Source organism: Ambystoma mexicanum, chromosome 10 (genome assembly GCF_040938575.1).
Source record: "Ambystoma mexicanum isolate Mex_15411 chromosome 10, UKY_AmexF1_1, whole genome shotgun sequence".
NCBI lineage: Eukaryota > Metazoa > Chordata > Amphibia > Caudata > Ambystomatidae > Ambystoma > Ambystoma mexicanum.
In genome coordinates, this window is record NC_090932.1 from 1,126,246,097 (window position 1) to 1,126,534,454 (window position 288,358).

Below are 288,358 nucleotides of genomic sequence, written 5' to 3' on the forward strand. Positions count from 1 at the left end.
TTTCTTCGAAACCAAAAAATAAGGGGAATACCATCCCTTGTTCCTCTCCGCTACAGGCACCAGTTCTATGGCGCCTTTCTCCAGCAGGGCTTGAATTTCCTGCGCAAGGAGCGGATCCGGACTCTGCAAAGAGAGGTTCCCCGGTGGATTGTCGCGAGGCCTGCGCCGAAAGGGAAGACAGTAGCCGTGGGTTATGATTTCCAGAACCCACACATCTGAAGTAATGGCTTGCCACTCTACAAGATGCTGCGCCAGCCTTCCCCCAACCGGCGAACCATAGGACATGGCCTCACGACTAAGTGGGAGCGGCTGCGGCGTTACCTGAGGGCAAAGAGGCAACTGCCCGAGCGGCCTTGGCACCACAGGTACCCTGTCGTCCACCTCTGGGTACCCCTGCGTTGGCCTCTTTGACTGCCAGCTCCTCTCGCTTTAGTGAAGGAGTAATAGCGAAAGGAACCACCCCTCCACTGCTGTCCCCTAGGACGAAAAGGCGGAGGTTGGCGAACTGCAGCGCCCAACGACTTCGCTGCAGCTTTTGAGGTCTGCAACCTCTCAAGGCTCTCGTCAGCCTTGCTGCCAAAAAGGTGTTCACCGTCAAAGGGCATGTTGAGGAGCCGGGACTGCACATCAGGAGCAAACCCCGACTTCCGCAACCACGCAAACCTGCGTATCACGGTGCTCGCCGCCATGGACCTACTGACGCATTCAGCTAAGTCCAAACCCGCCCGAACGGACTCACACATGGCATCCTTACCATCCTGGACCATAGCAAGGAAACCATCCCGTTCGTCCCCTTCGGGAATATGTTCAGCCCCTAACGCAACACAGTTCCACAGAGTGTGCGTGAAACGTGGCAAGGCACAAATGGAGTTGGCCGCCTGAAGCGCCATACCACCAGAAGAAAACACTTTCTTCGCCCAGCCATCAAAACGTTTGTCGTCCCTATCAGGAGGGATGGTAGGGTACGACGCCTGCTTCGCCGGGGCCGTGGCCGCCTGCACCACCAAACTCTCCGGAGTGGGGTGCCTGGTCAAGTAGCAGGGGTCGCCACTGGCTGGACGGTATTTTCGCGACAAGGATCTGCCCACCGCCGGGAGACTCTCCGGAGCCGTCCAAGCCGCCGCCACCCTTCTCTGTAAAGCCATATGGAACGGCAGAACCGGGTCAGTTGGGGGACCAACATCAAGGATGTCTGTCAGATCATCCTGCACAAACTCCCCTGGGGGAGCAGACCATCCCAAGTACTCAGAAACCCTAGCCATAAGGCGCCGGTACGAGGAATCAGCATGGGAGCCAGGCTCAGGCCTACAAAACTCCACCTCCGGAGAGGTGTCCAGTCCACTGGCATCATGCAGTGACTGTCTCAACTCGTCAAACTGACTATGGCCCGAGACAAAGTCATCCGGAACCTGACTAGGAACCAGGCCATCAGAATCCTCATCCACCTCTGAAATATAGTCCAGGTGGCGAAAAGAAGGCACTCGAGAGTGCTTGCTCTTAACCAGAGCCTTCCTAGGGGGTCCACCCGTGCCCCGGGGTACCTCCGTCACGAAAGGCGTCGATGGTGTCGAGCGAATCGGCGCCAGCGTCGAGAGAACCGGCACCGGCGCCGAGAGGATCAGATGCAGCGCCTCCAGAATCGGCGGCGTCGACACAGCCCTCGAGGCCGGAGCCCCGAGCGTGTCCCTCGACGACCCGAGCGTCGACGGCCTCGACGACTCCCTCGAAGCCGGAGCCTCGAGAAAGCCTGTCGACGCCCTCGACGCCACAGACGTCGATGCCTTCTTCGAAGACCTCACAGGAGCACACGGTCTCGAACGCGTCGAGGACCGGGACCTGGAACGGGTACGCCGAGAACGAGTCCCCTTGTCCGAACGGGACCTCTCCCGTGACTCGTGCCGACCACTCTTGCGAGCGGTGTCTCTCGACCTCACACGACCGACCCCACTCGGGGGCGGGGACGGCTGAGTACCCTGCGACTCAAGAATCGCCAGCATCTTCTTCCCGAAGGAAGCCCATTCCTCCGGCGTCGCACAGCTGGAGGGGTAAGCGACGCGCCGGGCAGAGCCCTCCGAAGAGGACCTGGAAGACGACCGGTGTCGGCGCTTCCGAGAATGCCTCGAAGAGGCTGAGGAGTGGCGAGACCGACTCCTAGAAGGAGACCCACGAGACTTCCGACGATGACACGGAGAGTCACCCCTCGAATCATCCGTCGAAAGCCCTGCAGACTTCGACTTCCGGGGCTTGGACACCCGACCTACCGACAACTTCTTCTTACGTTCGCGTAAGGCTTTGGACGTGAGCGACTGGCAGTCGATACAGTCATCCGTGTCGTGGGCCTCCCCGAGGCACCAGAGGCAGGCGTCGTGCGAGTCCGTCACCGACATCTTGGACCCACACTCCCCGCACTTCTTGAAACCCGGACGCGGGGTCAAAGACGAAGTAGACATCTTCAGAAGGATTTTCACAAACGAACAGGTTCGAAGAACCGAGAAGAACAGAACTCCAAAGAGTCGAGGCGTTTAAACCGAGAAACACGAAGCAACACGTTCGCGGAAAAAACGGAACTGAGGCTATGGGCGTCGTGCGTCCTACTTATCACATCGGATGACGTCGGACGTCGGAGGAGGTCCTCGACGACGGCGCATCGACGTCATCGACGCAGGACGCAGACGCCGAAAAGTTTCCGAAGCAGCACAGCTGTGGTGATTACACGTCATAGATATGGAATACGTCGGAGGACCCAATCCCCTCGAAAGAGAAACTCTTCCACTTGTGTCCATAGCACTTGAGAGTTGAGGACGCCCTGGCCTTTTCAAGAACCTCTTGCAGTCCGCCGGGATATTGTATCCTCCAAACTCTTGTGCTGCAGGAGCCAGGCCTGCAAGTTCAGCGACTCCGGGTCGTGATGAAGTATGGCGCCTCCCTCTCTGGAGAGAAGATCTGCGTCCGTCGACAGTTTGACTAGTGGGGACGCTGACAAGTCCAGAAGGTCCGGGAACCAGATCGGTCTCGGCCACGCCGGTGCGACGAGGATCATCCTGCACCGGGACCTCTTGAGTTGGTTGACGAGTCGGAGCAGCAACGGCAACAGAGGAACACATACAGTAACAGGCCGTCCCAGGGGAACGAGAAAGCATCGCCCATGCTCCTCGGCTGGGGAAACCTGCTGGCGAACCTCTGGCACTTGGAGTTTGTCGCCGTCGCAAACAGGTCAATCTGGGGATTGCCAGATCGCTGGAAGAGTAGATCCACTTGATCCTGGCGTAATTCCCACTCGTGGCACGAGCGCAGCTCCCAGCCGAGTGAGTTGGCGATGGTGTTTCTTATCCCTGCTAGATGAAAAGGCACCAGAAACATCCCCTGGGCAACAAACCAATGCCACAGATCCTGGGCTTCCTTGGATAGGGCTGGGGATCTGGTTCCTCCCTGCTTCCGGATGTAGAACATCGTGGTGGTATTGTCGGTGAAGATCCTCACCACCTTGTCCTCGAGGGGCGGGAGGAACAACCCGAGGGCCCAGAACACTGCTCAGAGCTCCAGTATATTGATGTGGAGCGGCCCCTCCTCCGGGAGTCAAAGGCCTTGTGCGTGAAGATATCCGGTGTGCGCTCCCCACCCCTCCAGGGAGGCATCCGTCGTTACCGTCACCTGGTGTGCTGGGGTCTGAAAGTCCGTGCCCGCCACGAGATGTGCGTGGGTGCCCCACCACCAGATCGATTGGCGGAAAACCTTGTTGAGCGAGAGCCTGTCCTCGAAGCTGCCTGACGCTTGCATCCAACAGGCGTCGATGAACTCCTGTAGGGGACGCATCCGAAGCCTGCACAGGTGCATCAGATAGATGCACGAGGACATCATTCCAAGAAGGGACTTGATGGACCTCACCCTGGCCACGTCCGTGGCCAGCAGACACTGCACCTTGCCCAGGATGGCCTTCGTCCTTTCCTCCGACGGCGAGGCCAATCGCACTACTGTGTCGAGCTTGGCTCCCAGAAACAGTGCAACCTGCGACGGGACCAGGTGGGATTTGGGGAAGTTGATGGAGAATCCCAGGTCCGTAAGCAGCCGGACAGTCTTCGCTGTGTGTTCGATGGCGATTTCCCTTGTCCTTGCTCGGATGAGCCAGTCGTCCAGGTAGGGGTAGACGTGGATCCCTTCAGGCGCAGCCCCGCCGCCACCGGTGCTAGGCACTTGGTGAATACCCTGGGCGCCGACTTCAATCCGAATGGGAGGGCCTTTAACTGGTAGTGCCATCCTTGGACTACGAACCTGAGCAACATTCGGTGTCCTTTTAGAATGGGAACGTGAAAGTACTCATCCTCTAAATCCAACGACGATAGGAAGTCACCTTCCTCCAGCTGGCCCAGCACATGCTGGAAGGTGACCATCCGGAACTTCTGTGCTTTGATGAATTTGTTTAGTCGATGCAGTCCAGGATGGGACGCCATCCTCCCGTCTTCTTTCTGTCTAGGAAGTATCTGGAGTATACTCTGGAGCCCCGGAGCCTCCTTGGGACGAGCTCGATGGCTCCTTTCTTGAGCATCGCCCTTACCTCTAACAGCAGTTGAGGGATGTGGTTTTCCTTCCTGGCCACGGGAGGAATGCAGGGACACTTCTTTAGAAATTCGACAGTGTGCCCGTGGGCCAGGGCATCCAGCACCCATCGGTCGGTGGAGATGGACTCCCACGCGCTGACGAACTTCGTCAGCCGGCCTCCCACCAGGGTGCTCCGGTGGGGGCCCGACGCAACAGCCGGTTCAATCTTGCTTGGCAGCGGCCTTGTGACCTTGGCCTCCCTGGCGACGACGGCGAGATCCACCTGACTTGCCTCGTCCCCTCTAGGCTTCCTGCGACGAGGAGCGGGCCGCCGAATACTTTGGAGGCACTTTGCTTGCCTCCGGAGTTCCGAAAGGGCGGCCGTCGTCGCTGCAGAACTCCCAAAGCCCGAGCAGTCTCTGTGTCGGTCTTGATGGCCTGCAGTGACTCATCCACTGTCTTTCCAAACAGATTGTTCCCGTCAAAGGGCATGTCAAAAACCTTGGCTTGCACGTCTTGGCAGAAATCCGTCGCCTTGAGCCACCCCCACCCAAGGCAAACGCCGTTGCCCAACTGGCGGAAACCGGTGTCAGCAATGTCCGTGGCTACCATTATGGCGTGGTCCGATGCCACCTCACCTTCCTGTAAGATCGCCAGGACCTCTGTCCTCTTGTCAGCCAGTAGGAAGTCCAACAGGGGGACGATCTTGTACCACAACTCCCTGTCATAGCGGGCTACAATAGCTAGGGCGTTGGCCGCCTTAAACGTTGTCACCGCCGACGAGAGGACTCGTCCCATGGCGTCCAGTTTCTTTCCCTCGCCGTCCGGTGGGGAAGTAGAAGTTGAGACCGACGTCCCCCCTGCTTTCTTCTTGGCTGCCGCCGAGACAACCGAATCCAGGGTCAGTTGTGCCCTAAGGCACATGGGGGCGACCTCGGGACCTGGTACTTCTTCTCGTACCGGTCCCTCTTGGCAGGTGTCGTGGACGGGTTCTTCAGAAGAACAAGTCCCTCGTCCCAGATGTCATCCAGCAACAGCACCGCGAGGACTGTCTTCGGTTTGGCCTCGCGCCATTGGTAGAAGAATCCTTCCTTCTTTTGTTCTTCGGGGCAGGGCTGGAAAAGCTCAGATGCCATGGCAATCATGGCGTGGAAGGAGCCAATTTCGTCGGACGGGGAGGCCCGAGGAGGTGGTGGTGGTGGGAGGTCCGTCCCGTCGTCACCACCGTCATCCATCCCCGTCGTGGTGGTTTCTGTTCCCGTGTCATCCCCAGGGATAGGGGAAGGAGACAACGGCTGAGAAGGCCATGAGGGCTGAAAGGGTGGGGGTGGATGAACTCTCCTCCTCTTGTTTGGAGGGCTTCCCAACGGGCCCGGTTCCGCTGGGTCATCCGTTGGGGGTAGGGGCAATCTCATCCTTATCACCGTGCATAAGGTTTGAATTGCCAGCAAAATGGCTACCGAATTGTCTTGTGGCTCGGGTTGCGACGGGTGCATTGGTTGCTCCTCCTCCAAGGGAGCCTTGTCAGCGCCACCGTTACTTTCTGCGTCCCCCTCGTCGGGATTCCTCCCGTGGGCCGGGCCTCCCCAAACTTCCTGTTGAGGCCCTCCACGACTTCCACCAACTCCTCCTCGGAGTCTGTGCCACCAGCCCCCCTCCCCCCTCTTTTTTCCTCTTTGCAGTCTTCTCGATGGGCTGCAAAGAGGATTTCCTCCGCTGTTGCAGGGAAACTCTGGGCCCCGAGGTCACCTCCACTGGGGTAGCCTTCACAGGCTTTGCCAGGGCCGTTGCGACTACCTTGAAAGAGGCCTTATCATGGTGAATCAAGTCCTTAACCACCTTGAGTGCGTTTGAGGCCTTCACCATGGGAGGGGGTCACCACCTCGCTCCCCCTCAGCTGGTTCTTTCGAGATCGACTGGGGCCTCTCCAGAAGCTTAGCCGGGTTCTCTGACTTTCTCTTCCCCGAGCCAGAGCGTTGGCTCATTTTTGATGGCACCGGTGAAGGTGCGCCCTGCCTGGCAGCCGAGGAGCCCCGACCGTTCGCCGCTCTTGGTGCCCGCGGACTCGCGGTGCTTTGCCTGCTGTTAGGCCCCCGTCGCCGGAGCACCCTCACAGGACTTAGAAGACCGCTCGGACTACTTCTTCATCTCACCGGCTGGGCGCTTTCCTTCCAGCCAGCTGGTGAGACGGGTCCGGCGATCCCTCATAGTCCGATCCGTCATGTTCATGCAAAACGCACAGTCCTTCGCCAAGTGCGTTTTGTCTCCGTGAAGGCAGTAGAGGCATCTCGAATGCTCATCCTCCTTGAAAACATTCTGTAATCCGCATCCAGGGCAGTTCCTAAACAGCTTGGATCCGGGTGTCGAGCTTCCTTTCTCCTGGGCCAGATCCACAAGGTAGGCCTCAGAAACTCCTGGAATCCTCCAAGGAGCGTAACTTGACGAAAATGTTGGAGGGGCGTAGAAAATTCCGAAACGGGTCCCCGTTGATCGGAAGTAGAAACGGCGGAGCTTGAGACTCGATTGAACGAAAAAAATGAGATAAATCTCTTGAAAAAACGCAAAACGCAGTAAAAGCGAGAGCTATAGCACGAGGACTCCCAACACTTGAACGTGCAGTAAAAATCTGAGGATGGCTGCCTGGGGCGGGGCTTGGGGTTAGGGCAGTCATTGGCTGGGGGCAGTATGACCCAGAGACCAGTGATTGGTTACTAAGAAAGACAGATCAAAAAACGAAACTGATACTGATTTTTTTCTTTACCGAGGATTCCCAGCCGGACGACGGGGAATATTCATGAGCATGTGAATACATGCCAGACCCCATGCTGGAGAACTGCATTAACTTGCGGCAAACCCTCCAATACCATAATCCACTAACAAATGCAACACCATACAACAACTTCTTCACAGACCGGGGGGGCGCTTCACCACCTATCTGCCCACAGACCAATAGACAGTTACAAAGACATGCCACCACTATGCACAGAGGAGAGTGACCCACAACGGAACGGCCCAGCAGATAGCACGAGCACAGACACCTAATAGATGTCCAAAGCAAAAAAGGTAGTAGAAAAGCTCCACTAAACCCAAACTCTCTGCATATACCTCTCAAACTTTAACAACCACATCCTTGCACAGCAATCTGCATGCACTTCACTAAACTGCAACATCAATCACGCACAACAGCACATGGGAGTCTACCGATCCGTAAACCGCACCCATGCTCAGGGGATGGTGTTAACCGAACTGAAGCTGTGAGCAGGACAGCACAACTCTCGCTTTGCTTTTGTCCCGCTATAACCTACTAACCCATCCTACCTTCTTACCTTGCAGATCCGCCAATGGTGATAGTGCGCAGTATAAATGTCCTTTAACATTAACAGGCAAGATCAGGGAGCAGACTACTCCAAACACAGACATCCCAGACATACCAAAAAAGATCTCAAGATGGATCGAATTAAGGACAACCACTAAATGAGGCCTGACCAACACTTACATGGCTCTCAAACCGACCAACGCAAAGTAAACATTCACTCCTCCACCATTGTGAAGCCCAAGGGTGAAACACTCCCCTCTTCAACGTCATCAACAAATAAGGCACTTTCTCGGATGCACTGAAAACAGGGCAGATTCTCCCCCCAGGCTCCCCCAACGAAACACTTACTCGATTGAGATGATGACCTGGCCAACTACAGCCCCACCACGCATCTACCCATCCTCAGCAAAGTGGCTAAGACTGTGCTCATCCAGTTGCACGAAAGCATTAGTCAACACCATTTCCAACAGGACTACCCAACATAATGCATGCACAACCTCCCTGCTACCTTCAATACCATTGAACAAGAAGCCCTACTCAACATACTAACCATGAGTCTGGGCTTTAATGGAACAGTTCTGCAGTGGTTCACCTCATACCTCTCCAAAAGAGACCAAATCTTACAGATAAGCTCAAACAGATCCCAGCACTACCTAGTCACCTACATGGTTACACATGGCTCCATCATGTCCTCTCATCTTTAACCTCTTTACGGCACCTCATGGTTGGGGGTTACTCCTAGTCAACACCGACATCAAGATAGACCAATATGCATTTGAAACACAGCTTTACATAAAGATCGATTGCATTGAGAAGTAGGCCAGAGCACTAATCCAGTTTGCTGAGCACAAGAGTAGAGTTGAGAGTTTTTGTAGAGTGGTTAGTAATAAAAGAACACATTTACCAAATGTTGAGGTTAATGCAAGCAGCAGAGGCATTCATAGGTCACTATCAAAGAAAACCCAAGATTGCAAGCCGTGGTCGAGGGAGCAAGAAGGTCAAGCAGAAAGGAGTTAGGAGAGGGATGGCATTGGAAGGTGGGAGAAAGAGGACTTCAGTTTTTGAAAAGTTCAGCATGAGTCAGCAGAGAGCCATTCAGTGACGAATCGCAGCAAGACCGTTCTTTACCCCAGCCATCTTGGAAACAGATTACAGAGGGAAAGGAGAAACATATGTCAGTGTCATTAGCAAAAAGGTGATTGTGAAATCCAAAGGATGAGAAGACTTTTTTAGAGCAGATGTATAAAAGATGAAGAGCATAAGGCACTTTCTCGGATGCACTGAAAACAGGGCAGATTCTCCCCCCAGGCTCCCCCAACGAAACACTTACTCGATTGAGATGACCTGGCCAACTACAGCCCCACCACGCATCTACCCATCCTCAGCAAAGTGGCTAAGACTGTGCTCATCCAGTTGCACGAAAGCATTAGTCAACACCATTTCCAACAGGACTACCCAACATAATGCATGCACGACCTCCCTGCTACCTTCAATACCATTGAACAAGAAGCCCTACTCAACATACTAACCACGAGTCTGGGCTTTAATGGAACAGTTCTGCAGTGGTTCACCTCATACCTCTCCAAAAGAGACCAAATCTTACAGATAAGCTCAAACAGATCCCAGCACTACCTAGTCACCTACATGGTTACACATGGCTCCATCATGTCCTCTCATCTTTAACCTCTTTACGGCACCTCACGGTTGGGGGTTACTCCTAGTCAACACCGACATCAAGATAGACCAATATGCATTTGAAACACAGCTTTACATAAAGATCGATTGCATTGAGACTCATTGACTCAAGCATGATTTATCACTCATCCAAGCCTACATGTCAAGCGCATATCTGAAGCTGAATCCTATAAAGATGGAATTACTGTTTCTAGGAAACTCCATCAAGCAAATTGAAGTCCAGAATTGTATGACTAACATGAAGCTCTATGAATTCACACCTCAACTCTCAAACATTGCAAAATGTCTCTGCTTTGTTATAGACTGTGAGCTTTCCTTAACAGTCAAAATGACGCCGGCAGCCCTAGCTTGTGCTCCCCGGTCAAGCCTTTTATTCCTGCCTGGACTTTCATAACACTTGTTCAATGCCTGATCATCTTCTACCTGATTGGGCGCAAAGCCCTACTAGCGGAGTGCCAAATGACATTTTGAACCCTTCAGAAAGCCATCCAGAATGCTACCGAATGCCTCATCACAGGCCTAAGAACGTTCAACCACATCACCTTCATCCTCACAGACTTTGTCTACAGGGAGGAAGGATAGAGAGGAAGGCCAAGACAAGGCTCCAGAAGTAGTCCTTCAAGCATGCATTATGTTCAAAACTGCTTGCATCCCTTACACAGCATTCACAAACAAAACACCACTCCACTTAGCCAAGAAGCTCACCAACTCCAGAGGCCAGCAGATGACCAGAAGCTGGAATAAAAAAACTGCACGAGGGAAACATTAAAGAAACAAGCCTTTTCCTGCAATGCAGCTATAGCAGTCCCCCACAATAATAAAGTTCAGTAAGGACCCGAAGACCCTACTTTGCAAAGAATAGCTTGCCAATCTCTGATCAATCCGCTCAAGCCCCCCCCCCCATCCTTGCATGTTCTACTTTACCAACTAATCTCCTCTGCTTCCCCATGCACCCTGCCTTTAACACATGGGTGTGTCCTCTTGTACAGCATACCATTTCTTGCCAGCTATATTTGTGCTTTAGAAATCCCATACATACATGGATGCATGCTTATATGCAGATATGGGATAGGTTTTCTGCTAAATCTAATCTTACTACCTTTCCCACATAACTCTCTATTCTATATTCTAACTGTACAATGAAATGTGGCTTTAAACTTGACATTATTGGAACAGAAGTTACCTTTCCTAAGGCCATTTCCCAATAGAAAATGAATGGACTATTGATGGCGGATCATTAGAATACAAAGCACCCTTTGATCAAGTAGTCCATTTTGATATTCTGACAAGTGGCTAACTGGCGTTTTCCAGGACTCTAGCTTCGGGAATCCAATAATTAACACCAAATTGCTACTTTTAAAAATAAATGGCAATACAAAATTAATGGGAATATACATGACCCATTTAGTATTTATTTGAAGAACAGTGATGTTCATTTAAAAAAGAAATGACTTGCAATAACATTGACAGATGGCAGAAGAATTCCAATGAATGGTGCCTGTACAATAGTATAAAGATGAGAACAAGTAATGAGCCGGTTGATGATGGTGTAAAACATTAGGACGCATACGAGGGACAAAAACACCAAACAAAATGTAAATAAGAAAGCATGTGACTAACAAAAGGTTACTTTAACCCAAACTAAAGAGTACCAATTAAATATACAAAATATTATTAAGCGTCACTAGAGGCAGCGGTGGGGTCAGGTATGGAGAAATGGAGGATTGGAGAGAGGGCAGGGGGGGGGGGGGACTCCCTCTTTAGCAAAAAAGTAACATTTAAGCTGAGCTTTGAAGAGATAAACAGTTGGGCTGGCTTTGATTGTTATAGGCCACTAGTGGATTTCAGTGGAGGAAACATAGGGAGGGCATGGGAGGTTGAGTGCAGAGGAAGAGGGGGAAGGAACAAGATTGCGTGTGAACTGAGATGCAATCAACCAGCACTGAGGAGCAGGAACATTGAGAACTATGAGAAGGATCTGGGTAGGCTGCAGAGAGTGTGGGTAACAAAGGTGAGGACTTTGTCTGGAGGGAGGAAGCAGTAGAGAGGAAAATCGAGAAGTAGGCCAGAGCACTAATCCAGTTTGCTGAGCACAAGAGTAGAGATGAGAGTTTTTGTAGAGTGGTTAGTAATAAAAGAACACATGTACCAAATGTTGAGGTTAATGCAAGCAGCAGAGGCATTCATAGGTCACTATCAAAGAAAACCCAAGATTGCAAGCCGTGGTCGAGGGAGCAAGAAGGTCAAGCAGAAAGGAGTTAGGAGAGGGATGGCATTGGAAGGTGGGAGAAAGAGGACTTCAGTTTTTGAAAAGTTCAGCATGAGTCAGCAGAGAGCCATTCAGTGACGAATCGCAGCAAGACCGTTCTTTACCCCAGCCAACTTGGAAACAGATTACAGAGGGAAAGGAGAAACATATGTCAGTGTCATTAGCAAAAAGGCGATTGTGAAATCCAAAGGATGAGAAGACTTTTTTAGAGCAGATGTATAAAAGGTGAAGAGCAGAGGTCCAAGGGCTGTCAAACGTGTCAGAAAGGACCAAAAGGGATAAGTTTATAAAAAGAGAGTGAGAAAAAGTTGGAGACATGCATGAGTGCAGACTTGGATGACTGTTTACTACAGAAGCCAGATTGTAGTGGATATTCCAAGGCCATTATCCTCAAGATACTTAGTGATCTGGTTGAAAACCACCTGCTCGCAGACATTTGCATAATGGAGAAGGAGAGCAACTGGGCAAACGTTTGCTTGGACGTTTAGTTCCGAGAGTTTCTACAATAGGAGTAAGACAATTGCAAATTTGAAGGAGGCAGGGAAGAGTCCTGCAAAGAGAGTTTAAAGACCTCAAAGAGATAAGGGCAAGTGATTGAGAGTAAGTCTTTGACCATTTGGGGAGCAAAAGGGTCGATAGGAGCACAAGATGTGTTGGCGGTCAGAATGATGGGGGCTAATTCAGTAGGAGACGTAGAGGAGCAGTAGCTGACTGTAGAAGAGGTGGAGGGAGAGGTTGTAGACAGAAGAAGAGTTGGGGAAGAGAGAGGAGGGCTGTGGGAGTGACAGGAAAAGTACTGAAAAAGTCATTAGCAGAAAGGGAGGAGGCAGGGATATTGGCTTGGGAGGTATAAGCAAAGATTGGAGGGTAGATTCAAGTTTGCGGGGCGATTGACAAATCCTCCTACTTCACAAACGCAATCTCCTCCCTTTGCAGAGTCCATTGCAGAGATTAGGGCAGCAAGGTAACTTTTGTAGGCTAGGAGTAGGGAAGGTGTCCGTAATTTGCACCAACGTCGTAAGTCACTGCACATGTTTGTTTTGAGCGTCTGAATTTCAGAGGTGATCCAAGGCTGAGGACGGGAAGGTGTGAATGTGCGAGCAGGACAGTATTGGTCAAGTGGAGTCATAAGTGCATAGTGAAAGTCAGAGAAAGCAGTCACTGGAAAAGACAGGAGAGAGGTCCTCACGTCAGCAAGGTAGGGTGCAAGAAAGACCTATCCGAATTTCCCCTTAGTCGTTAAAGAGGGAAATGACGAGTAGAAGATGAAAGGACCAAGAAGTAAAAGTGATCAGAGGGAGAGGAGGCAATGGAGAGGTTAGAGGATAATGAATTAGAGACAAAGACAAGATTACGAGAGTTGGCGCCTGAGTGGGCAGCCTGGTTGTGGAGGAAGTGGTCAGATGAGAGGGATTTAAGATCAAGGCAGGTGGCTGCAAAGGGCTTTGGAAGGGGAAAGTCCCACGGCATGACAACAGGGATTTTGGTAGGAAGTGACTCATGGAGAAGGGCCAGATCAGGGACGAAGCAGTTAAGAGGACCGGGAGGCGGCGAGTTGTGTGGACAGCCAGAACAACGATAGCAGTAGATGTCAGGAGGGTAGAGGGACAGTGTTGTGGGCCTTACTGATAAAGAACCCCCCACTGCTACTCTTCCCAACAGGTCTGGGAGAAGGCAGTCAGTGTGGGGAGCTGCTAGTGTAGCTGAATCATGAGGGGAGATCCAGATTTCAGTGATATCAGGAAGTAAATATTGAGGGTGATAAGATTTGAAATGGTCAGTGATGTAGGAAGACCTAGTGCTGAGGGATTGTGTATTCAAGAGGCCAAGTGAAAAGGTGATGAGATGTGGGGGAGAGGAGTAGGTGTTGTGTAGTAAATATAGAGTACGTGTAGATCACGGTAGCGTCCTATTTGAGGGAGAGCAGGTGCATGTGGGGGGTGGAGAGGTCAGAGACTGATTAAGTTACACCAATTTGAGCCTGAAGGCTATAAGGGACGGAGAGGAGCGAGTAGACGGAGAAATGGAGCGAAATCAAGATGCATGGAGGGTAGAGGAAATAGGCAAGTGAAGAGAATAAAGAAAGGTTACAGCCCAAGAGTTTGAGCTAGCTTTTATCAAGAATTAAAATCAAAGAGATCCTAGAAGGGCGGGTTTTGGGCAGGGAACGGCAGGAAGTGGGTGGGAATGGCCATAGAGATTAGCATTGCCATGGACAGCGGTTTGGTAAATAACCAACCACCACCTACAGGCACTGTGTGTCCCTCCTCATATGCCATCTCTCCCTAGCTGTACTCCAAAGCATTACTTTCGGTTTGCAGGTAAGAATAAATAGTTCCGTTGCACGGCAGGCCTCCTGCATAGCACAAATACTCACCAAGGCACAGGGGGAGGTACACAGTCAGAATAATGCACAAAAAAATACATTCTAGTGGAAAAACAATAATTGGATATAACATCACTTAGAATAGAGATGAATATGAATACAATTTTACACTTTAAAAAGAAAAACGTATTAGAGTCATGTTAAAGGCGTCCGAGACAGGAGATGGGGAAGCACTTTAAAAGTAGTTCACCCAGTGAATATTGCAAAGTGAGAAATCTGTGGAAATGGCCTATTGATGTGAACACAATGGTAACATATGCAGAGGTACAGGGGAGTAGCCAAGTTTTCATAGTAACACTATATTGCTCAGCAATGTGCTGTTTAAGGCAAAGCGTTAGGGTGGTGTCAATTTGGGACTGACTCGCCCTCTTTACAGATTTCTTTTTTCAAATTTAAGTACTCGGGTTAATTTCAATATTTTTACTTTCTCCATGTTCACTTTTATAATTACTGCTGATTGCATTACTTTTCAAATACTATTATTTTTTTATCCCATGTTTGCCACTTTGTAACTTTTTTTTTTTTATTCATGGAATATATTAACACAGAACCAAACCGGACAGCCACAATATACCCTCTTCCTAAATAATACAACTTCACATGATCTAACCAGCTCGACTTAGTTGAGCAAATAAACGAAGTCAAAAAATTCATTCAGAAAATGTAATATTATACAAAGCATTTCATCAGACAATAAATATACAAAATTAATATTTTTAGTTTTGTTACTGCGAGTCGGTCGTTTTATCAACAACCATTCGTGCAAAAGGCATGCAATTGAAGTCTTAAAGCTATTAAGCGTCCTCAGAAGACGGTGCTCCCATAAAGGCATCCCAGAGCTGCAGGGCGGGAGCAGAAGCCAAGCTGACGCACCAGGATGCTTTGAGCGAACATAGTGCAGTAAGAGTCCTTCCTGAAAGCAGGCTTTGAGGCGGCTACAGAGCTCTAATTTTGGAGTCTACTTCCTGTGGGAGTGCCTCGTTTGCTCGATATACCAAGCAACTGTTCTCATCTGCGTCAAGGAGATCATTCAGCGAGGCGACCACGGTGTCATGCTCGCGCACTGTCTCAGGATAGCGGGCCACAGCTCGTTCGATGCGCAAGGAACGCCGAACAGGCGTGAGCAGCCTCCAGTCTTGGTGCACAGCTCGCTCCTTTACTCTGTTGGCAGGAAGAGGAAAACAAGATGAGAGCAAGGCCACCAGTGGAAGGACTAGGATTACAGCCAAAAGAAAAAGCCCCTGATAAGCGGGCCCATTAGACATGACGTAACCCCCACCCACCTTACCATCTCACTTGGTTTACAGAGTAACTGATCCGCAGCAAGCAGGCCTCCCATCCGGGGCTTATTACTACACACTCCTTCCCTTCTCTACAGCAAGGTGTACACAATATTAGAAGGAAGCGCAGGAAGTTTGCCAAATATCCCATTATATTACATACCTACCTTCCAAGTGTTAGTGACTGCAGCAGTAGTTCTTCAGGGCATGCACCCTAACCAGATGCACATGCCAAGTGCCTCAACCTTCTACGATACTACACAGATAGCACCGCAGTAATCCCAATCATCTGACGTGAGCAAAGCAACCAAGTTAAGAAGTAAGTTAATCACCATAGCGACTACTGTATTCCTAGTCCTTTGTCCCCCCCATTTCACTACGCACATGAAATATCTGGATCTACAGGTTCAGAGCCATAGTGTGCTCAGCACAGCTATAAGGGAATTAAGCAAATAGCTGCAACAGCCAAAGCATGTGAAAACCAGCCTATTACCAAGCCCTGTATAAATGCTGCCCTTACCATATTGACCATATAACCTTGGACTATGGTTTTCTTGTTTCAAGGATGGTAAGGCAGTCATATGGGATGGGGAGGGGCAAAGGGATGTGCACAAAGTAAGGGGGGGGAGGGAGAAGAGAGGGACAGCCAATATCTAAACTACTAAGATGACTCTTCCAAAAATTGCTGTTTTTGCCAACAAGCCAGCCACATATCCAGCATCACAACTTAGCAGCAGCCATATTGCTATAGAGCACACTAGACTAAAAACCGTACAAATCTTGCACTCCATCCCACAGCTCAATCATCGCAAAGAACCTATTAATACCAAAAGGGGACTGGGGGTCGGTGGGGGGGGCTAGTGGTGTCTAGGAAATCAAACATCAGGACAATAGCCGTTACTTCTCAGTCACTACCCTCATTCTCACAAGAGAGTTATGAGTGAGCGATGAGAGGAGAGCAAAAACGTGTCTTTTTAACAAAAAAAAGGTTTTTAAAACCGCCCAGCCAAACCGTATGCTAGACAAAGCCTCTATTCAGGGAATAATGGCTGCAGAACATCAGAGTCACCATGCAACTGCCCTGCAAATTGCACCCTGAAGAATGTACCAATGGACGGCAAATGAAGACACCATGGCTGTGAACCCAACAGGCAAGCAAGCCTGCATCTGGTTAAAAGAGGATTTACTGTTCCTTGCCTAAGGGATTTGTGGGACAGCCAGCAGGGGACTGTGCCGAAAACAGTCTTGTGGATATTACACAGGATTGTGCTGGAGAGTGGAATGCTAGGCACAGCCTTTAACCCTAAACACCTTGGCATTTGGCGTCCCATAGGATATGTCAGTAGTGCCGAAAGAGTTTGCTACCTCAGCGCCGAGGCAGTATTAAGAAGGTTTGGTTGGTAGCGGTGGACTGGCCTACAAGTAGCCGTGGTGGCTCCTACATTGGTGGCTCCAGAAAGTGTCTGCAGCTGTCAGCAGGGGAAGCCAGTAAAGCCGGCCGTCAACTGACAGCAACAGAAAACGTAAGTGTGGCATAGGTGGGGAGTAAAGCAATCACTCTACTCCAGAAAGCCCTGCCACTCTACATTACCTTGCCAAAACAGACTGCCAGGCTAACATCACTTACAACATTCTTACTTAGATAGATTTGTGACCATCAGCCTACGTCTATCCGAGACATGATCGTAATTTTTCCCTTGCGTCGCATCTGGACAGATTTCTGCATGTTAGCAAGTTCCACACTTGCGTAGAATTTTGAGGGTTAGTAAGTACCACATTAGATAGAATTGTGAACATTAGACGGCGCAGGACCCAGACAGAATTGTGAATGATAGCAAGTACCACACTTAGAAGGAAATGTGAATGTTAGCATGCGCCATACTTACATGAAATTGTAAATGATAGCATGTGCCAAACCTAGATTGAATTGTGGATGATAGCAAGTGCCATACTTAGATGGAATTGTGAACATTAGTCTGAGTCGCATCTAGATAGAAATCTGAATGTTAGCATGCACCACACTTAAATGGAATCCTGAACATTAGCCTGAGTTACATCTAGATAGGATTGTTAATGATAGCAAGTGCCACACTCAGATGGAATAGTGAATGTTAGAAAGTGCCACACTTAGTTATAATTAGGAAGGCTACCAAGCACCATATTTAGATTTGTGAACATTAGCCTCCGCTGAACCCAGATAGAATTGCGAATGTTAGCATGTGCCACAATTAGATAAGATTGTGAACAATAGCCTGTGTCACAACTAGATAGAATTGTGAATGTTGGCCAGTGCCACATCTAGATAGAATAGCGATTGTTAGCCAGTGCCAAATCTAGACTGCATTGGCAATACTATTAAGGCCAGATTTAGATAGAATTGTGAATACTAGCTTGCTTCACATATAGACAGGATTTCGAAGGTTGGCCAGTGCCACATTAGGATACAGTTGTTGAATATTGGTGGCCGTCATATATAGAAAGGATTGTGAATATTAGCCAGCACCGGATCTAGATAGAAATGCAGAGATATTCACGCGCCACATCCAGAAAGAACGTGGAAATTTAGCACATCACTTCCACAGCGATGCCAATAACCAACCCACTAACAAGTTCACCCCTCTGCATACACCTCTCAAACTCTAACCAAACACAACCACAACCCTATAGCATAACAAACCACACACTTCACTACACCGCAACAACCAAACAAACCACACAGACTCGCACAGCAGCACACGACGGCTACCGACCGGAAAGCACCCCAAGCCCAACAAACTGTGTTAACCAGGCTGAGGCTGCCAACGGCACATCCCTGGTCTCATGCACTTTTTCCGCTCGTTCCCACTAACTCACCCCCTTCCCTTTTCAGAGCCGCCAGAGCACCAGGGGACCACTCCGGTGGTGATAGTGTGCGGTACAAATATCCTTTAACATTACCATTACTCCATTTTCAACACTCGAGAGAACAGGCACAATGACATGAAAGGTGCAGGGGGGTTAGAACAGCTGCTGGGGTACCCAAAGGTCTGTTTATTTATTGAAAAGGGTGATGGGCACAGACGAGAGTCAATGATAAGCAAGCTGTGAAGGAAGGCAGAAAAAAGTGGCATGTGATTAAGGGCACCATTTGTTTATTCAACCCTAAAAGGAAGGGCGCTATCCTGTGATTGGTCATTATTTTCTAAGGGAGAGGATCCCTAGGTCAGCTTCCCCTTGAGAAAGCGATACTTGGTTAAGTTGAACATATTTTAACAAATTACACACCAACTCCAATCAACACTGGGCCAGACAGCAAGTACATTGTAAACTAATTTTTAACTCCAGTGACCTTGGCGTGGTGATTGAGGAGTTATGGTGAGAAGAGAAAATAAATAAATACATAAATAAAAAAATCACAAATTCAGACCATGAATCCCCTCAAAGGTGCAGTCAGGCTCCAGGGCAACAGCAGATTGGCGCTCCCATAACAGAATTTGATGCAGTCCACAATCCAATGGGTGATGCCTGTACAGCCCTCTACTGCTATTGATTTAGGTCAGCGTTTAGAAAAATAAATGCCTTGCTTTGAAATGCCAGAGCCCTCCTTGTTTTGGTCCGAATAAGTGAAAAGCAGTTGATCGGACTCCCTGAAACACTTAGTCATGTCCAGTTAGAACTTCTGAGCTCTATTGGAGTCCAGTGGGTGCAGCACCCATCAGGTTCTGGAAGAGAGGATCTGGCCGAAAAAACTTTGCACCACCTTTGTGGTAAAGGGAGGGTCAGTTCTTAGCACCACCTTGTCTCTGTAAAATCAGACTACAGTTTCCTGTGTGCAGAGGACTTGCCGCTCCAACGCCCTCCTCACGGACCTGATGGCCAGGATCTAAACCTCCTTGCAGTAGAATTACTTCAGATCCGAAGAATGCATGAGGGCATGTGCCATACCCACCTATTCCCCTGAACCCCCACGCAATGAGCTTCGAAAGGAGCACATTCTGCAGCCATCTCGTAATGGCAGAGAGATGAACACTTGGTAAGGAGTAATGCAGGCAGCCCAGCAGGTAAGGTTTCATGAGGCTGGCAAAAGACCGGGCGCTGATCCAAACGAACACCCTGACTGCAAAACATCTCCAACCTCTTTGCATAAGCGCCTTGTCAGAAGCGCCCTTGCCGCAGCCAGAAAGTCCTGGCCATCCTGCCCCAAGCAAGATGACCGACTATGACTTAAGGAGCCAAGCTGCTAGATTGAGAGGTTGCGTCGTAAAAGACCATGCCCTGCTCCCAGATTGAAGCCCCACAAACCGTTGCCTCGCTGAGACAGATATGTGGAGAAGCCCCAAGTACCGGGTCTGCCTGGCCCTCACTGGAGCGATCAGGACCATCCAACAGGCAACGCACCAGAGTTAGCCGACCATAGCAATGGGTCCTGGAGCAGGGGACAGCCACATTAAACCCAATATCATTACTGGCCCTTTAAATGGACCATTCAGCTTCTGCTGATTTTGCATTTTACATAAAAAGCACAGTACCAAGAGGCCACCAGGGGGCGCAGGAAAGATGGCTGCCTGAGTCTCGAGCTCTGCACCCAGCCCAGGGAAACCAGAGAGTTGAGAGGGGAAAAAAGGAAACGCCACGCTCACAAAGCAGAAATTAAAGTGACGGAACTTGAGAGCCACCCGAGGGAAAAACATCAGGGTCCTGAGGTGCCTCCTACCCCCAGTACGGCCGCTGTGACCTAGTGGGCACCCCTCCCCCCAGAGGCTGCATCGGACCAGGTGGAAGGAGAAAGTGTGGTCGACCGCCACGATCGAGTCACCCTGAGGGAGTCAGGCCGGCTGACAGCCTCCACAGATCCTTGGACCTGTGCCCCTGAGTGCTGAAGCAAAGCGGCGGGCGAGGGGAGCACCCGGGACGGCGTGGCTGCCCGCCCCCTCTGGCCACGTAGACCACGACAGTGTGGGGCTGTGGCCACCTCCACCCCATGCCGTAGAGAGGAACAGTGTCAGGGAACCATGATGGCGCCTGCAGTGGTGCCGCGGATGCGGACCCATCCGTGCTCCGTGGCGGCTGGAGGGAGCGCCGGGGGACCTCCTGTCCAGGGGGAGAGGGGGTGTCATCCTTCTCCAACTGCCATCGCGGCTTAACCTGGGCCGACGCGGGAGCGCGCCCAAGCCGGTAGCCACTGCTGGAGAGGGCTACAGCCGAGTAATCTCCGAGGTAATGAGGGCCCCCCCTGCAGATGTATTCTGGTGACTAGCGGCCCTCGCAACACACCAAAGGGGCCTGACCTTGGGGATGTTGGGTCCGGACTCTGGCGGCACCCCCTTCATGGCCCCAGGCGAGTGAGCCACGAGGACCCCACAACACACAGGCATAGGGGAGTTTGTGTGGGCCATTTTAAACGGCGGTCCAGCCTCCCCCCACCAGATAACTCATCCGGAGCAGTAACGCACCCCCACTGCGCCTCGTGGGAACAGCGGACGACGAGGGGGACTAAAACTGGGGCGAGGAGGCAGCTTGGTGCTGCACCCCCTCATGCCCCGGGGGTGACTCTTAACACCCGAGAGCCCCACACCACGCCAGAGGAGGCCGACTAGATCATACGCGGCCTACAGCCGCCTAAGGGGGTGAGGCACACGCCCAGGACAATATAGCTGGGAGAGGGGGCAAAAATCCTGCACAGGAGTCCACTGAAAACGCCCCTGCATCGGAGGCTCGCCCTGCCGGCCTCAAGTCTGCTGCAGGACAAACCCACGGACCCCACAACATTAGTAATCTGCCCCACATCAGCTGCAGAGAGCCCCCCAGCCAGGGCAGTCGCGTGGGCGCGCCCTTGCCAACACCAGCTGGTGGGCGAGCACAACTAGAGCCATACGCCAGGAGGGAGAGCCGTTGGGGGGAGACCCCTTAACGCCCAGTATCCAACTAACTCTTCTTGTCAGAATTGCAAGGGTAACCAACTAGAACTGAGACCACTCCTGCCCTAAGGCGCACAATGGACAGTACTTTCTCCCACCCTGGGCCACACCAACATACCTCCATCCACTAACCGTCACCCACCTTGGCTGCTCTTCCTCCCCTGCCGGCCCCTACGCCAAACCTAGAGGAATACCTTGACCTTCACGCGGGGACTCGAGAACAGGAGCGTAAGGTGCACCTAGCTCCCCCGCGGGCCTAGCACCCACAGATTCAACATCCTACTCGCTGGCACTACTCAAGAGACATCCTCGAGCTCAGGGGCGGTGCTCACCACCTAATATTGGACACGGAGACCTCGCTACACCCGACCCCGACAAGACTTCCATGAGTTGGAAGGAAGCCCTCTCCAAATTCCAATTCCACACCGACGAACGCGAGATGACCTCCAGGGCACTCCCGCTCCGGCACCTGACCTGGGAGCAATCCAAAACAACATTCAGATGATCCTAGAGGAAATCTGTGGGATAAGGAAGGATATGGGAGTCAAGCTGGCAGACCTTACCTCGAAAGTGACCACTCTGGAGGATCGCATGGAGGGAGTCGAAAATAACCAACTCTCCACAGCACTCCTGGAAACTCAAATGGAGGCGAGGTTCATGGAGATGCAATGACACGCGGAGGAACTGCGATTCAAGGTCGACGACATGGAAAATAGGGAGAGAAGAAACAACCTGCGCATCTTCGACCTGGCGGAGTCCGAGGTCCCGCTTAGTTTGGAGGCCAAGGTCCACGATATCATAAGGATTGTCCTGGGACGGATGCTGGCCCAGAGATCAAATTGGACAGGGTTCACCATGCAGGGGGGGTGGGGGGGGCAGGGGGCCCCCGCTCGGTGTTGGCACGACTACACTACTACAAAGACAAGGCCCAGATCCTGAAGAAGGCCAAAATTCTTAAGAGTATACAGTATGGGGTCTCCAAAGTGCCAATTTTTCAGGACCCCTCAGCCCTTACCCCCCTGAGGAGGAAAAAGTGTGGCAATCTCACCAGAAGGCTTCAGGAAAAAGGGGGCAGGTATCGCTGGGGCCATCCCTTCGTTCGAATGCAAGGGTGAGAAACCCCATCTTGTGTCTGAGGAGGACATTCAGAGGGTCAGAGAGGACCTTGTGAGCAATCAGGCCGGCTAATCGGGCAACCGAGGGGTGGACATGCGGGACCGCCCCCCATCCCCCTGGGTCCCCAACGGCCCTTAAGCCTAGAGAGGTAAAGCCAAGGCCAAGGGGGCCCGTAAGTTCCAAAAGACGAGACACCCATCCTCGGCCTCCGAGGGACACCTGAAGGGACTAACAGTGTCTCTTAAAAAGTTGAGCAAAGTTGCTTATGGTTGGGCGGCCCAGGACAAGGGCCACAGAGCCCCTCAAGGCTGAGACGCCTAGTCACTATGAGCAGAGGTCATGTTGGCGTCATGTTTACTCCTAGGGTTGAGGAGTCGGTTGTTCATTCTATACGGATGCCAAGATATTAACTGGCTTATGGCCTGGTTTGCAATGTAATAAAACAGGCGGAGAGGTGGGGGTAGGATTTTGAGATCCCGACGGGAGCTCCCCCGATATTCAGGAATCGAGAGGGAACAAGTTACTTACCTGTAACTGTTGTTCTCCAGCATGGGTCTGGCATGGATTCACATGTGAACCCTCCCTCCTACCCCTCTGCAGCTCTTCACTTGGTCCTACTGCCACTTTACCTCCTCACCAGGCCCACCTTCAGGCGAACAGGTTGCGCATCACTGCTTGGCCGACTCTGGACTCCTTCCTGGAATCCGGGTCGACGCAGTAGAATCTCATGAAGGTGTGCGTCGACCTCCACATAGCAGCCCTGCAGATGTCCAGCAGGGGCACACCAGATAGGAAAGCTGTGGTAGCAGCGATCGCTCTGGTCGAATGGGCCCTCGGACGGCCGGGCAACAGTCGGTTTGCCAACCGGTGACAGTGCATGATGCAGCCGGAGAGCCATCTGGAAATGGAAGCCTTCGAGAGGGCCTTCCCTTGGTTCACATGTCCAAAGTTCACAAACAGCCGTGATGTCTTCCGAAAACTCTTCGTGCGGTCCACGTAGAACTTCAGCACTCTAGCTACATCCAGCGTGTGCAAAGTCCTTTTGGCCGGAGACGCAGGCGACGGGAAGAAAACAGGTAACACCAAGGGCTCGTTGAGATGAAAGTCTGACGGCACCTTGGGCATGCAGGAGGGGTGCGTCCTCAGCACCACCCTCGTCTCGTGGAAAGTCAGGTATGGAGGTTTACAGGAGAGGGCCTGGATCTCTCCCACTCGTCGTGCGGAGGTGATGGCCACAAGAAACTCTGTTTTCCACGACAGGAACTTAACGGTGCAGAATGCAGAGGCTCAGGTGGCCCCATGAGCCTGGTCAGCACCACATTGAGCTCCTACTCCAGGGCCGGAGCCTTCACCGGCAGGAAAGATCGGAACAGTCCCTTCATGAACTCCTTCACCAGGTGATGGGACCACAGAGATGAGCGCCCCGGAGTTCTGGTGGAGCGGGAGATAGCCGCCAGATGGATTTTGATGGAGGCATGTGCAAGCCCCGCCTTGGCCAACGACAATAAGTATGCCAGCCCTTGAGGGGCCGTAATCCGCAGAAGGTTAATCTTCTGTGCGCAGCACCAGACAGAGAACCTCTTCCCACTTATGTCCATAGCACTTAAGAGTTGAGGACACCCTTGCCTTTACAAGCACCTCCTTGCAGTCCGCCAGGATATCGTACCCTCCAAACTAGTGCTGCAGGAGCCAGGCCTGCAAGTTCAGCGACCGTGGGTCGTGATGGAGGATGGCGCCTCCTTCTCTGGCGAGTAGATCAGCGTCCATCGACAGCTTGACTGGGGGTGGGACGCTGACAAGTCCAGAAGGTCCGGGAACCAGATCTGTCTCGGCTACTGTAGGGGAGGATGGGTCCAAGACGACCCCCCTCGCCTGCACTTTCTCCCCAGGTGAGGACTATGGCTCTCTTGGGCGTCCCCTCATGCCACCCGGGCCCAGGTGGTGGAGGGCTCACCCACTCGAGACATTGCCCGCACGTATTAATTGCCCACACGTATTAAAATTTAGCTAGGCCTAGAAACCATTTTGTCTGGCAAAGATGGTGTGAGCTCAGCGCACTGTAGCACGGCCCCCACCCTTGGAGGGTTTCAGTCATCCTTGTTGCCGCAGCACCCTGGTAGATCCGCTGCGAGCACGTTCCCACGAACCAGACGGACATGAGCTAGTGTAATACACTAACATTGTAACAGTTCACCTCCCGCAGTGTATCGTATCATCGCTCCCAGCATGACCCGGCCAGCAGGCCTAGGCAAATGAAAAGAACAGTAAAATGGTCGTCACATGCCAGACAATATTTGTATATTAATGTTGAGACTACTTGCAAGGAATGCTTTCCTCTCATAAAATCCCTTATATTACAGAAGCCTGTAAGATGTATAATTACAAGAGATCATGCCCCCATGATATAAGCGATGGGGAGCATGTACCATTGCAGTTGGGTACTAATAATAACGGCACGCACCAGGAATCTGGTTGTTACGTGCATGACTGGAAAACTTACACCCCATGGGCTCGTACCATAACTGAACTAATGCTGCTAGAGGACACAAGAAAACGAATGTAACCATACAAAGAGCCTATGTGAAGAATGAATGGGAAGGCGCATGTCATGTGTGCATGTCCAGGCCGCACATGTGCCACCACCGTCACGAACAGTGGCGGGTTACTTTCTATGTTCTCCTCCAATCCTAATTCTACCTCACTTACTGCAAATATATATGCATATAACTAAATACTGTACTTGTTAAAACATAATGTATGAATAAGGTGTTCAGACTGGGTATAATCAAGACACATCCAGCAAAGCTTAAATGCATGTTTTGTATTACGCTGAATAAGTATTATAAGAGTGTTCAAATGTTTGTGATGCTTTTACCTAATTCGGCAACACACGAGGGAGATACCTTTGTGAAATACGTGCAAGGCCATTCCCCCTCCCACCCTGCGAAGGCTGCCAAGGCATGAGAGCAGAGGCCGCGCCGCACTGCTTTACCTCCCCCAACCAGACTGGAGCCGCTTCAAAGATTTGTAACCCCCTCTGTAGCACCCAAGGCCACCACCCGCCACCTGCATTATTTACAACACAGCAGTAAACCTCTGCCTGAACACACGCGCCCCCTCGTAAACCTCACAACCCACCGGACCATCGCAGACTTATGGCCCTGTGCAATCAAGACACCCAACACTTTGACAACACACAGCGGAACATCCATAACAACTTCTAACAAGGCAGAGAGGCATGTACCGCCCGTCCCAGGCCCTGAAGCTTAGCCCCACGACCTATGGCCCCGGTCAACAGGACACTGGTAACCATGCCCTGACGTATTACCTCCAGTCCCCTCACAAGGTGCATTCCTCCTGTGTTGCATTAACCTGTTGTATAACCTATCGAAAGATTTACTAAAGAAAATAATACCAGAATGTTTGAATGACTGCGGTGTGCACGGCTTAGGGCTAACAAGTCAGGACATTCATCTCTGCCACTGGCCACGATGGCCCCACAACACCGCCTGGATGAACTCCGCCACCCGGCCAGGCCCAGCCCAACCCACGAGGCTGCCCAGTGACGTCTTCCAGCCAAAGCCAACCACATCACAGCAGCACCTATAGTTAGTCGTCACCACCCAATCCCCATGAACTTGTGCCCCCTATAGTGTGTAGGTTCTTATGACGTTTTTTGTAAATATATACGCCTGTCTTTGCTATTGTCAGACAGAGCGCTCTCGGAGTTTGCAGAGTTCTTTGCATGCCCTATTCTGATTGATAAACTCCCATTTACGCTCACCCGCACTCTGTCTTGGCCTTATTCCCATCTTGGGAGAGTCCTTCATTGTCTCTCATTGCGGGGAGGATCGTGCTGTTTGGGGACGCTTGCCTTCAGTGGTGACCCCGATAGCGTGATTTTATTTCTTTCTAAACTCGTTATAACCGTCCCCTTTTTGGCACGAGAATCTCCGGTCGAAAAGGGATACGCACGGTGAGCCGGCTCCGGGAGGCTGCCCGCCAACGGCGACCGGTACACTAAGAAGTGCGCACTCATTAGAGAAAGGGTACGGGATCCCGGTTGAAAAATCCCCTTTGAGTACCGCTCGCCGGAGCCGGGGCTGACTGTTGAGCTGACGGCGACACTGCCTGGACGGACCCAGTTTCGGAGACTATCGGTTCAAGACGGGCACGTGAGTACTGAGTGTGAGCGATTGTAAAGGGAGCGGGGAGAGAAGCGTAGGACAGGGAACGAGAAGGGGGTACGAAGATATACTAAAGATTATTCTAAAATTTCCTTTCTTTTTCTTTGCATATGGCCATTAGGATTACGAGGTGAATAAAGAGATAGAAGTGACGGGAACCTAGCTCCGAAAGGGGGTGGAAGGCGGCGCCGCATAGTGCTATATTGACTAGTGCTGGGAATATATGACGAAGTGAAATACAAGATAAAAGTGTTCAGCAAAAGGGGGCACTGAGAATATATTAGTGATCGCTACTACTTCTTTTCTTTTTTTTTCTTTAGGGGTAGGGGGAGAATAAAAACGGAATTAGCACGAATTTGGGAGAAAAATAAGAGAACAAGGGTCCTACTAGAGGGGGGAGAGCAGGTTAAAACCTATAAATATATGCATATGCGCTAAGTAAGATAGACAGGGACAGCCGGCTAGGGAGGAAAGGGAGGGCAGCGTGAATGGTGCACTGAGTGTTACCAAGAGGTGTGTGCACCTAGTATGTGTCAAGGGACGACTTTGATGTTGCGAATGTGTAAAACGGCTATAAATGTGTAATTGTTAAATGGTCATGGTAAGTGTGACCGGATAAAACTTCTTGAAGGCAACGTTGAGACAGTGACGTGAGTGGGTGCCTTTTGATTTCCGGGTTGATGTTGTCAAAATAAATGATGGGTTGCTGTTGTATGTGTCCCCCAAAGAGAACAAATTAGAAACTGTGTACAGTCTGTTCCGTGTTGTGCAGTCAAGGGAGGGAGAGCCCAACCGAGCATAACATCGAATGTGAAGTAGAATACTAAAAAATAATATCGATACTACATTCACATTGTAGCTGTAGACACACACAGCGACACGTAAGCACTAGGAGGACACAGAGATGGGGGCTGAAACACCCTCATTACATATTTGTAAAAATCTTCCAGGGTACGCGGAGCGGATTAAGAAATATCACGACCAATGGGTAACCGAGTTGAAAGGAGAGGGGCTACCCCAGTTATGGCCAGAGGGAGGATCATTTGACAAAAGCATTCTAGATACGGTAATGACATGCATTTTCTTGAAGTACCGAGGGAAACAGCTGCAGAATAGGAGGGAAATATTAGATCTTTGGCGGTTATTTGAAGAGGTACCACCGCCTAAAGCGCCAGCATCAAATCCTGATCTCCCATCTACTACAGACAACCCACTGATGTTACAGAAAGATATCAAAGAATTGCCAGGTGTAGCGCCACCAGTAGAGGTAATAAGTTTATACCCGATATTAAAGAAACCCGTACCCGCGGAAGGATACAGTGATCCAACATATGTACCTCCCCCGACAACTACTACACCCCACCGGCCCACTGCACCCCCACCATATGAAAGTACAAGGGAGCGAGGCCAGGCGGGTACACAAAGGGTGGACATAGAGAAACTCACAGATGATCTAGAATCAAGACTGTCGATAGCAAAAGATGAGCTATCGAGGATAAAAAACATATGCGAACGAACAGCACTGGATACAACTAGAGCTGGACGTACGTCTAGAGCATCGGATGAAAGCAGAAGGCCCGAAGAGGGGTGGAAAAAGGGCGAGATCCTGTTTAGGATTGAGGAAGAACCAACGCGAATAATAGAAGTAGGGACCCGAGAGGAAGATGGTGGTAACGAAGAAAGGCTTGGGGGACTTAGAGAGGAATTACTATGTGATATTAGAGAAGAGCTAGACGAAAGCGACAGGTTGAGTATGGCAATAGGAGGGGGAAGCGAAGGGGAGGAAGGTGCATGTTCTATGAGAACCCTAGATGATGAGTGGGCGGGGCGACTGAGGAACAGAGTGGGGAAGATGGCATCACTGGGAACATCAGCAGCCAAAACGGGTTCGGATGCAACAACGAAAGGAAAGCTACAGCTCCCGTTGATACATAGGGGAGGAGGGAGGCCTAACTATATCCCATGGGCACAGATGGATAAAGCTAATTTATTAAAGCTATTGCCCCCGTTATCCGGAGGGGCAAGTAAGTGGATATACGCCTTCGAAAAACATACAGCTGGGGTACCCCTAGCCGTAGGAGATGTGAAAAGTCTGCTCGTATCAGCGGTGGGCAACCAGGCTGAAAGAGTATGGGTTAAAGCCGGTTTCCCGGGAGTAACATTAGACTGTGACCGCCATGATGGGGCCTCCTTTAACACAGTGCGGGCTAGGGTGTGGGACGCCTTACGCGAAACATTTCCAGACACACCTGACTTACAGTCCGTGATGCAGTGTGCCATGAATGACGGGGAGGAGGCTATGGATTACATTTTTCGGGTCCAAGAGATGTGGAGAGCGGAAACGGGCACGCCCTGGTATCAATCGACATCTCTATTTTACTTCATTATAAAAAGGGGGCTCCCAAAGGAAGTGCAGAAGGCGCTTGACAAAATAGCAGGTATAGAAGCAAAGGGATGGCCGGAAATTCAGAGCATAATAGTACACCATTGTAAACGAATCAAGGAAAGGGAGAAGGAGGTGGCGCAGAAAAGATTGGCAGACGAGGCGAAGTTGGTGCAGACAAAGTTAGTGAAGGTTGCAGCAGCAGTAGCCGCGCTCCCACACAGCAGGGAGGGAGAAGATGAGGAGGAGGGGCTGATAGCAATACAAGGAAGGATGGCAACTAATTGGGCGGGAACAGGACAGCGGCAGTGGAACGAGCAGGAGCAGGGTGGAGGTCCGCAGTGGCAAGAGTGGACCCCTCGAGGGGGACGAGGTGGGTACAGGAGCCGAAGAGGAGGTGGACCACAGGGGTACGGGGGAATGGGAGGAAGTGGATGGCAGGGTCCCAGGGGCCCTCAGGGGAGTTGCTGGAACTGTGGGCGATGGGGGCATTACTCCAGGGAGTGCAGAAGTAGACAAAACAACGGGTTCCAGGAGGTGGAACAGTATGGCCATCCCCACCCGGGAAGCCCATATGGCCTTCCGATGGGACAACAGCAACTGAGAGACCCAAGCCAGGGTAACACGAGCCAGCAACAGGGACCCCAGTATAGAACACAGAACCACCCACAAAACATGCCTAACAACGACAGCATGCAATATACACCAGGCAACCCTTTCGCGACAGCAGCTAACGGGGCCCCCGCACCAGCACCTTACAACGGCATGTCAGTGGTCTCAGGTAACGTATTCAATGAAGGGGGGGCGATGAGACACCCCGCATAGGACAGCCCACAGAGAACACTTGCGTGTCCAGTTCTATCTACCACCCACAGTGCAGCAGAGGAACCATTGGTGGGGGCGCAGATAGGAGACAGGCAATTTATATTCATGGTTGATTCGGGAGCGGAGAAATCATGTGTCAGGGAGGGCCGGTTCCCGTTATCTAACAGGAAGTTAGAGACGCAGGGGTTCTCTGGGGCTATAATTGAAGTTCCTTACACAAAAGCTTTGGATGTAACCATAGGGGGCAAGACTGTAAAAGCACCCTTACTGTATTATGAACAGTCCCCGATAAATTTGCTGGGGAGGGACCTTATGAGTAAACTTAACATGACCATATCATTTACCGAAGGAGGAATAGTGTGTTCTACCCCCGGGATATGCCCCTTGCGTGCAATGTTGGTAGTGCAAGCCTACACAACCACACAGGAAATACGAGGGCTGCCACAAAAGGAAGAGATGTTTATTGCAGGGCTAAAGACTTTGGCCCTTATAGTCCGAGCTAAAAAACATGGATTGGAGGATTCCAGCAGAATTCCTCTTCCGCCCCATAGTGTGTCCAAATGCAGCACCAGGATCAGTGGTGTCGTTGGATTTGCACGCTGTGCAGGTATCAACGAAACGGATCGCTGTGATTGGAATGGACAGAGAAGGATGTGAGTGGCGCACCGTACTGTGTACAAACGCAAACCTCGCCCTACGCGAAGTAACAGATGAGGATCTCTTTTTAGACACAGAAGCAGATGGTGAAATAGTAATGGAAATAGCGATGCCCTGTGACATTTTGATCCAAGCCAGAGAGATCCCCGTCCAATTAATGGCAGTGGTAGGAAAACCACCGTCATTTTTTGATGACGACATGAGGTTAGTACAAAACAATTTATGGACAACAGGCCCCCATGATGTAGGGCTGTTGCATGGAGTACAACCTGTGATAATAAAACTAAAACAAGGAGCTATCTTACCCAGAGTCAAACAATATCCACTGTCCCGTGAGGCTGAAGAAGGGATAAAAGAAACTATAAATGCCCTACTAGCACAAGGGATAATAGTGCCTTCAAACTCACCATGTAACACATGTATTTATCCAATCAAAAAAGCGAAAGGGGGGTCTTGGAGGATGATACAGGACTTACGCCCCCTCAATGATGTAATACAGAAAGAGTTCCCTCTAGTCCCGAACCCTGCGTCAATACTATGCAGCATCCCAAAAGCAGCATCACATTTTACAGTAGTAGACCTGAAAAATGCATTTTTCTCAATACCCCTGGCTGAAGAGAGTAGATATCTTACAGCGTTCACACTGGGGGGAAGAAGATATGAACATTGCAGACTGCCACAGGGATACTGTGAGAGCCCGAGCATATTCAACCGCATATTGCATGAAGACTTGGGAAACCTATCAGTAGAGAGTACGATTATTCAGTACGTGGATGATTTATTGGTGTGTGCACAAGACGAAGCAACATGTAGAAAAGATTCAACAATGCTCCTGACTTTACTAGCCAACAAGGGGTACAAGGTAGACAGGGAGAAGCTACAGTATTGCCTGACTGAGGTCCTATACCTGGGACAGCTCATATCAAAAGATGGAAAAAGAATAATTCCCGACAGGGTGGAGGCAATAAGGTCAGTAGGAGAGCCCACGACGGTGAAAGACATGCAAACATTTTTGGGGATGTGCAATTATTGCCGAGCATGGATACTAGACTATGCAGCATACACCAGGCCCCTCCTACAAGCACTCAAAGAAGCACAACAGGAGAATGTAAAAATAAAATGGTCAGAAGAAATGAGCATATCGTTCAAATCACTGAAAGAGCTAATTTCAAGCGCTCCAGTACTAGCAAACCCTGATTATGGACACGAATTTTACCTATTTTCCCATTGCAAAGGAACACTTATGACAGCGGTACTGACACAAAAGACATCCTTAGGACACAAGCCCCTGGCTTACTATAGTGGTACTTTAGATGCCGTGATGCAGGGTCATTTCGCGTGCGAACAATCGCTCGCAGCAGCCGCATTTGCGATTGAGAAAAGTGCCACAATAGTGATGGGGTGCCCTGTGACATTGTTTGTGGAACACTCATTATTTGCAATACTTGAAAGATCAAAAAGCACACTGACCACACAGCGGGCAACAGCATACGAGATTATATTGTCCAGCGCCAACATCCATATAGTGAGATGTAAAACAGTGAACCCCGCCACCTTCATTACAGAAGCGTGCACATTAGAGGATATGCAAACTCACGACTGCGCAACCCACACCAGAGACGGAGGGGAGGGCACAATTGTGTGTGAAAACGCTCTCAGCGAGGGGGAAGTGTACTTTGTGGATGGGTCCGCATCAATTGATATGGACACGGGAGAAAAGCACGTTGGCATGGCGGTAGTGAGATTAGAGGAAGGTGAATTCGAAACACTAGTACAGTACCGCCTCCCGTCGCACTACTCTGCACAAGCAGCAGAACTGATTGCGCTCATAGAAGCACTACACGCAGCAAAGGGCTGTGCAGTTACAATATACACAGACTCAGCTTACATGACGACGACAGTACATGGAGGTCTAGCAAGATGGGGCCGTAGGGGATTCAGAAGGGCAGATGGAACACCAGTGCAGCATGCAGAATTGTTAAAAGAATTAATTGAGGCCCTACAAAACCCTACTGCCGTAGCAATAGTGAAGTGCCAGGCCCATACCTCCAACTCAGACGTTGTGTCTTTAGGGAACGCGGCAGCGGACGCTGCCGCCAAGGAGGCTTCCTATTTTCAGAAATACGACATCGGTGAGTTCATGATCAAGAACACAACAACCAAAGAACTGTCAGAAGGGTATAACATGATGTCCTTATCACAAATACTAGAATTACAGGAAGGAGCTAGTGCAGAAGAAAAACTAACATGGACAAAACGGGGATGCAGCCAATCAGGGACAGACCTACTATGGCGGCAAAATAACTCAGGGAAAGTGGTAATGCCACTGCAGTTACTAGAAGTTGCATTTCAACAGTTACACTTCCCCGCACACAACACCAAGCAGCACATCGCAGCAGAGATACAGGAAGAATGGTTTGTGCCCTGTCTCCAGGAGCATGTGTCTCGATTGGCAATGGAATGTACAACATGCCAAATATACAACTCAGGAATGACATTACGCACACTCCGGGGAACAATTCCCAAACCCATTGGCCCCTTCAGAGAACTGCATATAGATTATGCAGACATGGGGGAAAGGTGTAATGGCTCGCGGTACATGATCGTGGTGGTGTGCCCATTTTCAAGGTGGGTGGAAGCGGGACCATGTGCGCGACCTGATCCCAAAAGCGCCGCCAAGTTCCTAGTAAGGGAAGTGTTCCCGCGCTGGGGAATTTGTGACGTAATTCGCTCAGACAACGGCTCTCACTTTGTGAATGAACTTTTCAAGGAAGTTACCACGTTATTGGGTATAAAACATAAATTGTGTTCGATTTATCATCCACAAAGTAATGGCGTAGTGGAAAAGATGAACGGCCTGTTAAAGGGCAGGTTATCAAAACTATGCTTCTCATTAAAGAAAAATTGGATTTACTGTCTACCCCTGGCACTATTTGAGTTGAGAAATCAACCAAGTAAAGACCACCATTTGTCCCCACACGAGATCGTGACTGGGAGACGAATGAACACAGCACACTCTCCACTGCGTGAACACTCAGATGCTCACAGAAGCGCCGCAATATTGGGAGATGAATTCACAGACTACCTAAGAAAATTAACAAGGGCAGCGCGCGCAATATCGAAGCAACTCTCCCCACCCTTCACTAGAGAAGAGGGAAATGTAACAGGATCTGTCACGGAACCAGAGCAACAGCTACAGCTAATGCCAGGCGACTCAATTTATGTCAGAAGCTTCGTGCGTCGGTGGAATGCACCACGATTCCATGGCCCATACGAAGTAATATTTTGCACGCCCACGGCAGTAAAGGTGAAGGGCTTGAGGTACTGGGTGCACTTGACCGACGTACGAAAAGCATACAGCAATGTACACGAGGAGATAGACGAGGAGGCACAGACAACAGCAAACGATGCAAATGAGTAGGATGTCTAAATATCGACTTGTGTGTGTGTGTGTCAGCACTGGACCTGAATGCAATAATGTCAGCACTGGAATTGAATGAACTAATGCCTGACAAGGATATTACAAAAAAAAAAAAAAAAAAAGGGGGTGTGTGTGGGATTTATTTTTTTTATCTCGTTGAGTGGTATATAATTAATGAAATAATAATATTATAGCTTGTATATACCCTTGTCTGTGAATACCCCTCCCCCGCACCCCCACCCGCTTCCATTCCCCGTCAAATGTATTGGCACAGATGGTGCCAGCAAAACGTTTACATGCATGCACTTAATGCACTTTTATATCTCAAACAGGAGCTTCCATGGCATCTAACGGGCAGCCTGCAACGGATAGAATTAGTAGAATGAGAGAATTAGTATATGAGAGGTGTAGATATTCGTATGAGTGTGGATTATCAGTATGCATCACATTGTTTTTTATGATAATGTTTGGCTTGGTTACATATTGGTTTATAGCGTTCATCTCTATCGAGATGTACGAGGGGGGAGGGAGTAATAACACTACTGGACCAATTAACAGTACCAACGGGCCCGATACAACTGCAGGTGTCAATACCAGGGAAGGTGATTTTTTGATATGGGACGGAACTAAACTTATGTGGGGGTATCATACCACACCATCCAGTGTTGTGACCTCACAAAGAGAAAAGCCACAAGGTGGAATACAGAGCAACACAGTGTCTCCACCAGGGGTATCCACTTACAATGCCCACAGTCTCAATGACCGAAACCCGTCTGCCATATCATGGTTATATAACACCCCCACCAGCCAGCTTGCCCCCACCCCAGAAAACAATATGCCAGATAACGTCAGGAAAGAAGACGAAAAGCTACTAGAAATGCACGAAATATTATATGATGAATGGGTCAAGGGGGGCGGGAATGAGAAAGGGGGGTCTAGTTTGTCCACTGCCCAGGGGGGTGGGAAGTACATGAGCAACAAGAACAACAGACGAAAGAGAGAAGCAGGGAGGAGAAAATACGATGAGTACTATGGGCTAGGTCTAGATGAGATGGAAGACCCACGACACCCCCATCAAACAAATAAGTGGTATGCAGACATGAGTGCCACAGCTAAACAGACAACAAACGAGAGCTGTTATGTCTGTTCCCTCATCCCCCATGCATCAGGTACACCCAAAGTGTTGTTACCCAAAGAGTTGCCTATTGTGGATGCCCAATGTCTCCTTCATCTCACGCTGTGCAGGATTAAGAACACCTTCCAGGCACACGAAGAGACTTTTCAAATGCTGCAGAACGAGAAAACGTGTTACCCAAAAACGGCAGGAGTAGTATGTTTGAAAGAACCATTTTTTGTGATAGGAGGGACACTTTTTTCTGACAACAAGCGGAAGGATGAAGAAGTACTGTGCAAAGCGGAAGCACTAAGAGGTGTGGCGCCGGATAAATTACAATGGATAGAGGAAACATGTACACCAGTATGGAGAGAACACATTTCAAAGCTAACTTGGGTAACTGCCATTGAAAAGCCGTTCAAACTGCAGAGCGAAATGGACTATAAACTATGCTTTAAAGGAGAAGGGAGAACCCCCATGGGAACAAACAAGAACTGCAACAAGACCCTCACCATCCCAGACCTAAGAAAAGGGACAGCGGCCCTGATGGACACGTACTGGGTGTGCGGCAAACAGGTATACCTACACCTCCCCCAGTCATGGAGTGGCAGTTGCTCAATGGCCACTCTGCACTCAGCCCTAATGGTGATACCAGAAAGCCACGTCGATGGGACACAGGAACGCATGCAGAGTGTGGCTCAACCAACTGCAGAGACACAAATATATGTCCTGTCTTCTGGAAACAAGGAAGAAGTATATATATATGTTTGCTGACCCGTAACAGGCGAGCATCAAATTACATATCAAAGGCATCATCAGAACTATTGGCTCAGATCCCAGATAAATATCGATTATTCAGCTCAGCAGAAACATTTTTTGCCTCACTCATCTCAAGTGTTCAAGCACGGGCAAACGCAAAATGGCTCCAGATAACACGCTGGGAATTGATTCAGCTGGCGAACGACACTGAAGAAGGATTCAATATCATCAGAGTTGAACTAAGAGCTTTACGACTAATGACCATGCAAAACAGGTATGTTCTGGACCTGTTGACAGCGATGGACGGTGGTGTTTGCCGAAAAATAGGAAGTGCCTGCTGCACTTTCGTACCTTCTGAAGACGCAGAGAATGGCTCCCTGTCCCATGTGATCGAAGCAGTCCACAACCTAGGAGAAAAAATGAAAATGGAAGGTGGAGCAGAAGCGAGTACCTGGTTCGACAACATCTTCTCCTGGGTTCCCTCATGGCTTGGAACAACTGTGAAATTTTTAATACCAGCTGTTGTGTTCCTCCTTCTACTTTTTTGCCTGTGCCAGGTGGGTCTTCGAGTCTGTGCTAACGCAGTACCAAATGGTGCAATGATGATGGTGACAATGGGCAACTCACACGGTACAATAAAAACAATGCAAGAAGCACAAGTACAAACAGGGATAGATAATTCACCCAGGTACCAACTGGTGCCCATATACCACGATAAAGATATTGTAGATAAGTTGTGGCACACCACCATCAAAGAGCCCCGTATACTAGAATGGTATGAGGAAGTTTGGGTAGATTTAGAAGCAGATGGTGGGTGCATATATCTAACGTGTACCCCAGATGAATATGCCCGGAGAGGTGAGAGCTTAAGAGCAGTGTGCAGAGCATGGATGCCCATCAAAGGAACTCCGGCATGGGATGAGGCGGTGATGGACGAGGCAGAATGTAGGAGGATAGAAGATTTAAAGAATTTGTTACTTTAGTAACGAAAGGGGGGAAATGTAGGGGAGGATGGGTCCAAGACGACCCCCCTCGCCTGCACTTTCTCCCCAGGTGAGGACTATGGCTCTCTTGGGCGTCCCCTCATGCCACCCGGGCCCAGGTGGTGGAGGGCTCACCCACTCGAGACATTGCCCGCACGTATTAATTGCCCACACGTATTAAAATTTAGCTAGGCCTAGAAACCATTTTGACTGGCAAAGATGGTGTGAGCTCAGCGCACTGTAGCACGGCCCCCACCCTTGGAGGGTTTCAGTCATCCTTGTTGCCGCAGCACCCTGGTAGATCCGCTGCGAGCACGTTCCCACGAACCAGACGGACATGAGCTAGTGTAATACGCTAACATTGTAACAGTTCACCTCCCGCAGTGTATCGTATCATCGCTCCCAGCATGACCCGGCCAGCAGGCCTAGGCAAATGAAAAGAACAGTAAAATGGTCGTCACATGCCAGACAATATTTGTATATTAATGTTGAGACTACTTGCAAGGAATGCTTTCCTCTCATAAAATCCCTTATATTACAGAAGCCTGTAAGATGTATAATTACAAGAGATCATGCCCCCATGATATAAGCGATGGGGAGCATGTACCATTGCAGTTGGGTACTAATAATAACGGCACGCACCAGGAATCTGGTTGTTACGTGCATGACTGGAAAACTTACACCCCATGGGCTCGTACCATAACTGAACTAATGCTGCTAGAGGACACAAGAAAACGAATGTAACCATACAAAGAGCCTAGTGAAGAATGAATGGGAAGGCGCATGTCATGTGTGCATGTCCAGGCCGCACATGTGCCACCACCGTCACGAACAGTGGCGGGTTACTTTCTATGTTCTCCTCCAATCCTAATTCTACCTCACTTACTGCAAATATATATGCATATAACTAAATACTGTACTTGTTAAAACATAATGTATGAATAAGGTGTTCAGACTGGGTATAATCAAGACACATCCAGCAAAGCTTAAATGCATGTTTTGTATTACGCTGAATAAGTATTATAAGAGTGTTCAAATGTTTGTGATGCTTTTACCTAATTCGGCAACACACGAGGGAGATACCTTTGTGAAATACGTGCAAGGCCATTCCCCCTCCCACCCTGCGAAGGCTGCCAAGGCATGAGAGCAGAGGCCGCGCCGCACTGCTTTACCTCCCCCAACCAGACTGGAGCCGCTTCAAAGATTTGTAACCCCCTCTGTAGCACCCAAGGCCACCACCCGCCACCTGCATTATTTACAACACAGCAGTAAACCTCTGCCTGAACACACGCGCCCCCTCGTAAACCTCACAACCCACCGGACCATCGCAGACTTATGGCCCTGTGCAATCAAGACACCCAACACTTTGACAACACACAGCGGAACATCCATAACAACGTCTAACAAGGCAGAGAGGCATGTACCGCCCGTCCCAGGCCCTGAAGCTTAGCCCCACGACCTATGGCCCCGGTCAACAGGACACTGGTAACCATGCCCTGACGTATTACCTCCAGTCCCCTCACAAGGTGCATTCCTCCTGTGTTGCATTAACCTGTTGTATAACCTATCGAAAGATTTACTAAAGAAAATAATACCAGAATGTTTGAATGACTGCGGTGTGCACGGCTTAGGGCTAACAAGTCAGGAAAAGACATTCATCTCTGCCACTGGCCACGATGGCCCCACAACACCGCCTGGATGAACTCCGCCACCCGGCCAGGCCCAGCCCAACCCACGAGGCTGCCCAGTGACGTCTTCCAGCCAAAGCCAACCACATCACAGCAGCACCTATAGTTAGTCGTCACCACCCAATCCCCATGAACTTGTGCCCCCTATAGTGTGTAGGTTCTTATGACTTTTTTTGTAAATATATACGCCTGTCTTTGCTATTGTCAGACAGAGCGCTCTCGGAGTTTGCAGAGTTCTTTGCATGCCCTATTCTGATTGATAAACTCCCATTTACGCTCACCCGCACTCTGTCTTGGCCTTATTCCCATCTTGGGAGAGTCCTTCATTGTCTCTCATTGCGGGGAGGATCGTGCTGTTTGGGGACGCTTGCCTTCACTACGCCAGTGCGACGAGGATCATCCTGCACCGGGACCTCTTGAGTTGGTTGATGAGTCGCAGCAGCAATGGCGGGAATACGTACAGGAACAGGCCGTCCCAGGGGAATGAGAAGGCATCGCCCATGCTCCCCGGCTGGGGAAACCTGCTGGCGAACCTTTGGCACTTGGTGTTCGTCGTCGCGAATAGGTCGATCTGGGGATTGTCCCATCATTGGAAGAGTAGATCCACTTGATCCTGACGCAGTTCCCACTCGTGGCACGAGCGCAGCTCCCTGCTGAGTGAGTCGGCAATGGTGTTCTTTATTCCTGCCAGGTGGAAGGGCACCAGAAACATCCCCTGGGCGATGGCCCAGTGCCACAGATCCTGGGCCTCCTTCGACAGGGCTGGGGATCTGGTGCCTCCCTGCTTTCGGATGTAGAACATTGTGGTGGTGTTGTTGGTGAAGATCCTCACCACCTTGCCCTTGAGGGACGGGAGGAACGATATGAGAGCCTAGAACACTGCTCGGAGCTCCAGGATGTTGATATGTAGTGACCTCTCCTCCGGTAGCCAAAAGCCTCTTGCGTGGAGATCTCCAGTGTGCTCTCCCCACCCCTCCAGGAAGGCATCCATCATCACTGTCTCCTGATGCGCCAAGGTCTGGAAGTCTGCACCCGCCGCCAGATGCATGCAGGCGCCCCACCACCGGATCGCTTGGCGGAAGGCCTCGTTGAGCGGGATCCTGTCTTCGAATCTGCCCGCCGCTTGCATCCACCGGGCGTCGAGGAACTCTTGCAGTGGCCGCATCCGCAGTCTGCACAGGCGCACTAGGTAGATGCACGAGGACATCATGCCGAGAAGGGACTTGATGGACCTCACCCTAGCCACATCCATGGTCAACGACCACTGCACCTTGCCCATGACGGCCTTCGTCCTTTTCTCTGACGGGGAGGCCAGTCGCACCACTGCGTCGAGCTTGGCTCCCAGAAACAGTGCGACCTGCGACGGAACCAGGTGGAATTTGGTGAAGTTGATGGAGAAACCCAGATCCATGAGCAGTTGGACAGTCTTCGCTGTGTGCCCGACAGCGAGTTCTCTGGTCTTTGCTCGGATGACCCAATCGTCCAGGTAGGGGTAGACATGGATCCCCTGCAGGTGCAGCCGCGCCACCACCAGGACTAAGCACTTGGTGAATACCCTGGGCGCCGACTTGAATCCGAAGGGAAGGGCCTTGAATTGGTAGTGCCGTCCTTGGACTACGAATCTGAGAAACATTCAACGTCCTTTTAGAATGGGGATGTGAAAGTAGGCATCCTCCAAGTCCAGCGACGATAGAAAGTCGCCCTCCTCCAGCTACCCCAGCACGTGCTGGAGGATAACCATCATCCGGAACTTCTGGGCCTTGATGTACTTGTTTAAACGACGAAAGTTCAGGATGGTTCGCCAACTGCCGGTCTTCTTTCTTACGAGGAAGTACCGTGAGTACACTCCGGAGCCTCGGAGCTTCTTTGGGGCGAGCTCGACTGCTCCTTTCTTCAGCATCGCCCTTACTTCCAGCAGCAGTTGGGGGACGTGGTTTTCCTTCCTGGCCACGGGTGGAATGCAGGGGCACTTCTTTAGAAACTCGTGTGCCCGCGGGCCAGGGCATCCAGCACCCATCGGTCGGTGGACATGGACTCCCACACGCTGACGAACTTCGTCAGCCGGCCTCCCACCGGGGTGCTCAGGTGGGGGCCCGACGCTACGGCCGGTTCAGTCCTGCTTGGCAGCGGCCTTGCCGACCGCGACAAGATCCTCCTGACTTGCCGTGTCCTCTGTAGGCCTCCTGCGACGAGGAGCGAGCCGCCTGGCGGCACGTCGAGGAGCCGCCGCCGAATCCTTTGGAGGCACCTTGCTTGCCTCCGGAGTTCCAAAAGGGTGGCCGTCGTTGCTGCAAAACCCCCAAGGCCCGGGCCGTCTCCGTGTCGGTCTTGATGGCCTGCAGCGATTCATCCACTGTCTTGCCAAATAGGTTATTCCATTTGAAGGGCATGTCCGAAACTCTGATTTGCACATCCTGGTGGAAATCGGTCGCCTTGAGCCAACCACACCGTCGAAGACAAACACTGTTGCCCAACTGGCGGAAGCCGGTGTCCGCAATGTCCGTGGCCACCGTTATGGTGTGGTCCGACACCACCTCACCCTCCTGCAGGATCTCTAGGGCCTCCGCCCTCTTGTCTGGGAGGAAGTCCAGCAGAGGAGCTATCTTAAACCAAAGCTCCCTGTCGTAACGGGCCACAATCGCTAGTTGGCCGCTTTAATCGTCATCGCCGCTGATGAGATGATCCGTCTCCCCATGGCATCCAGTTTCTTCCCCTCGCCGTCCAGGGGAGGAGGGTGGGGGGTAGGTGGAAGATGAAGCCGTAGCCCCTGCCGCCTTCTTCTTGGCTGCCACCGAGACGACCAAATCCGGGGTCGGCTGAGCCCTAAGGCACAGAGGGGCGGAATCAAGGACCCAGTACTTATTCTCGTACAGGTCTCTTTCGGCAGGGGTCGTAGACTGGTTCTTCAGGAGCAACAGCCCCTCGTCCCAGATGTTGTCAAGTAACGGGACCGAGAGGACTGTCTTCCTTTTGGTCTCACGCCGTTGATAGAGGAAACCTTCCTTCTTCTGTTCTTCGGGGCAAAGCGCAAAGAGCTTGGATGCCCTGGCAATCATGGCGTGGAAGGAGCCAATTTCGTTGGGCGGGGAGGCCCAAGGAGGTGGTGGTGATGGAAAGTCCATCCTGTCGTCACCACCGTCGTCATCCGTCCCCGTCGTGGCCGTCTCCGTTCCCGTGTCCTCCCTAGGATCAAGAGAAGGGGATGAAGACTGTGCAGGCCGCGCAGGCTGGAAGGGCGTGGGGGGGGGATGAACTCTTCTCCGCTTGCTTGGACGGCTCCCCCATGGGCCAGTTTCCACTGGATCGTCCGTTGGGGGTAAGGGCAACCTGGTCCTGATCTTCGTACATAAAAGGCCTGGATCGCCACCAAGATGGCTCCTGAGCTGTCCTGAGGCCCGGGTACCGGCTGCGACGGGCGCAACGGTTGGGGAGTGGAGTCTTCCGCCTCCACGGGAACCTCGTCGGCACCACTGTCGCTCCCTTTGTCCGCCTCATCAGGATCCCTCCCGTGGGACCAGACCTCCTCAAACTTCTTATTGAGGATCTTCACGACCCCAGCCAGCTCCTCCTCAGAGGCTGAATCCGTGTCTGTGATGGCCACCGCCCCTCCCCTTTTTCCACCAGGGTTCTCACGGGGGTCTTATCGATGGGCTGAAGAGAGGATTCCCTCTGCAGTGGTAGGGAAACTCTGGGCCTCGAGGTCTCCTTCACTGGGGTAGCCTCCACAGGCTTTGCCAGGGCTGCCACGACTCCCTCGATAGAGGCCTTAGCCGGGTGAATCAAGGCCTTCACGACTTTAGGCGCGCTTGAGGCCTTCACCTTGGGGGGAGGGTCACTGCCTCGCTCCCCCTCGGCTGTTTCCGTCGGGATCGACCGGGGCTTCTCCTGAAGCTTACCCGGGTTCTGCGATTTCCTCTTTCCCGAGCCAGAACGTTGGCTCGTGGTTGATGGCATCGGTGAAAGCGCACCCTGCCTGGCAGCCGAGGAGCCGACCGACCGTTCGGTCGGTGCCCGCGGTGCTTAGCCTTTTGTTGGACCCCTGTCGCCGAAGCACCCTCAAAGGACTTAGAAGACCGCTCTGACCTCTTCTCACCTGCTGGGCTCCTTCCTTCCAGCCAGTTGGTGAGGCGGATACGCCGATCCTTCATGGTCCATTCTGACATGTTCTTGCAAAACGCACAGTCCTTTTCCATGTGCGTTTTGTCTTCGTGCAGGCAGTAGAGGCATCTAGAATGCTCGTCCTCCTTGAAGACATTCTGCAATCCGCATCCAGGGCAGTTTCTGAACAGCTTGGATCCTGGCGTCGAGTTTCCTTTGTCCTGGGCCATGTCCACGGGGTAGGCCTCAAGGTCTTCTGGAATCCTCCAAGAAGCCTAACTCGACAAGAACTTCAACCTTGAGGGGCGTAGAAAATTCCGAAACAGGTCCCCGTTGATCGGAAGTAGAAACGGTGGAGCCTGAGGCTCGATTGACCGAAAAAATGAGATTAAACTCTTTGAAAAATCGCAAAACGCAGTAAAAGCTCGAGAGCTATAGCACGAGGGCTCCCAACACTTGAACGTGCGGTAAAAATCTGACGATGGCTGCCAGGGGAGGGGCTTAGGGAGAGGGCAGTCATTGGCTGGGGGCAGTATGACCCAGAGACCAGTGATTGGTTACTTCTAAGAAAGACAGTTCAGAAACGAAACTGAAACTGATTTTATCTTTACAGAGGATTCCCAGCCTGACGACTGGGAATATTCATGAGCATGTGAATCCATGGCAGACCCCCATGCTGGAGAATGGTCCTGACATGAAGATACTGTGGGGGATCCCGATAACTAAACATCCCTGGGCTGGGGATGAGACCTTGGTAGTTCGTTGACCTACCAGAACAAGTGCTGGGGAATGAAGACAAACACCTTGATGAAGGGGAAGGGAGGGAGGGGAAGAGGGTGGGCAAGGGGGCGAGGGGAAGGGGAGGGGGACCTATCCGTTAGGGTAGCGGGGAAGGGGGAACAGCCAGATCGGACCACGTCCCTATATCTCACATGGGGCTCTTAATCGGAAACATGTAGAGGCGTTCAACCATTGTCATCCTTGACCTCCTCCTCTTTGAAGGAAGGATAGGCACGCTTTTGCTCTGGCGAAATCCTTCCGAAAATTTGCATCCCGCCCACCCTCAACTGCTCATGAGCCTCTGTCTTACCTACGCTGATTGTGGAGGCTTTCCACTTTGCCCTGCACTACAAGACCGCAACTAACCCACCCACCGCCATTTCGACCGCCGAGGCTCACTGCCTTTCCAAGATGGCCGCCCCCTGAATGCAGATTCTGCATCTGCCGAAGCCAGGCCTCCAGCAGCCAGCTGATTGGCTGCCGGGCCTACCTCTTGCCCCATTGGCCGCCGGCAGGCGAAGCCGGCCCCCTCACTCCAAGGCCCACGAGAGGCAAGGCCAGCACCTGTTTTGTGCCTGTTCGGTGCCGTGAGTGCCGTCTGCCAGACCCCCTGGCCCTCTTCAGATAAGCTGCACCTACAGAAATAAAGCCTCACCCATGGAACGATCCCTATCAGGCTGTGCACAAAGGCTCTAGTCCTGTCCCTGCCTATCCTGCCGTCGGCTAGTCACCCTGCATCACTGCCGGCTAGCGTGGTATCCCTGGCAGAACCCCTAACAAACAGGTACTTAATCTTCAGCATTACCTTGTCACTACCGATTGCCTTATGTCAAGTGTTAACTGTCTTCGGGGGCCACATGTGACACTTATTGCACTCGGCTGCCTAACCCTACCACTGAGGACATATGATGTTGACTCACATGCCGTGAGAATGTAATTGATTTATTAATCACTAGCCCAAGTATTATGCCACATATTCTCTAGCAAATCACCTCCTTAATATTTACCTCTAACAACCTTTGATACCCAGCTGATGCATGAACAAACACTACAAACAACGTCTAACTGAGAGCTGCACTAGCTACATATTGTTCCCTAATGTGATTTCTGGCTGCACTGTGACCCTTGCATCTAGGTGAAACACTGCCCTGGTTTTTACTATGCTATTAATGTGATTTCTGGCTGCACTGTGACTCTTGCATCTAGGTGAAACACTGCCCTGGTTTTTACTATGCTATTAATGTGATTTCTGGCTGCACTGTGACTCTTGCATCTAGGTGGAACACTGCCCTGGTTTTACTATGCTATTAATGTGATTTCTGGCTGCACTGTGACCCTTGCATCTAGGTGAAACACTGCCCTGGTTTTTACTATGCTATTAATGTGATTTCTGGCTGCACTGTGACTCTTGCATCTAGGTGAAACACTGCCCTGGTTTTTACTATGCTATTAATGTGATTTCTGGCTGCACTGTGACTCTTGCATCTAGGTGGAACACTGCCCTGGTTTTACTATGCTATTAATGTGATTTCTGGCTGCACTGTGACTCTTGCATCTAGGTGAAACACTGCCCTGGTTTTTACTATGCTATTAATGTGATTTCTGGCTGCACTGTGACTCTTGCATCTAGGTGAAACACTGCCCTGGTTTTTACTATGCTATTAATGTGATTTCTGGCTGCACTGTGACTCTTGCATCTAGGTGAAACACTGCCCTGGTTTTTACTATGCTTTTAATGTAATTTCTGGCTGCACTGTGACTCTCGCATTTAGGTGAAATACTGCCTTGTCAACTAACTTGCACTGCCAGCTTGCCACCACTTCTGCCTGCCCAGCTCACCGGCCCACATAGGTCTTAGCACTCCTGCTCCCGCCTAGACTACCACACTAGACTGCACACGCCACCTGCCTACACCCTTTAACCCAAACTTGGAGCTGCCTCTCCACTCTTCCCTGCCTATGACCACTATGAAAACTCCCCCACTCCAAACACTTCACCTTATACTGAGCCTCCTCACCACTATGGCACTTGCACTTGCCGCCTCACACCCTCCTAAAGACAGAAACATGAGGCTGAGGGCAAGATTACCCAGCCTACACGAACCATCATCCTACCATAACCACAGAGGTTACATTGATCTAGCAAATAAACGCTCGCAACACACCAAATCTGCCCCTTTCATAACACCTAACCAGACACCGTCACAAAGAGACACCCTAACTAAAAATAAACAACCTCCTACTACTACACCAGCCAATACCTTATCACTTACTGGTTCACTAGTCAATGCTAGATCCATGGTAGCCCACGCTACAGAGATCTCTGACACCTTAACGAATGAGAACCTAGACCTACTAGTCATAACCGAAACATGGCTCCATGAGGCGGCTGGCCCAGCCATCATGCTAGCAATACCGGATGGCTACCAACTACTAAGAGTTGACAGACCTCACACCAAAGGAGGTGGCCTAGCCATTATCCACAAATCCTCTCTACCTATCAAATTAGCTACTAACGTACTATTCCAATCATGCGAACTCCTTACCGCTAAACTTCACCTCTCGTGCAGCCGCACCCTCACCATGCACGTCATCTACAGACCTCCTGGACCACTAGGATCCTTTGAAGATGACCTAACTAGTATCCTAACCAATAACATTAAAGACCATGCTCAAATCCTACTACTGGGAGACTTTAACTTGGGCTTCAATGACTGTAATGACAAACACGTCCTATCCGTTGCTACACTCTTGAATGACTATGCCTTAACTCAAAAAGTCTCCTCCCCCACTCACGTCAAAGGTAGGACCTTAGACTGGGTTGCTGATCGCAACTGCAACATCAGCATCACTAACATTTTGCCACAATCTTGGACCGACCACTACTTAATTGTATTCAACGCCTCACTTGACCTCATCCGACCCAAACCCATACTCATGGCCCCGCCTCTCCCCACCAGAAATAAAAAAGATATCACAGCAGAAAGACTCCTACCTCACCTTCTCCCCACACTCGACAATCTAGACATTACTACAGACCCTACTCTGCTTGTGGAAGTATACAACAACACGATGACTAAGGCACTAGATCTGATTGCTCCCACCAAAACTCGCAAAAGTAAACAACTCTGTCACCTGAACAACTGGTTCACACCACAGCTGAAAGACCTCAGAATCCATAAAAGAAAGCTACAAACAATTTGGCAACACACACCCACGCTGGAGAACAAAATCAAATTAGCCACATTTGCCAAACAGTATAAAAAGGAAATTATAACCACCAAAAGGAACACCTTTTACAACAGAATTTCTAAGGCTAAATCAGATACCAAGGAACTATTCTCCATCCTCCGGGAAATGGAATCACCCATACCCCCGACTGATAACATCCCTAAAAATAAACTCTGGTGCACTAATATACAAAATGCCCTCGCGGGCAAAATTAGTCTGCTCCAAACCAAAATCGCTAATAAAAAAGCCGCCCTGCTCCTGCAAACTGAACCCATACCTCACTCAGAGCCGCCCTTAAACCAGCCTAACATTCCTCACCCATTCAGCTTCAGACAAGTAACCATACTAGAGACAGAAAAAATCATACTATCTCTAAAACCATCCAACTGCAAAGGAGACAACTGCCCTCCCCAAATCATAAAAGATGCAGCTAGAGACCTAGCCCCCTTCATCTCTAAACTCATCAATGCATCCTTTAAATCAAACCTAGTGCCCAATAACCTAAAACACTCCTGGGTGCTCCCCCTCCTAAAAAAACATTGACCCTGCTATACCGACAAACTACAGACCCATCACCACCGTCCCTTTCTTGCTTAAAATCATTGACAGAGTAGCGTATCTGCAAATACAGTATTACTTAGAAGCTAACAACTTACTAGGCTCTCGGCAATCAGGCTTCCGTCCCCTTCATGGAACCGAGACAGCCCTGATTGACCTCAAGACCCAAATTGACGAGTTGAAGGACAATGGCAAATCAGCTATGCTACTCCTCCTTGACCTTTCTGCGGCCTTCGACTTGGTAGATCATGCAGTTTTATGCAATCACCTCAGTTCTGCCGCTCATTTTTCAAGTGATGCCATAGCCTGTGTACAATCCTTCCTGGCAAACCGGACAATGCGAGTATTCTCCCCCCTAGCAGCTGCTGATCCCACACAAGTTTCATGCGGTGTCCCCCAAGGATCATGTGCATCTCCAACGATGTATAACATCTTCACTAAGCCTCTGTCGACAAGTTGGATAGACTGGGTGTCATCTACACTAATTACGCTGATGACACGCAGATCCTTATTCCTCTCTCAGGCAACTTCTTGGCGGACACAGCCTTAGTGAATAAGATATATCTCCTCATTCAGGCATGGATGGCATCTCACGGCCTCTGCCTGAACGACGACAAAACTGACCTTCTGATCCTCGGCTCAGAGTTGGCCATCAAAAAATTGGACCCTAATTATGCCTCATTTAACATAGACAATAATATCATTAAAGTGATGCCTGCAGTTAAAACTCTCGGGGTCTATCTTGACTCAGCGCTCACCTTCAAGAAACAAACCAACTCACTAGCATCCTCCACTGCATACACCTGCAAACTGATCCGAGCATGTAGACCATTCCTAACGGAAGCTAGTTGCATTACCCTAGCGAACGCACTTATCATATCCAAGCTGGATTACTGCAATGCCCTATATGCTGGTTCTAACAAATACATCCATGACAAGCTCCAAACGCTCCAAAACAACGCTATCAGAGTAGCCTTAAACATTCCTAACAGAGTTCATATCTCCACCGCTAGGAAGAATATTCACTGGCTAAAAATCAAAGACAGGATTGCGCTTAAGACCTTATCCCTTACCTCCAAATGCCTTAACAACATAGCGCCCCCCTACCTGGCAAACAGAATCAACAAGAGAATCTCAAACCGACCCACCAGAACGACGAATGCCTACACATTAGTGGTGCCCAGATATAAAAAGAGCACAGCGGGCGGCTCCAGCTTCCCGATCATAGCTGCTCAAACCTGGAACAGACTCCCCCTTGACCTCAGAATGGACCAACCCTACACTAGCTTCAGGCGGAAAGTCCTCACCTGGATTCGCTCCTTCGACACTTAGCCTGACCACCTTACCGACACGTATTCTAGAGACTGCGGATGAGCATAACTAGATTACTGGTCGCCAGACAACCTACTCTATCTACATTTCGGTATTTTCTGTACTGCCTGTATATGCTTTCCTCTCATCTGTACAACCATTTTTTTTGTATTGTAACTAAGTTCTCAAGTATCCTTGTACTGCCTGCGCCCAGTAACCCTTGCGGGTTTGGTCTTCTGCGCTATACCAAATAAACAAACAAACAAACAAACACTGAATGTTAAAGGCTTAAACTCCCAGAACAAGTGATCCCTGACTGGCAACATGTTTCACAAACAACAGCCAATGGTCCTCTTCCAACAAGAAACCCACTATAAACAGGGAAAAGAATCGATGATAAAGGGAAAGGATATTGGGTGCAATTTCTGGACTCTCATAGAAGTACTAAGAAGGAGGGGGTGGGTATTCTTCCGACTAAATCATTCCACCTTACAGAAGTAGTAACCAAGAGGGGCTTTGGAGAGCGGTTTCTGGGGGTTAAGGGCACCTGCGAGGGCAAACGGATTACACTAGCCACCCTGTATGCACCCAACACAGGCCAAATACGATTCCTGACCCAGCAACTCAGGGTAATGGACGAATGGGCAGAGGGGGCCATGATACTGGGTGGCGATATCAACCTCAAAATGGACCCCCGACTGGACTGGTGGTCGGCAAGGGGTGCAGGGACAAAGGAAGTCACCAAGGACAATTTAGCCCTACAAACTTTCCTAAGGGAACATTACTGGGTGGAGGTATGATGCAAAGCATGGCCAGACCCGGGGGGATACACCTTTCCCCCCCACCCCCCCCCCGACACTACACATACACGAGGATAGACCTGCTACTTATTTCAGAGGAAGGGGGCGGCACCACTGAGCTCCCGAGGGTGGAAACGATAACATGGTCTGACCACAAACTCCTAGTTGCAAACTGGACGCTGCCCGCGTCCCCAAGGTCTTCCCGATGGCGGTGCAATGATACGCTCTTAAGATACCCGGTCTTCAGGGACTGTCTGAGGAAGGAAATGATAGCCTATTTTGAAACGAACAACAATGGGGAAACTGACATGTTAATGGTGTGGGAGGCGGCGAAAGCCACTTTTCGGGGGTCTCTTGATAGCCAAAGGCTCCAGACGCAAACGGGAACGAGGTCTTATTGAAAGCACATTTCGAACAGAGCCGAGTTCCCTACGGGCCAAACTCAATCTTGAGGGGGGAGGACCTGGAAACCCTCTTGGGGGAAATGCGAGAGAAGAGGCAGGCACTGCACATGGTCCTCATAGGGGAAGTGATCAAGAAATTGTCTCCCGGTTCATAGTATCTTTGTTGTGTATACCTCAGAGTGGGGACCCTCCTGGCACATAGGGCGAGGGGATGCAGAACCGAAAGGAGGGTGGGACCCATCAGGGACACAGGGGGCAACATGTGTAAGAAAAGGGAGGAAATAGCGGAATGCTTCGCAAATTTTTACAAATAACTTTACACCAGACAAGAGGGTGAATCGGTCGAAGAGATTCGGGCATACCTGGTGTTAGGCAGAAACCTGTGCAGTTCCCTTTGGGAACACTGCAAAAGATTTAGGACTACAGGTGTTGGCAGTAAACCCACTTGGTAGCAGTCTGCACCACCCAGATTTACCTGGTAGCTGTGGCTGAGCAGTCAGCCTTCCCTCAAGAAGAGTTAGGCAGTATGCAAAGTATACACAATAGACACTCAGACACAATAGCACAAGCAAACACTGACCAGAGCTTAGGTATCAAAGTATATAATCATTTATTTAAAAACACACTGTTTGAAACAATCCAGCACTCTTATTGTAAAACACTCTAAACACAGTTACTATTATGATATATACAACCCTTATTCCTTATCAGACAAGTCTTAGTTAACGCCACTTATTTCCAGACAGAGGTGAGCGCTTAACTATAGATGGCACTCCAATAAGTTCATGAAAAAGGGAGGGAAAAAGGCAGAATATGTGAAGATACACCACTCTAAGATTTAGGAACACTTTTAGCAAGGCAGAAGAGCAAAAGTCACTTGTGAGCCAAAGTCCATAGGCTGGGCCCACTCTTAGAGAGAGCAGAGCACAAATGCGCCCAAGATCACACAGTTACACTAGGCTTCGAAAGTCTTGCAGAGACTTCGAAAAGAGTTTAGAGAGGCTCAGAAAAGTTTAGCCAGGGTGTCCCAGGCTAACCCAGGTTCGAAAGCTGGGGGCTAAATCTACCCAGTACAGTCGGTGGCAAGGGAAGCCAGGCGGAACACAGTACCTTAGGTGGGAAGGATCCTCCAGCGGTGGCAGTTGTTCCTGGCAGCGGGTGCAAGTCTGAGTCTGGGATGGAGTCTAGGGCATTTTCCCTGGGGCGAGGCACATGACAGCGATGTCCCCTATTCCCCCCTAATATATATGCACTGGTCATGGAACCCTGGTCGATCTCTGTCCGAGAGGACGAGGCAATTACTGGAGTATAGATGGGGGACTCACACTGCAAGATTTGTCTGTTTGCAGACGACGCACTGCTTTATATCACAAGACCATCTCAGGCGGTTCCCCGGGTTCTGCGAGGCCTTGCACACTATGGAGAGCTCTCAGGGTTCAAGGTGAATTTCAGGAAGTCAGTGGCACTTATAGGGGGAAATCTGGCAGCGGCAGGTTATGTGGGGGGCTCCCCTTCCAGCTCCGGGGGACGGGTTTCGGTACCTGGGTGTCCAGGTGACACGCAGCCCTGACGACCTCTTCCCCAACAACTTTCCGCCGCTCCGGTCGGAGGTCAAAAAGGACATAAAACGATGGACGAGATCGTAGCGCTCATGGATGGCTCGCATCAATCTGGTGAAAATGGTGATTCTCTCCAAGTTTCTATTCTTGTTCCAAATGCTCCCCCGTACAGATCCCAAAGACATTCCTAACGGAAATAAAACAAACTCTCCGGAGATTCCTTTGGGAGAACAAGAAACATAGGATCTCCTATGAGGTCCTAACTAGACCAAAGGAGGACTGAGGGGTGGGGTTCCCAGACCTAGAGACATACTATAAGGCCTCCCAACTAAGGGTGCAGATAGATCACTTCACCCCGGGGACAGAAAAGCAGTGGATAGCGATGGATAATATGATATGATATGATATGGTATTTGTAACGCGCCTATACACAAGTGTTTCAAGGCGCGACGAGGCAGGGAGGGAGGGAAACAAGGGGAAGACAGACAAACGATCCTACTAGGCCAGGTGTCATTCAGATCGGGCAAGTGCAGAGGTAAGGGGAAAAGGGGAAAGTGCAGGGGGAGGAGGTGGGGGGGAAAAGTGCAGTACACGGTAAGTAGCCTAATAAAATAATAAATAATAAATAAAAGGGCCAGCTGGTGGCAAGTGCGAGGTAAGTGCAGAGCAAGTGCTAGGAAGGGGGCTGTAGGGATACAGTGACAGTCCCACAGTGCAGGGGGAGCCAGGGAGGCAGTGCAAGTGGAGAGTGGCTGGGCCCTGGACCGAGGTCGCTGAGAGTGGCCAAGATGCAGGTTTAGTGCAGAATTTCAGTGGGGAGTTAGGCAGGTTTAGCAGGGGAGAGGGAGAGAGAAGGCAGAAGCGAAGAGGAAGGTTTTGAGGTGCTTCCGGAACCGGAGATGGTTCTCCTCAAGTTTCAGGGAGGCAGGAAGGCTGTTCCAGAGGGAGGCCCCTGCTGCGGAGAGAGATCTACCCCCAGCTCGTTGCTTCGAGAAGCGGCTGACCATGAGGGAGTTGGAGACGGATGAGCGAAGGGCTCGTGAAGGAAGATATTTAGGAAGAGAGAGTTGAAGGTATTTAGGCCCCAGGCCCCAGAAGGCCTTGTGGACAATGCAGAGGGTTTTGAACTTAATCCTCGCAGCCACTGGGAGCCAGTGAAGAGATTTCAGTCCTGGAGAGATACGGTCCCTGGGCTTGAGGCCAAGGACAAGTCTCGCAGTTCTGTTCTGGATAAGTTGCAGAGGGCGGAGAGTGGAGGCAGGCAGATTAAGATAGAGGCTGTTACAGTAATCCAGCCTTGAGAGAACCAGGGCTCGGGAGACAGTGAGCTTCTGGGGGAAGGAGAGGAAGGGAAGAATACCTCTGAGGAGGTGCAGCTGGTAGTGTGACTTCTTAGAGACGTCAGATATATGAGGAGAGAAGGAGAGTGTGGAGTCGAAGATGACCCCAAGGTTTTTAGCCTTGCAGGTAGGGGCAGGAAGGGGGCCAAGGGAGGCCGGCCAGAGAGCTGCAGGGAAGGAGGGAGTGGGTGTGCCGATGAGTAGAATCTCAGTCTTACTGGCGTTAAGGCAGAGGTCATTGGCGGCACACCATTCCTGGATAGCAGACAGACAGTCGGAGATGAGGGAAGAAGAGGAGGAGGCCGAGGGTAGCCTGAAAATGAGCTGGGTATCGTCCGCATAGCACTGGAAGTGGGGGCAGAGAGCGGCGATGCGGTGGGCAAGGAGTGCCAGATACTGGTTGAAAAGCCAGGGAGAGAGGTTGGATCCCTGGGGGACACCACAGGTGGAGAAAAAGATGTCGGAGAGGAAGGAGCCCATTTGGACCTGGGAGGGTCGACCGGAAAGGAAAGAGGTCAGCCATGCCAGAGCCTGACCAGTGATACCCAGGTTATCACGGAGACGGTTGAGCAGGATGGAATGGTCGACAGTGTCAAAGGCAGAGGAGAGATCAAGCAGAATGAGAACACAGGGAGTGTTGGAATCGAGGTTCAGGAGCAGGTCCTCACGGATGTTCAGGAGAGCAGTTTCCGTGCTTCTGGCCGCTCTGAAGCCGGATTGATGGTCATGAAGGTTACCAACATATTCAGCATGGAGGTTAAGCTGGGAGATGGCCAGTTTCTCCAGGAGCTTGCCCAGGAAGGGAGTAATGGAGATTGGGCGATAGTTGGCCGGGCAGGAGGGGTCGGAAGAGGGTTTCTTGAGGAGGGGGTGCACAAGGGAGTGCTTGAGGGGGGATGGGAAGACTCCAGAGGCGAATGAGTGGTTGCAAAAGTCAGCCAGGGCAGGAGCCAGGGAGTCAATGTGGTCCTTGATGGTTTTGGAGGAACAGGGGTGAACCTGTTTAGACGAGGCTTTCATAGATCGGACTTGTCTGGAAACCTCATCAGCAGAAAAAGGTGGAAAAGCAGAGAAGGAGGGCGGAGGGGCGGCTGCAAGAGAGCAAGAGGAAGAGCCGGGAAGAGAGGGAGGGAGGTGAGAGGAGGAGAGCGAGGACAGGATGTCCTGAGTTTTTGAGATGAAGTGCGAGGCCAGTGCAGTGCAAAGGGCCTGGGAGGGGACAGGAGAGGTAGAGACTGCAGCAGGGTTAGCCAGCTCCTTGCAGATTTTAAAGAGTTCGGCCGAGTTGTTAGATGCCTCAGAGATGCGGGCTTGGATAAGGGCTCTCTTCTTGGTGAGAACGGAGAGCCGGTATTGCCTTTGGAGCAGGCGGCAGGCCAGTTTGTCAGAGGATGAACATGAAGCACGCCATTTCCTCTCTGCCACCCTGCACTTGCGTTTTAGGGTGACGAGATCCGAGTCATACCAGGAGTTACATTTGGCTTTGGGCTTCAGGCGGATTCTCATGACGGGGGCAAGGATATCGAGAGTATCAGATATAGAGGAATAGAGCATGGAGAGAGCTGTGTCAGGGTGGGAGTCAGCCGAGGGGGGAGAAGGGGGCGAGAAGGTAGCAGCGAAAGCCTCAACTGACACGCGCTTCATGGGTCGGATGACCGAGAAGGTGGGAGGCAGTGAAGAGGGTGGCTTTGCCTGTGGGTTAGGGAGGGAGAGGTAGGAGGATAGGAGAAAGTGATCGCTCCAGGAGAGAGGAGTGGAGAGAGGGAGGGAGAGGGGAAGGTCAGAAGAGATCAGAGCATCAAGAGTGTGCCCTGCAGAGTGAGTAGGCCCAGACGGGAGAATAGAGAGTGAGAGAGAGTTGCAGAGTTCGCGAAAGAGACCAGTGGGGGGACAGGAGGCATCGAGGTGGATGTTGAAGTCACCGAGAAAGAGGAGTTGGGTGGTTGAGGACAGGAGTGAGGAGGAGAGGTCAGCCCACTCAGAGAGGAAGGAGGAAATTTGACCAGGTGGCCGATAGATAGTGGCCACGGTAAGGGAATGGCTAGGAGAGAGAGAGAGTCGGCAGACAAGACATTCAAAAGAGGAGTAGGTCTGCGTAGGAATGACAGTGGCAGGAATCCACTCAGGGAAGATAAGGGCAACACCACCCCCTGAACGGTTAGGCCTGGGCACGGAGAGGATCTTGTAGCCATCAGGTAGGAGTGTGTCGAAGCTGGTGGCAGAGCTGGCAGTGAACCAAGTCTCAGTGAGACCGAGGACGTCGAGGTCCAGTTCCTCAAGAAGGCGACAGATATCAGAGGAGTGCTTGATGGCAGAGCGAGAATTTAGAGTGGCAATGTGGAGAAGGTTGCCACCCTTGAAAAACTTCCGGGGAGGGGTACAGATCAGAGGTACGCCCTGCGGAGGTGTTGGAGAAGGAGTTGAAGAGGGAGCAAGAGAAGGGGCAGGGAGGGAGGGGAGAGGCAAGGTAGCCGAGGACAGAGGAGGGGGGACAGCGGGAGCGGAGAGGAAGTTGATGAGGCATGGGAAGCGTCTATCAAAGAGGTGAAGGTTGGCCTGAGGGCCTTGGACCAAGACGGTCCCGTTAGCATAGACATTAATGATGGCTTTAGAGGAGTGGAAAGGGGCCAAGAGGACATCCCAACGGGTGCCACCATTAATGGGAGAGGTGGAGAAAGGAGAGAGCACAGCGACCATGTGAAGGGTCCATAGTTCAGGTGAAGGCACGAAAAAGAGAATGTCAGTGAGAGTTTCCTTGGAGCAGGCGCTCGTGTAGGTGTCAGCGATAGGGAGGCCTGGGTTGGAGACCAGGATGTCCTTTTTAAACTTTTTCCTACCGGATTTAGTGAGGAGAGCAGGATAGTCAATGGAGAAGCAGTTAGAGTAGATAGGCGAGATAGAGAGCACCATGGAGTAAGAGGGGAGGCGGACGACACGAGTATGCAGACAGGAAGTGAGTGGAGGGCACTAGTTTACCACAATGCAGAGCAAACAGTAATGCGTAGTAGGTCAGGGCCACCTAAGTTTGAGAATCCTGCGAGGGGAGAAAAAGCACCCTAGTTGAACACAATGCAGAGCAAACAGTAATGCTTAGTAGGTCAGGGCCACCTAAGTTTGAGAATCCTGCGAGGGGAGAAAAAGCACCCTAGTTGAACACAATGCAGAGCAAACAGTAATGCTTAGTAGGTCAGGGCCACCTAAGTATGAGAATCCTGCGGGGGAGAAAAAGCACCCTAGTTGAACACAATGCAGAGCAAACAGTAATGCTTAGTAGGTCAGGGCCACCTAAGTTTGAGAATCCTGCGAGGGGAGAAAAAGCACCCTAGTTGAACACAATGCAGAGCAAACAGTAATGCTTAGTAGGTCAGGGCCACCTAAGTATGAGAATCCTGCGAGGGGAGAAAAAAGCACCCTAGTTGAACACAATGCAGAGCAAACAGTAATGCTTAGTAGGTCAGGGCCACCTAAGTATGAGAATCCTGCGAGGGGAGAAAAAGCACCCTAGTTGAACACAATGCAGAGCAAACAGTAATGCTTAGTAGGTCAGGGCCACCTAAGTATGAGAATCCTGCGAGGGGAGAAAAAAGCACCATAGTTTACCAAACAATTGGAATAAGGGGGCGAGGCCTCGTGCGGATGAGGTGTGCAAGGTGAGGAGGGGTCGGCCAGAGAGCGGAGGAACTGGCACCTGGCGTCCCCTGCGGACACCTGCAGACACACAGGGAGCCGCACTGTAGGAGTCGCCCTTGGCCTGGGGCCCTTAGCCGCGGGGGCTGCCGGGCAGAGGGCTGCCCAGGAGGGGGGAGGTTATAGGCAGAGGGAGAGGAAGGGGGGGGTGTGGGCGGGCAGGGAGGAGGGGAGGGAGGGGAAGACCAGGAAGTGGGAGGGGGGGAGCAGGAGCAGGTCAAACACCGCGCTAGGAGCGCGAGGGAAAAAAAAATTCAACTTTCTTTTTCCTTTTTTTTAAAAAAAAAAAGCACAGAAACACTCACGTAGGCCCAGGCAGGGCTTTCCAGGCCTGCTGATCCCCTCAGGCTACCGGCGACCGCTCTCCACGCTCAGCTGGAGAAAAGAAGCGAGCGTGGGGAACGGCCGTCGAGTAGGCCAGAGGGGAGGCAGGCCAATCAGAGGGGGGGGGGGGTGGGCGGGCAAATCAGAGGGGGGGGTGGGCGGGCAGGGAGGCGGGGAGGGAGGGGAAGACCAGGAAGTGGGAGGGGGGGGAGCAGGTCAAACACCGCGCTAGGAGCGCGAGGGAAAAAAAAAATAAGATTCTAGCCCCGGTTACATTAGATGAGTGGCTATGGGTCCCCAGAGCACGCATCCCGAGGAGGGTCCTGCATCATCCGGTGCTGGGGGTCCTGTGGTCAGTGTGGAGGGAAGGGGACTATTACAGATGGCTCACAACCTGGCCGCCCCCCCGAACACCCCCCCTGAGTTGTATATGGGCCCGTCTGTTCATAGACAGGTAGCCGAGCCAGCTGCATTCCAACAATGGTACGAGGCCTGTCTCGTCAGGGCAGGGCAGCTCTGGGTGGAGGGCTCCTTCATACCCCTGAAAGAACTGGAGGAGGCTCTAGGTTTGGGGCGCCTTTCACCGTTTCGCTATCCCCAGCTCAAGGGGGTCCTTACCGAACCTTCATGGGGTGATACCCTCAGGAGTGTCTTGACGGACTTCGAGAAACTCCTCATCCAATCCCGGGCTCCAGGGGAGTAATATCCCGCCTTTATAAACTCCTCCTTCTTTCGGCCCCAAGAGATATCCCATCAGCGCGGATGCAATGGGAAAAAAACCTAGGGGAGGCAATTGATGATAGGAGATGGTCTAAAATGTGTTGACGAGCCAATCGCTCAACGGCCTCGCTCCAATTCTGCCATCAGGCTCTGATGGTGCTGCACAGGTGGCATTACCCCCCACAAAGGATTGCTAAGATGAGGGAGGGATATGACCCATGTTGCTGGAAGTGTCGGTTGGTTAAAGGTGACTATATACACATGTGGTGGTGGTGCCCGGGGGTGCAGACATACTGGGGTGAGGCTCTATCCTGAATTAAAAGGGTCGATAGAGTGTTAAGGGCCTTGTGCCCCTGGCTTCTCTTTGGAATTGATGTGAGGAACGACCAGGAGGAAACCCAGGGCCACATGTATCAGGTCATGCTGGTGGCAGCCAGGTGTTGCCTGGCCCAGAAGTGGAAAAATCCACACATGCCAGGAGAAAAAGAATGGGACACTAAAGTCCGATCTATCTATGATATGGAGTTCTTAACGCATTCGAACATTGAAGAACTATGCCTCCCCTTTTTTGAAAAATATGGCCGCCTGGCCTCAATTTATGATATCATACTAGGGGACTGCCCCACACATCTACGGTCACAGGGAATAGCAGTAGGCATAGAGGATGTGCCATTAGAGAGATGGCCCATAGGGAAAACCGAACTGAGCCTGAAACTCCATTGTGCAAAAAAGAACATAGTAAAGTAACACGCCTTGAACTGTGCTCCGTGAGCCCATCAGACGAACTAGAAATCGTTGTTCGATCTATGACTGTGGGAGGGGGGTGGGGCCACTGATAGAACTGTACCAATGTTTAGAATGTTGAGAAATGATCTATGATGTTATAACCTAAAATGTTAATAAAGTTTGATTTAAAAAAAAAAAAAGCACAGTACCAGCAGTTTGCTGCCAGCCCCTCAAAAGTAAGTAAAATAGCCGCACAATCACTACGCTGCCAGCCCAAACTCAAAAAAGGTGTTATATTCCAATTGAGATTTGGGCACTTCTGTCTGAAAACAAAACAAAGCTTCAGCATACGCTCCAAACATTACACGAAGATCTCTTACAGTTAAATACATTAGTACATTACCAGAAATGTAAGATTTACTTTTGAAAGTGTCTCCACAAATAATAAGCTATGAAAAGTTTGAAAGTTTCCTGAATTGGAGGACTGGACATTTGCTCACAGATTTATGCAGTGATCTTCCAATCTTAAAATACCTGGATTGGCATGACTGGCCAGTTAGAATATCCAGATGAAATACTCAATCCTGATCAATCTATCAGGGGGTGTCTATCCGAATCAGATCTTTGAGAGTAGTCCGTTTTGGCTGAGAAAAGCATATTTAATTAGAAATAAATATCAATTTAAGTAAAAAGTGCAATTTATCCCATACGAGTTTTTAGAAGAGGAGAAAAACAAACATTGTTTGTAACTACCCCACCCGCCTCTTGTGCATCCTTTCACGCCTTGGCTCTTGATCAAACACTCTTGCCATCGTGCACTCACCCATGCACCCCGCCTCTCATGCACCACTCTTCCTCTCTGGTACACACTCTGGCACTCAACATACTGCATGCACTCTGCCACTTTTGCATCCATGGAGGATGTCTCACATCCTGGCACTCTGTTGTTCCATGCTGCGATATCGTGGAGGATGGGGGCAGGGAGGAGTTTGAAATTTGGCACTATGCAGGATCCGCCCCATCAGCATATATATCACATACTGGCAATACAGACACAGGGTTTACCGACCGTGGTCTCTAGCAGGATATCTCTCACAGGAGCAGCAACCAACCAGTAGGGTGCCATTAAGCTGCCGGTCCGACCAACTTCCCTTCACCAACTCTGCATACGTGCTCCCACACGCACGTGAATTCCATGATGGCGGACAGACCCGTTACAGGGCTCAGTCCATGCAGTGAGCCGGAGAGCGTGGAACATGTTAACGCACAAAGTTCGATCATATCCTTACAGCCAAACCAATAGCAAATCCCAACTGATTCCGACACGACGCAGGTGCAAATCTTAGAAAGAAGCCCAGCTCCAGGGGGAGGGAATGAAGCACTGTAAATGTCTAGGCAGAAATGAATATAGAGTGGCTGCTTAGAGTAGCAAGGTACAACATGAGCTAAAGTTGCAGGAGTGGGTGAGGAAGAAGCGCAACATGAAGAATGTGGGGGGGGGGGGGTCGAAGAGAAAGTACAGGTAATTATCAAATAAGCAGTAAGAAAGCAAGCGAGGCAGGAGGAGGTGAAGCAAGATAGAGCAAGTTAAAACACTTAAGTAGAGGGAGGACGGGGGCGTGGCCAAGCAGCCATGGAGTAGGCTGCGATTCCTTGGATCTCCGTGATCCGACTTATTGATCCGAAGCCAGCACATGTGTGGACGGCTGATTCCAGCAGAAAAAAGGTACTGTATCTGCATGAATACCTCAGGCAGCAGATGAGCGTATTGGCGGGAGAAGGTGGACACAGGAGCAGAAGTTAGGCTACTTTGTGTCCTGATCCAGGACCGGCGTAATTGATACTAAGATGGCGGCGCGCCAACACAAAGAGACCCTCGGCAGCACTTGGAATCGGGTGCCAGGTGGGTAGTGAATGGGCTGCAGGCGTGCAGCAGCTGATGAACAGTGAGCGGCCGACTGCCTGAGAGAAGCTCAAGAATAGCCCAGGCTGACGAGGGGACGTATGCAGTGTCGGGCCACCTGGCCATGAGATAGGCGGCACGTCCTCGGCGCTCCAACTGAACCGGGACGATGTACACACGGAACGGACAAGAGGAATGACAACATACCCACAATAGGTTGGAAGCAACGGGCACACAGGAATTACATCCCGAAGCCGCACCGAGGAGTGGACGAGCAACTACGGACAAAACAAGCGACGCCAAGACCCGCACCGTCCGAAACAAAATGGCGACCGATCCTGAACAAAGGATTACACTGATGGACCATGAAGCGGCCTCGTAAGGATTGGGACACACATGCTTAGATCAACCATTGCGGCCTGCAAACGCAGCAAGTGGGTATATGCACCCTGTATGCACCACCAGCCTCGGATAGGCACAGACCAGAAAGAAGCATCACGGATGCAGAAGCCAGCACCCTGCTGATAATAGGCACGGACACAGAGGAAATTGTGACGTGGGAAATTACAATCCACCCGAATAATAATTTCACGTGCCACAATAGGTGTAGGTTGGTATACAGAGACCCCAACAACTCCAATAACTAAACAGCACCGAGCCGGAGCCAGACACGTGGGCAAAGCGGCATTCGGTGAAAAGTCTGAGAGCCAAGACCAAACAACCCACAATGGAGGTCTTCGCAAAAACGCAGAGGACCCCTACAACATCGGAGCGAAGCACGGCTGCGACTACTGTGGAAGAAGCCCCAGAAAGAGATAAGCACCAGATCCTGGAGGCTATAGTGGAACTGAGCACTAAATTGGGCGCGGCAATGGCAGACTTACGGACAGCCCTGGAGAGAAAAATTGATGCGGTAGGAAGTGAATTTACCCTGTTACGGCAAGATTTCAGGGGGCTGGCGGAGAGAACAAGTGGGCTGGAAAGTGCCGTAAAGACCAATACTGATGTCAGCACAAATAATGCAAAAGAAGTTCATGTGCTCAAACCGCAGGTTGCCAACCTTGGAAATCGGGTGGAAGAAGCGGAAGGAAGAGCGAGAAGAAATAACATACGGGTGGTCGGCCTGCCGGAGGGGGAAGAGGGCCAAGACCCTACCAACTACGTTGAAAACATGATCCTACAAGAAATAGGAGCAGACAAGCTTTCGCAGGGATTCACGGTAGAACGGGCGCACCGCGCCTTAATGAGGAAACCACGACCTGGGGCTCCGCCGAGACCCATCATCGCGAGGATCTTGAACTATAGAGACAGGAGAAAATCCTGGAATATTTTCGTAAAGGCGGAACAAAACAGAAAGCATCCACCAACATTACAGCATACCCGGATTACACAATGCTGGTACAGAGACGGAGATACAGCTACGTGGCCGTCAAGAGGAGGCTGTGAGCAGCAGGCATCAAGTACATGCTTCTGTACCCAGCAAAGCTGAAGGTGCTACATAAGAGCAGGGCGCTTTTTTTTTGGACACTCGTGAGGAGGTGGTAACATGGCTGGATCTGCAAGGCTGCCCGGAGCAAGATGTGGACCATGACCGGCAGGAACAGGACGACTGAAGAACTGGTGCCACGGACATTGAGGGGGTAAGTGGGAGGGGGTACTAGAGTATACCGGGAAGCGAGACCGGTGAAACACTGGATAACATTCGGGCCTTGTGCTCGGCATGGACTGGAATATAGTGGGCAAAATGTAATTGGAAGCTGCATAGGGTTAACACAATGCGTAATAAATTTGGAAATAGGAGCAACAGGATGGAAGCAACCCACCCCCGAAATACTAATAGTTAAGTGGCCATTAGGGCGACTTCACCCTACTGAGCCCTGAGCATAAGCTTGTGCTGGACAGGGCTAGATGTGGGGGTGCCTGAGATCCAGGGATGGAGCTGGGCAACAGTGGGGGGGGGGTGTTGTTGGGGAAGGGATGGGTGGGGGGAGGGAAGGGAGGTGGGAAGTTTGGGGTTTACATAGTTATGGGGAATTTAAGTTCAAACATGAGCCTACATGGAAGAGCTGAAGGGTTGTATCTGCTTAGCATGACTGGGAGGGTTCTGTTCGAAATGGGGGAGGTAGATATCAATGCGCTATGGGAGATCAACATATTAACGTAGAATGTCAGGGGCCTTAACAGTTATATGAAGAGGAATAAGGTCATGCTGTATTTGAAAAGGCAAAAGATAGATATTGCACTGTTACAGGAGACTCATCTGACGCGGGAGAAGCTGGAGCTAGTTGGGAAAAAATGGAAAGGGATTGTGGTGGGCTCGCCGTATTCTGCTTACGCTAGGGGAGTGCTTGTCTGGGTGGCGCCGCACGTCCCGTTTCAACTACTACAGGAAGTGGTGGAAACTGACGGAAGGACGGTTATATTGAGAGGGCTGGTGGAGAATAAAGAGGTATGCATCGTAAATACGTACGCCCCCAACCAAAACACGGCGGCATACTTCAGAACTCTGTGCACCAACCTTAGTATGTCTGTGGGAAACACGGTTATTTGGGGAGGGGATTTCAATTGTGTAATGAACCCCAAGGTGGACAGATCTGATAGCAGGATTGACAAGCCCACCCCAGCGGCAAAAGCATTGCAGGTGTTACTAGATGATTTTGGCTTGGTAGATGTGTGGAGAACAAAACATCCTAATGGTAGGCAATATTCGCACTACTCAGCCCCGCAGCAGCTACACACGAGATTGGATTATGTCTTTGCCATGCCGGATGTAATGGCAGAGAGCACTCAAATAGAATTTAAGGCGAGGGTCCTCTCAGATCACTCGACCCTGGTCCTCGGGTGGCAATACTGCTCCCCCCCCCTCGAGGGCGCGGATCCCGACATGGCGCCTCCGAGCGGAGGCACTCAAAGATCCGGTCTTTCGAGAGGACATAAGAGATGAGATCATTAACTATTTTGAAACGAATACTGGTAGTGTTGACTCAGCGGGTACACTATGGGAAGCTTTTAAGGTGGTGATGCGGGGGGTAGCCATAGCTAAGTCAAAGGGCCTGCAAGGTGGGGTTCTGGCTGACCTATAAAGAGTAGAAGATGAACTAGAAAGAAAATTAGAAAATGGCAGTGTGGACACGGAGCTAGTACTCAAACTACAGCAGCAGTGTGCGGAACACTGGGAAAGGCTCTGCAACCTCAATTGTAAAAAGTATGTAGAAAGACAGCCGGCGGGAGGGGATAAAATGGGTAGGCTTTTAGCGTGACTGTACAAGAGCGAAACCCCTAGACCCCCGATTAGGACAATAACTAGAGAAGATGGCGAGGTAGTAGACACTCAAGAAGGAGTCAACAAGGAATTTGCAGATTATTATAAGTTGCTATACGGGGACAAGGAGGGGGACAGTCAGGAGGAGATAACCGAAACACTAGAAGATATAGGACTGCCCAAGATAAGTGATGAGGAAAGAGAAGAGCTTGATGCACCAATTACCTTGGAGGAGTTGGAGGAGGTTGTGAGGCAGTTGCCCACCAGTAAGACCCCAGGAGCAGATGGGTTCCCTAGCGAATTTTGTAAAGTATATAGAGAAAGTGCTCCCCCCAATGCTAGAAATGCTTAACGAAGCGTTTGAGATGGGGAGGTTGCCGGAGTCACTCAGAGAAGCTATTATAATACCGCTCCCTAAACCAAGAAACCGGGGTATAGCTGTAGCTCCTACAGGCCTTTGTCGCTGCTGAGCCAGGACAGCAAGATATTGACGGCTGTCCTGGCAAACAGATTGCGAAGAGTAATTAGCAAATTAATCCACCCGGACAAAACGGGCTATGCCCCAAATAGGAATATAACCCACAACCATAAGCGACTCCACCGGGTGATCGAATGGGCGGATAGGAATGAAGGCGAAATGGCGATTGCATCCCTAGACGCAGTAAAAGCTTTTGACTCTGTTAAGTGGCCATGGCTGCTGGCAGCCGTGGAAGTTATACGGAGTAGGGCCGGGTTATGTCAGGTGGGCGAAAATGCTATACAGCGAGCCGCTAGCCAGAGTTCGAACGGGATCAGTGATATCCGAGAGATGGCAGCTTAGTAGAGGCACCAGGCAGGGGTGTCCCTGGTCCCCGATGCTTTACATTCTAGCCCTGGAGCCCCTAGCGATATACCTCAGGCAACAATATGATACGATAGGTATTGAGGTTGGGGGGGGCGCCACCTAATATCCTTATATGCGGATGATTTGTTACTATACTTGAAATACCCGGAAGAAAATCTTCAATATATCCTGGAAGTGATGGAGAAGTATGCAGGGTTGTCCGGCATAGCGGTGAATCATCAAAAATCTAGTATATTCCCGCTAGGTAGCTATAAGGGGACCCCCGAGGAAAGGTTGCCGGTATTACAGATACCATGGGTGATTAGTTCTTTCTGTTACCTTGGTATAGATGTGTATCACACAGCAGAAGAGGAACATAAGCACAACACCGAGGTAGCTGTTGAGAAGATACGGAAATGCATGAAGTTTTGGGAGAGGTTGCCCCTAGCAATGATGGGATGGGGGGCAATGCTTAAGATGGTGGTCCTACCTAGGCTTTTACATTATTTTAGTAATATCCCACATATGATACCCAAGAAGTTTTTTGCTAAACTGAACAGTGGGTGCAGGGACTTCCTATGGCATGGTACCCGGAATAGAGTAGCACTATGGAAGTTGCAGAACTTCTATGAAAGGGGGGGGTATTAAACTGCCCAATATTGAGGTCTACTATGTAGCGAGTCAACTACAAAATGTGGCCAATTGGCTTTCCGACGAAGTGACCCCTGAACTTAGGTTGTTTGGGCAGGATCGTACCCCATTTTACTTAAGGGAAATGATATGGTTGCCCGAGTCAGATATGAAGGAGCGCCCTAGGATGTTGATGCTGGGGTGGAAAATGTGGCGTTGAGCGTGTCGGATGATGGAAGACCCATTCCCGTGCTCCCAGCAAGTACCGCTTGTTGCTTTAGCAGGAGGGGATAAGCAGCTAAGGGCGATTATCAGAACCTACTGGGAATCGGTGGGGCTGGTAACGTTGGGGGATATCTGGCAAGAGGGGACCATTAGAGATTTTGAAGAACTTGGGGAGGAGGTGGGAATACATACTGGCCAATATGTTACATACTGTTAGGAAGAATTCTCTGTTTAGGCTGAATTTCCTAACCTAGTGAGTCCCCCAGCAGCTTTGCTGGATTTTTGGGGTTTATTTTTTTTCTCCTGCCAAGAGTGAGACTCTTTTACCCTCACTCTTGGACATGTTTGGAGTGTGTTTCTTTGGTTTGCCTTGTGTTGAATGGGCTATGGGGTCTTTTACTCCATAGGGCCTCATGTGTTTTTGTGAGATGGGTTACACAGCACCCTCAGTGCCGTAACCCAGGGGTGTCCTAGGGACCCCCCAACATAGACTCCATACCCTGGGACTGACTACTGTCTCCCAGGGTCTGAAAAGTCACCATTGACTTTACTAGTCTCAAATCCTGAACAGAACCAGTACAAACCATCATATTGTGGACGTACTGGCCGGGGCAATTCCATTGCCCCGGGGTCTGTTAGTCGAGGGGGCACGTCTCCGTCCCCCCTCATCGAGTTTTGGCTGGTGGCAGTGGAAACTACTTTTTATATTCAACCGCGAATATTTTCCTATGGGATTTCCCATTGTTTTAGGCTAATACCTTTATTTATTTATTTACGGTAGCCTTGAACATACCGCCGGGTTATTTCTTTATTATTATAACTCCGGTTGGTATTTTTTGCCAAAACTTGAGTCTAAAATGGCATTGGTGTTCACCTCTGTAACTCTGACCCAAAGTGGAGCCCTTTGTTCCACTTTTGGCGGGCTTCTCCACAGAAGCCCTCCAAAGTGGTGCCACTCTGTCTGGGGTACATAGGAGGGGTGGAGGGGGATTTAGGCACCCTGGACTGAGTTACCTTGGTAACTCAAGTCGCACTCCGTCCTGATTGGCCCAAGTGGTGAGCCGGCCGGCTCACCACTTAGCATGTTTGAGTGACAGCTAGGCTGGGTGAATGGGGGTTTGCTGCATGAAAGCAGGGCTTTGGGGACTGGAACTTCAGAAGTCGCCACAGGACCTAAGAAGCCGAAGAGGGAGAAGCCAAGCCGACCTGCCGAGACGACACCACCGGTGAAGCCCTGCAGAACCGTCTCACCACTTTTCCCGACGACAGAGGAGATCTCCCGCCAGAGAGTCTTCTTCCCTTAACTGGTGGGGACAACCAGTTGCTGCCTTCTTTTCGACGTCCCGAAGCATCTTGTGGCCGCCTTGCCTGTGCCAAGCACCCTGGCAACCGGGATACCACTTTTTACCTCAACCGCGAAAGAGGGGTACAAATCCTTTGTGACCGGAAAACTCCACGGCTGGTCTCTTCCCTGGTAGTGCAACGATCTGCAGCTTTCCTCCACGCCGGGATCACCTCTTCCCCTGGACTACGCCGCGACTTACACCCACTACCAGGAACAATCACCACCGCTGGAGGATCCTTTCCACTTTTAAAGGTACTGTGTTCCGCCCGGCCTCCCTTGCCACCGATTGTACGGGGTAGATTTAGCCCTCGGCTCTCGAACCTGGGTAGGTCTGGGACACCCTAACTAAAATTTCCAGAACCGTAGTAAAACCTTTTTCTCTCACCTGCAAAGACTGATGACAATGTGTGATCTTGGGCATATTTTTCGCCTGGCTCCCTCTAAAGCGGGCCCCGAACTAATTCTCCTTGTTCCACCATTGACTGTCTTTGCTAACCTTATGTGAAAAGTGTTTTACCTTCCTGCTCTCTTTATTTCTGCCTTTTCCCTCCCTTTTGGTAATACTTGTTGGAGTGTCATCTAACGTTAAGCGCTCACCTCTGTTTGGAAATAAGTGGGGGTAACTTAGAATTGTCCAACAAATGATTAGGGATGTACATATGAGTAATAGTAACTGTGTTTGACTTTCTTATCTTTTCTATTGTGCTAGTGTAACTTATGAGTGTACCTTTAATAAATAAGTCTATACTTTTACACCTAGCTCTGGTCAGTGTTTGCCTGTGCTACTGGGCCTCTATACCTATTATGTATCCTCTGTATACTGCCTAACTCTTCTTGAGGGAAGTCTGACTGCTCAGCCACAGCTACCACAGTGAATCTGTGTGGTACAGACTGCTACCAAGTGGGTTTACTGCCAACACCTGTAGACTTAAATCTTTTGCAGTGGTCCCAGAGGGAACTGCACAGGTTTCAGCCTAACACATACCATAGGATGGTTCAGAAAATTCGGAAAACATGGCCTGAAACAGTATTGGCAGAGGAACCAGATGCTACTGTGGGGGCAATATATGACATATCGGAAGGGGGGCCTGAGATTTCTAGATGGTATGAGATGGTGATGACCAAGGTTGGGAAGGAATTGACACATTTGAGACTGGATTGGGAAGAGGAGGTGGGGGCCCCCAATGGGAGATGGGATGTGGGAAACGCGCCCTGGGATATCACAAGAAAGTGTCAAGAAACGCCAGGCTTAAACAAATACAGCTGTATATAACGCATAGAGCATACATGACCCCTCTGAGGATATCCCAGTTCGGAAACGCTGGGCGACAGGCGTGCCCTAAGTGCGACATGGAAAACGCCGACATGACACACGTTTTGGTCATGCCCAGTAATCGAAAGCTTCTGGGGTGAAGTGGCACACAAATTAGCGACAAAGGGGGTCACGCTCGTCATAGATACGGTCTGGGCTTGATTGCTGGGAGGGTTCCCTAGACCACGGAAACTTAAACATGTTGAGAAACTGAGAGACTTGGCATACGTGCTAGCAAAACGGAGGATTGCCATGGGATGGAAGAAGTGTCACAAGCCACGGGTGGAGGTATGGTGGAAGGAGTTACAGAAATGGGCGGAGGCCGAAACGATAGTATGGCAGGAGGCGAGCAACATGAGTGGGGAGGAAGAAGTGGGTACCCTGGTGGCGTGGAAATGATTAATAGTGGAATTGTTCAGATCTATATCGGACCCAACGGAATCCGAGGTTGGTGAGACCCGGCCACATGTAGCAGACACTGAATGCGAAGTACAAATAGGCTCATAATGGAGGGTGGGACTATGGGAGCAGTGGCAAAAATGGAAATATAAATGGTGTTTAATGGAATTGTTGTAAACTGCACTGCGTGTTGGGTTTGTTTGTATTGTTGTTTGGTTTGAATAAAATTAATTAAAACACATTTTTAAAAAAAAGTAGAGGGAGGACGAGAATTGGCCTGGGGGCTGCGGGCTGGAGACCATTAGTCGTGGGAATGTATAACTGAAGACAGGAGAAAGATGCAAAGTCTCTTGGCAGTGCAGGGACAGCAATTGCCAGAAACCAAGACAACACCAGTTTGTTAGTTGTCCGGAAGAGTTAGGAGAAAGAAGCATCTAGCATAACGGCAAGGAGGTTAGTCGAACGTAAGATCAAGGAGTAGAGGTGCGGTTGAGCAACAGGCCAGAAGGCACAAGTGAGTATCAACTGGGCGAGAAGAAAGGGTTGGCTGGTAGGTTCAGGATACTGAGACAGGGAGAGAGCCAGATTCGGACAAGGCACTGTGAGAAACCCAAGTATGTCGCACCGGCTAGTCCCCAGGGATCTGTCATCCAGGTGGCCAGGACACGCCCAACGCTTTTGGATCGAGTTGCTGGGGGTAGACCAGTGCGGGAGGATCACCAGGATGAGGGGTCTTCGGGGTGTGGAACTGGGAGACCGGACACCTTTTCCTCATCCTACCAGGTAGGATACCTAGGAACTCGACCTCCCCCCTTTCCCGACATGAACACACTCATGGATAGTTCATGGTGAGCGACAACAGACTAACACCAGAGCCGTATACCTGACATGTCCCAACCAGTGGCGTATTTAAGATTTCTGCTGCCCTAGGCCAAGTAAAGGGCTTGCGTCCCTGCTTTACTCCACCCCATTTACCACACTATGCCCCTTCATCAGACTCCACCCCTTTAAAACAAAGATTACCTTAAAGATATAGAAGCATAAATTATAAATTGGAGTGGAAAAGAACATCTATACCCGTCTCTTTTTATGTGTTTCTCACCACTGTGCAGTCACACTAATTGGTAAACTTCATACATGGGCGACAGTCATGAGAACAGTAATGGCACACCAAAGCCTCACAGGTGCTTTTGTTTGGCATCAGTTGGCTTGGGGAGCTAAACGTAGCTAAGTAGCTCATGACGGAGGTTGGTATCAAGTTAACCAGGCTCTTATAGGGAACAAGCAGGAGCTAAATAGCACCCAGCCCTCCCCCCACCCAATTCCCAACCATGAGTGATGCTTTTTTTTTTTAGGTTAAGTTAAATCACTCTTAAGGACTTACATTCAAAATTGAATATTATAAGGATCTCTTTGAGTTCGCTCTGTGCTTTTAATAGCCTGTTAGTGTTATTTCTAAACCATCTTCTGAAAGTTATGCCTTAATTGCATCTTTAAACCAGCTACTACTGTAAGATAAATACCTTAACCAACTGTGACTTCAGCCACTTGATATACAAGCAATATGTTGTACTTGCATCTGTCAACTGCATGAAATTCCTGGCCATACTACTTAAAGAATCCTGAGAATGCAGCCGTTGAGAACCACTGCCAAAGGCAGTGTTTAAGTGACACCAAAGGTACCCTGAACGCAAGGGTTACCTCCAGGTTCTCTGTAGTGTGCAGGTGCATTGTGACACTTTTTTGCACAAATAACGTCATAGGTTTGCAGACAATGTGTTTGTTCCATACATCGATTTGCCATGCGCATACTTCAAGCTGCAACATCAAATGCACCTTTATCACATTTTCTACTACAAACTACATAGGGCTGTTCTCCCAGAAACAAAGACTCTGGTCAGGTGTATTCTGGGATTTGTAATTTAAATCATTGAATTTAGAACTGCTTTCGGATATTGAAAAGGAGAGCTGGAGCCTGGAGGTAGTGTGTTGAAAATGTGGGCCAGTATAGAGGTGTACCCTTATTTAAGACCCCCGGAGGTGAGATAACGAGTAGTGAACTCTCATTTCTGGCATTCTGCGTTTGGTGGATTCATATTCAGGATGGACTTCTGACAATTTAATGAAATTGCATTTGTTAGGGGGATGCATCTTTCTGTCTTGCATGAGTTTTATTTATTTAAAATCTTTATATATCGTGCCACATGCCCCAGGGCCGCAGAGCGCACAAATAAACAATACAAGACAAACAGAAACAGATGTGGAGAGGAGCAGAGGATTCAATGTCAGAGGGGCAGGGCAGAGCAACAGAAAACAGGATCAGGTTAATCAGGGGGATGGTTAAAGAGAAGTCTTCAGCCGTTTTTAAAACTCTAAGGTCATAGGAATGGCTCTGAGGCTGAGCTACGACTGCCAGCTTTGGCCAATTTGAATCTTGGCTGCACCAGTTTGAGTTGATTCTCCGAGAATGCGCGAAGGGACATAGGGCAGAAGGAGATCCACAACATATTTCGGAGCCAGATTAAGTACATATTTGTGGGTCAGCGTGAGGAGCTTGTGGGTAACTAACTCTGTGCTTCACAGGAAGGCTGTAATATGAACCCGTTTAGAAAGTCCAGAAATGGCACGAACGGCTCCATTCTGAGAAATCTGAAGAGATGACAGATTAAGCTGAGAACAGCCAATCAGAAGACTATTGCAGTAATCCAGGCGGGAATTAACAAGGCCGGTGGCAAGGATGGCGGCGTATGATATAAAGGGTCGAATGTTGCAAAGTAATTTATTGACCAAACGACATGAACGAATGTGGGCAATATTCTGATTCATAGTTAACTCTGCACCCAGGGTAATGCCAAGAGTCATTACCTTTTTAGCTACTGGGATGATAGTGCCAAGGATGGAAAAGCTTGTATATTCCTGTGGTAAAGTTTTAAGTTTCAGACTGGGGGCCACAATCAGGAGTTCAGTCTGCTTGGCATGTAAAGCCAGGGAATTGAAAGCCACCGAGGCGTGGATGGCAGAATAGATGGGAGTTAAGGTTGACAGGTCCTGAGCATAGAGACATGTAAGTTTCATGACGACCTGGATATCATCGGCATAATTGGTATACTGGACACCCAGGTCGCCTAACGAGTCAAGAAGGGAATTATGTAAATGTTAAAACAGCGAAGGGTACAAGACCCCTGCGGGACACCACAGGTAGTTGGGATGGGCCTCGAAGAGGCCGCCCGGTGGTCACTCTGCCATTACGTGGGCCAAGAAAGGAAGCAATCCATTGAGAGGCCTGGGGGGGAGCAGCCTACAATATTAAAGTCTGTCCTCTAGAATGACATGATCTACAAGATCGAACGCAGAGGACAGGTCCGAGAGCATTAACACTGGTTGCCAAAGGTCGACAATATTCAATAGATTCGCCTTAAGGTTCCATGACTTAAGGTGCCATGCCCGCGCTGAAGCCTGAACGATGAATGGTGAGAATATTATTTTGTTCAATAAAACGCTGAAGTTGTATATATGCCACCTTATCAAGGATCTTAAGAAGAAAGGGGGCATTTGTTATGGGAAGATAATTGTCCACAGAAAAAAGGATTGAGATTTTCCTTTTTTTTTTTTTTTTTTTAGAAGAGGAGTAATCCAGGCCTCTTTGAGAAACAACAGGATGGACCCCTCGGCAAATGAAAGAATGACGAGCTTAGTAACACATGGACAAAGCACATCACTGCAGCTGATAGAGACTAGAGGGACAAACATCCCCCTGGCATGAGGGGGGCTTCATGCTCATGATGATTTGTGAGATAGTGGTTTCAATACATGGAGAAAAGATGAAAAGGGGGACTGTGGCTATGGGGGAACTATATTCAACACGCATAGGGTTGAGATCTGCCCTAATATTACAAGCATCCTTGGTGGACAAAATAGAGCTTTGATGTGTGGTGACCATCAATGAAGGCGTTATGGATGGTTTTGCACAAATTATTATCCTTCACGGGGCCAGGCCTAGAACATGGCTTTCCCTTAAATTCATTCAAGATAGCAAATAGTTCTTTAGAGCTAGATTTGACATGTGTAATCCCAGAGTTATACATAGAGGACTTTGCTCGAATGATAGCATCTTTGAATTGTTTAACAAGTGATTTTTAAGCAGCCACAGTAGTGGGTCAGGGGTTCTTACAGCAGCAGCGCTCAGCAGTCCGTTTGTTAAGTTTAAGACGGATGATAGGATCATCAAACCAACCCTTGTTAACCGTTTCACTCTTTACAGACCGATTTTTTAAAAGGGAGCTAGAAAATAGAATCCTCAACAGTATTGATAATGCATTTGGCTAGCTCATCCGCCTTCACAAAGTCCTCTAAGGGGCCAAGCTTGCCATGAAGTATGGAAGAAGGTTGAGCAGGGGTCACACTTCAGTTTCGAGTAAGAATAACCAACCTGGCGTTGGTATCTAGTCTGGCTGGAGGCTGCGGCAGGTTGACACAGAAGGAGAACAAATGACGACCGGACCAGATGCACGGAGAAATGACGAGGTTAGCTACCATGAGATGGTGTGCAAGGACCCAATCACGAGTGTGCCCTGCAATATGTGTGGGGCCTGACACCTTTTGTGAAAATCCTATGGCATCCAAAGCACATGGTAAGAAGACTGTTGTAGAGTCAAGCGGCGCGTCAAACCAGTAATTAAAATCACCCATCACCAAGACACGAGAATAGGTCTTAGTGATGTTATCTAAAAGATTTAAGAACTGTTCTTCAAAGGAAGGAAAGGTCCAAGGGGGTCTGTAGATAATAATAATGGAAATCGATGTATTCTCTGAAGCTTTCAGTTTCACTATGAGGGATTCACAATCAACTGGGGACTCATGGAGAATCAAATGAAACTGAAGCAAATGTTTTAAGATTAAGGCAAACCCCCCCACCCGCCGCCCACCCGACAGATATTACGATCAGCCCGGATGAGGAGGTAGTTGTTAGGAACAGCAAGCAATGCTTCAGAAGGAATGGCTTCATTAAGCCACGATTCCGTAATTGCTAGTAGTTTGGGACTTCAGCTCATTAACAGATCTGCAATCTCTACTCTGTGTGCTCGGAGAGAAGAGCAACATGAAGAAAAGAACTGCGCCCATAGGAGTGGCATGAACTAAAGCAGGTACACTGATAGGGCCTGTATCCACGTTAGTGGTATTAATATTACAAGCTTTTGGTGACTTGGAGCACTGGATGTGTAACAGACCAGTGGAGTTGAACACCAGGGAAATCTGGTCATTAAGACAAAAATGAGCTATATCGGAGGAGACGGCCATACCGTCTGAGGTTAAAGCATGGCAGCCAGGAATAATAGGCTCGCTATAGCAAGGCGTGGGCCCCATATCTTCGAGTGATCGAGCCGGTTGCAAATCGTTGTGAAATTGAGCTGCCAGCCTAGCCTTCCTATTCTTTTGAATGCTCATAATTAGCTCTGTGCGGGACATCACGGGCAAATGCCAAACTATGTAAAATCCATGAGAGTACTTGCAGTGGTGGCGAGAACGTCCCAGAAGGTTAGGAGGACAACCGCGACACGCACCGGACACAAACCAGCACTAACTGGCTAGTGGCGCCTGGCGCTGTCGTGCCTATATTCTAAATATAAAGCACAAAGGACTACAATAAAGTAGGGAAATGTAGTTTTAGAGTGGGCGTGCAGCGTTTAAGGTACACGATGATTCAACACGCCTGATAAGAAAAGGAAAGGTAAGTGCAGGGATGGCCCTGATAATAACGATATACAAATAAAATGACAGAAGTTAAAACAGAAGTTTAAAAGCGTTTGTCCCTTAATAAAGGTGGGTGGAGGCATGATCGTGCTTATTTCCTGGTCCAGAGACTCGGATGGTATTTTGTGAATGGATACAAAGAAAGTGATGAAGCAGGTTCCCACGTAACACCTTCTGGGAAAGATAAAGGTTTTAAAATTGCAAAATTTCAGAACAAGAGACTTGAGCTTCTCCAGCAGCAGCCTCCAAGCGGAGCACTTAGCAGCAAATTAATCCCTGGTGTGGCTTAGAGCCCTGAAACTCACCCAGGCCCAAAATTAAATGCTTTTTGCAACTGGGAATATTTCTAAAGCCAATAAATTGTGATTTTTATTGCAAAGAGCCAATCAGCGACAGTTTACAATCAAAGAGACTAGCGCACAGCGTATCTTCGTGCATCCCAGTGTTTGGCTTGGAATAATGAATGTATTTAAAACTAAAATGCAATTTAGCTCTGCCAGGCAAAGGTCCTCCCCTCTGCCCCACTTCCATGGTATGTGCCAAGTGCTTTAATCAATCATAGCGCCTTTTCTAATCTGGTGCTTCATAGGCCGAATCCATCAATATTTATTTAGTATCCAATAGACTTTCCCCTACCTTCATTATGTAGAATTGAAAACGAGATTAAAAAGGAAACATTGATACGAGGGTGCTGCAAACAATTCCTGCCCATTATGTGGCTGGAGCTATGAGCAGTCAAGTGCATTTGAGAATATTTTAGTAGCGGAGTCCAGAGGAGTCTGCTGTAGGGGCATTGCATGGGTGGAGTAGCGGGAGCGGGATACCATTACCCATGATCACCCAGGTCATCGTCCCCTATAGACACAGCACCACACCCCCCCCCCCCATGTCATACCCCTGACTTGGCTTAAAAAGCACAGGACAGAAAACGAGAATGCACTCAACTTGAGTTTATTTCTTCTACAGGGTGGGTGAGTGAGTGAGTGCGGAAGCAAGGGGGCTGAAACGAAAGGGCCACGGCCCAGCTTCATGGATGTAGTCAGAGAGGGCTTTCATCTCACAAGTCAGTGTATGTCAGATGTGAAACTTCATGCCGTGAGATCACACGACAGGCAGCATCATCATCATCATCATCATCATCATAACATACCTGTTTCCAAGCTACAATTGCTTCAAAAGAAGAGGCCCACCTAGTGTCCAATGACACATTTAGGGACTGAAAGAGCTATACCCATAGTTGATTTGCAATAGACCCTTGTAAGAGGTTCAAAAAAGATCCCAAGTCAGTTACGATAACATCCAGGCCATAGGCTATTGGAGGTACAATTTTTGTCAGAAAACAAAATCACCATCAGAATCAAAGAAAATGTAGTTAAACGAACATATGGAGAAGTGCTTTCAAGCAGCACAATGGCAAGTGCAGTAAAGAACGAGGTTTTACAAACCTATAATACTGATAAAAATGTAACTCCCCACTGTATTCACATTAAATATGCCTCCATTTTGCAATCTGCCACCCTAGACCTGGGCCTAGTCGGCCTTATTGTAAATACATCCCTGGCTCTTTAGTATTCACAGTATTCAATTTGGGTGTTCACCCTGGATCTCCCTATCCCGGGCCCAGATCCCTTTCCAAAACAAGGTTCAATTAGTCTCCCTCAGCTGGGCTCGGACCAATGGAATTTACTTTAAACTATCAAAGGCTTTCAAATGTGCACAGGGTTTAGCTTGACCTGTTGCATGAACACTTCGATCTCAATATTTCTTTCACACTGCATCAGTTCAATACCTAACAGACTTTCGAATGAGCACCCACGTGGTGCCGGATCAACTTGTGTATGGTATCTTTTCTTGGTTTCCCTAGAGTTCAGTTATAAAGTTCAAGTAAATATTTTTGGCTTTCAATTGCAGTTGGAGTCGCTCATTCCAAATGCTTCACACCCTGTTCTCTTCATAAAATGTTGCAGCTTGCAACCTTGGTTCAAAACACAAGCTAATTTGGTATCAGTCTCTCCGACTGTGTGGCCATTTTGGACACTGCTTTGTTGTAGGAGCCAAGGACAGTATCACAGCAGCAACCGCTGCTCCCTGCCTTGGTTATCGATGCGGGAGAGACCCAGGTACCTCCGACACACTGTGCAGGTTTGATCAGCCTTAGTTACTGGTCTTCGGTTTCTTTCTTTCCAAGGCTCTTGAAAGGAACGGTCTTTATAGGTCAAGGGTGCTTCCCTTCTTACAACCCTCTCCGGTCTCGCGGCCTTTCTCATTGTATTAAACTGCCATCTTGGAACTGCTATTTCCTCATATATTTTGCCTCTCAGAGTGTGCTTTTGTGCTCCACCTTCTATCTTTGTGGGAAAGCGATGTAAGACAAGTATGTGTAATGATCTGTAATTGCCTGACCGTGGTGTTGGTTTGCGTGTTTTCTTTTTAACAGCAGGCCCTCTGTATCAAAAGACTTGAGAGGTAAAGAGACTTGGACACAGAAGGTCTTGAGTTTTGTGGACTGTGAAAATGGAACTGTATCCTTATGCCGCAGAAGCCAGTGTGTGCACTTAGCTCAAGTGAACCGCCTTGCCCCATGCTGAAAACATGGGGAAGCGAGGCCAACAGCCCAATTATCCAGAATTATCATTTTGTGAACACATTTTTCTTTTTCATAAACTTCACCCCACACTATTTATAACTTAGTAGTAAGGATTGCCAATTGTTTTTTTAGTATAGGCCCTTTTATGTTCCCAAGACTCCACTATGATTGCCTTCTTTATTATTTGATGGTTGTAACTTGCTCCCATCTTTAGATTTAGGTTTAGATCAGGCGTTTATGACACCCCTTCAAAAGTTCAATAAACACCCTTGAACTGAGGTCGCTTGTGTCTGTCTCATTATTATACTAGTGATCTCGGTGCACTACTATATGGATTATATTCACAAATTGGCCTAATTTGTTTAATGTGGCTGGCTCTCTTTTCACTCCCAGCTCAAATTCAAGTTCCTCTGTCTTGTTTTCAAATCGGTCTATGGTCTTGCCCCCCCCTACCTCTCCTCCATTCTCACCTTCTATACCCCTTCTCGCTCTCTCCGCTCTGCTAATCTCTTCCTACTCTCTCCTCCTCCTCCTCCTTCTCCTTCTCCTCCTCCTCCTCCCTGTGCCCCGCCCACTTCCGATCTTTGCAACTCCTTGCTACCTTCCACTGGCACCTCCTCCCCCTTCACATCCGCTCTTCCCCTTCCTTCCCTTCCTTTCGCTCTTCTCTCAAATCTCATCTTTTCCACTCACCTCCCCAACACCCTTTGTTTCCTCTCGCTCTTCTCCCTCCCCCTCATTCCTCACCTCCTACCACTACACTCTCTATCCCGCCCTACCCCCCCACTCCCTGCTCTCTTCTAGTCCTACTCTTCCTCTCACATTCATACATTCCCTCTTACTCCTGCTCTTACCTCCACTAACATCTCCCTTTCCCTCACTCTCTTCTGCCCCTCCCTACTCCCTCCTCACCTCTGCAATATTGTAAATTGGTCTTTACACGGTTTTCAAGTTATGATTCAATTTCCATATTATGCTTGTTATATTTTGCGTGTTCTCCTGTAAAGCACTTTGGATTAAAGGGCTATATAAAGTCAATAAAATACAAAATACAAATGTGTAAGTCGAGCTGGTTCAGGTGCTCCAGGTTCAGCTCTTGCTACTCATCAAAAAGAGCTAGTAACATGTCAATAACATAACCTCAGTAACAACTGGAGGAAAAAACCTGGTCACTCTTCAATAATGTTCAAAAAGGAAATATATTTTGTTACTATTCAAATAAAATTAACATCAACATCTTTCAATACTACAAATGAACCATATGTTGTATTTATTTTAATACAGGTTTTAAACTTTAATGAAAAAAAATCATGTAAAGTAAATTGCATCATTCACTGTATATGATATTTACAATCTTATATAAAGATGGGTGGTACAGAGCAATATTCTCAAAGATGTTTTAGAAGACGAACAATCAACATAGTACAATAACATTTGTGTGTTGATCCATCTTAATCCCATCTTATTCCCACTTCACCTGTCTAGCTAGATCTAATGGATAAAATCAACACTTCACACAACGCGTTTCGGGGTTCAAAGACCCCTTCTTCAGGTGCAGCTGTTACTGATGACTTCAAACTGTCAACTATCAAGAAAACAACAAACGATTTCAGATTCAAAGACAGATATTTCATCCAAATATCCGTAACATCCATGGGGGCAGCCATGGCGCCGGGATATGCGAACACATATATAGCATATCTAGAGCAAACGTCAGTGTTGAACATACAAGAATATCATTACCACCCAAGATGTTTTCATCGATATATCGATGATGTGTTTGAAATATAGAGAGGTGCCCAGCAAGATTTTTTTTTTTTTTGAGTTTTTTGAATACATGGCACCCAGAATCAAATTCACAACCCAGACTCAGATTCAATTTTATTTTTGGATGTAGAAATCTACAAAGACAATTTACTGCAGACTACCAGCTATAATAAACCCACTGACAGAAATAGCATATTGATGGCATCTAGTTTTCACCCAAGGAACACCATTGAAAGTATACCTTATAGCCAATTTTTACGCTATAAGAGAATTATCTCTGAAACTTCAGAATTTGACAATCAAGCTACCAATCTGAAAGACACATTTCTAAAAAGAGGATACTCCCAAGTGCAACACAACAAGGCATTTTCTAAAGCCTCAGCGGTCTTAAGATCTCAAATTTTGGAGCCTTCTGAGAAAACTGAATCAGAACAACTGGTTTATGTTACGGTTTATGTTACTACCTTCTCAGAACAATTACAAAATCAAAAAGATCATCAAAAAGAATTAGGAAATGTTAAAGATTGATCCAATTCTTGCTCAGCTGTTTGAAAACAGTCCAACATTTGCTTACAGAAAAAAGCAAATGTATCAAAGATCATCCTACACAGATGAAACTTATCATATTGGAGTAAGTCAATTGTCCAAAAAAAAAAAAAAGGGGGGGGGTGACATCAGTCTGTTACTCAGGTAGAAAGAAATAGAATGGATCGAAAAATTGGACTCTTTGGAACCAAAAAGGAATGAATAATGAATTTGATTTAACTTGTTTTATTTAAACTATTGTGCTCTTTTCTATTCAGTACGATATGTGCTTGTAAATATGTAAAAATGAACAGATGGCTAGGCTAATTCCCACAAGCAATAATAGGTTTCAGTTACAATCTTAAATGTAAGTGGATGATTGTTCTTTTGGATTGTTGTTATCTCTCTGGTATACATATGTAGTGATTACAAGATCTTGTATCCCGAGTTATTTTTATTGCAGATCTGGTATTATCTGAAGAAATACCATCTCAGATTGAAAACACATGAACCAATCAGGTAATCACATCAATGACGTAGTGAGGGTGAGATTATTTTCTACTACCCCCATATGAGTACTTCTTTCATCTAAATGAATGTCTGACTAAAGAGTCAGGTGATTTAGCAGTGTAGACTAATTAGAATATCTTTTATTCTTAGTGGAGAGCCAGAGGAAAATCTGGGGATAACAGATCAGGCTGTTACATTACGCGACCGAATAAGGAAGTCTATTCATTAGTTTAATTGGAGACGGGAGGCTTTAGTCATAACTGTCTTTCCGTCCGCAACACATCAGAAAACAGTACTATGCGTTCTTCTAAGAAGGATCGGAATATTTGGGATGTTTAAATACAATTTTAGGATGTGTAATCCAATAATTAACTAATATACTTTTTTACATTTCTGACTACTCCTATCACGTGATCAGCAATGTTATCACATGTTCATACACTGTACACAGAAGCAGATTCGAGCAGAGTCATTCTACTGATTGTGAAGAAGCAATAGGACCGTGCGCTGCTGATTCAGCAGCGCACCAGCGCTTCCATTTGGAACACATTTGAATCAGGTTCAATGTTATTACCCCGTTCGTGACCACGTGACTAACTTCTGTAGTACTCAGAAATTCAAAAACATACCGAGTTAGTCAAAGCAGCCCGTGTGATTTCATCACGTGATCCAGATCACCATCACGTGATTGAACACGGAAGTGAATTTAGCTGAGATGCAGGACAGGAGCCTGCATTAGCAGCCGTGTTCCTGTTCCCGCATCGTGATACGATTTATGGCATATCGAGGTGAGTGATAGTTTTTTGCTACAGTTGTGTAGCTGGCATACATTTTTGATTGTAATCTATCTGCAAGTACTGCAAGTACTAGTGGACATTTCCTCATGTTGAAGTGGGCTCCATATTAATTTTAGATTCGCTGGCTGGGGAAACTAAGCACATACAAGTCGACATGACCGTGATCAGTTGGACATTATTGAAGTTGGAAAAGTAGGCAAAAAAATATTTTTTTTACCCCATTTATGTTTTTGTTTTTCTTCACTTATAGTAAAATAGAATGCATATATCACAATGTTCAATTTTTGTGGATTGCCCGCACAGGACATTACATTGGGAATACTTGATATGTTTTACAGATTAGGGCTGACCTCACCTACAGAAATACCCAAGGAACAAGTTACTTACCTGTAACTGTTGTTCTCCAGCATGGGTCTGGCATGGATTCACATGCTCATGAATATTCCCCGTCGTCAGGCTGGGAATCCTCGGTAAAGAAAAAACCAGTATCAGTTTCGTTTCTGATCTGTCTTTCGTAGCAATAACCTTCATCACCGTGGGGCGAGGGCAGGAGCCCCCCCAGCACCCCAGCCCAGCAGAGAAACCACGAGACCACGAGGAACACGGACAGGGCCTGCCTGACCCTGTCCCCACACGCCGCCTGACTCACGCATGCCGGGCGCAGCGCGGGCTGAAACCGAGGCTGAGCCTCGTTAAATCAGCTGTAACCGCCGGCAGGCGGATCACGCCGGCGGCCAGCGCAAAGGCCACTCTAAGGCCTGTTGAGAGCCTGCTCACCCCCTCATTCTCTCTTCATCACCGTGGGGCGAGGGCAGGAGCCCCCCCAGCACCCCAGCCCAGCAGAGAAACCACGAGACCACGAGGAACACGGACAGGGCCTGCCTGACCCTGTCCCCACACGCCGCCTGACTCACGCATGCCGGGCGCAGCGCGGGCTGAAACCGAGGCTGAGCCTCGTTAAATCAGCTGTAACCGCCGGCAGGCGGATCACGCCAGCGGCCAGCGCAAAGGCCACTCTAAGGCCTGTTGAGAGCCTGTTTGGAGCATCAGGAGCCAGGGGCCACAAACTCTGCCCGTGCTGCTCCAGGCGGAGTGCACCGTCGAGCCTAGAGCCAGGACCCCTGCCGTCCACCTACAGGGTAAGCATACTGCCCCCCTCTTCCAATATCCACTCCCGACCATCGAGCTAGAGCCCTGACCTAGCACCTCCCAACATTGCTACGCCCAAGGTCCCACATGCACCGTTGTGCTCCTGAACTGCAACGAAACATTTAATGCACAATCCACTGTGTAGTGCCTTATAGTCGCCTAGAGACCACTGTAATACTGTGTAGTGCCTTATAGTCGCCCAGAGACCACTGTATTACTGCGTAGTGCCTTATGGTCGCCTAGAGACCACTGTAATACTGTGTAGTGCCTTATAGTCGCCTAGAGACCACTGTATTACTGCGTAGTGCCTTATGGTCGCCTAGAGACCACTGTAATACTGTGTAGTGCCTTATAGTCGCCTAGAGACCACTGTATTACTGCGTAGTGCCTTATGGTCGCCTAGAGACCACTGTAATACTGTGTAGTGCCTTATAGTCGCCTAGAGACCACTGTATTACTGCGTAGTGCCTTATGGTCGCCTAGAGACCACTGTAATACTGTGTAGTGCCTTATAGTCGCCTAGAGACCACTGTATTACTGCGTAGTGCCTTATGGTCGCCTAGAGACCACTGTAATACTGTGTAGTGCCTTATGGTCGCCTAGAGACCACTGTAATACTGTGTAGTGCCTTATAGTCGCCTAGAGACCACTGTATTACTGCGTAGTGCCTTATGGTCGCCTAGAGACCACTGTAATACTGTGTAGTGCCTTATAGTCGCCTAGAGACCACTGTATTACTGCGTAGTGCCTTATGGTCGCCTAGAGACCACTGTAATACTGTGTAGTGCCTTATGGTCGCCTAGAGACCACTGTAATACTGTGTAGTGCCTTATAGTCGCCTAGAGACCACTGTATTACTGCGTAGTGCCTTATGGTCACCCAGAGACCATCGTAATTTTGTGTAGTGCCTTATGGTCGCCCAGAGACCATTGTATTACTGTGTAGTGCCTTATGGTCGCCTAGAGACCACTGTAATATTGTGTAGTGCCTTATGGTCGCCCAGAGACCACTGTATTACTGCGTAGTGCCTTATGGTCACCCAGAGACCATCGTAATTTTGTGTAGTGCCTTATGGTCGCCCAGAGACCATTGTATTACTGTGTAGTGCCTTATGGTCGCCTAGAGACCACTGTAATATTGTGTAGTGCCTTATGGTCGCCCAGAGACCATTGTATTACTGTGTAGTGCCTTATGGTCGCCCAGAGACCATTGTGTTGTAAACCACCTACCCACCAAACCAAGTACTAGCTACGCACAATGTCCAGCCTACTAAGCTTCTACTGCATCATGGCTATTGTTACACTTCCTGCTACTAGCAAGCTGGGCAGCTACACAGAGACCCCACTACACTCACATGCACCTCTATTACATATATCACCAGATATTATGACTAACACGCATGCATATACTGACTCCAAACACCAAGCTCTGCCAGAACCTCTAGCTTACACTTCCAAGCCTAGCTCCACCCGCGATAGAAATAGCAAACTACGCGCTAGACTTAACAAACTCCATGATACACCCAGACGACTCCTCCTTCTTACAAATTCTGATATGAAACACCAAATTGGCAATACAGGCTACGCCTCCAACCGCACCCGAGCTTCAACGCTCACCCAAATACCTGTGCCCAAGACTAAATCCAGTGCTAAAAACACTCCTAATCCTACACTTACCAAAGAGGAAACTAAGGACCATTCCTATAAAGGAGCACTTCTCAATGCCAGGTCACTAGTTGCACATGCCCTTGAGATAGCTGATCTAATCACTGAGAATAACCTGGACTTCATTGCTATAACTGAAACCTGGCTACACCAGGCAGCAGGCCCATCACTTATGTTAGCCATACCTGACGGCTACACTATATGCAGACAAGACCGAGAGGGCACCCGCGGAGGCGGAATTGCCATTATCTCTAAATCAAGCCTCTCACTAAGACTAGCCCCTGCACTAACGCTACAATCCTGTGAAGCCCTCACTGCTAAACTCCTTATAAATAATAATCAATCCCTAACTATTCACCTAATCTATAGACCTCCAGGCCCGCTTGGGACCTTCGAAGAGGATCTACACAAGTTACTAACCCTCAATGCTAAAACCACCTCTCAATTGCTGGTATTAGGGGATTTTAACTTAGGATTTAACGACAAAACAGATGTGCATGCCGCGACCATCGCCCAAGCTATTAATTCCCTAGGCTTTTCCCAAAAAGTCAACAACCCTACCCATACGAAAGGTAGAATATTAGACTGGATCGCTGACTCTAACTGTACTACAGTCATCTCCTCTATCTCGGCTTTATCATGGTCTGACCACTCATTAGTGTCCTTTGACCTCCTAACCTCCCAACCATCCGCTACAGTCGCCCCCATGGCACCTTCATGCCCCACAAGAAATAAAAAGATTATGACAATAGATAATGTCATACCTGCTATTCTTCCAACCTTAAACGCCTTGCCTGACAATCTAGACCCCGGCACTTTAGTTCACGAGTATAACAAAATTATGACTGATACCCTGGACAAAATTGCCCCACTTAAAATGCGCACAAGTAAACCCAAAGCCCATCTAAATAAATGGTTCACGCCTGAACTCAAGGCCTTACGCCTCACCAAGAGAAAATATGAATCCAACTGGAAAATATGTGCAACTGCTGAGAACAAGGCTAACCTAATATCTATCTCCCGTCAATACAAAAACGCAGTCTGTCTGGCTAAGAAAAACTCATACAACGATCGTATCGCCAATTCTAAATCAAGCATGAAGGAACTCTTCTCCATCCTAAAGGAACTTGAGTCACCTATTGCCATACCAGACACTTGCACTAAAGATCAGACCTGGTGTTCTGACATCCAATATGCTCTATCTAATAAAATCACTACCCTCCAAAACAAAATTCAACTGAAAAAAGATTCGCTTAAACTCCCTACACTGTCACCACCTAAGGCGATCCACATGCCTCAACATACCAAATTTTCCTTCACCAAAACTTCCACACTTGAGATTGAAAAAATTATCCTCACCCTCAAACCATCCAACTGCAAAGGTGACATCTGCCCAGCACAGCTAATAAAAGACGCTGCCAGAGACCTATCACCATTTATCTCCAAACTGGTCAATGCATCCTTCTCTACAGGCATCATCCCAGCTAATCTAAAACAATCCTGGGTGCTCCCGTTGCTTAAAAAGCAAACTCTAGATCCTCTTATCCCCACCAATTACCGCCCAATCACTACAGTTCCGTTTCTGCTAAAGATCCTGGACAAAGTGGCCTATATACAGATTCAAAATTACCTTGAACTGCACAAACTACTAGGAACTAGACAATCTGGCTTCCGCCCACTACACGGAACGGAAACAGCCCTGATTGACTTAAAGGCCCAAATAGACGAACTGAGAGATCAGGGCAAGACAGCCCTCCTCCTCCTACTAGATCTCTCAGCTGCGTTTGATCTTGTGGACCACAAAGTCCTCTGCAAACACCTGGACGTTGCCGCTCACTTCTCCACCCAAGCCATCAGTTGGATAGAATCCTTTCTAAGTGAGAGAACTATGAGAGTCTTTTCCCCTTCGGCAGCAGCTGACCCTATACCTATTACTTGTGGAGTCCCTCAGGGATCCTGCGTCTCTCCGACCCTCTACAATATATTCACCAAACCTCTGTTCGACGATCTGGACAATCTCGGTATCACCTACACTAACTATGCAGATGATACACAGATTCTCTTCCCACTTTCTGGGGATCACAGCAGGGATGGGGAGTTGGTGAATAGAGTGTATCTCATCATTCAGGCATGGATGGCCACACACGGTCTTTGCCTGAATGATAAGACAGAGTTGATCATTCTGGGCACACAAGCTAATATTAACAAATTGGGCCCGGATTACTCAGCCTTCAGCATAGACGGAAATGCCATTAAAGTCTCGAGGGAAGTAAAAACACTTGGTTTCTATCTCGACTCTACCCTGTCCTTCACTAAACAGGTAAACTCCCTAGCCTCCACTACTGCCTACACTTGTAAATTGATCAGAGCAGGCAAGCCCTTCCTGTCCAATACCAGCTGCCTAATCCTGGCTAGAGCCTTAATTCTTTCCCGACTAGACTACTGTAATGCCCTATACAGTAGCGCCAATAAAGCCACCACCCTAAGACTTCAAATTCTACAAAATAATGCTCTCAGAGCTGCATTAGGAATAAAAAAGAGGGAGCATATCTCCTCGACTAGGCGGCAACATAAATGGCTCTCTACGGAGAATAAAATCCAGCTAAAAATGATCTCATTAACCCATAAGGCCTTAAATAATGCAGCTCCCAGCTACTTAATGGACAAAATAAAAAGAAAAACTTCTAATAGACCCATGAGAGTCGCCAATTCCAATTGTTTGGCAGTACCTAGATTCAGACTCGCCAAAATTGGTGGCGCCTGCTTCCCTGTGAAAGCTGCTAACCTGTGGAACGCCCTGCCACCTAACCTAAGAGCTGACCAACCCTTCCCCCATTTCAGAAGGAACCTTATCAAACACATTATCGCCAACAACGACTTAACACCCGAACACTCACAAGTGTAGCCCGACCCAATGCACCCTGACGTGACATCAACCTTTATGCTTATTACCGCAAATCCTGTATGTTGCTAACTGTACATTCATGTAAATACGGCAAATCTTTATCTGTACATTCTTGTAATTTGTGCAATATGGTGTAATATTGTAAATTCATTTATATAACATTGTAACATTGTAAGCTTCGCATATACTCGTTGCTGCGCCCGGTAACCTAAGGGTCTGGTGCGCAATATAAATAAATAAACAAACAAACAAACAAACAATCACTGGTCTCTGCGTCATACTGACCACAGCCAATGACTGCCCTCTACCTAAGCACCGCCTCTGGCAGCCATCTTCAGATTTGGAAGCACGTGAAGTGGCAGTATGACCAAGTGAAGAGCCGCAGAGGGGTAGGCGGGAGGGTTCGCATGTGAATCCATGCCAGACCCATGCTGGAGAACAACAGTTACAGGTAAGTAACTTGTTCCTTCTCCAGCATGGGGTCTGGCATGGATTCACATGCTCATGAATAAAGAATACATAGCAGTACACACATGCACAACCACGGGAGGTGGCAAAGGCTCAACATTAAGCATCACATCAACTCAACATTAAGCATCTTACCTCCTCACCAGGCTCACCTCAGGCGAACAGGTTGCGCAGCACTGCTTGGCCGACCCTGGACTCCTGCCTGGAATCCCGGTCGACGCAGTAGAATTTCGTGAAGGTGTGCGTCGACCTCCACGTAGCAGCCCTGCAGATGTCCAGCAAGGGCACACCAGATAGGAACGCCGTGGTAGCTGCGATCGCTCTGGTGGAATGGGCTCTCGGACGGCCAGGCAGCGGTCGGTTTGCCAACCGGTGACAGTACATGATACAGCCGGAGAGCCATCTGGAGATGGAAGCCTTCGAGAGAGCCTTCCCCTGATTGACAGGTCCAAAGTTCACAAAGAGTTGTGACGTCTTCCGAAAACCCTTCGTGCGGTCCACGTAGAACTTCAGCGCTCTAGCTACATCCAGCGAGTGCAAAGTCCTCTCAGCCGGCGACGAAGGCGACGGGAAGAACACAGGTAACACCAAGGGTTCGTTGAGATGGAAGTCCGACGGTACCTTGGGCATGAAGGAGGGGTGCGTCCTGAGCACTACCCTCGTGTCGTGGAAAGTCAAGTACGGGGCCTTGCAGGAAAGGGCCTGGATCTCTCCCACTCGTCGTGCGGAGGTGATGGCCACAAGAAAAGCTGTTTTCCACGATAGAAACTTCAACGGGGCCGAGTGCAGAGGCTCGAACGGAGGTCCCATGAGCTTGGTCAGCGCCACGTTGAGCTCCCACGCCGGGGCCGAAGCCTTCACCGGCGGGAACGATCTGAATAGTCCCTTCATGAACTCTTTCACCAGACGATGAGACCACAAGGACGTCCGCCCCGTGGTTCTGGTGTATCGGGAGATCGCAGCAAGATGAATCTTGATGGACGCGTGTGCCAGTCCAGCTTTGGCCAGCGTCAGCAGGTACGGCAGTACTTGGGAAGCCGTAATCCGTAGAGGGTTAATCTTCTGTGCGTGGCACCAGACAGAGAACCTCTTCCATTTGTGTCCGTAGCATTTAAGAGTCGAGGACGCCCTGGCCTTTGCAAGAACCTCTCTGCAATCGGCCGGTATGTCGTATCCTCCAAACTCTAGCGCTGCAGGAGCCAGGCCTGCAAGTTCAGCGACTTCGGGTCGTGGTGGAGGATGGCGCCTCCTTCCCTGGAGAGTAGATCCGCGTCCGCCGGCAGCTTGATCGGCGGGGACGCTGACAAGTCCAGAAGGTCCGGGAACCATATCTGCCTCGGCCAAGCAGGTGCGACGAGGATCATCCTGCACCGTGACCTCTTGAGCTGGTTGACGAGCCGGATTAGCAGAGGCAAGGGAGGGAACGCGTAGAGGAACAGGCCCTCCCAGGGGAACGAGAAAGCATCGCCCATGCTCCTCGTCTGGGGAAACCTGCTGGCGAACCTCCGGCACTTGGTGTTCGTCGCCGTCGCGAACAGGTCGATCTGGGGTGTGCCCCACCGTCGGAAGAGGCGATCCACCAGATCCTGCCGTAGTTCCCACTCGTGGCACGAGCGCAGCTCCCTGCTGAGTGAGTCGGCGATGGTGTTTTTTATCCCTGCCAGATGAAACGGCACCAGAAAAAACCCTTGGGCGACGGCCCAATGCCACAGGTCCTGCGCCTCCTTGGACAGCGCTGGGGACCTGGTTCCGCCCTGTTTCCTGATGTAAAACATGGTGGTGGTGTTCTCGGTGAAGATCCTCACCACCTTGCCCTTCAGGGACGGAAGGAAGGACCTGAGGGCCCAGAACACTGCACGGAGCTCCAGGACGTTGATATGCAGGGACTTCTCCGTCGGGAGCCAGAGTCCCCTCGCGTGCAGATTTTCGGTGTGCGCTCCCCACCCTTCCAGGGAGGCATCCGTGGTCACAGTCTCCTGGTGGGCTGGGGTCTGGAAGTCCATGCCCGCCGTCAGATGCGCGCGGGTGCCCCACCACCGTATCGCTCGTCGGAAACTCTCGTCGAGCTTGATCCTTTCTTCGAAGCTGCCCGTCGTCTGGATCCAGCGCGCATCCAGGAATTCTTGCAACGGGCGCATCCGGAGCCTGCACATGGGAATGAGGTAGATGCAGGAAGAAGACATCCCGAGGAGGGACTTGATGGATCTCACTTTGGCTGCGTCGGCCACCAACATCCGTTGCACCTTGCCCAAGATGGTCCTGGTCCTCTCCTCCGACGGGGAGGCCAGAAGGGACACTGTGTCGAGCCTCGCTCCCAGAAACAGTGCGACTTGCGCGGGCACCAGGTGGGATTTGGCGTAGTTCACGGAGAATCCCAGGTCCGTGAGGAGTTGGACGGTCCTTGTTGTGTGGACCACGGCGAGCTCCTTCGTCTTGGCGCGGATGAGCCAGTCGTCCAGGTAGGGGTAGACGTGAATCCCCTCGCGGCGCAGCTGCGCCGCCACCGGTGCGAGGCACTTGGTGAATACCCTGGGTGCCGACCGTAGTCCGAAGGGAAGGGCTTTGAACTGGTAATGACGCCCTTGGACCACGAACCTGAGGAATTTTCGGTGCCCCTTTAGGATTGGAATGTGGAAGTAGGCATCCTCCAAATCCAACGACGATAGGAAGTCTCCTTCCTCCAGTTGACCCAGGACGTGCTGTAGGGTGACCATCCGGAACTTCTGCGCCTTGATGAACTTGTTCAGCCGTCGCAGGTCTAGGATGGGGCGCCATCCTCCCGTCTTCTTCTTCACGAGGAAGTATCGCGAGTAGACTCCGGAGCCCCGAAGCCTCTTTGGGACGAGTTCGATGGCGCCCTTTCTGAGCATCGCCTTTACCTCCAGGAGAAGTTGAGGGACGTGAAGTTCTTTCCTGGCCACGGGGGGGACGCGCGGGCACCTTCTTTGAAACTCGAGCGCGTGGCCCCGGGCCAGGGCGTCCAGCACCCAACGGTCGGTGGAGATGGACTCCCACACGCTTACGAAGCCCGCCAGTCGGCCTCCCACCGGGGTGCTTCGGTGGGGGCCCGACCCCACGGCCGGTTCAATCCTGCTTGGACGCGGCCTTGCCGCCATGACCTCCTTGGCGACGACGGCGGGGTCCGCTAGACTTGCCTCGTCCTCTGTAGGCCTCTTGCGACGACGAGCGGGCCGCTTGACGGTAGGAAGCGAAACCGCCGCCGGAACCTTTGGAGGCGCCCTTGCCTCCGCCGCTCCGAAAGGGCGTCCGTCGTTGCTGCAGGACTCCAAGGGCCCGGGCCGTCTCAGTATCCGCCTTGATGGCCTGGAGGGAATCGTCCACCGTCTTCCCAAACAGGTTGTTCCCGTCGAAGGGCATGTCCAGGACTCTGGTCTGGACGTCCTGCCGAAAGTCCGTAGCTTTGAGCCATCCACGACGTCGAAGGCAAACGCCGTTGCCCAGCTGGCGGAACCCAGCGTCGGCGATGTCCGTCGCCACGGTGATGGCGTGGTCCGAAGCCACTTCACCTTCCTGGAGGATCTCAAGGGCCTCCGACCCTCTTGTCGTCCGGCAGAAAATCCAGCAGGGGAGCCATCTTGTACCAGAGCTCCCTGTCGTAGCGGGCCACGATAGCCAAGGCGTTGGCCGCTTTAATCGTCGTCGCTGCCGACGAGATGACTCTACGTCCCATAGCATCCAATTTCTTTCCCTCGCCGTCCGGCGGGGAAGTCGATGTGGAGGCCGCACCCCCCCCCGCTTTCTTCCTGGCTGCCGTGGAGACGACGGAGTCCGGGGTAGGCTGCGCCCGGAGGCATAGGGGGGCCGTGTCCGGGACCCGGTACTTCTTCTCGTACCGGTCTCTTCTAGCTGGCGTCGTGGAAGGGTTCTTGAGGAGGGAAAGGCCCTCATCCCAAATGTCGTCCAACAGAGGCACTGCGAGGACCGTCTTCCTCTTGGCCTCGCGCCGCTGATAAAGGAAGCCTTCCTTTTTCTTCTCCTCAGGGCAGAGTTGGAAGAGCTCGGAAGCCCTGGAGATCATGGAATGGAAAGATCCGATCTCGTCGGGCGGAGAAGCCCTGGTGGGAGGCGACGACGGAAAATCCTCGTCGTATGCCTCGTCGTCCGTACCCGTCGCTGCCGTGTCAGTCCCCGTATCATCCCCTCGGGTGGACGGGGAGGAGGGCTGGACGGGGCGCGACGGTTGAAAAGGAGGTGGAGGATGGATCCTTCTTTTCTTGGCAGGGGGAACACCAGAAGGTCCCGGTTCTGGATCCCCCGACGGGAGAGGTTCCTCCGTCGGTAACGGTAGCCTCGTCCTTATCTCAGTGCATAAGGACTGTATGGCCAACAAAATGGCCGCCGAGTTGTCTCGCGGCGCTGGCAGAGGGGAATCCGACGGGCGAGCAGGGGCCCCGTCGGTATCCTCGACGATGTCGTCGTCGTCACCTGCGTCGGGGCCCATTCCGACGGGCTGGTCTTGTTCCACGCCTAGGCCGTGGCTTAAGACCTCGATCAGCTCCTCTTCTGAGGTTGAGGCCGAATCTACGACGCCCTGCCCCCCCTTCTTCTTCCCCACGGAGGGTTTCACGGGGGTTCTATCGATGGGCATAAAAGAAGACTCCCTCCGAGGAGGCAGGGAGATTCTGGGCCCTGAGGTCGCCACCACTGGTGCAGCCTCCACAGGCTGGGCCAGGGCCGCCGCGACCGTTTCGATAGAGGGCTTGGTCGGATGGATCAAGGCCTTCACCACCTTAGGTGCGCTCACCGCCTTATCCTTGAGGGAGGGGGCACTGCCACGCTCCTCCTCTGCCTTAGAGCTCGACCGGGGCCTCTCCAGGAGCTTCGCCGGGTGCTCGGCCTTCCTCTTACCCGACCCAGAGCGTTGGCTCGTGGTTGATGGTGCCGGGGAGGGTGCGCCCTGCCTGGCGCCCGTAGAGCCCGACCGTTCGGCGCTCCCGGTGCCAGCGGACTCGCGGTGCTTGGCCTTATGTTGGGCCCCCGTCGCCGGGGCGCCCTCAAAGGTCTTAGAAGACCGCTCGGATTTCTTCTTCTTCTCGCCAGACGGGCTCTTACCCTCAAAACGCACAGTCCTTCTCCACGTGCGTTTTGTCCTCATGAAGGCAGTAAAGGCAGAAAGAGTGTTCGTCCTCCTTAAAGACGTTCTGCAGCTGGCATCCAGGGCAGACCCTGAACAGCTTTCCGGGCGTCGAGCTCCCCTTCTCCTGGGCCATCTCCGAGACCGGGCCTGAGAAGCTTCTGGAGTCCTCCGAAGTGTAGCTCGACGAAATCTTCACCCTTGAGGGGCACAGACGAATCCGACACGGGTCCCCGTAGATCGGATGTAGGATCGGTGGAGCTTGAGGCTCTTTTGACCGAAGAATCGAAGTTTTTGTGAAAAAGCGCGAAAAAATAGCACTAACGCTCGAGAGCAATAGCACGAGGATCCCAACACATGAACGTGCGGTAAAAATCTGAAGATGGCTGCCAGAGGCGGTGCTTAGGTAGAGGGCAGTCATTGGCTGTGGTCAGTATGACGCAGAGACCAGTGATTGGTTATTGCTACGAAAGACAGATCAGAAACGAAACTGATACTGGTTTTTTCTTTACCGAGGATTCCCAGCCTGACGACGGGGAATATTCATGAGCATGTGAATCCATGCCAGACCCCATGCTGGAGAACATACCTATCGCGGAATTGCGTCATTGTCCAATAAGGCTGGTGAATTGAACACATTACTATGATTTACCCATGATTGTTAATTCTGAGTAGTACCCAGTAGTTATTTTTTCGTTTGTTGGTTTGGCAGTTTGAAGTCATCAGTAACAGCTGCACCTGAAGAAGGGGTCTTTGAACACCAAAACGCATTGTGTGAAGTGTTCATTTTATTCATTACATCTAGCTAGACAGATGAAGTGGGATTAAGATGGATCAACACACAAATGCTATTGTACTATGTTGACTGTTCGTCATCTAAAAAATCTTTGAGAACAATCCTCTGCTCCACCCATCTTTATATAAGATTGTAAATATCATATACAGTGAATGATGCAATTCACTTTACATGATTTTTTTCATTTACGTTTAAAACCTGTATGTAAATAAATACAACATATGGTTCATTTGTAGTATTTAAATATGATGATGTTCATTTTATTTGAATAGTCAAAAAATATATTTCCTTTTCTTGAAGTACAAGAATTCTTTTGAACATTATTGAAGAGGTCAATTCCTCAAATAGAGTGACCAGGTTTTTTCCTCAGTGGTTTCTGAGGTTATGTGATTGACATGCCTTACTATTGCAACCATATGTTCCTTACAGCACCCATAGACACTTCTGGGCTTACTGCAGAAGAAACTAACTTCAGCACAAGCACCTGCAATACCAGAGGGACGGCACCCAGGAAGTGGTCTACCGGAATACCACTAAGTGCAGGTCAGTCATCAGAACATCCAATATACCAGAGTCTGTAATAAAACCTTTGGGCATAAATCCCAGAATTGCACCCCCTGTGGGCTTTGTGACACTCCCACGAAGGGATGCCTCAGATAGCCATCATGGAAATCAGATTTAGCAAATAGTTGGGTGACCCAGGCCCTTTGAGAGTGCATTTCATATCTGGGTAAAGTTACCACACTTGGCCAATAATCAGCACTTGAGGTAAACTCCATCTGCAAGTAGGTGGCCATCCCAGTTGTTTTAGAAGAAATAGGCCAAAAGAGTCAGTAAATCCTCTATTGATCCTAAACATGCCCATGGTTGAATTAGATTGGTCCACTTCCTCATTGGAGACACTTTGGGTTATTTTTCTCTTGATATTGCGAGGACTTGCGGAGTTCCATTGACTTGGAGCACGCCACTGTGTTCTTGCTCATCTTGCTTAGCACAAATCCATGAGATCTGCATTGGGCAACTTTTTAGTTCATAGTTTCGTCCTTTGGGGTGCAATCGTAGTACCTACATTTGGGAATCTTTTGAACATGGCATCTTATTTTATCCAAACCAAGAAAGCACACAAATCCATTATTTTTATTGCCTTCCCCTCCACATTCAGAGTCTTCAAGATTTTCAACAGTTCAGATTTTTGCTGAACCCAGGAAAGTCAACCCCATTTACTATCCCAATCCCAGGTCTTTATTAGAACACATTTTAGGCCGACCTTGGTGTGGACCATCTCCCCAGGGACAGAACCTCCAAATGATTTCTGCAGCTCTCCAGTCTCCTTTATGCTCTTGCTGAAGTCTGCACTTGGCTCCACGATGATTGTCCCCTAGTGTTCATTGTTCACTGGGGCAAAACTAAATGGCCCCTCTCCCACTTTGTGGCACACATTCCATCATATTGGTCCACAGCATCTCAGTACTTCAAAAAGGTTCAGAGAGGCATCTACCAATCTAAAATGAGGTCTTCAGTGGGGGCTAGTATCAGCTCACAGAGGCATATAATCCTGTATGCAATTCCACCATCCAAAAGCGCCCCAAAGAAGGACCGTCAGATAGGTTGGGCGACTCTCGAATCCCTATCTTTACAGGGAAAATGGTTGTAACTGTGGAAAACTTGCTCCTCAAACTGGAGGGAGGGCACAGTGATTCAATTAGCTTTCAAGGGGTTTGCCTCTCCTTTTCAGTGCATTCATGTACAGGTGAAAACAGACAATAGCACAACAAAGGCATATGTGAACAAACCGGGTGGTACCAAGTACAAACATCGGGTCATCTCAACCACCGGAGGGTGAAGCATTGTGATTGAGATGTAGCACTCTGAGCAGGGTTTTTCTGATCTGCCAAGACCATTGCATATCACTAAAAATCTTCCATTAGGTGTGCTCTACTCTGGGTTTCCCCATGTTGGATTTGATCACCAACCCTCTCAATGACAAAGTCTCGCCTTTCTACACCGGTAGAGGGAATCAAGGGCATGTGGGCGGCGACACCATATCCTTCGTGGCAAGACATGTTCTGACCAAGATCAAGACGTGCTGCTGGTAGCCCCTTATTGGTCAAAAGGACAAAAGCTTCCTCTCGCATAATTCGCCATCACCAGAGAACACCATTTACCTGTCTGCGAACCAGCTGCTCTTCCCACAACTTACAGGGGAGGTCCTCAGCACGTTAAATGCGTCACCTTGGTTACTAAAATGTTAGGCCACTCACTGAGAGGTGGCAGGGTATTCATCTCTCTACCTAGATATGTCAATACAATAGTGAAGACGTCCAACCACCCTGATGTCATAATCACTGGAGGGGTGGCTCACTGGTAGGCTCATAGCAATGTAGATTAAGTGGCTCTGCCTTGTCCTTATTCTACACTTTTTCACAAGGGCTTCCTGCTGGGTATATGTGCATGTTGCAGGTCAAATGGGAAGCAATCAAAGCCTCCCATCTACCGGGGTGGGGGACGAGTCGGAGAGAAGTGGTTCTTCCTTTGCATATGAAGACGCCAAACCCCCACCCATCTCTACCTCAAGCACAAGCCACCAGAGCATGACTTGATCATGGGCTAGTGGAGGGGGGGGGGTCACAATTTTGAATATTTGGTGGAATTCACCCGATGTGGGCTCACTAGGAATGTTCATCTATCATTGTATTCATGTAAGGGACACAGCGGCTGCACACTTCAGAAAAGTCACCTCCTCAATCATCTGTAAGCCACATTCTCCTCAGTTTCACACGACAATAAAACATGTGTTTCAAACAAATTGCACTTATCCATTTGGCATTATGAACAACAACCTTATCAATGGTGACCTCCTCCAAAGAAATCTCACATAACAATTGCTCTTCTATGGGCAGAAAAAGAAAGTAGTGCAACGAGGGGCAAAAGAGACTGCTTTTAAGATCTTTAAAAGAATCAATGAGATGTCATCAAAGCACAGAACCAGGAAAGAGTGTGGATGGGAATGATCTTACTATGATTATTATTATGTGAAAAGGATCTACACTCACCTAGGAAGTGGAGCGATCTGGAACTTCAGGGAGGAGCCCTGCTCGCCGGTCCAGTGTCTCGTCAGGATGTTGGGAGAATGCTGCTCATTTGTTTCGTAGCAGTTGGGCAGGGCTTCAGGTTCTTTAGATGGTAGGTCCTTGCACGACTCCGCTGGATCACTGGGTACCTCTCCAGGAAGAGGGCCAAATGTAACTTAAGAAACAGCAAAGATCCCAATTAGTAGCAATGTAAAATATAAACAAACGTTTTCTCATAGAACTTAATTCCCAAACGTAGATTAAGACAGGTTTCAAGTCTCCAAATAATTATGCGAGTATCCATTTCCTGGCCTTCACCCCTCTCACAAAGCAAAAAAGTCCCAAGTACAAGCTTCCCTCTCATGTTAACCCTACCCACCGTTGCCAGGGAGCCTCGACACAAATAGTACATTAAAGGGGACAAGGTTTCATCAAGCATTCCCTTCCTTAAATGGAGGACACACATCACTATTCAGGGCATGGCTGAAAATATTGCTAGCTAAGCCACAAATGCCAAATAACTCGCCTGTTCCCGTATTCATCACTGCATGTTAAAGAATGGTTAGCAAACACCACAACTACTTGTGGTTAAGATGAATGGAAAATTATCTAATTTTAACAACATTATGGCAGCAGTTGCATCACCGCTAAATTTATGTAGTTTGAATCCCACTACAGATATCGGAACAAATTACGAAAAAGCATTTGCTGCTTCCCTTTTGAGCTTGCACATAAAGTTCAATTAAAAAAGAAAAATCAATCAGAATGAAAATCCTCAGAACCGAAGCAGGTCTAGACAGTGAATGGTTGACTCAAAGACCCTGAGGTCATGTTTTTTGCAGTCCACATCGATTACACCGAGCATTTGATACAGTAGAAACCAGAGCGTGTTGACACTCCATCGGAGAAGGAAATATTGTCTTGTTGAAAAAACAGTGTTACGTGAAAGTAACTATTCCTACCCCTGTAAGAAATCTTGAGAAGTTTACAACAAACTACAGGCTGAACACCTCAAATCAGGGAGGAGGGATATAATTAAGGCAGTCATCTGAACAATTATTGAGGAATGACCGTCCAGTGAAAATCCAAAAATGGCATCACAGGAAGAAGGGTGACAGAAGGATTCGATTTCCACAGAATGCTTCTACGGATTATCCCTAGCGGATACCTGCAGAAGTAGTGCTCCGGCGGCCTGCCCGCCAATGGTGCGTGCACATGGACATCATGCAGAGGCTTCTTCTGACATGATGACCCCTTCAGGCAAGGTACAACACAGTCCAACATGGACAGTTCAGAGATGACAAGTACTTCACTTTCCATCTACTGTGGAAGCGGGCAATAGTAGGTCCCGATACCTGAAAGCAGTGGACTCAAATAGAGATCCTCATTTCACGCTTTTCAAAGCATGGGAGCGGATTGCTTGTATAAGATGTGATTGTGGTTAAGAATTGTATAGGTAAAAAAGGGGGCGTTTCCCTCACCCCGCATTCCTGTGCAACACAGTAAAACCCTCACCGGCCTAAAAGGCGTGCATTACAACAGTCTTGTGTGGCTGGTATGCTGGCCACAAGGCATGCCACGTCAAACGGTAGCCCTTTCAGTTTACACTTGTACATGATCTCCAAAGAAATGGGGAAAAAAAACAAACATTGGCAGCAGCACAGACTGTTCCCAGCTCGAACCAAGTTCGAGTACTTGAGAAAATGTACCAGTCAAACGGACGAGAAGCTGTGAACACGCATTGTAATGAAAAACTTGCAGGGGACAATATATCCAGTAAAAACCGAATGACAAACTCGCGGAAGAGTTCGGCAAACCCTCTTTTTAGCTGGACAAAAACATGGTGCTGCCATCACCTCATGACATGTTAAGAGACGCTTTACAATAAATCCTTCTCGGAAAAAGATACAAAAATGTCCTTGCAGAGGGTCGGCAACACCTCCCAGGTTCAGTCTTACGGAAAAAAGAAATGCCTTTACTTTAGGTGTGTGAGGGTTCAGAACTATACACGGTGTGGGTGTTGCGAGAGGCCAACCTACTGGACGATGTTGCGCTTTGCCCAATTGTTCTTACCGAACCTGCTCTGGGTATCCTATCCTGACCAGTAAGGCAGACTTCGGAGCTCATGGATTTGCTATGTATGCCTTAGAGCTAGCCAAGAAACAGAGATCCACACAGGTGTAGATAAATATTCCACGTTTTGGGCCCAGAATACATGCAAGTAAATATTAAGAAAACTATACAACTACACATCACACAGTGTAAAGCAACAGCAGAACTGTTAAAGTGAGGAGAGAAAATTGGTTAAAACAAACCACTGCACAATTATAAGGCAGTCAAAATAAATTTGTATTTATTAAATTTATAGAGCGCTTTACTCCAAAGCGCTTTACATTACAACAACTGGAAACATAGAATAATTGGAAGCATAATTGCAAAACATGAGACAAACCATTAAAACAATATATGGAACAATTAACCTAGAACAGTAAGAGAGGTGAAGAGGTCAACAGGCAGTGGAAACAAAGATGAGATTTCAAGGAGGAGCATGAGGAAATGGAGCGGATAGAGATAAGGAGAGAGTTCCAGTGTAGGGGGGCAAGGAGCTGAAAGGATCGGAAACAGGAAGGGGCACAAGGCGGTGGGGGAACAGTGAGGAGGAAAAGATCAGCAGATCGGAAAGGGCTAGAGGGAGAATAGAAAGAGTAGAGAGGAAAGGTAGGGAGGGGCAAGGTCATGTAGAGATTTAAAGACGAGACAAAGGAAGTTAAATTGAAGTTGAGAGTGCAAAGGAAGCCAGCCAAGATGAGAGTGAAGAAGAAATGGAGTCATGGGGAAAGAGAGAAGGCAGAGGGTACGGATGGCAGAGTGATGGATGGATTTGAGGGGAGCACGATGAGCAGCAGGGAGGCCAGCGAGAAGAGTAGAGCAATAGAAAAGACGAGAGAAGAGGAGGGAAGTGATTAAGAGTTTGGTAGCGTGGAAATTAAGAGAGGAATACGGATATTGAAGGAGGTGGGAGCGACAGGCGCGGGAAGTAAGAGAAATATGGTGGGTAAAGGACAGGGAGGAGTCGAGAGTACTTCCACCCCTGCCCCCCAAATCAGGTAAGCAAGCGCCAGTTCAGTTCACAGGTAAGCGCCTGGGAAGTGGTTAGGAAGTCACAAAAGTCCCCAAAGTCCCCCTACAAAAGCCTACGCCAAAGCCAATATGTACATTATCTTAAAAGGTACAAGCACACCAAAGGAAAAATAGATTTCAGAAAAGAAGTTGGTCTCTCCCAATTCCTCCGCAATGCGAGTTCCCAGGCAGGAATCCTAGGCCAGAATTCCACAGCCAATGGCCAGGTACGGGGAGTGTAATAGGGTGCGACCTTCACACTCATGCAATCCCTATGGGGCGATAGGGGCTCCAAGATGGACCCGTAGCCTAGATTCTAAAAATAATCATCCCCAGGTATGTAAAAAAAAGTTGGGGCAGACTGTTCACGCCGTTGGTATCATTGTAGGCTGTCTGGGGGTCGCAGGTGGTGGCTGAAGTAGGTTTCTAGGTCTGGCTTGCATCAGTGCCAGTCTAGGATGCACACGTGGTTGCAGAGATGCTGCAGCTGGCTATGGTGGAGGAACTTGGACAACAACCACTGCTACTTCCATGATAAACAATTACCCCCCAGGACAGGCCAGGCATGGAGAGCTGGTGAAGAATCCCCAGTCAGGTGTCAGCAGGCTTAGACTTTAACTACTGCCAAACACCAGCTCCAGACAGACCCCTCTTCAAGGTTGATAACAGCTGCTGCAGACGATGGGGTTCCAGGGTCACAAGTTAAGGATCTGCAACGTCTCAAGTTGTAAATCGAGACTCTGTCCACTTGTGCCTCTTCAGTTGATGGTCATCCATAGTCCATCGACGATAGGGCAGCACTGCAGGACAAGCTATTGGTTAGGCCAACCAATTTAGGAGAAAGAGCCCGTGATCATCTTCCCTGGTCGCTGGAGATGAAGCAGAAGACAGCCCTGTGGCCGTTTTTGGCAGTGTCGCTTCCCGTGGCTGCAATCCTATGGCTATTCACAGCACTGTCTTGTCTCTTTGGAATCTTGGCTCCAGTGGCCGACCGCCAGAAAGGCGCCAGACCTTCTCCCCTTATCCAAGATCCGCGCTGGTGGCTGAATCACAGCACGAAAAGGAAAGATCTGCACCATTCGAACAGGGATTGGCTGTCCAATTGGGCGGGGAGGGGGGCAAGAGCCACCCCATCTGCCCAGCAGACATCCCCTTGGAGAAAAGTGGACTGGGACCAGACAGTCCAAATTCCAGTTCCAATCACACAAAGCACTGAGAATTCAAGTCTGATCCTCATGAAAGTGCATGCACTAAATTGGGAGGTCCCAGCCCAAGGGCCCAGCAAACTGCCAAAAAGCAAGAAAGCCAAAAGACTGGTCTTTAACAAGATGAGCAGTTGTTTTAAGCATGTGGTACTGAACATGGCATTATCGCACATGGTAAAGCACTGGAAAAACTTGCAAAACATGTTTCACTGCCACCAGCCTGTCCTCGTAACATCAAAAGGGCATATCTCTCCCTCTCCATGATGCACCTCCTGTGGGGGTGGATTTTGGCGGCCAAAACCCTGGTTTTTGGATTGGATGGATGGCTTAGGCCTGCTAGAGTGGGTGCGCTCATCCAAGGGAGACCCATACTGGCTGAACCCTGGTTCATTTGTCCTTGCCTCAGTTGTTCTTAAGGCTGCTGGAAGCACTTTCTCCCAAGTAGTAGAACTAGTACTTACCTAACTTTCTCAAAACTGCGGCTTGCCAATGGGTTTTGTCCCGTTGTTTCCATGGATATAACATTTTAACTCCTGGAAATGGGTACCTCCCTGGAATTTTGTGTTTCTTCTTGGCTCTCCCTTGGGCACCTGTAGTTGTCTGCTAAAAATAGGCTTTAGAAGGCATCTGTGATTTAAATTGTATTAAATATTAATTGCTGCAATTCACTTTTCCTCCTTTTGTTAAAATCTTTCCTAGTGCTTCTGAAAACATCTAATGCGAACAGGGACCTAAGCAGGGCCAGTAATGAGATCTAATGTTTGGGGTTGCTCACTGGGCTCTGTAATTTGTTCAGCTCTTTCACTCCCTCTTTTGACTGCATTACATGTTGCATTTTGGTTTAGATGTTGTGGGGAACAACTGTTCAACCCACGTACTGGCACATCAATGCCACCATTTGCAAACAAAATTAAATAAAAAATAAATGAGTGATACTAGGATTATGACTTGATGTCCTCTTGTCGATTGTTACCAAGCAGCCACGGCGCTCCCATTAGTAGTTGCTAGGTTGAAATATGTTGGCTTCAATCCAGATGCCCTGTTGGCACGAGGGGATGGTTGGGGAGATGGGACGGGAAGGGGTGTACACTGCTGGGTGGGGAGGGCAGTGAGGGGGGGGTGGGGAAAGCAAAAAGGGGTCCTGATCCGACCCGAGGCTGTTCAATACGCATGTTGCATAAGTTACTACCACAGCGCTTGTTGCGCCTTTCTATCGGAACGACCGGGGAAAATTACTAGAAAAGTGGCGAATGGGCTCAGAGGTACACAGGATACTCACACTAGGGACATTGCAATCGCATTCACAGACAGTGATAACCAGAATCCACTCAGGTGGCAATGGCACCTGATCGGGATTGCTAGGTATCAAGTGGTGGAATATAAGCTTTGAGCCGACAGAAGCCAAGCGGCAGAGTAAGAAGTAAAAGAACAGAGAGGATTCACACAATGGGGAGGATGGGGGGGGGGGGACTAATATCCTAAGCACATAGGCATAAAGCCAATATACTAGTCTTACAAGAAACCCATGCCAAAGAAAACACTTGCCGCAACAGAGTCGCCATGATGCTGGTTCACAAATCCCTGAAACATGTAGATCCGGACGGTAGATTCCTTGTAGGGAACAAGTTACTTACCTGTAACTGCTGTTCTCCAGCATGGGTCTGGCATGGATTCACATGCTCATGAATATTCCCCGTCGCAGGCCGGGAATCCTCGGTAAAGAAAGAAATCAGTATCAGTTTTGTTTCTGATCTGTCTTTCTCAGTAGTAACCAATCGCTGGTCTCTGGGTCATACTGCCCCCAGCCAATGACTGCCCTCTCCCTAAGCCCCGCCTCTGGCAGCCATCCTCAGATTTGGTACCACGAAAAGTGGCAGTATGACCAAGTGAAGAGCCGCAGAGGGGTAAGGAGGGAGGGTTTCCATGTGAATCCATGCCAGACCCATGCTGTAGAACAACAGTTACAGGTAAGTAACTTGTTCCTTCTCCAGCATGGGGTCTGGCATGGATTCACATGCTCATGAATATAAGAATACATAGCAGTACACAAATGGAGGTGGCAAAGGCTCAACATTAAGCATCACATCAAAACTCAACAATAAGCAATTCTTACCTCCTCACCAGGCTCACCTTAGGCGAACAGGTTGCGCAGCACTGCTTGGCCGACCCTGGACTCCTCCCTGGAATCCCAGTCAACGCAGTAGAACCTCATGAAGGTGTGCGTCGACCTCCACGTAGCAGCCCTGCAGATGTCCAGTAGGGGCACACCAGACAAGAACGCCGTGGTAGCAGCGATAGCTCTGGTCGAATGGGCTCTCGGACGGCTGGGCAACGGTCGGTTTGCCAACCGATGACAGTGCATGATGCAGCCGGAGAGCCATTTGGAAATGGAAGCCTTCGAGAGAGCCTTCCCGTGGTTTACGGGTCCAAAGTTCACAAATAGCTGTGAGATCTTCCGAAAACTCTTTGTGCGGTCCACGTAGAACTTCAGTGCTCTAGCCACATCCAGCGAGTGCAAAGTCCTCTCGGCCGGCGGCGATGGTGACGGGAAGAAAACTGATAACACCAAGGGCTCATTGAGGTGGAAGTCCAACGGCACCTTGGGCATAAAGGAGGGGTGCATCCTCAGCACCACCCTTGTGTCGTGAAAAGTCAAGTATGGAGACTTGCAGGATAGGGCCTGGATCTCTCCCACTCGTCGTGCGGAGGTGATGGCCACAAGAAACACAGTCTTCCACAACAGGAACTTCAACGGTGCCGAATGCAGGGGCTCGAATGGCGCTCCCATGAGCCTGGTCAGCACCACGTTCAGCTCCCATGCCGTGACAGGGGCCTTCACCGGCGGGAACGATCGGAACAGTCCCTTCATAAATTCCTTCACCAGGTGATGGGGCGCCCGTCCTGTGGTTCTGGTGTATCGGGAGATCACAGCCAGATGCATCTTGATGGAGGCGTGAGCCAGTCCAGCCTTGGCCAGCGACAGTAAGTACAGCAGCACTCGAGGGGCCGTAATCCGTAGAGGGTTACTCTTCTGTGCACAGCACCAGACAGAGAACCTCTTCCACTTATGTCCGTAGCACTTGAGAGTTGAGGACGCCCTGGCCTTTGCAAGAACCTCTCTGCAGTCAGCCGGGATATCATACCCTCCAAACTCTAGTGCTGCAGAAGCCAGGCCTGCAAGTTCAGCGACTCCGGGTCGTGATGAAGTATGGCGCTTCCTTCTCTGGAGAGAAGATCCGCATCCGTCGGCAGCTTGACTGGTGAGTGCGCTGACAAGTCCAGAAGGTCCGGGAACCAGATCTGCCTCGGCCACGCCGGTGCACCGAGGATCAGAATGGGGATGTGGAAGTACGCATCCTCCAAATCCAACGACAACGGGAAATCACCCTCCTGCAGCTGTCCCAGCACGTGCTGGAGGGCGACCATCCGGAACTTCTGTGCCTTGATGTACTTCAGTCGTCGCAGGTCCAGGATGGGGCGCCATCCCTCTGTCTTCTTTTTCATGAGGAAGTACCTTGAGTATACTCGGGAGCCCCGGAGGCTCTTCGGGACGAGCTCGATGGCACCTTTTTTGAGCATCGCCCTTACCTCCAATAGCAGTTGAGGGACGCGATTTTCCTTCCTGGCCACGGGTGGAATGCGGGGGCACTTTTTTAGAAATTCGAGGGCGTGCCCCTGGGCCAGGGCATCCAGCACCCAACGGTCGGTGGAGATGGACTATCAAACGCTGACGAACTTTGCCAGCCGGCCTCCCACAGGGGTGTTTTCGTGGGGGCCCGGCACCACGGCGGTTCAATCTTGCTTGGAGGACTCCTTGCCGCCTTGGCCTCCTTGGCGACGACTGCGGGGTCCACCCGACTTTCCTCGTCCTCTATAGGCTTCCTGCGACGAGGAGCGGGCCGCTTGGCGGTACGTAGAGGAGCCACCGCCGAATACCTTGGAGGCACCCTGCTTGCCTCGGTGCTCCGAAAGGACGGCCTTCGTTGCCGGAGAACGCCTAGGGCCTTAGCTGTCTCTGTGTCCACCTTGATGGCGTGGAGGGACTCATCCACTGTTTTCCCAAACAGATTGTTCCCGTCGAACGGCATGTCCAAAACCTTGGCTTGTACGTCCTGGCGGAAATCCGTCACCTTCAACCACCCTCGTCGTCTAAGGCAAACGCTGTTGCCTAGCTGGTGGAAACCGGTGTCGGCAATGTCTGTTGCCACTGTAATGGCATGGTCTGACGCCACTTCGCCTTCTTGCAAGATCTCCAGGGCCTCGGCCCTCTTGTCGTCTGGTAGGAAGTCCAACAGGGGGGTGATCTTGTACCATAACTCCCTGTTGTAGCGGGCCACGATCGCAAGGGCGTTGGCTGCCTTAATCGTTGTTGCCGCCAGATAACCATTGCGTCCAGCTTCTTTTCTTCGCCGTCCGGCGGGGAAGTTGACGTTGAGGCCGATACCCCCCTGCTTTCTTCTTGGCCGCCACTGAGACGACCGAGTGAGGGGTCGGTTGTGCACTAAGGCACAAAGGGGCCGCGTCGGGGACCCGGTACTTCTTCTCGTACCGATCCCTCTTGGCAGGCGTCATAGACAGGTTCTTGAGAAGGATGAGGCCCTCGTCCCAGATGATATCCAGCAGAGGCACGGCGAGGACTGTTGTCCTCTTGGCCTTGCGCCGTTGGTAAAGGAAGCCTTCCTTCTCTTCGGGGCAGAGCTGAAATAGCTTGGATGCCCTGGTGATCATTGCATGGAAAGAGCCGATCTCGTCGGGCGGGGAGGCCCGGGCTGGGGGCGATGGGAGCTCCGTCCCGTCCTCACCGCCGTCGTTGTCGTCGGTACCCGTCATGGCCGTGTCCGTTCCAGTGTCATCCCCAGGGACGGGGGACGTGGGCAAAGGTTGAGTAGGCCGTGAGGGCTGAAAAGGCGGGGCTGGATGTATCCGTCTTCTCTTGTTAGGGGGGCTTCCCGCCGGGCCGGGCTCTGACTCCTCAGTCGAGCCTGGTTCCAGTTCCTCCGTCGGTGGTAAGGGCAATCTCGTCCTTATCTCCGAACAGAACGATTGTATTGCCAACAAAATGACCGCCGAGTTGTCCTGCGGCTCCGGAAGCGATGGGAGCAACGGGTGACTAGGACCCTCGCCGGTGCCGCTGTCGCCGCCACCTTCGTCGGGATCCCTCCCGTGGGAACGGGCCTCTTTGACGCCCTCGTCAAGGCCCTCTAAGACTTCTACCAGCTCCTCCTCAGATGCTGTGTCCGTGTCCACAATGGCCACCGCCCACCCCCCCCTTTTTTCCACCAGGGTCTTCACAGGGGTCTTTTCGATGGGTCTGAAAGAGGCTTCCCTCCGCGGAGGCAGGGAGACTCTGGGCCCAAGGTCGCCTCCACTGGTGTAGCCTCCACAGGCTGCGCCAGGGCCGCCGCAACTTCCTCGATAGAGGCCTTGGCCGGGTGAATCAAGGCCTTTGCCACCTTATGCGGGCCTGTGGCCTTCACCTTGGGGGGGGGAGGTCACCGCCTCGCTCCCCCTCGGCCGGATCATTCGAGCTTGACCGGGGCCTCTCCAGAAGCTTCACCGTGTTCTCGGCCTTCCTCTTTCCTGAGCCAGAGCGTTGGCTCGTGGTTGATGGAGCTGTGGAGGATGCGCCCTGCCTGGCAGCCAAGGAGCCCGACCGTTCGGCGCTCGCGGACTCACGGTGCTTTGCCTTCTGTTGGGCCCCCGTCACCAGGGCGTCCTCACAGGACTTAGAAGACCGCTCTGACTTCTTCTCACCCGACGGGCTCTTTCCTTCCAGCCAGTTGGAGAGACGAAGGTGTCGGTCCCAGATGGTCAGTTCCGACATGTTCCCGCAAAACGCACAGTCCTTCTCCATGTGCGTTTTGTCCTCATGAAGGCAGAAGAGACATTTCGAGTGCTCGTCCTCCTTGAACACATTCTGTAGCTGGCATCCAGGGCAAACCCTGAACAGCTTTCCGGGCGTCGAGCTTCCTTTCTCCTGGGCCATGTTCGGGTAGGCCGCGGAAACTCCTGGACTCCTCCAAGAAGCGCAACTCGATGAAATCTTCACCCTTGAGGGGCGTAGAAAAATCCGACACGGATCCCAGTTAATGGGATGTAGAGACGGTGGAGCTTGAGGCTCTATTTGACCGAAAAATTCGAAATTCTCTTTGAAAAAGCGCGAAAACGCAGCAAAAGCTCGAGAGCTAAACACGAGGACTCCCAACACTTGAGCATGCGGTAAAAATCTGAGGATGGCTGCCAGAGGCGGAGCTTAGGGAGAGGGCAGTCATTGGCTGGGGGCAGTATGACCCAGAGACCAGTGATTGGTTACTACTGAGAAAGACATATCAGAAACGAAACTGATACTGATTTTTTCTTTACCGAGGATTCCCGGCCTGACGGGGAATATTCATGAGCATGTGAATCCATGCCAGACCCCATGCTGGAGAAAACGTGGTATCCTGGAAGGGCTGGAATGAATGCTTATAAATAACTACTGTCCCAACACAGACTCCCCAGAATAATTCTTTATCCAGCTCAACAACACCATTGCCATGTAGCTCGGTATACCCTTAATATGGGGAGGCGACATGAACCTTATCCTTGACCCCAGACTAAACATGAATAACAAAGCCCCTCGTCCCCAAACTCGTGCGGCTCGACAATTGTTATCCAACATGCAGGCGCTTGAGCTTAAAGACGCTTGGCGTACCACACATCCGCTATCAAGAGAGTATACGTTCCACCATTCGGTACACAATATGGCATCCCGCATAGATCTCTTCCTCATCTGTAGCTCGCTAATGGGGAAGTGTTGGACGTGGCCATTGGACCCAGAACGTTGTCGGATCACTCCCCAATCTCGCTCACCCTGAAATTTAAAATCAGGCCCATCAGGTTTCTCCTGGAGGTTTAGATCTACGGCACTGCTTGATGTTGTGTTCAAGGCAGCCATGAAGTCTGAAATTGACTCTTTCTTCGAGACCAATGCAACAACAGACACTTCACATAGCACCAGGTGGCAGGCCTTCAAAGTATACATCAGAGGCATGGCAATATCGAGGGAGGCGGGGGGTACTTAAATGTATTAGAACACTCTAGAACCTTGGACCCCACACTGCTGGCGCAAATCCGATCTGAACTGGAAAGGTTTGACGGCCTAGCCTAAAGAGACACTCAATATGGCTCTCGCCCGACTGCCGCCAGACGGTACAGGGAAGGCGACAGCCCTAGGAAGACATCGACACGGGTAGTCCGCTCAGAGCGGGGCAGGGACCATGTAGATTGCACCTGGACATGCAGGCTAACAATAAATGGGAAGATACGGACCTAGTTGAAGTGTTCCGCACGGTCTACCTCACGCTATACGCAGCACCAAAACCAAACGATACACAAGCTATTCAAACTCTCCTCCAGAATACCCTGCTACCTTCCCTTAACCCCCCAAACCAGGGATGAACTAACTTTCGATCACACTTAAAGAGATAGTGGCAGTCATTTCTGCCCTCCCCAAAAACAAGGCCCCTGGCACTGAAGGCCTTACGGACGAATTTCATCAAGAATACGCTGCAACATTGTCTCCGATCCTCCTTGCAGTCTGGGAGGAATCCCTCCGTCTCCATGCTCTTCCGGTGTCCCTGAGGTATCACCGTAATGCACAAACCTGACAAACCTAGCAATGGCTGCAGCTCGTACAGACCCTTATCCCTCATCAACTGTGATGCCAAAATATACATGAAAGCCAATCGCCTACTCCCATTAATGCCACACTTGGTCCACTCTGATCAGGCAGGCTTCATTCCTGGGAGGTCCACCACCCTCAACATTAGGAGGCTATTTAATATAATGGGCAGAGTGTATCCCGGTGCACATGCATTTGGGAGAACAATAAACGCCCAAAAGGCGTTGAGATGGTCGTCTGGGATTATTTATTCGCAACATTGGAGGAAAAGGGATTTGGTCCCAATAGGATACGTTATATTAAACTCTTACACACACAACCACTGGTCAGGGTCCTTGTTAATGCCTGCACACCCACAATATTCCAGCTTGAGAGGGGAACCCGAAAGGTTGCCCATTCTCCCCAATCCTCTTTGCCCTGGCCATCGAGCCTATGGCGGAACACATCCGGACACATCACAGTCGCTGTGGAATCCGGCTAAGCCCGCCCCCCCCCCCCCCAAGAGATTATTTCCCTCTATGCGGACGACGCGAGATTGTATATTCGTGACCCCACAACCAACTTGATTCCAACAGTTGACGATATCACGTGCATAGGGAGACTCTCGGGCTTCACAATCAATTTCTCAAAATCTGAAATATTCCCCCTCACCAACGCCACCCGTGATTGCCGCAGAACTTCCTTTCTACGATGGTCCCCAGACCGCATCAAATATTTTAGAGTGGTAGTGTCGCGCTCCCATCCTTCCATCCTACAGGACAATTTCACCTCACTCAATGCATATACTAAATCCAAAATGCATAACTGGAAAGCCCTCCCGCTCTCACCTGTTGCAAAACTTTCATTAATCAAAATGATCATACTTCCTAAGATGCTATACACCTTCGCCAACGTCCCAGTATGGCCTGTTAACGCCATTCCTATGGCACTCCGAGGCTGTCCGCAAGAAATGGGTAGAGATGACATAGCCTCATGACAAAGGGGGATTCAACGCCCCCAATCTAGAATTATACTGGATAGCTGCCCAAGCGCAATTCGCCACGTTCTGGTACCCTATATTTATCCCCACCCCCGATCCCCCTCCCACTCCCCATGCGTACAACTGGAGTGACTGGCTGCACCTGACTCAGAGCTAAAAACGCTATTACTTGATCAGCGCTACAAGGACGACTGCCCTTTTGTCCCGGTTGCCTCTACACTGCGCGCATGGTGCTTAATATTTACCCACACAGGAGCAAAGAAGGCTTACTACCGCTGGCTCCCCCTCTGGAAATTCCCTGAACTAAAACCCACATGGGACGAAGCGATCCAATTGGGTTGGGATGCTTCGGCTACAGAGCCTTAGCGGACGTTTTCCCAGGGGGCCGATTCATCACACCCTCCACCTGGAAACCTGGTCATGGTAACACCGGGGTGGAACACCTCCAATACTGTAGGCTGCGGTCAGCCATATCTGCCAGATGACCCACTTACACAATCGAACCCCATAGACTGCCTCCTTGATCTATATTGCAAACTTGGGGAATTGTACACATTCTCTCCACACTATACAAAATGCCATTAGATATCTCCCCCTCACATTCCCTGTGTCTGTGAGGGTTGGTCCCGAGAACTGGATTCCGAATTTACAGATGACTGGTGGACTTGCATGTGTAAGCATTCATTCCCAAAAAGTCTCCTTAAATTTTCGATTCAAATTCATCCAGTTCAAACCTCTGAATAGACTGTATTACACACCGGCTAGGCTGTCAAAGATGGCTCATACCCAACCTCAAGCCTGCCCAAGATGTCAACACTCTCCTGCAGACCATCTCCACAGGTTCTGGGCATGTCCTCAGATAGCAGAATACTGGGACTGAATTCTAGACACAATCTCAGAGGTACTGACCATTCCACTTGAACGAGACCCCCTAGGCACCCTCTCTGGCATTTGGCCGACTATTACTAGTAAAATTCATCGAGCATTTGTTTAAATAGCACATATGATTGCTAAGAGAGCCATTTTACTGAAATGGAAAGACAAGAACCCCACCCCAACGTCAAAGAATGGCTGACTGCGCTGACATGGGCTCAAGAATGCAAGGACCTGTGTCTCCACCCTCCCCTTCCACTCCAGGCCCCGTGATGCTTGGGCGGCCTTCCGCTCTTACCCGAGTGATCCCGAAGTGCCCAAACCTATCTGATGCGTGTCAGGTCCTACAAATGTAACTCAGTTATGTATCTTTAGTTCTCGTGCTACTTGCATGCATCAATGCCTCTTTTTTTAAGATGTTCATTTTATTATTGCAGAATGCAGCCCTGCTGCCATGTACCTTGTTTGGCAGTAATAAATAAAGTTAAAAAAAAAAAATGAATGGTTGCTTCTCATGAAAATGCCAATCGGTGACACAGCTCCATCCTCATCTGCACTGGACACCGCACCAAAAACAGTCTTGGTGCTGATCGTACGGAACAAGAGTGAAGGGAAAAACTGGATTGTGTTTAGATGGATTTGCAAAATCAGCCCTGATGGGTGGAGTATGGGAGGCCACCCTAGTAAACGGGTAAGACAGATAGCCAAAACCAACTCAAGGAAAGGTAGCTGAGCAGTCAAGGCTTAGTCTCAGGAAAAAGTGAGTGAGTTTTCCAAGGCTACAATGAGTCCACACAAAAAACACCAGTACTTTAGGTTAGACAGCAAGTATAAAAAAATATAGTTATTGATTAGGTCTTCAATTATATGCAAACCCTCTAAAATTCACAAGTATTCACTAAACACCTTACAAAACATATATAAACATTCACAATTTGGAGAATAGAATTACATATGAATCAATTACCAGTGCAATACAGGCGAGTAGTCATATGCAAGGAAAAATAGGCAGAACTCTTCAGAATCAACACAAGAACACCTTCAGTCAAAGTCGAAGCCTAAGATGTTTTGGGTCCTTCTGCCAAAAAGTCACCTATACCAAAGTATAACTTCAGGTAAGTTTACATTTAAAAAATTGCAGTGCGTTGTGGTGGGGATTATAGAAAGTTTCCAAAGTTAGATAAAAGTTTTAAGTTTAGGTGAGTACTCCACTCAATCCAACTCACTACAATAGGCCTACGTCAGGATCCTCAACTCCGGTTACACCACTAAAGGTAAGGTCAGAGTGAATTAGGGTCAGGACTTTACGCCCCAAATATCCTAGGGAGACAGGGGCAGAAAGCAACAGCTATGGACACTTACAACCGCACACCCCTCCGCCCCCCGGCCAGGGATATTCCGGATTCCACTTATGTAGGAGCAAGACTTCGTTCTATGCTCATTCTTCTGTTCTTGTTCCTACCGACAGCAGAGATACTTTGTTTTAATTTCGGTTGGTCACGGTACACAGGAAATGGTTCCAGACAGCTTCCAGTTGAAGACCCAAAGGAAGACTTCTGCGGCAGAGAGACGACCACAGGCGAGATCCAACGAAGGTCGTCACTATCAGAGGGTAACAGGTGATCGGAGAACATAGAAGCCGCCGCAGTATAGCTTCCCGTGCAGTAGACGGACAAAAATGGAGGAGCAGGCGACTTGAGGCAGAAGCTGGAGAAGTTCCAAGGCACTGCTCGGAACGGCAATGGCTGCAGCGAGGTAGCCCAGGAGAGAGCTTGTCAGTTCACTGGTTGGTCCAGGGTTACTTGCGAAGATCCAGAAGACACGGATCCTCGAGCAGGGGTAGAGACTTATTCCCACCAGTCCAGTGATCGAAGCACTAGCAAGGTCTCCTTGAGATCAGGCAGAGGAGCAAGGCTTCACTGGGTAAATCACTGGATACTATTCTGGCTAGCTGCAGGAGTCGTCCTCGGACTGCTCTTCAAGTCTTGCTCCAAATGATGTTCTTATGAATAGTTGCAGGAGCCTTTAAACAAGATTCGGGCTGGCACCAATCCTACCAACTGTAAGGATCTGCAACATTCTAACAGCCTGGAAATCACTGGTCACATCTTCCCAGCAACAGATTTTCAGGCACAAGAATGTGTGGATTGAGTCTAGACAGCCCCAGCCGCTTCTCCTGGCTCCCACACACAAAGCCCCTTTGCCCGAAAAAGTAGCAGCTGTCCTGGAGAAAGGGATTTCCTGACATGAGATGGCAGGGAGAAGGCCAAAGAACCGTATGGCAAAAGAGCAAGCAAAAAATCTTGTGGTACAGCCATTTTAGGGTGCTAGCCACCTTAGCAGCCATTCGCGGTAAAAAAGTGCACGAGTATAATAACAAAAACATTAAAATCAGAGCTACCACCAGCTGGTTTTAGGCACATTGTCAAAGTAACCAAATAGACATTCTCTGAAATGTTATGGATGTGTGCAATTGTAACAAAATAAAAAAAAAATGAAATAATCAAAGTGAGTCAGTTTCCCCATAGGAACAAGCAAAACAGGCAAGGGAAGTAAAGCAGAAGGCTTTACTGACCGTCAAAAAGTCAGGACAAGGTTCCAAACAAGCAAAAATAATGGGGTGGGAGGGTCCTATAGGAATCTATGGAGGGAAAGGGTGCAAACAAAGTATTTTCAAGCAGATTAGTTTGCAGAAACCTACTATAAAGATGCATCTGCTAAATCAGAAGACCATTCTCGCCCCACCCCTCAATGGAACACATCAAAAAAACTGTTCAATCCGGTGTTTGGTGAATCATTTTTGCGAAGGGTTTCTAAGCAAGTGGTGTGATGTTTGAATGCCAGAAAGAATCATGTACTCCTCCCTCCATCCCTCGCCCGCAATCGACCAGGGCTGAACAATTACATAAAATGTATACTTGATACCTAGGTGTTTTTGGATTTCCTCAATGGCAAGAGTGCTCTAAAGTGTAAACAAGCGCCTGGGCCTTAATTCCAAGCACTCCTGGTTGAAGTTAAAAAGGGGAGACAACCATTAAAAAAAAAGTGCACTGGACTGGTGGCAGGAAATTATTCCAAGGCTCCAAACCAATGTGTTGGGGGCGGGGTGGGTGCAGAAACCCTTACATTGCTTAGGGGAGTGAGCTCTGCTTTACAGAGTGCCCACTCAGCTTGCAATTACAGTATCCAACGCCCCAAAGAGCCAAGATCACTTTCGTGAGCTTGTCTTCGGGCAACATTACATTAATTAATTTATTTTTTTAGAGTTCTGCAGTCTTATTTTACGGGGCCATTGCGCTGATATTTCGTTTTGGCATCGCCCAGGGTGCAAGCCGATTTACGGTATTAGTATCCCAAAGTACCTTTCTGGCAGCCATTGGGGTAATGTTATTTTTTATTTGTTTTTTTACGATGCGCCTAATACCGTACCAGAGTTCTGTTTCTAAGCTTGCATCTGGGATTCGAACCTCTGTTGCTCTGCGTAGTCTTGCTTCCAAGACCAACGTGTTGCCCCTGTGCTATCCTTCGTTCACATTTCCGTTTAATGTCCTGCTCTTGGCCATTTTGTTTTAGGGACTTCCTTTGTTCAGGGCAAACACTAGGAAGGGTTAAAATTGCTATTCTGCCCACGTGCAGTCTTTGCGAGGCCAGGGAGGCAGCCTGCATAGTGGTTTTCACTGGTATACAGCAGTTATTGCCCACTCATTTCCTGTGGGGGTTGGATGGGTGTTTGGAGGTTTTTGGGGCAAGATTGATTGTTTGGCCGCTATATCAATCCCCTAATGGGATTAGTGGGCTGACAGAAACTACCCCTTTGAGTTAAAGAACAAGTAGGGGAGACCATGTTCCTACACTCTGTTCTGCTGGATTTCAGTATGCAGGTTGCTTCAACTCCGGAGCAAATTTGATGTGAAAAACCCTTGTAGCCAATGTTAAGATCTCAATACTGGTTTATCTTGCCTGCGCTGTGGTTGGCATTTTCAGATGTTCGGCGTCCTTTCAGAGTCTTGCTCGCCCGCCTACTGGTCCTTCCGGTCTGCTTGGGCAAGGTCGTCCATCCTGGGACAGTTTTGCGAGGATCGTCCGCTTTGTGTTGGAAGCATAGCTGCCTGGAAGGGTGTTGGGACCCTAACAGTATGCCACTTCTGCTGGTCTGAGCCAACCGGGTTGCCACTGCTGTTATCCTTCCGCAGGGGCAGTTTTGTTGGTGTGCCATCCAGGTTTGCCTGCTGGGCTGCAGTGCAAAGGTTCCTCTGTCCTCCTGGAGTGGTTATTTGGACCGCCATGGTCATTGCAAGCTCATGGTTCAAGGCCTTGGATGACGAGATCATTCATCTCTCCTGGAAAAAGATGATTTGTCCCTATCAGCTTGTTCCGTCTTCTGGACACCGACTCTCTGGAAGCAAACGCCGAGTACCTACTTCAGAGCGTTTGGTAGGTGGGTTATTAAAGAATGTTACCCTCAGGATCCCCCGTGGTCCATGGATTCTGCAGGTCCCCGCCAATGCCACTTGTCCTTTGCTTTACATTTGGGGGCCGATTCCTGCTCTGCTTCTCGTCTCCTGGGATTGCAGGGAACCAAACCCAGCACTGCATCACATTTTTAGGGTCCCCATTGGTGCCGGCCGCATTCTTCGTACCTGTAGGGAGGAATTGGGACATACCTGGCTTTTCACAATAACTGCAGGTCAGCCTTCAGACTTGGTCTTGTTTCCTGTGGGGCTCCTTCAACATTGAACTCCTACAAATGATGCTTAAGTAATTCCCGAAACTGGGACATTGTTCTAGAGTCCCTCTGGGGACCCTGGAGTGCCCCACTATGCTCCTGAGAATTAGGGATTTATAAATCTATGTATTGCAGTCCTGCCTCAGGATTAACAAAGTTGTGTTACGGTTTCCTACTTGGAATGCTATCTGCCTGTCTGGGCCTAGGGGTTGTAACTGAAATATAGCCTGGACTTTGGTAGCCCAACTGGCTATGCTAGATGTGAGGACAGCATTTCTAAAGTTCAATTAAGGGCTTCATAAAACCATACATCTGAGGCGGTACATAAATCCACTCTTAGTGTATGGCTGGACCACCTGAGAACATTTGGTAGCATAGACAGAGCAGCCAGGCTTATCTTCGAAGTGAGAGGGGGCTGTAGCTCGGTACAAAAGGAATTGTAGCATACATATGGTGAAAAGAAACACTGCACTATGTATTGTAAAAATAAAGGGTTTATTTAAATACAAATAGGCCAAGATGACTCTTGGGTAAGTAAGTACTAGATCATCATATAAACACAATCATAAAAACCAACTCAATACCTATGGAATGCAAACCAAGGTATAACATTATTTAGAGGAGCAAGAAGCAAGTCAAAGTGAGTCAAACCTAAGGTTATACACATTTAGGATAGTAATATACTATTCTTGGGGAATAGGACAAGGCTAGATATACTTTTAGAATACAATCAGTATTTCAAGGGAAGTGGACCCCATCGGTCACGCAGTGGCACTCAGTTATGAAATCACATAATAAACCAACCATGTTACAAGTATATTCCTTGCAACATCTCTTTTTAGAACTCAGTTCAGATCTAGTAAATCAACTCATACTTTCTGGAGGAGCCTTAAGCTACTCAATGCTAAGCATGAACACAATAACTATTTGAGAATGCACTAAGCAATTCAAGGAAAGCAAACCCCAATTACACTTTTTATTTATGCATTTATAAAGCACACTAAGCCCTTGTGCATCAAGGCGCAGAAAGACACAATGTGGAGTAATTGACCCTATGACTATTTTAGAAACTTCTCTAAGCAGTTTCAGGGCAAGCACAACCCAGTGTTACAAGGTTAGAAGAGGAGCAGCTATTCAAGGTAAGTAAAACGATATACATTTAAGAGGTTTCAAGCAACTGCTAAGACAAGTATTAATTTCCAAGTATTAACGTCAATACTGTTTTTGGTCTGTATAAAGCAGATCAGGGAAAGCAAACCCCTATGGTACACTTTAAGAATGAAACGGTTATTCAAGGTAGGTAAACCCTATTGGTAAGCTTTTATGTTCATTCAATTAAGCAATGATAAAACAGTACCAATTTTACTTTTTAGAATGTGGGGCACTAGTCAGAGTAAGTAAAAGCAACTACGTTTTAAAGGAGCAACCAGCAACTTAAAGTAATAACTTTTAGACACGTAATTTTTCTATTGCAGAGATTCAGTTACCACACTAACACTTAGTACCTCTACATTTTTGTTATACATTTGTTATACTTTCAAGAAAGATTTGTTTTCTTATCCAGTCCTTCCCTAGTCTATGGCATGAGGTCTCAGAGGCAGAAGAGGGACCCTAATGATCTAGGAGACAGCTGTAGGCAGGTTAAGATAGGGTTCAGTTGCAGGAAACTCAACGTTTCAGAAGTTATCTTCTTAAACAAGTAAGTAGCAGCTTCAGAGATCGTTAGTGTTCAGGGACTTCACAGAAGCCTCCCTATATGCGCTCCAGCATTAGGCCTGGGCAAGTGGTATGGGCAAACACCCAACTACACAAATCACCCACTCTGCCTCAGAGGATGTAGACCAGACTTAAGGCAAGTATTACCCAAGCCAACACAGTACCTTGGGAGAAAAGAGCTGAGTGGATGCCTTCAGGATGCAGCAGCACAGGACCCGGCCCCTGGATTCTTGGTCTGGAGAAGGGCACTGGATGGGAACTTGCAGCAGCAGTCATCAGAGAAGGCTTCCAGCAAAGTGTACTTAATGGATTCTCACGGCTCTGGATTTGGCACCAATTACCGCAGCCAGATGAAGAACAAATATCGCTGGTCGGATTCTCTTCACTCTCTCGGTTCTGCACTCTTGTGAGGGGACTTCAGGGATTAAAATCATGTCTCTGGAGATCCAGCAGGAGTCCACCCACGTTTTGGACCGATTTGGACTTCAGACGACCATGCACTGCACTCAGGCTCGAGTTCCAAGGGCTTTGGCGGTTTGCAGCCCAGCAAGATCGCAGCACATCGTGGGATGGCTTCAAATGCAGGTCTTCTTGAGACTAGTGGATCTCACCAGCCTCTCCGTAGTAGCCGTCTCATTCAAGATCCCCAGGTCGATTGGAAGGAAGAGTTGCATCAATCTCTGGTTAAAGAGCAGGTTCTCCGGTAGCAGGAAATCGCTACAGATGTCTTTTCTTCCTCTTCCATGTTAGCTCCAGTGGTTGACATGTCAGCAGCTTGCTGGATCAGAGCATTCCTCATGAAATACAGTACAACTTCTGCAAACTCTAAATGTAATCAGGACAGCCAGCACCCCATTGAGACTTGGTTCCTTTCTGCATAGATTTGGACTCCTCCCTCGCTTCCTGCCTTCTCAGACACTCGGGAGCCTCGGCGGGGAATACAAAGCATTTGCGTCGAAGACCAAACTTCCACTGAGGTCGTTCCCACCTAGAACGGCTGGGAAGACCTCAAACCACAAGCGCACAAGAAATGGCGAAAAAAGAAGGAGCCCACCATTCTAGTAGAATGGTGGCCCTTCTGTGCATTACCTAGGCCAATTTGTCAGCCTGCGAGTAATGATGACTAAAAGTCATAAGAGTAGTTACACTGCCAGGCAGCCATTCAAGGAAACTTGCAATTTAACTTAAATGTTAACCAGTAAGTAAGAAAGGGGATACATTGTATTCCCCCCCAGCACTCCACATAAGGTGGGGTGTGCTGGCTCACTATATAAAATGTAAAGGGGGATGAAAATTCCTCTTTACCCCATGGGAACAGTAGTTCACCAAGAACATAAAAGAGAAATGAACAGGGAAGCCCAAAGGGGCAACCCAACTTAAGCCCAATAGTTATATAAAACTATTACGCCTACCATACACTATGGAGGGATATAAAAAGGTCACACATACAAATGAGTAAAAAACTAGGTGAGAAGGGGAAAAGATTCCCACTCACCTAGGGACAAGGAGAAATAATCCCCCAAACTTTGACACAGGTCAGGAGGATTTATCACAAATATGAAAATCTTACCCAGCACTAGACATTGTGTTCCCAGTTTCCTACATCTAAGAGTCATCACTCTATTCGGTGCATAGATTTCATGAACAATACTAGTATTTAGAGTGCAGCAGGAAATCAGTCACTACATTCTCTGTGGCTTTTTTGCTCCCAATGATGGTATTTCTAGGTTTTACTGTCTAGGGATCCACTAATTTCTGAAAGTCTGTATGCACAATGGCTGCCACCAGGTATGGGAGTTTGCATTTTATGGTAAGAGCCAGTAAGGTCTAAATTGGCCATTTACTTTAATACATCTACACTGTGCTCTGCTGTGCGTTGTTATACCATAGTACTTCTTTTTCCTAAGAGATATTTTGCGTAATCTTATAATAAAAGTATATATTTTTCAGTTTACCAGTATGGTGTACTTTTCTTTGGTGTCTACTGGGATTAATTGTACGTCCCGGCTAGCTTTCCTCCTTCCTGACCATAAGCACGACTACACTACTACGCATAAAATATGAATTTTGTATTTCTTTTTGGGTGACGCTGGCCTGTTATTGAGGGTCCCACAGACCTCACCAGATGAGGGGCAAATATCTGCCGATCAGCGAGCAATACTCCGATCCCGTCACTAGATTTCACAAATTGCAGCAACACTTCAAACAATAAAAGGAGAAGGGAGAACATTTACCTTTGGCTCTCTTGTTGGTTTTCCTCATGATATCAAAGATAGTTTCTCGTACAGCTTCGATTGGCTGATGAACAAAAGGTGGTAGGTCAATAAATAAATCGACAGTAACAATTTAATTCAAAGCAATTTCTCGCCGATCATGCTCACTGAAATAATCCAAGAACCCAGAAAATGGCATGCAAAGCATTCAAATAATCAGTCAACAAAACACCCGACTCGCTAGGTAAATCAAGGCAAAGGGGGTTATTGCAGGTTTGAAAATTGCCGGTAATTCCAGCACCAATAATTTTTCTGGACCAACAAAACAAGTTTGACAGTGGGAGCATTGATTTACCTCCAGCCAAGAGCGGGAAGCAAATCAGGCCTCCAATGGCAAACAAGTGCCGGAAATACAGGCACTGGTATTACAGGCACCAGTATCACTGGTGCCGGTAATTCCGGCAATCCCCTCCATGGAGTCCTATGGTCTCCATGGAATGGGGATTTACTGCTGTTGCCAGCACCTCGAATATCCTGGTAATACTGGGATATCAGAGGCTGGTAACGTAGGGTTGGTTTCCTGGTATCCCACCGGTCTTACCAGTGGGATACCGGGATGCGCGTAAATACCCCATAGTATGAAACATGAAGAGGACAGTTGCAACAAGCTAGAATCAGCCAAATCAGCAGAACTAGATCACCATACAATAGCCAAAACTGTGATGTCAGTCGGCCTGCTGCAATTCATCAAGCACATCTGCAGAAGTGGCACTTTATTCAGAGAGAGCACCCTCAATCCCACCAGTTAGTGCCCGCATCATTCATATACTAGTAAACAATATAGTGTCGCATAGAGCAATTCACAATCATAGTTTGATTTCCTAAGAACTTCAGTAAATGAAGGAATGGAAGCAGAAGGAGAAATGTGTGATCCTGAACAAACCCAAGTATATGGCAGGGTTCTAAATGTGCACTTAGTCTTAGCTAGTAATAATTGACTCTTGGGGAGTCTGAAATGGTGTGCTTGTGTTTATGTGGAGGGGCAAATGACTTTTTATCCTTGGCTAGTAGCTTGCAACATGACATTTTTACCCCTACATGTGGGGAAATTAGGTTTAGAAACCAAGTATCCTTGTCACACACATGACAATTTACCCTCTACACTACATCTGCTTCCATTGACCCTGCCAGAGCACAATCCTACCGTAGTACAAATGAGGGGTTCTGTGGGTGTGAATCAGAAAAAAAAGGCTTGATCGCAGGGCATCAGCAATACTTCGTTACTGTGCATAACAAGATCCAGAGCAGAGGACAACCTAACTACACATTATATGTGTTTTCCAGCAGCGGGTGTCGATACACGCTTATCTGGAGAAGCAGAAGAACTAGTCTGGCATTCCTAGTAACAGACTGATAACAGACCAATCTCTAGCGAGGGCAGCGTCTTACCATTGCTCCAGCACGAACCGCCTGCTCATACAACCCAATAACATCAAAAGTGCCATCACGCTCCAGCAGCCTGGCCCGACATATCCAATAATTGGCAAACTTTTCGGCCTGGGGAATACTTGACAGGGTGGATTGCAGTGGTTCGGCAGGGAAGCCCTGGAAGGAAGAAAACTAATTAAAACAGTGAAGTAGTAGTGGAAAAAAAGCCCATGGAAAATGTTCCTCGACACAGAAAACCCAAGAGTAGGCTTGGTTACACCAACAGTGCTGGACACCTAGTTGCTCAATGCAGTCCATTGCATACTTCAACACAGTATCATGCAGTGCAAGGTAAGTTGGCAGAGGGCCAAATGTTTAAACCAGATTCATAAAGCCAAATGCTCAGCAGAGCTCTACTTAACAATGCATTTCATTTTGGCTTGATCGGAACATTACGATTTTGACCTTAATCATACTCTAGGTCTTTAACCTGCACCAGGACCAAAACAAAGGACAGGCCAGAAGCGCGGCATACCTCTTCAATGAGACGCAAGCATTCAGACAGGGACTTGGTAATCTTCTCTGCCAGCGAGTTCAGGTCATCTTCCTCCTCAATGCAAGCCCAAAACGAGAGCCTTTGATTCACTTTGGGTGGTTTCTTGGGCGGGAGTGTCATTGGTGGTCGCTTGTAGGCTTTGCCTTTGGAATTCTTCCATTCCTCTAGGCGCCGGCTGATGCAGAAAACATAAGGGAAGACCATGCTAAAATGCAGCCCTGTTATTAAAAACTCATTCACCTATTCTGCAGATGCACATACCAATATTACACAGCAAGCACATCTGCAGCAACTATAACAACAACGACTTAACAGTTTTGATATGTCAAAGGGCCACGGTTCACTGGGTCGGAGAGAACGAACCTTACATGGTGGAACCCCCTACACACAAGATCTGTAAGTAATATTAGGATGACAACAAACCACATTCCTTATTCAAAAGGAGTCCACCAGCAGCGTTGGCTTTGTGTTGTTGGCAGTGTTGAATCTTTTAAAAAGAACCACCACCTAAAGTCGTGTTAGTCCATTGTTAAGCATGCTGGCGGTACCGGACCAGCAGTCAAGAGAAAGCCCAAAAGTCAAGGGAAGCACAGTGTGAAATGGAAACTGGCCCGGGAATGGTTCTGATGTTCTAGATTTAGAGCACTGACCCTAGCACACTACAGTGGGAAAGCTTTTCCAGTACATCATCGCAAGTGTACTAAATGATAATGCAACCTGGAGCTATGAACCCAGAGAGAAAACAAATGATAAATATATGGGTTCAGATATCGTCCAATGTGCCCGATCCCTTCCCTGGGGGCTTTTGCGAATGAACACAGTGTATGCATTCAAACCACCATCCTTTCAGTGGGTCCAAACTACCACTTAAAATTGCACTGATAGGATAGTTTCTTTTATATTGCGCTCGTACACAAGTGTTTTAGAGAGCGACAAGGCAAGGGAGGGGAACAGGGGAGAACAAACAGCAATCTTACTAGGCCTAGTGACATTGAGAATGCGCAAGTGCATGGGAAAACGAAAGTGGGAAAGTGCATGGAAGGGGAGAGTGGAAAGTGCAGAGCAGCGGAGAACAGATAAATAATAAATACAAATAGATAATGGAGGCAATAAACAGTGGTAGTGCAGCCGGCAAGTGGCAAGTGCTACGTTTACGGCAGCAAAACTGAGTACGTCTGATAAGTGCAAAAAAAGAAGAAAAAAGGGGGAGGGGTGGGGGACTGTATGGGTACAGATACAGTCCCCAGTGCAAGGGGTAGCCAGGAGGCAGTAAAGGAGGGTGGCAGAGTGAGCAGGTACCTGGGCCCAGGGGATAGAGGGTGGCCAGGTGCACAGTGCCAAGAGAGAGCAGATCAGCAGGGGAGAGGGGGAGCAAAGGCAGAAGCAAAGAGGAAGGTCTTGGAGGTGCTTCCGGAACCAGAGATGGTTCTCCTCAAGTTTTAGAGTGGCAGGGAGGCTGTTCCAGAGAGAGGCCCCAGCCGAAGACCGAGATCTACCCCCAGCTCGTTTCTTTGAAAAACAACTGACCCCGAGGGAGTTAGAGGTAGAGAAGCGAAGAGCTCGAGAGGAGAGGTATTTGCAGAGGGATAGCTGAAAGTATTTTGGACCCAGGCCCCAGAAAGCCTTGTGGACAATGCAGAGGGTTTTGAATTTAATCCTTGCATCCACTGGGAGCCAATGGAGAGATTTCAGAGCTGGCGGGATACGATCCCAGGGCTTGAGGCCAATGACAAGTCTCGCAGTCCTGTTCTGGATTAGTTGCAGAGGTTGGAGAGTAGAGGCAGGTAGATTTAGAAAGAAGCTGTTACAACAGTCCAACCTAGAGAGAACCAGAGCTTGGTAGACAGTGAGCGTCTGGGGGAAGGAGAGGAAATGCAGAGTACCTCTGAGGAGGTGAAGTAGGAAGTTTGACTTTTTAGAGATCTCAGAGATGTGGGCAGAGAACGAAAGTGTGGAGTCAAAGACGACCCGAGGTTCTTAGCCTTGCAGGTGGGGGTAGGAGGAGGCCCAAGAGAGGCCGGCCAGAGAGAGAGAGGGGGGGGGGGGGGGGGAGGATGGTGTGCCGATGAGGAAGAGCTCCATCTTGCTGGCATTAAGACAAAGATCATTGGCAGCACACCAATCTTGAATGGCAGTTAGGCAATCAGATGAGAGAGGGAGAGGAGGTGGCCGAGGGTAGCCTGAAAATGAGTTGAGTGTCATCAGCGCAGCACTGGAAATTTGAGCAGAAAATGGCAACGCAGTGGGCGAAAGATGCCAGGTATTGGTTAAAAAGACAGGGCGAGAGGTTAGACCCCCGGGGAACACCACATGTAGAGAGGAAGAAAGAGGATAGAAAAGACCCCAGTTGGACCTAGGAGGGTCGATAGGAGAGGAAGGAGGTCCGCCAGGCCAGAGCCTGATCACTGATACCCAGGTTATCACGGAGACGGTTGAGCAGGATGGTATGGTTGACCGTGTCGAAGGCAGAAGAGAGATCGAGTAGGATACGGACAGAAGGAATGTTAGAGTCAAGATCGGAGAGCAGATCTTCACGGATGTTCAGGAGAGCAGTTTCCGTGCTTCTGGCTGCTCTGAAGCCAGACTGGTGATCATGGAGACAGCCAACAAAATCAGAATGAAGGTTAAGCTGAGAGATGGCCAGCTTTTCCAGGAGTTTTCCCAGAAAGGGAGTAATGGAGATTGGACGATAGTTAGCCGGACAGGAAGGACCAGCTGTGGGTTTCTTGAGAAGAGGATGCACAAGGGAGTGCTTCAGAGGGGAGGGGAGGATCCTGAGGCAAAGGAATGGTTGCAAAAATCAGCAAGGGCTGGTTCAGGGCAATGCTCACGGGTGTGAGAGCTAAGCTAAGTCAATGCTCACATAGTCCATCAAAAGCATGACCAAAAGTCCACAGAAGAGTGCCTATGGTTTATCACACCTCAAGTACTCTCTTCTTTCCCCAGACCATCAAAGAGAGAACGTTGTGCAATTCCGGAATCTCAAAATGTGTTTCCAGTTTTCAGCAAGCCCTCCCCAGGGAATGCCATTGTTTTAATGAAGTAAATTATTTTGAGGTACTTTACTTCAAAGTAATTACAACAAATTATTTTGCGGAGTGTTACAGACGAAAGGGACAGCCCCTTTAAGAGGGAGGTACTGCAAGGGGAAGAGGGAAGCTGGTGGAGGGAGTGGAAGGGTAGGGGTCAGGGGAGGGAAAGGCAGAACGTGTATGGAGAATAAAGAGGTTGGATGTATCCCGCAGTTGTCCCGTGTCGTTATACACAAGTGCGCCATTGAGCCACAACAACTGGCGACGAGGCGTCACAACCCACGTCACCCTCTGGACGCAGTTCTGAGGAGGAGACTGCGCAGACCAGGAGTGAAACCGCTGATGCCAGCAGAGGTGGCCAGCGTATTAAAAGGAGGCAGCAGGCAGGAAAGGACCACTGTACCCCCATGCATACTATAAAACGTGCAGCAGCCGGACGAGGAGGCCAGCGTAAGAGGAGGAAAGGTAGACGAAGACAGCAGAAGGAGCTGGCCCCTGGAGGACCTTGCTACAGGAGGCCCAGCGGGATGAGGGGAAGACGCTGGAGCGAACCAGATGGAGCATGGCAGTGTGCAACTACCGTGACACGCGCAGAACACACCACCCACCGCACCGGTAAGGAGGATGACACGTGGGGGAAGGAGGTGGTGCAAGGAGTTGTGCAACAAGGTCGCGTATTAGACACACCACGTGGCACCGACCCGACAACGCCATGAGGGCCAGGAGAGCCACGAAACATTATTAGTCAGGACCACGAGGGCCAGGAAAACTTAACTACAAATAAGTCTCCCGCCACGAGGGGCATACAAAACGGAAAAGGACAGTATAAATGCACGGACACTGCGTACTACCGGAGGCACGCACGCCTAGCCAAAAGAAGGGGGAGAGGCCAATGAACACGGAGAAGGCAGCAAAAGCTCATGGCATAACGAGGACACACTCCCCAACCATCACATGCCATCCACAACAACGAGCGAGTATTAAAAGAAAAATAGAACTAAGGAAGCACAGAACCTCGCCCACATGGAAGCAAAGCCAAGGAAGGCCACCCGCAGTAACAAACCTGAAACACACCACAAGAGAAGGAATACAGGCAGCTACCACGCGGGGATCAGACACCTCAAATGTATCCACAGAGCAGACAAGTGGAACACACACTCACATCCAGATGTCGCAAGAAGCAGCAGTAGATGCAGGAGCACAAACCGCCGCAGGTGTAAACCCCACAAACCCAGTGAAGTTCCTACCACACCCCAACCCGTTCACGCTAGAACCATAAGGAGACCAGGGTCAGAGATGGCAGTAGTGGTTGGAGGAATTTGAAGACTTTATGAGGGCTGTAGGGAACCAAGATGTACTGAACAAGATAGACATTTTTACAAACCTTGTGGGGAAGGAGATCAAAAGGTATCATAAAAACCACCCTGCTGCAAGAAAAAACAACATACCAACGTCTCACAGCCGCGATTAACGGAAAGTTAGTCGTCCTTCTCCAACAGGGACTAAGAAAGGTACACTTCCATCCAGTGTACGCAAGTACCGCACAAGACAATTGGCCAATTCATACTCCATCTCTAAAGGAAGATAACATACTGCGTCTTCGCAAACTTCAAAGACGACGAAGCCATCAGGCTGAAAGTAATAGAAGGATGCATATCCTCGCAATTTAGGAAACACCTGTTAAAGAAACCCCTCCCACTACAGGAGATAGCAGACCTCGCGAGGGTGTACAAAAGAGTGGTTGTGCAGGCAGCCAACATAGAAAATCCGAAGAAAACTGACACAGTGGCTGCCATCGTCCACACGACAAGGACAGACCAGGTATCCCTGCACACCGACTCGTCAAGAAACATTGACCAACAACCGACACACCCCCCCCCCCACCCCCACCGAGAGAATACTATAGATGCGGTTTTGCATGAATTTCCCCACAAGGGTCAACACCCAGCCATCGGACAACTGTGCATATGATGTGGCCAAGAAAATCATTTCCAAGCCAAGTGACGAGAGAAAACACCTTTGCTGCCCGCATATAGACCACCTCCACAGCCAATTTCCAACAATAGATATGATCCACAAAGGCCTACCCCGCAACCTTACTCAGAAAGACAGCGGGAGAATGTCCCAAAACAGGAACATGGTGACACATACTGCCCACCCAGGGTTCATAAGAGCTGTAGAAAATCTGAACATCGACCCACTGGGCAGACACCCTGAGGTACCAGAATACCTCTCACAGGCACAAGTAGATCATGCAGAGGAACGGTTCGGACGAGAATACACCATGGGTGACCCATACGAAAACCCTGCGGTGGAACAGGAACTCTCGACAACGGAACCCTACTATGAATACGACAGATAAAGCAAAGAATACGTTCAACTGATATAGAACACCTCGGACGATAGTACTGCGCCGTAAGTGACGGAAGAGATGGGAGGACTATACATCCCTTTTCTCATTGATACAGGGGCCACCGTGAAGATCATGAATGAAAGAGCCTACGATGTCATCGCAAGCGCCTACCCACTACAACCCTCACAAGCCTGCATCTTCCAGTGGGGAGCAACACTTTCTCTCGAATGCAAAGGACAGTTCAGCTGTGACCTTGTACTCCGGGGACAATGAATATTAGCCATGATCCACATCATGCACAGCCCCACGACTGGGGGACGCCTTCTCAGCTACAAGACAGCCACAGCCTTAGCGCTAATAAACATCCAATACGACCAATCTTAGACCATACAAGACCTGCCCCCGAATGTCCAAGCCCTACAGGCACTCTCATAGTGAGAGTTGGATATGGACTAGCTAAAAGTGATGCTCCTGGAACTAATCAAGGGAGTGGGAAAGCTAAAAGACACTGTCATAAGACTCCATATTGTCCCCACAGTGAGACCGGTGCCACACCAACCCCAGAAAATAGGATTTCACTTACAAGCCCGAGTGATACATGAACTACAACTTTGCCTCGAAAATGACATAATTGAGAGAGTTGATGGACCCACCCCGTGGGTGTCCCCCTTAGTAGTGGTGCCCAAGTCTGACAGCTGCTTACGCCTCTGCATAGACATGCAGATCCCCAACACCACAATTCAGGGGGAGAGGCATCCAGGAACAAACATTGAAGATATGCTGGTGAGACTGAATCTGGTCAGCCGGTTCTCCAAGCTTGTTCTAACCCAATCGCCAACTGGTCATCCTCAAGACCAATCGCAACATTCACGAAACACGAAGGATTGTTCCGCTACAAACGGCTCAGTGTCGGGATATCATCCGTGGCTGAGATATTTCAGGAGACGATACAAAGAATGATTACACCCGTCATGAACGCCTACAACTACAGCAATGACATTAGTGTTTGGCATCACCCAGGAGCATCACGATGCCGCTCTAAAATCAGTTTGCAACATACTACATGAAGCCGTACTCACCGTCAACGGCCCAAAGTGCACCATCAATAAACGTAGCTTACGGTTCTTCGGTCACGTCTTCTCTGACCAAGGGATCATGGCCGACCCTGACAAGATAAGTGCCATCGTAAACCTGGAGGCCCCGAATGACGTGGCAGAACCTAGGAATCTTAGGAATGGCCGAATACTGCGCCTGCTATCTGCCCCAGTATGCAATACTCATCAACCCCTCCGGAAACACCTGGGAAAGGACCCCTCTCCCCCCTTTGAATGGGACGAACACTGTCAGAGGACTTTCTCCACCATCAAGCAAGAACTAGCCAACAACCGCCAGCTGGCATATTTCAATCTCGACTGGGACACAGATCACTGTTGATCCCAGTCCTGTGGGACTAGGTAATATAATAGGGAATGAGGCCAACTAGACCAGAGATGACAAATAACTATTGTTTTAATCAAAATAGTTTGTTTATTATCCAAATACACATGTCATGAAAAAATCGGCTCCACAAACCAAATGCAATATATCCCACCCAAAACCATTCATTCATCACTCATCCATCCAATACTCATATTTGCAAAAATTAAATAAAACACGGTGATACTTTGTATATACCACAAAAAGTGAATCAGTCAATTATAAGTTCAACACTCCGTTATTTTACAATGTGCCCCTCTGTTGGTTTTCGGGGTTTTTTGAAAACTGTTGTCAACATGTTTCGGTTAAGTTTTCATACGAGGAAGAGACAGTCCCCTCGTGTATTGACTTGGTGTTTAACCTTCTTCAGGACAGGAGAACAATCGCCGACTTGGCGTTGCCTCTTGGTAAAAAAACCAAAGGTGAAGTGTATGGCAGGAGAGCCTTAAATCTACAAGTAAAAAAGAATAAAAATTGTCATCTCTGTGTTTACTCAACAAACTATTTACTTAGTATCTGCATATAGTTGTACTTAGTTATCTATATATCACCTGTTAACCTCCTCTCAAACTTTCAGGGGCTGGTGAACCGGTGTGATGGAGTAGATCCCGTAGTGAATGCTTCCAACAATGGCGCTTCACGTAATGGATGCCCTATAGTAAAAAGGACATATGTGTTTTAAAATTCAAGAATGAGAGCCTACTCGGGTCATTTATAAATAATGGGTTGGTACTCACTGTTGTTCTCAATAAGGAAAATATTCTCTTTTTAATTTCCAGTTCGAAACTAGTGCCAATTAATCCATTAAAGCAACTGTGTCTTTAAAACGCCTGCAAAGGAGAAAACGAAGCATAAGAAACATGCATTCACTGCTATGTTTCAAAGCGGTAGCAATCTGTCATTGTTGGATAAACTCCAGTCCAATCACGCTTTAAAAATCGGGAACACTTACTTGAGACAGCCGTATGTTAAATCGCTGTTCCGGCTCACTAACAAGAAGTGTAGCAAGATTTGCGGCCGTGAACCGAAGGGCTGCCTATGTAAACAACAGACACAGAGCGACATGATTAGTGTCTGCTCATTAAACTTGGTGCACTTTGGCACTGCCGTTTATGAAAATCATTCTTCTCTTACCTTGTTAAAGGCGAGAGCTGGAATCCGGGACTCCGCTGTGCAGTCGGTAGTCTGCGCTTCTATCGTCTGCCAGAGTTTTGCAAACGCTGTACAGGCATGCGTTTAGACCTCACAGAACGGTCGCTTGGAATTATGGGCTTCGTAGTCTATATTGACATATACCAGCTGATGCACGTGTTACTGCCTAAGAAACTTGTGCATCCATCGCGAAATATTCTGTTTGTCAGTATTATGTTTCCTGGCTCGACATCTGCCGGAAATTTAGCTCACCGCCTGACAGACTCATGTAAACGCTGTATAGACATGCGCTATGACCAGAGAACACCCGTTTAGAGTTGTGCGTAGTGTCACTATGGATGATATAATATCGTCCATGTTTAAATGTAGTAAGATATTGTATTGTAAAAACTGATTCACATGTCTCTGCCATATCGTGCCTCTATTGCAGGGCTTATTCAGTGGGTGAGGTTTCAAAAAGACTCCTCGCTCCTTGAAAAATACTATGCATCAGTGAAGTACTCACGTGTGCAATGTATTGTGGATGAGGTAGTTTGAGCTAACGGGGAGTTTACTGCTGTTTAGTACGTTCCACTCTACAGAAATGTTTAACCCATGATGTACTGTATCTAGGGAATAAATCCATTTCTGTTCAAGGCGATGTAAAGCCATTGCCATATCTCCACCTCTTGATTTTGGATTTAGAGTCTGTAACACAAACCACTTCATTTCTGTGTCTTTGTGATTAAGCCTCTTGAAATGCTCCACCAGAGGTTTGTCAGGGGTTTGATTTCTTATGCAAGAACGATGTTCTCCAATGCGGACCTTAACTGCTCTGACCGTTTTCCCTACATATAGTAAATCGCATGGACAGGATATCACATATATTGCATTTTTTGTGCAGCAGTTGGTGTGATTTTTCATCACCCATGTCTTGTTCCCGTATTGAAAACTGTGTTTAGTCTCGGTAAGTGGAGTGAGTACTTCACTGATGCATAGTATTTTTCAAGGAGCGAGGAGTCTTTTTGAAACCTCACCCACTGAATAAGCCCTGCAATAGAGGCACGATATGGCAGAGACATGCGAATCAGTTTTTACAGTACAATATCTTACTACATTTAAACATGGTCGATATTATCTCATCCATAGTGACACTACGCACAACTCTAAACGGGTGTTCTCTGGTCATAGCGCATGTCTATACAGCGTTTACATGAGTCTGTCAGGCGGTGAGCTAAATTTCCGGCAGATGTCGAGCCAGGAAACATAATACTGACAAACAGAATATTTCGCGATGGATGCACAAGTTTCTTAGGCAGTAACACGTGCATCAGCTGGTATATGTCAATATAGACTACGAAGCCCATAATTCCAAGCGACCGTTCTGTGAGGTCTAAACGCATGCCTGTACAGCGTTTGCAAAACTCTGGCAGACGATAGAAGCGCAGACTACCGACTGCACAGCGGAGTCCCGGATTCCAGCTCTCGCCTTTAACAAGGTAAGAGAAGAATGATTTTCATAAACGGCAGTGCCAAAGTGCACCAAGTTTAATGAGCAGACACTAATCATGTCGCTCTGTGTCTGTTGTTTACATAGGCAGCCCTTCGGTTCACGGCCGCAAATCTTGCTACACTTCTTGTTAGTGAGCCGGAACAGCGATTTAACATACGGCTGTCTCAAGTAAGTGTTCCCGATTTTTAAAGCGCGATTGTACTGGAGTTTATCCAACAATGACAGATTGCTACCGCTTTGAGACATAGCAGTGAATGCATGTTTCTTATGCTTCGTTTTCTCCTTTGCAGGCGTTTTAAAGACACAGTTGCTTTAATGGATTAATTGGCACTAGTTTCGAACTGGAAATTAAAAAGAGAATATTTTCCTTATTGAGAACAACAGCGAGTACCAACCCATTATTTATAAATGACCCGAGTAGGCTCTCATTCTTGAATTTTAAAACACATATGTCCTTTTTACTATAGGGCATCCATTATGTGAAGCGCCATTGTTGGAAGCATTCACTACGGGATCTACTCCATCACACCGGTTCACCAGCCCCTGAAAGTTTGAGAGGAGGTTAACAGGTGATATATAGTTAACTAAGTACAACTATATGAAGATACTAAGTAAATCGTTTGTTGAGTAAACACAGAGATGACAATTTTTATTCTTTTTTACTTGTAGATTTAAGGCTCTCCTGCCATACACTTCACCTTTGGTTTTTTTACCAAGAGGCAACGCCAAGTCGGCGATTGTTCTCCTGTCCTGAAGAAGGCTAAACACCAAGTCAATACACGAGGGGACTGTCTCTTCCTCGTATGAAAACTTAACCGAAACATGTTGACAACAGTTTTCAAAAAACCCCGAAAACCAACAGAGGGGCACATTGTAAAATAACGGAGTGTTGAACTTATAATTGACTGATTCACTTTTTGTGGTATATACAAAGTATCACCGTGTTTTATTTAATTTTTGCAAATATGAGTATTGGATGGATGAGTGATGAATGAATGGTTTTGGGTGGGATGTATTGCATTTGGTTTGTGGAGCCGATTTTTTCATGACATGTGTATTTGGATAATAAACAAAAACTATTTTGATTAAAACAATAGTTATTTGTCATCTCTGGTCTAGTTGGCCTCATTCCCTATTATATTACAAAACTGCCTGCAGGGCCATAGACAATAATCAGGCCTCCCTTTTCCTCTACCTCTGTGGGACTAGGTGCCAGACTCACCCAAACAGATCCAAACAACAAAACCGGCACGAGGGTAGTCGCCTACGCCAGCAGAGCGGTCTCCACCATCGAACAAGCATACCCCAAGCTGAACGCGAAAGCCTGTCTGCGGTCTGGGCGTGCGAGAAATTCCACCATTTCGTCATTGGACGGCCGTTCGTCCTCATCAGAGACCATCAGGTGCTCCTCTCTCTCTCTCTCTCTCTCTCTCTCTCCGGGAACCCCAAGACCAAGATGCCACTACGCACATAATGGTAGGGCATTAGATTGCAAGAGTACGATTATACCATCGTTCACAAACCCGGGGGCAGGGCCAACTCAGCGGACTATCACAGAACCCCAAGGGTCCAGCGGAAAACCATCATGTAGCATGAGGCGGAAGCCTACATTGCTTATCTACCGCTCAATGCCTTGCCCCCGCCATCACAAATAACCTCTTCGCCGATAAGAGTAGGTCCGACCCCACCATCCAGGCGGCAATCCAGCTGACAATAACAATAGGTGGCGCCACCTGACAACGGAACACTTTGCAAGCGGGGAGGTGGATAGAAGAGACCTGCCGAGAATGGCTAAAATACAAAGAACTCGCCACGACAGACCAAGGGACACTACTGTGAGGAAACCACCTAGTGGCCCCCCAGGAGCCCCAGGAAAGCCCTGGTGCTTACTGCACACAAAGGCCACGGGGGGGGGGGTCGCCAACACAAAGAAAATACTGCTAAACCAAGTGCGATTCCCTTATATGGACATGATAGAGGATACGCTAAGGCACTGCACACCATGCCAAGTGACAGCAGCAAACAGACCCCTGTGCCCGCTCCCAACAGTACCACTACCAGAAGGACCCTGGCAAAGGTTGGCAATAGATTTCTATGGGCAGCTAGAAGGAGGCCATCTGCTAGTAACCATCAACGAATACTCACGCTTTCCCCTGGTAAAGCATGTCCAATCCACAGCGTTCCACCATGTGGTGGGAGTATTTTATGAACTGTTCAGCGAATGGGAAGTCCCCAACACGGTAAAAACGGGTCACCGTTCCAGGGCCAAGATTTCCGGAAGTTTGCAGCACACCTTGGGTTTCACCACCAAAGGATCACGCCACTGTGGCCAAAAGCCAACGGCATGGTAGAACGGTTTATGGCCACCATCAAAAGGACACGCATGAAAGCAGGCACAGACCTCATGTCGATGCCCCAAGCCATCTCTCAAATGCTGAGGAGCTATCAGAACACGCAACACAAGACGACTGGACAGATCCCCACAGAGCTCATGATAAAGTCAAAGCCAAGGACTCTGCTACCACAGCTTGAAGACTACACCCCCGCAGAAGATGCAGCGATCAGAACGTGAGACCGAGAAAAGGAGGAAGGCCAAAGGGAAAGGCGGAAAAACCTCAACTCCCATTTGGCGAAGTAGTGGTCGTCAGGCAGAAGCAACAAAGAAAGACGAGATACTGCCCGAGCCACTCCTAGTCACTGATGTCAAAGGACCGATGATCACGGCCCTGGGAGAGGACAGAGATAACTAGAAACACTTCATTCTTCCGCAAACTGTTTCAAGAGGACTGACGGGGATCCACACATGAGTGAAGAAGAACACAGAACGGAACAGGCTTAGTATCCCCCACCAAGAGCATAAGAAGGGGAGACCTGCAAATCACCTGGCCACCCGCAGCAGACCATACGGAGACCCCCCCCGCCTCATCAAACAGATGTAGACCACGAACTTCCATGATAAGCAAGGGGAGGTGTTACAGATGAAAAGGACGCAGCCCCTTTAAGAGGGAGGGATTGCAAGGAAAAGGGACAGGGGAAGGCAGAAAGCGAATGGAGAAAAAAAGGAGGTTGGTTGTATCCCGCAGTTGTCCTGTGTCTTTATTTACACGTGCGGATGTAAAGGAATAGGGGTTATAATGGGGGGTGAGGGGTAGAGTGGAAGTGAAGGTGGGGGCATGAGGGACCGACCCATGAAAAAAAGAAATGGAAGTAATTACAAGTATGTGTTCCACAAAGTAATGGAATTTGTTCTAACATGGAACCCTCCCCAGCATCCTGCACTTTAAATGGACAAAAAGGGCCCTACTAAGTCAGACATTAGTTCAATAACAAAGACAAATGTATTTAATATGTGGGGTAGACGTGTGTCTAAAATGGTTACTGTGGCTAATCTGCATGGTAGCAGTCTTCTACGACTTTCTGTGAACATATCACCGTCTAATGTAACCAACAAACTGCAACACAGCCGACAGACAATTTTACTCAATGCAAGTTGTATTACAATCCTGCAAATGTTTATAAAGAATGTTCTGAGGAATAAAACAATATGCAGTCTATACAAAATGGGACCTGATGCTGTGTTGTGGGCTGCATTGATTATGGACATATCAGAGGGACAGTAAAAGAAAAATACATTTATTTTCTCCAAAACAGATTTGCCGAAAACTATGGTAACCATTTTGGGTAATGATACAGAGATTTTCAACGTGACAAAAAGTGAGTGACAATCACAATTTGATAGCCACCCAGAAGGAATATTAGCACCCTGCGGGTGGGAGCCGACCAATTAGGAGACTAGAAACGCAGACTGATACTCTCGATCCAGCCCGCGTTCCAAGCCGCATGATGGCCGCCATCTCCACACCTCCCCACCAACCCCAAGTCCCCCTTTGTTTTATTTTTTAAATCCAACCCTCCCTCCCCAACCCCACTTAGCAGATTGTGGTGCAGAGCCACGCGACGCTGCTCCCCTGCCTCTTCCTTTTCCGGCCGACATGGATTACCATGGCAGCTATCTTTGGACAGCATTTTCATTCATTCACTCAACAGGACGCGCACAGTGTCCCGTTGAATGAATGGGGTTACTGCTTAGGTAACCCAGGGTGCTAATAGCGTTCTTAACCGGTTCCACGGGCCATACCAGGGGTAACGTCCCGGTGCCTCTGTTAACAGCCCTCGCTTTGTTCGGCCCGTGGACTCAGGCGGGAACGGGTTCAGAAAGCCATATTATGTGACAATGGATATATCGGGCTAGCCCTAAGAAGGGAGCAGAATTTACACTTGTCACTGGCAAGTAAGGATGGACTCTTGGCGAACAAGAAATGTGCTGTATGTGTGTGTGTACAATTGAGGTTGCTAGTAACTTTGTGACTGGCTAGTAGCTTGCGGCTTGGAATTGTTACCCCTGCCCAGGTAGAACAGCTGCTGGAACAAGGAAAAGGTAACCACGAGAATGTCCTTTATTAGAGCCTTGCACCAATTCAGAAGCCACTATGCAAAAAATTGGCATTAATAACACATTTACCAATACAACTGTGCTTCGTAATCACTTCCCCTACAAACAAGTCTAATAAGAATGTATACAGGCATTATTAAAGGGGACTTCAGACGGACACCGGATACTTTCTGGTAAATCTATTTATTTTAAATTCTGCACAGAACACGAGAAGGAGAAAAGAGACCCGACGAAGGAATGTACTATTGCAAACAAAATAAATGTTGGAGACATGGAGACGCGCACATCCGCCACTTCATTACCTCTTTTTTGTTCATATATGCCTGTTCTCAGCCTGTTCACTGCCGACTCTGCCGTCTGCCAGACCACCTGGACCTCCAGACTTACATTGCGCCTGCAACATCAACATTCCGCTGAGCCCACAACCCATCTGCCCCTCACATATCACACCGGAACGTTATCTCTTCTGACATTTGTAGTGCATCATCATCCTGCCTCTAACCTAAAGATATACTACTCTCCTAACCTATTGGCAGGCTCTATACATGTCCTCGGACCCTGTGCCCTGATGCACCCCACTCAATGTGTGAGCTCAGTACATGTTGGCCCCGTACTGTGATCTCGAACTTAGGCGCCCTGATGCACCCTTTTCAGTACATGTGCCCCCCATTGTGATTTCATACTCAGGTGCCTTGATGTACTCCAGTCAATGTGTGATCTAAGTGCATGTGAGATGTGTTGTGCCCTATGGTCGCTTCCTGACCACATTTGAATTGTGTTGTGCCCTATGGTCGCCTCCAGACCACATTTGAATGCGCTGTGCCCTATGGTCACGTCCTGACCACATTTGAACTGTGTTGTGCCCTATGGTCGCCTCCAGACCACATTTGAATTGTGTTGTGTCCTATGGTCGCCTCTAGACCACATTTGAATGTGCTGTGCCTTATGGTCACGTCCTGACCACATTTGAACTGTGTTGTGCCATATGGTCGCTTCCTGACCACATTTGAACTGTGTTGTGCCCTATGGTCGCCTCCAGACCACATTTGAATTGTGTTGTGCCCTATGGTCGCTTCCTGTCCACATTTTAATTGTATTGTGCCTACCTTATGTCACCAACTCCCCTTATTCGCCATTATTCTGCACGTCACCCCAGCCCTAGCATGCTACTCTGCATGCTCTTGCTAACAAAATTTCAGGGCTCCAAACATAAATTGACAACAACTCACTCATGGTCCTACTTCCACTTCCACCCCTCCTTCATCTACCGCCACTAGCTCAGGCTTTACTTTCAAAAAGTTATCCATACCGGAGGTACAAAAAATGATAGCATCTTTGAAACCCTCGAATTGCAAGGGGGACAGTTGCCCCACACAGATCAAAGATGCAGCCAGGGATCTCTCCCCCTTCATTACCAAATTAATAAACCTGTCATTCTCCAATAACTCGGTCCCCAGTAATCTGAAACAATCCTGGGTCCTACCACTACTAAAAAATAAAAAAAAAACAACCCTCGACCCAGATATACCCACGAATTATAGACCCATTACCAACGTCCCATTCTTACTAAAAATTCTTGACAGAGTGGCCTATCTACAAATACAGGATTACCTCGAGACAAACCATTTATTAGGAACTCGCCAATCTGGCTTTCGACCACAACACGGGACAGAAACGGCCCTTGTTGATCTCAAGTGCCAGATAGACAAACTCAAAGATAAAAGGTAAGGCTGCCATTCTTCTTCTCCTCGACCTCTCCGCTGCCTTTGACCTGGTTGACCACAAAATCCTGTGCAACCATTTGTCATCGGCAGCACACCTCTCCCACTCTGCAGTCACATGGATCCAATCCTTCCTGGACAATAGGACCATGCGGGTCTTCTCACCCCTAGCAGCGGCCGACCCTATCCCCATTGCTTGCAGTGTCCCACGAGGATCTTGTGTCTCACCTACTTTGTAGAATATATTTACAAAGCCCCTATTCAACAAGCTGGACCATCTGGGTGTCACCTACACAAATTACGCAGATGACACCCAGATACTCCTCACCCTATCCGGTAATTACAACTCGGACGCCATCTGCATCAATGAAGTCTTCTCCATCATCCAGGCATGGATGGACACACATGACCGAACTGCTCCTTGTCGGCTCACCTAACACCATCCGGAAACTCTGCCCCAGCTACACCAGCTTCACCATTGACGGCAACACCATCCCCATCGCCAAGAGTGTAAAAACCCTTGGTTTCTACCTAGACACGAATACCAACCTAGCCAAACAAATTAATATGACTGCCTCAGCCACTGCCTACACTGGTAAACTAATTAGGGCCTGCAGACCGCTGATCTCCCCCAACAACTGCCTCACTTTAGCCAGAGTACTCATTCAATCCAAACTGGATTACTGTAATAGCCTTTATGTAGGCGCCAAAAAAAAAAACGGTAATCAATAAATTGCAAGTTCTACAAAATAACGCACTCTGTGCCGCCCTAAATGTTCCCAGAGGAGAACATATCTCCGCTACAAGAATCTCATGCAAATGGCTCTCCATCCAACAAAAAATAGACATAAAAACCATATGCCGCGCCTACAAAGCTCTTAACCACCTAGCCCCGCCCTATCTCACTAACAAATTTACATTAAGACAGAATACCAGAACCACTAGATCCTCTAATACATTACAACTGACGGTGCCCAAATACTCCCTCAAAAGAGCTGGTGGATCCAGCTTCCCAGCTCTAGCCTCACAACTATGGAACACCATTCAACTGGATAACAAATCCACACCCACCTTCCGACCCTTCAGAACTAAGGTCATCAATTGGTTACTCAACAAATAACCAACCATGTATGTATGCATACCTAATGTATACTTTATTATGTTTGCCTATTATCTATGCACTAACTGCTTTCTTGTCAAGTATACATATGCCTCATTACTGTACTATTGTTCCCTACCGTTGCCTGTAACTTGATGTTCAAAGCGCACATATACCCCTGGGTCAGGAGCGCTATACAAATAAATAAACAAAAGCCTCCGGTTCACTAGACTTCAGGCAAACGATGTGGATTCCAAACTCCATATTCAATTGCATAGAACATGTCCTCATGCAAAGGGCAGAACACCAAAAATCATATCCTTAAGAGTGCAACCATAACCCTGCCACCCCCCAATTGTTTTTTTTTTACGCTCTGGCCATCTGCAGTTTTCCAGTATCGATTTTTAAGGCACATTCTTTAAATATAAATTTGAATCTCGCCTTATGTAGATTCTCACATACAAAGACAGCAGACAGTGAAAAGAGGTAACGCACTGAACTTTACTGGTGCAAACATTACATATCAGATATTGACTGTATCATTCTCCACCAACACCCCCCCTAAACTCTGCATAGTTATAACTACTACGCACATCTGGCCAGATCCCTTCTCTCCAACGATCAGTAACCAGGATGGCCTACCTCCTAATACTTACATAAAACCATGACTTGTCAAACAATATGACATGAATAATCACCATTGTTTTTCAGAACCAAGCAACTACGCGCTTTGGTTGAGTGTTTTCGCTTTATCTAGTTATCTAGCCCTTTTGACAAGCCACAACCCTTAAAACCAATCCGAGATCACACAGTCACTCACACACATATGCAGATAATTGGCAGGCTTGTGATAGAGCCTAATGGAAATGATTGCACTTGCATGGACCAAAAACACCTCACCATTACCAGACAGGCTTCCCACATGTCAGGGAACATCCAAACCAGGGCATTGAAACGAATTTGCACAAAGACCCATACAATGGATAATTCAACCATAGACAGGTCAACACACAAGAAGGGCCTACAGGCACTAGGTCTCCCTTGAACCTAGAACATTACAGGCCTTCCACAGGCCACTGCATCAGCAACAACTCCAAAATAACGATGAGAAATGAACCAGGCACACATACCTCACCTCCAGACACAGGCTTATGCGACCACATTCTCAACTAAAAGCAAGGATTGGCAATCACAGACATTCCTTCATCGCACGACCCAATCCTACGACTCCATATCATAACACCATGTCAATCCTATAGGTAGGAGGGCCTGCAGGTGGTACCGAGCACCCATTGCAAGGACTGCTCACTTCAGGGCGGTATACAGCAACATTTCTACCACAGTTCCTCAGTGATCTAGCAAGATGGTCTTAAGCATCACACAATCATGTAAATGGACGTTGTGCAGATAAAGATCTACCCAAAACAAACCCACCAGATTGCCCATATAAAGCGGATTGTACACAATTTTATGGACATGATCTCAGGTTTGACTCTGCTTAGCAATTCTTCACAACACAAATATGAATGCCTAGACGTCCACCAAATATTCTTTACATCCGAAATATCAATGCCTAGATGTAGCTTTGTGCAATTTCTTTAAAAGTTACTCACTTTTCGAGGGCTTGTCTGACCATTCCATTTGACCTTTTTATAAAAGCCAATTTCTAATTAATTTCTTAACCCAGCCATTTCATTTAAAAAAAAAAGATTGAGAAAAATAATAACCCATCAACAATCTGAAGCTATCCGCTATAAATTTAAGTTAAAAAAAAAACACTGAAGCACGCTTCAAGTTATGCCAGTGAGAGACCTGAAGGTCTCACCCGCTAGTCCCCAGGGATCTGTCATCCAGTTGGTCAGCACACTGCCATCGCTAGTGGATCCAGTTCCTGCGGGTGGACCAGTGCGGGAGAATCATCTGGATGAGGGGTCCTGAGGGAGTGGAAGTGTAACACGGAAGGGCGTGACGCGGTATCCCCTTCCCTGCAACACCTTTTCCCTATCCTACCAGGTAGGATACCTAGAAGCTCAACCCATCTCCTTCCCCGACACAAACACTTTCTCACGTACAGTTCACCATGAGCGACAACGGACTAACACAAGAGCAGTATACCTGACATGTCCAAACACAAGGGTGAGAGAGAGTCAGGCAATTACTGATATGATAGGTTATTTATAACGCGCTTAAAAACTAAGCTAAAAATCTAAGCGCGAACCCGGGGATCGAACCTGTGTTGCTCCATATCGTCTTGCTTCCAAGGCGAGCACGGTGCCCCCAAGCTATCCTCCAGAGACATATTACACACACACACACCCGACTTCCATCACACTTCCCCACACAGAAAAAAGGCAGAGAACGAAAGCACACTCTGAGCAAGGCAAAACGCAAGAGGAAGCAGCAATTCGGGAATGACAGTTTAAACCGAGGAGAAAGGCGGCGAGAACGGAGAGGACGACAAGGAGGGAAATGCCCTTGCCCTAACACAGAACCACGACTTTCAAGAAGCCTCAAGGAAAAGGCACTTAACACCAGGGATAGCAGCTGACGAACGGCGTAGAGTGTGTCAAAGACACACAGGGCCCTCCCACATTGATAGCCAAGGCGGGGGAGAAGCGATTGCCACTGTGGTACTGTCCTTGACTCCGAAAGCAAAGCAACAGAAACGAGTTCAGCACAGCCGGTGACCTGGAGAAACTGATAGCCTACCAGGCTGTTATGCTCCAAGTTGCAAGCAGCAACATTGTATGAAGAGAACGAATATACAAATGAACTTTGTGAAAACAAGATAGGTACCAGATACAGAGTGGTCCAGCGCCACGTGGGAGCCCATTCAAAGGTCTCTGTTTGGTAACCCCCAACCCCAAACAGGGAAGAATCATTGAACTGTGAAATCGAAGTGGTCCTGCAGCAGGTTATGTTAAATCCTGTGCACATTCTAAAAGGCTTTGATTGCCTGTAAACTGAAATTGGTCTGAGCCCAGCAAAGTGGGGAATAACTGTAGAAAAGGGGTCTGTGTCCGGAAGAGGGGGATCCTGGGTGAAAAGTAACACACCCGAGAAGATTGTTGTGGCAAATGTGAACCCGACTGAGGGATGCCTAAAATTGAAGTTGGTCTGAGCCCGACTGAGGGAGGCTAAAAGGTGAAAAAAAAAGGATTGGAGCCCGGTTGAGAGGGATCCAGGGTGAAGAGTAAATCGCCGGACGTGATGGTGCATCGGGTCCTCTGAGGCAAGAGACTTTGCATAAAAGAGACTTGGGCATGGAAGGCCCCGATGTTGGTGAAAGGAACTGTGACCTCGTGCCAGAGAAGCCCATGAGTGTGCTGTGCTGAAGTGACCCGCCTTGTCCCGTGCTAAAAAGGTGGGCAAGGGAGGCCAACGGCCTAATATCCCGACTTATCATTTTGCGAACACACTTTCTTTTTGTGAACATTATCCCACACTATTTTGTAGCATAGCAGCAAGGATTGGCAATAGGTTTTTTAAGTAGAAGCCCTTTTTATTTGACTAGACTCCACTAGGATTTTATTATTTGATAGTCGTAGCTTGCTCCTATCTTAGATTTTAAATAGGTGTTTTTCACACCCCTGATAAAGTTCAATAACGCCCTGGAACTGTGATCACTTGTGTCTGTCTTACTTTGACACCATGCCTTCCTTACAATGCCTCAGTCACTTCTTTGATGACCACGAAACAAACTAACTCCTCTCCAGTTTTACTACTGAGCTTGTTAGGCCTACACAAATGTAGGAATTTGGAGGAAAGGGAGGGTACAGTTACTAAGCCAAAATGTCCTATTTTGGTGATACTAGGGCCACCTTTTCAGCTGCACCCACAAGCACTGCCCTTTTCTGTAGGAGAGCTGGCAACAGGTGATGAGGAACCAGCAGGCACTTGAGCGGTGTAGGTTCTTTGGTCACTGGCGCCCAGGGATGGTCTTCGTGAATGACCCGAGATGAACGGACCGCTACAGGCTTGGGATATTGAACTGGCGGTGGTGCGCGGGAGATAGTCAGCACGTAAAAAGAGCAGGTGCCTTAGAGGCACTGAGGCAGCAACTGGAAGCTGAAGAACATTGTGGGGCGACTCCCGGTGGATTAAGATGCCATGCAATGAGGACCCTTTTAGAGGCCGAGTGCCGGAGACATAGGTGCACTGAGGGCCGGCTGGCCTGGAGGCACTGAGGTGATCCCATAGAAGCGGGTTAGTGCCCTGGTGCTACGGAGCTGCTCTCCCCAGCCTGCGCATCCTGATCCCGAGGCCTTAGCAGAGGAATATTAATAAGAAGGAGAAGAGAAAGTTAAAGAAAATGGGAAGGGAAAATTTGTAATGAAAGATGCCATTGCGAGAAGACATCCCGCTCTGACTCTCACTTTGTGCAGTGCCACTGAGAAGCCCCTTGGACTTCTCTTAATGTTTGGATACATTTTGTTGTGTGAACTACGGTTCCCAAGAACAGTGAGATAGCTTTCATCTTACCTTTTGTTTGAGAGTCCAGCACACACAATCCTCTGTGGAGTGCTGGTGAGGGGGTGGCGGGGATTGGGAGGGGGGGTTGGGGGAGGTTACATAGTAATGTCTTATCCCACTTTCATGCAACCTTTTGTTACACTAACTTGAATAGCTGGTGGCAGTGGTTACTTTTTACTACCTTTTGTGCAGGGTACTTAAGTTAATTTCTCAGCTGCAGTACAGCACCCATTGGTGACAATTTTTCCAAAATGGCCTAGGTCTTCCTTTTTCGCCATTTCTTGTTTGTTAGTTCCTTCTGGGCATTTACTCTGTTTAAACTAGATTTGAATCCTTTGTGTGGTTTGCCTTTGGCGGGCTTCAGTCCTGACGCCCGTCAAGGCTCCAGTTTGTCTAGGAAGGCAGAAGTGAGTGAGGAGCCGAAACTTCACTGACCTTTGTTTGAAAGCATGCCTTGGTGAAACCATTTCCAACTGGGCGGGTGGCTGTTCGAGTGGACAACCCGCCCTGTGTGATTGACAGCTGTAGAGCTGTGAACGAATGGGACAGCGCATAAAAAGGAAAGGCTTTAGGGACTGCAGGCAGATTTGACCACTGGAACATCATATCTGATGAAGAGGACGAGCAGAGATGCCAGAAGCACCTTGCAGGACCGCAGAAGCGCCAGTGAAGCATTACAGCGATACTGACACAGTTTTTGTTTTGACAGGGAAGATCTGTGCAGGGAGACTTCCTCCCTTGGGCTGGTGGCACCAAGTAGCCTTGAGATCTGCTTCATTCTGGCTCATCCCCCGACTTGCTGAAACTTTATTTTAGGCTGCAGAATCCCAATGCCCGGGGACCCCTAAGCATCATCGAGTGCATCATCTTCCAGAGAACAAATCTGACCAAAACTTTGTGGGCACCTTCAAGGACCTCCAATAGCAGAAATTCTTTGTCCAGAGTCCAGGACTGAGGAAACTCCAACCGGAGCAATACGCTTCTCTTTGGCAGCAAAACCACAAAGAGTCGCTGAATCGTGTAGAATCCATTGCTGCAGAAGTCCCTCTCCAGTGTGCTGCCGCAGAAGCCCGCCAGACGTCCTCCCTTTTGTTACTTTGACCAAGGACCAGGAACAAGGGTCTGCTACACTGCAACAGGAAGTCGGGCTTCTGCAGCAGCACTTGAGAGATGGATTCGGCAGCAATGAATTCTCCTTGATGCAGTGGCCTTTTGTGCTTTTGGCGTCTTTTTCTCAGTGCCAAAGAACAAACAGCTCTGGTTGGAAGTTACTTGATCCCTCGATCCTGGACTCTGGATGAAGACTTCCTGCTTCTGTAGGGTCCTCTGAATGCCCACAAAGTTTTGGCCGGATTCGCACTTCCAAAGACAATGCACTCTATGATGGTCAGGGGTCCACGGGCATTTGGATTCTGCAGCCTTGGAAAGTCACAGCAAGTCGGGGGTTGCACCACAATTAAGCTCGTCTCAAGGCTACTTGGTCCCACCAGCCCAAGGGAGGAAGTCGTCCCTTGCAGGTCTTCCCTGTCGAAACGAAAATGGAGTCAACACAGCTGCAGGGCTTCGTCAGGCCCTTTATGGTCCAGGAGGGTGCTCCAGGCATCTCTTCACGTCTTCTTCATCGGATGTTGTACTCCAACGGTCGACTCTGCCTCCAGTGCCCAAAACCTTGCCTTTTAAGCAAGTACCCATTCATTCACATCCCTGAGCTGTCAATCACTCAGGCACACCTAGAGACAAAGGAAGGGGAAGTTTCGGGACCCTCCTCACTTCCTGCCTTTCGAGACACACTGGAGCCTGGGCAGGCTCAAGGGTTGAAGCCCACCAAAGGCAAAATGCACAAAGGACTCAAACAACACTACTGTAAAAGCCCCAGAAGGAACTAACTGAAAAGAAATGGTGAAAAAAAGACGGGCCTTTTTTGGGAAAATGGTCATCCTTGAGTGCTGTACTCCAGCGGATAAATCAACCTGCAGATACATGGCACAGAGGTAGTAAAAAAGAAACCACTGCCACCAGCCATTCAAGTTAGTTAGTGTAACAAATGTTACATGGTGGGATAAGGAGTTACTATGTAACCACCCCCAGCACTCCACATATGGTGGCGTGTGCTAGACCCACAAAAGAAAAAAAAAGGTACGACAAAAGTCCTCTTACTATTCTTGGGAACAGTAGTGGACACAAGAAAACGTAGTTAAACATAAAGAGAAGTCCATTGGACTCCCAGTGGCACTACCCAAAAGATGCTGTGTGTCACAATGCAAACAAAGATGCCTATGGAGTTTACCAGACTCCATTAAATAGTAAGAAACACAGAAATCCTAGTCAGAAAGAACACAAGAGTGAGGAAAAAGTCCCACTCGCTCCTCCACACTATGCCCTTTCCAATTAACCAAATACTGAGGGAGCTACAATACCAACGTGAATCAATGCAAGGTTGCATCTCGTATTCATCTTGAGGGCCCACCGCTGGGGGACCAAGTGATTGAGTCCTGGGATAGATGCCCGAATTAACAACGGGTTTTAGCAAGGATACGTGGAATACAGGGTAATTGTATAGGATTTGGCAATTTAAGCTCCATAGCAGAGGGGTTGATTATCCTGGATATTTAAGAAGGACTTATAAACCTGAGCTTGAATTTATTGCTGCATTGATATGCGTTGTGAACAAGCAGACTTGGTTTATTCTATATAATGGAGAGGGTTGCTTCTTTTTCTCCACTTGTATACAAGATTGGGTCTGGGCCTTTTGGGAGATGTTTGGAGGTATTATAACCCTGCTGTAACAATTTCAGTAGAGCAGCGGCGGGAGGGATAGGACTAGGAAGGTGTAAGGGAAGAGAAGTGGGATGGAGGCCAGTGGACAGATGGAATGGGGTATCTTGGATAGAGGAATGAAAGGAATCCTATGCAAATTCTGCTGTAGGGGGGAGATTAAGAAGGGTCATGTTCGATGATGAAACATTTCAAGTACTGTCCAATGATCGGATTTGCCCTGTTTGTCCGTCGCTTTGAGGATGTTAAGCCGTGGAAAAATGATTCTTTATGTTAAGTCCTTTGCCTGTTGCTCTCCAGAAGGAAGACATTAATTGGGTACCACGATCAGTGACAATAGCAAGGGGTAAACGAAACATTTTCTTAATAAAACAGGTAGCCAATTGTGGAGCACAATGGGACATCCTCAAGGGCAACGAAATGTGCTAGTTCGGTAAAATAATCGATGACAGTGAGAATGACAGTGTTGCCTTGTTCCAGTGGGAGTTCTGTGATGAAACCCCTGGAGCAAACCTGCTTTGTCTGGCAGGAATAGGTCGAGGTCTAAGGAGCCTCATGGAAAGTTGTCTGGGGGTCTTGGAACGGGCGCACACATCACATCCTTGGACATAGTCTAGGTCTTTTCTCATTCCTTCCCACCAAACAATAGGTTTTACGGATACAGAGATGTCCTGCTCCTGGTAAATCTTGACACCTATTAAATAAGGTGAGTTGGCTGGTAAGAGTAGGTAACCATAACCTTTTGTCGTGGAACAATAACCCTTGCTCCTCGGAATGTAGGAGTGATCGTTGCAGGAATACCTTCTTGAGCGAAGGGGAGAATGTTTCTTTTAGAGCGTTCTCATATGCAAATAAAGCAGAATGAACCACGAATATGATATGTGAGTGGGAAGAAAAGGGACTCCTTCGATTTCTTCTGTTGTGGTATGGTAGGCCAGAGACAAGGCGTCTGCTTTTGTGTTCCGATTTCCTGGATTGTAGAGGATTATGAAGTCAAACAATGCAAAAAAATGGATCCATCGGTTTTGTCTTTTGATTCATGGCATGAGCAGTCTTGATGAATCCTAGATTCCGATGATCAGCAAAAACAGTTCTGGTGTGTCTAGCACCTTCCAAAAGATGTTGCCAATTTAGGAAAGCATCCTTTATGGCTTATAGTTCTTTATCAAATATGTTTTTCCTCAGCTTCGTTAAAGGTGCACAAATGATAAACCAGAGGATGAGTACGTTGGGTAGTGGAGTCCTTTTGTAAAAAATGTGCACCAAGAGTAGAATTCGAGTATCGGTCTCCAACAAGTAAGATTGATTAGGATAATGTAGACGTAAAACAAGAGCAGATGTAAAGTTCGCTTTTAGCGATACAAAGGCTTGATTGGCCACTTGATTCCACTGGAAGAGGGAGTCAAATGAAGAAGGATCTGAGAATAGTTGGGGATAAACCACCTCCAAAAGTTTGTGAAATCTATCAACCTCTGAACTTCTTTAACAGAACTAGGACAAGGCCACTCTAGTACGGCGGATATCTTAGAGGGGCCATTTCTATGCCCTACGGGGTTATGATGGAACCCAAGTAAGAGATGAGTCGTTGGTGAAACTCGCATTTAGAAATCTTTGCAAATAAACGATGGGTAAGTAATCGTCCTAAGACTTCTTTGATTTGGTTGACGTGTTCTCAGTAAGACTTAGAGAAGATTAGGATATCATCGAGGTATATTACAACAAATATGTCAAGAACGTCACTAAAGACGTTGTTTAAGAAGTACTGGAAAACAACAGAGTCAATATAAATTCTGAAAGGCATTACAAGGTACTCAAAATTACCACATCTGGTTCGAAGTATGGTTTTCCATTCTTCACCGTCAGCCATTTGAACACGATTGTAGTCCCCTTCGAGGTAAAGTTTGTAAAGAAGGCACTGTTACAGACTTGATCTAGGAGCAACTGAATAAGGGGCAACAGATAACTGTTTTTAATCGCAATGGCATTTAGTTGGCGGTAGTCTATACAAGGAAGGAGTTAGGGGTTTTCTGTGGCATAGTGGCAGGTGCAGATTGGCCCTGGCCAAACTGCAAGGTACGTATGAACAAGGAGGCATACGATTACCAAACTTTGAGATGTACTATGTGGCCACTCAGCTGCAATTTGTAGCGGGTGGCTCGCAGATGAGCCAACTTGCAAAATGCCCCTTTGTTGCAGCCCGGTGGTTTGGATATTGAACGCACGTTTGTATAACCCGTCCCTACTGTTAACACTAGGGAAGAGCATGTGGCATAGAGCATGTAAATGGATGGGCATTGTCGCGCCTTACTCTCCCCAGGTCCCACTAGTGGCAGTTAGATAGTCAGCAACAAAGGCTGCAGGTGAGAAGGTACTGGGAGCCTGTCGGGGTGGCCACCGTGGGAGACCTATTGTATGAAGGGAAACTCTGGGACTTCCAACGAGTTAGCCGAAGCGACAGGTTTGCACAGGGGCCAACATTCAACACACGCTCCCATGCAGAAAGGGATTCACCTACGGTGGCCATTGATGGGTGAAGAGTTTATAGAAAGGATGGGGATTGAAACAATATATGACACATCGGAAGGGGGACACGCAGTGTCAAGGTTATATAAACTAATGATAGACCTGCAGGTCGATATGACTATGGGCACTAAACAAAGTTGGGAGGAAGATCTCCATGAACCCTTTCCCAAGGGAGTATGGGAGAGGGTGCTCTCTTATCACAAAAAGGTGACACAATGCAAAACTGCAACTGTTACAGTTGTATGCAACTCACCATGCATACCTAACTCCTAAGAGAATGTCCAGGTTCAATACGACTAAAGAGCGATGTTGCCCGAAATGTAATATGATTAAGGCTGATATGGTACATATGTTCTGAGTGTGCTCCCAAGGTAGCAAAATACTGGTGTGAAGTGGCACAGCTGTTGTCAAAAGCAGATGTGTTAAACTTTCACTCTCTTATGGCTTGCTTACTGGGTGTCTTTCCGAGATCTCGGAAATTGAAACACGTGAATAAACTCAAAGACCTGGGGAACGCACTGGTCAAACGCAGAATAGCAATGGGGTGGAAAACGCAAGGTGGCCCAGATGCCCGACAGTGGTGGCGAGATCTGCAGAAATTGACACTGGAAGAGACCTCTGTGTGGCAGTAAGCATCTGCACGAGCCAAGGTGAGGGGAGCACAGATATTGACTCATGGAGGACTATGCTACATAGGCTGTTTGAAAACACGCAAGAACAATCACAGGCAGATCCATTGGCCGAACGTCCAGTGGCAGTGGATGGAAATGTCCCTTAAACAGACGTGTGGCTCATAATAGATTTCACTTATACAGTTGTAATAATGGTTGCGGCAGGCGGGGAGGTAGGGTGAGCGTCTGAGCACGATTTAGAGATGTAAAATAATGTTATGCAATATATATTGTGGCTTTAAGTTTGAAAGTTAAAATCAATTTTAAAAAAAAAAAAAGAAAAAAAAAAGGACAGAGTTCTGTCTCGTCTTTCTTAGGGATGAAAAAGATATGGGCCCCAGCGGGGGAAGTGGAATGGCGGATAAGCCCTTACACAGGATATCTGTTATCTACTCCTTTAGTATCACATTCTCCTTCTCGGATAAAGCATATGTACGTCCAAAAGGTATTAAGGCCATGCGTAAAAGGTCAATACGACAATCGTATTCTGTGTGGGGGCAATTTATCCGCTTCTTTTGTGTCGAATACATCAGAGTATTTGGTATATCCAGCAGGAAGGTTTGTATGGATAACTCAGATCCTGGATATGATTGGACCAGGTATAGGTTTGGATGGGTGTGTACATGGGGATGGAAGGGACAGGCATGAACAGCCAGAAGGGCATGTGGTTTCCTGGAAATGTGTTTGGCTTTTCCAATCAATAAAGGGGTTGTGGTGTCGCAACGAAGGAGTACACAATACAAATTGAAAATGAGGGGCTGCAATTGCGTCAAAACATAAAACTCATGGTGATATTGGGCACAAACCATTGACAGGGCTTGGTTTTGTAGGGAAATGGGGCCACATTTGAGGGACGATCCTTCCACCGACATTATGGATTCAGACTTGATTTCATGGGGATATCGTGTTTATGAGCGAATGCTAAATCAATGAAATTCCCTGTAGTCCCACTATCTAGAAGGGCTAGCACATTTTTCCATAGTAGGGTCTTTCAAGGAGAGATCCACAAAATTGAAAAAATGAGGTGATTGAGTGGGCATCAGGGAACAGGACATCATGGGGGAACCAAGGAATGAGCTACTCACCAACTGGTTTCCTATTGAGGGCAAGTCTGGCATTTCCCAGAGGATTAAGGGGTTTCTTTGGACATACTCTCACTGAATGACCAGGGTCCCCACAATAGAAGCAAAAGTTGCAATCAGTGTTGTTGTTCCCTTTCTTCAGATTCAATGGGTCCGCGAGTGCTCCATAACTGCATCGGTTCAGGATCAGTGGATGAAGTAGCTTCCTTATCCCATTTAGGGTAGGGTCTTCTGGGTGCTAATCTCCTCCTTTCACCCCATCTTTCATTAGCTCTTTGGTCGATCCTAAGCTATGTATTCGGTCAGAGTGTCTGGAGGAGTTGCTATCCGATTTAAGGCATCCTTAAGATCTTCTTTTAATTCTTTGTAAAAGATAGTCAACTGGGCATCATCAGGACAATTGGTTTGGGCTACTAATCCTTTGAACACGGCAATGTATGTGAGAAGGTTCCAACTACCTTGTCTGTATCTAACAGTTCATTAGGAATGGACTGACCTGCATATTGGTGGTCAAACATTGTGTGAAAGGCATCTAGAAACCCAGCATAGTCCTGTAGTACATGACTGTTACCATCAACATATGGGGTAGCCCAAGCAAGAGCTGTCTTTTCAAGTTTAAACAAAAGGAAGGACACCGTGGCCTGATCAGCTGCATAGATCTGGGGTCTGTTCAGAAAACTGATCCTGCATTGGATCACAAAGGACCTGAATTCCCCAAGGTCTACCCCATATTTGGAGGGCATGGGAGGGGATGGGGTGCCTTTAACCACGTTTGGTGGGGGCAAGGTAGAAGGAGCTAGAATGGGGCGTTAAATCAGAGCGGGTGGGGTTACTGGTGGTAGGGCTAGCATTCCCCAAACACCATGGATTACAGTCCATGGTAAGGGTGTCATGGACTGATATAAAACAGCATTTTCGTGCCGAGAGGTCACCATCTCTGTTTGAAGTTTAAGCACAGAGGCAGCTAATTCTTTGAGGATTCTTTCCATGGCTCAGGAGGTAGGCTAGGTTCTCTCAATCGGTCAGTCAAGACTTAGATGGGAGTGAAAATTCACAGAAGCCACGGACGATAGACACTCCTACCCTCAAGGGAAGGCCTACCATTCACATAGAGGCTGATACAAACAGGGAGCCCTTCCAAGGAGACAGGAGTGCTACTTGACACATCCCCTTCCTCAGAACAATCAAATAAGGGAACAAGAGCTGCAAAGGGGGACAAAAGATCTTTAAAAGGCATCCAGCACCCATCTGTCCGTGGTAATTCCACACGATAAACATCGCAAGACAGCCTCGCACTGGGGAGCGTTTTCTTGCTGCGGCCGATACCGCTGAATTCGGCGAGGGCTGAGATCTTGGGCACCTGGGCGATGAGTCGGGTACCCTATACTTCCTTTCCAATTTGTCCCGTTTCATCATGGCTGTATTAGGATTCTTCATAAGGGCCCAGCCCTCTTCCCAGATGTCGTTGCAGAAGGGAGTTGGTACAGGAAACCCTCCTTTGTTTCTTCAGGGGCCAACTGAAAGAATTCCAAAGCCCTCAAGATAACCGGATAAAAAGATCCAACTTCATCCGGAGGGGAGGCCCTATGGGACTCATCCACCTGCAGAGTCGCCCTGTCCACCGCAATGAAATCAAAGTCCTTGTCGGTACCAGTAGCCGTGGTAGCCATGTTCTTGTGTGGATCCGGATCTCCGGTCGGAGTCTTGTTGTGACGAGGTGGTGGAGTGGGGAGAGGGGGGGGGGATGATGCAGAGGACCCGTGCCCCCCTCCTTGGACTTTCTCTTCCATGGGGAGAGTTTACCCTCGGAATTTTGAGGTGCAGGCCCAGACGGCAGCATCCTTAGTTGTATATTGGTGACCAGTGTGTGCGGGGTGGATAAGACGTCCACCGAAACATCCCTAGGTCAAGGGGTAAATTGAGTCAACGTAGTTGGATCAGGGCTAATGCGTTTCTTCTTCCACACTGGGGACTGAGGTACTCCCTCAGGTCCCCCCACCCCCGGTGGTCCGAGCAACATCTCTTGTGAGGATAGTTGTCCTCGTCTGTACTACAATAGATCTGCTCCGGTCTATCCTCCTTAGCCTGCCGGTCCGCATCCTGGGAGGCTCCACAGGCGGGACAGTTTCCCTCTCCCTCTCAAGAGGCTGTTGGGCCAGAGCGGCCGCCTGGTCTCTCCCTGGTGCTGGTTCCATTGCCGCTGAATCTCGCCTCGGGGGCAAGGCCACCCACTGGGCGGCCACCACTTCTTTCCTGGACCCGCTCTCTTTCAGCGCTGCGGTAGACATTGTTCACTTCGACAACAAAGGGCTTGTGGCTGCCTTAGTTGACAGTACCATTGTCGACTCTATTGACTTGGCATTGGTTGAAGCCTTATCTGGCTTCAATGAGTCTTCCCTGGACTTTTCTCTCGTCGGACTATTTGTGGACACACAGCGTTTGGACAGGGTCAGCGCCTTTCTCTTCGAAGGCGATCCGGTCGTTGGCAGGATCACTGTGGCGGATGATGGTGAATGCCTCCGCGGCAAACCCAGCTTGGCCTTCTGTCGGACCCCCGCACGCAGAGCATCCTAAAAGATCTCGACCGGCCGGTCCTGGATGGGGCTTAACTCTGCCCGATGCTGTGCCAGAGGCAGAGCCATGCAGGCAGTCTGCTTCATCTGTCTGTCTTTTTCTTTTTTTTTTTTTTTCAAAGAAAAAAAAGAAACACGGCACACCTCGCATTCCTCCTCATCGTGGTCCAGATGCAGGCAGTACTAGCATTTATGGTGTCAATCTTCTACAAAGACGTTTCTTAATCCACACTTCACGCAGAGTTTGAAGAGACTGCGGCCTTCCTGCTCCTCAGCCATGCTGAAAGGGCGCAAAGTAGGCCTCAAGACAGGGCATTCTCAAAACGTTGATGATCCAATGGTGGATGACGATCTTCGCCAGTAGCGTAGCCCCACTGCCGTCTCAATCCTTCGTCAAAGAGGATGAAACAAAAATCAGTGAAAAACTAACTATTTTGCAAACAATTTTATGAAAAAAACACCAAATTAGCTTGGAGAGCAATTTGAGGACTCTGAAGCGTGCGGTACAAATCTGAAGATGGCCAGCTTAAAGAGAGTGCTGTCATTGGATGGGGCAATATGACCCAGAGTACAGCGATTTGTTTAGAGGAGAAGTACAGATTTATAGTAAAATTCTTTCCTTTTAACCGAGGATTCCCAGCCTGACCACTGGGAACATTCATGAGCACGTGAATCCATGCTAGACCCCATGCTGGAGAATATAGTGAACCCATATGACATTAGATCCTTGATACTTGCCACTACATTTGATCAGATAAGGGCTACAACGTTGGCATGGAAGAAATGACATCACATGAAGGTGACTGCAGCATACTTCAAGGAAATGCCATTGGGGAAATGTCCTGCTCTTTATCCTACTTTAGATGTGGGTCTATCCAGCACTTGGTCCCGGCTACAATATGTAAAACTGGTGGACATGTATACTAAGGGGCGCTTTATTACCATCTCAGACGCCATCTCTGATGTGCGTCGAAACCCCTTAAGATTATTACAGTTTTATGGATTATGTGCAGCCTTTCATTCCAAGTGGGCAAACTTCCAGGAAGAAACATCAATAGCCTGTGTCTCTCCTCTCGTATATGACGCCAGGAGGGAAGTGACCACTCAAATATCTGCACTACATAAGCAGATATTAAATTTGGCCCTTGACAGCATGTCCAAAGTTCGCATGAAATGGACTGAAGATTTAGGGAAATATATTACGGATGATATATGGTGTAAAGTATGCTATGTGATTCTGGATTTTGGCATATTCAATTGAACAGACAGCACTATACTACAGCCAGGATGCGCTTATTTAGGCAAGATTGGGAGGGCAAATGCCCCAGATGTGGGTCAGAGAACGCAACATATATACATATGATATGGTCTTGTCAGACTTGTCCGAATTTTGGAGTGAGGAGTGTAGCACTCTTGGGAAGATATTTGGATACTGCCTACAGCCCAAACCGAGTGTGTGCTCATTTAATCAATATAATGTAACCCACGTGTAGTCCCGGAAACTATTAAATCTAGGATTTCTTCTGACCAAAAGATGTATCTTATTACATTGGACACATCAGCAAGCCCCTACTAAATTAAAGAACAATGATTATATGATGTTGCTTGGTCCAAATTTTGGAGGCAGTGTGGATCTCACTGTCACCAATATTCAATCGGCCTACAAATATTTAGCCCAAATAAAAAACATACTTATTGAATGATGCTCCTTTATCTGAACAGGTCCTTTGAGACTAATGAATGTACTTTTGCTCCCTCAGGGTTGAAAGACCTAACAGTGCATGTCTGGCAAGTCGAAGCTGCTGATGTTGCAAGATCTATCGGCAGCTTTCGACTTGCTAGCCCACGGGATCCCGCTGGATCGGATGGCCACTGTAGGGGGCCTCTCAGTGGAGGCAATAACCTGGTGTAAATTCTTCCTTGAGGGACGTAGATCCTGAGTTCACTGGGGTGACAGTGCATCAGATGCCGAAAACACCACCTGTGGAGTACCCCAAGGGGCCCGTCTCTCCCCCCCTGCTTTTTAAAATTTGCATCATCCCCCTATGTACGGACCTTGAAAATCTAGATGTCTTTCTGCAATTATGCAGATGATTTCCAGCTGGCACTGGAGATCTGTGGGGACCACGAAAAAGACCAACAGCCGCTGGACTCGGTCTACCAGATGGTCAAGAGTTGGATTTCGGCAAATTGGCTATGCCTTAACACTACTAAGACAGAGCTGATGCTATACGGTCCCAGACAAGCCAGAGAGAAGCGGAGTCCTCCCTATATCAGCTTTCTGATTGACGGCTGTCAGATCTCAGTAGTACACAAGGTGAAGACCATGGGCACTTACCTGGAAGCGAGTCTGGACAGTGGCGCAGTGCACATGTGGATGCAATCGTGAAAGGAACAAATTACCATCTGAAAGTGCTACGGCAAGTGGCCCCTCTGGTCTCTGAAGAAAACCGCAAAAAGTTGGTTAGAGCCGTGATACTCCCGAGAGTAGATTATTGCAACGCTCTTTTAGGGGGAGCCAGGAAGACAGCTATTCAAAAACCAGAGAAGATCCAGAACGCCGCCGTACGCATTATATATCGGCTTGACCGTTTTGAGTCTAAATCTGCGGCCAGGAAGACTCCATTGGCTGCCAGTCTCCGCCAGAATTCAGTTCAAGTTACTGACCACTTGCCATAAGTGTGTTTTGGCGATGCTCCTGCAACAGGCTGAGACTTTATAAACCCAGAAGAAAACTTCGATCAGCTAAGGCCTGCCTTTTAGAAGTAGACCACGTTAAGAGAGCCTGCGGAAATGGCGGTGCTTTTCATGTACAGGCGGCACAGGCTTGTACGGACTCCTTTGTGTCTGTGAAACTGAGCAATAAAAAAATTTAAAAGAAAAAAGAAAAATCCTACTCCCTGCCATTTGGTTTTCTATAGCTTGGTCTAGGTGTCAGCCTCCTTCCTTATTAGTCCCAACTGTTTTAGGCAAGTATAGGTCGCTGGACTAGCCTGCTCACATTTTTAACGCCCTCATTCAGCAATAGTTGCTGAGTGGAGTGGCTTGGGTTTTTTTGCGGCTAGAATTCGTGTTGGATCAAGGGAGTACTCACATCTGCTGGGGCGAGCCCTCCAATTTTGCATCATTTCTGGACCGTTTTACTGCGGTTTACCACCAGGATCTTTCACTTGGCTGTGAACTGCTGCAGGCGTCCAGAGAGGTGGTGAGAGTCCATCACTGTGCCAGGTCGTCACCTTGGGACGTCCAAAGATTCCTCTGGCTGTTGTCCCAGTCCTGGGATCTTTTGCCGTAAATCATCCTTTCTGCTGCAAATCACTCGGAGCCGTCTGTTCAGGATATCCAATCTTTCTGAATATTTTTTACCAATCTTTCCACCTACAATAACAGTGATGTCCCAGGAAGAGCCTTTTTGCTTCTCCTGGGTAGCTGGGATCATTGATGGTTAAGGGTGTACTGGTCCTGAATACTGTACATGCAGAAAAGAGCCAGTTGTCGCTCATCAGGCTGTTTCGGGTATCTGGAGCCCTTTTCGTTGATACCACCGGCATGAGCAGCCCTACATACAAGCAGCATACCGGCCACGACTACTCCCTAAAAACAGGCAAATACTGTAAACAAAAGAGTACGGAGTAAAATGACTAACAAGACATCACAAACAATAAGGACAAAAGGGAGCCTGCCCCTGCTTTCACTCAAGCAACTCTATAGGTTATGTTTAGAGCAGTGATATCCGCAGACGAGTATCATAGGCAGGAGCTCCAATATTACTGCCTGATCTGAAGAGAAACCTTAAGGACCAATACTTTTTTTTTTTTTTTTTTTTAATAATGGCTAGCAAAACAAGCCGTCTTAAACTATACTCATTCGCCTAAAAGGAAATCCCCCTTTGGTAATGGCAATAACTCGCACCATAGAAAATCATTTAAATCTAAACTTCAAAAGAAATAGGGAGAAAAATACTCCGCCTGATCCGTGGTAGCGATTCCTGGGAGGCAAGTTTTGAAAAGTGATTCCCCATAATTTCATCAGGGGTCCCTCCTGTTCTGCAACAACTTCTAGGGTCCATCTCCTGATCTCTGGAACTCTTCCCTGGGTCTCCTGTGGACTTCGCTTGGGTCGATCATCGCTGCATCCACACCTCTGCAGTAGATCTGCACTTGGCTTGTTCAGCGTGTTTGGACCTCTAACTTTTCCCATTCCTTTCTATGAAACAGTGTACTGACAATGGAACTCTCTGTGAAGTGTGTATCTGGGGTACATACCTGCCTCAGGACATTTTGGTTCAGCGAACTCGGGACCTAGTTTCACTTTTAATGTACTTACCTGTGATTTAATAACAATTTTTAAAGTCATCCTTTCATTTTGGTTATGTAAATTTGCATCTAGTAACAATGTGTATATTTTTTCATGAAATGTAGCAGGAAGGTAACAATGACTAATTCAGGGAGTTTGTTCCTTCTCCCTAAGGGGGACTAGAGAAGTGAGCCCACTATGCAAAACACTCCCTGGGGTCAGGAGGAAGCATGATCCTACTGATTGTGACCCCCTCGGATGACAAGCAATCTGACGACAAGGAATACGAAACTCACGGTTCCACCCCCACCTCCCTCTCCATACCGAGTTTATTGGGTATATGAGCACTGATCCTGTCCTTAATAGGCATGGCCACTTTAAAATGAACAGCTTTTGGTGACCGACCTCTGGTCGCTGCAGACTCATGATAATGCTGATGACCAATGGAATCTTCTCCGTTCCGAGGAGGAACTTGGACCCACCAGAAGAGCAAATCGGGGAAAGAACATCCAGAAGGTCAGTCCGCACCGAAACTTGGCAGACTGAGGTGGACCATCTGAAAAAGGAAGGCGAACCATGCAGCAGACGTGGCGGGCTGAGAGCAAGAGCTCCATGAGCACGGCAGCAGGTTCGACGAAGGCGGAGACACCACGGACGATGGTGCCGCTTAAACAGGAAGAGTGTGGCTGCTACAACAAAACTACTGGTGTCCCGCCGCTCGAACACCGCTGTACCAAAAGGGTAATCAAGGAGCCGCAGAAGCACTCGCTTAAACAGAAGAGTAAGCAGAACCGCTATGGCCGGAGATCCTGACGTCAACCAGGATTCACACTGCAGGAGCGAAGGTACGCAGCTGAGAGTGGAAAATCGGTTGGATGGCGGTGCGGCCAATGGGAAATCAGGCTGAACAAACAGAGACCCACTGGGGGTTGAGAATGGCACGACCCCCACGAAGGGATAGAATAAATCCACCGAGCAAGGCTGAATCAGCCATGCGCCCACATCGGGCTGACAAAGGGAAAACCCTGCGAGGTGATAAGAGTAAACCCGCTGAACCAGGCTAGGCCAGCTGAGCGCCCACTGGGGTCTAAGAAAAGCCAGAACCCGCAAATGGGATACAATAAACAAACACAGGCTGGCGGAGCCCATAGCCAACTGCGGGCTGAGAATAGAAAGAACCCGCAAGAGGGTGAACGAATATTACAGAAACAGAGAGATCAAGTCTATAGCGCACCTGGGGCCGAGCGAAGAGAAAACGTATGAAGGGATAATAAAAGGCAAAATCAATCGGTGGGCTGAACTAGCCCAAAACCTAACAGAGGGTATAGACTGGAACGACATCCGATCCATAAAAGGAGAACTTTGTCATGGTTGTCCTTGGACATTTCGACCTATCCAGGTATCGAAATGAGAAGGAGAGAAGGTTTGCACTACTTAAAGAGGACTTTGTGGTATACCAATATCAGGAACCGTTTGCTCTTTTTTTTCCCTTTGGCAAGCCTACACAGCAGTGAGCTGTAAGAGACTAAGAACATTGTGGGGCGTGGGGGTCAGAAAAACAGCCATCACCAATGTTTAACGGGAATTAGCCAATAGACCAAGCTAGGACGTCATCTCTTTTCGCTCATAAGTGGTAGGTCAGAATAACGTTTGGACAGAAGACAGATGATATTTTTGTAAGATATCCCAACAAGCACCCATTTGTTATTTTGAAGCTTAGCACTTTTATCATAGTAATTAGGGACTAGATTAGGTGTTCTTTACGTTTATCGATGAAGAAACATGTACCAATATATCCTCATCTCTCAGACATACCACATAAATTACTGAAATGTTTATTTTTGATTTATTCATTGGTTATATAATGCGCCTATACAACAAAAAGGTGTTTCAAGGTGCATCAAGACAGGAGAGGGGGAGGTACAAGGAAGAGAAAAAGCAATAACGTTCCCATTAGGTCTTGATGCATTCAGATTGTCCAAGTGCAGTAACAAGAATGAAGGGGAGGTGTAAGTAAGGGAGGAACATGGAAGAAGAAAACATTTCTACTAGGTCATGAGACAATTCGGATTGTCCAAGTGCAGTAACAGAAATTAGGGGACAGGGGGAGGAGGCTAAGTGTAGGTTGGGATGAACAGGGGAAAAAGACAAACAAAAATGTTCCTACTAAGTCATGAGAATTCGAAGTGTGCACGTGCAGCAGCAGAAAGAAGGGGCCGGGACAGGATGGGAGGTGCAGGACGGGGAGGAAGAAGTAATGATCAGGAGGGAGGAAGAAGGGTACAATAAGTGCAAGTGAACAGGTTCAAACACAGCACATGGCTGGAAAGGAAAAGACGTTGGAGGGGGTGCACAATTTGGGAAAGCCTCGCCCTGTGGTGCAGGGTGCTGCAACAATTATGCAGGTACAAGTAAGGTAAAAAGCAACATTGGAATGTCTTACCTCACGGTGCAGGGGGCTACAAACATTATGTAGGTACAAGCTAGGTAAAAAGCCACATTGGAATGCCTCACCTCATGGTGCAGGGGGCTACATCAATAGCAGGTGCAAATGGGTAGTACAGTGCAGGGCTGAGTGTCAATTCAGGTCAAAGGTAACAAAGGAACAAAACGCTGCAGGTACCGGCAGGTAAGCAGCAGAATCATTGAGAGTACAATGATGAAACTACCTTGTGGGCCTAATATCAAGTATGCAGAAACAGGTGGTACGAGCAGCAATGATGAAGGTTCATACGTTAGACAGCCTACTTTGCAGTACATAGGTAATGAGTAGCGCTCTCCATTGTGAAAACAGTAATGTGGCCTGCCAGTTTGTATAGGTGAGTAGGTACAGGATCGTGGGGGGTGGGAATGGGCGGCCATATTAGCAAGAGAACTTTTGTGTGTGTCTAGATGTGAGCCAAGGGAGGCAGCATGTGGGACCAAGGAGGCTGATAAGCTCAGAAAGGGTGAAGAGGCAAACGCAGAGCGGAATAGCAGAAGGTATTGATTCTTGTAAGATTTTGCTAAGGTTTACTATGGTTTCATCCACTTTGTGGCTCTAATGTATTGTGGCTGTAATGTATTGGGCTGGGTGACCAGGACACGAATATGGTTATAAGGCCCCAGGAGGTCCAAATTGATGGGGAATTGTATTTTAGAGTTTAGGGATTTTGAACCCACTTTCCCCTTTGGGTAAAATGGAGTTTCCCCTTCTAATGCCATATCTTACCATACACGATAGGTACTGACCATCAGGTCAAGGGCCTTCAACATATACTAGGGTTGGGATATGTTTTAAGAAAATAAACGTGTTGTGCAAACTACTGGGTACTTGCTTGCAAGTATTTTTGGTTTTGTGGTTCTCCCCACACACCTGTTATTTTATGATGGGTACTTGCCCTTAGCAAAGGAACCCCATATAGACATTGGGGTCAAGAGAGTCCTTGTATAGGCTTTACTGTTTTTATAATATGCTGGTATCTATTTAACATTGTATGAATACCAAAATAAATTACTTGACCGTATTGTATGCGTTACATAAATAAAGTATACATTTTTCAGTACATTTGCATGGACCTACTACCCCTACCTAAACTAACTGCCTTAACAACGGCTCAGTGGGGCTCTGATGTGCCCCCATTTGAATTAGGGCTCTTTTTACACTATACATTGGCAATGTGTTGTCCAGCCCAAAAGGGCAGTTCAATTAGTCAGGAAATTCCTTATCCATCATGTAATCAAGAGCTCGCTATATCCTCGGAATGCTGCAAAACCAGTTTATTTTCCCATTGCATCCTAATTGTAATCCAGAAGACACAATCCTCTCTTCATGCAGTCGAAAAAGCGACTGGGGCACTAAACCCTGGGCTGACCTAATTTATTAAGCCATATGCTCAGGGAAAGCCCCAAAGCACTGACATAGGCAGCTTTTCTTTGGAAGAGGCTTGCATTGGACTGTACAATTATTCATAATCATTTCACACAAGGCCAACCCCTGACTGTCAAAAGATAGAGGGGAAATTAGTAGTCAATCAATTCAAGGACTTTGTAGAAGGGGTGAGGGAAATTGTAGATGTCCACCAATCCATCTTCCACCCCAACAAAGAAACAAAGAGCACTTGCTTGTATGGGATGACATTTTGACCGGGAAGATGAAGGGCCAATTGCTGCTTGATCATGCGGGACATTCGGCCACTGTTGCCCAAGTCAAAGGGAAAAGACAGTAGTGGTTTTGTTAATTCCTTATAGGTCATGATCAGAGGGTGAATTTGGTACTTTTCAAAGGATCTCTGATGTTGTCCCACAGGCTTATTTCATCGAAGGCGTGTTATCGGGACCCTACTTTGGCACTGCAGAGAAACATTGTTCCCTTTCCATGCCCCCTCCCTTTTGGTTCCCAATGTGGGGGGATTCCCCTCACCGTTCCGACCCGCACTCTCCTCCCCTCCAAGATCTAGTCATCTGCTCTGCCACCCCAGCCACCTGTGTCCCCAGGCCCGTTCTGTGGTTTCCAAATTACATACACCAGACACACACCCTCCCCAAACTCCTTGTTAACTCAGTCTGCACCGCCAACAACGGATGGTTTGGCTTAAAATTGCAGCGGAATTATCTGCAAGAAGATAAAATGCCCTGAATTACAAAGCTGTTGTGGTACGGCGTGTTCGCTGTGAGCAAAGTGGCTAGTTCGGTTTCAAATTTGCCACATTGCAGATGGTGAGAGGTGTTACTCTGTGTACCCCTTTGTCCAATCTCCGTAACTACTATTTGCAAACAGGTGTGGGTGTACTGTCGGTAGGGCATTAATACCACTCACATCTGGTAAAACTCAGATTTATCGTTAATCTCCCAATCTTTCTTTCCATGAAGAATAAATATGAAGGCATAGCATCATTTTGCCTAAGTTTAAACAGTGGAGCAAAATAATAAAAAAAGCAAGAAATTTGATTGATGCAGATCTCCTGGGACCACTCCTGAGAGTCCTATAATGTAGAGCAACATCAGTAAGGGTGCTGAAGTAAGGCTCAGACACGGAGGTGACATGGTTTTATTTAAAGACTTTTGTTTAAAAAAATTGGTAGGTTGGCAAACTGCCTCTCTGCCCCTAAAGCCAAGAGGAGTTCCGCTACCTCAAAGAGAACTAATGAGAATGTGAGGATATCAAAGAAAATGCCAGTCAACTGTTGGGAAGGGGACACGATCTTCCCGCACCCACATGTGCTTCAGAAGGCAGAGGCTGTCACCGGTAATGTAAGAGACCAGGAGGGAGGGGGTGCCCTTAAAGGCATATACACAATTACAGTATTGCTTGCTTTAAAGGTGCAGTGCACATGCAGAAATAGCAACCATTTTAGATATTAGCAGCCATATTGGAACACAAAGCTTAAACGCTGCGTAGCAGTCAGCATCCCAAGCATAAGTCACGAGCATGAGTAAAGGAACAGGTTGTATCCTGGGCACTGATGAAAGGCCAGAGCTACACAGACCCATAAACCCTTCATTGTCCTATATTGTTGGGGGGTCCTTTTCGTTGACGGGTCAACCACAATTGACCAGAACACAGGCCTGAAGCACACTGGGGCAACAGTGGTCAGTTTAGTGGATGGAGAATACGAAACGCTAGTGCAGAAGAGATTACCAATGCATTTCTCAGCTCGGGATGCTGAGCTAATAGCGCTTATTGGTGCCACATGACCATTTATTCCGACTCAGCCTACGTCACCACCACAGTTCATGCATGCTTTGCACGGTGGAAGAGGAGGGGATTCAGGTGGGCAGACGGATCTCTAGTCTAACATGCTGCATTATTAGACAAGCTCATCCACGCACTGTACCAACCATCTGTAGTGGCAGTGGTAAAGTGCACCGCCACACTAATAAAACAGACGAGGTCTCACTCAGTAACGCTGCCACGGATGAGGTGGCGAAAACGGCAGCACACATTCCAGTGCTGCAAATTTCAGAGCATCCTGTGTTAACACACAACACCCTACCAATTGCACAGCTGTTTTGAGTTGCAGGGACGAGCACTGCAAGAAGAAAAAGAGCTTTGGGTGCAAAGAGAGTGTAAACAGTCCCCGCCAGATCTTTTATGGCAGCAAGAGATAACAAGGAAAGCAGTAATACACAACAACAGCACATTGCAGCAGACACACAGGAGGATTGGTTTGTCCCCAACCTACAGGAAACTCTGACTAACATGGCTGTACGCTGCACTGCGTGTCAAAGTTATAATACAGGCCTTACACTAAGAACTGTCTGAGGCAGCCTGCCCCACCCTACTGGGCCGTTCGCGAATTACATATTGATTATTCGGACATGGGTGAAAAGTGCAATGGATCGTGTGACCTTATTGTGGTCGTGTCCCTTCTCACGATGGGTGGAGGCGGGACCTTGTGCACATCCAGAAGCCAAATGCGATACATTTCTAGTGGGTGAGGTTTTTCTTCGATGGGGCGTGTGCAAGGTATTAAGGTCACACAACGGCACACATTTCTTTAATTACCTTTTCAAAGAGATTGCAAAGTGGGCAAAAGGCATCGGATGTGCAACATTTACCACTCCCAGGCCAAAGGGGGCCAAAGGGGGTCGTAGACCCATGGCCTCTTAAAAAGCAAGCTGTAAAAACTCTGCACCACTTTAAAGAAAAGCTGGGTGCAGTTTACCACTTGGGTTTTTCAGTTTACGCACGCAGCCCTGCAAAGACCACCATTTATCACCCCATGAGGTGGTAACAGGGCGCTGTATGCACACAGCGTTCTCTCCTGTTAGAAGTGCATCAAACGATCATAGGGCAGTGTCCCTCTTGGGGGAGGAATTTTGCAGCTAGTTGTCCTCCCTAACAAAGGCAATAAAATTGCTCTCCCAACAGATCGCGCCTACCCGGACAGAGGAAACAACCAGCGCCACAATGGACACGCCAGCAACGTCACCCTCTCTGCAATTGTTCCCATGCGATTGGATTCATATTAAAATCTTCGTCCGCCGGTGGAACCAACCCAGATAGAACAGTCCTTGGCATTACCCAAATTGATTGAAAAAATGTGAACAAATGGTAGATTCGGTCAGTTCCTACTGGGGAGCTGGCTGTCCTGACTGGATAACCACCCGCCCCTTTCTGTAAACTGCAGGGAGGGTTTGCAGAAGTTGTGCATGGGTTCCTGTTTAAAAGTCTGATTCTGGAAGCTGAAGACAAGTCAACCAGTGGACCAAAATCCGAAGAGGAAGATGAAGAAAGGGCTGTAACTGATTCCAGCATCCAGAGATCCTGCTGTGTAACCGGAGCCTGTTGGGGGATGCACCTGGGGTTCCCAAGAGGCTGGCGGGACTCACTAGTCCTACGACAACCTGCAAAATGAGCCATCCCTCAATGTGCAGACCTTGCAGGGCTGCAAACCACCAATACCAGGGCACCTCGCGCCCGAGTGCAGTGCATCGTCTTCTGAAGTGCGATTTCCGCTGAAACTTTGGTGGACTCCTGCTGGACCTCCAGAGACACGATTCAAATCCCTGAAGTCCCCACACCAGAGTGCTGGACCGAGTGAGTGAAGAGAATCAGATAAGCAATATCCGTTCTTCATCTAGTTCCTGTAGAAGGGCGCCAAATCCACAGAGCCACGAGAAGCATTGAAGATTCCTTTTTTTGGGAACCTCTTCTGTCGACTGCTGCTGCAAGTTTCCATCCAGTGTCCGTTTCTTTTGTCACCAGACCAAGAATCCTGTGCTGCTCTATCGTGAAGGCATTCGTCCAGAAACTCTTCTTTTCTCCTGAGGTACTGTGTTGGCTTGGGTAATACTTACTTTAAGTCTTGTGTTGATCCTGTGCGGCTGAGTGGGCGATTCGTGTGTTTGGGAGTTCGCTCATACCGTTCTCTCAGGCCCAACGCTGGAACACATCTAGGGAGCCTTCTCATAGTCCCTGAAAACTTTCTACCAACTTTGAAGTCTGAGAGTTCCAGCAGATTTCTCTTTCAGCAAGTAAGTACACTTTCCTGCATCCGAGCCCCATCACGACCTGCCTACTGCTGGGTTCCTAGACGATTAGGGTCCCTCTCCTGCCTCGGAGATAACTCAGGCCCTAGAATAGGGAAGGACTTGCCTTGGTCTTGGAAAGTTCACATGGGCTACTTACTTGTAAATGTTTAACTTTCATACCTAAGATGCAAGTTAAAAAGTGTCCTTAAGTGTCCTAAAGTTCTTATTTACCTTTGAGTTGCTTGTTGTCCCTCTGAAAGGTATAGGGAGTTGTTTAGTTACCTTTCAATTGTTTTTCACCTTTCTAGAAATTATCGATTTATTATTCTGGAACTGAATGAGTGTAAAAGCTTACCAATAGGGTTTACTCGCCTTGAATAGCTGTTGCCATTTTATAAGTGTACCATTGGGTTTTGCTTACCCTAGTGCAGTGAAACGTCTGCTAGATTTCTTACTTCTTGTATTCCACACTTCTGAAAAGTATCATTGGTAGAACTGCCTATTCCTTAGAAATAGTGTTGTATATACACAAATAGGGTTTTACTTACCTGGAATAGCGGTTGCTCTTCTGAAATGGTAACATTGGGTTGTGCTTACCTTGAATTGCTTAGCGCACTTATGGAATACATTTACGGAGTTCTTACTGATCCACGAGTAGCCGGCTGGCCCTCCAAGTTCTTTACTTCGCCTTGAACTGTGTCCTGAAAAGTAATGCTAGTGTAACTGTATCCATTCCTAACAGAAGAATAAGTTACATATGTTTCAAGGTGTATATTTGTAACAGTGTGGGCATAACTAGGTGATTCTTGAAACTGAATAACACTGTGGGTTATGACCAACAGGGTCTGCAGCCAGTAAATGAATTGCTGTATTCTAAAAATGTCTACCTAATTTGGTTTTACTCCCCATGAATAGCTGAATGCCATTCTAAATGTGTATCATTTGGTCTTGCACACCTTGATCTGCATATTGCTTCTCTAGATAAGGTTATACTTTGGTTTGCATACCATAGTATTGTGTTTATGGCTTATAATATAGTACTTACCTTTCCAAAGATTTAGCTTTGCCTACATGTATATAATAAACCATAATTTTTACAATACATCATTGTTTCTTTGAACCATATGTAAACTACAATTTCTTTGTACTTTTCAACAGCCCTCTCTCCCTCCCAAAATAGGCCTGTCCTCTATGTTATTGCTACCGCTATCTCAGGTGGTACAGTCTTATACCAATGGTTGGAGATTCTGTATTGCCCCAGGGTATAGATTTATAAAGTTTTAGTAGAACCTCAGAAAAAAACGTTATAACAGTGCCATTCTGTTTCACTGCTTCCATCGGACAAGTGTCTCTCGCGGTTCTTCTGGAGAGGATGGAACTCCTGTAGGGGAGGATTGGTCCAAGAGACCCCCCTCGCCTGCGTTTTTTCCCCAGGTGAGGGCAATGGCTCATTGGGCGTCCCCTCATACCACCCGGGCCCAGGTGATGGAGGGTTCACCCGCTGGAGACATTGCCCACACGTATTGATTGCTCAACACATATTGACTGCCCACATGTATTAAAATTTAGCTAGGCCCAGAAACCATTTTATTTGGTAAAGATGGTGTGAGCTTGGCGCACTGTAGCGCGGCCCCCACCCTTGGAGAGTCTCAGTCATCCCTGTCGCCGCAGCACCCTGGCAGATCCGCTGCGAGCACGTTCCCACGAACAAGACGGACATGCGCTAGCGTAATACACTAACATTGTATCAGTTCACCTCCCGCAGTGTATCATCGCTCCCAGCATGACCCGGCCAGTAGGCCTGGGAAATGAAAAGAACAGTAAAACGGTCATCAGATGGCAGACAGTCTTTATATATTAATGTCAAGACCACTCGCAAAGTATGCTTTCTTCCACAAAACCCTTTATATTACAAAAGCCTGTAAAATGTATAAACATAAGAAAGCATGCTTCCATGATATAAGCGATGGCGAGCCCACACCATTGCAGTTGGGTGCTAAAAACAAAGGAACACACCAGGGATCTATTTGTTACGTGTATCACTGGGAAACTTACACTCTATGGGCTTGCGCCATAACTGAACTAATGCTGCTAGAGGACACGAGAAGATGAATGTAACCATACAGAGGGCTTATGTGAAGGATGCACGAGAAGGCGTTTGTCATGTGTGCATGTCTAGGCCCCACATGTGCCTCCACCGTCACGAACAGTGGCGGGTTATTTTCTGTGTACTCCACCAATTCTACCTCACTTACTGCAAATATATATGCATATAACTAAGTACTGTAGTTGTTAAAACAATGTACGAATAAGGTGCTCAGACTGGATATAATCGAAACGCATCCAGCAAAGTTTAAATGCATGTTTTGTATTGATTTGAATAAGTATCATACAGTGTTCAAATGTTTGTGATGTCTTTACATAAAATCGGCAGCACACGAGGGAGATACCTTTGTGAAAAACGGGCAAGGCCATTCCCCCTCCCACCCTGCGAAGACTGCCAAGGCATGAGAACAAAGACCGCGCCGCACTGCTTTACCTCCCACAACCAGACTGGAGCCGCTTCAAAGAGTTGTAATCCCTTTTGTAGCACCCAAGGCCGCGGCCCGCCACCTGCATTATTTACAGCTCAGCAGTAAACCTCTGCCTGAACACACGCGCCCCCTTGTAAACCCCACAACCTACCGGACCTTCTCAGACTTATGGCCCTGTGCAATCAGGACACCCAACACGTTGACAACACACAGAGGAACATCCATAACAACTTCTAACAAGGCAGAAAGACTTGTACCGCCCGTCCCAGGCTCTGAAGCTTAGCCCCTCGACCTATGGCCTCGGTCAACAGGACACTGGTAACCATGTCCTGACGTATTACCTCCAGACCCCTTACAAGGTACATTCCTCCTGTGTTGCATTAACCTGTAAAATAACCTATTGAAAGATTTACTAAAGAGAATAACACTGTAATGACTGAATGACTGCGGTGTGCATGGCCGAGGGCAAATAAGTCAGGAAAGGCATTCATCTCTGCCACAGGCCGCATTGGCACACCAACACCGCCCGGATGAACTCAAGCCGACCTGCCAGGCCCAGCCCAACCCACGAGGCTGACCAGTGACGTCTTCCAGCCAAGACCAACCACGCCGCAGCAGCACCTATAGTTAGTCGTCGCCACCCAATCCCATTAAACTTGTGCCCCCTATAGTGTGTAGGTTCTTATGACGTTTTTTGTAAATATATACGCCTGTCTTTGCTATTGTCAGACAGAGCGCTCTCGGAGGTTGCAGAGTTCTTTGCATGCCCTATTCTGATTGATAAACTCCCATTTACTCTCACCCGCACTCTGTCTTGGCCTTATTCCCATCCTGGGAGAGTCCTTCATTGTCTCTCATTGCGGGGAGGATCGTGCTGGTTGGGGACGCTTGCCTTCAGTGGTGACCCCGAAAGCGTGATTTTTATTATTATTTCCCGATCCAACATTACCGTCCCCTCTTGGCACGAGAATCTCCGGTCGAAAAGGGATACGCACGGTGAGCTGGCTCCGGGAGGCTGCCCGCCAACGGCGACCGGTACACTAAGAAGTGCGCACTCAATAGAGAGAGGGTACGGGATCCCGGTTGAAAAATCCCCTTTGAGTACCGCTCGCCGGAGCCGGGGCTGACTGTTGAGCTGACGGCGACACTGCCTGGACGGACCCAGTTTCGGAGACTATCGGTTCAAGACGGGCACGCGAGTACTGAGTGCGAGCGATTGTAAGGGGAGCGGGGAGAGAAGTGTAGGACAGGTAACGAAGAGGGGGTACGCAGATCTACTAAAGATCATCTTAAACTTTCTTTGCTTTTTCTTTGCATATGGCCATTAGGATTACGAGGTGAATAAGAGATAAGAGTGACGGGAACCTAGCTCCGAAAGGGGGTGGAAGGCGGCACCGCATAGTGCTATCTTGACTAGTACTGGGAATATATGAAGAAGTGGAATATGAAATAAAAGTGTTCAGCAAAAGGGGGCACTGAGAATATATTAGTGATCGCTATTACTTCTTTCTTTTCTTTTCTTTTCTTTAGGGGTAGGGGGAGAATAAAAGTGAGATTAACACAAACTTAGGGAAAAAAAATAAGAGAAAAAGAGTCCTACTGGAAGGGGGGAGAACAGGCTAACATATATATATACATGCGCATCCATAGATTCAAATAAGACGGACAGGGACAGCCGGCTAGGGAGGGCAGCTTGAATGGTGAATTGAGTGGTACCAAGAGGTGTGTGCACCTCGTATGTGTCAGAAGACAATTTGATGTTGCGAATGTGTAAAGCGACTATAAATGTATAATAGTTAAATGGTCATGGTAAGTGTGACCGGATAAAACATTTTTTTTGAAGACAACGTTGATACAGTGAAGTGAGTGGGTACCTTTTGATTTCTGGATTGAAATTGTCAAAATAAATGATGGGTTGCTCTTGTATGTGCCCCCCAAAGAGAACAGAGTAGAAACTGTGTACAGTTAGTTTTGTATTGTGCAGTCAAGGAGGGGGGGGGAGCCTAAACGAGCCTAACATTGAATGTGAAGTAGAATATAAAAAAAAAAAAAAAAACAATATTGATATTACATTTACATTGTAGTTGCAGACACACACACAGAGACAAACAAGCACTAGGAGGGCACAGAGATGGGGGCTGAAACACCATTATCACATATTTGTAAGAATCTCCCAGGGTACGCAGAGCGGATTAAGAAATATCACGACCAATGGGTAACTGAGCTGAAAGGAGAGGGGTTACCCCAGATATGGCCAGAGGGAGGGTCATTTGATAAGAGTGTTCTGGATATGGTGACCACATGCATTTGTTTGAAGTACAAAGGAAAGCAGCTGCAAAATAGGAGAGAAATAGTAGATCTTTGGAGGTTATTTGAAGAGATACCACCGCCCAAAACACCAGCATTAAATACTGATCTCCCATCCACCACAGACAATCCACTACTGATACAGAAAGATGTCAAAGAATTGCCAAGTGTAGCGCCACCAGTAGAGGTAATAAGTTTGTACCCGATATTAAACAAGCCTGTACCCGCAGAAGGATACAGTGACCCCACATATGTGCCTCCCCCGACAACTACCACACCCCACCGGCCTACGGCACCCCCACCATATGAAAGTACGAGAGAGCGAGGCCAGGCGAGTACACAAAGGGTGGACATACAGAAGCTCACAGATGATTTACAGTCAAGACTGTCAATAGCAAAAGATGAGCTCTCAAGGATAAGGGACATGTGTGGGCAAACAGCACTTAATGCACCTAGATCAGGGCGTGCGTCTAGAGCGCCAAGTTAGAATAGAAAACCTGAAGAGGGGTGGAAAAAAGGTGAGATACTGTTCAGAATTGAAGAAGAACCGACACGAATAATTGAAATAGGGACGCGAGAGGAAGATACCGACAATGAAGAAAGGCCTATGGGGGACAGAGAGGAATTACTATGTGACATAAGGGACGAATTAGAAGAAAGCGACAGGTTGAGCATGGCAATGGGAGGGAGAAGCGAAGGAGAGGATGGTACGTGTTCGATCAGAACACTGGATGATGAATGGACGGGGCGATTAAGGAACAGAGTGGGGAAAATGGCATCACTGGGAACATCAGCAGCCAAAACGGGTCCGGATGGGACGACGAAAGGAAAGCTACAGCTCCCGTTGATACACAGGGGAGGGGGGAGGCCTAACTATATCCCATGGGCGCAGATGGATAAAGCCAATTTATTAAAGCTATTGCCCCCGTTATCAGGAGGGGCAAGTAAGTGGATATATGCCTTTGAGAAACATACTGCTGGGGTACCCCTAGCTATAGGAGATGTGAAAAGTCTGCTTGTGTCAGCAGTGGGCGATCAGGCTGAAAGAGTATGGGTAAAAGCCGGTTTCCCGGGAGTAACGTTAGACTGACCGCCATGATGGGGCCTCCTTTAACACAGTGCGTGCCAGGGTGTGGGATGCCTTACGCGAAACATTCCCAGATACGCCAGACTTACAGTCAGTGATGCAGTGTACAATGAATGACGGGGAGGAGGCTATGGATTACATTTTTCGGGTCCAAGAGATGTGGAGAGCAGAAACGGGCACGCCCTGGTATCAATCGACATCTTTATTTTACTTCATTATAAAAAGAGGGCTCCCAAAGGAAGTGCAGAAGGCGCTCGACAAGATAGCAGGAATTGAAGCAAAGGGATGGCCAGAAATTCAGAGCATAATAGTACACCATTGTAAGCGAATTAAGGAGAGGGAGAAGGAGGTGGCGCAGAAAAGATTGGCAGACGAGGCGAAGTTAGTACAGACAAAGTTGGTGAAGGTTGCAGCAGCAGTAGCCACGCTCCCACACAGCAGAGAGGGAGATGATGAGGAGGAGGGGCTGATAGCACTACAAGGAAGAGTGGCAACTAATTGGGCGGGAACAGGACAGCAGCAGTGGAATGAGCAGGAGCAAGGCGGAGGTCCGCAGTGGCAAGAGTGGCCCCCTCGAGGGGGACGAGGTGGGTACAGGGGCCGAAGAGGAGGTGGACCGGGGTACGGGGGAATGGGAGGAAACGGATGGCAGGGTCCTAGAGGTGCACAAGGAAGTTGCTGGAACTGCGGGCGGTGGGGGCATTACTCTAGAGAGTGTAGAAGCAGACCCAACAACGGGTTCCAAGAGGTAGAACAGTATGGCCATCCCCACCTGGGAAGCCCATATGGCCTTCCGATGGGACAACAACAACTGAGAAACCCAGGCCAGGGTAATGTTGGCCAGCAACAGGGACCCCAGTACAGAGCACAGAACCACCCACAAAACAATGACAGCGTGCAATACACGCCAGGTAACCCTTTCGTGGTACATGTAAAAGGGGCCCCCGCGCCAGCACCTTACAACGGTATGTCAGTGGTTTCCGGAAGTGTATTTAATGAAGGGGGGGCAATGAGACACCCCGCATAGGACACCCCACAGAGAAAACTTGCGTGTCCAGTCCTATCCACCACCTACAGTGCAGCAGAGGAACCATTGGTAGGGGCGCAGATAGGAGACAAGCAATTCATATTCATGGTTGATTCGGGAGCGGAGAAATCTTGTGTCAGAGAGGGCCGATTCCCGTTATCTAACAGGAAGTTAGAGACGCAGGGGTTCTCTGGGGCTGTAATTGAAGTTCCTTACACAGAAGCATTGGATGTAACAGTGGGGGGTAAAACTGTAAAGGCACCCTTACTGTACTATGAAAACTCACCAGTAAATTTATTAGGGAGGGACCTCCTGAGTAAACTGAACATGACCATATCATTCACCGAGAGAGGAATAGTGTGTTCCACACCCGGGATATGCCCCTTGCGTGCGATGCTGGTAGTGCACGCCTACACAACCACACAGGAAATACGAGGGCTGCCACAAAATGAGGAAATGTTCATTGAAGGGCTAAAAACTTTGGCCCTCATAATTCCAGAGCTAAGAAGCATGGACTGGAGGATTCCAGCGGAATTCCTCTTCCGCCCCATAGTATGTCCCAACGCAGCACCAGGATCAGTGGTATCATTGGACTTGCACGCTGTACAAGTATCAGCGAAAAGGATTGCTGTGATTGGGATGGACGGAGAAGGATGTGAGTGGCGCACAGTGCTGTGTACAAACGCCAACATCGCCCTACGAGAGGTAACAGATGAGGATCTCTTTTCTGACACAGAAGGGGATGGCGAGATAGTGATGGAAATAGCGATGCCCTGTGACATTTTAATACAAGCCAGGGAGACCCCCGTCCCATTAATGACAGTGGTCGGAGCACCGCCGTCATTTTTTGATGACGACATGAGGTTCGTACCAAACAATCTATGGACAACAGGCCCCCATGATGTAGGGCTGTTGCACGGAGTACAACCTGTGGTAATAAAACTAAAGCAAGGAGCAATTTTACCGCGAGTTAAACAGTATCCATTGTCCCGTGAAGCTGAAGAAGGGATAAAAGAAACAATAAATGCACTACTAGCACAAGGGATAATAGTGCCTTCAAACTCCCCATGTAACACATGCATTTATCCAATCAAAAAAGCAAAAGGAGGGTCTTGGAGGATGATACAGGATTTACGCCCCCTCAATGATGTAATTCAGAAGGAGTTCCCTCTAGTCCCGAACCCTGCATCGATACTATGCAGCATCCCGAAAGCGGCATCACATTTCACAGTAGTAGACTTGAAAAACGCATTTTTCTCAATACCCCTAGCTGAAGAGAGTAGATACCTTACCGCCTTCACACTGGGGGGTAAGAGATATGAACACTGCAGACTACCACAGGGATACTGTGAGAGCCCGAGCATATTCAACCGCATATTGCATGAAGACTTGGGAAACCTGTCAGTTGAGAGTACGATTATTCAGTATGTAGACGATCTATTAGTGTGTGCACAAGATGAAGCAACATGTAGAAAAGATTCAACAACGCTCCTAACTTTACTGGCCAACAAGGGATACAAGGTAGACAAGGAGAAGCTACAGTACTGCCTGACTGAGGTCTTATACCTGGGACAGCTCATATCAAAGGATGCAAAAAGAATAATTCCCGACAGGGTAGAAGCAATAAGATCAGTAGGAGCACCCACAACAGTGAAAGATATGCAGAAATTCCTGGGGATGTGCAACTATTGCCGAGCATGGATATTAGATTATGCAGCATACACGAGGCCCCTCCTACAAGCACTCAAGGAAGCACAACAGGAGAATGAAAAAATACAATGGTCAGAAGAAATGAGCGAATCATTTCAATCATTGAAAGAGCTAATTTCAAGCGCTCCAGTACTAGCAAACCCCGATTATGGACGCGAATTTTACCTATTCTCACACTGCAAGGAAACACTCATGACCGCAGTACTGACACAAAAAACATCCTTAGGACACAAGCCATTGGCTTACTATAGTGGTACTTTAGATGCCGTGATGCAGGGCCATTTCGCGTGCGAGCAATCACTCGCTGCAGCCGCGTTCGCGATTAAGAAAAGTGCCACAATAGTAATGGGTTGCCCTGTGACATTGTTTGTGGAACACTCATTATTTGCAATACTTGAGAGATCAAAAAGCACACTGACTACACAGCGGGCGACCGCCTACGAGATTATATTGTCCAGTGCCAATATCCATATAGTGAGATGCAAGACAGTGAACCCCGCCAAATTCATTACAGAAGCGTGCACACTCGAAGACATGCAGAACCACGATTGCGCAACTTACACAGGAGAAAGAGGGGAGGACACAGTGGTGTGTGAGAACGCTCCAAGCGAGGGGGAAGTGTACTTTGTGGATGGGTCTGCATCAATTGACGTGGACACGGGAGAAAAACACGTTGGCATGGCAGTAGTGAGGTTAGAAGATGGTGAGTATGAAACACTAGTACAATACCGCCTCCCATCACATTACTCCGCACAGGCAGCAGAGCTGATTGCGCTCATAGAAGCACTGCATGCAGCAAAGGGTTGTGCAGTGACAATATACACAGACTGAGCCTACATGACGACGACAGTACATGGAGGGCTAGCAAGATGGGGGCGTAGGGGATTTAGACGGGCAGACGGAACACCAGTACAGCATGCAGAATTGTTGAAAGAGCTAATTGAGGCCCTACAAAACCCTACTGCAGTAGCAGTAGTAAAGTGCCAAGCACATACATCCAACACAGATGTTGTGTCTTTGGGGAACGCGGCAGCGGACGCTGCCGCCAAGGAGGCTTCCTATTTTCAGAAATATGACACAGGTGAGTACATACTTAAGCACAAAAGAAACGAAGAGCCCCCAGAAGGATACAACAAGATGCCCAAATCACAAATACTAGAATTGCAGGAAGGAGCTAGTGCAGAGGAAAAATTGATGTGGACAAAACGGGGGTGCAGCAAGTCGGGAACAGACCTGCTGTGGCGGCAAAATAACTCAGGGAAAGTGGTAATGCCAATACAGTTACTAGAAATTGCATTTCAACAGTTACACTTCCCTACACATAACACCAAACAGCACATCGCAGCAGAAATACAGGAAGAATGGTTCGTGCCCTGTCTCCAAGAGCATGTGTCTCGGTTGGCAATGGAATGTACAACATGCCAAATATACAATTCAGGAATGACATTACGTACTCTCCGGGGAACAATTCCTAAAACCATTGGCCCATTCAGAGAGCTGCATATAGATTATGCAGACATGGGGGAAAGGTGTAATGGCGCGCGGTACATGATCGTGGTTGTGTGCCCATTTTCAAGGTGGGTGGAAGCTGGACCATGTGCGCGACCTGATGCCAAAAGCGCCGCCAAGTTACTAGTAAGGGAAGTGTTCCCGCGCTGGGGAATTTGTGACGTGATTCGCTCAGACAACGGCAGCCATTTTGTAAATGAGCTTTTCAAGGAAGTCACTACATTATTGGGAATAAAACATAAATTATGTTCAATTTATCATCCTCAAAGTAATGGCGTAGAATGAGAGAACTAGTACATGAAAGATGCAGATATTCGTATGAGTGTGGATTATCTGTATGTATAACATTGTTTTTTATGCTAATGTTTGGTCTGGTTACATATTGGTTTGTAGCGATCATCTCTATCGAGATGAACGAGGGGGGAGGGATTAACAGCACTACTGGGCCCAATACAACTACAAGGGCCAATACAAGGGAAGGTGATTTTTTGAGATGGGACGGAACTAAACTTGTATGGGGGTATCGTACCACACCATCCAGTGCGGTCATCGTACAAAGAAAGAAGTCACAAGGTGGAATGCAGAACAACACAGTGTCTCCACCAGGGGTATCTAATTACAATGCCCACAGTTTAAATGACCGAAACCCGTCTGCCATATCGTGGTTGTATAACACCCCCACCAGTCAGCCTGCCCCCATACTAAACAACTACCAGCCAGATAACGTCAGGAAGGAAGAGGAAAAGCTGCTAGCAATACACGAAATATTATATGATGTATGGGCCAAGGGGGGCGGGAATGAGAAAGGGGGGTCTAGTTTGTCCCTTGCCCAGGGAGTTGGGAAGTACATGAGGAACAAGAACAACAGACGGAAGAGGGAAGCAGGGAGGAGGAAGTATGATGAGTACTATGGGCTAGGTCTAGATAAGATGGAAGACTCACGACACCCCCACCAAACAAATAAGTGGTATGCAGATATGAGTGCCACAGCTAAACAAACAACAAACGAGAGCTGTTATGTTTGCTCCCTCATCCCTCACGCATCAGGTACACCCAAAGTACTGTTACCCAAAGAGTTGCCAATTATAGATGCCCAATGTCTCCTTCATCTCACGTTATGCAGAATTAAGAACACCTTCCAGGCACATGAAGTGACTTTTCAAATGCTGCAGAACGAGAAAACGTGCTACCCAAAACCGGCAGGGGTGGTATGTCTGAAAGAACCATTTTTTGTAATTGAAGGGACACTTTTTTCTGATAACAAGCGGAAGGATGAAGAAGTAGTGTGCAAAGCGGAAGCACTGAGAGGTGTGGCACCGGAGAAATTGCAGTGGATAGAAGAAACATGTACACCAGTATGGAAGGAACACATTTCAAAACTAACTTGGGTAACTGCCATCGAAAAACCTTTCAAACTACAGAGCGAAATGGACTATGAACTGTGTTTTAAAGGAGAAGGGAGAACCTCCATGGGAACAAACAAGAGCTGTAACAAGACCCTCACCATCCCAGATCTAAGAAAAGGGACTGCGGCCCTTATGGACACGTACTGGGTATGCGGCAACCAGGCATACCTACACCTCCCCCCGTCATGGAGTGGCAGCTGCTCAATGGCCACTCTGCACTCAGCCCTAATGGTGATACCCGAAAGCCACATCGATGGGAGCAAAAGGACACAGGAACGCATGCAGCAAAGTGTGGCTCAACCAACTGCAGAGTCACAAATGTATGTCCTGTCTTCCGGAAGCAAGGGAGAGGTGCTGACCCGTAACAGACGAGCATCAAATTATATATCAAAGGCATCATCAGAACTATTGGCTCAGATCCCAGACAAATATCGATTATTCAGCTCAGCAGAAACATTTTTTGCCTCGCTCGTCTCAAGTGTCCAAGCAAGGGCAAACGCAAAATGGCTCCAGATAACCCGCTGGGAATTGATTCAGCTGGCAAACGACACTGAAGAAGGGTTCAATATAATAAAAGTGGAACTAAGAGCTTTACGACTGATGACCATGCAAAACAGGTATGTCCTGGACCTGTTGACGGCGATAGACTGCGGTGTTTGCCGAAAAATAGGAAGTGCCTGTTGCACTTTCGTACCTTCCGAAGACGCAGAGAACGGCTCCCTATCCCATGTGATTGAAGCAGTCCACAACCTAGGAGAAAAAATGAAAATGGAAGGTGGAGCAGAAGACAGTACCTGGTTCGATAACATCTTCTCCTGGGTCCCCTCATGGCTTGGAACAACTGTGAAATTTTTGATGCCAGCTGTGGTGTTCCTCCTTTTAATTTTTTGCCTGTGCCAGGTGGGTCTTCGAGTTTGTGCTAACGCAGTACCAAATGGTGCAATGATGATGGTGACAGTGGGCAACTCACAAGGTACAATGAAAACGATGCAAGAAGCACAAGTACAAACAGGGATAGATAACACACCCAGGTACCAACTGGTGCCTATGTACCACGATAAGGATATTGTAGATAAGTTATGGCACACCACCATCAAAGAGCCCCGTATACTAGAATGGTACGAGGAAGTTTGGGTAGATTTAGAAGGAGACGGTGGATGCATATACCTAACGTGTACTCCAGATGAATACGCCAGGAGAGGTGAGAGCTTAAGGGGGGTGCGCAACGCATGGATGCCCATCAAAGGAACTCCTGCATGGGATGAGGCAGTGATGGACGAAGCAGAATGTAGAAGGATAGAGGATTTAAAGAATTCGTTACTTAAGTAACGAAAGGGGGGAAATGTAGGGGAGGATTGGTCCAAGAGACCCCCCTCGCCTGCGTTTTTTCCCCAGGTGAGGGCAATGGCTCATTGGGCGTCCCCTCATACCACCCGGGCCCAGGTGATGGAGGGTTCACCCGCTGGAGACATTGCCCACACGTATTGATTGCTCAACACATATTGACTGCCCACATGTATTAAAATTTAGCTAGGCCCAGAAACCATTTTATTTGGTAAAGATGGTGTGAGCTTGGCGCACTGTAGCGCGGCCCCCACCCTTGGAGAGTCTCAGTCATCCCTGTCGCCGCAGCACCCTGGCAGATCCGCTGCGAGCACGTTCCCACGAACAAGACGGACATGAGCTAGCGTAATACACTAACATTGTATCAGTTCACCTCCCGCAGTGTATCATCGCTTCCAGCATGACCCGGCCAGTAGGCCTGGGAAATGAAAAGAACAGTAAAACGGTCATCAGATGGCAGACAGTCTTTATATATTAATGTCAAGACCACTCGCAAAGTATGCTTTCTTCCACAAAACCCTTTATATTACAAAAGCCTGTAAAATGTATAAACATAAGAAAGCATGCTTCCATGATATAAGCGATGGCGAGCCCACACCATTGCAGTTGGGTGCTAAAAACAAAGGAACACACCAGGGATCTATTTGTTACGTGTATCACTGGGGAACTTACACTCTATGGGCTTGCACCATAACTGAACTAATGCTGCTAGAGGACACGAGAAGATGAATGTAACCATACAGAGGGCTTATGTGAAGGATGCACAAGAAGGCGTTTGTCATGTGTGCATGTCTAGGCCCCACATGTGCCACCACCGTCACGAACAGTGGCTGGTTATTTTCTGTGTACTCCACCAATTCTAATTCTACCTCACTTACTGCAAATATATATGCATATAACTAAGTACTGTAGTTGTTAAAACATAATGTACGAATAAGGTGCTCAGACTGGATATAATCGAAACGCACCCAGCAAAGTTTAAATGCATGTTTTGTATTGATTTGAATAAGTATCATAGAGTGTTCAAATGTTTGTGATGTCTTTACATAAAATCGGCAGCACACGAGGGAGATACCTTTGTGAAAAACGGGCAAGGCCATTCCCCCTCCCACCCTGCGAAGACTGCCAAGGCATGAGAACAAAGACCGCGCCGCACTGCTTTACCTCCCCCAACCAGACTGGAGCCGCTTCAAAGAGTTGTAATCCCCTTTGTAGCACCCAAGGCCGCGGCCCGCCACCTGCATTATTTACAGCTCAGCAGTAAACCTCTGCCTGAACACACGCGCCCCCTTGTAAACCCCACAACCTACCGGACCATCTCAGACTTATGGCCCTGTGCAATCAGGACACCCAACACGTTGACAACACACAGAGGAACATCCATAACAACTTCTAACAAGGCAGAAAGACTTGTACCGCCCGTTCCAGGCTCTGAAGCTTAGCCCCTCGACCTATGGCCTCGGTCAAAAGGACACTGGTAACCATGTCCTGACGTATTACCTCCAGACCCCTTACAAGGTACATTCCTCCTGTGTTGCATTAACCTGTAAAATAACCTATTGAAAGATTTACTAAAGAGAATAACACTGTAATGACTGAATGACTGCGGTGTGCATGGCCGAGGGCAAATAAGTCAGGAAAGGCATTCATCTCTGCCACAGGCCGCATTGGCACACCAACACCGCCCGGATGAACTCAAGCCGACCTGCCAGGCCCAGCCCAACCCACGAGGCTGACCAGTGACGTCTTCCAGCCAAGACCAACCACGCCGCAGCAGCACCTATAGTTAGTCGTCGCCACCCAATCCCATTAAACTTGTGCCCCCTATAGTGAGTAGGTTCTTATGACGTTTTTTGTAAATATATACGCCTGTCTTTGCTATTGTCAGACAGAGCGCTCTCGGAGGTTGCAGAGTTCTTTGCATGCCCTATTCTGATTGATAAACTCCCATTTACTCTCACCCGCACTCTGTCTTGGCCTTATTCCCATCCTGGGAGAGTCCTTCATTGTCTCTCATTGCGGGGAGGATCGTGCTGGTTGGGGACGCTTGCCTTCACTCCCCGGTTAGGCGTCCCCTTCCATTTCATATCGGATCTGCCCAATCATATCCTGAAAAAGTCTAGACCACTCACTCTGGGTCTCTGGAGTGATCTTCACGTTCCACCCATCTTCTTGTTTACAGTACTTATATTGTGGAGGTCTGACAGGCAAGTTTTGTTCTTTGGTGTCCTGGTACTTTTTAAAAGGTATAAGGATGGTGTACCTTACATGAGTACCGATTAGTAAATGGTAGAGGGAAAGAAAATATAGGGTATGCGAAAGAGGGAAGCTGTCAGATAGGGGAGACATACAGTGTTCTCTTGGGATGGTCGTCCCTAGTCCCAGAAGGGGTTGCCTCTTCCATGTGATCCACCCTATGTGCACCACCCCCAGGGGGACGACTGGACTGTGGCCGCACCACCCTGGCCCCATGGGAAAAGTCTCCCCTAGGGGAAAAGGAACGACATCCAACAATTTGTCACACTCTCGAATGGAGTAGTGTTTTACTTAAGCAGAAAGTGTAATACAGCTCTAAATAATGAATGTTCCTAATCTGTTATTAAAAGTTGAAGGGTAGTTTGTTTCAGATTATAACATAATGGAGAATTGGGGCAACAAGTGATGTCCTCTCCCCCGTCAAGGAATACAAGGAGGGGACACAAGACTATGCCCAAAATTCTCCCAGAAAAAGATTTTATTTTTAAAGAAGGCAGCTTGTCCTGGTAAGACCTCCAATTGGTAACCAGAATATATGCCACGTGTTCAAAATATGCAGCAACTCCAAAAGCGCACAAAGAAAAAAGAAATTATGGAGAATGCTCCTGGCCAACACACAAGATAAATCAACTGTTTTTAAGAAAAGATCACCACATATATATTTGCCCTCATATCACCAGGAAGCGGCCAAAGGTTTTACAAATCCTCCATTGATTTATTCAGGACAAGTGTCTATTCCCACTGCACTAAACCTTTCACTTCCTCCAGTGGGTGCCATGTTCCTACACACAAAAAAGGGCAAGGTGTAAGATTAGACACTGCTGGAGTAAACAAAAGATGTGATCCTCCCGTGTTAAACATCAATCTCGTCCAGATCAGACACAGTCAGACATCAGCTACCAAGCCCTTTTTTAGGACCATCCTGGAAAGGACCTTGGTACTGGTTTATGTTCTTACCTGCGGATTTCCTTGGCACTTAATGTCATGCTGTCTTGGTTCACTTTCCCTTCAGTTGCAGCCCTTCTTGGTGGCATTGATGCTGGTCCCAGGGCTGGAGTTGAAGGCAATGCTCCTTTGTATGGGGGTATGGCAAATGTGGAGTGTGCTTCGATGCCAATGGTGTGTCCGAGGGGAACGGGGTCCTTGCATTTGTGTACAGTGGAATCTACCCCTTCTGCCTTGGACCTGGATTTAGGACCTATAGTGGCACTTTTCTTCATGACAGTAACTGTTGGAGCAGGCTTTATAGATGGCTTGGTCATGTTGGCCCTTTCAGCCTTTATCATGCTCCAAGTTTTGGCAGATGTTGAAATCCCAGCCTTCACAGCCGCTGCACCAGGCTTCACCTTCGATGCCTTAATCTCGGTCTGCAATTTCCCCGACGGCCGAGTCTTGCAAACAGCCCTATCTTCCACCTTCCTAGACGGAGGGATGAAGGGTACATGAGCTTTCCATGGAGGCCTCGGAGGAGCTGAAACCGACGGTGTTTTGGATTGCTCCATTGGGCGACATTGCCCATTTCCACTTGTGCTTCTCGGAGCGGTGCCATTCCTTAAAGCTGTACCCAGCACACAGCTTGGAACCTCACTCTTCTTGTAACCTGGATTCTGTGCTCTTGTCACAGTCTGCAGCACTCTACCCTCGGTAGGTTTGGTTTTGTCCACATTGCAACCCCCGAGAGTCTGCTTATGTGCATGCTTAGGTCGCGATGGCAGGTCCCTGATCTTGGATACGGATGTAGCATTCGTCAGGGCGGGCAGACTGCATACTGAGACAGTCTCCTCTCTTTTACGCGTTCTAATTACATGAGGTTTGCTGCCACCTAGAGCACTGGGGAAGCGCTGGCTCGGTGCCGACCCCAATCTTTCCTGCTGACGGGAGCTTCCCCCGAAATGTGCCTTCCCAAAGGAAGACCTTGAAGGGTGGGTGGAGACTTTGGCCAGTGGTTTCTGGGGGGCATTGCAGCGGGGTTGAGTGACAGTAGCATTTGATGTGCAAAAGGGAGGCTTTGTGGACGTTTTGGGAGGAGGTGCAGGTCTGCTTTTTGAGTTGGCCGAGTTAACATGAAGATTTTCCTTCTGGTGCACAATCTGAAGACAAGGAGAAAAGAAAACATAATCAGCAACTTATTAAGAGATACAATAGTCCACGTAGGTCCACACAAAAGTAGCAGTTATTTTTGAGCAAAGGGTTGAGACCATATTTTGCGTTGTTGGCCAGAGAAACAATCCCTCCTCCTTATTTTAGCAGTTGCTCAAGGCAGAAGCTGTAACCACACAACCAAACCATATGTTCCTCCGAGGATTCTACTCTACAGTAGAGAACACGCCTATGCAGACCGTAGGTCCTCAAAATATGATTAATGCCCTTAAAAATAACGTCTCTCGGTCAATGAGAAAATGTATAACTTTTCCAGAAACAGCGGAACCACTGCAGATCAGAAGTGGGGTCCACAGATACAAGCATGTCAGCCACTATAGAGCATTGTGTGCACCTTGAGAGGCTTAGGGGCTGGAGGTGTGGGGAAAGTTGTAGACAGCAGGGATGGAGTCGGGGTAGTAGGCAGACAAAAGTAAGCAAGCACACCAGGGTAGACCTAAAAGGTAATGGGGCAGGAATGCAATTCCTAGACTGTTGAGGTGTCCGTGCAGAGTGGAATGTGGCTCCCAGCGCTTAACGCTTGCTTTCAAAAGGTCAGGTTTAGGGTGCACTGGAAGATTTGTGCCATATCCCTATCCCAGAATGGTAGGTGTGTGATTTAAAAAAAAACAGATGAACTTTAAAACCAAAACAAAGAGTAGGGGACAAGAAATGGATAGTTTTCGACTTACCGTTCCCGCCTTAGCAGTTTGGCCTCCAATTCCCTGTGTGCAATTTGTTCTGTCCCTTAAATAGGGCCTATGATTTCAAACGAGTAAAGAAAATGGATTAATTTTAATTAAATTAGACTGACCATTGAATCATAGCACTGATGACACGGTCAACTGTTTAGGACTCATGCCCTTTTCTTTATCTACAAGCCCCAGTGGGCCTCCACACAACCTTTTATCCCCCTTCTCAAAGCACCACCTCCGACAAGAATGTTGTAGTGGATGCTTCCCAACGTGGAAGAGGCTCAAACCAACAGAGCGAGTTAAGACCTTAGAAAACAATAGCAAAAACAAGCAGAACACCACCACAAACAGAAGAATGTCCGCGCAGCTGAAGAGCCAGCAAGAGGCATCAGAAATGATGTAAAGAAATACATGGGGTATTATAGCAAGTATGTGCACACAGGAGTACCAAGAGAACATTCCTTTATCCTTCTGAATTGTTAGTAGCAGGGTTTTACGAATATACAGAGCAGCCAGAAAGCAGTACAAGACCTTGATGTAGGTTTACTCAATTATTAGACAAAATCATACACCTGTGAACGAGTCAAGGAGGGAGAGCATGCCTGGACATATTCTCGGCAACCATTATTGGTAGAGATTTTTCACAAGGGAAGAGAATTAATAATAATGAACACAAAAAGGACAAACCCCTCGTCAGCACCGAGATCTCAATTTATGCTCATAGAAAAAGACATTGGCAAGAACACACAACACATTACATTTGATTAAACACTCCTTCACCTCAGTTTCAATCAACCTAAAACTTGGTCGTACAGAGGTTTGCAGAGCGGAGAAACATGGCACACTTCTAGTCAACCAATATACTTGCTAGCCTATGTCGTCTGCTTGCTGAGGGTCGGCCACCCTCTCCCCCACCCCCCAGGAAAGCATATGTGAATCCAGATGTGCTTTACCGGCAGCTAGCAGGCAGATAGTGCAAGTACCCCGTGATACTAAGGCAAGCAGATGCTGACTTGAGGATCGGGGTTGCCGTTTGTGGTCCCATGGTCCTGACACGTTGCAGCCTATTAATGGTTTGTAGACGAGAAGCCTATTAATGGTTTGTAGACGAGAACTCGACTAACGAGCGCCTTAGTTCCCGTATGCAAGATGGAGCGGGCGGCACAATGTTTTTATGTCTGTGATCCTGGGAGTCAATCAAGGAGTGTGGCAGGCTTCAGAGGCTGAACAACTGGTGGGCGCGTGATTGGAGACTGTGTTTAGACTGCCTTGGTGCATTGTGCCCTCCTATTACTTTCATATTGAGCTACTTGAGGGATCTTGTGCTGTCTTTTAGTCAGTTTGTTTATGTATAGTGGGCCGGATGCTGCATTGCGTGAAAGTGACTGGTATTACAGTGGTTGAAAGATCATACTGGCTGGGGGAGCTGGCTCAGGTGGTGTTCTATATTGCCAGTGATTTGCTTTATCTGACCAGATTTGAAGATTTAAATTGATTATTAAATCCACTAAAAATTGGACATTTTGAGCACAGCAGCTTGGTACAAGGTCCTGGTGGCGGCCCATCGCCTAACGTGTGTTTGGACTCGGAACTGAGAACTTTCAACCTGGGGTCATCTGATTTGTCTTCCAGCATGTAAGATCCTGCGGAGACTGACCCGAAGGAGCACAACCTCCCATTGTCCGCTGAGGCACCGTCAAGCTTCCCTCCCCCCCCCAGTGACCAGTCTGTCTCAGGAACATGTATGGAGACCTGCACCCGATTTCACCTATGCCCGTTTTGCTGCTAAGCCAACTGGAGGGGGCGACTGGCCGGGTGGCTATGAAGAGTTTGTTTTGGACTTCTACCTGCCCGTCCATCAGTTGCTAGGCTGCCCGGTGAGTTCTTTCGTGCACTGTCCAGCTCCTCCATGTCTCCTTCACTCTCTAAGCCTGGAAGAAAAAAAAAACTTAAAAAGCTTTCCAGTCTCTAACCCAGGCCTACCTATCGCTGACACCCAAGTCAATGCTTCCTCCAGGCAGACTATCGCGGACATCCTTTTTTATGTCCCCTGCTCAGACCTATAAACTTCCCATTTGGTCACCCTCTCCCCCTTTTCCTCTTCACCCAGTAATAGTGGCACTAAATGGGAAGTTCTCTAGGCACACTTCTCATCCTTCAGGTGCATCATTAATGTCCATCACAACGACACAGTCATGGCCTAGGGTTCTCAACCTAATCTACTCCTTCTGGATCAGCGCCTGTCGCCTCTCATTAACTTCCTCCCTACCTCTTCACCACCACCACGAGTACCACGCCCCTGTACCCCTCCTCGGAAAACATTCAAAGTTGGTAAACAGCTCCACTTACTTTTTTTGAACGCTTGTTCTGCTGTTGAGCACTCCTCCAATATCGGTTTCCTTCTTGAAGGCTTTGTCCTCGACGTCCTCGCCCTTACCAAGACGTGGCTCAGTGTCAGCTCTGTCACTGGTCTTGACACTCTCCTTACGTCTGGAGGTGGAGTGGCCCTGATTTTCCCTGCTTCTATCATACCTACTCAATCTTACGCCTCCTTTGAAGTCCTTGTCAGTAGGCTCGTTATCTCTCCTACCCTCTCTTACACTCGCCACTATCTTTAGGCCCCCACGGCCCTAGTCTCCCTATTCCTCTACGAATGGGCCAACTCCTCCTCTTCTCTTCTCTTCTCTTGACCTCTACGTCTAAACTCCTCCCCCTCTGAGATTTAAATATCCACCTTGATTCTCCTGAATAAGCCACTTCACTCTTCAGTGACCTTTTTGACAACCTCTCCCTTACCATTCTTCCTTCTGGTCTGACCCACTCAGCAGGACACACTTTGGATGCCTTCATCTCTGCAGACATCCCCATCTCTAAGGGCTCACTACCCAACTTTCCTGGTCTGGCCACCCTCTCCTCTCGCTTGGGACCCCTCGGCTACCTGTAAAGCCGCCTCCCGCACTGCCAGCCTCATTTGCAGTCATTCGATGGATTAAGCAAGTGTCAGTCGCTGCCTTTGCCGTTAACTTCATCCCTTATTGTACCCCTGTTATCAACTCTGCCACTGACTCCGTCCTTGCCAATACCCTCGACATCCTTGCCCAGGTCATGAGGATCCGCGTGAAGCCTGCCTCCAAACGCTGAATGGCAGATCTCGGGTACATACGCTGACAAAATGGTATGTTGCCTGCTCCAAATGCAATATCGTTATTCCATCCGCTCCAAGAAGGGGGCCCACATTCAAGCCTGCATCTCTGGAGCCACTAACAGCACGGCCAAACTTTACAAAATCTGCAAAGAACTCGCAAATCCAACTGCAATCTCCACTTCTCCCCTTCCTTCCCATGCTCTCTGCACTGCCTCCCATTTCACATCTAAAACACAGGACATTCTGTGCTCACGCTCATCCGCCCCATCTGTATTCGCCCTCCTGCGCTCTTGCCTCCCTTAGCTGCCCTCCGACTCCTCCCCACCCCCCGCACTCTCCTCCATATTGCTCATAGCACCTGATGAGATCTCTAAAGTTGTCCGCTCTATAAAGGTCTCATCCAAACAGGTGCTCCCTGATCTTCCAGAACTAATAAGGAAAATATATCGTCTCTCCCCCCGGCTCTAGACAGTTTCTGGAACCACTCCTTCGCAACTGGCTCTTTCCCTCTATCCCCCCCGCCCCCAAGCACTCCCTTGTGCACCTTCTCCAAAAACAGCCGTCTGCTGACACTTTCCAGGGCAAACTCTTAGAGAAGTTTGTCTTTCCCCCACCCAACTGATCCGTCATACTGAATTTGCTGGTTGTCTCCATGACCATCAATCTGGATTGTGGGCATCCAGAGGTCCGGAAACTGCCCTCCTGAACACCTATGAAGATCTGCTCACTAATCTTAACTTCAACTCTCCTGCTGTTCTCATTCTCCTCGATCTCCCCTCAACCTTTGACACGGTCAACCATTCTATCCCCCTATAATGTCTCTGCGATACCTTTGGCAGTATGGACCGGGCACTGGATTGGCTGAACTTCCCCAACTACCCATCCTTCCCAGGTGCAACCGGGCCCTTTCTCCTCCTCTGCCTCACTTTCTACCTGCGGCGGGGCTCCATCCGATCACCATGGCTTTTCAATATCTACCTCGCCTCTCTTGCCCACCTGATCTCCTCCTCTACTCATTTCCAGTGTTACGCTGACGACACACAGCTTTCCTTCAAACTTCATTCTACTACCACCTCTTCCTCCTCTCTCATTCCTGATTGTCTGACCACTATGAGGGCATGGTGCGCGGCTAATGATCTCTGTCTTAATGCCAGTAAGACTGAGATCCTCCTTATTGGGACACCTGCGACCAGTTTCCCTCCTGCCCTCTACCTTCACCATCTAGTGAAGACAGAAATCTTGGGGTCTTCTTCGACTCCTCTCCTTCACCCTTCACATCATGGACTTTGCCAAGAAGGCCCACTTTCAGCTTAATCTCCTCGGAGGCATTCTCCCTTTCCTCACCTTCTCCCAGAAGCTCAATGTCTTCAGAGCTCTGGTCCGTCCTAGGCCCAGCTACTGCAATAACCTCTTCCTCAAGCTGCCCCCTTTCCTCCCTTCGCCTGCTCCAACTAATCCACAATAGGGCTGCAAGACTTATCCTTGGCCTCAAGCCCAGGGACCGTATCTCTCCAGCCCTAGAATTTCTCCACTGGCTCCCGGTGGCCGCGAGGATCAAATGCAAGACCTTCTGCATCATCCACAAAGCTTTCTGGGGCCTAGGACCCCACCATCTCCATCTTGCTCTCCCTAAACACATCCATGCGAGAGCCCCCCCGCTCGTCTAACTCCAACTCCAACTATCTGCTGATCAAACACTTCTCCAAGCAGAGAATGGGAGGTAGATCCCTCTCCTCCGCAGGTGCCTCCCTCTGGAACAGCCTCCCTGCCCCTCTGAACCAGAGCTCCTTAAGTTCCGGAAGCTTCTCAAGACCTTCCTTTTCGCCCCCTTCCCCTGCTAGTCTCCTCCTGTCGCTGCGACTGGTTACCTGTGTCCCTTATGAATCTCACTGGGGGTCAGGTCCTCCTTCGACCAGCCCCCCCCCCCCCCCCCCATCTGCCCCCCGCATCCCTGCCTACCTGCACTTGCACTAGGCAGGGATGCTGGTCCACCCCCCCTCCCTTTCACTGGTGATGCCCATCCCTGGCTCCTCCAGGCACTTGCCCTCCTGGGCGCCCTTTAGCACTTGCCCAGCCCCCTGGGCCCCCTCCCTCCAGCATTTCTCCCTTGACCCTCTTCCTCCGTCTCACCCCACCCCTGCACTTCCCGACACTGCACTTGCACAATCGTAATGTCACAAGGCATTGTAGGACCATTGTTGTCTTTCTCCTGCCGCCTGCTCCCCTTTTGTCTTGCAGCACCTGGAAACACTCTGTTGTATAGGTGCCATACAAATGTCCAATAAATGGTATGCATGGGTTCCCTTTGCTTTTCCGGTAACTTTCAAACAGCTTCCCATTCATGCACGAACTGAATCTCCACTAAAAGGACTTCCTCAGCAATGGGTACACCAAGATTACAACTTTTTAATCTGCTTTACCATACCAATGGGCATACATGAACTGTTAGGAATATATTTCCAAAGCACTATGCACAGGACAAAAACAGACCAACCCACATCCAGGCTGCATGGCTTCTCCTGTAGTTTGCCATACCCTCCTTGGGGTATACGTACATGAGCAGCACATTAAGGGAAGATTCATATACTGTTTGGAGTGAAAACATTCTTCATATAAAAACATGAAGTCCTCATCAGTAAGTAGATGCGAGGGCTGCGACTTCAGAAAAAAACACTCCAAATTCCAGGAGTTCAAGCTTGGGTCCCAAAACCAGTGTTAGGGGGTTTTAAATGTTAGGAAATACAACGATGTAAATTCAAAAGGAAAACTCTATGGTTGCAGAAAAGGAGGCTGTTAAACTTTACTAAGTAAGCACAAGCCATGGTTCATCAAAACGGGTGCAGGGAACGCAGGAGATTACCATTGCGCAGGCAGGTGGTCCCCCAAGGCAACAACCCACCCTCACAGCTACGAAGGTAAGAAGCAATGGTTAGCTTTTTAAGCTGCATGGGTTGGAAGCAAGCTATTACGGGTAATCCGGCATGTAAAATCCTGTAGAGCGAGCGAAGAATGCTCCGATAAACGTGTGTAGTATATAACAATTTAAAATTCCAGTCCGATGATGGGATGATCCCGTTTGTAACACATCGATAACATTTTCAGCTAATCAAGGGAAAGTAGGTGCTGTCAAGGCGGAGGGACCCCCATGATCCTCAACCTCTCCCCCCCACCAGTGTTTAATGCCACCTCCTTGGTGGAAGACATTCAGTGACAGTCTCTGGGATTTATAGAGTCCCTCACTCTTTGCTGACCTTCACAGGGTCTTTCATTGGCTGTTGCTGGTACGGTCAGGATCCAAAGTGTCCAACCTTGGACGCTGCTCAACGGTACATCCCACCAAGTTACACTCGAGTCTTCTTGGGAGTGGGGTTAGGGGGAGGGGTCAGGTTCAGGTTCAAGAAGGCAGCATCAATAATTTGACAACAGGGAATATGAATTTCCCTACCCAAACGGGTCTGTGTTAGGTTCCGATGTCTTCTGGTCTAGCGGGCTAGGAGTGTCTTCAATGCCTCATGTCCATTGGGTAGCCTACCGGTTGTTCTTTCTTCCATTTACCATCCACCTCCTGCTCCAGTACTTTGCTACCACCAGGCTCTATCGCGCTCTCTTCTCCACCTCTTCACAGCACTGTGTAGCATTTTACTCCCAATAGAGTGTTCTAGCTAGAATATGTAGGATACTAGAATGGAATATGGAATTTAAATTGTTAGGCAAGATTGTATGCAGTACCCTTTGGGCTCACTACAACAAACCTGACCTCCTGGCAATAGGAACCCAACCTTTGGTATAAGTCTCTACTACACAGGTTGGTAGTGTGGTCGAGTAGCCAGGCTTATCTCAAGAGGGGTCAATGTGAGCTGTAGGGGAGTTACACAGAGATTCACAGTGGCAAGTATTCAAATACACACAACGTTTCTTGATTAAAAAATTTTAACAATCAGAGTAAGTCTTCTTAAGAAGGGAGCAATATAAAGCAACACACAAATACACTTCAAAAATACACACACACTTAGTTTTCTAAATCAGCAAATACCCATTTGGGATGGCATACAGACACTTCCTACACCCTCATGTGACTTCAATAGTTAGGGTGCTGTTGACATTAATATATCACTGTTGCATTTAGAATGTTCTATAGGAGTGTCGAAGAAAATAGGGTTCAGAATAAAACAAGTATTCACACAATTATTGTTAACCGGGTAAGTACTTTCAATAACCCCCAATGCAAAGTCAGTGAACCCTTTCCTGGAAGGAAGGCAAAACACATAAGCAGAGAAGATAAGTGTCATTCAGTGAGCCAGGCCAGCCAATGTTACGTTAGCAAAATTAAAGGTGAACTGAAGCACTACTTGCAGGTAAGTAAAAGTCTTGCACAATGTTTTAGAAATCTTTGTAGCAAAAGTAGAATCAAACGTAGGGTCTGTTAGGCATGTGAGTAGTAGAAGATGCAACCAACTCTACAAGAGCAACAAAGACAAGTCTCACCCGAGATCAAGCAAGGTGGCACAACAAGAGGTAATTTCTTAGACTGTACAGTACCTTTAGGTTGAAGAAAAGGGCTGCAGATGGCTTCTGTTCCGGTGCAGCTCTGCATATCCTGGTGTTCCTGGGCCTCAGTCGTGGAAACAAAAGGGAGGACTTCTGGGGATGCCTGCACTCCAATGGGACGGTCACCGACTGCAACCGGCAATCTTCAAACAATTGGCACTTCGGTGTTTCAGCTCCTCACGTCTACCGCAAATAGCACCACAGCGGTTCCTGGCTGTCGAGATGGGCTTTCCTTGCATCTGGGGTCCCGCACTCTTGAGGGGGCTCAGGCACGGCCAGTCCTGCTTCCTGGGAGTCTGGAGGATATTCCTGGAGCTCTTGGCCAGCTTAAAAGCAACGCACAGGATCTGGTGTTCCTCTCCCTGGCTATTCGGTTCCAGCAGCAACTGCAGTGGAAATTTCAACCAGCTTCGAGAGGATGTCCAGGTGGCCTACTTTTGAGTTGGTGGAAACAATCAACTCCAAGGGAGAAGTCGTCATTGCAGGGGCTTCTCGGTTGATACGAATTCAGAGCTTCAGCACAGCAGCAGGGCTTCACCGGGCAAACCAACCGTCCAGGAGTTGTTCTTCTTTGGATTCCTTCGTCCAGTGGTCGACGCTGCCTTCCAAGCCAAAACACTGCGCCTTTTATGCAGGTTTCTCCCATTCATTCCAGGATAGCTGTCAGTCACCCAGCAGGGTGGCTGTCCTCGCCAGGCAGCCAGCCGGCCAATCACCCAAGAGTGCATTCCTGTCTCCTAGGCGACAAAGCACAGGGAGTTTCGGACACCTTCCCAGGCTTCCTGACCCCGCTAGACACCCTGGAGCCAGAGGCTGGCTTCACTCGTGAATCCCACCAAAGACACATCAAACAAAGGGACCAAACCTGTTTCGTCGCGCAGGGTAAATATAAAGGAGGTCCTTTCCACAAAGAAATGATGAAAAAAGAAGACCGGGCCATTTTGCTTTACCGTGGCTGCCAACGTAGCGCGCGGTATAGACACACAATGGTAGTAAAAAGTAAACCACTGCCACCAGCCATTCATCGAAGAAAGGGTAGCATAAAATTGTTATATGAGAAGCTAGACAAAGGGAATACTAAGTAACCCCTCCAGCACCCTATTCTAAGATAGTGTGTGCTGGGTCCAGAAAGTTACAAATGTAAGTAAAGGTAATTTCACTTTACTGCTCTTGGAAACAGTAGTTTATCCAAGAGAAGGTATTTAAACCTTTGGAAAATCTGAAAGACTTCCCTGTGCCACTGCACTGAAGGTGCTGTGTGACACAATGTAAAGGATGATGCCTATGGAGTCATATGCCACAACCAAAAGAAACATAAGTGTTCAAAATCACATTAAAATACATGAGACAGTGGAAAAAAGGGTCTCAATCTCTCCAGGTTAAAAATTCAAGTCCTCAACATCAAGCAAAGTTGCTGGGGGTCTCTAAGGCCGAGAGGAATTATTCTCCGGAACATCAATCTTAAGGGGAAAGATGCAATACTGGGTGTCAATTGGCTGTAGACATAAGTGTGTATAGATGTATCTGGTGGACTCTACTGCATTACTTCAATAAAAGGCCCTTTTTGCTTAGCCTGTGGCAGATCATATCACACAGTCATTCTAAACTACACCTGCACCTCTGCACACTTCATTCCTACACCTCGAGTTTCCTGCGTACACTTTTATAGATCATTGGGTGTGTGGCAGAGGCATCAAATTATCTGACTGTGCTCTGCTGACTGAGTGGTGAGAGGGTGGTCTGTGATAGAGTACAGCCTGCACACACTATTATTTTCTCAACTGATGGCTGTTCGCTAGAGAACAGCCCATGGCTGCATAAGCAGAGGTTACTAATTATGTGCCCAGCACACTGGATTCATGCAAAGTGGCTCAGGCATTTGCAACATTCTATAAACTGGCACTTCTTGTCTTATAAATCTCTGTAAGGCATCAATGCCAACTGTATTCTGCAAACCTTTGGTCCTGCTCTTGAACTTCGTATTTCTACAAAGCAGCCATCGGACTGTACTACTGGGAACCGAGAGCGCCCGCCGCAGCGGCTCTGAAAAGGGAAGAAAAGCAAAAAGCAAGTTTAGCTGTAGGTTGGATGGGCATACACCGGAGGCTAGAGATGGAATGGGGAAACTGGGGGAGCCCCGAAATACCTCTTGAGAGGCCTGCATCAAAGAATGGATGGCGGTCGCCAGCGTTACTCAGTGGGCATTGACATTTTTTATGTCCACTTTATTAATTTTAATATTATTATTTACAATTACCTGTGTAATATTTTGTCAAAGAAGCAATATATCACTTTTTGATGTTACATTCTTTACAGATTGTTATCAAATATGGTTTGATTTGATTTCCCTTTAGTGTTGGAGATCTTCGATGTGCAAAATTCTCATTGATGAGACATTTATACTAATGGTCACTATTCTAGGAGGCCGGCCGGGGCCGCAGGCTAAGGTAAAATGGTGGGCGGGGGGCATGTGAATGTAAAATGTTTAAACAAACAGTATCGTCAAAGTTTGCCAAAATATTGACACATATTTACTATATGGAGCAGAAGTTCATTCTGGAGATAATACCACCATCATCTGAGTTTTGAGTAAAATCTTTCCATTGGGGTTCTCCTTAGTAGGCACTGGCTCGACTAAAGGAGTTTGCGCAGTGCTCGTTTACTCTCTACGTCGAAGATGATACTGGTTCCTGTTTGTGTGTCCTCCCTCTTTAGTTCCATCACATGGTTTCTTCCTTCTTTGGAACACCCAGTCTGCAGTCTGGTTTTCCGGATTTTGATTACAAGTTGAGCTAGTGCTGCTGTCATTTTTTTTTTATTTTTTAGTATTAGACAGGAGTGATACGACCCTGATTGAAACTGGTTTCATGCTGTATTAGGCATTTGCTTCAGGTTTAGGATATTTGCTTTTTGGGTACATGGATTTAAGATTATAGATTTTCGGTTTTGTTATGAGAATAGTTTGTTGTGGCAATATTGGCTAATTTGATTGGATGCTGCAACATTTATGGGCAATTCTGATTTGATAATGGGTATTAACACCTAGGTAATTGTTTTTGCACTTTAATATCTTTCCATAACTTACTTCCGAAACACTTCATTTATGGGATTTTTTACAATTACTATATCAAGATTGAAGTGATGGTTAATGACCTTCAATGTTTACCCACTTTCTGATTGTATGTTCGAAGATTGTTGTTTCTGACTAGACAGGTATGACCCTTACCTATCCATTTTTCAAGATTTGATATGCATCGGTTTTAATTGATATGCACTAGTTATTCCACTATATACACACATGATTGGAACACGTGAATCCTGTGGATGACAATGCATTACTTACCGTAAAAGCATTTCTGATGGTTGTATCTGCTTAGATTCACATGCTGTGCATAGGTCCGACATCCAGTGGTCACTGCGGAGTATTGCATTTTGTTTTTCGTAGTCGAAAAAGGGGACGTCGACAAAGCGTGTCTGTAACACTATCCCTATAGTGACGTGCGTTGTACCAACAATCCCTCACGCGTCGAGGTCCCTCTGTTTGTATTTTCTGCCCTGAGGGAGCCTTCTAGACGTGAGCGAGTACAGAAAAGAGAGAAATATAGAAAAGGATGTCTATGTTCCTTCCATCCGAGCGGGGAGGAAGGGTGGACGCATGTGAATCTAAGCAGATACAACCATCAGGAATGCTTTTACGGTAAGTAATGCATTGTCTTCTGAGGTTTGTTAATGTGCTTAGAATCACATGCTGTGCATAGACTAGCGAGCAGTACCCGGAGTTGGCGGTGGGTTATGAGAAGGAACAGTAGAGAAAAGATGTCTTAATACTGCCTGTCCCACCTGGGAATCAGATCTAGAGTGTGCAACTAGACAGTAGTGTTTTGTAAAGGTGTGCACAGAACTCCAGGTAGCCGCTTTGCAGATGGACTCAAGGGGAACATTTGCAATGAACGCTATGGAAGCCCCAGTGCCTCGAGTGGAATGTGCTCTTGGCTTGAAGGGTAGTTCTCTCTTAGCAAGAGAGAAACAGAGAGTGATGCATTGAACAATCCATCTAGATATAGTGGACTTTGAAACTGCATCTCCTTCTCTTCCTGCTGCCACAGAGACAAAGAACTGATTAGTCTTTCTCAGTGGTCTGGTTCTTTCCATGTAGAACATGACAGCTCTGCGTACATCTAGTGTATGCAGACTTTTTTCTCCCAAGCTGGAAGGGTTTTGAAAGAACGTTGGTAGTTCTATTGACTGGTTTACATGAAACTTCGAGATGAATTTTGGTGCAAACCTTGGGTGTGTGCGTAGAACCACCTTATCCTTGTGAACTGTTACAAAGGGGTCTAGTACAGAAAGAGCCTGTAGTTCACTTACTCTCCTAATGGAGGTGATAGCTATTAGGAAAGCAGTCTTAAGAGTGAGGTCTTTAAGAGTTGCCTTGTGCATGGGTTCGAAAGGAGGGCCCATGAGTCTAGAAAGTACCACATTTAAGTCCCATCCGGGAGCTGGGTTAGCTATCGGAGGGTGTATTCTCTTTACCCCCTCCATGAAGGCCTGGATAACTGGTATCTTCCACCACGACACTTTAAGTTGGGAAGTGGTGTATGCAGAAAGTGCCGCTAGGTGGACTTTAATGGAATTGAACACTAGACCTGAATCCAGTAAATGGGTCAAGTACAGAACAATGTTAGTGGGAGAGCAGTCAACCGGGTTGATGCTCTTACCTCTACACCAGATGACAAATCTTTTCCACTTGCTAGAATAGCAGTGGCGAGTATTAGGTTTTCTGGCTTCCCTGAGGATGTCCATACATCTCTGCGGGAGTTGTAAATGTCCAAATTCTATGATCTCAGGAGCCAGGCTGCTAAGTTCATGGTCTGAGGGCATGGATGCAGTGTCCTGCCCTTGTCCTGTGACAGCATGTTGTACGGGCAGGGAAGTTTGACTGGGGGAGATAGGGACATCTCCATCAAGTGAGCGAACCATGGCTGCCGGGCCCACATTGGGGGCACTAGTATCATGGTAACCTGCTCCTGGTGCATCTTGTGCACCACTTTGTTCAGAAGGGGAGTCGGGGGGGAAAGGCGTAAACAAATTTCCCTGACCATTGAATCGACAGACCGTTCCCCTTGGACTGGTTCTGGGGGTACCTGGAGGCGTAACTTTGGCATTGTGAGTTCTCCAGAGTTGCGAACAGGTCTATTTCCGGGAATCCCCATTGCGTGAAGACGTCTAAGACGATGTCTTCGTGCAATTGCCATTCGTACTCTTCGGGCAGGGGGAAGTCTCTGCTGAGTTTGTCTGCTAGCAGATTGAGTTCCCCTGGTACATGTTGTGATAGTAGGAACATGTTGTGTTTGGGAGCCCACTTCCATATATTCTGGGACAGCTTGGACAGTCCTGGAGAGTGAGTGCCCCCTTGCTTGTTGAGGTAGTACATGGCTGTGGTGCTGTCTGTGAGGACCATCAATGTCTTTCCTTGTAAGTGTTCCTGAAAGGCTTTCAGTGCTTTGAACACCGCTAGTAGTTCCAGCAGGTTTATATGCTTGGATGCTAAGCTCGGAGTCCACGCTCCGTGAGCAGTCTGATGGGATAGGTGAGCCCCCCATCCTGTAAGGGATGCGTCTGTGGTTAGAGTTGCTTCCACTGCGGGTGTGGCAAAAGTTTTCCCTAATAACAGGTTTTCTTTTGTCCACCACCGTAGCGAGAGAACCAAGGCCTGCGAGACCACCACTAGATCGTCCCATTGTCCGCTGGCCTGACACCACTGGCTGTAGAGCCACTCTTGCATTGAGCGCATGCACATGCGCAGGCGCGCGTGAGGTACCAAATAAATACATGACGCCATCATCCCTAGCAAGCGCATTGCTTTGCGTACCGTCACCTCTCGACCTGCCACATAATGGGGGATCTGAAACAGCATGTTTTGGACCCTCTCGTTGGAGGGGAAGACGAGGCCGCCCTTTGTTCGAATTAGAGCCCCTAGGAATTGTTTGATTTGGCTGGGGTCTAAGCTGGACTTATTTTCGTTGATGGAGAAGCCCAGTTGGGACAAAAGGTCCAAGGTCTTTTGGGTATTGGAGAAGCATGTTTCGTAAGAATCCCCTGTTATGAGCCAGTCGTCGAGGTAAGGGTATACCAGGATGGATAACCTGCGCAGGTGGGCCGCTGCCACTGCCAGTACTTTCGTGAATACCCTTGGTGCAGATGCTATCCCGAAGGATAGTACTCTGAACTGGTAGTGTTTGTTCTCTATCTTGAACCAGAGGTATTTTCTGTGCGCTGGCAACATTAAAATATGAAAGTATGCATCTTTCATGTCTAGTGTTGTCATGTAATCCCCTTGTGATAACAGTGGGATTACTTCCTGCAAGGTCACCATACGAAACTTTTGGGGTTTGACAAACTTGTTCGCTGGGCGCAGATCTAATACAGGGCGCATGGTTAAGTCCTTTTTGGGTACAAGGAAGTACACTGAATAAATACCTTCTGTTACCTGAGATAGGGGGGACAGCCTCTATAGCTTCTTTTTTCAGTAGCTCTTCTACTTCTTGAAGAAGAATGGTGAGGTGTTCCGGTGTCATGCGTCGGTTCCGTGGGGGTCTGTACTTCGGGGAACCATTGAATTCGATGCAGTATCCATGGGCTATGGTGGATAATACCCAGCGGTCTGACGATATTCCCTCCCATGCTGAAAGGAACGATGTTAGCCGGCCCCCGACCGGTGATGCATGGGAGGGGACCCGAATCTTCGGGTCATTTGTTGGTATTGGGCGTGGAACCTTTGGGGCTGGAGCCGCGACCTCTTCCTCTGCCACGGCGTTGTCCTCTTTGATTGAACTGGGTGTTGTTACCCTGGTTAGAGGGCCAGTTGGTAGCAGAAACAGGGGGAAACAGCCTAGGAATCTTGACCCTAGGGTCATCCTGGGGCCATTCTCTTGGTCTTTTGGGTGTCGGTGGGTTTTGGTTTCCAAAAAACCTTTCCATTTTCTCCATACAAGAATGGAGTCTTTCAAGGGTCTCATGGGGGACCCCTGAATAGTCTAGAGGGGGGAAATCCGTGTTTTCACCTTCAAAACGCTTAGAACGCTCCCACAACGTCGAAGAAAGGTTTCCGTCGCCCTCTGAAAAGCCCTCCGGTAGTTCAGAAGTGCCCTTAGATGAAGGGGGCAGTTCCTGGCTACTCTTGTGCTTTTTCGGCGTTTCCATAGCTTTTTGTGCGGTATTCGACGTTTGTTTCGTCGTCCGCTTACGTTTGTCTTCGGAAACAATTCTCGCCAGGCTCTCGACAACGGGTTTGTCAGTAGAGGACTCTGGTGTCGACGTTGCCTGCGTTACGCGTTGTTCCTCGACGGCCGCTCTATGGAGCGTTACGTCGGATGATTTTGGGGGTAGCGCCCGTGTTTGATGAAAGCCCAATCGCTGGTCGCGGCTGCGTTTGCGGGTGGGGCTTGAGACCCTTACGGTCTGAGGTAGACGCCGGAGTGCCCTGCGTCCCCTTCGGCGCTGATGGATCCTTCGTCTTCGACGAAGAAGAGCCGTGGGTTGTGTGCTTAGGCCTATGGGGTCTATGTGCGTCCTTGTCGCCGGGGTGTTCATCACCATAAGCAGGGCGTGAGCCGAGCCCGTCGGGGCCGGGGACGGACGTCGAGGAGCGCGAGCGCTCCTTCTGGGGGTTAATGACTTCCGTAACGGACGTCGAGTTATCACCCTCCTCGTCACTTTTTGTAACAGCGGCAGCGGGTGAGGAAACTGACTTTGACATAGCGTAGTTCGCCCACCTCTTAACTTTGCGTTCTTTAAGAGTTCTTGGTTTCAAGAGCTTACAGGCCGCGCAGCTGTCCTCCTTATGATCGAGGGGCAAGCAACGATTACAGAGCTTGCGTTTGTCCTTCCAAGTGTATTTGCCCCTACAGCGTGGGCAAAACTTAAAAGGTGTCCTCTCCATAGCTGAGGCAATAATAACTGGTGATAACAACCCCAAGGGAAAGATAGGGGAGAAAGAAAGACATGCTCAAAGAGAAGATAAAAGTTCAAACCCCCACTCTCCCTACTGTATGTTGGCCGGCGAGGCCAGGCCACGTGTTCGGCAGCACCGAAGGATCTCCTCCGTCTCTTCCCCTCCGTCGAAAACTTGCTCGGCGGAGAAACAGCTTCACAGCTAATGTCGAGGGGAGGGATCTTTAATAATATAACAAGTATAATTAAGGACTGAGGTCCGTAGTAAGTATTTGCAATGTCTCTCTAGTAGCTCCGCGTAAGGCGACCAGAAGCTGGGCGGAAAAAAACAATCTGAGGGACCTCGACGCGTGAGGGATTGTGGGTACAACGCACGTCACCATAGGGATAGTGTTACAGACACGCCTTGTCGACGTCCCCTTTTTCGACTACGAAAAACAAAATGCAATACTCCGCAGTGACCACTGGATGTCGGACCTATGCACAGCATTCGATTCTAAGCAGATTAACAAACATCAGAAACATGGATTCTCTTTACTACTGAGCGGAGGTGGAGTATAATTACAGGGGATTAGCGATTTCTATTGACTATGTCACTTATGATGTAGATCGTCTTTGTGGGAAAAGTCGCAGTTGATTTTTTATTTTGCGCTCCGATCCGCTCCACAAGCCATGCAGGTGAGGCCCTTTTACACCGGGATTCAGCCTCCCGCGTTTATTTAATTGGTGCACCACGTGAGCTTTTTCCCTTGCCTCTTCTCCCCATCCTTTACTGTGTTGCGTTCCCTACCTTGTTTCCCGCCCCCCACCGCCCCGCTTGGCCGCAAGCCCATTAGGAAGCCCCCTTAGCCGAGAGTCTCAGGGCAGCCGAGCCCGGGCTGCCCGCCAAGGCCCAGAAGCAAAGGGCAGCTTTCCTACTGAGCATCTCCACACAGTGTTTGCCCGTGTTCGCCTGTGAAGCCTGCTGCAGTGAACCAGCAGCAACTGATATAAGTGTGGTGTGGGCGAGGAGTACAGCAATTACTTTACTCCTTACAGAAAAACATACACTTGTATTACCTAATATCATATTACATGCTTTTAGCCCAACTGTGTCAGGTAGCCAAGTCTGAGCGTCTATCCATTACTATGCCGGGGCAGAGCGTTTGCCTTTGCTGTGCCAGGTTGAATCAGAGTGTCTTTCCATTGCTGTGCCAGGGGCAGAGACTGTGTGTCTTGCCATTGCTGTGCCAGGTTGAATCTAGGTGTTTTAGTTTGCTGTGTCAAAGTAGATTCTAGACAATTTTCCACTGCTGTGTCAAAGTCGTATCAGAGTGTCCTTCCAGTGCTGTGCCAAAGTAAAATCTGAGCGCCTTCGATTGCGATGCCAAAGTTGATTTAGATGCTTTTTGGGGGTAGCAAATCAGTTGTACTTAGCACTTAAATGGGTACAAATGAAATGCGTTGTACTTGGGACGGTTTCTGGGAAAAATATGTTGCAATGCACTTAGATGGTTTTTGGAAGTGAATTGCTCTTGGATGGATTGTTGGCAGTGGGAAGGGTGTTGCACCTAGCTAGTTTTTGAAGGGGTTTGGTGGGGTTGGGGGGGTGGGGAAGAGTTGGGTAGGAATGGTGTTGCACTCTTCGTTGGCATGTCCAATCACACAGAGGTTTAGGATGATGCCCTGTCCCCAGCACTGTGACGATCATAGGAAGAACTGGCCCATCGCGCATAAAGCCCTTTGAGGACAGATGGTTAATTGCACCAAGTAAATGTATTAGGAGTGCCCCTTCTGTGCTTACAGATCCATCAAGGTAGCGTACCACTGCACCGGGGCCTTGGTACTGGTCCCAGCAGTTTGATATTAGCCAGTCTACAATACCTGTAAGGACAGTTATAGGGGTGGTACCAACTAGGCAGGTAGCCTGGCATTGCAACTGGAGGAAAGCACAGGCAGGTTAACACATGGAACAATCTCGCTTACAATGTTTAGCCCGCCCATGATGCTCGAAGATATGTTGGTAACTCTCCATTTTACTTAGAACTGCTTAAGTTAGCAATTGTAACACACAGTGGTTACATGCAGCTTTCCTTGATATCGCACTTATTATACTGCTCTGGTTAGCGTTTGTAGGACATGGAAGATATGTTTTAAGATGATAAAGGTAACCAGTCCATTGAGCTCAGAGAATCCCATTAGCCTAGTTTCTATGGCAGCCTGTATCCCCCATGCTTTTGGGCAACCAGTCTATTGCACTTGGTACACTAAAGGGTAGCCGGTCCATAGTGCCTAGAAAAGTCTACAAAATGTAGCTGGCTTTTTCTTCCTCACAGAAGATCGGATGACACAGCAACATCAAAGATAAGCTTCATCTGAGCTTAAACGCACCACTTTGGTGGACATCTGCTGTAAGCACGGCTATACATCATGCACACTAGAATGCAGCTATGACTATGACAAATTCGGTCTAGCTGGTCTAGGGTATATTTGTACCCAGTTTTGCAAGTGTTCTTGCATTATGTTTATCATTTTTAAGGGTTCCTTTCAATCCTGTGGGTCAGCAGGTGGCGCACATATGTCAACTTTTCAGGCACTATAGTGAACCACACCCGTGCACCGGGTGTGTGATATAGAAGGCTTTAGGGGTGCCAAGAACTCTAGAGCGCTTAAACCCCAACACCCATCTACAGTTATGCCTGACAGTTTGAGCCAAGACCTTAAACAATCCAGGATTGCAGAACCCATGGTCTAAAGTTTACATTGCCCACCACCACATCTTGTTGCGTGTGTACCAATGTAGTCATACCACAAACTCACATCATTCAACACATTTAAGGGAAAAAGAACATAAGGGAGGGGTCTTCTAATCGGCGCGGAACTAGGAGACTCACTATGGATCTGAAAGGAGGCAGAAGGGCTGTTCAAGAATGTGTCACCTCCCCCAAGATAGGGTGTCAACTATTTGTGCAGAACAAGAGACTCAGGACACGCTATACTTTGAAACGTGTTTAAACACAAAAGGTGAGCATTTTGCTGAGGTTGGCTTTAGAACAAAATTAAGGTGAAAAACTACCCAAAGTAACAACCAAATCCGGTCTATGAGCCTTTCTTTAAAAATATGTACTTAAAATAAACGCAGGTTAATAAAAACAAGACACACGCATCATTAGAATAGTTGGATTAGACATGACATCAAATAAAATTGACATGGTTACATAAAATGAAACAAAATTATTTGTGACAAAGAATTTTCAATATAAGTTAAAGTGCAATGCATTGGTTTCCCCTCTAAAAACATATTCAATATTGTTAGAATTTCGAAACATTTTTTTCAACATGTCGCCGGTCTCTGAACATTATATCTTCTAACAAAACAGTTGTCAAATGAAAGCAGATAATGATTTCCCAGTGCCCGAGCAGGCACAGCATTTCTCACTCACTTTGGGTTTGGCGGTTTCAACTTCCCTTTAGCTGCCAAATACTCAAGGAGCTTCCGCTGTCTTTCTTCTGTAGGAGGCAAGACACAATGTCAGGTCAGATTTGAAAGGGAATCTGGATGATGGCAACCAACCCCAAAACAGCCGCCTCCCCACAGTGTTTACTTCACAGCACAACTTGTCCAATTACAATGTGCTACGATTAAGTACAGCTCTGCCGTCACTCTACAACTATTTGGCAGGTGCTAGGTGTACCTAGTGGCTGGAAACAACACACAGATTTGGTACAGCTGAAGATCACAAGAGGAAAATGTTGGCAGCAGTAGATTGTGCTCACCACCAGAGTCTACACCTTTATAGTTTCGCCTCCACTTCTATGGTGCCAGATGGTTAGCAAGGGAGGAAGAGTGGAATTGGCCTCATGTCCCTTCCTTTCCTTGCTCCAGAATGTGTCTTCGAGTTTCTCAGCGTAAGGAAAACCAAAATACACAAGTGCACTTTGTTAGGGAGATTTCATTTTTATGCTTCATCCCCTAACGTAGTGAGACCCCCTCCCCCAGCACTTTTTGCTGGACTTCTGGACCTTTTTCATTATATCCTGTATGAGTGGAGCCTTTTTTCCACTCCTAATGGGGTCTGTCTTTTGGAACTCTGTGTTTTACTGTCCTATGGAGTCCACTTTCCTCCATATCTCTTTTAAGGCATCTGTATTTTACTTTTGCAGCATACAGTAACTTATGGGCAATGTTGCTGGGGACCCTTTGGATTCTCCTTTGAAATTCTTTCTTTATCCTTATTTTCTACTGTTCGTAAGGATAGAGAGACACTTTTAGCTCTCCTAAAACTATATATTCTGAGAGATTGGCACACACCACCTTATGTGGAGTGCCAAGAGGATACTTAGCATCCCCCTTCTCTCTGCTCCTGTGACCTTTTAGTCACAAAGACAACCCTATATTTACGGCTGGTGGCAGTGGACATGTTCTATAAACTATTGTGTAATTTATTACTGCAGACTGTTCACAGTCTCGGTTGTGCACAATAGGGGTACCTAAGTTCTAACTTGGTTGGTGGCTCCCGTCTTTTTCCGCCATTTCTAGCGTGGTTGTTCTTTGTTAGCCCTTCTACCGGGAAGGGTGCTGGGGAAGGGCATGCATGTGTGTGTTTTTCCTTTGTCACAAACCCTGGGGTGTCCCCACATATGGGCCGCACTTATGACCGGGAAGTGAGGGAGGAGTTAGTCACTCCTTTGCCCTTTGTCTGCCTGAATGGAACCAGCTCCCACGGGAGGATGAGGGAGGGCATGGGGGTCTGGCCACCCGCCCCTTCTGTAAACTGCTGTGAGAAATTGCAGAGGAGTGTGCTGAAACTATATAAAAACTTGAGGCTCCTGAGTTGAAAGGCAAGTCCACCACTGGAAACTAAAGTAACCAAAGAAGACTATGACCAGAGATGCCTGCAGACCCTTTGCAACACAGTAAAGCGACCACTGCTGTCCTGACCCAGTTTTCTGTGCGACAGAGGAACCCCTAACAGGACTCCTCCACTTTTACTGGTGGGAACAACCTGTCCCTATACGAACTCTAATCTGAGCCATCTCCCTCCAACCCAATTGAAGGGCATCGTCCCGGAAAGGCCGAATCAGTCCAAGTCTTTGCAGAGCTGCATGTGAACCTCCAGAGACACAATCCGACTTGTCCAAGTCCCCTCAGCAGAGTGCTGGACTCCAGGAATCGAAGAAGATGGACCAGGCAATCATATCCTTTGTTGGTGCTGAAGAAAAAGCGCCAAACCTGCAGACTGACCAGAAGAGCTGAAAAAAGCCATGCCAGAGATCCTGTCTCGAGACTGCTGCTGAGGGATCCACTGTCCTGCCCTTCATCATCAGACCAAGGAAACTGGAGATCGGGTCTAGCGCTGCCACATCGGGGAGAATACAGCCACAGACATTTCTTTAAGCCTAAGATACTGTGGGCTAGGGGGGTGGGTAGCGCTTACCTTGATCTGTGAAGTCGCTCCAGAGAATTGGAGTGCATATACAGGTGTCCAGGATACCCCCCACCCCCTCTTACCTCTGATACAAGCTGCTGATGGGAGTCCTTTAACAGGGTCGCCAATGTTGGTTTAATCTTCCTGCAACTTAAAGACTAGAAAGTACCACAGGAACATTTCGTATTCTGCTGCTTTACAAGACTTTGAGCCTCTGCGAACTGCCTTTTTTGCTAGGGTTGCATTTTGGACCTTAAGAGCCTTGCTGTGCGAAGAACATGTGTCTATAACCTTAAGCTCTGCTAGTATTTGTCTAATCAACTGTTTTCCTTCTAAAAAGACTATATCTTATATGGTTTTGCTAACTAAATTTAATTACCGTATTTTATTTGTCTTACATGAATGCACAGTAGAACCGATAATACAGTAGAACTGTCATTAGTGTCAAACACCAGCCCTCCAGATAAGGGGCGTATTGGGACGTTTTACGCATTTAATTCTTGCCATTACGCCACCTTACACTTTTAAATGCGTACCATTTACGCAGGATTGTCACTAATTCTTTTTGAAATAAAGTCCTCTTTCTGCCAGTAGATGGCACTGCAGTATGAACCATTAGTATATGCACAAAGACTCTGCAGTGCCGCACGCGAAAATCCTTTCCACTTGGTGGGCTGCTTCGAAATGAGCAGCATTTTCTAAAGGCAGGTGACTAGCCCTTTTTGACTTTGTGCCTTTCTTCCAGGGTGCCAAAAAAAGTCTGTGAATAAAGTCTCCACTTGTTTGTAAGTAGATTGAGGGCGGGGCACATTCATCCTGGAGTATGTTAAGTAATTCCAATAAAAGTATAATTTTAATGGTATTCATTTTAGCCCAGAGGCTGGGTGAACGGGTACTATATTGAAATGTTAACCTTTTTATTTGATTTCTACGAGTTGTTTCCATATGTCTCAACCGCTCAGATGTCATTATCTGATAATGTACATCGCCAGATATTTGAATTTCTTACAGTCCAATTTAACGTTTAGATAAGCATTTTCATGACCAGTTTAGTTTAGAATGGTCCATACCCCTTCACTACTACATTTTAAGCTCAGCAAATGGCGGCTGTGTTGGACAGTAGCAGCAGAAACACTTCATTTTAAAGTTAATGCAGATTGCTACTCCACGTTCATGCTCAACAGGGTGATGGTCCAGTTACATCTTAGAGCATCTATGGCCATTACCAGGTTGTTGCTCCCATTTCTATGGGATTGACGTGGCTTGCCCGATTAACATGCAGCAATTAATTTGGAACCTGTCGATCCACATTTTCGCCGATGAATGGTAGTGGGTGGTAGTTTGCACTGCGCAAGTTTCAATCTATGCCTGGTTTTGACAGGATTGTTCTAATGGAAAATGTCATTGACTCCAAAAAAACATTTGTGAAGTTTATAATTGAATTGTCGGATGCCAGCAAGTGAGTACTTTTTGGAGTTTTGAAGGTTTTGTAGGAGTAAGCAGTCAAACCATGCTGCCCAGTGATTTTCCATACTTCAGTGAACTTATTGCTGTCCAGATTTCAGCTTTTATTTCCTGACCTAGAAGCTTCCTTGCCATTGAGCCTGGGGAATCGGAGACAGTTCTTGAACTTGGCTCTCTTATCATGTGTAAATTGCCGTTCCCCATGCAGTTCCTTATTGAATGTGCCGAAAACGTGTTAAACCAACTGGGATAATGCACCTGCTGCAGAGATCGTTTTATCGGAGGTTCGTGATTTTGAAAACTTAGCAAGGATGAGTTTGCTTTTTATTTCCTGTCATTAAAAGCGCTAGCTTCCGCTCTGTATTGGGAAACCTCGCCCTGGTAACATTTACACAATAATTCAAAATGAGAATCCCCTCTGGTTAGTTTGTTTTCCTTCCTCATTGGAGCTTTGCACCACACTAAAAATTGACCACAAACTGTAGCTTAAGTCTGTGTGCACAGCTGGTAGGTACAAGGTTCCCAAGCTGCACACACTGTGCATTTCCATGATTTCAGGCATACTGTTGGCGCAGGAACCATTCCACTGTGCAGCTTACCACACCTCACCCCACACTCCATGGTCCAGTTACCATCTCAGTGTTGACTGATTGGTTAGTCAAGGCCTGCAATCATGCCTTAAGTCCTCATTTCTATCACTGGCTGGATGCATGGACTGAAGTTTTATTCCCCAAATGTCTGAACATTTCAGATACTAAATCTCTTGTGAAGAAGTTTACTCGCTTGAAATTGCATTTACTCTCCAATTGTAAAATCAGGGAGTAAAATACTCCCTCTTCAAAACACTGTAAATATTTTAACCGCAACTACAAACTAAGCAGTGGCCTTTCACAAGTATTTCTGTGTGATTTGGTTAAATGTACCAAGTATTTTAAAGCTCATCATCTTGTGTAAACATAATAAATATATTTTAATATGCATGTATGTGCAAGTGTTTCTTTGAATTACATTACTAACTAGGTGCAGTGTACTTACCTACAGCTCAAATCTTCCTCTTATGATGAGCGCGAGTGCTCTGCCACTCTACCAAGGTTCCATAAGTACTACAGTGTGGGATTTTTTTGACACCCGCCTGTGCCCATAATAATTTCCATAAATGAAACACCAGCACAGAATATTTTTTTTAAAAAGACACAGATTTTAGTTTATTTTAATGCGCTTCAAGCGGAGAGTAGAAAACAGTGGCTGGATTCGTTCTATATCTGAAGTTCTTCTCAAAACAAACAGCCTTTTATACCTTTGGTAGACATATCTTCATGGCAGGTCATTAACTCACAGGTTAATTGTGGACAAAGGCCAGAGTGTTGGCTTTCGTTGGTGCAGCTGTTAACTTACTATTTCTACTCCAGAAGCTGGTTCTAAGAATACACGTGTACTAGCAAAGCGCAAAAGGGATTTCCTTTTTCTTGCAATGGAAGCAGTCTTCAAAAGTGTGGATAGCCAGTTAGAGAATCAATGTTCAAAAGGTGCCCGCAATATTTGTACATCATTTTCACAACAGTCTGATAATAAGAGTTGGGGGATCTAAAAACCATTGGGATAGTTTGAGAAAGTCTTACCCCACAGTGGACTTTAAGGAAAACTCCCCTAACACACTTGATGTTCAATAATTATGCCAGAAAATGCAGTAAATAAACTCCTCAATTATTCAGCAAAATACTAGGAGAAAGATTGGTTTTCTACAAAACCAAAAAGCACAACGTTAAGCGTCTATTTTCCTGCACACTTATCGGGCAAAATGCTCTTTCCAAAATCATTCTTCACGTTTCAAAGATAGCACATCTCTTTGATTACAAAGATATGGTTTTCAATTTTTATTCACATGTACATTTAAAATGAAAGTTACATCAAAAAAAGAAGAAAAAATAAAAGTCAATCAGACAGAAGTCAATTATTGCAATTCAAACAGTTTTACGTTTCCTCTTCCGCTTAATATTCTTCAGTCGGGGTATACGTTTAATGAAACCACAATAACTATTCAAAAACGAAACCTCAATCAAGTAAATGCAACTTGAAAATTCAGTGCCTTATAGGAAGTATTTGTATTTCCTCACAAGTAAATACACCTTGCTGATGTTTTTTCACCCAATAACTTCTTCTAATTAGAGGATATAATGGCCTTACTGATTCTTGAGGAATTAGTGTAGATAATCCACTTGTGTTTCCTAAATATATAATGGCTGTCATGCTAAGCTATGGCAGCCATTATATATTGTCATACCTCATCAAAAATAATAAATAAAATGTTACCTTAAGGCTTAGCTCTCAAGTTGCATAGTTCTCGTGGGGACCACACTGTTAAAAACCAAACAGAATGCCAAGGTTCTTAAGTAGTCATCAAAAGAGCGCACAATGCTCTTACTTGCGTCTCGGTTTACGAACATTTAACTAGGATAAGCAAAAGCCGGTCACGTATTGCGCGACAATGTCAGCACCATATTGGAATATAAGTGATGAAGTTTACTTAAAATCTTTCAGTATCTTCCATCAGCAGTTCGACCTTGTAGCAATTAGCAGATTTGTGAATACATGGTTACATGAAAAAACATTCTTCAGTATAAATGACTGGATTTACAATGCGTTGCATATTTCAATTCTTCTAACAAGGAACGGTTACTGCACTGAATAATCGTGCATAGCTTAAGCATTTCAGATAATTCTATAAATAATATAGGCAAAGTGATGAAAGTCAACAGGTTGCTTCTAACACAATATGCTGAACTTACACCTAAAACGCTTGTAGATACATGTTCATATTCTCATTAATGTTCAATGGTTATTGGCTATTTCTGGAGGAATATTCTCCAGTCAGATATTATAGACCAGCGTTAAAAATTCTAATATTTCATAAGAAACTTGAAGTCATATTCCAAATGTTTTCCCCTAAAGGTTAATGAATCAGGTCTTTAATTCAGTAATTTTAGTTCCTGGAAAACATTTGTTTACGCCTCTTGCCAGTAACTGAATTTTCTCCAATAAAATTCATCTGAACTGTAAAATCTAATGTCTTTTCTCAATAAAGTGCACATATACTGGATAATTCATGTTCTATGTTTGATATATGGCCACCCCATTTAACCTTGGCTTCCCTTGTTGCCAATCCAACATAATAAATGCCACATGGGTATTTTAATGAATAAATAACAATTGCTGGTATCACAAGTGGAGGTATGCCGCAGGCTAGTATTGTGACCTTCATAGCGACATTGGATATAATTTCCTTTTAAAAAATTGTTTTTTAATTTTTGGACGACCTCAACATCAACAAGTTAGCTACATGTGATGTGGACTGAGCCTTCTGCCGATCCTTCCTCTCCGGCTAACTATCGCCCGATCTCATCAATCCTTTCTTGGGCAAACTCCTGGAAACGCTGGCCATCTCCCAGCTTAACCTTCACACTGAATGTGTTGGTTGTCTCCATGACCATCAGTCTGGCTTCAGAATGGCTAGAAGCATGGGAAATGCTCTCCTGATCATCCCTGAAGACCTGCTCTCCAACCTCGACTCTAACCTTCCTTCCGACTTCATTCTACTTGATCTTTCTTCTGCTTTCGACACGGTCAACCATGCCATCCTGCTGACGCGCCTCTGTGATAATCTGGTTATCACTGATCAGGCCCTGGCGGACCTCCTTTCTCACTGACTGACCCTTTCAGGTTCTCTCTTCTATCCGCTCACTACCTGTGGTGTTCCCCAGGGGTCTAACCTCTCTCACTGGCTGTTCAACCAATACCTGGCTCCTCTCGCCCACCGCAGAGCTGCTCTCTGCTCCAAATTTCAATGCTATGCGAATGACACCAAGCTCTTTTTCAGGCTCCCCTCAGCGCCCCACACACACACACCCCTCTCCCCCACCCCCCCAGGTTCATCTTCATCGCCACCCCCCCTTCTCTCCTCACATTTCTGACATCTTGAAGAAGATCAGCTGCACCTTCTCAGAGGTGTTCTTCCCTTCCTCACTTTCCGCCAGAAGCTCACTGCCTCCAGAGCTCTGGTCCTCTCAAGGCTGGACTACTGCGGTTACAGGTCTTTATAACACCACATTTTATTTAGAATGCACTTCTAGCAAAAATCTTACAACGAAAAACATAATACATTCTTTGGGGGGGGGGCAAACCCTGTTTCACACCCCCAAAAACCCACCCCAACTGTTTCCCCACAAGATTTAACCCTTTACCCCCACATACATTTTTGTTATGTTTTGTCGTTATAAAAGTTTTGTATATGTGCAGGTCTACACAACATACTCTTTATAAAGACTGTATACCAACTACGGCAACAGCCTCTTTCTAGATCTTCCTGCCTTTGCAACTTATCCAGAACAGGACTGCAAGACTTGTCCTTGGCCTCAAGCCCACAGATCAGATCTCTCCAGCTCTGAAATCTCTTCATTGGCTCCTAGTGGCGGAAAGGATCAAGTTCAAGACCCTTTGCATTATCCACACGCTTTCTGGGGCCTGGGTCCACCCTACCTCAGACTCTCTCTTCGCAAGTATCTCCCTTCTCGAGCTCTCGGATCATCCACCTCCAACTCTCTAAGGGTCAGCCGCTTTTCCAAGCAGCGAGGGGGCAGATCTCCTGCTTCGGCTGGGGCCTCCCTCTGGAAAAGCCTCACAGCCTCTCTCAAACTTTAACAGAACTATCTTCGGTTCCAGAAGCAACCTTCCTCTTCGCAGCTGAAGACCTTCCTCTTCGCTTCCGCTTTCTCTCGTCCTCTCCCCTGCTGATGACCCGTCTGTTCCACGCACTGGTCACCTGACTACCCTCTGAATTTGGGCCCAGGTCCCTGCCTGCCGAGTTGCACCTCGCACTGCCTCTTGGCCCGCCCTGCACTTGTGATCTGTATATGTAACCCTGCAGTCCCCCGTCTCTACACTTATGAGCCCCCCCCGCTGGCTGTACCATCCGATTACCAGCACTTCTCCATACCCCTCCATACCCCTCCCCTTTTCCACTTCTTCACCCCCCATTTTTTATATGCTTCCCTGCGCAATCTGAATCACACAAAGCCTAGTGAGATAGCTGTTTTGGCCTCCCTTTGTTGCCTCCTCCTTGTCTTGTCACGCTTGAAACACTTGTGTGCAGGCGCGTTATAAATGCCATATAAAATTAAATACAAATACGTCTTACCAGATCATGGGACAGTGAATTTTGATTCGTCTTTTTGATTGAGGTTTAATTATTACATACTTATTTTATTGGTTTCAGGGGAAGTATACAGTACTGTTCCCCTGATGGAGAATATGGGACTATTCGAAACACGTTGGGCAATATTCTAAAAAGGGAAATTATGAAGAATATAATCACAGCGTCATGAAAATTTAAAGACAGAGGAAAAGGGGAAACATAAAATTGTTCGAATTACAATTGACTTGCTACTAGAAATTACTTCTGTTTGCTTTTTGAAGGAACTTTCATTTTAAATTTACACATGTGAATACAAATTGTAAAAAATATTGAAATTGATTCCCATACATTTGTTGATGAAATGTGAGCAATGATTCAGGGAAGAGCATTTTGCACGATCAGAGTGCAGGAGAAAAGCACCAAGGACTACATTGTTAACAATTTTGTATTGTACCACTTTCTCATGATCTGCATGCCACAAGCACCCCTATGCCCCAACCTCTTCACCAATTACAAAAAACCCCACTCATTAGATTCTCCCCCAGCGCTCTCAAATGCTGCCTCTCCATTCTTCTGCCAGCAGTCTTTTCCTTCTTTGCTTTTCTGCCACGTCCTTCCTCATACGTCTCTGTAGCCACCTCTGCTGCCCGCCCCCACCATGCACCTTTTGAGCCCCTCATTACTCTGCTACCAACCATCTCTTTGATGAAAACAATTGCTTCAGTGTTCCCAGTGCTTTTAAATCAGATATGTACAAGTAATCAGTCCGTGGAAGCCTTTCGAGAAAAACACACTTGCCACAAAGGGCTTTAGCATGGTCATGGTGGAAATCACTGTTAACGTGATCAACTAATATCACACATACCATATTTCCTGCTAACCAGCGAGCATGCCATTGTGCTACTCTGCCACGTCAAGGGATGCCATCACTATGCAGCAAGTCAGAGGAGCCCCCCACACACACACACACCCCTATATGGGGGAGCGAGACATAGGCAGATGAGGTTAACCCAGTCGCTACCGAATCGGGGCCCAGAGAGTAATTGGAAAGGACATTCAATTAATTCCCTGAGCATTTATCGTTGCACTTTGCCCCATCGGTTACAGTGGAAAACGATGTCTTCGCGGACAACAATGTCTCAGCAGCCAGAAGATCGCATACCTGCACCAGGCTTCCCCGAAAGGTTCATACTACCTTGGTCACAAACGGCACAGTGAGCAGTTTCCCATATTACTCAACAAAAGAGTAGACCACAATATAGAAAGAAGCAGTGGGGAGCTCACCAAACGGGTATTCCAACACCCAACTGCCAGAAATTCTGTACCCAGCAGAAGAGAATGCGAAACGCAGTGGAGAGGGAATTCCAAGATGGTGCTGAATATCACAAACGACTTAGAAACCTCTCAGTTGCAATCTATAGAGCACAAAGTCTGTGTACCTAATGGGAGTGCCAATGCCAATCAGTGAAGAGAGGGTAGGACGTGGTGAAGTCCTCCCGAGTCTGGCCAATCACAGAGAAGGAGACCGAGGAACCAAGCAGATAGTCAATTGTAATCTACCAGAGCCCAATCGGTATAAAAGGGGCTGGGAAACTTCAGTCTGGGTCTTGGACCCGCAGTAGGCAGAAACGTATGTGCTAGATTTCCCTTCAAACAAGGGGAGCATACTGAAGGGCTGCTGCTTGGTGGAAGACTGGGCCAGCCTTTACGAGATGGAGAGCTACTGAGCCCTGGCGAACCAGAATAGCACAAAAATAGAACAGCCCCTCTCGGCTCCTTGTGGGGGGGGGGAGGGAAAGCCAATCCCTGGGGCTTTCCAAGAGCAACCCTGAAGGAAGGATAATCAAGGTTCCAGGAGGGTGCAAAGACTATAAGAGGCCTACGGTGAGTCCTGTAACCCAAGGAATAGTAGAGAGGCCTGTGATGAGAGCTAAATCCTAGGAAAGAAGTCTGCCTTGAATCGTCAAGAATAGTTCCAGGAGGGATCTGACTGAAGCCAAGGTGCTGGGGAGAGGGCCGGGGGGGAAATCTGTCAAATCTAGAAATCTAAGGTCCAAGAGGGATCTGTTGTAAATCTCTGAGAATCAAGTGACATGTTGTGATATAATGGAGTAGGGACTGACTGGAATAGGGTCTAAAAGAATAAATAAATAAAAAAAAGATAAACAAATATCGATTTGGACATTCCTGGGAACTTTGTTATTAGCTTAGGGTAGCCAGGACGCTATGCGCTGAAATAAGTTAGGTTTGAAAACATTCTGTTGGCCACCCCATTGATACGTCACTTTGCAGATTAGGGTGCTAAAAGGGTGAGACAAGGATTTAAGAGTAGGCTTTAGACATTTTTGTCAGACCACGAGTTGGGGGAAAATGGGCCCATGGTTCGGTAAGCCCATCCCAATTTCTGTGTCTATGTTGTATCATTGTAAGCATGGGCATAATTGTATGGGGGGAGGAGGAGACAAGGGCTTTTTCCCCCCACACCATTTTGTCCGCTCATTTGGCAGGGCGTCTTTCATCGAGGTCATGTCCCTATCCCCTAACCCTGCCACCATTTTCAGCAAAGTTACTCAACTGGATAGAAGGACCTCAAATTTCCAACCCACACAGCTCTAAACATGGCTCACATTATGGCTCAACCCAACACTAACAGACCTGTCCCAATTCCACCAAAGAGAAGACTTGAGAAATAAAAAAAATAAGAAACAACGAATGTCCCAAATACAGAGCATACAATTTTTTCTCCTCTCTAATGATGCGTATACCTCCATCCGTAGATCTCCTTGCGAGAAACATATAAAGCTCTACAGTACCCATGACTATCTTATACCAGGGGGGGAGAAAGGCACGATAGAAACGGATCTGCATTTGGAGTTAGCTGCCCTCAAACTCCAGTGCCTACATCACACTTGCAACCAAGGGGGCAATTTCCAGTAGCTGAAAGATTATAAAACCTCTTTTGCTATACTACCAGCAAAGCAACTTGACCATTTTCCTCCTAAATTTTTCTCCAACCCCTTAGAGGATTCACAAGAGAGCCCTAGCGGCACAGCTGGAGTGACCGCCTACCCACCACTGAAGAATGCCCTACACAAGATAAGCCTCGAACCTGAGATCCATCTTATAGCTGAGACACAGAGGGTGTAGAGGGGCAGGTGCGCGAGGAGGAGAATGTTGCGAGGGGGTTTATAGGGGGGGGGGGGAGATTCCCTTAGGAGAAAGGCTGCAAAACAGCCAGCTGGACACTGGGTAAGGAGCTGGAAAACCTACACCCGGAGAGAGTGTGAAAAACACAGAGATAGGGGCATAATCCCTAGAGATGTAGGACAATCCATTGGAATGGTCAGTGAGCAGGGTTGTGAAGACCATCCTTTTCAGAGCATCCTGGAGAATGCAACCAAGCCACCTGTGAAGCCAGAAGATCCACCACTGGTACTAGCAAACAGAGGAAATGGGAGAATCTTACCAGGAAGGAGACCGGAGGCACTTACTGCTGGAAACTCCAACCAGCATCTATAGGGACGCCCCTCCTTCTCATGACCTTTGGATAAGATGTTAAGAGCTTGATACCCAAGGAAGCATCCAGGACTCATAAAAAGGAGGCAAGACAACCGCAACCCAGAGCTGGAAGAGGCAACCATAATGTGCCTAGCCATAGGTAAAGCATCCAATGTCCATATCCGGAGGAATGCACGACGGACAGTTTGGAGTATACAAACTGTCCTGGTCCATAGGAATAAAAATAAATGCTTAGACAATCAGAGTTATGAGGCATGCAATAGATCCCTCGGCACAACAGACTACTAGAGAACACCCCATTAGTCGTGCTGGCACAATCTGTGGGTGTCCCGGGGTAAATTGGGAGCATCTCCAAATCGGATATATAGAAGACCTGTTCCTAGATCTAGATCACACGACTTCAGAGAATCTAGGCTTGTTTGAAGGTCACGTAAGAGGTAGCAGGAACTTGCATGAATGAATGCAGCTAATAACACCCTGTTACTCTTCTGATCTTCGTGGGCATGTTGGCAGGCATAGTCCACTTCACTGATGAGAGAAGACAAGAAAGGTTGTTCGATCACACATCCTCAATAAGGTTAAGGAAGCCTGTTTAAGAAGGATGCATAAAACTCACAACGGAAGGCCGATCAACCAGAAAGAGAATTCCGGTTGCCAGTACAGCTTTACCATCAGACCATGCCATGCAGACCTATCTGGACTCGAGAAGCAAAGACCATGTCATTCGGTCGGAACTCTACCACATGAAAGCTGCTGGGTTCAAAAGAAGACCTACACCTGGTGCATTTATGGAGACTGGAGAAGTTATGCCGCCACCACCAGGATTCCAGATCATGGAGGGGCATTTTGAAAAAGGTGCAACACCAAGTTGGAGTCATGAAATTGGGGGTTGTCCTCCAACCCTTTGGGGCGGAATTGGGGCGAGGGCTAAAGTGTGCCCAAAACATGTTTTATGTCAAATAAAATTTCAAAAACTCCTTTTGTTCATGAGTTGAACATGAACACAGTAGTAGTTCCTAAATCTGGCCTTTCATTTAGTGTATTTACAGACCTTGCAAATTCTTTAAAATCCCACTAGATCTTGCAGGGTGAGTTCCTTAGTTCCTCTACCGCCCGCCTTCCTTCCCGCCCACCGCCCCCGATTCGTTGAATGTGCCTGTGGCTTGGGTCTAGCGACCCGTAGTAGCCTTCCCTGCTTCCTTTTCAAGATCCAGCAGGTGAGTGTTTTGGGCGCAATCAGCTGAGAATTTGCCCCAAAAAAATAGTTTTTTCAGACCCCAGGCACTGCATCCCCTCTGTGTTTTCCCCTTCCCGATTCCCTCTACCTCCCACATCCCATCACACCCACCCACCGTCCCCAATTGGTTCTCCGCCACTCCAGGACAGCCTTCTGCCCGTGCAGCCCCTGCGGCTAAGGTCCCAAGGCAAAGGGTGGCTACAACAGAGGCGTCTCCAGATCGTGTCACAAGGGGGAAGCCAGTGGCTAGCCGTCAACTAGCAAAGTAAGTGTGGCATGGGTGGGGAATAGAGCAATTACTCTACTCCAGAAAGCCATGTCACTCTACATTATCTTACCTCACAACATAGCTTGTTAGGCATTATTGTGAATGATAGCAATGCCACACTTTGATAGAACTGTGAACTTTAGCCTTCATCACATTTAGACAGAATTGTGAATGATAGCCTTGACACATTTAGATAGTACTGTGGATATTGGCTCACATCAACCCACAAGACTCAAACCTAGAATGCGCCCACTGTGATAGTACTGTGTATTTAATAGTCTGCGTCGCACACTTTGAAACTAATTACATTGATTCAAATCTAGACGATGCACACTGTGATCTATTAACACACTTAAAAATTGTTCCCTTTAAAATTGTTTCACTTCTAGAAAGCGACTTTCATTTTGGCATACCCCCTGAAATAGCACTGTGACTCACTCGCATGCGCTACACAATCAGAATTGCTCTGACTCGCAACTAGAAAGGACTGCTTAAGGTAGCGCTGTAATTTACGTACCTATGTTTTAGGTCATAACCCCACTCAAACGCTCACCCCATATCACTATGCTTACTCTGAACTCTACACCATCACTCAATTAGAGTACAGCTATACCCCCTCGATCAAATTCTGCCTAGCTGCTCACATACGAACATTACCCCATAAACACCTCATCAATCTAATAAAACGCAGCTATATCCCATGACAAACCGGCCTAGCTGCACACCAAAAGCAGCCAGAACCCAGTCTTGGTGCCCACCCGACAGACTGCACACATTCAACCGATATCCATAACACCACACCTAATGCTAGGATGCAGCTACCATCAGGCAATTACATCAGCTGCACATATACCTGGTGCACCCAAGCACCCTACAACACCTTATTCTTTCAAATGACCTCGACTACGGTCCCTGAGGGCGTTCCACCTACCAGCGCTTTGAGGTCATACCAATGAGCGCTATATAAATGCCAAATAACATAAAATACCATATAATCGACCTAAGAGAAAGTCACTTGCCCAAGATTACTGGTGACAAAATATTTACCAGTGCTTTTTGTAAAATGGTGAATGTCGCCATAACCACACTTCATATTTGGTGCAATGCCGTCAAGCATGCACAGCGAAACTTGCATTTGCCATTTAAAAAGTGCGTTTGCAGTAAATGAAAAATACGTTTCTAACATCCCAAACTAACCAGAAAGGTCGAGGTATCATGCAAATGGTACTCATCCTTCATAAAACCTATTAGCCAATGCTAGTAGGGTAGTATATTTTGCAAGCTCTGAATTAGTTCTGGTTGTTAGAACATGTATCCTCTAGTAGTCTCAGTGGCATAGAAAGTTACCAAATGTGGAAAGTAGACTTAAAAGGAGAGCAGCATTGGCATATATTGTTAAGTTGGGTCTGACCCAAGAACATTTTGACTCCTGACTTCCAAAAATATATGCTAACATTGTCACAGTAAAACATTTTCATGCCGATAAGAGTGTTAGATTCACATAGGGGGTAAAGTGATAAAACAGATCGATGGAGTGTGCGATAGACAAGGATTGTCTATGCTACACTTGTTGCAGCTGGGGAAGAGTCAGTGCCCTTGTGAACATGGAATGTCTCTAACATTTGTAAAACCCAATGCCTTATCCTTTTTGGCGCATACCCTGGAAAGGGTTACATAGCTGCCTAGTGGGCTTCAGTTTCAGGCAATTCAGTTTCGCGTTTTGCATGCAGACACTTGTAGTAGGGGATTTAATAATATGCCTGTACATGTATTTCAAGGCGCAACAAGACAAGGGGGTGGGACAGTGATGACAAAACAAAAACGGTCGTACTAGGTCTTGTGACATTCGGATCATGCAAGTGTAGTAGAGAAGTGCAGGTGCGGGCGGGGGGGGGGGGCGAGTGCCGGAGGGCTTAGCGAGTGCCAGGAGAGGCCAGAACAGGGAGATGAGTGCAGGGGGGAAAAAGGTCCACGTGCTACGTGCGAGGAACGGGGCTAGAAGGGCTCAGGGGGTGCAGGCCTGGTCAGGCTACTGCAGGGGGATGGAGCCCAGAAGGGTAAGTGCAGGAGGGAGACGGTCAGAGGAGACCAACTGCAGGGGTAGATTGGTTGGGGTGGCCCATGTGTCCTGTAAGAATGAGAAGGAACCAGGCCCTCAGTAAAGAGGCAGAGAGGAAGAGAAAAGGAGTCTTGAGAAACTTCCGGAATTTAAGGAGATCTGGCTCAAGTCTGAGAGGGGCAGGGAGGCCATTCCAGAGGGAGGCACCTGAGGGCGACAGAAAGAGAGAGAGAACCCCCCCCCCCACTCTCTAGTTGAAGAAGCATCTGATCTACATAGAGTTGGCGCTAGGAGACCGAAGGGCTCTAGCAGGGAGGTATTGAGAGAGTTGGATGCAGAAGGGTCCCAGGCTCCAGAAAGCCTTGCGGATGATGCAGAGGGTTTTGAACTTGATCCTCGTAGCAACCAGAAGTCAGTGGAGACATTTTAGGGCTGGAGAGATGCGGTCCCTGGGCTTGAAGCCAGTCTCAAAATCCTATTCTGGATTAGTTGAAGGGGTGAAGGGAGGAGTTAGGCAGTTTGAAGAAGAGGCTGTTGCAGTAGGCAAGCCTGGAGAGGCCAGAGTTCTGGAGACATTGAGTTTCGGGGGGAAGGTGAGCAAAGGGAGAATGCCTCTCAGGAGGTACAGCTGAAAGTGGGCTTTCCTGGCAAGGTCTGATGTGAGGAGAGAAGGAGAGCGAGGAGTCGTAGAGGACACCAAGGTGTTTTGCCTCACAGGAAGGTGAGCGTAGGGGGCCCATGGATATAGGGCGCTAGCTAGCTGGACAGGAAGGGTCGGCAGAAGGCTTTTTGATGAGAGGGTGGACAAGGGAGTGCTTGAGTGAAGGATCCAGTGGCAAAAGAGCAATGGTCTCCCTTGCTCCAGCCTTGGCCGATTTCTAAAACGTTGTTCTACAGGAGCAGGCGAGCACCCGTTTGGATGGGATTTTCATTGAGCAGACGTGTCTCGAAACCTCATCAGGTGATATGGGAGAGAAAGGAGAGTAGGAGGGCCAAGGGAGGCCTGATAACGGGTGAGGGAGAAGGGTGTGGTGTAGAAGAGAGCAAGGACACAATGTCCTGAGTTTTAGTAATGAAGTGAGATGCCAGAGAAGTGCAGCGTGCCAGGGAAGTCAGAGAGATGGAGATTTGCAGTAGGATTGGCGAGTTCATTGCAGATTTTGAAAAGTTCAGCCGTGTTAGGTTACATGCCATTATAACGACATATTTTATGTAGAATGCACTTATACCAAATATTGTACAATGAAAAAATATAAAATATGTTTTTTGGGGTGGGGCGACCCTCTACCCTCCAGAACCCTGTTTCCCACCCGTATAAACCCATCCCAACCGTTTCCCCAATAGATTCAACCCTTTACCCCAACCCCACATACATTTCCTTTATAAATGTTTTGTTGTATGTGCATGTTTACATATCATTTTCGTTATAAAGATTGTATACCGTGTCAGTGGCCCCAGAGATGCAGGCCTGGAAATAGCCCCCCCTTTCTTTGAGTAGATGGAAGTCAGCATTGCCTTTGAAGCAGACGGCAGGCCAGTTTGTCAGAGGGTTTGCCTAATCCTGCCACTTCCTCTCAGCTGCTCTGCACTTGCGTTTCAGAAAGGCCAGGTCATGGCCTGAAGAACTGGGAGAAGATATCGATCTGAAATGTTGGCAACAGTGCTGTAGGAATACGCGCCTGATGAGTCTGGACTGGGTCCATAGAGCTTCGCAGACAAAGCTGCTTTTTAGTTCTTACTGGACACCTGTAAGGTTATTTTTAAAAGACATCTTTTAGACAATGAGCTTTGCTGGAAATGCAAAAACGCAAGAGGAACCCACACTCACTTAGTCTGGTTTTGTCCTAAAACGAATACGTTTTCAGAGGGTATATGTGAGAGATTAGGTTTGGTTCTGTGCTCTACAGTTCCCATTGGTTGCCTCCCTGTTGGTTCTGGGAGATGTGTCTATGGTGGATGAAGTCTCCTTCGGGGCAAAAAAAGTGGTTACTTCGCGCTTGCATGATCGCTAAGAAGATGATTTTGCGATCCTGGAATTCAAGCAGCTCCTTCTGTATCGATGACTGGGTGGAGGAGCTGCTTACTATTTCAGCCTACGAGAAAGCCATTCATAAAAATGCAGGAGACATTGATAGGTTTTGGGACATATGGTGAAGCTTCCTTGATGTTTATGGGTGATGGATGAATTACACTTGACTACTGTTCTTTCATGCACATTGTCGATACCATTGCTTTATGAATCAATATGCTTCTTCAAAGTTGCTGTGTGATGCTTCACAAAATCCTTATGTCTAACTGTTGAACTTATTTGATTGTGGATTCATTGTTTATGGACTTTTGCTGACCTTCACTTTTCTTTTTTCTTCTGACTTTTTCTTCTTCTTCTTTCCTCTACCTTTAGTAGTTAAGTATTGTCGGACAATCCATTGCTGTTATTACCCTATTGCTTAGCATACTTCTGTTTTATTTTTGTGTTGGATATTTGACTGCAAGTTGTTATATTTTGTTTGTGTGCTGCATTGAAAATAAAAATGTATTAACTCAGAAAGGCCAGGTCGGAGTCATACCAGGAGTTGCACTTGGAGGCAGGTTTCTTGCAGACCCCCTTGACTGGGGCAGGGACGTCAAGAGTTTTGGAGATGAAGAGTTGAAGGTTGGTAACGGCTATGTGAGTGAGTGTCAGTGGAAGTGGAAGGAGTAGGAGAGGGAGTGAAGGTGGCACTAAAAGCAGCAACTGACACTCGCTTCATAGGTCGAATGACTGAGAAGGAGACTGACAGTGCGGGCGGGGGCTCAGACGGGGGACCCAGGAGGTCCTGGTGAGAGGACAGGAGAGTATGATCAGACCAGGAGAGAGTAGTAATGAGAGGGTTGGAGATGGAGGATGTCTGAAGAGATGAGAGCCTACAAGGTGTGTCCGGCTGAGTGAGTCTGACCGGAGGGAAGAATGGAGAGGGAAAGTGTGACAGAGGTTGCGGAAGAGTCCAGAGGCTGCATTAGGGGAGTCGAGGTAAATATTGAAGTCTCCTAGGAGGAGAAGCTTGGAGGTGGAGGCCAGGAGAGAAGAGGTGAGGTTAGCCAACTCTAATAGGAAGAGGGAGACCTGGCCATGGGGTCTGTAGATGGTGGCCAGAGTCAGAGAGAGGACAGGAGAGACACCAAGCCTGCAGATGAGGCATTCGAAAGAGGAGTAGGCTTGAGTGGTTATGATAGCAGCAGGGACTGATTCAGAGAGGAGGGCCACTACGCCCCCGGACCGGTTAGGCCTAGGCGTTGAGAGGATCTTGTAAACCTCAGGGAGGCGAGCGTAAAAACTTGAGTGCCGGCAGTGAACCACGTCTAGATGTCTAGATCTTCAAGGAGGTGGCAAATGTAGCGTATGACGGCAGAGCAAGAGTTGAGGGTAGCCAAGTGGAGCTGGTTGCCACTTTTGAAGGTCTTCCGAGGAGGGGTACAGGAGTGTGGTACACCCAGTCGGTGGTGGCAGAAGGAGGAATGGCAGGAGAATGGAGGAAGTTGAAAGATGGAAGACGTCTATCAAGAAGGAGGAGGAGGTTGGGCTGTGAGCCCTGGACCATGATCCCACCATTTAGGTAGACATTAATGATGGCCATAGAGGACAAGAACATAGCCAGGAGTACTTCCCAATGGGTGCCACCATTAATGGGCGGGGAAAAGAAAGGTGAGAGCACCAAGACCATATGGGGAATCAAAAGGTCCGGAGAGGGAACGACAAAGGATGTCGGTGAACGTCTGCCTGGAAGAAGCAATGACAAGGGTGTCAGCGATAAGCATGCCTGGGTTGGAGACCAGGATATCCCTTTTGAATTTTTTCCTGCCAGACTTCGACAGAGGGATTTGATAGGGGGTAGAAACAGATTGAGAGCACCATTGAGGGAAAGCGCAGAGAGAAGCGGGTTGGGGGGTGGGGGGGAATGGAAAACTACAGTGCACGACACCGAACTACACGAATCAAGTGTCCAAGAAAGGGAAAAAGCCTAGGTTTCATAATAAAGTAGAGAAAGCAAGACACCTAGAAGCAAGTTATCTGGACAGAGGGAAAATCCTTGATCGGTTCTGTGAAACGAAAAAATATGAATGCCGGGTCACAAACAATTACACACGAGCATTGTACGACATTTCATGATGCCTGTACCAACAGTACATGGCAGCTTTGCCACTGTGATACAAGTATTCTTGGCATAGGTTTATGAAATACGCCAGCATTACCTTCTAAAACACTTCCCCATGCTGCCTGTGACCAAATAAATGTCAGAATTGCAACTGTAAAACACTTTCATGCTGCTCATCAGTCCGCAGTACGTGCCAGCTCTACCTCTGTAAAACTCATATGCATGATGCATGTGTCTAGAATACATGCCATCAGTGCCCTGTAAAACACATGTTCATGTTGCATGTGCCAAAATATATTCTAGTACTGGCATTGTTAAACACTTAAAAGATGGTGCCGAGAATACACGCCAGTATGCCACTGTAAATCCTAGTCATGGTGGGGGCCCCCACATTCACAGTGCAAAAATGTTTTTAAAAATAGCAGCATCTACATCAAGATTTGAAGGTTCTGAGGGAGCAGAAAGTTGGCAATTCATATCCAACATTCCAACATATTGCGTCCAATCACAGCACACCAATTAAGGTAAAGGGCCCGTAGATTGGCATGGCAAAGCTCCACTAACCATGCTTGGGTTGCACAAATTGTATAGTGCAAACACACTTGGGACCTTCCTGCATGCAAGGCACACAGTTTACAAAAATTAATTAGCAGAGTTTGCTAATTAAAATGTTCTTAATTAGCCACCAAACTTGATTAGTAATGTTGTACTAATATTTTTTATGTCACCAGACGTTATTTGTACCCAAGTCATAAAATGAGCAACAATACAGCATTTTTGTGTACCGCTGAAGACATTAGTGAGAGGAGTGTCTGTAAAATGTAAATGTTAGCTGCTTGGGACACAAATAGACATGATAAAAAAGCTCTAAAAACCACTTCCCTTATAAATAAACTACACATGTCCACGATTGGCAGTAACGATTTGTATTCGCTCCGAAAGAAGTTCAGATGTTTCATAGATCAAACAGTTTGCAATAGTAAATGAGAGACATAGCCTGAGACCAAGTATGTAGTATGGTGTTGCAGCAGGCACAGTAATTGACAACTTCAAGTGTGCAAGAAGGCCCTTGCCCAATGACAACCACCATTTCCAATATATCATTAAATACAACGGGCGGGCCGCCAACGGCTGTCAAGCCCGAGACTGGTTGTCCCAGGCGCAATAGTACAGTCCTAAGCTCACATGAAAGCAGTATTTTTAACTATTGGCACTTGAGCCGCATCTGGGGTATTTTATTTTATTTATTTTTTTATTTGTTTAAGGGTACAAGGCTTTGGGCAATTCTTGATTCCCTTACAAGTAAACTAAACATGCCCACGATTGGGAATAACCATTTGTAGGACCTGGAGGTGAGCTGGGGCACGAGCTCCAAGGACAGGATGAAAGCTGGGCAGAGGTGCAGTGGGCCGGCATGAAATGCGAGCGGCTACTTGTAGATTCTGCTTGCATTCCCGGCCTTCAGATCGGCCAGTTCTCTCCCACAGGTGCTAATATATAAGGCAACCATAATCGTTGAGCAAAGCAAGCACTGGATGCCAACTACAGTGTATGGTATTGAAGTAGATCTGTAGGTGTACAGACTGGATGGAACTATTTAATACTTAAGCAATATGCCCCGAGCGGCGGGGGCATTACCGACTCTGGTTATGGCCCGGGGCCTTCGTTAAGGCCTTTGCTTCGCTCGGGCCTATAACTATGGGCCCGGGGCATTACCAGAGTCGGTAATGCCCCCGCTGAGAGGGGCATATAACTATTAGTACCCCGGCCTGCAAAAACTGCGTGACCTGGGCACTAAAAGCTTTTTTTTCCCCCGAAACGACGCAGCGTTTCGAGAAGAAAAAGAAAACCTGGGTCACTGGCGAGGGACGATAGAAGCCTCCAGCCATGTGGAGACAAGGAGCGGGGATGGCCCCGATCCGAGTCTCCACATGGCAGGAGGCTGCCATCGTCCCCCACCGGGACAAGGGATTGAAGGTAAGTGGGGTGGGGAGGGTAGGGAGGCGAAAAAAAAAAAAAAAAAAAAAAAGCCATAGCCTTACCCGAGTCCCCGGTGGGGGGAGAAGGCAGCCTCTCAGCCGTGGGGAGGCTCGAAGCGTGGATGGCCCCGCTTCGAGCATCCTCATTGGCTGAAGGATTCCCGGCCTGGTAATGACTCAGCGAGGGCCAATCAGAATGGCTCTTTCATTCTGATTGCACCCTCGCTGGGTACTTATATCAGCTAGCTTTGTGTAGTCATTATTTAAGAGCAAAGAACGTAATAAGCAGAATGGATGGCGTGGCAGGCATAGAATGGGGAAAACTTGGTGGAATATAGTAGTTTGCTGACTTCTTACTTACTTTCAAGCTAGATGATACAAGCAAGGTGGTGAACAGATAGAATATCAAGGAGTTTGCGAGCAGCTCATGGGTTGAGCACCAGCTGCACACATGTATGCAACCAGCAGGTCACAGAAATTAGGTTTGCCATCAAAAAGCATTTGCCCATGTATCCTGTACGTTTTTAAAAGTTTTCACTCATTAATACGATGCATCTTCCCCAAATTGAAATACAGTTGACACTATGAGCTTTATATGCCCTAACCAAAACATTACTGATAAGAGTGGAGACAATGCAGTGTTTAACAGTAGCAATACTTTAAGAATGCATTATGTAACTTTAGGATTGGAATTGCGGATTGTTTTTAAAAATAAAATAAGTTAATATATACTGGATAAAAAAGAAAAGGTCAGGCGAGCACTCTAGTTCCCAGTCTTTTTAATCCTTAAACTAGTAATAACAGGGTTTGATCCCGGCAATGTACAAAAATAACAGGGTTAAATCCCAAATGTAAGAGGTAATAGGGTTGGATCCCACAAAATGTTCAAAAAATATACCAGGGTTGAATCCCAACTGCCAGTTCAAATGCACAGTAGTTCTGTTTGGACAAAACATTGTGCCATCACTACAAAGACCAGAATTCCTTGAGACTAATTAAAAAAAGCAATTGGAAACAGCTGAAAAGAAACACAGCCTCCCTGAAGAGAGTTGGAGACTCGAAAGTACTTGGAGGAGCAGAACTACTGTGCATTTGAACTGGCAGTTGGGATTTAACCCTGGTATATTTTTTGAACATTGTGTGGGATCCAACCCAGTTACCATTTACTTTTGGGATCTAACCCTGTTATTTTTTAACTTTGTGGGATCCAACCCTGTTATTACTAGTTTAAGGATTAAAAAGACTGGGAACTAGGGTGCGCGCCTGACCTTTTCCTTTTTACTTAATATATACTGGTCTTTGCCAAACAGAATATAGTTTTATAAGTATTATCCCCCGATTACTTCTTGTTTGCAATTATTTTTAAAACCTTTTCTTGCCTAGCACTCCCACACAGGCATACTATTACTGCTGTACTTTCTATTAGTTGAAATTGCAGAGAAATTAGGGTAGAGAGCCCCGATAGCAAAAGTGAATGCACGGCGAGCTGTGCTTTCATTTAACAGGGCAATTTAAATAGCTAGCTCTGATACACAAGTGTCAATTTAATTAATTAGCAATTTGCTAGGCACTTCTGTAGGTTTGCTATGTGACACTGCTTATTTTATGCCTTGCGCATGTCAAAACAAGTCAGAAGCCAAGCAGGTGGTAGGGGGTGCACAGGGGAACCCGGAGAATGCTTGAGCAGCTGAATGCGCCTTTTCTTCAGCTTGCTCCACCACTGATCCTCTGATAGGCCCGATACATTTAGAAGAACCGATACATTTAGAACAACAAAAAAAAAGAAAATCACCCCTCCCACAAAGGTAATAGCTAAAGACTTCATGTTGCTAGTTCATGGTACATTTCCAGCTGCATTGTATTATGATCCCATATAAATCTGAATGGCAAGGCTGTCAGTGTCTCAGGTGTGTGGCGGGTTAAAAGAAGTCCGACACTCAAGGGACACGTTTACTGATGTTTATTCAAATAAACGTGGATAAGGCTCATTTTTCCCCAATTAGAGGGGGTATCCCTGCCTATCTAAATAAACTAAAAGTGCTCATCAGTAAGTCCAAATTGAATATGTCCACGGTCCAAAACTAGTTCCAACGGACCCTGCCACTATTTTAACTAACAAAGTATATCAGGAGAAGGTCTCCCTTCTCCTGGTCTTCTCTTTAGTATGCCATCTTTAGAAAGTATCTTCCCACCTTCTGGATAAGTTCTTGCAACTCTTTCTCAAAACACTTGGGTTTAATCTCCACTTTAGGGGCTCACTTTGGCTAGTTATCCTTGATGCCCTTTCTTATTGTCTGTTCCAGGCTTGTGTCTTTTTCGACACTCGTATCCCGAACGTTCTTAGGTTGGATGTACTTTGTTGTAATTTGACCTCTCCCACCGCCCCCCTCTCCTGGGGCTTTTCACTTTGATTATCTCTCCTCTTATCTGGTTCACTCGATTTCATTTCCTAATCATACTTATTGGATTCTCTCTCCGGTTTCCTCCACCCTTTCCTTCTTAAACCATGGAGAACATTTCCATCTTCCCAAGGCATTAAGGCCCAGTCCTTAATGACTCCTCTTTCAGGTGTATCCGTTATTCCCTTTATCGATTTATCACAGTTCCACTTAAATGGTTTTAAATTCAGTATCTCATCAATTTCGCTGGGATGAGTTTTTCCTGCTTCATAATGATACCCCGGCAGACCACCAGTTCTACCAGTTACCTCTGTGTCTGCAGGCAGACACTGGCTGGCACAGCGCTCGCTCTAGTGCTCTTCCTCCGCTCTGGATCTTGTGCTTCTCGATATTGCCTGCGTCCCGCCCTCAGTCTTCTCTCTCCATGCGACTGGATAGGGTTGAGGGCACAAGGAAGTCTCGTCCACTCCCATCTGGATGTTTTGGGCATAGTTCAACAGGCGCACAACCCACCACAAATTAGTCGTAATCACACCACCACCAGGGTTATGATCCCCTTCTCTGTCCTTGTAAACACCGGATTTCCAGCATTTTCCTCTGGCGTTCAGGACCTCTCTGAAAGTCGCATGGCTCGGCCTGTTCAAGGTATGATGATGTCAAGTGGTAGGTCTTTCCCTCTCTCTCCAGCTCTCCTTAAAGAGACAGGCTCTTTTCCTTGGGCATAGTAGCTTAGTTTAGTTTTGTTTTCACCCAGACATCCAGTAATTACATTGTTCTTCACAACAGATAGTCCCATGTATGCTATGGTTGATGGTCTAGGGAGTTTCTCACAGGAAAGGGAGTCCTTGTCCCCTATGGCGGAAGTCTCTCCCTGTGAGGTCCCACCTGCCCAGACCCCTAGGGAGAGTCTTCCGGAGTGGGCTCACCTCCCTAGCTTCAAAGGGGGAGGCTCTTCTTTGGGAATAAGGGATAAATACCCTTGATTTGTCACAGATGTCAGGGGGCCATCAGAAGGGAGGTTTCAGGCAATTGACTGCATATTTTGTGCTCCGATTTTGTTCCTTGGCACATCATAACCTGAAATAGCATTGTTTGATATAGCATAATTCATAAAAGATGGAGAAAAACTGAAACAAATACATGTAACCTCCCTTCATGTTTCCAAAGTCAAAATGATTCTCTGCCTTGGATATTGGGGGTCTGCCGAGCAAGGTATGGCACACTAACTACCTCTAAATCATTTTGCCCTTCACCCCAACTGACAAAACATATCAAAACGCGGCTACAATCCCGAAACAGCAAAACACAGGTTCACACAATGGAGTGTACACCACGCCAAGACAGGTTTCTACAGTAAATTTCCATATCCTACACGCTAATCTACCACAGATATACCAACACATCTCTCCAATCGCTCGTTAAACACCCCTCTCTGCCAGGCACCACAGACAACCGCATAAACCAATTCCATAGCCTGAAACATGCATTACAAGCTGCTCCAGACAATGCGCAGACAATCTGTCACAATCTGCACACATCAACATTGCAAAAAAGCAATCTTAACCTGCTCCTTCTACTCAGTTTCTCCCAAACGCCACCTTTTGCAGATCCAGAAGTATCAAAAGACCATGAAATGGTAGAATTTGTACGATACAGACCCAGTAACATAACATGATTGCAAGGCATAGCAAAGGAAGTTACTCGTTCTACTGTGGGGGAAAAGCTCTGCCCAGTGCAAGCTACTCTGTTGACTGGCGCCAGCAGGGGAGGCAATTAATGTTGGTTCTCCTGCAGTCTGTCCCCTATATTTGAATCTCTGGTGACCCGACTATCAGGCGAGAATATACATCTGCCCGTTAAATCAAGTGACATGTAACTGTGGCAGCGTAAGCAGGGCCGGCAAAATCGACTAGCCTACTAGCATTGGCGAGTCGTTTTTATGCAGGGTAAGTACCATTTGCACAATACTCAACCTTGGAGGTGAGGTTAGGGATGTTGGAAAATAATTTTTCCATTTACTGTAAACAGCCTTTGTTTGCAGTAGATGGCAAATACAGGTTTCACTGTGCATGCTTGACAGCATTGCAGCAAACATGCAGTGTGCTTATGGCGACGTGCACCATTTTACAAAAAGTACTGGTAAATATTTTGTCACCAGTCACTTTGGGGCAAGTGCACTTCTCTTAGGTCGAGTATGTAAACTAAGGAACATGCAGGTCTAGTGGGATTTTTAAAAAGAATTGGCAAGGCCTGGCAAGTGCTACAATAACCCAATTGCAGGTGACAGCATGGGGGACTACTAACAGAGGGGCATGAGGACACCATGTCATACCAAAAAGAAAACGTACATACATTTGCCCATCAAAGGGATGCTTTTTATGAATTGTGTGAACTGGGACTACCATTGTTTGCAGATAAAGGACTCATTTTCGATTTCTTGGAGCCCTAAGTGAGGCATTAGCCCAAAATGCAATCCTTTTATGCCTCGCTTTACAGAAGCGGGATATCAGTGTCACATTTTTAAACTTCCCGCCTGCAAAAAACACTGGGTTTTATGCAAGAACAGGATTTTCGTGCAGGCTTAAAACCAGTGGATAATTTGAAGTCAGCATTTAGAAGTCAGCATTTATACTTTTGTACAATGTAGTGCAAAAATGAAGCGTAATGCAATTACACCTCATTTGGAAGTTGAAAATTGTATAAAAAGGACGCAAAAGAAGGCGGCCACTTGTGTACAAATTTACACAAAAAGGTAGTCCACCAAGATTAAATAACTTGCCCAGGATCACATACATTTTTATGGTCTGAAATGTAGCCACTTGACCACATACCTTCTCAACTAGAGTTGGTACAAATATTTACATTTTGTTTTTCAGAAACTTCACTACTGCGTTATAGAGACGGCTTATATCTAACAATATAAAGAACATTATTTTAAACAAAACAAATAGGATTACAGCTTTATTTTCCACATCATAAAAGGAAGACTACACATACCAGAATGCAGAGTTGAAAGCCTGAAAATCCCATTTTGTAGCAAACATCATGAAGATACACTAAGCGTTAAAAAGATAGTCAGACAGAGAAACATTTTATAGCACAGACCGTAAAGCTAAAATACTTGGGGGCATTCTAGGGTATTTTGTACGAAGCGAACTACCCGCTTGGTGTACCACAAAAAACCCTACCCTAAAATGTTCTTTATATAACGGAAACTGAAGGGACCGGTTTGCTCGTTTTTTTGGATCGCTCAGCAGGGCTCGATATGGTTTATCAGGAGGTTCTGATCCACACTGTAGAATCATGGCTGGGTTAGTCTTTTGGCACAAACTGATCACAGTTTGGGCAAATGGAATTGACCAGGTCAGACTGCATGCAGTATAGAGTTCTCAGGGGTAAATCCTATGAACTGTGTTAATAGCGATATGGAAGCCACAAGGACAAGCGATTTTGGCCGACGATGGCCAAATCTTAAGGTGTTGTCTCCAGCAGACGTCCACCACCTATAGGTCTTGGTGCCATTGATGACAGGATGCGCTTGCTTACTCTAAAAGGAGTTTCTTTTGGTTGTTCTTCTATTGCACATTTTCAAAGAGGCTTTTGATGCTCTTGACTATAACTCCAACCCATGTATGGTCGGTAAAATCTTTTGCGTTTCCTCTGAATTTAAATCTCAACTTTCTAACGATTACGTCTTGTTCATGCCAATATTGGTCTTTTTACCAGTTATCGGTTTTCAGAACGAAGATCAATTCTTCCCCCAGATATTCGCTCTGTCATCCATGCATGCTCTTGGTTCCATCCTGCCAACATAGCAGTAGTTCAATTTTCATGTGCGTTCCAGACTGGTCCTTGGCTCCCCTGAAGACTGTATTGCGAATCAGTTTCCAGCTTGATTTATGGCACACAAAGATTCTAGAGCATTACCCCGCTTTAATTTCTCTTCATTGGTTTCCTATTGGCTTTAGAGGACTTTTGAAGATTCTCTGTATTACCTTCCAAACTGCGCATATGTCGAGCTCTTTCAAATGTACCTTATTAGTTTGACTTTCCCATTCCCTCATCTTTGTGAGCCAACATTTGCTTGTATTCAAGTTCTATTCCTAGACTAGGCAAAGCTGGTCAGTCCCAGAATTATTCCGGAATATGACCCGCGGAACAACAATATGCCGGGACAAATCAGGCACCAAACTTCCAGAATTCTCGACTTATTCAACACTACACTGTGTACTAACTTACAATCTTTCAAATCTGCTTTGGAAACACAAAGCAATTATCACACCACATGGCAAAATCTCCTTTCTCTTTCCAGAAGTATTAACCACCTAATTGGACTAACATGCACCATGCTACCAAAAAAACATTCTTTCCCTCTTGCATCCGCCTCCTTTTGTTTGTAACATCAATTTCCTGCTTCCCCAGATCCTCATCTTCACCAGGCCTATTATTTTCCTCATGCAGACTAAGGTATGGAATCCCTGGACGGACGAACACCACCACTTCATAGACCAGTCTAGGTGCCACGAAACGACTACAGGATGGTTTGGCACAGTATAAAAATAGAAGATGTGTGATTGCACAGCGCCCCATAACCTTTGGTTCGGGATGTTATATACATATTTTCGTTCACATTTTATTTCGAGAGACCTGCCATTAAAGTAAGAATTACAATTTATATTCAAAGCATGATTTAAATCCTAAAAATACCAAAAAAATCAGAGCTATTACAATAAGAATTAGTTTGTAGTATAATAGCATAAAAAGTGCATTTAGCAATCAATAAAGGATCCTATGCACGTGAAATAGACCCGAGAAGAAGCATTACTAGCTTGACAATATAAAACTGTAAAAACATTAAATCAATCAATCCATGGATCTAGCAGGAATAAAGCATATAGTTGCGAATTTTAAAGAGACGTTAGTTCTTTTACATAGAGCCAGGTGTTCTCACCCGTCTATTTAACATGAAAAAAGATCAACCGGTATGTTAAAAACACAGCAAAGAGCGGAAAAGACCATCCGTGGTCCTCACCTTGTGTGATAGATCGCTATCTCTGTCTCCATGCCCCAAGTAAATAATTCCCCATAGCATGGGTGGCCAGGGAGTCCTTGGCAGCAAAACACAGTGTCATAGCTTCAGTGGCAGTTCGGACTGCTCAAGAGTTAAATAACGGTTTTAAAAGACTTCAAGTCACTGTAACAGGGGAAAAACACAAAGCAAATCTTCATGACACTCAATACAAAATGGACAAGACGGCCGATCGTTAGGATTCCATTTGTTTTTGATAGCTGCCAAAGGCAGAATGCCCATTCTTGCCTTCAAAAACAGGGTCCTCGTCTGTTTGGGCTGCATGCTGTCTAGGCAGCCTCCAAATCCAAATATCTGTTTAAGTTGAGAATAACTTAAACATTTGCTAGAGAGAATGATCCTTGTGTGTATTTAATCTTCCCACATTACATTGATGGCCTGTACAATGTGAGATTTGGTTCCACTGCCAACTGACTTGGTTATTCCAAATAGCTATACGCCCCAGAGTTTGTCATTCGCACTTCAGGTGATGGAACCAAAGCCGTTTCAGGGCACCACACGGGATAGCACATCCTTCACTGCTTGTCTGAATTTGAAGAGATGGTCATTGGACCACAGTTTGGCCCAATAGTAAATTGGTTTTACTTTAGAGATTAGCAATAGGCTGCATGTCGAGTTCGGGGCTGACAGAACCGTTGGGTGCATTAGAGGGTAAACCTAGGACATTTTTTAGAAGTCCATTTACTACAACTGACAGGGCTGAAATATTGTGTTGCCCCCATAGCTCGGCAGCATAAAGAGCTGCCTCTCTGGCCTCGGATTTGTAGGCCTCCAGGACAGCCCACACAAGGCCACCTCAATGCTCTCTTGTGAACTTAGTGAGAGCACCAATATACCTAGCTAACACATTTCTAGATTTATCAAGCTGATCACCCAAAGTACCATCATCTTTGCCTCCAACGCCCAAATAATCATAAGTAGAAATCTGCTCAATTGGGCCGTCAGGGAGGCCGAGTTATCTCCAAAAGCTGGTGCAGCCCCATTGGTGTAAAAGAAAGTATGACTGCATCGTCTGCCAACTTTAAAATTGCCATTTTGTCATCAGCCAGAGGTGGTGCATCTATCGGATCTTCCTGCAGCTTACTAATCACTCCATTAATAAATACACAGAAGAGAGAGAGAGGGGGGAGGGGTCAGGACACAGCCCTGACGCAACATCATCTCTATTCCAACCCTTGGGAGATGTAGCTGCGTCGAGTCCCATCAAATCACAACGCCATTATGTGTGTACAAGGCCTTAATGGCACTTAGCAGCTTCAAGGTAATACAAAACTCCTCCAAGACAGACCACAGTCTTCCCCCTAAGGACTATATCAAAGGTCGTTTTAAAGTCTATGAAAATAGGGTAGACAGGCATAGTCCCCATTACAACGTATTCATCATGGAGTAAACAAAGTCTCAAGACACTGATGCACAGTGCCGATTCCCCTGTGAAAGCCAGTCTGTAGGTGGCTCAGTACACTACGCTCGATGATCCAATTCTCAAGGTGCATCAGGAGAGCCTTCGCGAAAATCTCCCTCCCAGCATCAAGAAGGGAGATGGGCCTATGGTTGGCAGGAAGATCCCCATGACCCTTTCTTGAAGATGGGTACAATAATAGCCTGTGCCCAGGAGAGCAAGGCCTTACCTGAACCTAGAGCGGCATTAAACCGTGTCAAATATGGGACCCAAATTGTCGGTTTGTCCGCATAAAAACAACCGGGACTGCATCAGGGCCGGGGCTTTTCCCCTTCTTCAGTCTCAAAAGTGCCAATCTAACTTCCCCCGTAAATAAAATCAGGGGAAAGGATGGTGCCACTACGTGGGCCCTACTAGTGTCCACAAGGCCAATTGATCTTGTCTCATTGTACAGATTTCCCAAAATGGTTGACCAACAACGCCTATGGTGTTGACCCATGTAAGGGTCTACTCTCAGACAGCCAACCCTTACCCACATTTCCCAAAACCATATCATATTCATAGTTATTTTTTAAAACGAAAAGTAAAAAACGAGCAAACCAAAAATAATAAGAATAAAAAGGAGACAGAAAAGCAACACAAACTCCAACACAAAGACAATCTTGAAAAAGAAGGTTTTCAGCCCTGTACGAAATGAAGTCCAATAAGGCAAAAAAAGGATTGGGGTTGTGATCGGAACCATAGCCATCTCGCCAGTATAAATTCAGGAATTTTCTGGCGCAGCAACATCCAAGTTATGCACGATAGCGGACCCACCGAAAAAATTACTTATCCGTCAATTGAATGGGTTGGTCCAAAGAAAGCTCCTACGCGGCACACCATCAAATGTAATTCCGTTTTAAAGGGTTAACCTTTGCAAATTAAACGAAGATGGTTCATCTGATTATGCTTTTGTGAGCCTGCCATCAAAGAAACTGTGGTGTAAAGAATGGCGGGAAGATGGAGAAAAAAATAACGCACCAAAGGGAAGAGCACTTCCACAGGATTCTGCACGTTGGTCGAATCTCAAATGTGAATTACTGTAACCGATTTCATGCAGCATAGGGACAGTGCCCCAACAAGGTGGGCACAGAAGCAAGAGGTAAGCACTGTGTAAAAATGGGGACTCTGCTCCTTTGCCCATTTTCTAAAGCAAAACTATTGTGCGAGACTGTCGCCAGAGCGAGCTATGCAATTTAAACAATGAATTTCTTTCCCGTTTGGGAAATTCGTCTGGATTGCTGCCATTATCTTCTTGGATTGTTCCAATGCATACTGTAAAGCCCATTTTCCTTTGTGCAATCGTCTTTGCTATGAAGACCCTTATTTGAAAAACGTGAGGGGCATATGTGCCCATAGTTGTCCAGTGTCCTAGTTGTCACTGCGTGGCATTCTCCCAGTTTGTGATATCTACTGCTTGTATGTTCTCAGCAAACGCGTGGAACTACTTGGCATGACCCTATTGCTAGCAACCAGCATTATCCATTTTCAGATAGTATGTAGCACTCTTACTTGGAAATGCCACCCTCACACTCCCACACGGTGTGATCATGAGCATCCTCATTTTCAGTTACATCAGGGTGCAAAATTAGCACTAGCCATGGACTAATGATAACTGATGCTTTGCAAGTAAATGGTGTGCTGTGTTTACATAGAGAATTGTGCTTCCGGTGCTTTCCTCTAACACAGCAGGACGAAGAGGAGGAAGTCGGTCAGAAGCTTGTTGGAGTGTTCTGTAGAATTGAGTGGTCCGCCCGATAGCCGAGGCTAGTGCTGGGCACGAGTCGAGCTGCTCACTGTCCTGCTTACCGACCTGCCTACTGCCCTGAAGAGGATTGGGTGAGAAGGAGAATAACAAAATTGAAGTGGCACAGTGGGAGCAGGCATCTAAAGAAAAGCACGTCACTTTTCTTTTTTTACCAGTTGTGGGCTTCTGGAAATATTGGCTTTACCAGATTACCATAATACCAGCTGAGTAGCGACAGGTAGCAGTTCCAGTCTTTTCTGGCTGAGTGGCGGGGGTAGGTGTGTCGCTGTCACGCGAAGCATTCCAGGAAAATTGCCCAGAGCATAATCTTGCAGTAAGAACAGTGTTGCACTCACAGACTGGGATTACTAAAAGGTACCGGCTTTGAGCTGTTTTACTGCATGTGATAGTGGAAAATTGGAATGCTTAGATGTCTAGAGTGACCTATATAGGTGGATCTTGCCTGGTCCTTCTTTTCTTGTATGCACTGGGCAACAGTCGACGACTGCAGGCATAGTGCCTGGGAGTTGACCGTTGTTGTTGGAGCCACTATCACTGAGACATACTCGTTCCCCCTGGAAAATGCCCTATACATTGTGCACAGGGATGCCAAGCTGCAGCCTGTTGATGGAGCAAAAATGGTTGGGCGCTATGTCCAATGAAGGGTCTGCTAATCCAAATAGGGCTGTGGCGGTACCATCTGCTGCGGCCGCTGAACTAAATTTGGATGTTACGTTGGTGGCAATAAAAACCTGGGATGTTCCCAATCTACAGCCCATGTCCCCACAGGTGGTAGTAGGGTCTGAGGGGTGCTGCCTTGACTTTGGCTCTAGCTTGGACACAAAATCTGATCTAATATCAGACAACATGTTCCTCTCAGCTGCCCTTCCCGAGTACTCATGCTCCTTAGAGCACATAGATTCGGAGGAGTTTGCCCGTTCTCAACATAAGGACTTGATTTCCGACACTTAAATTTTGCCTCCGGTTGCGTCACGGGAACTGGAAAAACCTGTGTGGCTCTCTTTAGATTTAGCAGCCAGCTGTTTGCCAGCCTATGGACGGAAAGAAAGCGTTTGCTTGTTCCCCAATTCGAAGACTCCAGCGAACGAATCACCAACTAAGGGGGTTCCGTTGGATAGTTCTCTTGATATGCCAGAGATCACCAAGCCTGCTACTTATAAAACCTTGGATCATTCTCCAGTAAGTTTGAACCTAAATGGTTCCCATCAGCAAGTACAAGCAAATGTGCCTACTGATGAGGAGCCCATTGACATTTTTCTTTCCCAGTTTGATTTAGGTTGTTAGACTATGTACAAGGGGCATGATATGTTGCATTATAAAATGTGGGAAGTAAGGCAGGTAATTGAAGGAATTGTCGGGGAAAACATCCTTTTTAGATGGCAACTGCTAGACCTATAAATGTGCCAGCACCTGGTAGGCCAAAGAGTGAAGTGATATCTCGTAATAGGTTTGCTACTTTGCCGGAAGCTATCCAGGTACTAAAAGGTGATTCTAAGATGGACGCAATGGCTGAAGGTAGGATTAAGAAAACCCAACCCGATTCCTTTAATATTGGTAAGAAGATTGAAAGAGGTTAACATTTTCAAAGAAAATCAAACTGGGTTGTCGGGTCCTTCTAGCTCAGGTATGAATCTTCCAGCTAAATCCTTTCATTAAGCGAAGCCGGCAAATCAGCAAACGAAAAAGAAATTTAAAAAAGAAAAAAAACATAAAGAACCCAATTAATTATTGCTCAAAGGGTTCTCGTGCATTTTTACATATTTTAAAACAGTGTGGCCTAGATTTTCCATGGTCAGAAAACAAGCGAGATAGACTGGCCAATTGAAGTTCGACTAAGCTAAAAGTGGATAAAGTTACACTTAAAGATGACCAAATTAGAGTTGGATGTCAGGCTTCAGGTCTGAATAGTATCCCTCAAAAGACTGGTAAATACAATAAACAAAAAACAGCGGTAAACGTCAGAGCATGGTATATAACCAAGGTAGTATAAGTAACTACTTAACCAAGCTCCACGTACGAGCAGAAAGCTCTTGTAATAGCATTTGACAACACACTCTACCTCTGATCTAGATGAGAGTGTGTTGAATGCGGAGTTGGAAACCTCTAATTGTAAGGCTAGGAATGGTGTAGGTAACTATACGAGTGAGGTTGTGACTGCGAGTCTCTTTGAAGATAACATGACATTTTGTCAACCACCGATGGCAGTTCCTTTCGATTTGGCTATCTTATCGGTGGCCTCGAGGAGCACTGCAGAGATACCCCGAAACATGCATGTTTTACCAATTTTTCAAACCTTGGAAGGACAGTGTCAGATGCTTAGTAAAATAACTCTGCCAAAAACTTTAGTGAGTCAAAATCAGCCTAAGAAACAAACGCAGGCAGAGTAAAAGGTACCATTTGTGCTGCCCAAATTGACAGACAGCATCATTGAGTCAAAACTGCCATTACCCCAAGCAAATACCAATTTGGACCCACGTAATATTCCAGGCCTAATGTTGGAGCGCAAGTTTTAGTCTGCAAGGTTTTTTCCTTTAAACCGACAATATATCCTGGCTCTTTTCAAAGATTTACCAAGCTTTCTACTGATCACGTCCTCTGATATTTTATATATTGAGTTTGTGGAAAGTGTAAGTATTGATGGGTCAAAAATGGGTTTTCATCTAGGTTGGTACATAATATTGTGCTAAATGAGATCTTGCAATTTAAGATATTGGCCTAGGACTTGCAAGATGTTGCAGAGAAGTGCCTGGGAGAGACTGGACCCAGTAGCATGCCCTTAAACGCACCTTTGATTATGGAACCCTTATTAATTAAGAGTGGAAGGTATCAAATGTCAGGACCATCAGGGGGCTTTGATGGGAAAGTGTGCTGGTTCAACCAAAAGGGCGGTTTCTTATTCGGTGGTAGGTTCCTTGCAAAACAAAAATAACTTGATGCAAAATTGAAACGATACATCTGGACCCTTAAATGTTTTTTCATGGAACTCCCAAGGTTTTCAGCACTTGCTAAGTAAAAATGATCTATGGTCAACATTTGATGAAATTTGCCTTCAGGAAACGTGGCTCATCGACAAACCTTTGTTGGATGGTTTTGAGGTGTACTACGTCACTGCGAATAGGGGACAAAAGGGTCGACATGCGGAGGGCCTTCTATGTGCAATTAAGATCCACAAAGATTTAACTCTTGTTCGATGATAACCCGAATATTTTGCTGGTGAAACTCAAGTAGAGGGACCATATACATCAAAGTTATAGATACCTTGTGATTATTAATGTGTGCTTTAATCCTGCGGGTCACAACGTAGAAGCTTTTATCTCAGACCTATGCTCGCTGCTTGTGATTGCTATGTCCGACGATGTGCATGTTTATTATCATGGGTGATTTTAACAGCGATTGTCTTGATTCAAATATAGAAACTTCAACAGTAAGAGCAAGCGCCAATCTGAGGTGAAGTCTAAGAGTATAAGGTTGAAGGAGGGTATGACTGATTGGAGTCTTATGGTGGCCAACAGTAACATGCTTGGTAACCTCAACCTCGAACCCAGCGTGGTCTAATGGATTGACTTTTTCAACTTTGGATTACATCTTTGTTTCCCAAGATCTTCTTAATCGTTGCGTGTCAATGCAGGTTGACGAGTCCCTTAAGGGTAGTGATCAAAGACCCCTTATTTTTACCATGGATTAGGATCTAGGTCTTGGTGTAGAGGTGGTGGAGCGGAATCAGATTTAACAATGCTATGGAAAACGAACTTATTAGAGATGGGTTCCTTTCTCTGCATCCCGATGACTATGCTGTTTTTTGGCAAAAAATTTTGATGGGGTTTCAATACTCTTTATCAACCATGGTAATAAAAAGAAAGTCTTGCGAAAAGCTATTAGACTATTAAAAAAGGATGGCGCTAAAAAGTATTTCTATCATTAGGAAACTTAAGCAACAATATTGAAATTGGTGTAAAGCGCATGTGATAAACAAATGGAATAATGATGCTGAGAAAATGGGTGGTAGCATGGTCTGCAACTGATTTTTGGTCATGATCAGAAATCCTTTGATTCAGACCTATCTGCAGCTACAGTCTATTTCTGCACAGGTGTGGAAGGAGCATTTCACTACCTTGTCTTCTTCTCATTCTAACTATAGGAATGTTCCCGGTGTGTGTTTTGGTGAGGGGGATTGGACATGTTCTAAAGGCTTGCCTATTGATTGCATATCAGTTTATTTATTTGTATAGCGCCGGAGTGCACAAGCATCAGGGCGCAAGAACGTAGACACACAAATACTCAGAAACGTACAGGCCACCGGACAACGAATTTCATAGAAATTACATAAAAAGAGAACAGGGTCTAACTCTGGTGAAATTCATCGAAACAAATGTGCCTTAACTTTTTTTCGAAATATGCTGTAAGAGGGCTCAAGTCTGATTTGTGATGGAAGATTATTCCATATGGTGGCAACTAAGGTGTGGAAGGCTTTGCCTAGTCCATTTGTTTTCCTATATCTAGTAGTTGATAGCTGGCCTTGAGCTTGGGATCTGAGAGCACGACCTGGAGCATAGGCAGTCAACTTAGTTTTGAGATAAGCAGGGGCTTTTCCAGTAATGTATCTGTGGGCCAAGGTCAGTGCTTTAAACTGATACTGTTATCTACGGTTAACCAGTGTAAATTTCCATTTCCTTTTACCTTTTATGATTCTCATAGCACGGATTTGAATTTTTTGGCATTTAGCAATATGTCCCTTATTGGCCCCCAACAGGAGTGCGTTTCCGTAGTCCAGCCTGGACAGAATGGTCGCTCTTGCAACTATGGCGCAATTTTCCTAACTCAAGATAGGACGTATTCTGTGAAGGAGTCTCAAATAATAGGAACAGTTTTTATTAAGCTGCATGACATGTGCCTCTGCACTCAGGGAAGCTTCCAAATGCATCCCTAGTGTCTTTATTTACAACTTTTATTTGGGAGTGGTTTATGTGCAGAAACTCATATTGGTGGCTTAATTTGGCTCTAGCTTAGTTAGTCCCGAAGATTAGTTCAGTTTTCTTAGGATTTAAGCACAGCCAAGTATTGTTCATCCGTATTTCAATGATTTTGTAGAGTTTCTCAACGTTAGTACTGTCTTGGGCGTAGGCTCCACTCATTTCAATCATCAACTGAGAATCATCGGCGTAATTAGTAAAAAATACTCTGATTTTCTCAACGATCATACAAAGGTACCTGATATATAGATTGAAAAGGAACGGCAATAGTCTCGCCCCCTGTGGCACTCCACAGATGATGGTCTCTTCAAACGAGAAACTATCCACTCCCTGGACCTTAGATTTCTTGTCCGAGAGAAATGATGTGAACAAGTCAATTGCTTCTTTGGAGCAGTTTGCTCCCTTCCCAAGCACCTGTCCGAGTTGGTTGTGGTCTAGCAGATTGAAAGCTGCACTTAGGTCAAGTAATATCAGTAGGCCAGATTTCCCATTTTCCACTATAATTAGCATATGGGATTGAAGGTCAAGCATTGCCGTTTCAGTGCTGTGTGCCACACGAAAGCCTGACTGCTGTTTAAGGAGACCATCATTGGCTCCTACATATGCCTGATGTTGGTTAGTGGCGACCTTATCTAGTACCTTCAGCATAAAATTGCAGTTGGTGATTAGTCTGAGATTGCTGGAGTCGCTTTTATCTAAGTCAGTTTTCTTTTTTTACCTCGGGTGTGATTGTTACTGTTTTGATATCTACCGGTACATGGCCATCCCGAAAAGAGGCATTCACCATTTTGGTTAGCAATGGGGCAGAGATGTTAACGTTCTCCAAGATAAGTTTAGGTGGAATTATGTTCTCAGCACAGGTGGTGGGTTTCATTGATTTTAAGGTTTTTATTATTTCTTCTGTCGTGATTTTGTGGAATTTGAAGGGTTCTTGTTGTGTTGGGGGTTCTGCTCCTATGGCTAGCGCCGTCTGGTTCAGAAGAAGCTTTTGAGCTTCTCTTAAATTGAGCTTTCTTGATTTTTTCTGTGAAGGCTTTTTGAACCTTGTCGCAGTCAATCATACGATTTGAAGGCTCTAAATGGTATGCAATCTTTTTTGACGATACATCCCTCGAGATTTTATCGGAATATATTTATTCAAATGAAACTGGATTCATTTCCAACATTGGATATCCTTGGGGCAAGAACAAAAGGTGCACAAAGCAGACTTTGTAGGCTATGTGGCAACGATGTCGAGACCTTGGAACACTTGGTTACTACATGCCACAAGTTGTCGAAACAATGTAATAATCTGTTTTATAAATGTATCGTCCCCAACAAGAGTGAAGATAAAGTTTGTATGTATCCATGTCAATGTTTGCTATCTAACCCCTCCGGTGAGTGTTGCTGCTATGAATTTCCCCATCTTATTTGTAGGTGAAAATTGTGCTTTGAAATTACTTTTTTATGCTTGTGATAATTGTATTTTGAAATAATTGGTTTTAGGCTTGTGATGATTTGTAATGAATTTTTATATTTTACGTTTATTTTTAACTATACCATGCTATATGCATAAATAAAAAACATTGTGGGGCAAGTGACTTTATGGATTGCCAATAGCTTAAAACTTGAAATGTTTACCAGAGTTACATTATAATGCTTGTAATCTTACCCCACCATCCTTCTGCAAGCTATGTGAAATCTTTCATATCTCGTATTCTGTTTTATTGAACTGTTGGCCTTTCCTCACAACCTATGCAGCTTGATCTCTTTGTCACCTTTGACTGTTGATCATCCCTCCCTCTTTCAGCCCATCTTGCTGCTTCATTTTTAAAGCACCCACTTGCTTGGGTGGCCTCCTGCCGGACTGATCACTCCTTCTCCAATTTCTGGACCATCCTCTTGCAGCCCCTCCAGAATGAAGTAATGCAAGATACTGCCCTTGGTTCCCAACCTTTTACAGACCTTATTTTCACTCACCGAAAGTTCCTCTTGTCATTTGGCTTTCTATTTCATGTAATTGCCAAAGATATTCAAATATTTATCTTAACATTGCCAATTACATTTTCAGCAATGATGTTAAAGCCAAATAATAACCCCGCCTCTCGGAGCAAAGCATAAGAATGTGTATTCTCATATGCAAAGGTAATTGAACCATGGAAATAGGGTCTATGTTCATTAATAGAACCACCTGAGAATGTAAGCTAACATAGCTCACTCTATTTTCTTTTTTTTAACTGGACAGGTCAAGCGCATTTTAACACTAACACGCCAGTCGGGCACTCTAAATAGGAATAAAATTGGATAACTCTCCTGAAGAATGTTCAGTATTCATAACCACAGAACAGAAACATGTTTAGATGATGACCTTTGGAATAACTATATAAGTGTATCATGAACACAGTATATGATATTTACGCGACTATTGTGTGCACTGACATTGTTTTTGCCACACACACAGTGTGTAAAAATAGTAACCAGATGGTTGTAGAATTCCTATATTTTTTCCTATGTAAATTGTTGCACCTCAGGTGCTAAAACAATGCGTTTATAACTAATTGATGATTTAATTATTTGTTTTATACTGCTTCGTTGAATACTTAATACAATTGTTTTTTATATTTGGGGATGGATTATTAGGCCACATTAGAAAGCGCAAACTGTCAGTACCTTCTCTATCTCACCATTTAATTATTATTCTCATGTGTACACCCATAAATCATCAACTTTAACATCAGCATAGTGAGGGTGTAGAGCTCCCATGCCCCCTTCTCCTATCCCTCAATAAAAAAAGTATGGTTCCTTGGTTTGCATTATGTATTCAACATGTCTGCATCTTCCTCTGCAAGTACAGAGGATAAGCAGGTATCCAAAGGAGAATGTATTTCTTTAGTTTGGCTTGTCGGAGGAAGGGGAGACCTATTCACATGATCCTACTCTTCACTCATTGCTAATACCTACATGGGTCTAGTATAAGGGTCTTGCCCCAGCCCGTGAAAAACAGCTCAGGCACCAGACTATCAACCATTCACACTGTTCACAATGGATGCCTCTTAACCACCAAATTTTGCAAAGTTAGCCTCTGCACCCATATCTGCAGAGTAGCTGGAACGAACTCACCAGTCATGCTGCAAGTCGTCGTTCCCAAAAGGAGTGGATTTTTGCGGACAAGTCAATACAAGATGGAGAAGAAAAATGTGGAGCAGCACATCATATGCATTCATCGGATATATCAAGATGTTCAAATTGACTTTTTTGAAAGTGAGATAGAATTCGAGAAGATATTTAAATTGTGTTTGTGTTTCAGTAAATAATAAAGATACCCTTAGTTTGAGCACACTGCAGGGACGATTCCTTATTCCGACAGATGAGTATTAGCATTTCCAACCACCCTATTCTTGCTTTATCCAAAGCCACAGTTTTCTTAATATTAGCTAATGTGTGCACGCAAGCGATCGTCATGGTGGAGGGGTAACAAACCACTCAATCTGGGAAATGTCTGGTTGACGAGGGAACCCCGTTATATAATGTGCTTGAGTGTATGCACATATCGGTCAGTCATTTGCACTCGCAAGTAAGAAATTGTGTGCACGTGTAACATTGACGGGGCGAGTCAATTCTCGTACCTGGATAGCAGCTCGCAACTTGACATTTTTACCCCAGAGTCTCTAATAGAAGTGGTTGCCAATGCATGTACATCCCAGTTGGAACAAAGTTGTTCGAATGTAGTGAATATGCCATCCACAGGGGTCCCCCAATTTGGACAGCCCCAAACGATTACATGTCTGGAATTGCATCTCAGATGTGATGTTCACACTGTTGTGCATATTGAGCGCTTCTGTGAAAACGTCATGAATTGATTAGCGTGGCAGGTTCATTTTTTGCAAGCCTGCCACACACAAAAAAGGAGTAGCCTGGATTTCAGATCGAGGCCATTTGTTGTGACCCAGAGACTAGATGTTATTTCAGGGGGCTGCAAGATTGCTTTTTTAATAGCCACATAGGAAGCTCATCTGACACAATGAACCGCCAGGATGCATAACCTGCCTGCACCCTCAAGAGCTTGAGATGCGCAGAAGACCCTACTTATACGGGTGAATGAAGAGCAAGCAAGTCTAGGTTGTTTAAAAGCCCAGATCAGTTTGATCATCAGTTTCTGGAATCGGTTTTGCCTGTGTGACACAATGGTGGCATTTAGGAAAATATATAAACTTTTGAACTATCTTTGCCAGGGACAAATTGTTTTTTTTTTCTTTATTGTGTTTCAGTACATAAGAACTTTTCACAAAACTTTAAAAATCGTAAAATAACAATATTTACAATCTTATACAATATCAAAGACCCTAAAAATAACAATTCATAATTCATCTACAATATCTTGCAATTATTACTTCAGCTCACTAACAAAACAAATATCTATTTACTTAGACAATGTTTCTATTGCCAGTTGCTTTATATACTTAGCTATTGCCAAATAGTTTTCTTTCCCTTTTCTCGCGTCACCAACCAGCTTCCCTTATCTCGCACCATCACACTGGAATGCCCTACCTCCCACAATCAGAGGTGAGCCCTCCCTCATTGCCTTCCGGAAAGCTATGAAAACCATCCTCTTCACATAAGGTCTCTTGCAGCACCATGTTTGCCAATAAACTGTCTGTAATGTAATAACCAAAGATGCAGGAGCTGTAATGACTAATCTGTTTGTAGCAATCATAATGTGCCAACGACTGCTACCAATCCTGTACCCCCTGTAACTAAGTTCCTGCAAGTAACAGGGCCACAATGCCCCTGGGCTGTCTGCGCGCTATATAAATATAAATAAATAAACAAACAAACCCAGAATTTTAAGAGGGCAGAGTTTTCCAATTTTGCAGGGTGCCTAACACATGGATTGGAAGGAAAATGAACTAAAAGTAACAAAACGGAAATTAATAGGGAAGTGCTTGCCTTAAAAAGTTAGGGTGTTGCATTTTACAAAGGAGTTCTATGTAATCACTACCAATTGCCTCTCTGCTGTCAGATAATCGCTTTGCATTGCTGAATGCCCCACTCACTTGGTGAAAGCCTTCACTGCCACACCCATTCTCCCCTCTCCAAGAACCATTCCCATTAACAGCCTGATTCCAGCCCCAAAACGGCTAGTTTTGTGTACGAGTTGGCTCAACCACCCATCAGAGGGCGAGGGAATTTGAGTGGCATGGTAGGCATCTTGTGCAGAACCAGTTCACTACCACCGCCCAGCTTAACATGGCCATCAGGAACTGTTACCGTAATCTCGTACAGCTCCATTCCACAATGTATGTGGACTTAGCCCTGCCTGTCTCCACAACACCTCCGTGTACTGCCTGCACTTACCTGCAGCACTCTCGCCCGTCCCGGCCGACTTCATCTCCTGTTCGGCAAAGCCTCTTTTCTAAAGCCTAAGCAGCGAGCCCAGTAGCCATTCACTTCTGCACAGCCGGCAGGAAGCGCCAGCAGCACCCATTCAAACGGACCAATGGGCGCAGCTGCTTGATTCCACGGGTTCATTGGCTGTCTGTCCTCGCCCTGTCACAGAAAAGTCTAAAAGTAAACAAGGAGTCCGATTGGTTGGCCTTCAACAAGTCGCATGTATTCACTGAAATAGAAATAAATTGCTGATAGACCCGGTGTGTTATGAAATTCAGCGTCGATTTTTCTGCCATGGGGATGCAGAATATGACACAACACCGGAAGATAGGAGGTGTTGCGACACTGAAGCGCTTTTGAAACGTATTTGACGATTTTCTTGTAAAGTATTGTAACTGCGCATTAAATATGTTCATGTTTAATTGACATATTTTCTTATTGTTCTATTAAATATTCAAATCATATTTAATAAGAAATGCCCATGAAGTACCATAAAACGTTCAGTTATTCCGTTAAAACACGTTGACAAGTTCATATCAACACGGCAGTTTCTCCTCGCTAATATTTTGTTCGCTCAATCACATTTCTCAGGTGTTTCCTTTATGCATAGTTCTCAAACATTTATGTCGCAAAGGCGGGTGAAAACACCCGATGTTATTTTTGGCCGGTGGGAGGCCCATTGAAACGAATGGGCGTGCAGTAGGCTTAGCGGGTGACATCCGCCAAAAGCGACTGCACTGGAAAACGAGCTGGGGCTCATCAAGGGGGCGTGGCCTAACGGCGGGGAGCGCTGGGTCACCTGCAAGCTTGTTAGACCACGCCCCCTTGCAGAGCCGCTTTTTTATGGGCTACAGGCAGCTCTTTTGTAGCGATCAGCAACCTCTCCCCAGTGGGAGACAGGGTGCTGATCTATACATTTATTTATTAATTGTTTGCCTAGCAGGGGACAGCGCTGTCAGGTAGTTCCACAGGGCATGCAACCCGCCCACATCGTTGTTACATCCGGCCCCTCGGCCCTCACATGCACACACGCACGCACACAGACCAAGGAGGACATGGGACGCGATGTTGCTTGCTACGCGTCCCGGCGGCAACTGCCGCACGGACGCAGTTTATTGAACTGCGCATGCGCGGGTCCATAACGAGGCCCGTGCATGCGCGCTACACCCAACTGGGACGTCACATCCCTTTTTAACTTTAACCAAAACAATGTAAACCTTCGGGGTGTGCATACCCCTGCACAAGTGAGGCCCTTGTGGGCGGGCGCATGAATACCTGGGAGTCTCACCTTACATCTCTCAGTTCAGTCACCTGCGTCCAGGACGTAGTCCAGGACGTAGTCCTTGAGATGCTCTGGTAATCCTCGCTCGCGGCGGACCGGGTACCTTGGCGAGGCGGTGGGCGGAGTAGAACACTCTCGTTCAGAGCTAGCGGAGTCCCTGCTCTGCTCGCCCTCCTGATCTCCAGGCGAGCCCTCTCGCCCCACGCATTCCTCTGAGGCCCCGTTCTCAGCAGGTCTTTCAATTCGTTTGAAGAACGACCGGTTGCGCGTGACTGTTCCTCGGTCGCAGGCGGCCGTCACCATTGTGCCCTTTACATGCGTTACCTTCCACGGGCGCGGCTCAAATGGTAGGGACAGTTTCCCCTCGGGGTGCTGGTTTCGGACCAGCACTGTGTCCCCTACTCGCACCTCCTTTTCCTGCAGACCCCTCCGTTCACTTTCTTTGTCGTTACGCCTAGCCCGTTCTTCCTGGACACCCTCATTGTCTATTATCCCTGGCGGACGGCCGTCCTCTTCCGGTAGCATTCCCCTCGGGCATCGTCCAAATAGTGCTTCGGCAGGAGCCACTCTCGTGGACTGATGGGGTGTCATGCGGTATTCTCTTAGAAACTCCACGAGCTTCCTCTCCAGGTCTTCACCACCGCTGGCAGATATTCTTAGGACCTTATTAAGAGTCTGCATCATTCTCTCGGCCTCCCCGTTGGCTCGCGGCCAGAGTGGGGACACCCTGCGATGCCGGATCCCCCTTTCTCGGAGGTAAGTTGCAAACTGGCTGCCTGTGAACGGCGGCCCGTTGTCCGAGCACAGTAGGTCCGGGAACCCATGCGTGGCGAACATTTTGTCTAATGTCTTCGTCGCGAACTCTGTCGCTGTCGACTCTACCACCTCCACCTCGGGGTACCTGGACCATTGGTCAACTGCTACCAGAAAGTACATTCCCCGACCAGTCGAGCCGAAATCCACGAGGACAGTTCCCCATGGTTTGCTGCTACGCTCCATCGACCTTATCGGCGGGGCTCTGTCTCCTGGGGCTGCTGCTTGACACGCCACACATCTCCTCACAAAGCTCTCCACTCGTCCCTCCAAGTCCGGGAACCATACTTTGTGCCTCAGCCGAGCCTTCGTTTTGACGACCCCCTGATGACCGATGTGGGCCAGTTAGAGCACCCTTGTCCTCAGTGCCTGTGGGATGACGATTTGTCTCCCTCCAAGTATTAGCCCATCGTCTGAAACAGAGAGTTCATCCTTCACTTTCCAGAGTGCTTGGAGGTCGCTCTGGGCCTCTGCTTGACGGCGGGAGTTGTTGTGCAATACCTCCCTCCAATCGCCGCTCCTCACGGCAGTCTTTATGATGGTAAACACCTCGTCCTTGGAGCATTCCGTCGCAATTTCAAATCTTGAGATTGCCATTGGAAGGGACCCTTCCACCACCTGACACAGCAGCCCGTGGCACTCGTTCGCCCCAATGTCAGTGACTGAGTTTTCCTTGCTGGGGTGGCGCGACAGGTAGTCGGCCGGGTTGTTCGTTCCTGGTCGGTATACGAGTTTCACCCCGTACTTTATCAGGGCTAGCATCCGCCTTTCGATCCTGGGGGGCGGCTTGGATGACACGCCCGCCAGTATGGGCAGTAGCGGCTTGTGGTCGGTTACCACCACGACAGGTTTGCCCAGAATATACAAACGGAAATGGCAACATCCCCACAGGATGGCTAACGCCTCCCGTTCGATCTGCGAGTATCTCATTTCCGTGTCCGAAAAAGCCTTACTCGCATAGGCAATGGGACGCATGTCCCCGCGTTCATCAGGTTGCAGCAGCACAGCCCCTACTCCCACTGGACTCGCATCGACCACCACCTCCGATTCCACCTTGGGGTTGAAGTACGCCATGGTGTCCCCATCGGATAGGGCATTTTTCAGGGTCTGGAATGCCTCTTGTTCACTGGCTCCCCATTTCCACGCTGCGTCGTTCCTTGTTAGCACTCTGAGTGGTTCCGCCAGCGACGCCAGCCCTTTGATGAAACGCCCACAATAGGTCACCATCCCCAGGAAGCTCCTCACTTCCGTGGGGGACTGCGGGGGGCGGCTTCCTTAATGTCCTTCACTTTGGCTGGGTCGGGCGACACACCGGCCGCATTGAAGATGAATCCGAAGAAACCAATACGGTCCTTGAAAAACTCGCATTTTTGTCGATGAAGGGTAAGCCCTAAGTTCTTCAATCTCTGGAGCGTGCTCTCCAACCTCTTCATGTGCTCCCGTTCCGAGTCCGCAAAGACTAAAATGTCGTCGCTCATGTTCAATACCCCTTTTAGGCCAACCAACGCCCCTCTGATGGTGTTCTGGAATACTTCGGCGGCTGATGAGATGCCGAAACTCAGGCGTTTAAATTGGTATAGGCCGTCATGCGTCGTGAAAGTAGTTATGAACCTGGAGTCCGGGTGCAGTTCAAGCTGATGGTAGCCCGCTCGTAGGTCCAGCTTTGAGAAGACTCTTGCCCCCTGAAGCTCTCCGATAATGTCATCTAGGGTTGGTGTAATGTGCCTCTCCCTCTTGATCGCAGCGTTTGGAAGGCGCATGTCCACGCAAATCCTCACTGCCCCGGGCTGTTTCGGCTTGGGGGCCACCACTATGGGGGACACCCAGGGTGTTGGCCCCTCCACTCTCTCAATGATGTCCATATCCACTAGTGATCGGAGTTCCTCCTCCACCTTCTCCCTTAGGTGGAACGGAATCCTACGGTGTTTGAGGGCTGTCGGTCTGATGGACTTGTCGATGTGCAGGCGCACTGGGGGTGCTTTAAGTTTCCCTATGCCCTCGAAGATGTCAGAGAACTTGTCCAACAGTGTTTCAATGTCAATCTGGTATACTCCATATGCAAAATGAACCAAATTGAGGGCCTCCGACGCAGCACAGCTGAGAAGCGAGTGAGGGCTAACGTCCGTGACAAAGAATTTTGCCTTGATGGTGCTTTCCCCCTTCGACACTGGTGACACGAATACACCCTTGAGTGGCAATGGGGCGTCTCCTCCAAAAGTAAATATCTTCGCCATGGACTTGTCCAGTGCCGGCGGGCCTGGGAGTTTCCGATAATCTTCCTCTGCCAGCACGCATACGGAAGCTCCTGTGTCTATGAGGATCTGTGTCAGCACACCCAGTATGTCTACCACACACCTGGGTTGCCTCCTCCGTTTGCTCTCTGAGGCAATGTTTGAAATGAAGAATACCTCTTCTTCGTCCTCCTCCTCTTCTTCTTCTTCCTCCGCAAGTTTCAACTTCCGTACCTCCTGTTCGAGAGTTGCGATGCTGCGTTGCCTTCTGAAACCGCTGCCCCTTGTTCTCGCGGGGCCTCTCTGAGTAGGTACAGGGGCAGGGGCGCGGCACATGCGGGCATAGTGCCCCGGTCCATTGCACCGTCCGCAGTATCTCGTTTTGGCGGGACACTCCTCTACATGTGGCAAGTCGTAACCGCAATCTTGGCAGATCGATCCAGGTGTGGATGGATGTCTGCTCTCCATTGTCTTCGTGGCCCACTTATCCTTCAGCTTTGTTCTTTTGTTTACAGCAAAAGCCTCCTCCCTTGCGCTTGGCCTGACCGCCGCGTCCATACTTGCTCCTCTGGATTCTGCTAGCTCATACGTGCGGCGAATATCTAGTATCTGCTGCAGTGTCCACCCCGGCTCTCTCAGCACTTGTCGCCGCAATTTACCCGAGCTGCAGCCCTGGAGGACCTGGTTCCTTATCATCAGCTCGTCGTTGTCCCAGCGACATGTGCTGGCTATCATTCCCAGTCTGGCGCAGAATTGATCGAGAGTCTCTTCCTCTCTTTGTTTCTCTCTGCAGAACAGAAATCTTTCATAGTTGACATTCGACTGTGGGATGAAGTGGTTTTCTAGCGCAGTCTTGACAGTGTCATACTTGACCGCTGGCAGGGTGAGTGATTCATAGATGCGCATAATGTCCCCGGCTTTTTTTTTTTTTTTTTGGATTGTCCCCAGGTTGTTGGGGACAATCAAGTGTTCCAAAAATTGTACCTTTTTCTCCTTGTGGCAGCGCACGAGCACCTTTCCAGGCCGCTACTGCTCTGAGGAGAAAACGTTCGTGCTCAGTCCGCGTCGTATCCTCGCGTGCCGACGATGTGGATTGTGCGCCCACGTACGTTGGGCGGACGCTGTGGCGGCGATCCCGCCTCGTCGCCAGTTGTTACATCCGGCCCCTCGGCCCTCACATGCACACACGCACGCACACAGACCAAGGAGGACATGGGACGCGATGTTGCTTGCTACGCGTCCCGGCGGCAACTGCCGCACGGACGCAGTTTATTGAACTGCGCATGCGCGGGTCCATAACAAGGCCCACGCATGCGCGCTACACCCAACTGGGACGCCACAATCGTTGTGTGGGCAGACCACCGTTGCGGTCTCATTCTCTCAAGTAAGAGGAAGTGACGTTGGGTTAGGGAGGGGGCTACGGGGAGTTGGCAGTTCCTGCCTTGTATTAATAAAGACAAGTTGTGCGCAATCCTGGCTCCCGCGTATTACGTGCTGCGTGCTCGGTTCGAGGACCCGAGTAAAACCTCACAATTGGCGACGAAAGGGTACGTGATACCCACCCGTGCCAGTAGGAGGCCCGCAGTCGAGCGGTCGAAGCGCGTCGGCGCGCCTCTGTTCCCGAGGCTGGGGAGGCACGCAGAGGACCGCGGCTGAGCGGCTTGGCGCGTCGGCGCTCCTCTCAAGTGCGTTGGCTCGAAGCACGCAGAGGGACATACTCAGCACCGGGCCAGAGAGACACGTCCACAACATGGAGCGATCCCGCCCGGGAGGCCCCGTGAGAGTCGAGAACCCGGGGGCAATCCTCTGTTCAGTGACAGGGCGCATTACAGCCCAGCAAGACGTCACAGGGCCCGCGCAGCTTTTACAAGCACGTGTTCCGGGTTGGCAACCCAGCAACAGTGTAAGACTCCGGAGACACGCCAGGCCTCAACCGGAGCACACCAGACACGGTGGACATGTCGACCTCAACGAGCCCGGCAGCATCTTCATCCGGCGGAGCCGGAGCCGTGGCAGATGATCCTCAACAGGCGCAGGGATCAGGGACCGCCTCCCAAAATTTGCCCATACCAGGCCTATTCGATGTCAGAGACACCTCCAATCTGGGACCCAGATGGGTCATATGGCTCAGGGATTTTAAATTCTACACCGGCGCAATCGGATTAACTGATGACGCAATGCTAAAAAACACCCTATTCATGACAGTAGGTTCTGCTGTCAGAGACATAGCAGGCGAATTGATGAACGTAGACACTGTCACATATGGTGAACTTCATGGGAAGCTATCAGAATATTTCACGCCTCATACAAACATCGACTATGAGCGCCATGTGTTCCACACCACGAGACAAGAAAATGGGGAGTCGCTAGATAATTTCGTGATGCGCATACGCATCAAGTTAAAATACTGTGAGTTCCACAAATACTCCAATGAAGAGGCACTAAGATCCCAAGTCATAGCTGGCTGCATCTCACAACCATTTAGAAAGCAACTACTCCAGAAGCAAAGGTCCCTCGAGGAAATCCTCGCCCTCGCCAGAATGGAAGCAGCAGTCGAGTCGCAACTAGACAGCATGGGCAAGGTCACCATCCAGCCCCCGACACCCAACCTGGACACTGTCAACAAGCTATATACTGCTCCCTCACAAAGCGGGAAACACTCAGACGCCACGTGCTACCGATGCGGGTACGAATATCCACACGTGGGCGACTGCCCGGCAGTCGGACAAAAATGGACCATTACAGAGCGGTCTTCAAAAATGCACCCGGACCCGGGCCCAGCAAACCGAGACAACAGGAGAGGAGGAGGAGCTTGCGACACAGCCCACCCGCTGGGAGGGGAGACAAAGAGCAGATGGGACCCCGGAGAGACGACAGAACACAAAGGAGCTCATATGCCAGGGATGACCGGAAGCCCAATGACGGCTCTAGGCGATCGCAAAGGAGACGATTTGTCCGATACATTGAAATGCGTTCCCCATCAGGCAGTGAATCCCAGTCATCAAAAAAAAAAGGGTACATGTGGGCCCTCAATAATGCCACGGCCACCCAACACAGTCCAATCCTCACACTGCACGTCAACAATACACCCCTGAAATTCCTCATTGATACAGGGGCAACAGTTAACATAATAAGCGAGCAAGCGTACAACTCACTCTCCAAACCCCCGAAAATCAGGAAGGCAACGGTGGACATATATCCGTACGGAGTCACAACCCCATTACCCTGCAAAGGGACCATCACTGCGTGGTGCATGCACAAAGCACACACGGCGAAAATTCCCCTGCATATTCTGAAGACAGACGCCAACAGCGGGTGTATTCTGAGCTTTAAGACCGCTGTCGAGATGGGTTTGGTGCACATACTGTACCAGCTCATGGCCCACAAATACTTCACCAGACCAGACTCAATAGAACAAACTTTTCCGAGTCTATTCAAAGGGCTGGGAAAACTCAAACACAGAAAGGTACAGCTGCACATAAACCCGGACATACCGCACTATCGAGGGATACCGATCAACATACAACACCAAGTCGAAGAACTCATCAAACTCAACGTCATAGAACCAGTGGCAGGCCCCACCCCATGGGTATCCCCTATTGTCCCCGTCCCCAAAAAGTCACCTGACGGGTCAATACGCCTGTGCGTAGACATGAGGAGAGCCAACGCGGCAATCGAGAGGGAGAGACATCAGGCGCCCAGGATCACTGACATGATCCACCTTCTCCATGGGGCGCAAGTCTTCTCCAAATTGGACCTCACAAAAGGGTACCACCAAATTGAGATCGCACCCGAATCTAGATACATTACGACATTCGCCACGCACTTGGGCCTATTCCAATATAAAAGGCTCAGCTTCGGGATATCCTCTGTAGCCGAAACTTTTCAAGAGGAGATACACCGTGTCATCAGACATGTGCCGAACTGCCTGAATTACTCCGACGATGTCCTAGTATTTGGTCAAAATAAGGAAGAACATGACACTGCTCTTCACAGAGTGTGCGAAGCACTGCAAGCGGCCGGACTAACGCTGAATAAGTCCAAATGTGAATTTGGGAAAGGTTCCTTGCGGTTCTTCGGCCACATCTTCTCGAGCAATGGGATGCGGCCAGACCCGGATAAAGTAGCAGCGCTCAACTCTGCCACGCCCCCGACAACTACGACAGAGCTTCGATCTTTCCTAGGGCTGGCCAGCTACTGTTCCAGGTACCTAAAAGACTACGCGACAATCAGCAACCCTCTACGCCTACTGACGAGAAAAGACCAACCCTACACGTGGTCCACAGACTGTCAAAGGCATTTGAGGCGATACGAGACGCCATCGCAAAGGCGGAGGACATGGCCTACTTCGATGCCAAAAGAGACACCGAAGTAATCGTCGATGCCAGCCCTGTCGGCCTAGGCGCCATACTCACGCAAGTTGATCCGCATGAACCCACTAAAGTCTACATCGTGGCATATGCTAGCAGGAGCCTAACACCCACAGAACAAGCGTACTCCCAGGCTGAAAAGGAGAGCCTGGCGGTGGTGTGGGTGTGCAAGTACTTCCACCTGTTTCTATACGGCAAGGAGTTCACGATCATAACGGATCACCAGGCTTTGCTTACAATCTACGGAGACCCCAAATCAAGGAATGCCGCCAAGGATAGCCCGATGGGGTCTACGTCTGCAGGACTACAAATTCACCATTAAGCACCGCCCAGGAAAAGAAGACAACCCGGCTGACTATCTGTCTCGCCACCTGACTGGCCCTGCCGACCCTCAACCATCCATCGCCGATGAATACCTCAACTATGTTGTACACCACTTGCAGCCCCTGCCCGTGGGGTGGGCAGACATAATCGCACAGTCAGAGCGGGACCCGGCATTGCGAATCGTACGTCACTGCATGCAGGAAGACAGAAGAGCGCACATGCGTCAACAAGCGAGACAGGAACCGGAGGAGATTCAAGAAGACATCAAACTCATAGACCAGGTCCGAGACGAACTTTCCATAGTCGACGATCATGTAATCCTAAAAGGGTGCAATGTACTCATCCCAAAGTCATTACGCACCAGAACGATCCAAGTAGCTCACGAAAACCACCGGGGAGTGGTCGCCACCAAGAGACTACTACGGCAAAAGGTGTGGTTCCCCAGACTGGACGCGATGGTAGAAGAAATGATAGGCCAATGCACGACGTGCGCGCAAGTAGCACCGCCGCCACACCCAAACCCACTTCACATGTCAACATTACCAGGACATGTGTGGGAGGAACTCGTAGCGGATTTCTTTGGACCCCTAAGAGACGGCACATACGTGCTAGTGCTGATAGACGAGCACTGAAGATTTCCAGAGGCACAAATCGTCGACAGCACCGCAGCCTCCAGCGTCATCCCGGCAATGGACCGCATGCTGTCCACATACGGAATACCCAGGGTCTTAAAGTCCGACAATGGAGCACCATTCATGAGCAAGGACTATGAAAACTTTGCGAAATACATGGGGTTTCACCATCGGAAAATTACACCGCGATGGCCACAGGCAAACGGCATGGTCGAGAGATTCATGGCCAACATCAAGAGAACCCTACAAATAGCGGCCATACTCAATAAGCCTTTTGAGCAAGCACTCTATCAGTTCCTTAGGGACTATCGACACACGCCCCACAGCACAACGGGCATCTGCCCAGCTGACCTGATGTTCCGAAGACTGATTCAGACGCGGCTGCCGGAAGACACGCACTCGACCGAGGCCACGCCACTTGAACAGGAGGCCAGAGATAAAGATGTCACAGCGAAGGCCAGAATGAAGGAAGTCACGGACCACAAAAGGAAAGCACAGGAGTCCAACATCGAGCCTGGAGACCAAGTGTGGTAGAGACAACCCAAACAAAGAAAGGAGGACACCACATTCGCACAAGAACCACTGACTGTCACACATAGAAAAGGGACAATGATCACGGCCCAGAGAAATGACCAATCCTCGGTCACTCGGAATGTATCGTACTTCAAGCCTCGGAAGGGCCACATGGAGTGCGTACAGGATGGAACCGGATACAGTGATGATGATCACGATCGAGATACCCCCTACCTGGGAGAGGGTGTGACCTCGGAAAGCGAGGACAATATGATGTCACAAGGACAAGCTGAAAGGACACCCTGCACCAACGGTCGACCCCAGCGAAGCCGCCTAAAACCTCACAGACTCATAGAGGAGATGGCGTGAGGAGAGTCGAGTGTCTTGACCGTTAAAAAGGAGGGAGATGTCAGGTAGTTCCACAGGGCATGCAGCCCGCCCACATCGTTGTGTGGGCAGACCGCCGTTGCGGTCTCATTCTCTCGAGTAAGAGGAAGTGACGTTGGGTTAGGGAGGGGGCTACGGGGAGTTGGCAGTTCCTGCCTTGTATTAATAAAGACAAGTTGTGCGCAATCCTGGCTCCTGGGTATTTCGTGCTGCGTGCTCGGTTCGAGGACCCGAGTAAAACCTCACAAGCGCCACGCCTTTTCAGTCTTAATGGTGGCATGGCCCCTCACCAGGCATCATGCCTGGGGAAGGACAGCAGCACTATTAAGGCTGAAAAGGTGAAGCCGCTGGAAGCCAAGGTATTTTTTCCTGAAGCCTGAAGCTCCCGTCAATTAGCCGGAACTTCAGGCTTTAGAGGGAAAAAAAGGCCTTGGCTTCATGCGGCCAAACCTTTTCTTCGATAATGGTGGCGCCGGCCCGCGGGCATCTCTTGATTGAAGGTATGCCTCGCAGGTGCTTGCGCCACCATTATGGATTAATGGCATTTTGAGCGAGAGCTTCAGACTTTAGGAAAAATCCCTTGTCCTCTATTGGTCGGGGCTGTCAGGGCATATTAGTGAGACCCAGCATTGCCCTGCCGCAGAACAATATTTCTGAGCCTGCCGGAGCTCCGCCCGAGGCCCACTTAAAGCGCTGGCTGTCTCAATGATGGGACCCTTTCTTCCGTATGCACAACGACAAATCCTCCTCACTATCGTGAGTGGGGGGTTTAGATTCTATGGCAAGACCGGAGGCAAGCATTATGCCTTCTTTCTTTACTCAAACTCTTCAGCAGCAGCAATCAAAAGTATTACAAAAAAACAACTTTAACCTGACCTTGAACTACATTTATTTATTGGTTTCTAAAAAATAGACACAGATGCAGCGACCTTAGATGTAATACCCGCGTCTAGATTCTGGACAGCAGGACAATGGGAGAGGGTCAGACAGGGGGCAATAGAAAAATGCAGCAACTCTTGATGCAATAGCAGCGTCTAGATCTGGGACACCTAGACTGATGGAGAATGGCCTGACAGGGGGACACCAGCAAATGCAGCAGTAGAAAGTGTAATGACCCTAGATGTAATAGCAGGGCCTAGACGTGGGACAGCTGAATATTCAGTGCTTCTCCCACATGCAATCTTCATTTTGCTCATGAAATGTTACTCAATTCTTTACTTTGCCATCAGATTCTATAAAGTCTATTCACCTTCTTCACTGGCATCTCTTCTACGTGCATCCTTTCTGCTTCATGTGACATCACCAGTCTTCTCTTTCACTCATCTTCACAATTCTTCCGGAATTTCCTTCAGAAGTCTGTCATTTCTTTGCAGATACATCATGTAGGATTTTCTCAATGGATACCTTGTTTCAAGGACTCTTCGCGGTATAGGTACCATCACTGGTGTTGCGCATGTCGCAATTTCCGGCTGTCAAAATAAAGGCAGAATGGGGGTGTGACTTCCGGTAGAGGCACTTGGCTGTGCCTCTACACTCCCCCCTCTGGTTGCTTTATCAACCACTCTCCCATCATTCTTCACATCTAGACATCCTCGTCTGAAGAAGTGCTTCTTTGTAGTCCATATTTTCATTATTCCTTTCAGAGATCCAGCTGATTTCACATGCTCATCGATACTCCAGGTCATGAGACTACATTGTCCATTCGGGCTTCAGTAGAGCCATCCTCTGACATACTTCTTGTGGTTTCTTGAATACATGAACTTCATTCCCTCAGGTGCATGAATACTGACCTTTATATAGTCTCTAATTTCTTCATCTGGCAGCTCTTTGGGTCCAAACCCTGACTCGACATTGATCATGATCTTCATTCCTGTTTCTTTCTCTGCTGTCTTCTTGCACTCTGTGATTATTATTCTGATCACACAGAATCCAAACATGATCATCACCATGCATCTGGCCTCTCTCCTTGCATATTCATATTTCTTCATCATTCTTTCCATGGCAATTGAATTTCTTATTTATTTCCCACCTGATTCCTGCTTCCTTCATTCCAGGCTGTTCGTATCTTATCACATAATCTCTGGTGTGTCCTCTTACTCTTTTCTTCAAATCTTGGACTTAATAATCTTCTTCTGGAGCTGACCATTCAGTCACCCATACTAAGGATGCTGTTCGATCCTGGAATTGACCTCTTGCATGGCAGAGTGCAAGGTGAGTCAAGCAATGAGCTGTATGGACTTATATTTCTATAGCTATGAATATCTTGGACTTCCCCATAGCATAAGGTAGCAGAACACAAACATAACAACCCTCCTCAGAGGTTCTCTTTCCCACCTCTTACATGTGTTGATACCACCTGCTATTCCCCAAATGTGCTGTACTGGCTAGATACATATTTAACTCATAATCATCTTCCCTTGTGCTTCTTTCATGTCTCTTTCTTGCCAACTGAGCTTGTACATAATGGTCATGTAGTATATCAGAAAGGGGCCATCCTACAGGGGGAATCATAGGAACATTTGCCAGAAATATGGGTGTCTTTACATGTGTTACTGGTGTAGGGATAATCATATATGGCCTTGGTCTCTTTGCAAGAGATAATTCTGCATAAGCCACTGGAGTGGGAAGAATCAAGGGGACTGCTACCTTCTTGGGACCAGCGAAGTGGACATTGTGGATTAGCAAAATCAGAAAAACAATGATACATTCTGAGCATGCTTATATTATGCACCAATACATGAGCCCCACCATTGGAGTATCTTTACACGAGTCAAGGTTGTTCACTTTCTGGAACTGCATTATTCTCACAGTCCACATTGTGCCTGTGTACTACTTTTAAGGAAGGAAAACAACTTTTTTAATCAGCAAGCCTCGTTAAATACTCAGGTAGCTGCTGAATGTGCTCAATTATCTCCATAAGTAACCTTCTAATTGCAGGGCGATTCTTAGGTTCTTGAAGAAAAACACAAATGTTAGTATTACACCAAACAAGAATAGGGTAGGCGTGGAGTATGTATACAAAGATAGCGATAAGTTGTCTATGGGCATCTAAATTAGATAGAACCATGAGTCTAACCAAAGAGAAACTCAGTGATGAATGAATCAGGAAATGGCTCCCTTTTCCAGTCGTCAAACTCAAAGTCTAGATCTGGCATTTCTTACCACATCAACACTTTCTAAAGTCCAATTTATGATTCCTGCGGCTCGAGAACATTTACTTTTGCACTCCTGCTAAAATATCTATCTATAAAGAGTGTCCGAGGTGAGCCACAGTCCAAATGCACACTTGCATTTATTTAATCAGCAATCTTAGCGTCCTTCTTCCTCATCATCGATCGAGTCTGCACGTGCTGAACTGCTTCTTGTCTTGCTTCTGAATCAATGAGTGGAGGTGCATCGGTCTCACCAGCATACAGCTTCACATCACCCAGGTGTAATCAGGCATGCCTTTCTTGAACCTTTACTGCGGAAGGGGTGACATTTTCAACTACAAAGGGCCCACTAAAATGGGGCTCGTGCCACTTCCTTGTGAAGATGCGCACTAGGACTGGGTCGCCAATGAATAATTTGGGCACAGGTAATAGCTATTTACATCCGGTTGCTGAATGGTCTTCAATTGTGTCCTGACACCCATGCGCTTTAGTTGATCTGAAATGACAGAGATACTAGCGGCCATTCATGTCAAATACGTACGTAACTCATTTCCTAACAATTCTGTAGTTGTCTGGGCACTACTTCTACTCCTCAATGGAGGAGACAGAGGTGTTCTCATTCGTCTCCCTGTTACTAACTTAAGGAAGTATGAGGTGGTGGTCAGACCCAGGCTGATTTCTTAATGCATATAATGCAAGAGTCAGGCAATACAGCCATCCCTTCTTCAATGTCAATTTGAGTTTAGCGATTCTTTCTTTGAGAAGACCGTTGAGTTTCTCATGTATACTGTTCGCTTGCGGGTGATAAACAGAAGAAAACTTGTGTTTTATGCTAAGCAATAGGCTAATCTGGTCAAATACTTCATTAACAAAATGGGGCCCATTGTCGGATCTCAGCAACTCACATACTCCCCATCTACGGAAGATTTTTTGGAGTAAAAACTTTGCAGCACAAGTGGAATCATGGTGTGTACATGGACCTGCTTCAATCCATCACGAAAAAGGGGCACACCACCACTATCATTTACCTATATCCACTACATACTGGCAGCATATCAACATAGTCAATATGTAAATTTTGAAAAGGACCGTTCGGTTGAGGAATCACTTGTCTGATTGTTTGCAGTGTGTGCCCAGCAGTAAACCTTTGACATAAGATACAATTTACTACATAAAATGCAACGTGCTCAAACAGATTCGGTACAAACCGTTCCTCCGCAATAGCTGCTGCAAGGCTTTCCCTAGTTACATGTGCAGGGTAGTGCAGCTGTTCAAGCGCTACAATTAACAAGGCTACATGCATCACCAGCTTTCCAATGCTGTCCTGATGCCACAATGATTCAGAGGGGGATAAATAACACCCCCTTCGTTTCCACAATTCTTGCTCTTCCTGTGGAGTACTGCCTTGAACCTCCATCAACGGTGTTCTTGACAAATTATTAAACCCTTCATTTACAATCATAATCGTGACTACTTTCTCTTTTACATTCAGAGTATCAAAACTTAAAATATCTGGTGAATATGCAACCCTTTTGGCCTTTTCATCTGCGGCTTCGTTCCCGTGTGAGAACAAATCAGTTCTCTTAGTATGTGCTGTGCATTTAACTATTGTGATGGCTACCAGGAGTTGTAGTGCCTTGATAAGCCTGTACAATAATGCTGCATGTTGCACTAGAGTGCCATCCGCTCGGAGGTAGCCCCTCCTTTTCCAACGTGCTAGCCCTGCATGCATGGTTGACATCACATAGGCGTAGTCTCTGTACACCGTCACTTCCTGCCCTGCATGTTTCACGAGCGTGACAGTAAGCGCCACCAATTCTGTTGCTTCTGCTGAAAAGTGAGACGGTAGTCTTGCATTTGCTACCACATCTTTTATTAAATTTCTTTTTATTTGTATTTGCTGCAAATGCACCTTTACAAACATATAAAAAGATATAAAGATCGTAATAATGTGTGACAATTTTTGTCATAAAACAAGTGACATAATATGAAACAGATGGAGGATACATTGTAAATACAATTATAAAAGTAAACATAAGACAAACGAACCCTAAAAACTATGGACAAAACATGAGTCTATAAGAAGATTTGCTAGCCTATAGCAATCATATCGGTAAGAATCACATGTTCTGTATGTTACAAGCCAACCTTGATATCATCTTAGAACCGTATATGAGGGAAACATTTTTGTTATAATAAATAAGAGCAAAGATCTTAGTAATCGAATTACATAAAGGGAAAAAATATATAGAACCTTTTTTGGCAAGATGATGATATACAATTGTCCTATTTCATTCCTCAAGTTCGGTGAGTTTTGTCTGGACAAAACCTAAAAGACGTGCCAAAGAGAGAATTAGGGCGTTGCTACATCCCCACATGCAACTCAACCACAGTAGCTCACGAGAGAAAGATGTTAGAGAAAATAGGTATTTGCCCAATGATAGTAATCTCTGATTTTCAAAAAAGCTATAGAATATAATCAAGTGCTTCAATGTTTCCGGCTCAGTACTACTGTGACAAAAGCGACAGAGGCTATCGTTTGCAGTGCCCTTGTTAAGTTTTCAATATTTTGTATGTAAATTAGTGTGAAATAGATTTAATCTGTATCTCATGTAGAGATTCCTGGCTTGATTGCAAGGAAAGCATATGAAATAGGACATGCTGGGATGTTTGTTATGCTTAAATTTGCATGTTCTGCATAAGATCGATATGTAGCAATATGGTCCCATGTGAGAGACCAGTTATATTGAAAACGCTTTTTCTTCACATGCACTGGGCGTATTTGGAGATCTTCAGGCTCCATAGAAATCATAATGAGCATAGCCCGCATTTGGTTATTGAATAGCAAAATCGACACTGGTGAGGAGTTTGCAAGCATTACTGCTAAATGCTCATACAGAGAATTAGGCGGAGGTTGTGTCATTTTGCCATAATTGTTAAGCCTTCTCCATTGAAGGTTTGAAGCCAACGAAAATAATCAGAGCTTGTGGATGAGTATGACATTGGGCAGACATTTGGCGAGACCAAGGATAGTCTTCCCAATTAAACCTTGAATTTTGTTAAGAATTTGGCCAATGTCTAGCAGACAGAGATCTAGACCATAAAGGATGGTCGCCTTTATTTTTAAAAGGTAGAAATCTATCAATGGCATGAGCGAAAATTTGCAGTGTTTATAAAGAATGAGCTTCATTTGAGCTATCATTGGGGCAATTTTTATAGTGATGGAACTATGCCACATCCTTAAAGAATTAATATTTGTAAGATTGTAGCCCAAGTATGTCAGACCCATGGTGCGCTGGATTGGGTTGTTTTCAATGATCCATTGGAATCTGACCAATTTTTTCTTGTTGGAGAAGACAAGTATATTGGATTATGTTGAATTAGTGACCAGGTTGTGTTGTTTGCAGAATAAAGAGAAGCACTGGAGTTTCTTCTGTAACCCAAAAGGTGTACAGTCAAAGAGTATGACATCATCAGCAAACGCGAGCCAATTAAGTCGCAGTTCTCCCAATCTTACCGGGAAACGATCAGAATGAAACCACAAGGAGTCGATGTCGGCAAGGTACAGGTTAAAGAGTACTGCTGCAAGATTGCATCCTTGCTTTACTCCGATTTTTGTGGGAATTCTGCCAGTAAGTAGCCCATTCTGGTCAATGCGAATTCTGTAGTTAGTTTGGGCATGCAATAAAGCAATGGTTGCAATGATGTGAGTCGGGATGCCATAGCGTTGCATTTTGTGCCATAGTGTACCTCTAATGACATTGTCAAATGCAGATGACAGGTCAAGCAAAGCCATATAAATGGGACTGTTTTTGGACTGCAAGGATGCAAAGAGGTGGGCTAAGATAGTGGCATTCACCGGACTGCCCATTAATCTTCTTAAACCAGTCTGAAAACGGGATGGTATGTGGTGGGTCGAAATAAAACGGTTCAGGTCGTTAAGTATCAGTGTGGCAAATACCTTGGCAGCGACGTCTATCAATGCAATCGGGTGAAAGTTGGAAGGGATTTCAATTGAGCCTTTTTTGTGCAGGGCGGTGATTATTGATGTTACCAACCTTGGATTGAAAAATGATAGGATACCGACACTTCAAGATTGTTGCCCAGAAGTGCAGATCATCCTTCAACACACAGGGCGGAATCCCATCGGGACCTGCTGCTTTAGAAAATGTACGTTTTTTAAACTGCCCATTGTACGTCCTCGACTTCCCATGGGCATTTGGAAGGGATGGAACTTGTTATTGTTTGAACATCAAAGGGAATGAATCATTGAGACAGTTGGTATTTGCTCTTGTAATATTGTGTCCAAGTGTCACCTGAAATTGCAGATTGATAGAGGGGTACTTGACGGCCTAGTGGATTCATCAAGATTGCCCAAATATCCCTAGAATTTTTATTGCATAGTAGATTGATCATTGCTTGATTGTCCTTCAGGTGACGGTCAAATTGGATCTTTTTCACCTCTATTTTGCAAGTTGAGGTCATTTTCTTTTTAGAGAAGTATAGACCGAAGAGGCTACAGATGACTTTTGTAGCCATCTAATATCACAATTTGTTTGTCATTTGAGAAGCTTAATTGCATTAATGAATCTATTGGGATGAGACGTTGTCCTATTGGATTGTTCCTGAGAAGCTAGGCTTATGAGATGCTTATGTATCATCAGGATGTTCCATGCATCCACATCATTGCGCAAGGATCCCAATAAATGAGGATCCTTTACAATCCAAAGATCCCGGCTAACCCGGGCAGTCAGAAGCCTACACAACCTGGGGTTCCAACGGATAGAAAGGGTGTATCTGTCAATTAGCACGAGTGCTAGATTGGGGCTAGAGGGAAAGCATTTGACTGAAAAAGATATATTGCATTTTAAAATCATGTGGTCGCCCAGGTTAGGATTACATATATTCAGGGGGCCACTATTGCCTGCCAAAAAGCACGATATCGCGATGTAATCACGAGCTGTTATTGCCACAATGCCATGTGGCATTTGAAAGGTGATGGTCCAGTAGGAGAACATGGCTATCCAAATCTTCTAGAAATTGGGTCCAAAGAATCCCTCTTTCTCAAGATATGGCTGTGTATGCACCAAGGTGTGCGTCAAGTGTTGTATTAGAATGTGGCAGCAGTGAAGAATTGAAATCTCCTCCTATTATAATTTCGTAGTTAGGATTGTTAGTAATTGCATCAGTTAGTACTAAGTTTAGATTTTCTATCACTGTATCGAGCTGTGTGGCATTGGGATTCCAATATCTGGACACAACTAAAATACTGAGAGGACACAAAACTTCAATGATTTCTTCGATGACTAATAAATCTGAAGAGGAATATATATATTTAGAGGTGAATTTGAAACTGTTTTGAATCAGTATGGCCATGCCACCTGATGGGCAACACATAATGCCTCTTTTGGCTCAATGCAAATCGGAGGTGAAGCCATCTAGATGGATGTCAAACAGACACATCGTCTCCTGTAGAAGAATGAGAGATGGTAGCTTCAAAGCAGAAAAAAGATTCATGCCAAGAAAACAAATGTTTAAAGCCACAACAATTCCAAGATAATATGGAGAAAGCAGAAGTTTATGACTTGTCTATAGGTTTGTTCTCATTGCATAAAGATTTAATAAGCGGTTCCAGCCAAGCTAGACACTGTAGAATATTTGAAATAGATTCGAGTTGTCCCGTTATTGCATTATTAAGGGCATTAGATTGTTGCTCGAATGTACACGGCTGAGCCATTTCTGATATGGAGATCGTCTTAAACTCAATGAATGTGCTATTCTCATCCATGGACCAGAAAGCATATAATTCAAAACCAAGTAAGGCCAAGTCTATTTGATGGTTTATTATTTGTGAATGAAGTTTGCAAAGCATGCTATTGTTATTGCAACTTGGAAGTTTGATCCATTCCACGTCGTCTGAGATGAGATTGCGAAGTGCAGGAATTTGGTGGAATATTTTCATGAGAACCGATCGATTTAAGCTAGCTTGTCTGTTTAAAGATACATCACTAATCCACCCTAGAATGAGCTTCATGTCAGGAGAAACATCAGAAAATGTTGGTGTAGAATCATGAGGGCAAGAGGATGAAATACAGGTGGTTGTTACATGAGATCCCGTAGTATTGTCCACGTGCGTTGTGTGGTTTGCTATAATCTGTGTACCGGGCATGGCAAATGCAGATGTGAGATCTGAGGAGTGAGGACCAGTTGCAACTACAACTGATGCTGTGGCCTTGGAAGGCAATACATCAGAAATTGGAGAAGCAACGTTTGTAGTAGGTATTTGATCAGCGCCGACAGTTGTGGCCACACTGTCGAACGGGAAATTATATCGTGCCTCCTATACTGTATGAATATATGTGTATTGGCCTACGCCAAGCTGCTCATAAGCCACTTGCGAGGAAATCCGCGTTGCAAGGTCTTGACCTTAGATCAGTATAAGCCACTATTTTAGAAACATCCGCCATTTTAGGTTCTCGCTCTTAAAGTCACCTAGTGTTCTAAGATGGTGGACAATGTCATTCCGAATGTAACATGGCCGTCTTGACCTCTGTGTATAAACTAATGTATAACTTGCCTGCAGGCTACATGTTGGGGTCATGAACAACCTTGTCCTTCGCTGACCTGTGTGTAGAGGATTACTTGCGCTAACAAAGCTAAACCGCAAGCACATGTTAAACAAAATGTGTTCAAATACTGAAATGTGAACTCTTGTTTGACTATATTGTATAAAACTGTTTAAGAAGACTTAACATGAAATCCTAAGATACACTGTCGTCATTGAGGCTTGTTAAGTGAATACATTAAAGGTAAACCCTAAGTGCACAGATGCGTGAACTCGGCACAAATGTATTAACAAATATTAATGGGGAAATGGGTTGAACATCGTGTTTTCGAGGGTATAAAGAGTGTGACTATTCTAATGTGCAGTCCCACTCACTGAGCACACGGAACCACGCTGGAGTTCGCTGTGTTGTACTGAGGGCCGATAGCTATCCGTTGCTTTGTCCTTTGAAACTGTTCAGTATAAAATAAAGATCTTTGTATGTTCCTTTGTAACCGGTGTTCGGTGTATTTCCTTTTGGGGTACTCAGCCTCGATATCTTCTTTTTGTTTTCACAGTTGGTGCCCGAATAGGGACCCTCAAGATTGATGCCGGATCATCGAAGGTTGACACACGCTATCGGACCGGGATCGGAAGGTGTGACAAAATAAAGTGGCCCCTTTCTGAAAGAGACGCGACACCTCAGCAGCGCTGCACGACCCGATCCCTGGAGGATTAGCTTGTGGTCTGAGACGGCATCTTGACGAGGGTCCACTTATCGAGGCGGGCACATTTGCCGAAATCACCAAACACAAGGTAAGATTAGTTAGAAAAAAATCTTTGTATTCTGATCGGACCTCCTTAGGATTGATCAGGTGAGTCGTGACCCGATTCTTAAGTATCCTGATAATTTGTTTTGGCGCATTGTATCTGCAAATACAATTATTGACCAGGTAACACCAATCATTTGATATGCCTGGGAAATTGTCTACCTGCTTAAGGGCGTTATTCCGCAGTGATAGGCAATCTTTAGAATTTAGCCGACCGGTACCACAGGAGGGGTCGCCGGCTTGTACTATGTACTGTAAGCCTGGCATTGGAAGTATAGTGTTTAATGATATTAGGCACAGACAAACCAGACATGCTTCCGAACTTCAGTGGCCAATCAATGGTAGTTTTGAAATCCCTCGTATTGAGTATTTAGAGTCAATTTTGTTAAAGAAAAAGGCTAGACCTGCAGCATTCGATGTTTTACAGAATTGGAAGAAAGAAGCTGTGTCACAGCTCAAGAGTAGAGAAAAACATGCGCGCCGTCATAAGACGAACGCCGAAAAAGCTAGTTTAGGCTATCTCCTGTAAAAGGGGGGGAAGTAGATTGACACCTGAACGTATAAAACACATTTCTGGCATGTCTGTCCCAAATACGCAGAAAGAAGTTAGAGCCTTGATAGGAATGGCTTCTTACTGTAGGTTGTGGATCCCAAACTTCTCACTAGTGATTAAGCCGATGTTGGCTTTGACGAAGAAGGGCATTTCTCCGCCATTGCCGTGGAGCACGGAACACCAGCAGTCATTTGATCTGCTCAAGACTGCATTGTGCTCGGCACCGGTTTTGGGCACACCAAACTCTGAAAAGGCCTTTGTGTTGTTTGTGCATGAATGTGATGGATGTGCTTTGGCTGTATTAACGCAGGAACATGGAGGGAAGAATAGGCCATGCGGTTACTTTTCTTCCGCCCTTGATCCTGTAGCATGCGCTTTGCCAAGATGCTTGCGAGCTGTCGCTGCTGATGCTGCCTCTGTAAAACAGAGGGAATGGTCCTAGGCCATGATCTAACCCTGATGATGCCTCACTCTGTAGATGTTCTACTGAACAGAACTCAAACGCAACACCTCACTTTTGCACGGTTGACGAGATATGAATTGATCTTGTTCACTCCCCACATACAAATTAAGAAGTGTTGTGTTCTTAATCCGGCTGAAATCTTACCTTTCCCGCAAGGTACTGCTTGCAGTGACGAAGAGTCACATGACTGTCTGTATACTACCGAACAAGAGACAAAGGGTAGAATTGATCTAAAAGACACTGCTTTGAACAATCCACAAGGGGAGCTGTTTTGTGATGGCTCCTGCTTCAAACTCCCGGATGGTACATCCACAGATGCTTATGCAATCACTACATTGAGCACGGTCGTGGAAACCAAGAGAATCACACATAACTCCGTGCAGGACGCAGAGATTATAGCATTGACCTGAGCTTGTGAACTTTCCAAAGGGCTTACAGTAAACATATATACTGATAGTCAGTATGCCTTTGGGGTGGTTCACAACTTTGGGAGACTTTGGTCAGAAAGAGGGTTCTTAACTTCACATGGTACAAAGATTCAGTATAGCTCCCTAAAAGTACAATTGCTCTCAGAGCTTGCGCTCCCTACTCAGTTAGCTGTCGTGAAGTGTGCAGCACATCGAAAGATTATAAATGATTTAGGAAAAGGGAATGCTTTCGCTGATCAGGCAGCTAAGCAGACTGCCACCAAATTCTCTGCAGAAATGCATGTTTCAAGGGAGACCATAAATGCTTATGTAATGGATGAGGGTGTCGACTCCGTGAAGGATATCCAAGCCGATGACACACTAGAAGAATCTAAGAGATGGGCAGAAGGCTTGGGCAAACTTGATGATGATGGGTGTTGGGTGGATGTAGCTGAAGGAAAATGGCTACTTCCTGACGCATACGTGATGATGATGGTCGTCATGGCTCATGGCCCTTCACATGTATGTGCCCGGAAGCTTACAAAAATATTGGAGAAAGTTTGGGCGAACGACAAAATCTCTAAAATAGCTCAGCGCTATGTTCAAAACTGCATGATCTGTTTACAGCACAATGTGGGAAAGGGAACATCAACTCCGAGGGGAAGTTTTGGTCCGCCTTCTGCGCCCCTTTGAGGTTATACACTTTGATTTTATCGAAATGGACCGGTGTAATAACTTGAAATATGTGTTAGTTGTCATCTGTGCTATCAGAAATGGGTCGAGGTTTTCCCTGTTAAGGACGCTACAGCCATGACTACTGCAAAAACTATGTTAAAAGAATATTTCCCTAGGTTTGGGCTACCAAGAGTCATCTGGTCGGACAATGCTCCACATTTTGTCGCTGCTGTAATTCTGCAGATATGTGCGGCAATACAAATCGACAAACGTTTCCATTCGGCCAGACATGCTCAGAGTGCCGGATTAGTAGAAAGACACAACAGCATCATCAAGAACAAGCTTGCTAAGACGTGTGCCGGCACCAAACTAAAATGGCCGGACGCCTTACTGATCGTGTTGCTAGCCATGCGTACAACCCCTCAAAATAAGACTGGGCTCTCTCCATTTGAGGTGGCAATGGGAAGACCTGCGAATATCTGGAACCTTCCGAAATGTCGATCTTTAAGGAATGTTGAAAATGTACCTCTATCAGATTACTGTAGCCAGTTGACTAAAAGCCTGTATTTGATTTATCACCAGGTGCGAGAGGCTTTACCTGTATGATATGAGGGCCCAGGTCATAGCATCCGGCCTGGAGAGTGGGTATTGACAAAGGCATTTGAACGATCTTCTTGCCTTGCACCTCTGTGGCAGGGCCTGTTCCAGGTCCTGCTGGTCACACAGACTGCGGTGCTTGTCGCAGGCAGAAAACATTGGATCCACGCAACGCATGTCAAGAGAATTCCTCACTCAGTGCCATACGATACAGAAGAAACAGAACCCCTCACCAATACTGCAACCAACGATTCCGAAGCAGTAAACAGCCACAAGAGTGCATCGGAGTCTTTCTATGAGCCCGAGAGGCCTGGGGAATTAGCTATTTTGTCTCCACACTCTCAAAAGTTTCATTTCCGAAACTGTTGTTCCTGATCTTGCATCTTCACTTGCTCTTGATACGTCGCTTCCAGCGGGAAGTGACGACACATTGTTCTCGGATCAATCAGTACCGGGGACAACAAGGTACAATTTGCGTCCAAGAAAATAGACTTACGGCACGGTTCGGCTGTGCATTCGAAGAAAAAAGGAAACTCATCATGGGCTTGCTTTTTGCCCAAGTAATTGTTTGAGAAAAGTGGATTCTGTTGGCTAGGGTTGTGGAAGGACTAACAAGTCGCGCGGCTGGGAGGTCGCCAGCAAATAACATTGGGGTTTTTCATTTGAAGACTCCAATGCCTGCAATCGCTACCGCTCGTACAGGACTGATAAATGATCGTGTGACCAGCAGTGAGAATGGACACATTGTTTGGGCCCCGAAAACGTACTGCTGTCTTTTTATAATGATAATTGGTTTTATAATAGTCACTGTCTTAGGCCTTTGGCATCTCGAGGAAGTACATCCATTAGAGACCTTGTTACCGACTGAAAATGTACCCACTGTCCCTACTCCTTTTGTGCATTTGCATACTCTGTCTCATAGAGACTCCCAGCATAGACAAAGATATTACAACAATACCTTGTTACTTATCATGAATGATACACATGCCATTTTTAATAGGTCCAACTGTTGGGTCTGCTCGCATTTGCCGCAACATGGGGACAAGGGGCTAGGTTGGTATATTCATCCTTTACCTTTGACAACTGCTTGTTATGCTTCTCTTAGAGCATTGTTGTTTGGCCGTTGGAACAATAGCATCTCGGGGAACTTTGATGGTACTAATTTGAATAGTTTTGAGAAACGTGTTCTGACTCCCCTGGGATACTCGCTTTTCGCAAATAGAAGTAAGCCTAACGTTGCTTCGATCAGGCCTTCTGATAGACTGTCTCGTCCTTTACAATCTTTGATTTCTTTTAAGATGGCTCCGATAGGCAATAAGGATGCCATGCCTCCTTCGTACACTGTTAACCATAGCCCCAATTCAGTTTCCTTCTGCATACAGAGGAATGGTACTCAGTCAATGGGAAATTTTAAAGGTTGTGCCAACATGCAAATTTGACTGGGAAAGACAGACCTTTGTATGTAGGCGAACCTGTCTACTTTGTTTGCGGTAATGTAGCATTACATGGTTACCCAGGTATTAGCAGGGAAATTGTTATTTAGGCATCCTGTTACCCGGGGTATTCATAGCCAGTACTGTAGAGGTTTCAAAGGCTCGTCCACGGAGGGATGAGAATGGTGATACTCTAGTACAGGTTCTGGGGGATGTAGCGAAATCCCTTGTGCCATTTTGGGGACAAATAGCAAACTCTGAAGACATCAGGAGACTAGCGAGAGTACTGGAGAGAACCATCCCCCGGACCATGGACATACTCTACAATATGACGTTAGAACAGAAAGCAATAGGATTAGTAGCACTTCAGAACCGGATGGCATTAGATGTCATTCTGGCTGAACGTGGTGGAGTGTGTAAATTGGTGGGTTCCGCTTGCTGTGTTTTCGTGCCAGATTCCTCCCCCACTTTCTTCAAGGCAATACAGAATCTGCACATCCTTAGTTCAGAAGTGCATGTTCCTGAGGGTAACTGGGATCTTAGCGCTTGGTTCTGGGACTTCTTGCGATCTTGGAGTTGGAAGGTGCTTTCGGTCTTGCTGATCATTTTGGGAATTCTGTTGTTTCTTTGTTGCTGTATACAGTGTTTACCTAGTATATGTTCGATGCTAGGAGGATGTTGCGCACAAGCAATTGGTACAATAGGACACAAGGTATACGCCCCAGATAAGAGTTCCAAACAGTATGTGCTGGAAGAGCTTTTGATATACAATCTAATGGCAATAGATATTTCTGACAGTGATTCAGGGTTTATGAATGTTGAGACGTGGAGTTGTTCGTAAAGTGACCAGAAGTAGTTTAGCGCTTGGCATAGGCCAAAAGGAGGGTTTGTCGAACGGGAAATTATATCGTGCCTCCTATACTGTATGAATATATGTGTATTGGCATATGGCAAGCTGCTTTTAAGCCACTTGCGAGGAAATCCGCGTTGCAAGGACTTGACCTTAGATCAGTGTAAGCCGCCATTTTAGAAACATCTGCCATTTTAGGTTCTCGCTCTTAAAGTCACCCTGTGTTCTAAGATGGTGGACAATGTCATTCCGAATGCAACATGGCCGTCTTGACCTCTGTGTATAAACTAATGTATAACTTGCCTGCAGGCTGCATGTTGGGGTCATGAACTAAGACCTTGTCCTTCGCTGACCTGTGTGTAGAGGATTACTTGCGCTAACAAAGCTAAACCGCAAGCACATGTTAAACAAAATGTATTCAAATACTGAAATGTGAACACTTGTTTGACTATATTGTATAAAACTGTTTAAGAAGACTTAACATGAAATCCTAAAATACACTGTTGCCATTGAGGCTTGTTAAAGCGTGAACTCGGCACGAACCCTAGATCCGTAATGTATTAACAAATATTAACGGGCAAATGGGTTGAACATTGTGTTTTCGAGGGTATAAAGAGTGCGACTATTCTAATGTACAGTCCCACTCACTGAGCACACCGAACCACGCTGGAGTTTGCTGTGTTCTACTGAGGGCCGATAGATATCTGTTGCTTTGTCCTTTGAAACTGTTCAGTATAAAATAAAGATCTTTGTATGTTCCTTTGTAACCCCTGTTCGGTGTATTTCCTTCTGGGGTACTCAGCCTCGATATCTTCTTTTTGTTTTCACAACACCAATCATTTTTGGTAAAGTTTGGGCGTTACAAGGGTTGTTCGACTGTGCAACGGTGGTGGCCTTTTTGTTTTGCGTTGTTTGAAAGAAGGTGGACAACTGGGTTTGCACGAGAGTGGCGCTTTGTTCCATACCTCTTTGTGATGTGTCAAGAGAGGAGGGTGTCTCTGGTACAACAACATTGGATGGACCAATTAAAGCATGCAAGGCATAACAGGAAGTTGCTATGGCCAAGGAGGACGACGCAATTGATTCATGGTGCTTTAGTTGAAGTAAGATTTTGCTTTCGGTGTCAAGCTGGTTCAAGTCTAGTGGTGCCTCGTCGAGCGAGATGTTACATATTTTTTTAATGCTTGAGTTATGTCCCTTAATTTTGTTAAGGGGCATATTTTTGGATTTGGATTGAGAGGAGGCATGTGCACTAATATTCATACTCAAAGGTTTGGGCTGGTGTCTTCTGTTTTGTGCCCTCATGTGCAGTCTTTTAGTTTTATGGGAGATAAAGTGTATGTTTTGTGGAGAATCCACCTCAGTTGTGGTTTCCTCACGGATGACCAGAAGTACACCCACCATGTCCATATTCTGATCTAAAAAATCAGAAATTGCAGATGGACTGTCAGGAGAATCCTATATGACTTTGATTTGAATTTTTGGCACATTGCTATCATGTGCTGTCTCACACAAGTTCTGAGACACCAAGTTTGCATTGAGCAATATGTTTTCAATAACCAAGATTCTTTCATGTTGAAGTATAGCAACTTCCATTAAGTCAACTTGAGAGTTATTATCAGAGCCCAAGTTATGGGAGTGTTGTTGCTAAACCTGGGCATAGGATTTCGGATGACCAGAAAAACAATCTAGGCAATCATTGGTCTGAGTATACTGTGTTGCTGTTGTTTTGCCAGCATTCGTGGGCACATTATGGCCAAGATCTGGTGCTCTTGCTGACTGTGATGCCCAAAATGAGTGACTGTTTTCTTGAGCCAACATGAATCCTTTCAATTTATTTAATTTGGTGAGGATATCAGAAGTAGATATTTTGAGTTCACTTATTGCAAGGTGTGTATGCTCGTGTCCATTATCCAATAAATTGAGAATCCGAGTGAGGACGGGAACATTTCATAATTCCTGGTCATTTAGATCGATGAGGGATTCTTCGAGTCGATAAAAAGGAACGGATGATTGCGACTGTCGTGATATCGGTGCCTGCGTGTTTGGGTGACTCATAATGTGGGGAAGAACTGGAGATTGCGAATGTAGCGGCTCAAAACTGAGAACTAATTCATCTGTGGTTGGCGAGCTGGCCTTCAACTGTGCAATACCCGTTGCATTTGGCGACACGTTACCACTGGTGTGTGTGCAAGTCCTCCGTGTTGTGGAGTGTGAGAAATGCACTTGTTCACGAAAAGCGATTGAGCTAATGGTGGGGGACGAAGCATCCAGAGATAGGCAAACGTGCTTGTGAAGTTCAGCCATTACCGCAGGGGCAACAAATGAAGTGTCAGATATGGGCATGAAGAACTCTTCGGGGGATGCACCCAAAATGGAATTATCGTTGATGGGTATATTTGTGTGGCTTTTTATAGAGGGAATAGTAGTAGCATTTGTTTTTGTGGGTCATGTCTTATTTTTAGCAGCAGGGAAAAGTCCCTTTTGATTTTGGGATGTTTTTGCTGCCATGGAGTCGGCGAGTAGAGAGTCTGAGATGTTGTCGCTCATGTGTGCTCTCTCCTCGCCGATTGCATTGGCTTAAGCTTGTAAGTCCTCACTAATTGTGTGTAGCTTTGCTGGTGACTTAGAGAACGCAGAGTTAGGGATGTGCGGAGGATGAGGCATTTTTTGAGAAGGGTCTTGAAGGCGCTTGTCACTCCTGAGACTCTTATCAATTGTGGTGGAAATATACAACAACGGCTACTTAGTTGTTAATATAGACACCTTTTTAATGTAGGTAACTGTGTCCAGTGTGATGAGGCGAGCACTGGCTCATATGGGTGCAGGCACAAATTATAATCCTGGTAGGTCATACACCCATGTTATGCAAGAGGCATAATTACACAAAGGCTCTTGAATGAGTTAGTTCAAAAAGGTTCATGAATACAAATGCAGTTTCTCTCTCTATCACTAAGCAAATTGCACTAAACTTGTAGTTACCGACACTTTGTTCGTGTGTTAATTCGGATTTTAGAAAGAGTTAGGCTTTTATTCTTAGGGACCAATGATATAGAGCCAAACCGACAATTTCAGGTTTGGTTAGTCAAACAAGTACTATGTGCTTGCGGTATCTCGAAGGCTTGACTATTTACGAGTACAGCACACTTCATCACAATGTGTGGACGGAGTTCTATCGAATCCTCATACAGAGATAAACAAGGACAATACGTATCTGTGTCTGTTACCCGTGATAGTGCAACTACCTAGATAATAGAAGCTTACTGCTGCTCAAACCTATGCAGGATTAAAGGCTTGATTACAATCCCTGAGCCACCAAGAACTCAAACAGGCTCTAACAGGCACTTTCCGAGCACTTCTGGGGGAAAACACGCACAGGGGCGTTGTGCATGTGCCTTTTGTGGAACGTTTGCAGTGCAGAGGGGCAGGGCCAAATAAGCACTGTAATGACAAAAAATAAATGTAAATACCGATGAACGAAGTCCAAGTCCAAGTTTTCACAGTCCAAAGTTTTCACAGTCAGCACCTTGCTACCACTTCAAATTCCCCATTTGCTCTGTGCCTTACCACAGCTGAACCTGAATGCCTTTCCCATCAGTTTGATCGATTTTTGAAGACCCATCATTAAAGAGAACCTCCCACCCTGCTAGAGCATTCTCCTTCACTCTTGGAATATCATCATAGAGCTCCACGTATTTAGAGCAATCATGCACTTGCTCACCCTCTGCCACAGGCTCAGCTACAAATGTACCAGGGCTCACTATTTTACACCTGAATATTTTAATCGCTGGATGCAATTTGACTACCTCATATACAGACGCCCTCTGAGATGTCAACATACCGAAAGGTTTTTCCAAAACAGCAAACAAAGCACGCTCATCAAACAAAGTCATAGAACACCCCATCACAGTGCTGGTAGCCTTCTCAATGGCGAACATGACTGATGCCAGCGATTGTTCGCAAGAAAAGTGTCCTCTCACAACTGGATCTATAATCCCACTATAATATGCAAGAGGTTTGTACCATAGTGTAGTCCTGTGTGTAAGCACCGCCGTCATAACTATCCCATTCGTGCGCGAAAACAAGAAAAACTCATCAGAATAGTTGGGAATTCCTAAAACTGGAGCTGTACAAATTGCTTTCTTTAGTTATTCAAACCATCCCTCCATTTCCTCAGTCCATTCTATTTTTTCCTTGTTCACTTGGGCTTTCTTCAGAGCCTACAAAAGGGGTCTTGTGTATGAACAATAATCAAATACCCATGCTCAAACATAGTTAGACAATCCCAAAAACTGCTGCATTTGCTTTATCGTGTGCGGTTTTTCTGTTTTCATAATCGCTTCAGCTCTTTCAGGTGTAACTTTCTTACCCTCATGCGAGATTAACTGACCTATGTACAACACCTCTTCTTGACAATATTGCAACTTTTCCTTGTCTACTTTATATGCCTTGTCTGCTAGAATGATCATTAGCTGAATCGAGTCTTGCCTGCACTCATCTTCTGTCGTGCTACAAACTAAAATTTCATCTACGTACGGCAACACAACAATTTTCAAATCAATGTTACTTAGGTCCATCTGCAGGACCCTATTAAAGATCGATGGAGATTCACAATACCCCTGGGGCAAACGAGTACTTAGCCTGACAAAACATAAATGACATAAGGTCTTGGGAGTTCTTATGCAACGGATTGAGAAAAACAAATGTTTCAAGTCAATCACTGTGAAATATCCTGCCTCTGCTGGGATACTATATAGTATCATCGCCGGATTCAGAACTAAAGGAAACTCTGCTTTTACAATCTGGTTAATTGGCCTCATATCCTAAATTAGTCTCCACAACCCCCCTTTCGATTTCTTCACAGGGTACACAGCAGTATTACACAGTGACTCTGACATCACTAAGATACCTGTTCCATCATAGCTAAAATAGTTTTAAAAATACCCCCATCCGAGACATGGGGTACTGTCTTGCTCGAGGTAAAATTGCTCCTGGCTTCAGCTTAATCTTAACTTCCCCTACCCTCTTCAATAGGCATACATCATAGGGGCCTGTAGTCCATAAAGAGGTTGGCACTTTTTCCAAATCCTCGTCAAAAAATGCTGGGTGCTACCGCACTATCATCATTTGCTGTGGGTCCTCTCTTTTCTCTATTCTGATCCAATATGTAATACGCATCTCGAATATTACTTCATCATCTGATGGGTCATCTCCAAACATATCCTCATCTGTGATGTCAGTCAATCTATACCTTTCCCCAATGGCAATCACTTTTCTCCATGGCCTGCCCTCATCATCGGTTCCTTCCAGCAGGGCCAATTCCCCTCGCACTATGGCTGCATCTAACCCCAGGTGAATAATCTGTCCCCCTCTTCATCCATAGGTACCTGTGGCCTGAACAAGAACTCATCAGGTATTCTCATAATCTTTCCTACTAAGCCGGGAATCCATGTCAACAAAATGCGCACCACATAAAGAAAGACTTCTGGCTCTAATGGCATTTCTCGCAGAGCCATTTGCCCTGTAAACGCCATTATAAATTTGCCCACGTTTAGATAATGTATCCTTGGAGTGGAGCACATTTTGGGCCTCATTACACGGATGGCGGTAAGGGATTACAGGCACCGGTAAGGGCACCGGTGCTGGTAATCCCTTACCGCCCTACTACGAGGTCCCTCAGTGGGTCCCGTCCTTAACGTGTGGTCAGACCACACGTTAAGGACGGGACCCGCTGAGGGACTTCAGAGCAAATAACGGTACCGCTAATTGCTATTAGCACCATGGTTGGTGCCGGTGTTGTAACGAGTCCGCCATGGTGGAATGGGAAAATACCGCCCCATTCCAAGGTTGGCGGGGCGGTATTTCCCCATTTCACCATGGCCCTTCCCCATTCCCATTTTCTCCCCATAGGGCTCAATGGGACTGGGGAAGGCGCTAAGTACAGTACCGCAAATTGCGGTACCGTAATTAGCACTGAGGTCCCTTTGCGGCACCCTACTTTAACGGCTGGTAAAACCAGCTGTTAAGGTCGGGTCCCGCAAAGGGACCTCGTAATCAGGCGTTAAGGGTTTAACGGCGCCGACACCTTTTACGGCGCTGTTAAACCCTTAACGCCAGGGTCGTAATGACCCCCACTGTGTCCAAATTGCGATTTCAGACAGTGTAGTTGAAATTAGTTGTTGGTTCCAAACTTTTCTCGAAGTTGGTTGCTAATTACAATCCTTGATGGTACCACTTTTTGACCTTGTGGTTGCTAATTCCAGTCCTCACAGATACCAATTTAAGTCCTTGTGGTTGAGTTATTGATTCCAAATCTCAACACTTGCTTCCCCACTCAGGTACATGAGTGGTTCCTCAGGAGGTAAATTGGTCAGTTTGACAGTTCATCTTCTAATGATCAGAATTTTTTATTGACTTTAATTTGCTGATCAACATGAATCCAAAAGGTTTTGGTAGGTTGTATGCAACCTTTTTTACCTGAAAGGTAAGGTGTAACGTGAATGAAGTACAGGCGTAATTATGGTGACAAGTATATACATGATTGGTGAGATGGAGTACCCACTTTGGTTAGTGCTTGTGATATCTTCAATGGAAATAGAGTACATTTTTTAAGATGTGCAGTCCCTATTTGTCGTTTTTTGAACAGATATGTTACTCCTAGGACAAAAAATGACATAGGGCCTCATTACACGGAAGGTGGTGAGCCATGGCGCTATTAGCGCCATGGCTCATGCTGGTAAAATACCGGCACCGCCTTGGCGGAAAGGGGATTTACCGCCCCATTCCAAGGTTGGTGGGGAGGTAAATCCCCCTTCCGCCATTGCCCTTCCCCATTCCCATTTCTGCCCCATAGGGCTCTATGGGAATGGGGAAGGCACTAATTACGGCACCGCAATTTTGCGGTGCCGTAATTAGCTCCGAGGTCCCTTAGCGGGTTGGTTTTTAACGCCTGCAAAAAGCAGGCGTTAAAGCACCAACCTGCTAAGGGACCTCGTAGTAAGGCGGTAATGGTTAACGGTCACTGTTACCATTAACGGTGGCCGTTAACCATTACCGCCTTCCGTGTAATGAGGCCCACAGACCCAATTTAAAACCTACATTTGGTATATTCATCAAAGTCCAATTCAAGGTAGCAGTCTTTTATTTGTCTAGACAAGTGGGGGTCTAGGTTACCCTAAATTCAAGCTTTTTGAAAATGGGTGCACTCTTCAGTTTCCTGTGACCAGTGTGTGAAGAGAATACTACATTTCTCAGAATAACAAAGGCGTTAGCCAAACACTGCATTTCCCACTCTAATATGGATAACTGGTGTGTTTATATGTAGACTAGTTTTTAAAGGAAGAAAATGTCGAGTCAAATTTGTCTTACCTAGCAAGGATAGGTCGTTCTTTTCCGAGTGTTCTGCAATGGTGCGATTTCCATTACTCTATTTCTGAAATTGGCCGCTTTTTGTAGCGCGCGACCACGTCATCGCGCTAAAACCTTGCGCAGTGATGTCACGCGTTCTCGTCCGGCGGCTATCTTGCTTAGTCTTAAACGTCTTAAATGATTTAGATGCTGTTCGTTGGGTAGAAACGATGTGTACACAGTCAATTAATTTGTTGATTTGTGCTTAATGTAGTGGAGATTACTGTGGAGATGGAAAATAGATGTTCAATATGAAAAAGCCATAAAGATAACGATGATGTCATATCTTAAATATGTACTATTCTTTAGCGGGATAAAGCATGGAATAGGAAATAACTGATTTATTAAGATATGGTTCCTTTGTGTGCTCAATGGTGTTCATTGTGGGTGTTTCTAAAAGTAAAAGAAATCATCATATTTAGCTTTGTCATTAAATCTCGGCCCAGAATATTAACCAGTGTCTGCCTTGAATACAATAATAGAACAGACATGTCACACTCTCCAATAGAGACTGGTAATTCATCAGTAAAAGGAACGCTGCTTGTAGCTCCAGAGATGCCTTGAGTATTCATGGCATTTCCCGTTAACAGATATTTTCTCTCTCGTATACATGAGCGAGTTGCCCCAGTGTCTACTAAAAAAGAAAAAGATTTGCCTCCTATTGTAACATCTTCCCTTGGTTCCTCTTGGGGTCTGGTGTTACTGATAGTACTGAACACATCAAGTCACACTGTGAGCTGTCTAATTGTGGGTACATACTTATTCAGTACCCATAAAAGGACTTCCTCCCACCACAGTGACACCCCCTATCTAGGTGTCAATAACTGTCCCGTGTTTACACTCTGCTGTATCTGCATGGGTGCATACTGTGACTGCACTTGCGGCAGATTCAATGGTGCTTGCTGTGGTTGCAATGCCTGTTGCATTTGTGGCCCTTGTGCTTGATACACTGTCTGATCTTGGGCAAACCCATCCCTATTTTGTGAGCTATATGCTGGAGGATAAGCTGTCCCCCCTCTTGAGAATTGCCCATTCTGTACATACGCTTGGCTCCCACATGTTCCCGCAATGTGCCCTGTCATTCCACATGGCCAACATATAGGAGGGGCTCTTCTGAGTAGCCACCCTTGGTTGAGTCCTCCTTGCACATTTTGGTTATCAATCTGCATATTCTGAAACCCGCCTTGGTTATTTTGAAAACCACCCTGATTATTCTGAAAACCACCTCTTCTTTTGTAGCCCATTCCTCTGCCTCTCGGCGTAAACCCATTCCCTCTGCGGTCCATCTGGTGTTGATTATTTGCCTGCGATGTGCCCACTGTTTGCTGCATTCCCAGCCCTTCTCCGCTTGTCAGTACCACCCCTTCTATGGCATACTTTGACAGTTTCTTCTGAACTAACTTGTCTTTCTCAAGTTTTTTAGCATCTTCCTTCTTCTTATTTTTCTCTTTTAACAGCCGGCAGTGATGTGCTATAGTCAACTGTATCTCTGCCCAGGGCTTTTCTTTCATTCCCATTAGTTTCTTAAGCTGTGCCTGTACTTGCTCCGGTAATCCCTGACACAAAATGTGGTAGAATATTGGCACTGATTTACCCCATGGCTCCCTCCTTTCATAAGTCCAGCATTCCTGAATACTTTGAATGTAAGGAAGCGGATCTTTGTCATTTCTCATTTTACATGCCATAATTGCACCCACATCTCACTTATCAGGATACTGTACCCTGAGTGCCCTCCAGACGTCTGCTCTGCAATTATTAAATGGCACTCCGTCATGAGCTGTGTTCTGTTCCGTGACACTTGAATAACCTGCTCATGTCCAAATGTCATCAGCCCTTTCCCCAAGAATGGCCGCTAGGAGACCCTTAATGTCCCCTATAGCCAGAGTGTTTCCTCCTGTCATCTTTTCTAGCTCATAAATGAATTTTCATGCACCCGTTGTTAAACTAGGGGGTTTACATCTTAAATTATACTTATCCATTTGTGCCCAGGGAATATACTGTGGTCTGACCCCTCCTTTCTCCAATAAAGGGAACTGCGTGAACCCAAATCCGCAATCGGCCCCCATCGTCTGCCTATCCATAGTGGGGACAATGGTTCCTGATTGCTTTCTACCTGGCAATGACCTCAGCCTGTTTACACATGGTGGCAACACTCCCTTCTCCCTATGCGATCATCCTTTATGTCGATCTGGGTACGCCATGGGATCTGGCGTCCTAACCTTAGTCTGTTCTATATCACACCATCTCACTTCCTTGTCTGTCTGCAGACATCCCTCGGGACCGCATGCACATTCTCCCTCCTCCCCACGGAAGGCTTCTCTCTCTTCATCTGACATATCTAGTCCCCAACTAGTATGACTCTTGTCTCTTTCATCCCTATTTAAGGTCAACCTGTCTAAGAACAAGGCTCTATGCTCGAGACTAAACAAACTTCCTTCTTCGCCTTGTGATTGGGTGCCATAGATAGCCTTTTCTCTGTTTCCTGATTCACCTCTTGTCATCATATCATGATAGGCTTTATCGATCCTATCTCCAATGCTTCCTATCTCAAAATTCTCATCTAATGTAGTCTCTAATGAATCTGTAATGTCATCTATAGATGGCCCTAACGGTGCTCCCTGCGATGGAAGAAACTCCTCTAGGGTTATCCTAGAAGGTCCAGCCGTTCTGTGCGAAGGTAGGAACTTCTCATTATTATTCCATGATATTACTGGACTCGGCTCCATTAACTCTTTCTGAATGCGATTAATATTATGTTCCCTTTGTCTTCTTTTCCGCTCCATTTCTTCATCTAATTCCCTTCGCTTTCTCACTTCCTCTCTAACCCTTTCCTCTTCTTGTCTTTTCTCTTCCCTTCTTTCTTTCATTTGCTTTACACACTTCTTCCTCCCTTTGTCTTTGCATTCTTTTATCCTGTAATTTCTGTGCTTCCTCCTCTTCTCTCTTTCTTTCCTACCTATTTTGTTCTTTGATTGCTCTCTGTCTGTTATCATACTTTCTTTGCTCCTCTGCCCTTTCTTTCTTCTTTTGCTGCTCCTCTTGATACATCTGTTCTCATCTCTGCCTATTCTTTCTCTTCAGTTCGTCCTCTTTCAATCTTTTCTCTTGTTCCTGTCTTTTCTATCCTGTTTGTCTTTATGTTCCCTTTGCCGCACTTCCTCGATACGTTTCCCATCGAGCTTGAGCAATATCTGTCCACCTATCCATTCGTTCTGTACCAGCGTTACCTCATCAGCTTAATCCTTTTCACCTTTTCATATCTTAATCTCTCGTTCTATATCTAGGGTCACATTTGGTTGTTTGCTTTTCTCCTCTTTGTCTTGTAAGACTGTGATATGGAAGCAGTGGCAGCCGACCTGGATCACGGGAGAAAGGAGGGGGTTGCGGAAGTGAGCAGCCGGGTGCCAATGCTGGCCTTTAAGGGAAGGGAAAAGACTACAGATCCCAGAATGCCCCATGGAATACAGCATCAGGGAGGAGGCCCACCGATGGGAAAAGAAAGAAAGATAAGAAAAGGGAAAACCGTGTTTCCGTATCATATCAGGCCCACCAGAACAGACACAAAGCACAGGGTTAACCCACAGCGGGCAGAGCAGGGAGGAGGTGGGGAATCAGGGCCAGGTGTGACAAAACCATTGCTGAGAACACCAGGGGCTGATTACGAGGGAGGAGCGGGTCAAAGGTTAAAAGCAACTCGAAGAGACTCAGACGGGGTCTTCTCTTGCAGGAACAGCACGTGGCGAGGGGCGCCACACCCGATTGGAGTGAGACCAACGGAGAGTATGAATGGGCTTACTAGGAAGACACGGAAAACCTACAGAGTGACGCTGTACCTTGTCCGAGGCTCCAGGCAGCAGTACAGAGCAGAAAAACGGCAACTAGAGGAAAAGTATTACAAGAGGTGAACTGTGGGCCATTGCTATTTTCCTTTTCGTTTACATCGACTGGCGGCAGGTTGAGGGTTGAAAGCCTGTACACGCCGGGGTGGGATAAGAGACAATGGGGACTGACGAAAGCAAGTCGCATCGGCAGTGCCTGCGAGGTGAAGGAACCGTATTCAGTTGTATGAATTCAATGACCTGTGGAGTGTTAGTTTTGAAAATAAACAATTGTTGCAAGTAAAACCTCTGTTGTCTCCGGCTGACTACTTAACAAAGACCTTAAAGATTTCCTCTTTTCTCTTACTTTTCTCTGGACTGTCGTCACTGCTATAAGCAGGCGGTTCATTTATCAGATTACTATATCCTGTTGCTGCTTTTAATTCCCTTAATAGATACAATCTTTCATCTTTTGAACTATCACTATTTACTTTGGGTGAGGTAAGGGGAGCAGATGGCTCAGCACTTTCGTCCCTGCACTGGTTAAGCGTCCAGTCCTTAGGAGGTGGATCTTCCCATTCCTCCTGGTACATTTTCTAGAGCTCTAAACTAGCTAGCCTTTTCTCTAATTTCTTCCTGGTGTACGCAGCGTGCAAGTATGTGGTCATGTGTTGCAAAACCGCTTTTGACAGCGATCCCCCTTGTGGTCATGCCATAAACATTTTGTCTGCTTTACCCACTCCACACTATACTGTTTGAGCTTGGGTGCGTGTTTTGGCAGTGTCTTGCACAGGTGCATCAGTGGAGTAACATCCCCCATTGTGACAAATCTGAATTGACTATTGATACCTACCGTTGATTTACACAGAATACGTTTCAGAAAAATAACAAATATGAGCGTGCACCACCCTTGCCGCTCAAAGCCTCTACTTCTCAATTATTTCAATCTACCTTTTCAGCCAGTGCCGACAATGACTAAAAGAAATAGATAACAACTTTTTTTCTCTTCCTTACTCTTACAGTTTACTCTTGTCGTTCCTCAATACTACCTTTCATTTTCAAAATACACAGACAGACTAGTCGACTTTACATATTTTTTCATGATACTCCTTTTCTCTTAGCCCCTAAAATACTCCAATTGGAATTTGAGTAATTCCCTCTCAGAAACCTGTTTTTGTGCCACTGAAGTACCCACTTGGGTTTTGAAATGGCTCCTTCTAAAGCTACTTGAGCTAGGACATTGGGCTCTTTGATGCTCCTCATCATATATCTCTGACGCTCCTCATCATATATTAATCAACCCCCCGTTACTATTCTTTTACCACAATCCCCATTGCCTTATTTTGCAAGTCCCCTTAATCTTCTCACCATTCGCTTTTCAACTCAAGAACCTCAGGATCTTCTCCTCCTCCAATCAGCCACCATTGCCTTCAGTCCGCTCAGCTCCTGTGGAAACCAGGAGGGATTTCGTGAAAGAGGGACCCATCCCACCTATATCGATTTTCTTGCAAGAGTTCCATATCGGCCGCTCTCCACAGGAAACTTCACAATTGACCGGCTAAATGGCAGAGGATGTCCGATTTTCCGAAAACACTAAAAGCCTACTAACCGACGGACCGGAACCATCCTCTTTCTGCTACCAAGTGAACCTGTAGGCCCTTTAAGACGAGGTAACAGTGTCTGAGATGGATGGGGAGGCAGATCTTACTCATACATCAATAATCAGACTGACTCAGGAAGTTGGAAAAAACACAACTGTTTTAATTGCAATTATCTAAAACAGGGAGTACAACGGGCATCAACTGACACTGCACAGTCATAAGTCTCTCAATGATTCACATGAAAAAACACAGTTATAGAGTAAAAACTCATCATGAGTGATGTCATACTACGTGGCAAAATAAGAAAACCTACTAAGGGATGTGATAGGCTTAAAGGGAACATCTATGTATACTTTCTGTGGGGGACTGGACTGTGATTGAGTCTCTAAGGTCAAGTGGACAGCTATGCCCACCCCTAGTGCAAGTCATCTTCCGTGTCATACTAATACACAGAGTTTTATTGGCTTCTCAAACTATAGGGCTCCTTGATACGTGGCCCTCTATAATTGGTTGGCACGCTTGTACCCTTCTGGAATATTCCACTCGCTAGCAGCACACAAGCTGGTACCGCAAGTGCTGGAGGATTGGCCTGTTCATGCCTCCCCACCCAATTAGCCCAACATCCATCATCACTCCTGCTGTCTGCCATTCAATTAGTTTGTTTCTCTCGGCCTTGCAAAGGATCACTATGCCTGGGAATAAAGGGGAGTGTGAGCATGACCTTATCTTCTGGTCTCGGTTTAGCTTGCCCAAAGTCTATTTTCATCTGACCATGTGACAGGAGACCATGTTTTGAGCTCCTTGGTTGTATTTAATACTATTAAATCCATAAAACCTGGCACTTCTAGTGTTTTTCCATCACACCTCAACAAGAGTTTGGCTCGCTTCTCACGTTCATTGGATCTTCTTGAGTAAATAACCAGGTTCTTGGCGGACCCACCTTTTGACACAGGGCCAGGAAGTCTTCTCGAATCTTCCTTCACCGTCAGCTGTTTTATTCTACCACACCACACTTTCAGCCCTTCTATTCACGGGTCGAAGTTTGCTAAAATGCAACGTGGAACATCCAGATTCTATACACACATATATATATATATTGGCGGCGTCGCCCGAAGTCTAGTCACTACGCATAGCCAGCCCTATGGTTACATAGTTCTACTTGCGTTACTGCATCTGTGAAATTATAAAATGGCATTGCATTTTCTTCAGTGCTTCTCCCACATGCAATCTTCATTTTGCTTATGAAATGTAGCTCAATTAATTACTTCGTCATCAGATTCTATAAGGTCTATTCACCTTCTTTATTGGAATCTCTTCTAGGTGCATCATTTCTGCTTCATGTGACGTCACCAGTCTTCTCTTTCACGCATCTTCACATTTCTTCCACAATTTCCTTCAGAAGACTGTAATTTCTTTGCGGATACATCATGTAGGGTTTTTCTCAATGGATACCTTGTTTCAAGGACTCTTCGCGGTATATGTTCCATCACTGGTGTTGCGCATGTCGCAGGGCGGACTTCCGGTAGAGGCACTTGGCTCGTCCTCTACACAAGTCGAGGTGAGGAGTTCCTATCTGACCCCACCGGACCATGAATGTCATAGGAAGGCTCACCTTGCGGAGGCAGAGGCCGCGATTGAGCATCTATGTGCTGCGATTACAGCACACACAGTGCCCAGCCTCGTGACAACCAGCCGAGGGAAGAATAATATGGGAGCTGCGAGTCCATTCGCCGACACAGGAGTCCCCATAGTGGAGTTGGACTTCACTTCCGAGGGGGAGCTTACCTCTTCGGCAGCGAGCCAGGAACCCCCATGCGGCACAGAAAGGAGGAGACGATGGAGCAGACCCAGGAAAATATGACAGAGGACATGTTTGACCCAGACCTCATAAGACATCCGAGATCCTCTGCTTGGGCGCCATCTTCCAGGGTTACAGAGTACATGAGCATCAGGCTGCGCAAACCCTTAGATAAGGAGGTGCGGCAGTGCCTCAGGGCACAATGTCCAAGCCTTAGCTAGAGGCTAAGGTTACCGGCACCCCGGACCTGGACTCTAAGCTTTTTGCAATCGTGGGAAAGAGCCATAACGTTCCCAATAAGGGTAAAGACCGGTTATGGTGATTATGCCAGGACAAACTCCTAGACCTGGCAGGACCCCTGGCTAAGATCATGATCTAGCAGAGAGGGCCAAGGATACAGGCGCACCAGTAAACTCCACAGTGTTAGCTAACTGGGCGCAGAGAGCAGTATGCCTACTGGGGAACGCAAACTGCACCATCACTTCAGAATGGAGGAAGGGTTATTGCTTAAGATAGACCAGAAGCTAGGTGACCTAGCATCCTACGAAACAGGTCCAGCAGTGCAGGGACTCCTATTAGGAGACGCTTTTGCGAATGTGCTGGCAAAATACACCAGCACGTTTGCCGTCCTCGACATGGCACAGACATCCGTAAAGAAGATATTTCTGACCAAGGTTTTTGGAGAGACCGGTCGAGGGAGGGGCCACTCGGTTGGTCGTTTTCCCTTTGGTAGAAGGCCCAGAGAAGGAAGAGGAGCACCCTAATAATGGGGCTACGTTCCACAGACGGTTTCTTCTCATTCCACAAAAGAGACAGCCGAGGAAATAGATCGGAGAGCTGGCAGCCTGCCATTACCTTAAGTGAGAGACCAGTAGGCCTGTCATTCAGTTGGGGGGCAGGGGAAAATATCAGAAATACTTAGTTACATAACAAAATCTTCACCAGAGTCCAATATAGCCTTTAAATAATCTTTAAATGATCTTCTGCTGGCACAGACTTTTAGGTGCTTTAGTTTTTTAAAATGCCTTAGACCAGAACGACTCGCCGATCAGCACCCCAACCAGTGCTTCAAGTCATCAAAAAGTGGGGCTGAGCCGGGGCCCTGCCGGGGGCACCCTGGTCCCACCACGGGAAACATTATCCCGCCGCAACCGCAACGGGATGATGTGCCCGCCATGATGAAGTCAGGCATCTGTGTCACTGACAGAAGTGCCAGCCAGCCCAAGCAACGGTGTGGCTGGCTGGCACTTCTGTCAGTCACTGAAACTTCCTCATGTGACCCTCGCAAGGCTTACAAACCTTGCTGAGGATCACCAGAGGAATTTGCAGACCCAGGCCAGCCAGGGTTGGATTGGCCCTTCAGCCTTTCGGCCTGTGGCCGAGCCGAAATCATCCCTGGGGATTGGGTGCTGGTTTCTGGCCATGCCTCGGCCGGTTTGGACAAAAAAGAAAACATTTTGAATTTTGAAAAAAATATATATATTTTTGAAGAAAGAAAATACCTGCAATGGCATATTTCATCAAAGCAAGGTAACACATGTTACCTTGCTTGGATGATGCATTTGCATGCATGATGTGTGCATCATAAATTATGATGCATGCATCATTCACATGCTGCTACAGCATGCAAAGTTGAGGGGCCGGGGCTGCTGCCGGGCCGGCGGCTGTCACCGTGCAGCCACTCCAGGGGGCATAGTGCCCCCTGGAGTGGCTGTGCTGTTGTATTAGTGATAAATATGTATTAGTGATATTAGTGATAACCAACCAATTTTAGAGTAGAATAAGCATCAATTTCGGACTATGTATTTTGCCTATTCTGCCATTGTCTCTTTTACGATCATCACAAGACATTCCATCTCAGTGTCCTCGGTCCCTTGACAAAATCCGTGTTCCTAAAAGCTTCTGTACATTGTTCAAATATTTGACCATAGCACATCAAGAGGCCATTGACTTCATTGTGCCACAATTAATGCTTTGTTGTAATGTGTCTATCTTTCCTATCTCTATGGCATGCTGTTCAGGATGTTTGTTTGCATGTATGAGCTAACGAGTGCTCAGAGTATGGGATGTCCTGTGAGTGCGCTGATTTCCCTATTTTGCCAACCTCTGAAGCCTGAAAGTAGATGCATGCAGGCTTGACATGTGGCCAACTTTGCACCAGACCTGCAGATGAAATTAACTGGGCTGCTGTTAAATCTCAGTTACCTGTTTAATGGGATCCCCTACAGAAAAATTTCTCATTGTACTATAGCCGAAATGATAGCTCAGTGGGTTGAGCGCTCGCTGCTGCAATGTGTGTGTGATCTGCAGGTTCGAATCCCAGCAAGGCCACCTCAGCCTTTCATCCTTCTTAGGTCGCCAGATGAGTACCAACACAGGTGGGTGATATTTTATGCATATTTGTTCTATAAAAAATAGCTTAAGCGTAAGTGCTATACAATAACATATTATCATTTGGCCTTGGACGTCTGCTTGCATTCACAGTAATTTGACAATATGGATCTATACACACAGATATTAATGATACATATGGTGATCCATTCTTGTATGAAATGTATATCACATTAGTGAAATCATAAGCATATTGTTCGCAGTGTACTTAGCAACAATGCTATTTGATGCCACTTCCTGTTTTGTCAAGGGGTGAAAGGTTGTGCTTCATCACTTCCCGGGATGTCACTTTGGGGTGGGGTCAAATGACATCACTCCCGGTGATGTCATCAGAGGTCAAGGCTCGTGAGGCGAGGACCACTTTTTTTAGGCGAGGGGTGGGCCACTTTCTTTTGGGTGGCTGGACCTATTTCTTGTCCCAGTCCGACCCTGAGGACAGCCCTGATAAAAAGGGTGCGCCATTTTGGACTTACCTGCTGCCGCAGACTCCAAGCCCCTGCCTGCTGCGGTTAACACAAGAAGCCACTTCTGCAACCACAGCAAGGTAAGCTTTGCTGTTGTAGTTTCAACTGGTGGAGGCAGACTTCTCACTTAAGTGTTCGTCTCGACCAGCTGAAACTGCAACAGACACATCTGTTGCTCTCTCGTCTTGTCTGCACTTTTCTTTAGCCCTCCTTTCATCTCGTCCCTCGGGTCCTGTGTGTCTATCTCTCTCTCTGCCCTTCTTGAATTGTTACTGCCCCACGTTCTCTCTCGCTTTCGCTATCTTTAATATTTTCCTTTCCTCTTTCCTTTGGAGTGTCCGTTAATTTAGCCTGCCATATTTTATTTCTCTTCCCCCAGTCCCACTTCTTATATATCATATCTCTTTCTTCATCCCTCCCCACTCCCCTTACTGTCACTTATCCACCGTTTTGCTTTCTTTAATATTGGTCTATGTTTTAGATAGCCGAGTAAGAGACGCACAGTTGCTGGCCAAGATAGATCACAGCATGGCCACGTGCCCTTCTGTGTCTTTGAGGTGGTACATGCTGACACAGTGTACCCATGAACTTCATTCCTCGCTGCATTGGGCACACTCACTAATCCTCTGTAAGTGGGTGGGTATGTTTAACATTACGGTGGTCGCAATTTGTGTCAGCGTGCCTTCATTGTGCTGTCAGAGTTAGCAGATGTGTTATTGGCATCCCCTCTCCACCATGCTATGCTGCCCTGCTCGCAGGCAGAGGCGGTGTGACATAACCATAGAGATGCGACTCGAGTTAGATGGAGGGCACCATCCGTGCATTAAGGGGGCAATAAGGCAAACAGGAGTAACATGTATGAGGACTTTGCATGTGCTAACATAAAGCTCTTCAAAGTCGCAGCTTTGAAGTTGTAGTTTGTGATTGTCCTTTGCGACTCGCCATGGCCACAATGCAACATATTCTGAGGTACAAGGTAGGGGAGGTTTACAAGCAGTACCTTAGGCGGGCCGGGCTATCAATGGAATGGCAGGGCACATAAAGAACAAGTATTAGTAATGTCGATAGTCTTGGCTTTTGTGTAGGCATGTGAATGGCACTTTGCCAGGCACTGCCCTAGGGTTATTAACTGGCCATCCATGGTAGCAGCTGCAAAATGGTGCGAGTACCTGGGCATCTAATAGCAGTGCCTGGCAAATGCCTAATACTTATATACCAGCCAAAACTGTATGATGCAGCAGCAACAAAAATATTGATTCATGTCTTGACCAGCACATCTCATTGGCAGCCAGCTCCTCCCATTACACGGCTGCCTCAGTACAGTAAATTTGAAGGGCTGTCTTGCACGACCTATGTACTGGGATGCTAATGCTAAAGTACCTGAACACCCACCCTTTTGTTAAGGGTTCAATAAATAATGACCTTGAGCTTTGATTTGTTACACTTTCAGGAATGTAGCAAGCAGACTGTGTTGCGATATGCACTCAGTTATTTAGGCTAGACAATTTTTTACATGTTCGTCTTTAGGCCATGCCCATCAAGTCTTAGACCACGCCCATCATGCAAGCCACACTTCAAATGGGGGCCTCCCTCAATTTATTACCCCACTTAAAACACTGCCCCCAACTCATCCTACCACTTTTGTCTGTGAGCACACTCGCCAGCAGGAACACAGTGGGCCTCATTATAAGTTTGGCGGTAGCCTTGCCGGTAAAACTGGCAGGCTGCCGCCAAACTTCCGAAAAATTCTGGCACCCGCGAATGGGCAATTACCGGGTCATTATGGCCCTGCCGGACCCGGTAATTGCCCATTCGCGGGCGCCGGAATGGAATGCTCCCCATTCCCATTTGAGCCCAATAGGGCTCAATGGGAATGGGGAGGTCGGATCACCAGCACCATTCAGAATGGTGCCGGTGCATAACTTACCGGTACCGTAGTTACCAGACCGGCAAAAGTATAATGAGGCCTTTTCTCTGTCGAGATGTGCAAGGCGTCACAACTCTGAAATAAGGCACAGACGCGGAGCCTTCATTTAACACATCCTTTATTTCATCACCCGATATCCCAAGTCCCGAACCCCCACGTCATATCCCGTCCCTCCCCTTCCTGCTGCCCCGTGTTCCTTGCCACGTGACTGGGGAGTCATATGACGACATCACACCCCCCGATACTAAACATTAAGTTCGTTATCAGGGCATCTCTTCAATAAGACGCGGTGGTCGTCTTCGGGTTCTCTG

At 47.4% G+C, this 288,358-nt stretch overlaps 1 protein-coding gene across 1 annotated transcript; it reads right to left on the reverse strand.

Annotated features, from left to right (window-relative positions):
• Positions 1-14,681: 14,681 nt before the first annotated feature.
• Positions 14,682-242,793, reverse strand: CKAP2L (cytoskeleton associated protein 2 like). Its single transcript, XM_069619010.1, has 9 exons — positions 242,553-242,793; positions 199,722-199,788; positions 180,651-180,717; positions 178,777-179,909; positions 119,492-119,687; positions 118,978-119,133; positions 117,550-117,613; positions 95,016-95,208; positions 14,682-15,363 (listed from the first exon to the last, which is right to left on the reverse strand). Exons 1-9 carry the CDS (start codon positions 242,584-242,586, stop codon positions 15,138-15,140), a joined length of 2,136 nt encoding a protein of 711 aa, XP_069475111.1. The 5' UTR covers positions 242,587-242,793; the 3' UTR covers positions 14,682-15,137.
• Positions 242,794-288,358: the final 45,565 nt, after the last annotated feature.

What these genes read in the sequence shown, in the direction of transcription:
- CKAP2L (XM_069619010.1), bottom strand. Translation starts at nt 242,586, where the DNA reads ATGAAGTCGGCCGGGACGGGCGAGAGTGCTGCAG. An exon ending in TTGAAACCGCCAAACCCAAA is followed by an intron (nt 180,718 to 199,721) that starts GTGAGTGAGAAA and finishes TTGAAATCATAG; the next exon opens with GCCCTATTTAAGGGACAGAA. An exon ending in AAACTGCTAAGGCGGGAACG is followed by an intron (nt 179,910 to 180,650) that starts GTAAGTCGAAAA and finishes CCTTGTCTTCAG; the next exon opens with ATTGTGCACCAGAAGGAAAA.